The sequence below is a fragment of the Chrysemys picta genome, chromosome 7 (genome assembly GCF_011386835.1).
Source record: "Chrysemys picta bellii isolate R12L10 chromosome 7, ASM1138683v2, whole genome shotgun sequence".
Classification (NCBI taxonomy): Eukaryota; Metazoa; Chordata; order Testudines; family Emydidae; genus Chrysemys; species Chrysemys picta.
This window is the reverse complement of record NC_088797.1, coordinates 1,983,196-2,210,107: the sequence shown is the minus strand read 5'-3', so window position 1 is coordinate 2,210,107 and position 226,912 is coordinate 1,983,196. Positions and strand designations below refer to the sequence as shown.

Sequence of the window (226,912 nt, the reverse complement as noted above, 5' to 3'; positions counted from 1 at the left end):
CTGGGGGAGCCCCCTGCCAAAGCCTTTAAGAAAGTGAGGTGGCAGAGGCCTCACTCCAAAGGGCTCCATGTGCTCCGTGCTATTTGCAGGTAGGGAGGACTCTCCCACCAGGATCCACAGAGTTTTCATAGATTTAAGGCCAGAAGGGACCATTATGATCATCTGTTCTGAGCTTCTGAATAACACAGGCCACAGAATTTCACCCACTGATTCCTGCATAAAGCCCATGACCTCTGTCTGAGCTACAGCCTATCTTCTGGAGATTAAATAAAAACTGAATGTAAGATTTCAAGTGATGGAGACTCCACCAAACCCTAGGAAGACTGGAACAATGATTAGTTACTCTCCTTGTTAAAAATGTGCGCCTTATTTGTAATCTGAATGTGTCTAGCTTCAGCCTCCAGCCATTCGATCTCATTTACCTTTGTCTGCTACACTTAAAAAGCCATCTATAACAAGAAATGCTTTCCCCCATAGGTACTTCCAGACATTAGACCTTATTGGAGGGATGAGTAAGCTCCTCTGCATGATTTGTCCCTGTGCTTCTCCAGCACTATCATGGTGCTTTAATGGAGTGAAGGATTCGGCTTTGCACAGACCCACTGAACAGTGCCCAGTGTAGTCACTGATCGTTTTCATTTGTGCAAACTCGCACACTAGTATGGAAAGGAAGGCACGGGTGAATGCGCACGCGAGAGAGAGACTATAACTAGCCACAGTGTACACAAAGGTAACCACTGAGGAAGATGAGAACATGAAAAGTGAAGGAGACAGTGGAAGAGAAATTCACAGGTTACTGTGTGCCCCTCTGCTTTTGAGCAGCATCAGTCACAATCGGCACCAGACTAGAACTTTTGGAACCAATGTTTTCAGTCTCATGCCAGAGCAGACAAGAGGTGCATGGCCTATTCTTTGGGCAAGACTACAGCAAGCTTTTCAATAGTCATTTAGTGGAACTGCCTTTGGTTTCTGCCCCTTTCCAACAAAGCTGGCTAACTGTAAGCAGGGCAACAGCATTCCCATAGTTCTGCCTTCAGACAAGTCCTAGGTCCCACCCTACAAGGTGTGAGCACCCTCACTTCCCACTGAGGAGGGAGTTTAATGTGAGACGGTGCTCAGCGCCTTGCCGGATCAGTGCCTTGTTTATTAGTCATGGAGCTTAGCAGATAAAGCATGTTGTATCAAAATGCCATACCTTCCCCAATGTCTAGATAACATACTAAGTCTATGGTAAATAGCAAAACAAAATTCTCATTTTCTTTTGTTGCCTCACAATAGTGAAAACTAGAATTCAATCCAGGGAAGTGCCAAGGAACGCCAACAACATTTAAATGAAAGTTTTCTGTGACTTGTTGCATCCAACTTTCTTGTAATCACCCATGAGACTTCCCACTTTGCAGACATCCCAGATGCTGCCAGAAGAATATGGGTGATTGATTGGGGCCGCAAGATTTAATGTATTCACTGAACCTTGCTCTGCTAACTGCTCATATTCATCTCAATAAGGATTGAATCAGCAGGTCACACTATGCCACCAGGATAATTACAGGCAGAATGTATGAGATTTTTAAAATCCACCCGTTTTAGTTTATATCAAGCATGAATGACAAGTAAGGTCCGAAAGGTCATAGCAAATGCTTAGTACAATAAACAGACTGCAGATTGTTATAATATCGGGGCCCAATCCTGCAGTATTGATGGAGACAAACCTCCCATTATTTTCAGTGGGAAGGTTGTTTTTGGGGGGGATATTTGCCTAAATAAGGACTTCAGGATTAGGCCCTTACCAGACTCCTATACTCTGAAGAGACAGATATTTCATTGCAATTTAGAGCAAAGCCCAAGTAGCTAACACACATGTAAACTATTTATTAAAAGTAATCACTACTACAGTGCACAATTTCCACACTTTGTTTGGATCACATTTCTCCATGTTTTGTTATTTATTTGATAATTTTGGCAGTATCTGGCTTTCACTAAGGTCCTGTTTTTTACCCAATTATCACAGCTAAGGTCCCTGGAGCAGAAGAAAGTCAAGTAGGCAACTTTGATGTTCTTAATATGTTTGTTTTCAGTTTCTGTAAATTTTTTTACTCATGAACGTGAAGGGCTAACATCACTGGCTTTAGCTAGGTACATTGTGGACAGACATAGACAAAATCAGTGGGATGGACATTCTTCTAATAGCCCTCTGGCTCCCAGTCAATGGCCCCTGTATAGGAACCTTGCTCATCCCACATTTGGAAGGGCTCCACTCCAGTAAAGTGCTTAAGCACATACTTAATCTTCAGCACATTTGAACTCCCACTGGCTTTAGTACGACTACGCGTGTGCTTTTAAAAGCAGGTTTAAGGTTTAAAGCAGATTTATAACAGGTTTAAGGTTTAAAGCAGGTTTAAAATAAATAAAAGGAAGTTCTTCTTCATGCAGCGCACAGTCAACTTGTGGAACTCCTTACCTGAGGAGGTTGTGAAGGCTAGGACTATAACAGCGTTTAAAAGAGAACTGGATAAATTCATGGTGGTTAAGTCCATTAATGGCTATTAGCCAGGCTGGGTAAGGAATGGTGTCCCTAGCCTCTGTTTGTCAGAGGGTGGAGATGGATGGCAGGAGAGCGATCACTTGATCATTGCCTGTTAGGTTCACTCCCTCTGGGGCACCTGGCATTGGTCACTGTCGGTAGACAGGATACTGGGCTAGATGGACCTTTGGTCTGACCCGGTACGGCCGTTCTTATGTTCTTATGTTCTTTACGTTAAGTACATACTTAAGTACTTTGCTGGATAAGGGCCAAGGATGGGATTGGAATAGGTTTTGTAGCGCTTCTGGTCAATGCTCAACTCCCCATTCTGCATATGTGTGAGCAGGCAGCAGGGAGGGAGTGTTGGTGAGGTAACAGGGACATGAAAGACTTCTCCAATACCAGGCTTGTCTTCACTGGACCAGTGGTTCTCAACCAGGGGCCCAGGGCTGCAAGCGGGTTTCAGGGGAGTCACCAAGCAGGGCCAGCATTAGACTCGCTGGGCCCAGGGCAGAAAGCCAAAGCCCCACCACATGGGGCTGAAGCCCGGGGCCCTGAACACCGCCACCCGGAGCTGAAGCCAAAGCCTGAGCAATGTAGCTGCGTGGGGACCCCTGTGGTTTGGGAGCCCAAGGCAGGTGCCCGGCTTGCTACCCTTTAGCGCCAGCCCTGGCTTTTATATGCAGAAAACCGTTGTTGTGGCACAGCTGGGCCGTGGAGTTTTTCTAGCCTATTGTAGGGGCCTCAGAAAGAAAAAGGTTGAGAACTACTGCACTAGGCCATTAGAGCATGGCCCTGAGGGACCGTGTTTAATAGAACTCAGCAGGCAATATAGACAGGGGCAAATCGTATTTAACATGAATAGGTTTCATAAACAAAACTTCAATAGTAATTATTGGCTGTTTCCCCACATACACTTCCCCAGTTTGTGGCTGTTAGATCATTTTCAGTGCAAAGTATATTTTAGTACACACACAAATACCCTCTCTTCCTCTCTTCTCATAGAGATGACCTCATTTTCTGCAGCATAGCAGTACCAAAGGCTATATCTCAAGGCCGTCCCCTTGGGGTGAAGGCAGACACCTCGCTTACCTCCTAAGTCATTCCTTGCGACAGCAGTCCTGTGGGCTAGTCCCTGGGTATGAGGTATAGCCCTGTGGCTGTACCTCTGAGCAAGTCCACCCACTTCCAGAGTGTGCATAAGTAAAACAGTCCAAACAAGAAGGAAAAGCGTTCCAAGGCCCATGAGGGGCCAGGGCCATTTCCTCACACAAAGAAGAGGAAAGCAGGCTTTCCAGGAGTCTCGGCTCCCATCCTTCTTCTTGGTTAAAAGCCAAGTTAGTCTTGGGGGTTTCAACAATGAAACAGACCAGCCCAACTCCTTGCCTCAGAGGGCTCAGGCTGGTGGTACCCCCAAGCCACTCCTCAGAAAGTAACCCCGTGCCATGCTCTGGGAGCCCTGAACTCAGATTCTGCTAGTTTCAGAGTCTTGGGGAAGCCCCATGCACCCTGTTGTGTCCCAGTGTGGCACTGTAGGTGTGTCCCACCTTAGTTTCCCCCAGCAGGGGCAGCCATAGGTTCACTTTAACAGTCACGGGCAAGGATACGCTAACAAATAGCATGTCCCCTTTCCATCAGGTTTCAGGGCCGGAGCAGTTATACCACATGATTCATAAGGGCCTCACCTCAGGGCCCTGGTTCAGAGCTCCCCAAACTTAAAGTCCCCAAAGCAAAGTCTCTGAATCTGGTCAGGCTGGTCTTCTAGAGCCTGAGAGACAAACTACCACCTACCGCAGCCTGCATTGCTTCTATTCCCTCCTCCCTAGCTTGCCTGCATGTTCCTGTTTAAATAGCCCAACCCTAGAGTGGGGCAAGGCATTGCCTCCCTTTTTACACCCCAACCTATCCCTTAAAGGGGCAGCACACCCTTCACACACCCTCACCGGGCTGAATTTCTCCCTTTTAAGGGCCTGCCCCCAGGCCTGGCTAGCCATACAGGTGCAGCAGGGTGTGGCTGATGGGGACCACAGGAGTTCTTTTAAGTCTCATTGACGGAGGTGTAGAGGGATGGCATCTACCCCGCCACAGGCATGAAAAGTGCAGGTGCGTCACCAGGACTCCTGAGAGCCAGAGGAGAATGGCAGCCCTACAGTTCCCCCCAGGTGCTCACACCATCTTCACACATAGACGATTCCAGTCCCAGAGACAAAAATTGGCCATCTCCTCGTTGTCCAGCAGGATAGGGAGGCTGCACCGTGGCAGACTCTGCATACAGCAGGCACATCTTAGTCCTGCAGTGTTCAGCCACTAAGTACCCAAGATGTCTCCAGCCCTCCTATTTATATTATTTCCCCCATTGGCTCAGCTCTCACATGGTGAATGTGTGAGACTGTTCGCCCTCAATAGAAACCTTCTACCCAGCTTTAAACGCAGCTACGGAGCATGTCTGGTAACTGCCCCTCTCCCCACACGTCGGAGTGTTTCTCAGCTGTTATAACTCATTTGCCTTGCCCTGCTGTCTGTACCTGTGCAGAGGCACAGAGGATTCAGCTAAAATCCATGTCTCCTCCCCACTGCTTCTCCCTTTCATGTGCTTGCAAATCAAATCCTGCCGAGTAAGCAGATGGGGTGCATTACTATGGCTGCTAGTAGGAATTCTACAGTCCCGTTTCACCCCTGTCTGCAATATGTGGATGGCGGAGATACATTAAGGAGACTTCCTCTGCTTCGGAACAGAGTAATGGTGGCACTTGGGGACCCTCTTGCTGTGCCTGAATTAAAACTCCAAAGTATGTGTTTCACTACAGGATCAGGTCCCAGTTAAGTGAAAGGGGCTCTAGAGAAGATAAATGTTGGCTGTTACAACTCTGTTGAAAGCTTTGTTCAACTGTTATCCAAGACTTTAGTTATTTGGAGACCTGTAATGAAGGGCTGCATTCACTCACAGAGCTTGAACAGAAATACAATATGCGGATGGGGAAATCAATCCTGTGCTGAGAGGCACTACTCAAAAAGAAGCTGCACCCATTTTACTCAGCTCAGCATCTTCATAGTTCACATGGCGAGAAGTTCTTCTCCTCCAGTACAGACCATAAATTGTACTGGAGAATAAAGTTTTGAATCAGCATCTCTGAGGCTCTTTGTGGCAGTCCCCTAACGGCTGACAAGTGACCTCATCTGTAGCAGTGACAGAATGCTGGAGCCCAGTGACGGAGACTGTAATCCACTTTCCATCCTACTTTAACGATCAGAACAAGAACTTTATTGTTCACAGTTAAACAGTGCTGTTACTGCTGATAAGGGGTTTCAAAATATGAAATTTCAGGATTCTATACAATGGATCCCATTAAAAATAAATCAGGATCTGTCTACAGTCACCACAGCAGAGTATCTGAGAAACCTCAGGTAAACTGCTGTGGGAGATGTTGATTGGTTAGTAGCTGCCACAATAACTGCACTATTTATTAGTATTACCATACTACATAGGAGCCCTAGTCATCATAGGTGCCAACTCCATGGGTGCTCTGTGGCTGGAGCACCCACAAGAAAAAATTAGTGGGTGCTCTGCACCCACCGGCAGCCAAGCTCCCCTCATCCCCCGCCCCACCTCCTCCCCTGAGCGCACCATGTCCCCGCTCCTCTGCCTACCTCCCAGTGCTTCCCGCCTGGCTACTGCCAAACAACTGTTTGGTGGCGTTAGCACCCTCCGGGAGGGAAGGGGAGAAGTGGGAACATGGCATGCTCAGGGGAGGAGGTGGGGACTTTGGGGAAGGGGTTGGAATGAGGCAGGGCCTCATGGAAGGAGTGGGGTGGGGGCGGGGCCAGGGGCAGAGGGGGCGTCGAGCACACACAGGAAAGCGGGGAAGTCGGCGCCTATACTAGTCATGTACCCACACCCCATTACACTAGGCCCTATACAAACACAGAACAAAAACACAGTCCCTGCCCCAAAGAACTTACAATCTAAGACTCCAAAGACAGACAACAACAAATGGATACAGACAGTCGGATGGGGAATAAAGGAAACAATACTGGTCAGCCTGATAAGCAGTGGTTTCAGCACACCAGCAGCCTGACCATTATCAAATTTTTTGTAGGTGGTCATAGCAAAGGAGAGTTGTGAGGAGGGTTTTGAAGAAGCATAATGAGGGGGCTCTGCAGATATTTGTGTGGAGAATCTCCCAAGAGCAAGGGGCAGTGTAGGAGAAGACACAAAGGGGCTTGTTTGAAACTGTAATAAGTGGGCAAGAGAAGCTGGCATCGGGAGCTGATCAAAGGGAGGAGTTGACATTTTGACAGCAAATGAGGGACAAAAGGTAGGGTGGGGATAGGGCCTGAAGGTGAAGCCTTCTTTAAAACTTCTTTGGTACAAAATTCACATCTTTGAATAAGAGATGAAAAGAAAGAAGGTGTTAGTGAAAAACTAGTCTGGTACAATGTTCAGCCTCCCATTTCCCAGCTGATAGAGATGGTAGAGAATAAACACTCTATCTTTGTGTCACGCTTTCACAGTAAAAAGGTCCTTAATGCAGAATATCATTTGTTCTTGATTCTTCTTCAACCACAAGAATCTGAGTGAATTTCTCAATAATCATGTTTGCTTGAGAGAAACACTTTGAGAGATTTCTCCCATTTATGTTCTTCCTTTGTCACTGCTCCTCATTTCCAGAGTACTTTGAGCTGGCGTAGGTTTTCACTGATGAATGGGCCAGACCATTTTCTATTGTCATTATGATTTTTTTCAATTTTCTTTTTTAAGCAATCTTCACTTCTCAAACTTGCCTTCTCCTTCAGTTTTTCAGTGTCTATTGTTTATTCCTGGCCTGCAGTGGAATACCACTGTTAACATTTGTGACTAGGGATGGGCAAACTCCTTCTGTCTGTTTTAAACGTTGTGAGTTCAAAAGTTCAGCTTGAACTTGAATGCTGTTGGGCTTGTGGGAGAAACAGTGATAAAAGAACAGAGGGGGGAAATGCAGTAGAAGAAACAGGATAAAAATGGAACACAGAGGAGGAAAGAATAAGTTCTAATGAAAATGTAGCTACACTATAACTATCACATACAACACCCTCATCAAGTGCAATATGTCCCCCCTCTCGTGAGCAATCCACAAAGAACAGCTGCCTGCTACTTCTTCCGGCTCATGTCCGTTAGTTCTCGCGCTAGAGCTTTGTACTGCAGTGATTCGGGGATTCACGCCAGAAGGGCCATTGTGGCACTCTAGGCTGAACTAGATAACAGAGAATTTCCCCCACTGATTCCTGCATTGAGCCCAGTAACTTGTGGCCGAGCTAGAGCGTGGAGATGGAGTGTACTATCTTTGAAGGGCCACACAGGAGCCACAATCAAAGCCATCTGCATATAATCAAGGAGGGTCCCTGCTGCACTGGAGGGCTGCCCTATTTAACACAGGAAGAGGCAGCTGAGTGTGTGTGATGTTGAGATTAGATGGTAAATAATTGGTATGGGAGGGTGATCTCTGGCCCAGGCCCTTGACAATTTGTCTGACCAGGCCCCGGGACGTTATGTTCTGAGTCATCCCAATCTGTGCTCTGAAGCAAGCGTCTTTTGCCAGGATCCCAGCAAGCATAGTCAGGGCCAAGGGTCAAAGCAAGGGCAAGTCAAACGATGCAGCCTGTGCAGAACTGCAATTAACATTGCCCTTTTACAAGCACAGTTTTTAGAAAGACATCCATTCTTGCTGTAAAGATCCAAAGTGATGGAGAATCCACCACATTCCTAGGTAAATTGTTCCAACGGTTAAATACCTGCACTATTAAAAATGTGCACCTTATTTCTGGTTTGAATTTGTACTGAATATTCTGGCTTAAAAACGACTAACAACCCATGTGTGTGTGGGAGAGTCATTACAGTACTTTCCCATGTGCTCGTCTAGCTTTTGGGGAGGAGGCAGTTCTACCTTAGCACAATATTCCCTTTAGCTAGCAAAAAAAAATACCCTTTAACTGAAGTGACTCTGCAATTAAAGAGTTCACACTAAATTACATGAAATGAAGGTCTGCAAACTTGAACTGGTTTTGTGAAGGGAAGTCATGCTTTACCAATCTATCAGAATTCTTGGAGAGTGTCAGCAAACAGGTGGATAAGGGTGATCCACTCAATACAGTGTACTTGGATTGTCAGATAGCCTTTGAGCAGTTCCCTTGCCAGAGGCTCTAAAGGTAACTAAAATAGTCATGGGATAACTGCAGGGGCGTGTATAAGGGGGGCAAGCAGGGGCACGAGGCCCTCCCAATAATCGGGGGCACAGAACTCTTCCGCCGCAGCCAAGTACTTGTGGCTACATTTATTCAGATGGCTCCACGGCGCATGAATTTTCATTGAAGTGGTGAGTGTACTGCTGTTTATTTCTATGCATATGATGTATGTGCGTGTGTTGATATGGCTTAATGTGTATACTGTGTGTGTTTAATGTGCCGCTCCAACAGCAGTCAAATTTAAATTCCTGTGCACACCCCATCTCAAAAAGGATAGAGTGGAATGAGAAAAGTTTCAGAGAAGGGCAACAAGGATGATCCAGGGTATGGAAGCCATTCTATATGAGGAGAGACTAAAAAGATTAGGGCAGTTCAAGTTAGAAAAGAGAGAACTAAGGGGGGATATGACAGAGATCTATAAAATCATGAAAAGTGTGGGAAAAGTGAATAAGGAAATGTTATTTACCCTTTCCCGCAATATAAAAACCAGGGATCACCTGATGAAATTCATAGACAACAGGTTTAATACAAACAAGAAATATTCTTTAATACAACACACAATTAACCTGTGGAACTCATTGCCATGGGATAATCTGATGGCCAAAAGTACAACTGAGTTCAAAAAAGATAAGTTCATGGAAGATAAGTCTGTGACAGGGTTCACTCACCAGAGCAGTGCCTCCTGCTGGTTGTGTCGGGGATTAGCTCTGTGGAAGTAGAGAAAAGGATAAAGGGAATTTGAACATAGAGATCTTAGTCTCTAGGAACAGAGCAAGAATCAGGCTAACAAAGTCAGGCTGACACAGACTCTAATAACGCGAGACTTGAAGGCCTAGGCAAGTGGAAAGTGAGTGGAAAAAAAACTGTAAGAGATACTGTTTTTCGACCTTGTGTTAGATAAGAATGGAATACAAACTGTAGCAGGAACTGCTCAGAAAGAGTAAGATATCAGGAAAGAATATGTATAAACAAGATGCGGTTGTTGATCATTATTGTCTGTAACAAAAGGTATAAATGCTTGCCCTAATTGTTTATCTAACGGAGACCTGCCGTGTGTACTCTCCCGTGCATATTGCAATTGCTCGAAATAAACCTGTCTCTGGCTTGTTGCTCCAAACTCAGAGTGAGGACTTTGTTTTCCTCCACAGCTCTCTCAGCTGGCACACCCTCTCTGGTGGTGCCTCTCCTGCCACCTTTTCCACCCAAAGACCCATCTCAGCCCAGGAACCGCAGCATCCTTTTCATGCCTCGTCCCTCCGGCCATGTCACCATCTCTGGATCCCCCCTTCCAGGGGTTAGGTATCTCAGTCCAACTGTCAAGCCACTTCCACAGTGGTGGGGAGGGGAGATCTGGGAATAACAGCAAAGTGCCTTGAAACCGAAGGCTTTGGTTCAAAGCTGCCCCTGTTAATCTTCAGTGAGGATTCTTCCTAGAAGGGCACCAACTTGCAAAATATTAAATTGTTTGCAGATTTGATGCAAGGAATCACCACAAAGAAAAAAATCTGATATTCCCTGCCTGCTTTGTATGTCTGCAGTTGACAAACTCCCACCAACATTCTGCTGTCCATTCCCAGAAGTGAGCCTTTATCTTTCACATCCCAGCCCACAGACCAAAAATCCTCAGATACATCCTGTTCTGTTGCCTACATATGTATTTTTAATGAGTTGTAAACTTGGTTCAGGAAAGAAAATTAGTTGATGTGTGAAACCCAGAATTTTAGCAAACTATAACACACCAATAAATGAGAGAGTTGGAAAAGTGGATCTTGAGAGATATGTCAAATTGTTCTCGTTCTCAGTTCTGTTATCAAATTCAAGTTATGTGCTCACTGTTTTCTTTTTTGTACTACAATCTACCTTAGTTGGTTGCTGGGAGGATTAGTTTTGAAAATATAAATCAATATATGATTGCTAAGTAGCTCTATACATCTTGGGCCCCAATCCTGCAAAGACATGTGTATACATTGCCTTCAATGAGACTACTCAGAGTATAAGGTTAGGCATGTGCATTAGTCTTTGCAGGATCTGGACTTCTGGCAGTCGCATCTGCCGCATTTCAATCCAGAGGCATATCTGGGATGAAGACATCCCAGACAATGTTGTTCTTTACTCTGACGACAGCTTCCCATAGTTCTGACTGGGAACCCTCTCATATCCTGCCAAGTTCCACGGGGAGGGAAGTTTCATGATTAAAAGCCCCATTTCCATAGGCTTTATTATTATTATTTAACATTGACATTGTGGTAGTGCCTAGAGGCCATAACCAGGTTGGCCCCTATTGTGCTAGACAACATAAAAGTATGAAATACAGGGCAGACCCTGCTCCAAGGAGCTTTGAGCCACAATTCTGGCCCTTTAAAGATTTACCCTTCATGTCTCTTGATCTGCACTGGCTTTACATCTCACTTTGTACTGGCTACTCCAGCACTTTTCAAAGCATTCTGGCTACCCAGCCTGTCAAGGAAATGTGCATTGACCTCCAACAGGAAAAGGTAGCGTACCTGTTAGTGGAAGGCAATTAAGTTAATAATGAAAATAGCCACGCTTTGTGTCGCTCTGCCAAAAACCTGAGATTTATTAATAGTACATTGGATTGGAAATAAAAGTGTTAAGCCCTGTTTAGTGGCTTTTATGTGCCTTTTCTACACATTCTGTTCTTGGGAAATCTGGGGAATTTAACTGTACTAATAGATGCCCATTAAGAGTGCATGTGTTGTATCCAGAAAACCGTGACCTCCGTACAAAGGTTAATCAGTCCAGCTACCCAGCAATACAAACTGCATGGAAGTGTTTTCAGCTCCACAGACTGCTTACAATTCATAAATACACCTCTACCCCGATTTAACAGGACCTGATATAACACGAATTCGGATATAACACCGTAAAGCAGCGCTCCGGGGGGCCGGGCTGCGTGCTCCAGCAGATCAAACGCGGTACGATTTTTTGGCTCCCGAAGATAGCGTTCTATCGGGGTAGAGGTGTAGCAGGAAGAAGAGGAGGGAAATAAAAATCTGAACATCTTCCAAACAGACAGGCCACAAAACACTCCCGGTGTGGAGAAGAGCAGGAGCTGCAGATCCCCCAAGTGTTTCTTTGGGCCCACTTTGCCATTTCCCGAAGGCCCCGTTACACTGCTCATATGACACATAAAGCGCCCTTTAAAGTGCCTTCATTGTAAGGAGATTCTCTGGCCAGCAAAGGGTGTGATGGCTCTATGCCTGCTCCCTCCAGCCTAAGGAGCATACCAGAGCACATGGGGGAAGGGAGACAATATGGCCTGCTGCTGGGAGCATGTCTCTCAGCACTGGTTAACAGACTTGGGTTAGTTGGGCTCTGGCTAGTGCTCTAAACATACCAATGTGGACATTCCATCTCGGGCTGGAGCTTGGGGTCTCAAGCCCACCTGACCCCCCTGGCTCCAGAGTCTGAGCCAGAACATCCACACTGCTTTCTTGTTTTGTGCTCTAGCATCAGTCCTGCAAACACAAGTCTGTTAACCAGTGCTGGGAAACAGGCTTCCAGCAGCAATGTAGACATACCCTAGGGAGTCCTGGGCATCCTAAGCATGTCAGACCAACCTTGCAGTGTCTGATTTCATAGGGACCCAACAGGCCCCTGACTGTCTCAATAATAAAGGACTTAGAGCCATCTTTGCCTTCTCTTGCTGCATTCCTGCACAGGCATAGAGAATCAGGGCCATGTTGTTTAAGTATTTTGTACATTCTAAGCCCACTTGGAATTAGCCCTGACTCATAAATAAAATGTCACTAAGACAGATTTGGGGTCATGATATCTACCTAATATTCCATATATCTTTGTGCAGAAGTAGTCTTTGACTAGTAGCCCACCCATTTACCACACAGTTTCTAGTAGAAGTTGCCCTCGTTCAATATCTGCTCCTTTACTATGCATCTTTCAGTGAACCTGCAGGAGAAAGCAATCAAGCAGTGGCCCATACACAAAGATATGCAGGATGTTCCCTCTGCTAACGTAGCTGAAGGCCACGATTCCCATTTCTAACCAAGGACATGCCCATGTGTATGATATTACAAGCTCTGAACCATGATGTGCAGACAATTCAATGATACAAGCCTTATTTATGCTGTGAAACAAGCTGTTACCTTGATTGCAATTAGATAACCCTCAATTCTGTGGCTGCTGTGCAGGTGCATCTCCCATGGGCTTGAGAAGTGGTTGCAAATACAGCGTAGAGGCAAGTAGGGGATGTTGACTTGGATCATTACGGGCTCTTCATTATTGATTTTCAAGTGTGCAGCACCCACAACTGAAATCTTATCCTCAGATGAGCTCAGCTCTCCTGTGGGAACCTAAATGTAAAGGTTAAGATTTCAGATTTGCTCAGCACCTGAAGAGCTGAGCTCTTTTGAAAACCTGGCCTTATTATACAGGCGAGTCTCATCTTACGCTGGGGTTACGTTCCGCTGTCAGCGCGTAAAGCGAAAATCGCGTATAGTCAAAATTACATTGAGTGTAATGGCGGGCGGAATCGCCCGCACTACAGGTACAGTATTTAAATTGTTATTTTTCTCTCTTTTTTTTGTTTGGTTTTGCCGACCGCACAAAGCTGAATTCGTGCATAAATGCGCGTAAGATGAGACTCGCCTGTACACTTCACGTATCTCTGCCTCAGTTTGTTTCCCTGTAAAACAGCGGGGATAATGTTTAGCCACCTTTGTGGCTTTGGGGATGAAAGGGACTAAATATTATTTTTAAGTAACAGTATAATGTAATTATTATAATAAAAACTCCAAAAGTTTGAAAATATATTGGGCCAGATAGTTGGATACGGTATAGCCCTTTGTGCCACAGCACCAGCCAATTGTGGCCACCGAGTTGGCATATATGACTCCAAGAGGATCACCCCAGTTTGCAAGGAGACCCTCCAGTGGTATAAAGCCAGTGTGGACTCCTACCCTCCGCCTCCCTACTGCTATTATAGAGAACATGGTTAGAGGAAAAGGGGCACAGCTGGGGAACCCCTATATTGCCCTCCTCCCCAGTTGTAGTTTTGGCTGCTTGGGGCACAAGTGTAAGTAAGTTAGAGCAGCCCTAGGGGTTGCTCTGATTTACAGCAGGGGACCAGCTCTGAACACAGCAGTCCTTGGTTTGGGGGAGTACAAGAATGCACTTTATGCTGCCTTTCCAAGCTGAGCTGTGTGCCCCCAAAAGCTGTGAGATTGTGTTCCTCTCCGTTTGTTTTTATTGTGCAGACTCTCCTTTTACCCTCTTTCATCCCTGTTTGTGGCGCTAGAGCTTTAATTAGAGTTAAAACCACCACTAATGCTACCACTCTCCTGGTATTAACTTTCATTTCGGCTTTAGCAAAACAGGTGTCAGGAGGAATGTCTATGATTGCATTTCGCTATTTAATTAACAGCAGAATGGTAAAATTGGAGTGGTAATGAGTAAAACACTACTTCAACATTTAGCACCATCCCAAGTTTTGGTAAAAATATGCAACACTAATAAGTTGTTATAATCCTTGAGGGTTGGGACCAGAAGTTGAATCCTTCATCATCCAATCAGAATCCTACTTTTGGCCTTGTCACTTTTGTAACCACTCTGAGATGTGGCTGCAGCCTTCTCCCTTCCCTCCTCAGGGGTGTGGGTCTTGGATTCACCTACAGGGGCACCTGGTACCTCCACCCAAGGAAACACCTCCTAGTGCAGAGAACACAGAGGGCCTGTCCCCCTTGGGAAAATATTCAACACCCACTCTCATGCAGAGTGCCAGTCAGAGCACACAAGAATAAAACAGCTATCACAATTGCAAGAGTAATTAAACAGTAACTGAGGCTTTCTTAGTTATGGGGAACTCTGGATAAGGGACAGTGCAAGAAGGAATTTGGATAATAAAAGACAAAAACAATAATACATAAACACTAACCATTCCAACGTTTACAGCCAGTACAAACCACCCTGTGCTCCCTGCCAGCACCTGTCTGGGCAAAGAGTGAGTTTAGGCTCAGGCTTTGATGGGTGGTGCAGCACTGAAATCAGTGGCCAGCTTAAAACACAATATCAAAATAAATAAGAAAGGATGTTCTTACCAAGTATCCACACCAAGGATAGTAAGATTGTCTTTGTGGCTCTCTGGTCTGGATTCAAATGTGGCATTAGAGTAAACTAACATTGCCATGAGATATGCCACAGAATTAGAAGTGCTTGCTGTGGAATTTGGTCCCATTTTGCCATGGAGTACCTGGGGCCGATACTGGTAGTTTAAAATGAGTCTAATGTGCAGAAGTGTTCTTGAAATCAACTTGGGAGCTGCATGTGACCACCGATTTTTTTTAAAGAACTCTTTACATATTCAGTTCAAGATACAATGAAAAAAAATGCCAAAATACAACCTATTACAAGATCTTCATAAACCACAAAAGCAAAATTGTGTTTGAGAAGCTACCTACACTCTGATGTTTCTTTGGATGACAGGTTTGACAAGAATACACAGATGGAGCAAAAGGGAAGAGGCAGAGTAAATCTGGATTTCCAAAATTATTTATCTTGAAAATTGTTCTGGAATTCAGGAATGTGTCTTAGCTACACTTCCACTCCTACTCCCACTGATGGCAAATTTCCCATTGACTTTGGCCCTAAATTCTATAGTACATTTGCGTTTTTAAGAGATTGTACACTGCTCATCTGCTTGGTGAAATACCAGCTGACAGCCAGGAGTATTCTGGTGGCTTCTCAAAAGAGAACTGGTGCCAAAGAAGACTGGCACAGCCACATAGGATTAACATTACTCTGATGAGCATCCAGCCAAACTGGCAGTCCTATCAAACGGCAAGGAGAACTGAATGAAAACTCTCAAAAAAACCCAGGAGAGGAGAATAAAGGGTCTGGTAAGCTAGGTCATGCTGATAATAGATTGCTGGGACGAGATTATGATCCACAAAGAAAAATCTGTGTATGTGACAAAATCAACATGTATTAAAGCAAAATCTGCATAAGTGAATGTGGTTTACAAGTGTTTGAAGTAAACAACAGCATGTACACTACATGAAAGAACAATATTGAGCCCAGGCAGCTGGATTAGTGCAGAAGTGATGAGATGCTAGTGGGGCTGAATCAGGATGCCCTCTGCAGAGCTCTCATCCACATACCTGTAAATGTTGGACCAGGAGGTGTCTAGGAGTAAAAAGAGGAGGAAAATTCATTGGCCAGCCATGAAAAAAGCTAAAATATGTAAACAGATGGGGAGTTAGTCATTAGACTACAACAGCTTAAGAAGAAGTGGCAGAATTATTTGACAATTATGTGCAGTCATTCTTCTGCCAACTTTGTTCTTTGGTTTAAACAGCTCTTCTCCCTCCCCAGTGTTTACACAGTTCCCCCTCCATCATCTATTTATAGAGAGCAATCAGATTCCTTCTCACCCTTTGTTTTTCTAGGCTAACCAAGCCAAGCTCTTTCAGTCTTCTCCCATAAGCAGCAGCGGTATTAGGCAGCTGCAACCCATGCAATTGCAGGGAGCCACAAAGCAACGATGGGGCCACCGGACATAGTATCTCAGGTTCTTGTCCCTGGTGACAAGATGAAAACCAAAGTGAAATGCATCCACTCAGCGTGATGACATGATGACGCAAACCCCACCCAGCATGATGGGAGGCAACATTGGCAAAATTGAGTTTGTAGGGGACCACCATGGGACAAACGCGGACGCTGCTCGTAAATAGGCTCTCTGTTCCCTTGATCATCTTAGTAGCTCTTCTTGCATCTGTTCCAGTCTGAGTTAATCTTTCTTGAAAACGAGGACTAGAACTCTACACAATATCGCAGATGAGGTCCTACCAGTGGCTTCTACAACGGCATTAATACTTCCATATTTCTACTGGCAATGCCTCATCTGATACATCCTAGGATCACCTTTATCTTTTTATGGCAGCAATATGCTGGTGGTTCACAGTCACCCTGTGATCGACTTATTTACTCCGGTTGTTTTCTTCTGATATTTGCTACTGATGAGTTACCAGCTTATAGCAGAAATTCTTGTTACTAGTCCCTAGTGCATGCATTGCACTTTATACAATTAAAATTTCATCACATGCATAAGCTGGGTCATTTTAGGCCGTCTTCTGACAACTGGTGCCTTGTTCTGACTGACCAACAAAGAACAGGCTTCCCAGTCAATACTTCACCTGATTTAACACAGAGCACAGATATGACCCTTCATTTCTTTGCCAGGCAAAATTCCCATTGAAGATATAGGCCCAAGTATGGGATAGTTGCTGTCAATAGAATTTTATGAGAAAACAAAGCTTCAAGCAGTTTAGCCACGCTAGGTATGACCAAGAAACATTACGTTGGCTCCTATTTCCCATTTCCTGTTACACTATGTGATGACTTACACAATGCTGGTTAAGTAAATGAATAGTATTATCGGGGGGGAGGAGTTGGAAAGAGAGAGAGGGAGTGTGTGTGTGTGTGTGTGCGCACGTTCATATGTTCTGGGGGTAAAATCCTTGCCCCGTTGAAGTCAATAAGAGTTTTGCCATTGACTACAATGGAGCCAAGATTTCACCCTGAAAGAATTACATTAAATGGTTTACATTTATATTAGAAACTCCTAGTAAATAAGTTCATATCATCTTAACTAAAGCAGATTAAAGAAAATGATACATATGGATCAGTATAATATGTACACTGGTTAATGTAAGTGGAAATGTATTACTACTTATCTATTATATCATTGATATTTCAAAAAAGAACAGGAGTACTTGTGGCACCTTAGAGACTAACAAATTTATTAGAGCATAAGCTTTCGTGGACTACAGCCCACTTCTTCGGATGCATATAAAGTGGAATAAATATTGAGGAGATATATATACTCACATACAGAGAGCATAAACAGGTGGGAGTTGTCTTACCAACTCTGAGAGGCCAATTAAGTAAGAGAAAAAAAACTTTTGAAGTGATAATCAAGATAGCCCAGTACGGACAGTTTGATAAGAAGTGTGAGAATACTTACAAGGGTAGATAGATTCAATGTTTGTAATGGCTCAGCCATTTCCCACGAAAGCTTATGCTCTAATAAATGTGTTAGTCTCTAAGGTGCCACAAGTACTCCTGTTCTTTTTGCGGATACAGACTAACACGGCTGCTACTCTGAAGCCAACAATTGATATTTCAGTCTTTTAATGGGTATTACAACTCCATAAAATCCCTTTGAATACTGAATATGCTATAAGTGGCTGTTGTTTTAAAAGGATGTAGCCAGGGACACATTTGTTGAAAGGTTTCTTTATGTCCTTTTGTTTTTTATACAATACAGTCAGTTTTCCACATGCTTAAATATATTAAGTGTACAGAGTAGTTTATAAAGTATAATTTCAAACTTAAGAACAGCCCTCAAAATTACAAATTAACCCCTCAAATGCAAAGCAACTTCACTTCCTTAAACTGACTGTTTTCTGCCTCCACCCCAACCACTACCTTTTCTAAGAGAGAATACATAATTAGCCAAGCAGAGAATGTACTTTTATTACTACCCCATTTGAGATTCCCAAGGGGGAGTTCTATGTCTGTATGTCATAAAGGGCATTCAAATGTCACAGAAAGTTTCTCTTCTGCTTTGTGTAGCCAATTACTTAATTTTATCATTCATTTATTGTGTGATGTTATGATTAACTAACATGTCATGTCATATATAATCACTGTATGTTGAATAGAATTAAATTGTAGGATTATAGAAGGATAGGATTGATTGGTAGTCAGAAGTGATAAGTATATATTAGGTATCTAAGTAAGTAGGGCTGAAACGCAAGGCTTACAGGCTGACGCCTGTCAGATTTTAGCTTAGCCATACGAGGCCTTAGGCTTAAGAAATGCTTGACATAAGTAAGTGACCAAAGAATAACCCGATGCCACAAGATTATGGGAAAAGATGCACCAATGGGTGGCATTGCGAAAAATTAACCACCAGATTAATTTTTGATTACAAGATACCCAGTAGTCACATTTTTCTAACATGTGCCCTAACCGTAGGGTACACGATGCATTAGGGTATTAGGTATAGTCAGAATCACATTATAAAAGAGGATGCCTGGAATGGGAAAAATCAGTTACCTTTGGGAATATTCCAGCAGGAACCACCTATCTATTGATGATCAATCTGTGGAGGACCCATTAGACCATAAGACTATCTAGGAGGATGTGAGTATGACTATAGCTATAACTTGTGCATGGATATTTTTAGGATTTATATATGCTTGGATAATGATAACCTTGATGGCAACTTTAATAAAATTGATAGGGCAGACAAGACGTTGTGAATGTCTGTTACTTTCCTTGATCTTCATGTGTTCCTAGAGACTCTAGATCTGAGACAAATGGCAGAAGTAACTTTCACTCTGAGCTTAAAACTCTACCCCCTAGAGTCGAACCCATGGTGGTATAGTACAAAATTACTGAAAATAGTAAATTAACTAAATTCACTTTATAAGGCTTCCTTTGTGTTCAACATATTCTTCGTTCACACACTGCGCTGGACATCAGAATTATCCATTCTGCCACGGAAGGTTGTGTGTCACTTTTCCAATGCCTCCAAATCACATTTAGCAGACATATGAGCTATTTTTAAACTAGATTTTATAAAAATTCTAACCCTAAGGTATGATGCACTGAGCTTGAGTCCAGAGAGAGCTACAACTTAATGCCTCAAATATATTCCAATTTGTGTCATGATTTAGCCCCAAGTTGGTGAACTGTTTCCCAATCACAAAAGGGCATAGTATCCTCCTAACCTTGTCTTTACAATCTCCAGCATAATCTCTCAGTGTTGTGATTTGTAAAGGTGTCTGTAGTGACAAAAGTAACCAGAAAAAATAGTCACCTGGTAGAGAAACTTAATTAAAGGGTGAACAAAGTCATGCTGGAAGCTTCCAGACACTTCAGCCGCTAAGGGCCTCGGTACGACTCTCTAACTGCTTTCAAATGTGGCTTCTCAGGGCCTCAAATACTCTGTCTCTGAGACCCACTCCTCCAAACGGCCATTAAATCTTCCCCTGCTGGCCAATTATCACCCTCCGCAGCAGAAGAAAAAGAACAGAATCTGACTTCTGCTAACCAATCACTTGCTCAGTTCATTTATCACAAGAGATGTTCTTCTCAAAAGGGCCATCTGAGAGCAACCTGTTCCTTCAGCCCCCACAAGAGCAATGGGAGACAACAGCTCTTCATGGAAGTCTCTGGAGCATCACATTCTTTGTCAGCTTCTGCTGAAGGCGAAACTCTCAGTTATGAAGAATAACATGGAAACATTACAATTAATCTTAAAACACACTCTTCAACTGTAGTCTTCCAATGAGATTTTAATAAGTTTACATTGTTTGGGAGGTGTGAAGCATCTGTGTTATTCTGCTATTCAGAACCAAAAGAAAAAAAGTCTGACACAGGGTGTGGAATTTCCTAAAGGACCCGTTTTAAAATTAATTTAAACTCCTAAACTACTTTACAGATTGAATTGTAAATTCTCTGAAAATGTGTTCTATGCTCAGAGATTAAGTGCTGTAATTCTAGGAAGAATATGCTATAATTGTCTTATATCTGAAAGAGGTTGACTCCCTAGTTTAAGTACAAAATTCCACCTTAACTATTGAACTGCGACTAGTGCCTACATAGTATGTATGTGAGCAGATAAATAGCGCCCCATTAATTGGCATATAATATGTAGTATAGTTCATACACTACTAGGTTTAATAAGGCGGTTATGCATTCCAACTTAGTGCGGGGTAAAATTTTTCAGATTTTTTTTGCCAAAAAATACAGATTTGGGTTGACCAAAAACATTTAATAAACTCATGAGAAATTTGCAACATTATTTTGGTCAAAAAATTTTGAAAAAAAAGTGTTCCGTTTTGACACTTTAAAAAAATCAAAACATTTCATTTTGAACTAGAAATGTATTTTCATTATGAATTTTAGTCTTTAAACTGATAAACCTCAAAACAAAACTAAACATTTTGCTTCAGGTCACACAAAACATTTCATTTGACCTAAAAATTAAATGAATTTTTTTGGTTCACTGAAAATTTTGAAAAAAGTACTTTCAGGTTGACTCAAAACAAAATTTCCCCCCTAGGTTGGCTACCAAACCAAGAAAAACCAAAAATCAGTTATTTGCACCCTCTACTCCATATGGCTTCCTAATTAAGCAGGTCTTAACAAATGAGACCAGGAGCAGGCTGTCTATGGAGGACATTAAAGCTGCTGTGGAAAGTAAGCAAGCAAGAGTGCAAAGTCTCTTTACATCAAAAGAAAAAGTGCAGATTTATAATTGTTTTAGAGCAATTATGTGATAAGTGGGGATTTCTTTTTTGAGCACTGTCCAAAATATTATCTGTGCTTTCGTTAGGGACAAAGACATCTAGGCAAAAACGAGCACTTGATATCTCTGGCTGATTAGAATGCATTCATCTGACAGATTAATTTTTCAAGTAATAATAGCAAAGCACTGATTAATGTATAAAACTCTCTCTTATGCTTTTATAAAGGTCATATTAAGCTGCATGTTCTAGAAATGATTGTCTCCTACTGAAAGCTCTTTATGTGCTTATAAATGTGGAGAAGAGACATGGTGGTAAAGACTTGAGAAACGTATTACAACAATGTACATTTGGCAACATTGTTTACTTTTCAATGAATTTGCTGGTTAAATTAGCCAGAAAGGAGTGTAAAGGTCTAATATACTCAAAACAACCATTCAGCAGAGCATGCAGTAATCATTTAACATTAACATCAAGAGCAGAGATCTAATGCAGTGGTTCTCAACCAGGAGTCTGGGGCCCCCTAGGGGGCTGCGAGCAGGTTTCAGGAGGTCCACCAAGCAGGGCCAGCATTAGACTCATTTGGGCCCAAGGCAGAAAGCCGAAGCCCCATCACATGGGGCTGAAGCCAGAGGCCCTGAGCCCCACCACCCGAGGCTGAAGCCAAAGCCTGAGCAATGTAGTTTTGCAGGGCCTCCTGTGGCGTGGGGGCCCCAGGCAATTGCCCTGCTAGATATTCCCCAAGGCCAGCCCTGGCTTTTATATGCAGAAAACCAGTTACTGTGGCACAGGTGGGCCGTGGAGATTTTATAGCATGTTGGGGGGGCCTCAGAAAGAAAAAGGTTGAGAATCCCTGATCTAATGAATTCTTTCCACAATGGAGAAAGTGAAGTGGTAGGATAAACAAGAACAGAGATGGCACATGATTTTGCATAGCTATTTGTTGTAATCTTTTATAATTAACTTTTAATTATTTGTTGTAATCTTTGTTGTGAATTTAGTCCTTTCTTCTTGGCAAACCAATCCTGATTTCTGCAAAGACATTCATCATTTGGACAAACAATTTTCAGCCTAGCTTATTGCACCCTGTTCACTTTGAGGATTTGCTATTCATTATTCATAGTGTGTGATTGGTCACTTAAGTCATATGGTATTGTAACTACTTTCTGATTAGATTACTGAAACTTTTTAACGTAGAGAATGAGGAATACCAAATAATGGACTTTTAGCATGAATTTTTGGGTGCATATCAGTTTGTGCTAAAAATAGTTTTAAGATTCACAAACAATGTTGGGATTCACTAACACCTTGTATGGAGATATACCTATCTCCTAGAACTGGAAGGGACCTTGAAAGGTCATGGAGTCCAATCCCCTGCCTTCACTAGCAGGACCAAGTACTATCCCTGACAGATATTTTTTTGCCCCAGACCCCTAAATGGCCCCTTCAAGGATTGAACTCACAACCCTAGGTTTAGCAAGCCAATGCTCAAACCACTGAGTTATCCCTCCCCCCATAATGAATCTTTTAAGATTCATGCGCACCTTGTATTTCATGTATTCACACAATTCTGTGTCACCAAAAATAATATAAACCAAACTTAAAGCTTTTATTTGTGAAAATATTTACAAACTAATTTCTTAAAATTTGACTAGCCCTGCTAACTACACAGTTTCAGCTAAATACTATATATTATTTGGGGGAACTAATCTGCCTATGCATTATGGGGCAAATGCTCTGGTGATATAAATAAGTAGAATACAAATGAAGTAACTGGAGGGATTTACACCTGCAGAAAATTTGGCCTAGTAACTCCATCAGAAAAAATGCTAATTACAGCAAAGTGTTGCAAATTACAATTTCTAAGTAATGTATACATAAGATGTGTTGCGTCGCTAGACTATTTTAGAATAGGAAATCTCATCGTTTGATACTGGTAAAATGTTTGTGTTAATTTATCTTTTAATCAAACTCCAAGATTCCTAATTGTCACTTATTTGAGAAGCAGTGAAAAAAACCATCAATATTTTATATTTATACAATGATTTTCATCTGTTTGAACTCCATAGCACTATACTACAAGCTGATTCCTGAGCAATGGGACAGTATAATGGAAGGCTCAAGAAGCACTCTGACAGTAGGTTTTGAAATATATACCACATATATTGAAGGGGGGAACTATCCCGCAAAGTTTGAGGTCTTATTCTCATTTAAAACAAAAAAGGGTTGTAGAACATAACTGGTACACCGCTACCTCGATATAACGTGACCTGATATAACACGAATTCGGCTATAACGCGGTAAAGCAGTGCTCGGGGGGGGGCGGGGCTGCGCACTCCGGTGGATCAAAGCAAGTTCGATATAACGCAGTTTCACCTAGAATGTGGTAAGATTTTTTGACTCCCAAGGACAGCGTTATATCGAGGTAGAAGTGTATGTTAGAAGTCAACTCCTTCCAAATACCTGTCAGATTATGATTGCTTCTCATGGAACACAACAAGGACTTCCTGACTCCTCCTGAAATGAGAAAGATGACTGTTAATTACTGTGACTGTGCAAAATTACAGTTCATCAGTAAATATAAAACCATCAGTGCCTCTGGTATGAAATTAATCTATCATCACTACACAGTATATAATTCATTAATTGTTAACCACTGTCATATGTAGCAGCCATGAAAAGGAAGGCATCTGCAAAGCAACAGCACATATCTGCAAAAGAAATGTCACCAACAAGCTTATAAAAGTGGAACTTTGATTAAAAAGACATAAAACCTAATAACTGCATCTTCCAGTTACCTCTGTAATGGAGGATCTTAAAGCTGGGAAAATGCAAAAGAAAATAAACTGCTAAAGTATGCTGAGAACAGCCATAGAGAAGAATTATAATGTCGGAAGAGGGAGGAAATCGTCAGTACAGACCCTACAAAGCAGACTACTTACTTATATCACAGATATGATGCAACCTACTAATGGCAACACTCCAGCTAAAATACTGGAGGAGAAATAGAGAAACCAGAAACAAAAGATAAGGTGCTAAGAGTGTAAGAACTAAGAAACAAGGAGAAAAAGGACAGGAAAGCAAAGCTTGTGCTAACACAAGAGACAGGGAACTGATAGATCAAGCAAAAAAGGTTTGAGAATATCAAAGCAATGAACCATGCTGGCAGTCACGGCATGAGCACCTTATGGTGCTAACTCTAGCAAACCTGGAGCAGCTAGTTTGCTAAATACTGGAGATCAGGGTGGAACATAACATATATCAAAGCAAAACCATCATATATAAGTTATGTTTTGCCATAAATGAAGAGCAATCGTTTACTTTCAGACTCAAATTACTTATTTTAGGCTAAGGAAAAACACCACAAGAGAGAACAAAAGTATAGTCTGCAGAAGAGAGATGATTCTGGGTCTGAATTTTGGGCCTTACATCCCTCCCCTAATATAGTGGGAGTCACACTCATACTGATGGGTAGATAGCTCTTCATTCCAACCATAGCAATCCTGCCAAAATTAAGATGTTTTAATTTTTATTGAATGAGTTATAAAAGTCCTGATACATTCAGAACCATCAAAATACATTTCCTCTGAGTAAAAATGTCTATAACATTCATATATATCACACAAAAATCCACTTCTCCCCCATGTAAAAAGAACATTAGGGTTGCAAAGTCAAGCACTCTAAAGTTAGAAAATAAAGAATTAAGCTTGCTTGTGCAACCTTCATTCAGCTGCCTTGTGCATATGCATTATGATATAGTCTTTAATTACATGATCACATGCTATTTTTTCCATTGGACCTCTTTCCATGTACAGGAGGGACAATGCTCACTTAATGAGCCGCTATTCAATATTTTGTTTTCTCCTCATTCCTCAATATGTGGATGCTGCCTTATTTACTGCGCACTTCAAACCCTGCTCTGAAGATAGAATTATTAATTTCCTCGTGGGCTTTTCTATGCTGCTTATTGTTATAGTATCTGAGTGCTTCCCAAACATTAATCTATCTTCACTATACCTCTGTGAGGTGTAGGGTGACCAGATGTCCCGATCTTATAGGGACAGTCCCGATTTTGGGGTCTTTTTCTTATATAGGCACCTATAGGCCCTCACCCCGTCCTGATTTTTCACATTTGCTGTCTGGTCACCCTGGTGAGGTGAGGAGGTGGTGTCATCTCCATTGTACAGATGGGGAATTGAGGCACAGACAGATTAAAGTAAAAAATATCCTGTATCTGTGTGCCCAATCTGAAACATGTAGGATCTGATTTCTTTCATAGATTCCAAGGCAAGAAGGGACCACTGTGATCATCTAGTCTGATCTCCTGTATAATGCAGGCCAGAGAACTGCCCCAAAATTATACCCGTTTTAACTAAATCATATTTAGAAAAAAATCCACTCTCGATTTAAAAATGTTCAGTGATGGAGAATCCGCAAGCTTTGGTAAATTGTTTCAATGATTAATTATCCTCATAGTACTTAGTATTATACATCACTTTACACGTTCAAAGCACAGCCCCCACTGACTTCATTTGCGGTTGTGAATGCTCAGCACTTCTGTAAATCAGACCCCAGGGTATAAAATTGGGCCCCCAGAACATGGTGCACACACCGTTAGTGTTCATCTGTGGAAAGTGGTTTAAACATACATACCCACTATCACATAGCGACAGAGGCAGGGATAGAATCCAATTCTCCAGGGCAGCTTTCAACTCCCTTAACCATGAGACTGTCCTTTCTCTTTCTGTAAACTTCTGCCTCGTTCTCTACACACCTTCCAGCACCTGTAGCAATTGAGGCAGGGATCCTACGAACACTACACTCAGTTCATCCCCAGAACAGGTCAATCCTGTCCACTCGATAAGGCAAAGGATCCAGTGCAAAAAATAGTACGCGATCACATAATTAAAGATTCTATCGTAAAGTGTATGCAAAGTTGTGGCATTTCCTTACGCCTGTGCTTGACTTTGCAACTTTGTTATTTTAATGTCATATTTTTGTGTCATTTCCAAGGCTTTAAAAAAAACCTGACAAAACCCAGAAAGTATGTCATGAGGCATCATATGACACCCACGTGGATCATCAGCAGAATTGGAATCTTTAGATTCACCACACAGATTACTGCTACTTGAGCTAATGCAGTAACTGGTGGCAGTAGTAGGTTGTCATCCTCTATATGGACCAGCACTAAAGGCGGATGAAACACTTTGCCAGTGGTTTTCACACATATTTGCTGACAGCAGAGGAATGGTGAAACTCAGAAATTTTGGGTTCGATTCCAGACTCTGGAAGGGATCATGCTGTAGTGGTCCCACACTCTTCTGCCATTATCCCTTAAATGTGACCCATTCTGACCTCTCCCCTCCACCCTCTTTCTATCCCAGCCCCATTTCTTTCCCATCCTGGCTCTCTGTCTTAGTCCTGTTTTTATCTAGCCAGTCCCAGTCTCCACTCCTCAGGCTTCTCATCCCAGTCTCCTTGCCCAGCAAATTCCAGCCTATTGCTCAGCTCCCAGTCAGTTTCCCCCTACCCTACTCCTCATCCCAATCTATTCCCCACACATAGACCTGGCACTTGTCCCCTCTGCATTGAACCAGACAACTTCCTCCTTCATGCTGCCTGGGTTCTGCACAGGGTTCATTCAGAGGACAGCAGAGTCTCTCCATGTTCTCATTTCTGGTGTCTGGGTCTGGCATGGCTCCCAGCCACCCAGAGCTGTAACTGCTGGGAAAGTCCTACTCAGCCCCAGGCTGCAGCATGCTCAGTTCAGATGGAATCGCTGGAGTATTTAGCTGCAAAATTGGCCAGATTTTCACAGGGACAGCACCAGGCGGATCCCTGACACAAATGCCACTCTGTGCCAAATTTCAAGTGTCTGCTCCAAAGCATGGGGTTGCTGGAATTTCTTTTAAAATGGCCACCAGAATTTTCTATCGTGGGCAAAACAACAATTTTTCACTAACCTCATTCTTGGAAATGGCTGAACTGTTTTGGTTGAATTTTTTTTTAAAAAAAAGTGTACACTGTATAGGCTGAGAACATATACCACATTCACAAATAGGGTAAAAATGACTGAGTCACTTACGGTGTAACCTGAAACCAATGGGTTTGCACAGGTGTCAATGAGGGCATGATTTGGCCTGTAAAACCTTTCCTGCTGGAGATGATCTAGGAGATGGAAAGCACCCAGCTTGACTCTCAGAGCCTAGGTACAGTCTGTGGGCCTGGCAGTAAGGAAAGTCATCCCCTACGCTTGAGTCTAAACAGCTCAGCATAGCTTTGCTGCATGCTAAATAATAATACCTGAGTGGTGAAATCTGTAGTCAAACTGTGTGTTTTGGATCCCAGAGCATTGGATGAAGTGTTCTCCCAGAACTGGAAAAGGTATCTGGATAAGCCTAGTGGAAAAGGTCTTGGAGGGAACCCCAACAATATTCTAGTGACAGCTGATGTGTTTGTAAGGGATGCTACTGTTATATTGTGTTGCCACCATTATGTTGCTGCTGTGTCCTCAGAATTCTTGCTATTATCCCACATTAAAATAAGATCCTTCATAAATTCCAGCTGTTGATTAAGGACTAGACTTTTCCACTCCTTACTCACAATGAGTAGTGCCTTCCTTTCGGAGTTGTCCCCTGGAAATCAATGGGATTACTCAACACTAAGTTGCTATCAATGTAATCAATGTAAGTGATGGAATCTAGCCCAGTGTAACTTTTCATTCCTTGGTCTTAAAAAACTTGGCCCCTGATATCCATACAATAATTCTGGTCAAATAGTCAGCCTCATCAACCTTAACCCATTTACCACCAAAGGTTTTCTACAGATGTTCTCACAGTAATATATTTCTTTCTTTCTGAGTGTACCCAAGCAACAAACCAACCAACCATGGTGTCAGGTACCTTTATTGCCAATTTCTTTAAAAAGGTCAGGCTAGGTACCAAAATCTAATTGCCTCAAAAAACAACCAACATTAGCAATACCGCTGGTGTGAGTAATGTACTTGCTTTGAAAAAGAACTGGGGGAGTGAAGAAGGTTGACTGTAATTGTATAATAGGTGTACAGAGTCTGCTATGTGCACTGCTGCCACAGAATGAGAATAAAGGAATCAAAAATGCTTTGCATTTTCAGGGCCATGGTGCCAATGTGCAGAGATCACAGTGAGGGGAACAGGACAAGCCAATACAAATGCGGTTTGCTTTTGTAGCTCTTTATAGAGCAAATTGGAGAAATGGTCTGAGTTAAACAGGATGAAGTTTAACAAAGACAAATGCAAAGTGCTCCACTTAGGAAGAAAAAATCAGTTTCACACATACAGAATGGGAAGAGACTGTCTAGGAAGGAGTACGGCAGAAAGGGATCTAGGGGTTATAGTGGACCACAAGCTAAATATGAGTCAACAGTGTGATGCTGTTGCAAAAAAAGCAAACATGATTCTGGGATGTATTAACAGGTGTGCTGTGAGCAAGACACAAGAAGTCATTCTTCCGCTCTACTCTGCTCTGGTTAGGCCTCAGCTGGAGTATTGTGTCCAGTTCTGGGCACCGCATTTCAAGAAAGATGTGGAGAAATTGGAAAGGGTCCAGAGAAGAGCAACAAGAATGATTAAAGGTCTTGAGAACATGACCTATGAAGGAAGGCTGAAAGAATTGGGTTTGTTTAGTTTGGAAAAGAGAAGACTGAGAGGGGACATGATAGCAGTTTTCAGGTATCTAAAAGGGTGTCATAAGGAGGAGGGAGAAAACTTGTTCACCTTAGCCTCTAAGGATAGAACAAGAAGCAATGGGCTTAAACGGCAGCAAGGGAGGTCTAGGTTGGACATTAGGAAAAAGTTCCTAACTGTCAGGGTGGTTAAACGCTGGAATAAATTGCCTAGGGAGGTTGTGGAATCTCCATCTCTGAAGATATTTAAGAGTAGGTTAGATAAATGTCTATCAGGGATGGTCTAGGCAGTATTTGGTCCTGCCAGGAGACTGGACTCAATGACCTCTCGAGGTCCCTTCCAGTCCTAGAATCTATGAATCTAAGAATCCCTTTCAGGTTTCAGCTCAGGACGAGTGGCCTTAAATATATATTCAGACGATGGTCTGAAAGGCATTTGATTTTGTTGACTGGCCCCGGAGGTATTCTCCCCAACCGTTCCTAATCATCCTTTGATGCAGCTGCTCCTATGAGAGCCATAAATGAACAGTATCCAGCACAGCGGAGGTGGTGGACTAGTTCTGCTTTCAGTCACCCTGGCATAAGTTCAGAATAATTCTTCTGACTCCATCTGGCGTGTTCTGCATGCCAGCTTCTTTGCACTGTCCTAGTGGCACAAAGCAGCCTTAAAGTCAGTGTGGTCAGTCTTTGGCATATGGCCTCTACAGCCGATCTTACGCCACCTCAGTAATGGGGGCATTTCCAGTGCGTCCTGAAGTCACAGAGATTCCTGGCTGTCAGAACAGTCTCTGGGGGGCAACACATATTAGATCAGCTTTCAGGTTGCTTTAATTTACAGTGGGCATTGGAACAGCAGTCTCATGGCCTCAAACTGGTGGAGGTATCAAGGATTCTATAGTGCCCACCTTCAGCTGCAAATACAGCTGAGGTTCTGACCCTCTACAGGGGACTGAAGCATGAAAGGAATGTCTGTAAATAGCTAGAAAAGCAAGAAGCATTTTGTACTGGCTTGTCCTGCTCCTTTTGCTGTGATCTCTGCACACTGGCATCCTGGCCCTGACATATGCAAACCATGTTTCATTGCTTCGTTCTCATTCTGTGGCAGGGGTACACATGACACCGAAACTTATAAATGTAACAATCAATAATCCTCAAATTCCATTTCAGAGCAAACATATTACTTGCAAACGGCACTGCTATTGGGGGATTTGTTTTTAGAGAAAATTCAGTTTAGGTACCTGTAGTAGGGTTGCGCCGGGGCTCTACCCTCCGAGACTTGAAATTTTGCAAAGAATTAATACAGGCTATATGTAAGATTTGGGAGCGGGGGAGTGGGGATTAGTGCCTTCAGGTAGCAACATTTATTACCAGAATCTTTAAAAAATGCTTGCTGGGTAAGATGATTTGGAAGGTAAGATTAGCCTTTTTTAAGACCAACAAAGGGAGAGTCACGTATTCAACATCTTCAATGTATACAGGATTCTATTCCTGTGGATTTACTCCAGATTTAAAACAATATGCCTGACAGCAGAATTTGACCTGCTAGTTTGTAATATAATGGATTGTGTAAACCTACAAGACAACAGCAAGATGTTTTTGGGTATTTCTATGAAAGATGTATGATGCTACCTGGATCTGTTAACTTGGCCTACAACATACAAGGACCATATAAAACATATGCATGATGATGTCAAGTTGCCAGTTTGGATAAAGCATCACAACAAGGAGATCAGGGCAAGGCAATTAAAAATATTGCTTTTTCTGCCAAATCAAATTTCTGCCTCATGCTGGGAGGTGAGTACAAGCCAATTAAAAATATATATTTATTTAATGCTGCTTTCGCTCTCTTCCCTTTGTCATATTGCCATTTGTTATCTGGTGGGCCTGAAACATATGGAGCTGTTCTCAAGGTACCATCACAGCCAGCAGCAATGTTTATTTTATTAGGCTCCCTGAAGCATCCCAGGGCACCATGCCATTTCCACAGTGAGATCTGCTCCTTTTAAGTAGTTTACTCCATTGCTCTGTCTTCTATCTTTCCTAAACCCTAAGTTAAAGAGTATGAAATGTAAAAATGAAAGGAAAGTCTGGGAATTCACTGGGCCTGATTCTTTTCTCACCATCACAGGCTTTACAGAAATGTAATTCCCACTGACTTCAGTGGAGCTGCTCCTGATTTACTCCAAGAGTAGGGATAGAAGAATCAGGCCATGGCATTAACATTGCACACTAGATTTTACAGGCCAAAACATGACTGATAAATTATGAAAAAATAAACACAGCAAAATCCTCTTTTGACCACTTTGAAGTTTTCTGCATTTCTTTCACTCCTTGTGAGTTAACTAGACCCAAGCAACACCCTCTTCAGGACTGACTACTTCAGGTTCACCTTTTTTCCAGGCATTGGAATATCACAGGTTTTTAACAGAACCTAGCCCAAATTCTATTGTCAGTTCATAGATTCCAAGGCCAGAAGGGACCACTGTGGCATCTAGTATGCCCTCCTGTACAACACAGGCCATGTAACATATAATTCCTAGAACAAATCTTTTAGAAAAACATCCAATCTTGATTTAAACATTTACAATAATGGAGAATCTACCACAACCCTTGGTAATGGATCCAACAATTAATTAGCCTCGCTTTTAATAATTTATGCCTTATTTCCTTTGTGAATTTGTCTAACTTCAACTTCCAGCCATTGGATATTATACCTTCTCTGCTACACTGAAGAGCCCATTATTAAATATTTGTTTCCCAGATAGATACTTATAGACTGCGATTAAGTCACTCCTTAACCTTCTCTTTGTTAAGGTAAAAGTAGATTGAGCTCTTTGAGATGATTACTATAAGGCATGTTTTTTAAATCCTTTCATCGTTCTCATGGCTCTTCTCTGACCCCTCTCCAATTTATCAACATCTGTCTTGAATTGTGGACACCAGAACTGGACACAGCATTCCAGCAGCAGTCACAACAGTACCAAAAAGAGAGGTAAAATAACCTCTCTACTCCTGCTCAAGATTCCCTTTTATGGCCACAGCGTCATACTGGCAGCTCATGTTCAGTTGACCCTACTGAAGTCAAGAGAATTTTGCTCCTTGTCTTTACTTTAGGTTTGCATACTATTGAAAGGGGTCATATTCTGGAGTGATTGCCCCAAGGGTTACATGGGATGGGGACACTCTCAGCTCACCAATATACAAAAGAAGGGGGAGCAGTCCACAGCAGCCTTCTCTTTTCCCCAGATCTCATGAAGGACAAATATCTATGAAAAATTGGGCCCAAGCCCCGCAGAGCTTGGATCATTTGCTATAATCATGATGCCTCGGCACAACTCACAAATCACCCCTCACCCACACACAAGCCTTGAGCATGTTTCTCTCTTGTACTATGCTGCCATTAGATCCTCTAGCATCCTGTCCTGTATGATTCTCCCCTGCCAGTAGATAGTTGCAACTCCTGGCAGGGAAGTTAATGCGTGAAAATATCAGCATTGATGTACACAGTAATTTGCAGCTTGACGTTTTTTGCTTTGCAAGGAAAGCATGCTGTGCAGAACAGGTGCTCCCTCTCCCACTCTCGCTGCAAGTTTCTGCAGGTAGGGAATTAATGCAACAGAGCTGGTGACAAATCACTACAGGGTGGAAGAAACTACCAGCCCTCTTTTAACTGGCCCCCAAATCCTAATTCTTTGCACTCGTTCAAGCTACCTAGTGGAGAGGAGAATATAGTCTTTGTTGTTCTAGATCTGTGAAATCCTTGTGAAAACTCAAATAATAAGTCCACACGAACAAGGTTTGTTGCTGTTATCTCTAATAATGTAAACTGGTAAGCAAGCAATGTATCTCTTCACCTGCATTATCTCTGAACAGGATAACTACTCATGCATAGCAGCGGCAGAATACCTATAACACTGAACTCATTAATTTAAAGTGGGCCTTATAGTAATCCATGTTATTCACACTGGTTTTTGTACAGCATAAGCAATTAATCTAAAGCCACACTTGATTCATGTTTTCCAAGTGAACAGTGTATTCATGTCATCTTGCCTGATGTTAAGCCGCCTGTACATGCATGTGTGGTTTTATAAAGGGTATGTAGTGAAAACTTTGTTTCAGGAGGTATGGCCTTTGTTCATGCGCCATGATATGTACATTTAAAGAAAAATTGCCAACTTCCTGTTAGAAACATTTTTATGGCATGTACATTCTGGCTTAAAACAAATGCAGTCACGACTTACAACATGCACTCACTCCCCAGGGTACACCTTAGGTCAGGTTGTAGAGACTCTTCCACTCCAGACCTCCTTATTGTTCCTGGTTCCTCAATGGTTTGCTGTTACTGCGGCCAAGCCCTCCGCCCAGGTCACCTCTCAGTCCAGACCTCTTCTGCAGCTAACAAAATACAAATTAAATCTCAACTCAGAATAGCCAGCTAGGCATTAAACTCTATAGTATTTAAACACTAGCCCTTCCTAGAGATCCATGGCTGGTGTTGTCAAGGTTAGGTCCCTCACTGGGCCAGGTTACTTAGGTAAGGACAGGAACACCCTTGCCTCTAATGGCTTCCTAACTGGCACCTAATAAAAGCAGTCCACCCTTTTTATCTGGCCTGCTGAGCTCTGATTGGCCTCCACCTGTTTCTGGCCCTTCTAGGTGCCAGAGGACCAATTCTCACTGGTTCTACCTGCAGTTGATCATGGAAGGCCTCTCTGGGTAACCCCTGGAGGTCTGAACTCACTGCTCCTCTTTTCCAGCAGGGTTACTTCTTAGGGCAGGGTGTGTCAAGGCAGTGGGGCTGGCAGGAGGGGACAGCCAATGCCTGTAGGGCCCACCACACTTAGTAAAAAAAGCATATAATACATGTGCCTTGGCCTGTTTTTACCAATGACTGCTTTTTAGTACAGAACTGACTGTCTGGAAGAGGAAGTCCGCACCTGTTTTGCGCACAGATCCAACCCATGAGCACATCAGAGGACTTGGATGACTGACTACTCAGTTGTAACACTGTAAACGAGAATTTTTATTCCATGCCACAGAAACAAGCAAAAAGACATGTTTACACAAATGTTGCATAACAATGTATTAATATCAATGTAGGACTTTAATTCAAGCCCTGCATTATCAGGAATAGATAATCTCCATAACCATATAGGTACTTAATAACACAAGTCTCCCCTGCAGCTACACAAAATCTTTCCCTTATAAATCCACAAATCCACATATTTCTGTTATCTGTAGTGTGGAACACTCTATACAGTTAGTAAAGATTGAGGGACAGAGGAAATCTATGAGAGAGAAGACAGGCACATGAATGTTCAAAATCCACTGCATCCATCATCTTTTGAAAGAGTAATCTATAAATACAAAGTGAATTACCAGAGCACAAAGCAGTTTAAGGAAACTTATTGAACCATATTAAAAGCGACTTGAATACTGATATTGCCTATACATAACTATTTATATCAAAAGTGTATCAGTGTCATATGCACTACATTATTTCATGAAAAGTTACACTGGGTTTAAACTCTTAATTTATTTTCATATTGTATTTTATTTTATATCAATTCCATGTTACCTCTTCTTGGGCTTGATTCTATAAGGTCTTGAGCACGCTTAACTCCAAGGAAACCAGTAAGTGCAGATGCTCACCATTCCTCAAAATTTGTCTTTGAGTTTGTATATTTATCTGCCTTTCTATGTGTGTGTTATTTGACTGCACTTGTGTGCCGTGTGTATGTTATCTTCACCAAAAATTTATTCAAAGATATAAAGATATCGCAATAGTCCTCTATATGTAGTGCAGAACATGAGAAACTTTAAACCATAACAATGTGAACAAGAAATAAGTAAAATAGCCTTAGTTTTTAGAACTGTGTAAGTTAGATGGATGAACTAAACCAAACTATACGTTGGCCATTTTTTAAAATCTTTTCAGTGAAAAAATGGTATGATGGAAAGAAGACAAAAATCAAAAATTTATCCTGTCTTAGCACAAAAGAACACAGGAAATGCCACGTAAGAACAGACCATTTGGGGCTGTCAAATCCAATATCCTGCCTCTGATATACTTGATATTGCTTCAGAGGAAAACCTCCATAACACTCTTCTCCATTGTTTAATACTGTGCCATAAAAGGTGAAGGAATTCCCTTTTGACTCCAGATAGTACTCAGTTTATGCCCTTAAGCACAAGGATTTTTAACCTTGCTAGTGTGACTGCAAATATTATTTCTCTTCATACAAACGCCTAACCCCTTTTAAGCTTGCTAAACTATTAGTGAATTTCACAGATTAAATAAATACAATGTATATATATAAATCCATGCAGTGATCAGATAGATAAAAGCTCTATGGCAAAGCCATACATTCTTTTTAAGGCCAAAACCTTCTGAAATATTGAGGGTAAGATGAAAATAGTTTATTTCCAGACTGACAACTCTACTGTACAACTTACAATAGACAATGTACTCAATGTATCACTTAAATTAATCTAAACCAAGTTCTAAAGAAATCATGGGAAATTTAACTGCATTATATAAAGATCAATCATATAGCATTAAAATGGCTCCACTGGATAGACAAAAGCAGCTAATGCTATTTAGAGTTCCTACTGATTATGTGGTTTTTTTTAGTAATCTAAACAATCATAATTATTTAGTATTCAAGTTGACATCAGTGAAGTAGTTTCAAAACTCTGAGTTAAATGAGGGCTAACAGACACTAAAAGGGATGATACGTCTCCTGATACACTATAAAAGCTGAAATAAAACTATTGATACACCAATATAGTTATGTGGTGTCAGAATAGGACTATAATTACTCTCATAGCATCTTAACAGCTGCAAAGAAAACTCTGAGCTTTAAGGTAACTACAAGAACAAAGCACAGATTGCCCCTGTACAATAGTAAAACAAGATAAGCTGCCACTTTTCCTAGATGCTCTCATATGCTGGTATATACATTAATGAAATGCTCTGAAGGGATAGAGTTCATTACCACAAATGTTGCACAGAGCTGTTAGATCTTCTTTCAGTTAATGATAGCAAGTTTATCAGCTATTTCCATACTTTGTTAAGCAACATACTTGTAAACAAAAACCTGTTGCCCTAAACTAAATTAATCACAAGTATAATTGAGGAATTTAGTATTTATTGCTCAATGCACTTTCATACATCCAAGAAAACTTCCCCAACAACTGTGTCTAAAGAGTCTATGTTTTCTTGTAAAATACTTGCTTCTCCTGGTTTTCAAGGTTTAAAAGTTTGCTGAATAATTAACTGAGCTGAAATTTGGCAAATTTGGATACATGTGAGTAGACCCCTATAAAGTCTGACAATACGCAGATCTCAATTACGCTTTTTAGGACTGTGCTCCACATTGGAGGATTACAAAGATATTTAGTGCCAATACCTCCTGGAGTAGAGCACGTTATCATTGCTTCACTCAACTGCAAGTTGCAGCGTGTATTCTTCTCTGCACCTGGACAAGTTTGTTGACCACTGCAGAGAGGAAACAGAGACAGGGACCTGCTCCCTCACTATCCTTTCCTGCTCACTTCCAAGGGGCTAGTTCCACTTTGGGTGCTAAATTCTCACACTCAGGGGAATACAAGAGTGCTTGGCCAATCCACTGGAGTGCCAGGGGGTGGGAGGGGAGGAAGGGCGGGGCTCCTTGTGCCTCTATTCCTTCATGAGCAATTCCCTTGACCCTAGTTGTTCTCAGAACCCTCTCTAAGCAAAAGTGTGATTCCACAGCATGGAATCAGGAAACCTGACCAAAATCAGATCTGCACTAAATTTGTTAGTTTCCTTTGTGGTTTGGAGAAGTGCGAGCATTCTGTGGAAAGTGGCCTAGCCACACTCCCTCCACAAATCTGAAGATCTGGATCCCACAGAATCCCTATAGAGGGGTTTCTGTGGGGTTTAGTGAGAAGGGGGGAAATTCTGTAAACTTAGAGCAGATCTACACTTAAAATGCTGCATCAGCACAGCTGCACCAATGCAGCTGTAGTGCTTAAATGAAGACTGACAGGAGAGCTTCTCCCGTTGGCATAGTTAATCCACCTCCCTGAGAGGTGGTAGTTTTGTCGATGGGAGAAGCTCTCCCATCAACACAGAGCTGCCTAGAAACGGGGTAAGGTCAGTCTAATTGTGTTGCTTATGGGCGTGGATTTTTCACACTTTGAGTGACCTAGTTATACAGATATACATCTGCAGTGGATTCCCTCCGCTTTTCCATGCCTCCTCAGCCAAATCTTGATTTCAGCTCCCCTCTGCTTAAAGGGGAGAATGGGGCCCTTAGAAAGAAAAGTATCATTATCTTAAACTAATAGGGAAGGACAATATATCCATTTCCAGCAACTGGAAAATGTTTCTGGTCTGAAAGCACAGGGAGAGCAGATAAGGACTTGTATCTGAAATAACATTTACATACTCCATGTGATTAAGTCTCTGGACGTTACTTTTTTACTGTCATTTGTCTCCTAGAGATGTCACTTCTTTCCACAATTCAAAGCTCTATCTTTGTCCTACAATTCTTTTAATCAAATCCAGAGTCATATTATAGGGATGCCTATTATAAAGGCTGCAGATAATCTTAATTATGGCATTTCCTAACTTTTGAGTATTTGACTTTGCATCCCTAATAATGTTCTTTTAACATAGCTTTGTGTGTACATAACATAATAACTGAGGATTAGTTTTGGTTACTAGGATACACACCAGTCAAGGAGATCAACTGCGATATTAATCTCAGAGATTTTTTGGAAGCATGTTGCCTGCCTGGAGCCAGCACCCGAGACATTACGGAAAGGTTGCTGAGATTCATGGGTCCTTTTCACTACTGCCCCATGCTGCTCATCCATGTAGACACTAATGATACTGCCAGGTCTGACCCTAAGCAGATCACCTGTGGGTACAGGGCTCCAGGAGCAAAGATGAAGGGATTTAGGGATGCAGGTGTTCTCACCCATCCTCCTAGTTGAAGATAAGGGCCCATGAGGGATACACACATCCTGGAGATGAATGCATGGCTACACAGATGATGTCAACAGGAGGGTGTTGACTTCCTGGATCATTGGATGCTTTTCTGGGAAGGACTATTGGGAAGAAATGGGGTCAATCTGACCAAGAAGAGGAAGAGCATCTTTGCACACAGACCTGGCAATCTAGATTAGGTTCAAAGGTGGCAGATGACAAAAGTCCACTAGTAGGTATAAAAAAAGGTTACCTTAACTGAGGGCTATGTGTGGGGGTCCGAGGGAGGAACACGAGGGCCAGGAAAAGCGGGACACCGGTCTGCAGAGGGCGCTTTGACAGCTGGAGAGCTAATTCCCAGAAGGTACCAGCAGGAGGTGCCACAGGGGTGAGTTCCGTACGGTTACAGGGGACAAAATCAAAAGCTAAGGCACAAACCTAGCAAGGGATAAAAAAGGCAATAAGAGACTCTATAAATACATCAATAGCAAGAGAAACAGAAAGGAAAGCATAGATCCTCTACTTAGCAAGGAAGGAGAGTTAATAACTGATGACCTCAAGAAGGCTGATGTTCAGTCATCATTAAAAGGTAAATAGGTTAAGAAATATTTAGATAAGTTAAATGTGTTCAAGATGGCATGGTCTAATGGAATTCACCCTAGGGTACTTAAGGAGTAGCTGAAGCAACCTCAGAACCATTAGCAGTTATTTTTGAGAACTCATGGAGGACATGTGAGGTCCCAGAGGACTCAAGAAAGTCAAACAGTATTTATTTTTAAAAAGGGGAACAAAGAGGACCCAGAGAATTATAGACCAGTCAGCCTAACTTCGATACCTGGAAAGATACTGGAACAAATTATTAATCAATTTGAAAGCACCTATAGGTTAAAAAGATGATTACAAATTCATATTGGCTATTATTTAAGAACAAATCATACCAAACCAACCTAATTTCTTTTTTTGGCAGGGTTACTGGCCCACTGGATAGGACTGCCGGAGACGTGATGTATCTTTTTTTTTAGAAAGGCTTTTGGCACGGTTGCACATGACACTTTCATGAGTACTAGGGAAACGTGGTCTAGATTAAATTACTATAAGGTGGGTGCAAAAGCGGTTAAAGGACTGTACTCAGAGTAATCATCGATGGTTCACTATCAAACTGTGTTTGTGGTGGGGGGAGTTCCACAGAGGTCAGTCTTGTATCCAGTACTATTCAATATTAATGACTTGGATAATGGGGTGGAGAGTATGCTTATAAAATCTATGGGTCACACCAAGCTGGGAGGAGTTGCAAGCACTTTGAAAGGCAGGATTAGAATCCAAAATAATCATGACAAATTGGAGAATTGGTCTGAAAACAACGTGATTAACGTCAACAGAGACAAGTGCAAAGTACTACACTAAGGAAGAAAAAAGTCAAATGCACAATGGAAAATGGGGCATAACTAACAAGGCAATAATGTTGCAAAAAGGATGTGAAGGTTATAGCAGGATCACACCGAATGAGAGTCAACAATGTAATGCAGTTGTAAAAAAGATTACTATCATTCTGGGGTGTATTAACAGTGTGATACGTAAGACACAGGAGGTAACTGTCCCACTCTACTTGGCATTGGTGAGGCCTTAGATCAGTGGTCTCCAACCTTTTTATGCACAAGATCACTTTTTGAATTTAACATCAACCCAGGATCTACCCTGCCCCTTCCCCGAGGCCTCGCCCCACTCACTCCATTCCCCCCTCCCTCCATCACTCGCTCTCCTCCTACCCCCGCCTCACTCACTTTCACTGGGCTGGGGCAGGGGTGCAGGCTCTGGGCTGAGGCCGACAGGTTCGGAGTGTGGGACGGGGCTCTGGGCTGAGCCTGGGGCAGGGGATTGGGGTGCAGGAGTAAAGGGTGCAAGCTCTGGGAGGGAGTTTGGGTGCAAGGGTCATAGGGTCACACTGCACCTAATCTCACAGAATCCATGGGACATTTCATGAATTTTACATTTTATTAGCGTCATTTGTAGTTTATAGATCCAAAATCCTTCAGGGATGGTCACAAATCAGTGTTCAGAGTAGCAGCCTTGTTAGTCTGTATCCGCAAAAAGAAGAACAGGAGTACTTGTGGCACCTTAGAGACTAACAAATTTATTAGAGCATAAGCTTTCGTGGACTACAGTCCACTTCTTCGGATGCATATGCATATGCATCCGAAGAAGTGGGCTGTAGTCCACGAAAGCTTATGCTCTAATAAATTTGTTAGTCTCTAAGGTGCCACAAGTACTCCTGTTCTTCTTTTTACAAATCAGTGTAACATTCTCAACTGTGGAGTGTGCATTGGCTGAGGCAGGTGACTGGGTTGCAGGAGAGGGTGAGGAGCATAGGAGGGAGTTTGGGGCAGGAGGGGGCTCAGGGCTGGTGCAGAGTGTTGGGGTATAGAAAAGGGTGAGGGGTGTGGGCTCTGGGAGGGAGTTTGGTGCAGGAGGGGGCTACGGGCTGGTGCAGGGGATTGGGGTACAGGAGGGGGTGAGGGGTCTGGGAGGGAATTTGGGTGCAGGAGGGGGCTCCGGGCAGGGGAAGGGGTGTGAGGTGTAGGCTCCGGGCAGGAAGTGTTTACCACAGGCGGTTCCCATCCAGTGGCATAGCAGGGCTCAGGCAGGCTGCCTGCCTGCCCTGGCCTCATGCTGCTCCCAGAAGCAGCTGGCTGCTGGCATGTCTCTGCAACCCCTGGGGGGAGGAGGGCAACAGGTCTCCATGCGCTGCCTGCAAACGGTGCTGAGGTCAGGGCTTGGAGCTGCTGCTCCCCTCCCCACCCAGGGGCTGCAGAGATGTGCCAGCAGCCAGCCACTTCTGGACACAGCGTGAGGCCATGGCAGGCAGGCAGCCTGCCTGAGCCCTGCTGCGCCGCCAGACTTTTAGTGGCCCATAAATCATGCTCGACTGGCAGAGGCTCCAGGATCAACCAGTCGATCACGATCAATGGGTTGGTGACCACTGCCTTGGCGACCACTGCCTTAGGTAGAATATTATGTCCAACTCTGGGCCCACACTTTAAGAAAAATGAGGACAAATTGGAGAGAGCCCAGGGGAGAGCAACAAAAATGATTTAAAAAAAAAAAATTAGAAAACTACACCTATGAGGAAAGGTTAAAGAAAGACTGGGCATGTTTAGTTTTGAGAAAAGAAGACTAAGGGAGAACCTGCTAAGTCTTCAAATATGTTAAGGGCTCTTAAAAAGAAGACAGCGATCAATTGTGCTCCATGCCCACTGAAGGTAGGACAAGTAGTAATAGGCTTAATCTCCAGCAAGGGAGATTTAGGTTAGATATTAGGAAAACCAGAAGGATAGTTATGCCCTGGAACATTTTTCCAAGGCAGGTTGTGGAATCTCCATCACTGGAGGTTTGGACAAACACCTATCAGGGATGGTCTAGGTATAGTTGGTCCTACTTCAGCACAGGGAGCTGGACTAAATGACCTCTGGTGGTTTCATCCAGCCCTACATGTCTATGATTTTATTATGTGATGAGAAGAGACATGGTATGACTCTTGATTTTGTAAGAATAAATTAATATCCAGAAAGAATAACTCAATCCATTCACAGATGGTATTTCTCTTTACTTACTACTTCAAAGGAAGTTTGAAGTTTCCACTATAACTCATAATCCCTCTCCCCTTTCTGCTCTAGCCAGTGATTCAGTAAATCTGGAATGATAGCACAGAGCTTTGGGACCTCCTGCAGGGTGACAAGATGCTTTCTTACTTTGTCATTAGGATTACTATTTATTAGTTATGGTGCAATATAAGTGTACGTGGCATTGTAAAGGAGAAATGGCAACAGTCAGATAAGGGAATCCCAAACTGGAAGAGATGACAGTCTGAAAAGGCGCAGGGCCAATTCCAAACAATGCAGTACAGAACAAGCTGACAAATTGTCATTACAGCTGAAATGGAGCTTTACACAGCAGGGGAGGCCACTTGGCATACATTAACTGGCAGGCTGCTCCAAGCCTAACTGATGCTCTCAAATATGTCTGAGTCAGGAGTGGGTGAAGAAAATTACAGTAATATTCCCATGGATACTGAGCCACAATATATCAGTGGGGGCCTTAAAGAAGCCTGTTTTTAAATATCACACATCAAATATTCTGCAGCACTGAATAATCTAAATTAAGTCAATTCAGTTCCCAACATAATGCCGCTAACATTTGTATTTTAATTCAAAAGACAGGAGAACTAACCCCATATTGTGCTTGGAGTCTTTCCATCAGGAAGGGAAGTCCATATGTAGGTGTTTCCTATTACAGATGCCCCCTGACTTACGCAATCATTCTGGTCCAGAAAGCCTTGCGTAACTCGAATTTTGCGTAAGTCGGAAACATATACCTGTACGTTACACAAATTTCCGCAACTCAAAAATCCTATTTCTGGCTTATGGAACTTTTTCCATAAGTGCAAATTTGCGTAAGTCGGGTCTTGCGTAACCCGGGGAGCATCTGAATATATTAAGGTAAAAAATGTGTGTTCATTGAAACAGGTTGTGAAGTGAATTGGGTTAAGTTTAGCGCATAGTAGGAGTGAACCAGAAGGTAAGACAGACAAATTTGCATTTTTCTTAAAAAAATTATTCTTCAAGCACTTACCAAAAGCTAAACACATCATTTTAGGAGTTCTAGTCAATGTATACTGTATAATGGCATAATTTCCAATCCTGATGTTTATACATCATTGTCATGAAGAATTAGTAACCATGCAATATTTAAAGAACAATTCAAATATAGCAGTAAAGTGAGCAGTTAAAGAAGAAAACAGTGGTCTAAATCAGGTGAAAATGGCTATTGAACTAACAAGACAAATTCTATAGCAGTTGTTGTTATAAACATATTGCTACCAATCACACCTCAGAAGCATGACAGGCTACTTAGTCTACCCTGGGGCTAAGTTTTATGATGGTTTTAACATTAACTGTAATTTTTGAGTCACAAGGTGCCTAGAGCAAATGTTAGGTGCCTTTTTGGTACAAACTGGTAGAAATCTAAATAAATACATACATTACAATATGATTTTCCCGCTCCCAGTCTGTTTAATTATCACTCATTGCGGTTGGCGGAAGGCCTACTGGTCAGTTTTGTCCTGAGCAGGCACATAGCTGCTTCCCCATCTCACAGCTGCTTGCTCCACTTATCTGATTAACCTCAGGCTTTCTGCCTGAGTATCAGCTTTTTTGTGGACTTCAGGCCCTGCCTTCCTGTCACATAAGCTTCAGACTTTTTCGACAGAGTTGTGTGAAATGAATTTTAACATCACTTTAGCTTAAACTACAGAGTTCCACTACCATCTGTTGTCTCCCCAAATCAGCCTAACAGTTCTTTCGCCCTTCTTTTGCAGCTAACATCTTCTCTCTTTAGTCCTAGCTCTGTAAACTATTTTTGTTGTTAAATCAACTATCAATTTTTCCATTAAGGTTGTCCTTAACTTCTCAAAATATTCGCATTAGAGAAGGGCAACAAAAATGATTAAGGGTGTGGAACAGCTTCTGTATGAGGAGAGATTAAAAAGACTGGGACTTTTCAGACTGGAAAAAAGATGACTGTGAGGACATATGATAGAAGTCTGTAAAATCATTAATGGTATGGAGAAAGTGAATACAGAAGTGTTATTTACCCCTTCATACAACATAAGAACCAAGAGTCCCCCAATTAAATTAATAGGCAGCAGGTTTAAAACAAACAAAAGGAAGTACTTCTTCACACAACACACAGTCACCCTGTTGAACTCATTGCCAGGAGATGTTATGAAGACCAGAAGTATAACTAGGTTCAAAAAAGAATTAGGTAAGTTCATGCAAGATAGATCCATCAATGGCTATTAGCCAAGATGGTCAGGGATGCAACCCCATGCTCTGAGTAGCCCTAGCCGCTGACTGACAGAAACTGAGAATGAACGACATGTGATGCCTCACTAGATGATTGCCCGGGCTGTTCATTCCCTCTGAAGCACCTGGCACTGGTGGCTGTTGGAAGACAGGATACTGGGCTAGATGGACCTTTGGTTGGACCCAGTATGGCCGTTCTTATGTTCTTTAACGCCCAACAAACTCTGATCAACACAATCTATGATGTGATAATACAGCACAAGATACGATGTCTTCTAAAATCCCAAAGTAACATGAGACAGCCATATAGGTTTAATAACCGATTTAACCCTCTCCCTCCCCAGACTATACTATAATTGCACCCTACTCGGAAGCTGTGGAAGTTTAAGGATTAAAATTTAATCATCAACCAGGGAGGGGTTACTGAATTATGAATACTACTTCTCACAGTAAGAATGATCCGGTACACCTAAGAAAAAGTATTCAAATTATATTTCTACGAAAAGGCGATAAACCTTGAGGAAGAAGTTGAGCTATCAAATGAACTGCCATTACCGGACCGTTGGACTAAAATCGGAGTCTAAAAATCTGAATCCAACGTGTGACCCACGATCCTGGTGCAAATGGTTTTGAAGGGACCAGAGCAGTGTCACCAGGGGCGGGTTGCGACACGTGTCGTCACCCCTGTCATGTCACAGGAAAGGGGCCTTCCTTCTCCAGGCGCCTCTCCCGGGAGAGAGACACCAGGCACCTGTACGTCCCTTCTAGGGCCAGCGATCTCCGCCTAGCCCTAGCGACCGGGCCCGCAACCCACGCCTCTCCCGCCCCACCCTCGGCAGCGCCGCCGCCTGCGGGCCGAGCCCGCCCCCCGCCGCCAGCACCTCAGCGGCACGCAGCGCGCGCGCGCACCTCCCGCCCTTAGCCCGCCCCAGGCTGTGCCCGGGAACGCGGGAGCGGGCTGGGCGCGCGCCTGGAGGGAGGCCCCGAAGCTCCCGTTCTCCTCGCGGGTCAGAGGGAGGAATGATGCTAGGGCCTATCGATAACTCGGCGATCACCCCTCCCCCTCAGTCACACGTCCCCGCACGTCGCCATTTTAAACGGGCGGGGTGGGGGCGGGGGGGCACGAGCTGCATCAAGCTCCGCCCACCCCCGTCGGCGCGCAGGCGCAGCGCGTAACTTCTGCTGTGGCCGCAGGTTCCACCGTGAGTGACGTGATTTCCCCAGGTGAGAAGCGAGTCCCCACTCACCCCCCCACTCCCTCAGGTGAGAACCCCCGCAGGTGCGGTGCATGCCCCCCTGCACACTCCCCCAGGTGAGAGGCGAGCCCCCGTAGGTGAGGCGCCGCCCCCCCTCCCAGGTGAGAACCCCCGCAGGTGCGGTACATGCCCCACACACACACTGCCCCAGGTGAGAGGCGAGCCCCCGTAGGTGAGGCGCCGCCCCCCCTCCCAGGTGAGAACCCCCGCAGGTGCGGTACATGCCCCACACACACACTCCCCCAGGTGAGAGGCGAGCCCCCGTAGGTGAGGCGCCGCCCCCCCTCCCAGGTGAGAACCCCCGCAGGTGCGGTACATGCCCCACACACACACTCCCCCAGGTGAGAGGCGAGCCCCCGTAGGTGAGATGCCGCCCCCCCTCCCCCAGGTGAGAACCCCTGCAGGTACAGTGCATGCCCATGCACACAGGTGAGAGCCCCCACCTCCTCACACACTCTCTCAGGGGAGATATTCTTCCTAGCTTCTGTCTCACACACCTCCATGTGAGACCCCCCATCCTTTCATACATTCTCTAGTTTAGAGACTCAGGTGAGGCACTTCCCTTTCCAGATACAGTGCCCCAGATGAGATGCTCACGCACTCCCCAAGGTGAACCCCCCTTGCAGGTGAGATCTTGCTTAATGCTGTCCTCCCCCCAATGGTCCCCACAGGTGAGCCCCTCCCAGCCCCCCAATATTTCCCCACATGAGCAGTGGTGGTGGGGATATTAACCCCCTCTGGGATCAGGCCAGGCTGTGGTGAGACAGGTAGTTCAGCTGTTCTTCAGAACTGACATGGAAATGTATGTGCTCTGCCATTGCAAAGGGGTATTTTATAGGACGGTAGCCTGTTGCAATTAAGTGTAATGGTGGTGCCTTAAAATGTCATTGCTGTGTATCAAAACATCATTCTGTTGAAATGTGTGGTGAAGTGGTCTAAAATGCCTATTCCTTTATGGGGAGGGAGGCATAACTATAACATACAAATTAAAATATGGGATAACACCCCGCCCCAAAGAACTGTTACGCAAATGCATAAATACAGTATGTACATGAGATAAACTTGAGCCATAATATTTGTATGAGGATCCAAAACTGTCCCCCCAGATTGGTGTTCAGCTCTTGATTTTGGTTTGGGCTCCTCTCTAATTCAGTATTGCACTGTACAATGCTGAAAACAGATAAGGAGTGGTGTGTGGATGTTGTCAGTTTCTAGCTCCATGCTTATGGAATGCAGGATTTATATGATTCCAGAAATCATATCAATGATGGGAGTGACAACTCAACCTACTGTATCCTATTGCTTGTGCCAGGATTGCTCTCTGCAGTCTAGTCTTTGGTGCTTTATCCTAGTATTAATGATGAATCCAGGTTTAGTAGGAATCTTCAATGCTATAAATGTAATCGGTGAAACTAAGGCCTTGGCTACACTGGCGCTGTACAGCACTGCAACTTGCTGCGCTCAGGGGTGTGAAAACGCCCCCCCCTCTCCCGAGTGCAGTGAGTGTAGCGCTGTAAAGCGCCAGTGTAATCAGCGCCTGCAGCGCTGCACGCTCGCTCGCAGCGCTGCAAGCTATTCCCCTCGGAGAGGTGGAGTACTTGCAGCGCTGCGAGAGCTCTCTTGCAGCGCTGGTCGAATTCTCAAGTGTAGCCAAGGCCTTACTGTAGATTTATATAGTATGGATGACATGACATGTTATGTTCATTAAAATGTTTCATTTGCTGAAAAGCACAGTAGCACTCATCCAAAAGCTTGAATACTTTGTAGAAAAAGACTCATTTATTTACTGGTCTTGGTGTTTGAGCTCATACGTTACATGTATTGCAAACAATTGTTCGTAGCTTTAACTTATAAAATAAACAGGTGTTTCATTGTTATATCCTGCAGTTTTCTGTAAAGACAATTGTTTTTACTTTGTTTTTATATTGAAACTTTGATAGTCTTGGTATGGATAAAAAGGGATAGTAATATACATCTGTTATGTTAATTTGTATTTTGAGAAAATATATAGCAATGTGATGGACTTCATTTTAAATATTCAGTATGTAGACTTCATTTGTCTAGAAGATTCTAAAACCTTTCATTTATGATTAACTGCTTTCTCTGTTGTGTTCCAGCCTATCATAAATCAGCATTAGCTTTAGGACTGTGATGCTGAGTTATATATATTAACAATCTTATACCTACGTCCCCTTTCCCTATCAAAATTACTTGCTGCAAATTCACTTTGTAGCATAATTTCAACAAATACTGTTTACTAAATTCTAGAACCCCAATCTTCCAAACACATGCACATAACTTTACTCCTGTGAATACTCCTATGGAAGTCAAGGGGACTGCTCATATGAGTCAAGTTAAGCATGTACATATGTGTTTACGGGATTGTGGCATAAGCTAATACTAAACAGTATAGTTTTTTTAAATCCTGTTTATCTGTGGAAAAACAAAATAAAGCTTATCTTTTACTCTACGTGTAAAAAGAACAGGAGTACTTGTGGCACCTTAGAGACTAACATTTATTAGAGCATAAGCTTTCGTGGACTACAGCCCACTTCTTCGGATGCATATAGAGTGGAACATATATTGAGGAGATATATATACACACATACAGAGAGCATGAACAGGTGGGAGTTGTTTTACCAACTCTGAGAGGCCAATTAAGTAAGAGGAAAAAAAATTTTTTGAAGTGATAATCAAGCTAGCCCAGTACAGACAGTTTGATAAGAAGTGTGAGAATACTTACAAGGGGAGATAGATTCAATGTTTGTAATGGCTCAGCCATTCCCAGTCCTAATTCAATCCTGAGTTGATTGTATCTAGTTTGCATATCAATTCCAGCTCAGCAGTCTCTGTTTTTGAAGTTTTTCTGTTGTAAGATAGCCACCCGCAGGTCTGTAAACCTATCCTTCTTCCAGTTAGCTTGTCAAGACCCATTTGTGGAACAAAAACTTGGAATTACACAAGAAAAATAGTTGAGGAGAGCCAATAAGTAAGGCTACATTTTAGTCATGGGTATTTTTAGTAAAAGTCATGGACAGGTCACGGGCTGTAGACAAAAATTCATGGGCCTGTGACCAGTCCATGACTTTTACTAAAAATACCTGCTGTGACTAAAACTGGGGTGGGGGTTCTCTGGGGGCGCTGTGGGTGCTGGGGGAGGTGACCCGGGATCCCCACTGGTACAGGGGGAGACAGGGTTAATGGGCCTGGCAGGGACTACCTACCGGGCTCTGTGTCCCTGCAGCTCCTAGGTGGCGGAGGCAGGGGCTCCTCCACTGCTCCCACCACAAACGCCGGCTGCTACAGCTCCCATTGGCCAGGAACTTCAGCCAGTGGGAGCTGCGGGGGTGGGGCCTGTGGGCGCAAGCAGCACAAGGCGCGGAGACCCCCCTGCCACCTAGGAGCTGTAGGGGGGCCTCCCACCCCAGGTAAGTGCCACCTGCATCCCCCAAACCACTGCTCCAAGTCCTGAACTCCCTCCCACACACCCAAACCCCTGTTGCAGAAGTCACGGTGGAATCTGTGACCTCCATGACAGATTCGCAGCCTTATCAATGAGATACGGAATTCATTTCTTGCACATAAATGGTGATAGCTCATATAACTAAGGTTATGTAGCAAAAGTTCTGATGTAAAGAGTTAATAGTAGGGGGAAATGGCATCGGTGCTGGATGGATATATATTTGGGTCTAAAATGGAGGTGATGGATGAAGGTAATGAGGGACCGTAGGGTATATACTATTACGTTGGAGTGAGTGTGTCAGGCCATGACAGCAGAGTTTCAGAGGGCTCCCTGCACTGCCATTGGGCCGGTGAGACCTGATCCCTGCAGTCACAAGGTGCAAGTGGGAGAGTCTGTGGTCCCAACAGGGCAAAGCGGAGACCCACAGCCAGGGCTGCGAGGAGGAGGATGACAACAACAAGCCCCTGTTTCTGAGGGAGACCACCCACTGCTCTATGGCTCCTGCACTATCGATTATCCAAATAAAATCTGTGTCTCCCATGCTATTCGGATAAATGGGAGTATGCTGTATTTTGTTTTACACCGTGGAAAGCATTATGAAGCTAATGATTTAAAAAAAAAAAAAGTCAGCGTACAGATGAGGAGCACTGTAAAATAAGTCCTAATTGGGTTTACGTGTATGAAAATGAATACGTTTTACAGTGTGATGTAATTTGATAAACTCCATTCCTGATAGTCTATCATTAACTTTGATGCTGCAGATTCTGTATCCTGAGTTGGGCAGATGCACTATACTAAAAGTACATGCTATAGGGCAATAAAATAAGAATTTTGATCCCTTGCTGAAAAATGAGAGTATACTTCTTCTTTTTTACAGCATCCTATAAAGATGTTATATCTATTTATTTGAAAAAATGTTTAAAAACTGGAGGACTTTAAATTTTACGATACTATAGTTTTTCCAAAAAACAGAACTCTAGTCTATCTGGATTTTAAGCATTTTTGTTGGTCCAAAAATTAAGATTTTTTTTTTTGAGGTGTGGGGACAAAAGAAGGTGCAAATCTCAATTTTCCTAGAATGTTCTGCTTAAAGCATATATTATGATAACTCAGACAATCCCATTAAGTGTTGTGTTTCAATCCTGGCAACGCATGAATTTCATGCCAATATAGGACTATAGTATTGAAACCAATCTGGGAAAGTCTTATGTTCCACTAGTATTTGCAGTGTAGTTGTATCTGTGTTGGTCCCAGGATATTTGAGACTAATGACATTTAGTGCCTCACAGATGTGCCACTTAGTATTATCATAGTAGGTATGCTATAAAAAATTGTCATTCATTTTTATGTTTAGTATCTCCAATAACTACCAATCCTCATGCAGAAAATAAAATAATTGTAGTCTTTTCTATTAAGTTAATGCAAGCACTCAAAAGATTACAAGTAGGTAATATATAAGAAAAATGTATTGCAGTGTGTTTGCTGTATATTTATGTTTTAGAAAAAACTATCATTTCATTGATATGCTCACAGCAATAATAAAGCTGTGAGAGATGAGTGAGTTTATGTAGTTTCGCCAGACACAAGTTTGCTTACCCTCTTTGGGCTTGCTCCAGCTTCCACTGAAGTAAGTGAAAAGACTCCTTTTATTAATTAGGACCAGCATAGTTGTTGTTGTTGTTGTTGTTTTTTTTGGCAGCTCCATGTGACGTTATGCGAATTATGTAATGAACTAATTTGCATATCACTAAATTTCAGCTTTTAAAAAATAGTGTGGATTTAGTACTGGTGAAAGGCATTAGTTTCATCCCTAGGTAATGAAATCTTCTGTTTCTCTACACAGCAAGCTTCCAATCCACACTGCCCTTCCACCTTGCCTTAACCTGGATATGGGGGAAACTTCCTCCAGGTCCAACCGTGGTAGCCTCATCTCCATGGCCTTTGCAGTTCTCGGCCTCAGCTGAGTCTGCCAATTAGTGGAATGTGCGGTGGTGAGTTTATGATGTAGGAGCTGGAAATGAGACCCACCAAATTCCCCTTGTAGAGTAGTCACCAAATAGCCATTAGATAGAAACAACTCTCAAGCCCTACAGAGCGCTAGGCTGGATTTAAACTGGTGGCTTGCAGGTGAAAGATTCTTTAGTTCATTAAAAATGGGTATTCCGGTGCCCCAGTAAGTGCTGACTTAAAAGAAGTTGAGTAACATCAAATTTCCAAAGACAGGCATCAGAATTAGGGTTATCTGGGCAATCTTAATTCTGCCCCTTGTGTATCTGCATCATGATACAGTCTTTAATTACATAAGAATGCCCATACTAGGTCAGACCAAAGGTCCATCTAACCCAGTATCCTGTCTTCCAACAGTGGCCAATGCCAGGTGCCCCAGAGGGAATGAACAGAACAGGTAATCATCAGATGTTCCATCCCCTGTTGCCCATTCCCAGCTTCTGGCAAACAGAGGCTAGGGACACCATCCCTGCCCATCCTGGCTAATAGCCACTGATGGACCTATTCTCCATGAATTTATTTCGTTTTTGTTTTTTTTTTTAAGATAAATTCATAATAATCATATACTATATTTTTCTCTGCATGATTCATCAGCAGAGTTTGAACTAGGACTTTAGATCTATGACACAGAACCTCTTCCACTTGAGCTGCTGCTAAAAAATTAACTGGTAGCAGAAGTAGGCAGTTATCCTCTATGTGGATCAGTCCCTAGAAGGGGAGAAGACAATTTGTCTGTGCGTTACACCTCTATTTGTGAGACAGTAGTGAAGTACTAAGTATAATGATTCCTAGGTTCTGATACTAGCTCTGGGAGCAAAGTGTGGTCTGCTGGTTACAACTGTGCTTGCAGAGAGTATAGCCAGCCACGTTGCTAACTAGCTTTGGCATGTTCATTCTGAAAAGTAGAATGGCAAAGAGGATGAAATTTGGGTCCCTTATATTTAGGGTGACCAGACAGCAAGTGTGAAAAATCGGGACAGAGGGTGGGGGGGTAATAGGAGCCTATATAAGAAAAAGACCCAAAAATCGGGATAGTCCCTATAAAATCAGGACATCTGGTCACTCTACTTATATTATAGACCAGAGTTCCGTTCCAAGGTGCATAAGACCATGTTCATCAATAAGGGCGGTGAACAGCAAAAATATTAACAGCACTCTATGGAAGAAATGAGGCAAGAACTCATTGCAACTTCCCCCTACACCAATCTTTTTTATTAGGGGCTCTCTGCCTTGCATATCTATGTCTGACATTTCCCCTGAAATGCTGGAGGACATGACAGAAGTACCAAATGACACTTGGCAGATCTAGTCCTGATCTTTTGAAGCTGCAAGCCTGTGTAAAAGGGCTTTGCTCTGACAAAAACAAACAAAACACAGCAACAGCAACTCAAACCCTGGGGTGATGGAATCCTCAGCCCCAGACTGACAGGGCCCCTGCACATCTGGGTCACAATAATAAGTACATTATAAATACTTCCTGTAAGAGGACATAACCTGTGCTATTGCCCTTTCACCCACCACCTGCTTTCCATGTGAATTTTGGTTCAGCGGATCAGTACACCGGTCACTGTAAGATTTGCTTCAAAGTACTGTATTCTTGGCTAAGGAATTATTTGTGGAATGTTGAACATTCTTCTGGTTTAAAAGCCCTGACTAATAGCAAAGATGAGATCTGAATAGAGGAAAATAAAAATTACAGCAATAACATTTTCCAGAAATTGTTAATGTACTGCCAGACTGCTTTATTTACAGAACAAAGAAATAGTATACTACTTTCAAACTTGTAAAATGACTAATTCATGGTTGTCAATTGTTACTTAATATAGTTATTAATGTGCCTTTCTTAAGTAATTATACCAGTTACACTATCTGTTTCAGTTTCTTTTACTGACAGATAACTTGGTTGTAACAAATAGTGTGGTTTACAGTATAATACAAGCTATGCATCAAAATACTAGTAGACAGTATTGAATCAATACAATTAAAATATTAATCAGTTAGCTCTCTAAGGCCCTGATTCTGCAAACATGAATGTGAGTAACTTTACCCATGGAACAACTCGTGCATAAGTGTATGAAAGATCCGGGCATACATTTACTAGTTCACCCAGAGTTATGTACCATTGTATAACATTTAAAAGCTTTTAAATGCTTTTCAGTTCTGAAAGATCAGTATTTTGGCTAAGCTAGTTCTTAAGATACATTGTACATGTGATTTGGAGAGATACTAACCCTCCCTAATTTTCTGTAATCCTGATTTTTACATGCAATTACCAAATTACTAATCCAGGTTTATTCTACTATCTTGCAAGTGTGCGCACACATACAGAGCCACTCGCCACCATTTGTGTCTGACAAACACAGCAAAGAGTGCCACAGCCATGAGGGGCATTATTTTCTACCACCTCTATGGCACATGCACAGACTGCAATGAGGGTCTGATAGGAGGCAAGCTATAGCAATTTTAAATGGGTTGGAGTGCTGCTGGATTCACCTCCCAAGTCACAGGCTGCACGTTGCATTGTGTCCTGTGTGGACCCTGCTGGCATGCTCTAAGTACCTAGAATATGTTAACATAATCCATCAGTGTCCACACAGCCTGTAGCTTGCTGCCTGTCAGATCTTCATTGCACATTCTGGAGGAGAGGAGAACATGAAGGGGCAGGAAGAGGCAGTGGTGGAGGAGGAGAAGGAACACAACAAACAAGGAAGAGGAGGAGGAGGAGGAGGAGGATCATCTTTGGAAGGAGGTCAGACCTGGGACTGGCCAAGGAAATTAAAGGCCATGTTTGGCAGAAGAGGGCAGCATTCCTGGGGCCAAGACTTCCATTCTCCCTGTTCGGGAGTGGGGGATCACGGATGAAATGAGGAGTGAGGATTAAGGAGCCAAGTCCCCCACTCCTTGTCCATAGATAGTGAAAAGACTGGAGGGAGAGGGCAGAGAGAGAGAGAGAGAGCCTGGTTTCTGTGTGGAGGGGGAAGGGGAGGGAGGGAGGGAGAGAGAGAGAGAGGTCCAACCAAGATCTCTAACTCTTTTCATAATCCTGCTTAAACATCTCAGACAAGGATGGCATCTCTGAGTTTGCTGGTAGGCATGTTATTTTGGTTCACTAGCAGAATATTTTCAGGATCTAAAATGATCTTGGACATGGTGATATTTCCTTAATTCTCCATCCCTGAATGTAAACACAAGTGGACATTGCCAAAAGATATACACTGTAGGCACAATCCTGCACCAGTGCCCCCTGTGAGTTGGTGAGTACTCTCAACTCCCACAGTGAGGGCCCTTGCCACCTCCTGGGATTGGGTTCTAGATTAGCATTTAGAGCTTAACTCTGCAGGTGCTGAGCATCTTTTGAGACGCGCAGGGTACTCTCAGTTCCCACTGAAGTCAATGGGAGCAGTGGGCACTCGGCACCTATTGGGAAGTGCTTGGGTGTTTGTGGAATCAAATCCTGAATTCACCATAGTCCTCATTCTCCCAAGGTGCAATGCATCCTTAGTTCTCATTGGCTTCAGCGTGCCTCTAGATAGGCACCTCTGCCATATATTTGGTTTGATACTTACACTAGCCATCCTGAATGTAGAGTGATGAAATTTTTTAAAAAGTAACTTGTGGAATAAGTCTCTGTCTCACATCTCTGGTTGAAAATGAGGTTTCCATTATAGGTAGTCCATAAATTTCTGTTTTTCTGTATTAAAGGCAAGGCTCTTGTTTAATAGATTTTTAACCTTTTCCAGTGAACACTTGGTAGCAGTAAGAAATAAACAATACATGTTGAAGATATATATTTACTCATCAAATCTCTCTGAACATTTTAAAAAGATAAGTGGATCCTCCTTTCTTAAAAATTAAGGCTGGGGATAGAGTGGCCATTTTAACTGGTATATCTGGAAGGTCAGGCTGAATGGTGGTTATGTAAAGAAACATTGCTCAAGAGACACCAACAGTATAAATCAGTTTTCTAATCTTAATTCCTTTGTGGTAACTTTTTCATGCTGAAGAGTTACAAGTTTGCTGTAATGAACAGTATTTTAGAAATGTGCTAATTGACTTTTAAAACGTGGATTTCTACTTTATTATAGGGAAACTTTTTTTTGGTGTAATAATATCTAACAATAAAATCTCTGTATTTACAGCAACATCCGTAAGTCTTGAATTACTCACTGGGGTGCTGACGTTATTTTCGAACTGTGAAATATCTGCAAGAATGTTCAGAAATGAGTATCAGGTAAAGCAGAAATTGCTATTTTTTTACTTCCTTTTATTTATGTCTTCCAAAGCTGAAATGCATGTTGAAACCTTCTTAGGTGTTTAATCAATCTATATTTGCTATACCTTCTTTTCAAATATAGGAATAATAATTAATTTGCAAATAATATCGGATACAAAACACACCCAAGTTAGTTTTTTCAATGTCTGAGATCTTGATCCTTCAGTCCTTCCATATGTGGCTAGTTCTATTGACTTCAGGTTACCAATACAGTGAGTTTTGTTTGTTCCCTGTTTCCTCCATCATGAATTCTGGTGTTTTCATGTAATGCCATTTTGCACCTTCTCTGATTTTAGTAACTGTAGTCAGTGGGGCTAGTCAATTAAAAGCTGATCATTTTTGCAGAGGACACAAATATTGGGGGAATGTTAAATAATGAAGAGACCAGGTCACTGATCCAAAACAATCTGGATCGCTTGGTGAACTAGGTGCAAGCAAAAAATATGAATTATATTATAACTAAATGTAAATGCATACATCTAGGAACAAAGAGTGTAGGCCATGCATACAGAATGGGGAACTCTATCATGGGAAGCAGTGACTGAAAACAATTGGGGGTGAGGATCATGGTGCATAATCACATGAACATGAGCTCCCAATGTAATACTGTGGCCAAAAGAGTTAATGCAATCCTGGGATGCATCAACATGGGAATCCTGAGTAGGGGGTGGTTTTGCCTCTGTATTTGGCACTGGTGTGATAGCTGCTGGAATACTGTGTCCAGTCCTGGTGGCCACAATTCAAGGATGTTGATAAATTGGAGAGGGTTCAGAGAAGTCACAAGAATGATGAAAGGATTAGAAAACCTGCCGTATAGTGATAGATTGAGCTTCTTAAATCTATTTGGTTTAACAAAGAAAAAGTTAAGGGGTGACTTGATTGCAGTCTGTAAGTATCTATATGGAGAGCAAATAATTGATAATGGGCTCTTCAGTCTAGCAGAGAAAGGTGTAAAACTATCCATTCGCTGGAAGCTAAAGCTAAACACATTCACACTGGAAATAAGATGTACATTTTTAACAATGAAGGTCATTAACCATTGGAACAACTTCCCAAGGGTCATGGTAGATTCTCCATCACTGACAGTTTTTAAATCAAGATTGGATGTTTTTCTAAAATATATGCTCTAGGAATTTTGAGGGGGCAGGTCTATCCCCTATTATGCAGGAGGTCAGAGTAGATGATCACAATGGTCTCTGTGGCCTTGGAATCTCTGAAATGAGCCCTTAGTTACTAAACTCAGTTAAAGTGCAAAGGTGGCGTCTCAAAAACCATCAGCAAAGTTCTGTTATGATTCATGATGGATGAAATATTGAAAAATCAAAAATCCACTGCATTGGCCACATCTCTTTACTAGAAACTAATAGACATTCTTCTGTTTAATCATTTAGCTGAGCATGATTCAGAAAATCCTTTTAGGGTGAGTTGCAGAAATAAAACATATGAAGAAAATATCCATTCACCTCTTGCATGTTTTTAATATTTTTACATGCCATGCGTAAGAGTTTGGTGCTTTTTTGTTTTTTGTTTATTTGTTTGTTTTTTTGGCTGGCAAGTAAAGAAAGGACAATAGTCAAAACATATCCTATTTCCTTTATCAAAGAAAGTAGTGTTGTAAGTAAGCATGGACTCTGATGCTGCAGTAAAATCAGACTATAAAGTCAAGAGTGCCATTTGTTAATTGCGGTTGACTGTGGTCAGTAATATTTATATTAACCTGGGTTAACCATTGTTTCATGAGGGTTTGCTCGGACATACTCAGATTTAGCAAACTGTGCTCAATGCTGCTGCTGTGCTCAGCACCTGGCTAGAGTGACGTATCCTTAAACAATTTTATCACAGGGTGGCCCATTTGTTGAAATATTCAGTGCTCAAGGCAAGAATCCAGGAGCAAAATGGAAGATCTTTGGCAGTCCATCAGCAATTTGGAAAGTAAGTTTTATGGGGGACTTATAAGACCTGAAGTATAAACCGTGGAAAAAAGTACATGAAGCTTAAAATTAGAAGGTAATGAGGGCTTTGACCTGACTATGGAAAAGTTGTCACTTGCAGTTCTGTCACCATGACAGAATAAATGACCACTTAAATTAGCACTTTATGCCTGCTTGCAAACTGGATTGGTCACAGCTGTAGTTTTATAGCTTAAATATTTCTAGTGGAACAAAGCTTAAAATAGTTTTGCTATTCTGATAACCATTGGGTCAAGTCTGGGCCAGTGGATCATGAATCACATATCTGTCAACATATTTTATTTATAAAATATATTACAAAAAGCCAGAAATTTACTGAGAATATTATTACTACCATCTTTGCATTGTTATAAAATTCTTGTTGCTACACTCCTCTTGACAGTCTTAAGAACAATCAAAGTAGTCTTACACTTTGGCTATAAGTTTGGGTTTTTTGCAGTTTTAGAATCATAGAACCATAGTTAGAATGTTCAACAAGGCTCATTCAGTCTAATCTCTGCCAAGATTCAAGGTTTGTTGTGACTAAAGCATCCAGATGGCTATCCAGCCTCTCTTTGAAAGCCTTCAGTGAAGGAGCTTCCATGACCTCCCTAGGCAGTCTGTTCCATTGTCCTACTGTTCTGACAGTTAGAAAGTTTTTTTCCTGAGATTTAGTCTAAATCTGCGGTGCTGTAGTTTGACCCCATTGCCTCTTGTCTGCACTCTGTGGCAAGAGAGAACAACTTTTCTCCATTTTTATTTTATGGCAGCCTTTCAAGTATTTGAAAACTGCTAGCATGTCCCCTTCCCCCCCCCCCCCTCCCCCAGTCTCCTCTTTTCCCAACTAAACATACCCAGTTCCCTCAGCCTTTGCTCACATTCCATCCCTTTGATAATATTTGTCGCTCATCTCTAGATCCTTTCCTGTTTTGTTAAATCCTTTCTATACATCGGTGACAAAAATTGGACACCGTACTCCAGCTGAGGCCTAACCAATGCTAAGTAGAGCGATATTATCAACTCCCATGATTTTCATGCTATGCCTCTGTTAATGCAACCTAAAATTGCATTTGCCCCCCCCCCCCCTTTTTTTTTTTTTTTGCAACACCATTGCATTTTTGGCTTATGTTGAGGTTGTGATCTACAACAACTCTCAGACCCTTCTCTGTCAAGACCGCTATCCCCCATTCTTTATTTGTGCATTTGGTTTTTTTTCCCCTAAGTGTAGCATCTTACATTTGTCTTCGTTGAATTTCATTTTGTTGTCTATAGCCCAGTTCTCCAATTTATCAAGATTCTTTGAATTTTAGCTCTATCCTCCAAAGTGTTTGCAACTCTTTTCCCCCCCCCCTCACCCCCAGCTTTGTGTCATCTGCAAATTTGGTTAAGTCTTGATTAAGAGACTGATAAAAGGTTTATTTTTTTCACTGTTCCTTTTTGTAGGAATTTGATAAAGAAGTAAAAGGCTTTGTTTTTGTCCTTGAAGGAAGCAGTCAAACGAACAAGATTCAGCTACCAAAGGAAACTAGACAAACTCGTAAGTATTGAGGCATTACAAATATAAGATGTTGTTCCGTACTAATCCAGTATTACTGCAAGATGTAGCTATTTGCGATATTGTCTCTTCCTTTGGGCAGCTCCTCTGTCAGCGGACTGAAAGGTCATTTTTCAGCAAAACAGCTGTTACCAATAAGTAGATGTTTAGAAATGAGATATGCAACTAAACATGTTGGGGCAGATCCTTAGCTGATAGGTTTGACCTTGGGCAAAAAACACAACTTAGGTTCTGCTCCGGTAGACGTTGTTGTCAAGAAAAGTCTGTCTGTCAGCAGGTTTTGAATGGGGCTTTTAATCCCTCTTTCATTTTATTCTATAAAATGGTGATATTTACCCACTTTATAGAGATGTGAGGCTTAATTGTTTGATAAAATGTGCTATATAGTCTGATCATTTCTGATTACTTTTTACAAACAGTTGTTTAGGTCCGCTATTTTTTTTAAGTTAGAGTAGAAAAAACAAGGGGTGAGAAGTTATTCAACAGACTAAAACTTCAGTTTTGCAGAATTTCTCACTTGAATATTTTTCATGTGATTTCCCCCCCCCCCCCCCCCCCCACTGGCTCAGGGAACTTAACAAGCATTATTACAGTCAAATATATATCTTAACATTTCAAGAGAGAGCTCGTCAGCTTGTTTAAATCAGCATTGCTCCATTAAACTCAATGGAAAGACACTCTGATTTATACTACCTGAGAATATGGCCCTAAATCATATATACTCTACCTGTTTTGAAATCTGCTAAACTAAACAGCGAGTGCTAGAAGAACTGTTAACTTAAGCTTCATGTTTGCTCCCCCTTCCAAAGGTGTGGGATGATTTTTTTTTTTTTTTTTTTTTTTTTTTTTGTAGACTCAGGGTGGGTGGTCAATGGGAACAGAACTCCTACAGGAGCCATGTTGTTGTGGATGAGGGAGTAGCCCAGGCAACTGTTCAGAGGCAGTGAGCTTTTGCACGTATGATCTTGACATCTTGAGATCCATGTTGCTCTTGGAATAATATTGCTTTAGGATCTTAAAATGCCTGCCAATTCAATAAAAGGCCAATTCTCTCCTTCACTAATGGAACCAATAAGAGGAAACTACAAATTTCAACTCATGGATACCTGTATACCCTACAAGTGTGTGGCTTTTCCTGAATAGGAAAGTATCTTTAAAAGTTTTTCTTGTTTGTTTCCCAATTAAGCTGTATTTCTACTATTTTAAACTTCAGAACTAGATCTGCCTCATCAAAGCCTCACAGATTCTAAGGCCAGAAGGGAACACTGTGATCATCTAGTCTGACCTCCTGAATAGCACAGGCCACAGAATTGCCCTAGAATAATTCCTTGAGCAGAGCTTTTAGAAAAACATCCAATATTGATTTAAGAATCATCAGTGATGGAGAATCCATGGCAACCCTTGGGAAATCGTTCCAATGGTTAATTACTCTCACCACTATTTTTTTTTTTTTGCCTTATTTGCAATCTGAATTTATCTAGCTTCAACGTCCAGCCATTGGATCTTGTTATACGTTTCTCTGCTCGATTGAAGAACCCATTATTAAATATTTGTTCCCAATGTAGATACTTATAGACTGTAATCAAGTCTCCCCTTAACCTTCTCTTTTAAGCTAAATAAATTAAGCTCCTTGAGTCTATCCCTATAAAGCATGTCTTCTAATCCTTTAATAATTTTCGTGGCTCTTCTCTGAACCCTCTCCAATTTATCAATATTCTTCTTGACCTGTGGACACCAGAACTGGATGCAGTATTCCAGCAGCAGTCGAACCAATGCCAAATACAGAGGTAAAATAACTGCTCTACGCCTGCTCAGGATTCCCCAATTTACACATCCCAGGATCTCTTTAGCTCTTTTGGCTGCAGCATCACACTGGGAGCTCATGTTCAGCTGACTATCCGCCCCAATTTCCAGATCTTTTCAGAGTCATTGGTTCCAGGATAGAGTCCCCCATCGTGTAAGTAGGGTCTCAGTTGTCATAATTAGGATTGCATTTATGATTTATTGTTTTTGATTAAGTAGTGAGTAATTGCCACATGCTTTTATAATAATCTTGATGTGAACTTTTATGTGTCTTTGTGGGATATGCTGTTTACATGCTCTCTGAACACAACGAACAACAGTAAATAATAAAAAAATTACATTGCTTTTATTTTCATAAAAATTCCACCAAAACCACAAATGGGACATTTTAAAAGGAACATTTTTATTACAGTTTGATTCGGTTTTCTTCGGTTCTTTTCTGTTTTCGAATGTTGTGTGACCCTTGGGAAATGGTATTGCAGCAGTATAGCTATACATCATTGAAATGCTAAATGGTAGAGTTTGCTTTGTGTGTGTATCCATAGCTATATATTTCTTTGTCTCTGTTTCTAGTTGGACTGATCCAGCGGTTTCTGGTACTTCAGATTTATGTGCCATTGGGACAAGACTTCTCTACTGAATTGCTGTAAGAGATGCAGAACTTCATAGCATATTTTATGTATAGTAGACACTTGATCAGGTGAACCAATACCAACAGCCATTAATTGTGTGTGGCAGATTTCGTGTCTAAGAGCGGTGATTTATGATATCAACATGAAGTAATTAAGCTAATTTGAACATTATTTGTCAGACACCTCTATTTTCTGACCTTTCTCTGAGAATAGAAAGTAAATCCTATTTAACAAAACTTAAAATAATTATTGTGACAATATGCAGACTAAAGTAGATACAGCTAGGTAGAAAAGATGGGTGCTTGAAATTCCTCTTAAACTGCAGAAGAGAATCAAAACTGGTGTGTATTAAATATTTAGGTCTCCTTTGGCAGGGAAAAAACTAAATACTGCTTAATTTAAGAACATTTGGGAGAACCCAATCAGTTTAATTATTTTTGTACCTAAAGGAGAAAAGAGTGAAGGTCATTGACTTTGTTTAGCTCTCCATTTAGTAAGATCAGTACATTACTAATATAACATATTGGTTCTTTTGGATGACACTTAAAACCTTCCAGGGTTGCCTGTTGAATTGTTGGTAGTGAAGCTAGATGGTGAAATTTACAGATTCACTGAAGTAAAAAGATTCTGCCTCAAGCCAAAAACCGAGTGATTGTTCATTTTCTTGTCAGTAAACTGATTATTTGCCTAGCAAATGGTGAAGGGGAAAAATGAGTTTCTCTTAATGCTGCTTCTCTCAACTCATAGTGTAGCACTCCTGCTAATCCATTGATTGAGAGATCACATGCCTGATTTAAATAGATGTTATGCCTGCTTACATCCAAGGCTAAATATGACATGTTGTATTTAGTGGATAATGTCCTGAAAATCCTAAATGTCTTTATTTTTGTCCGCCAGCCTGTTGCCAAGAACTACAATAAACCAAATGTTGTGTAGGACCAGGACCTAGACAAAAATGAATCTTTGTAATGTAGACTTGATTTGTAGCAGGACATGAGCTGTAATATCAGACTAATGCTATTGCCAGAGCTGTGCTTATGTTATCAAAGATGCTGGTGCACAAACAAACCTTTGTCTGCAACACAGGAAAAACATATTTACCAAATGGGAAAATACAACATTGCTATGTATCAGAGGGGTAGCCGTGTTAGTCTGGATCTGTGAAAAGCAGCAGAGTGTCCTGTGGTCCCTTATAGACTAACAGATGTATTGGAGCATAAGCTTTCGTGGGTGAATACCCACTTCGTCAGACGCATGGGTCTGTAGGCCCCAGTCAATTCTGTGGTACAGAGTTCAGGAGACCAGGAAAATTAAATTAAATATGTGATCCAATAGTTGGAGGGCTAGCCAGTATGTTAGTGGGTCCAAGTTAAGAGCATATTTAGGCTTTCCCAGTCAAATGCCTCATATTCTGTTTTCAAAAATATAAACTTCCCGAGCTACGGAAGAACAGAGTCAGTCTCTCTCTCTCCCCTGTGATTGCTCAGTATGCAATTTTCAAATAACTTGGAGATATAAATCCTATTTTCTTCAAACTTCAGTGATAAATAAAGCCTTTGTGAGGACTGTTCACATGCCAAGTTTGAGAGTTGGGCCAAAAAGTGCGGTTAGAATTATTCTTTAAAGGGAAAAGTGGATTTTTTCAGTTTTACCTTAATTCAAAAGTGATTTACAGGAGTTTCCTCAAACTTTCAAAAATATTCATACTGACGATACACCAACTATGGAAAGTTTCAACCTAAAAAGTTAAGTTTTCAGTAAATTGTGAGTGTTTTAACGGAAGCTATTTTGCAGACTTAAATACAGTGGTCATTAGTTAGCAGACTTTGTAATATAACAAGTAGTGGAATGATAATGGGATACACTGGGCATTTCAGCATACGCGGAAAAATGTGCAGCACCTCAGCATAAGTTTAAACATTACTTTGCTAGTCTGGAATAAAGTGAGCAACGGTCTGTTTCCTGGACTACAAGGAGACTCATCATTTTCTAGCCTCGTGATTAGTGCCTTCTTTACCATTCTGATTTCCAATACTTTAACATCTAAAAAGGAGAGGATTTACTTTCATCCTACCATCCACATGTTTATATATTATTTTTTTCTCCCTTTTCTTTCAAAAGTGCTTCACATTCCATACAGTTTTCTTCTCCTATTTAAAGGACTTGATTTCCTCTCTCTTTGTTCCTACTTTCCCATTTACTCTGAAATATTCTAGAGAATTTGTTTTCTTTCCTGTTGGTCGTCTAATCAACTCAGGAAATATTATGACTAATCACCACCACGTAGGGGAGGATCACAACCCATCTAGGGTGGAGAAAGGGAGCCTCCTGTTCTACAATTCCTTTAAAAATTAGAGCACAGCAGAGTTGGAATTCAAAATGCCTAACAAGGCATTTAGCTGAATTCCACCCCCTCCAATGAAATAGTAGTGATTAAAAGCACTTCACAGCACTTTAATTTCTATTGCTTCTACTTCGAATAGAGGGAAGACTCTTTTAGAGCTGTGTGTGGTATGCCCATGCTGAGGAAGCAGGTGAATACACTTTGCTCTAATCCTCTTGTCCTGTGCTCATTAGAGGGAAATACCTAACCACTGTATAAAAACAGATAATTCATAGTGGTCTAAAGGCAATTTCAATTTGTTAAAGTTTCAAACAACAAAATTAAAATTAACACAATTTTATTAAAAATGCTCAAGACAGGCAATCTTTTGTGCAGTGGGCTAAATAATGCAGTGCAAACCAAAAAAGTTTCTTACAATTTGTTCTTTTATTTTTAACCTTGAAAGAGAGAGCAAAGCAAGGCAGAAAGAACTGAAGAACAATTATAAAGAAAGAACAGGCACTAAGACAGTAAGGAAGCAATTGAAATAAGACAAAAGGTATACACAATAGAGAAAAAACAGGAAGAAAGGAAATGGAGCTATTAAGCTTGAAATCCTATTTTTACAATATTTGACACACATTCTGGTACTTCCTCTCACAAATACTACTTATACTGTACCTGTGCTATGGAATTTTTATATATCTTCATTTTCCTCTCTTCTACAAACACTACATTCACATACAATTAAGCGGTCAACTCCCTCATTAGGAAAAAAAAAATCTAACTTTAATGTATTTGCCTCAAGCAATATTCTAGACCAGAGGTTTTAAATGTTGTTAATTTGGACTTCATCTAAACAGAAAGATTGCCTTGTAGTCGCTCTTCCAGTCAAGTTTGTGTGAACTACCTCTCTTCTTATTTGCACTTGCATAACATTCTTGTAAACCACAGCAATTGCTTGCATACCAGGGTAATACTAGGAAATTATTTATGTATTTTTAACTTCTTTTAATTCAGTTCAGAAGGAGATCTGATCCAGCATTGTAATTCCCACATTCCTATGCACTTAAGCCCAGATTTTCAAAAGTGATTACCAATTTTTGGTGCCTCGATTTTGAGTTCCTGACTTAAGACTTCTCAAAGGGCCCTGATTCTTCAGAAATTGCTGAGCATCCATCCTCTGAATGTCAGGCCCTTTGGAGTGTCCTAAATTGGGCACCTAAAAACTGAGATACCCCAAATCCATATTCACATATGAAAATCTTGGCCTTAAGTTCTAAATCATAAACCCAAAGAACTATTACAGTAAATAGGAATAAAAATCTGTAAAATATATCTGTAATGAGACAAGCCCCTCTGGAGGCCAAAGTGGGCGGAGCCACTGGAGCCTGCGCCCGCCCCCCAAAGGTCAAAGCGCAGGACAGGAAGTTTAAAAGCCCCACCTCAGGGCTCAGAAGCTGCCTGGCCGCCGGAGAAGCCAGACGCTGGGGGCCTAGCTCCCCCTGGGGAGACTCCTGCAGCCTGTGACCAACCCGAGGACTGGCCATACCAGTCAAGGCCTGATGACGACCAGACCCTGGAGAAGCTGTTAAGCCTACCGGTGAGAAGCGACCCAGAGGGGCTGCCAAGCCTACCGCTCGCTGAGTACCCTGAGGAGCCCATGGTCCTTGATTCCGTAGAGGACACTGACCAGACGCAGGTACTGCTAGAGGGGGAGTTTGGAAGTAGCCCGGGGGCAGCCGACTCTAGTCTGGCTGTGGCACACCCAGAGCCGATGTCAGTGTGTTGCGGCCAGGATCCCCACTGACACAGCAGCAGGCTGCCTGCTGCTGTTAGGGCCCCGGGCTGGGACGCAGTGGAGTGGGCGGGCCTGCATCCCCCCCTGCCACCCCACTCACGGTGGCAGTCTCCCCCTCTTCCCAGACGCCCTGACCCAGGGCCTGGGCCTGATAGTGAACTATTTTGCTCAGCCCCTGCCTGAGGGCCTGAGCTCCCGACCGGGTGCTTGCTGCCCGCCCTGACCCAGGTCCGGGCCTGTCACTCAACTATTTGCTCAGCCCCTGCCTGAGGGCCTGAGCCCTTGACTGTTTCCTGCCCCACCAGGCTAATTCCCCGACTCACCGGACCCAAGTAGCGAGGCGGCCTTGCTCCCAGCCGCCCCAGAGAGGGGCGACCCCAACTGAACCCTTCTACAATATCTTAAAGCACTAAATTCAATTCTATGCAGCATCTAAATTTTTAGCTGTCAATGTGCCGCTGACCAGTGCCAAACTCCACAAATACCTGCACACAAACGTTTGTTACCTCAGTTTGCCCTCAGTTTCCTCACTCCTGACAGCCATTTGGGATTTGGGTCAGTGCCCTTCAGGCATTCTAGGACCTTCCTGCACCCCACTCCTGCTCAGTCTCCTCTTCCTTGCACTGCCTGTAGCCTCCATTTTCCTGGCAGAGCAAGGTTATTCAATTTTGATAACGCTTAATGGCCTTCTCATTCAGACACCTAGGCACTAACTCTATTTCCCTTCCCCCCCCCCGCCTTAATGTGAGAGGGTTTATACCAGGGGTAGGCAACCTATGGCACATGTGCCGAAGGCGGCACGCGAGCTGATTTTCAGTGGCACTCACACTGCCCAGATCCTGGCCACAGCTCCGGGGGCCTCTGCATTTTAATTTAATTTTAAATGAAGTTTCTCAAACATTTTTAAAACCTTCTTTACTTTACATACAACAATAGTTTAGTTATATATTATAGACTTATAGAACGAGACCTTTTAAAAACGTTAAAATGTATTACTGGCACGTGAAACCTTAAATTAGAGTGAATAAATGAAGACTCGGCACACCACTTCTGAAAGGTTGCCGACCCCTGGTTTATACAATCTGACAGTTACAGTGTAGCACATAATCAAGCTGAGACTCAAAATGGAGGCTGAAATACCACATGGCTTCTCACAAAATCGTACTGGGAACACTGACATACTGCCCAAACTCTCATAATTATTACTTATATTGCAGTAGCACCCAGAAGCACCAGTCAGAATCAGGCTTTATTGGGGGAAAAACCCTACAGAAGTAGACACAGTCCATATATTGAAGACCTCAGTCAGAGAAGACAAGTGACATACATAGAGTGGAGGGAGAGGGAAATGCCAAAATCTATCCCATTTGTTGCACTTTATAGCTCTGTCTTTTTAAAGAAAAAAAAGAGCTTCCCATTGCATGCAAGTTTTAGCTTCTAAATCAACCCTTTGGTTACACGCCTGAAATAGATATAATTGTTAGTTCCTGGCAATTGTCCTAAGCATTTGCCTTTTTCTCTTGGACTGCATTAGTGATCTTTCATTTAAATATATTTAATACTTCACTTTTAAAATGCTGTTATATATAGCTATGTTTGAGACAATCACAAGTATGTACAATGCAGATTTTAGTTAAGTGTTAGTCACATTGCAGTTACCAGTGATCAAGAGCAGCTTCTGTCTCTTCAAAGACAGAGGCATCATAAACTTTCCCCAAGGTTAAATGCCAATAGTTTATAACTATGGCATTAAAATGGCTATTGAAGGAATGGCTGTTCGAATACACACTTGATGTGTTAAAATGCCCTAGCAGACATCCAGTGAATTTTGACATGACATAAAAACAATTTAGTCAATTTTACACGATAGAAATGGCATCTTCATTTTATTCTTTTTAGCATTAAAGTTTCTGCAGTACCCGGTATATTCAGTGTTTAGTTTAATCTGTAAATGAACTAAGCTGTGTGATCATGAGCGACTTCAATTTGAGCGACATATACCGGAGGTCTCGTGCTGCCAGTATTAAAACATCCTTGGAATGTCTAAATATTATAGATGAAAATTTGTTAACTCAAGAAGTATTGCTGCTAACATGGGGGGATTCTGTATTAGACCTAATCTTGACATATAAAGAGGAACTGATCACAGAACTAAAAATTAATGGTAGCGTAGGTGTAAGTAATCATGACTTGATCACATTGATAATGTGCAAACAGGATGAAGTCCAGACCAGTAATAGATAAACTTGATGTTTTAAAAGGGCCAGTTTCACAAAGCTGAAAAGAATAGTGAGCCAAATCAGCTGGAGGAAGAATTTAATCAGAAAAATATGAAGAATTGGGAATTGTTTAAGAACACTTCTAGATGCTCAAAAAGTCACAGACCCACAATCCCAGAAGAAAGCCGTATTGGTTAAATATATGAAACATAAACATTTCTGATAGATGGTTTAGTTTTGATGAACTTAGAAGAGGACAAGAATCAGGCTTATGATGGAAAGCTAATCATTACTTAAAGCATGGGAATAGTTACAATATTTCCATAATAAAACTGAAGTAGCTCAACCCCTTCGGAGGGCCAGGGGTTAGGGCAGATGGGCGGGAGAGGAGGAAAAGAATCATCATACGTTCAGGAAACTATGTACAATGGAAAAAAATAATTTCTGGGGTAACTCCATTGACTTTAATGAAATTAGACCAGAGATTATTTTGAAGAATTATAATTAAAAAAAAATGCAAAGAAAGAACAATTGTATATTTTCCAGTAGTGCTGGGGTGAGTGGGCATCAAAAAAGCATTGCGGTCGATTCTGTCCCTCTGGCAAAGGAGGGGTACAGCTTACACATCCCAGGACTGGGGGTTGCTTTGTTATTTTGGGAATTCTGGGAGGAAGCATTGCTGCCTTTCTCCAAGGTTCTTCCAGGAGAGATACTGTGGATAGGACTCCAGGGCATTTTCTTGGGCACCCTGGCCAGGATGCCAATTCTTCCCAGCAGAAAAGAGCTTGTCTTCCCAGCAGACTTTCTACCACTGGTGCCTCTGCACTTTGAACTGCTCCAGCAGAAAGTGGTAAAACCCAGGGCTGAAATAAACCAGCAATCTTCCTTTGGCCTTGACAAATGCAATCTTGTACCACTTGTATCCATTCAGAATGCTGCTGCAAAGATCATTTTTCTAGCCTGTCACCCCTCTTTTTGAATCCCTCCCCTGGCTCGCCAATCTCAATTACATCAAACATAAGTTGATTATTTTCACTTTCAAGGTCCTTTATAACCTGTTCCCTCCCTACCCATCTCTCATTTGCTATCATAGAATATGAGGGTTGGAAGGGACCTCAGGAGGTCATCTAGTCCAACCCTCTGCTCAAAGTAGGACCAATTCCCAACTAAATCATCCCAGCCAGGGCTTTGTCAAGCCTGTCCTTAAAAACATCTAAGGAAGGAGATTCCACCACCTCCCTAGGTAACCCATTCCAGTACTTCACCACCCTCCTAGTGAAAAAGCTTTTCCTAATATCCAACCTAAACCTCCCCCACTGCAACTTGAGACCATTACTCCTTGTTCTGTCATCTGCCACCACTGAGAACAGTCTCGATACATCCTCTTTGGAACCCTCTTTCAGGTAGTTGAAAGCTGCTATCAAATCCCCCCTCACTCTTCTCTTCTACAGACTGAACAAGCCCAGTTCCCTCAGCCTCTCCTCGTAAGTCATGTGCTCCAGCCCCCTAATCATTTTTGTTGCTCTCTGCTGGACTCTTTCCAATTTTTCCACATCCTTGTAGTGTGGGGCCCAAAACTGGACACAGTACTCCAGATGAGGCGTCACCAATGCCGAATAGAGGGGAATGATCACGTCCCTCGATCAGCTGGCAATGCTCCTACTTTTACAGCCCAAAATGCCGTTCGCCTTCTTGGCAACAAGGGTACGCTGACTCATATTCAGCTTCTCATCCACTGTAACCCCTAAGCCCTTTTTTGCAGAACTGCTGCCTACCCACTCGGTCCCTAGTCTATAGCCGTGCATGGGATTCTTCCGTCCCAAGGCCAGGACTCTGCACTTTTCCTTGCTGAACCTCATCAGATTTCTTTTGGCCCAATCCTCTAATTTGTCTAGGTCCCTCTGTATCCTATCCCTACCCTCCAGCGTATCTACCACTCCTCCCAGTTTAGTGTCATCTGCAAATTTGCTGAGGGTGCAATCCACACCATCCTCCAGATCATTAATGAAGATATTGAATAAAACCGGTCCCAGGACCGACCCTATCAAAATGTCCCACCTCTGACCGGCCCATGAAGTCAACCTCCACCACACACTTGTTAAATTTTCAAACAAACACCTTTGTGCTTTCTCCCCTGCTCCCCTCATGATTGAGAGGAGCTTCCCATAAACATGTACCTGTCAACATTCAAATCCCTCCTTAATATTCTCCTTTGTCATGATAGCTTCCAAAAAACCCGCCCAAAAACAAAGCTTTTCAGGGGGTAGACTGGTGGTGTGCTAACACCACTGCCTATCATGCTGACCTATATTGCCTCCCCGTCTGTCTATCAGTCTGTTGTCTTATACTTAGATTGTAAGCTCTTTGGGGACTTTTTGTTTTGTGATTCTACAGCATCCAGCACAATGGGGTCCTGGTCTCCTAGGCATTATGGTAATACCACCAGTGCAATAACATGGTAGCACTAGACATATTAAATATCAGACAAATAATTTACTACAAGGAACAGAATTACCTATTGTATGTGGGTTATATATGGCCATCCACCATCTTGACAAATGAAAGGAGATGTGACAAATTTTGGTCCGTCAGTGGTACTTAGCAATGGTATGGGAAAAGAACCTGATGTGCGAGCACAAACCTTCCCACAGTGGCTACAGGTCCACCCAAAAGATGGAAGTATATAGGAAAACAACCTGAGCCCTGAAATTTAGAATTTCAGAGCACAAATATAGAATGAGGAGAGAAGGGGTTTAAAATTACCATTACATAACTACTTTTTCTGGACAGACGGTTCCTACTTCCTCCTCTCTTTTTCTGTGGTAAAGACTCGTTTCCTAAACCAAGAAGAAGGGCAATAAAACAAACACCGTGAAAAATGGAAGACATTTGAATGAATTGCAAACCAAGATCAGAGTCTTAATGACGAATGCCTGGGGTGACAAAAAAGAAAATTTTCTAAAATGTTGTTATTTTTTGCAGACTCTAGGCACTTATTCAGTAACTGAGCACGCCAATGAGGTAACATAATCAGCATTATTGACTTTTAGAACTTGTGGAAGCCAGGGGTGAATGAATCCCCAGTTTGGGGAGAATCCCAGACAGAGAGCATGTGGCCTGCTTTTGTCTGAGCTAGGATGTTGATAGGCCTATTGGGGGAGGGATAGCTCAGTGGTTTGAGCAGTGGCCTGCTAAACTCAGGGTTGTGAGTTCAATCCTTGAGGGGGCCACTTAGTGGTCTGGGACAAAATCAGTACTTGGTCCTGCTAGTGAAGGCAGGTGGCTGGACTTGATGACCTTTCAGGGTCCCTTCCAGTTCTAGGAGATAGGTATATCTCCCTATATTATTATTGCTAATTGAGCCTTAAATGGGGAGGTGGAAATGTTTTGCAGGATAAAGGGACATAGTTAGTCACCACATTGAAGAACGTACATGCTGTCATCACCATCTTAGTTAAGCCAACAAGAGGTCCAGCACACAGTGGGTGCCTGGTGGAGGAAGTAGCAAAAAAGCAACCTTCAGCATGTTAAGATGGCTCACCATTTGGAATTTTGTCTAACGCAGACAGGTATAGTCCTGATTTTTTTTTTTCCTCAGGTCCTAGTAGCCTGCACCCACTGGCATGACCTCGCATGTACAGTTCATGCAAGGTCACACCGTGCAGAGGATGCCATTTCTGTATAAGACCCGGAACACCAATGAGCACAGACAGGATTCTTTTTAACTAGAAAGCACCTGCCAGTGACTCTGCACCACTTTGCAATATTGTGAGACATACGGAGCATTTTGCCTTAGCATGTTCCTTCTAATTGTTAACAGGCAACGTAAAAACCAAACAACCTCTTTTTAGTAGGGTATGTTACTATGTGCTGCATTTTCTAAAGAAACAGTGCAAGGGACAGTACAGCACATTAAGAAACAACTTTTCCCCTTTGTGCTGGTCCAGAGCTCCTCTTATTACCAGTTGTATTTTATGTTCTGCTTCTCCAGGCATTCAGTAGTCCATCCATTCACCATAGACAACAAGATTTTCCCACTGAATAAGCAAGTTTTATGCCAATTGTCAAATATATTTTATTTACATTACAGGAAGCAAACAATTAAAACCCTTTGATTTATGTCAATTTTAAATTAACTTGTTTCAATTACCTGTATTTATTCAAATTTATTAAGCCAATTAAATAGCTGAAGCACCAAAGAACTACTCCATAGACTTACACTGCTTGAATTTATATACAGATATTTTGGGGTTAATATTACTTTTATGATATAAATACATACATTTCAGAGACCATTTCCACACATTGGTAATGGCAAAAATATCTGAATGAAGCTTTCATGTTTTATAAACTATCTTATGAGAAAATAAAAACTCTAAAGAAAAAATAGATTACAAAATGGATGAACCACGAAGCAATGGCAAATCCTTTCACAATGCTATTTGCAGGCTATTGCTAGCATTATATTCATTTTGAAATTTTTATCAAATTCAGTTCACTAAATGACTAAAAGTATAACGGGACCACCCTGGCTACAACAATACTGCATACAATAAACGTCTAAAAATCAAGAATTAAATATTGGTCAGTAATAACTGAACGTAGTGAACTGCTGATGGCTGTTCACTGCTCTGTGTGAAGTGAGGCGGTGGTCTAACTTTCTGGTCCCGGTAGATAGGTATCTACATCACAGAAGACTGTGAGATTACCACCTTGGTAGATGCCAAAGGTGGAATAAACTATGGGGAATGAGCTAGTCTGTCAGTCCTCTAAGTGATCCTTCCTGAACAGGTTTAACCAAAATGTCAGGACATGAAAGCAAATTTCTACGGTGCTACCAATGCAGTAGCTGTTCCATGAATAGAGCACATCAGTATCTGGAGCTAAGAGTCCAGCATCTTCCAAAAGCACTAAATATCACTTTAAGACAAGGCTACCTGTATAAGATGATTTTTGATCAAGGGTGGCATAGATTTAATGTCTGACACGTCATATCCTTCCAGGTGATATTATCCTGTACAGCAGGCGTGGGGAACCTTTTTTCCACTGACCCACAGAAAAAATCAGTCGTGGGCCACACACAGCTCTGCGGGAGGGGCGGGGGCAGAGGCTCGGGTGGGGCCAGAAATGAGGGATGCGGGGAGGGGTTCCAACCTGAGGCAGGGGGCTGGAGTGGGGTCTGGGAGGGAGTTAGGGTGCAGGAGGGGGTTCCGACCTGGGACAGGAGGTTCGGGGTGTGGGTTCCGGCCGATCGGCACTTACCTCAGGTGGCTGACGGTCGACGGCACACCGGGGATAAGGCAGGCTCCTTGCCTGCCCTGACTCTGCGCTGTTCCCAGAGGCAGCTGCCATGTCCAGCCCCTAGGCAGAGGGGCCAGGAGGCTCTGCGTGGTGCGCACTGCGTACGCCTTCAGGTGCCGCCCCCTCCGCTACTATTGGCCACAGTTCCCAGCTAAGGGAAGCTACGGAACCGGCGCTGAGTTCAGGGGCAGCGTGCGGAGCTTCCCTGATCGCCCCTGCTCCTAGGGGCTGCAGGGACATGCTGGTTGCTTCCGGGAGCTGTGCTGAGCCAACCTGACTTTTAACGGCCTGGCACCTTAGCTTCACCCCATAGAGGGGTGAGCTGGCGCTCGCAGCTCCAGCCCCACGGAGGGGATGCCAAGGCTTGAGGCTTCCGGCCCCTGGTGTGGAGACTTGCCACGGGCCGGATGAAATCAAGCAGCAGGCCGGATCCAGCCTACAGGCTGTAGGTTCCCCACCCCATATTCATGGAGATGGACTTGATAAACTAGTAGATCTTTCCAAACTCATTTTCACTATTAAGCATTTTATAGCATTTCATGTGTTCAAGTGTATCATACAACTATTAGTCATAATACCACCCCAGCAAGGTAGGCCGGTAAATATTATTATTCCCATAATACAGATTGAAGAATTGAGATTTTAAAATAAAATTAAGAAAATGCTACTGAGATGGAAAAGTGAAGTGACTTGCCCTCGTCATGTTGCCTTTCTACTAGGAGTGTGTTATGCATTTTCGCACATGAACAGGTTTACTTATTTGTTGTAGAACTTATCAATTATAATATGATTTGCCATTTTCACAGCTTACATGAAAACTGACATGTAAAATAAAATCATCTGTTATAAATTGTGACAAATGACTGGCATCATAGTTAGTACTTCAAAAAGAATGAATGTGTGTACACTTGGTCAGACTCCAAGCAGCAGAAGTACTCGCACCTGCACATGCCCCATATTTTGGAGCATTTACCAAGAATGCCATGCAAGCCAGATGCTGTTTTCTTTCCTACCCAAATATTTTCCAAACATTGAGCTACTTTTGTTATTTCAAAAAGGTAGCAAAATTTCTAAAACTGAGTGTTAAGTAATTGGCTACTATATTTACAGCAGATGGCTATACCCAGTATTACTAACAGCCTTGCTATTATTTGCTTCAAAAAGGATGCATAAATTACACGCTCTGATGCTTTAGTTCTAATTTTTTTTACTATGTTTAGGGATTTAAAAAAAAAAGTGTAATCAATTTAAATATTTGCCAGCCAGACCAATATATTGACTCCTAATGTGACAAATGTTAACTCAGTATCCTCCACCTCATGCCACCATACAAAATATCAGCCTATATTTCCAATGAAATTGCTTTAAAACAGATAGGACAGCTAATTTAAACAGTTGTTTGCACATTCAGTATTTATGACAGGAATCTCGCATGACTGGCTGGTAGCAGCGAGTTAGAAGGTTTAGCTCAGCTGCTGCCACGAGTGATGGATGGCCCTGAAGAATTTCTTGTTTGTGATCAGATCAATCACAGAACAGAATGCGAAAAATGGGATCAGCCTCAAACTAGATTCATAACATTTCCATCTGTATGCAAAAATGGGACAGAAAGAAATGTACCATACAGTACAGCTATTAAAAATTCACAAAGAACTTTTTACATAAAGCATATTTGAAGGTAAGATAGTTGATATGTCTTGACTTTTCACGTAGTGCTATCCAAAGATTCAGATGTAAGAAGCATCCTGTGACTCAAAATGTCTTTATTTTTGTATACACCGCTACCTTGATATAACGCCACCCGATATAACACGAATTCGGATATAACGCGGTAAAGTGGTGCTCCGGGGGGGCGGGGCTGTGCACTCCGGTGGATCAAAGCAAGTTCAGTATAACGCGGTTTCACCTATAACGCGGTAAGACTTTTTGGCTCCCACGGACAGCGTTATATCGAGGTAGAGGTGTATATTTGATAAAACCAGAGGAACTATGTGAACTCAGGTCTGGAGTTTTAACTCCAGAGTTTATCTTTGATGGCATATAAGAAATGTGCGGTCAAATGTTGCTGACTACTTAGTGTATAGAAGAACCACCAGATTATATGAAGTTTAAACTGTCCATAGCCTGTGGACAATTACAAATTAATGGTTTCAAAAAAATTGGAAAGTAGTTGTAATACTTAACTATTTCAAAATGATGGTGCACAGGGTGCCAGAATACAGGGGCAGAGTTAAGGTTGTGTGTTGAACCAGATTTCCAAACTTTAGCTTAGAATTTTCTGGCTTTTAAACACTTTAGAGCTAGAATATTCTAAGGCAGGAGTACGCAACGTATGGCACGCGTGCCGAAGGCGGCACACAAGCTGATTTTCAGTGCCACTCACACTGCCAGGGTCCTGGCCACCACTCTGGGAGGCTCTGCATTTTAATTTAATTTTAAATGAAGCTTCTTAAACATTTTTAAAACCTTATTTACTTTACATACAACAATAGTTTAGTTATATGTTATAGACTTATAGAAAGAGACCTTCTAAAAACGTTAAAATGTATTACTGGAACGCAAAACCTTAAATCAGAGTGAGTAAATGAAGACTCGGCACACCGCTTCTGAAAGATTGCCGACCCCTGTTCTAAGGTATTTTCTGAAATAATTGATAAGGTTTAATGAGGTTTTAATTGTCTAGGAATTTACTTTAAACTTGAATTGTTTGCTATCATAATTAGTCTTGTAGTTCTGAGGATAGTGATATGATAAATTATTCATGCTTACTGTAAAGACACAGCATGTTTTCAGATATAATGCAACAAAAAATATGAATTTCATGTTTAGCCTTGTTGAGCTTAGAATGGCCTTGTAAAATTAGAAGCAGAAAACATGATAATTCCATCATTTACTTTTGACAGCATTGAAGATTTTAGATATAGGCTGAAGGTAAAAGTTCATTGAACAGATTTAGCTGGTGAGATCTATTTGAAATTCAAAAGCTGGTGGTTAACTTTTAATAGCGTGTAGCTTGCTCTTTCGATTTTGCGAAATAAGAATGATATGTGGAAACAACATTTTTTGAAGTAAATTAGGGACATTTATTTCTATAATTTATGAAAAAGATTAACTCGTTCATTCACAAGTATTGTACATAGAAAAAAATCGTACTGTTGCCCTAATGAAAGGGACAGCAGTACAAATCTGATAGTAATGTAGAAAACCGATATTCCAAATGAACACTTGCAGGTTGTCTTGCTTGGCAGGTATGTGAGGATTAATGCAATTTATTATGGAATTAATAGTAATAGGCACAGTCGCAGCTGAAAAATGAGCCTCTGTTGTGATTAGTCTTAAAGAAGATGAACACTTTTTTCCTCCTACTCAGAATTAATTCTGTAGCTTCCCTTTGGAGATAGATGCCTTTAATTCTTGGCATTTGATCACATTCACTCTTCCCTTGTCTGGGAATATGTTCAAATGTTGCATTTTTATGAGGTGTTCTTAAATTAAGAATCATCTGGTTCTTTCAGTTCTGTTGTATAAAACGTTAAGCAAAACCTGTGGTATTACTGAAGGGTCTGAAAATCTTATTTCCTGGCTACAAAATAGATCTATGTGGATGAGACCTTTTCAGAGTGATGGGGAAGAGGCAGAAAGACTACTTTGTGCATCTCAACCTCTTAATTATCCTCCATAGAAACAGTATCTTCAGAGTAAAAGTGGTGGCTAAACATAATGACCCAATAGTCATTGCAGTAAGAGAAATACAGGGGGTACAGTTATAAGATTGGAAGGGTATAAAAGGAATATATTTTAAAAATAGAAGAGACAGGTTGAACTATGAGAGAAGTTGCATGTTAGTCTCCTCCTCTTTCCCTGTCATACAAAACTAGATACTAATGGACAGCATTATAAATCTACCTACCAGGAAGCAAAAAAGCAAAAACATTGTCATTCAAGGTTAGTATAACGGAACCATCCTATACATTTCCTTCAGACTTTTAGCTTCCGTCATCCTGACAGCTCAAAGCCCATGCCAAAGTCATATTTTTCCTCTCCATGTTAACCCTGTCTTCCTTTGAGTCATCCAAAGGAAAATAAGGAAAAGGAGGGAGAGGGGAGAAATCAAATAAAATATTTTACTCTAGAGTTTTTTCTAACTAACCTCCTTTCTAGCAAAATTTTCTTTAACATATCTGAGGAGAGTGCCCTCTTAGAGGTGCCTTTCTCCAACTCTGTGTCCTTGTACACATCCAGACTTAGCCTTTGGTTATAAATGAAACCTCTGCTCTTCAGCACTATACAGTCTCTTCGGAAGTCAACAATTCCTACTTCTCTCCTCTAGCTACCTAAGGTAGGCGTTACCTCTCTGAGATACTTTTCCTCTGACAAGTCTAAGTGAGGCTGCTTCTCAGCAATAATTTATTTATTTCTTAAGTCCCCTTGGTCTAAGACCTCTTTAAGCCAGGGGGCTTTCCTGCCAGATTTCTCTTGCTCTCATGTCCCCTCCAAATGCAGGCGCATTTGGAGTAGATTACTGGATATATTAATCAGTCTTCGTTCCCTCAGGCTTCATTTATCAGCAAGTGTACTCTGCATGCTTCCTCTCCCTCTGTCCTCCAATTTGAGTCCTTGTCGAGTTTCTAGAAGGTATCCAAGAGGGAATATGAGTGGGGGTAAAACAGATACAAATATGGAATTGAGGCCTTCTGCTGTATTTGAATAATAAATGATTGGCTGAGCCCTAACTTCACTGGACATAGAAAGTCCTCCAAAGTCCAACGGATAGGCATTTAACAAAGCTGCTCTGAAAAGGCACTTGGTATCTCACTTTTTGGCCATTATTGGACAAGAAATGTCTCATTGGACAAGTCTTTGTTTTTCCCACAATTGTGAGGAAGGGCCTCAACTTTTCAGAGGGTTCAGACACATTTCTCATAGTTTGCCATGTAGAGTCTTCTGTCAAGCGCACAGTTCCAAGATTACTCTATCAACAGACACAATGACTTCCATACCAGATATAACTGAGCTATACAGACTGAACTAACTTGCAGAATTATATTGGGCTGTTTGAGCCCTAAGTGGCTGTACTATTTCAATTTGTTCCAAGGGCCATTCAGAAGAGTTTGGAGAAACTATCCCCTAACGTGCCCATGGCAGTGGCCTGAAAGCAAGTTAAGTGTATTTTTGGAATCTGTAGAACATACTTCTTTAATGCAATGCAGTTTTTGAAAGCATATGGCTGGCAGCTAGGGCTCTGAGCTCTGCCACCAAAGTCTAGGATTTGTGACTTGGGTACTAAAACCCAAACTGAAGATTTAAGTCCAAATGTCCCTTTCTGCCACTCCAAGCAAATAAGCTGTTTGAAGACATAATAACAGTCACTGACAAACACTATCTGCTCTCTCTTCTTCTGTAACTATGAAACTCACCTGGGTATTATATAGAGGGGTATCTCTATTGTCTTTCCTGTTTCCTGCTCTTCTTGTGTTTCTTCTTTCAGGAGGCTTCTTCGGAGCTAGGAGTTCTCACTTCTCCAATAGAAGAAACTGTTTATATAGATGGGACTCTCCCAACCAGAAACGCTCCCTTTTCCCATCTGAAGTTCTACTGACCATACTCTTTTGTGATCTTCTTGGTCCTTTCGTCCTGTAGGAGTCTTACTGCAAGGGTTTTTGGGTTTTTTTGTTTTTGTATTTTTTTAATTTAAGAGTGGGGAAGAACTTTGGATGTTCTCTCTTGAGGTTTCACCCTGGGATTTCTCCTAGCTTGAGTTCCAGAGAGAATGGCCTAGCCTTTATTTCAAGGAACAGGGCCTGGAGTTTTATTTCTTGGTATTTCCAAATTCATAAGAGGGTTTTTCCTATATTGGATTTGCACTTCCCCAGTGTTGGTAGATGCAGACCCTTTTCTGAATAGAAATTGTAAGGTTCAGGTCTTTATTCCAGGTGCTGTATCTGCTCGGCAGACTGGAGAGATGCCTACCTGCATGCTTACATTTGCCCTTCCCACCAGTGTTTCCTCTATTGTACCTATGAAAAAGACATCAGCTTTGCTCACTTCCCTTTAGAGTGTCCTCAGTTTAAGAATATTAGTGAGAACACAACTGCAAAGTAGCCATCATAAGGGGACAGTTCAAGAAAGTTGATGATAAAATGCTTTAAAACTTCTCTCAATATGTACTTTACAACATTGTGAATGAAAGTTGCTAGGCAAATTGACTACTACCAGAAAGTATGTACTATATCATAAGTAATGTAGCCTATTCTAATCCATGCTGTCTGAATTGGTGCACTGATTATTGTCAAACATATTTTATTATATACTTAACAAAAATGGAGGCATGATAGTTTTGTTTAATATTATCATTTGTAAACCTAAGTTGCCTTTTCTTCCTAATTAACCACTAGCTAATAGATACTAATAGGCTTTGTCTTCCATTTTTCATTTTCAGTGCAGTCTGTTAAAAGCTTATGATACAAAACAAATGTGGGGAAAATGACCTACTAAGAGCTCTAGACTGTTGACATCAAGACTGGAAATAATTTCTCAAATGCACACTTACATCTACTCTGCCAAATGAAAATTTAAATAGCAAAATGTCAACACCTTGTGCCTTTTGTAACGTGTAATTTTTTTCACATTTTGGAAATTAGACTGGCTAACATTAAGGAATGTGTAATGCTGAAAACTAAAATCTACTTAAGTTTAAAACAGATTAAGTGTGACTCAGAAGAATCTCCTCTCTTGTATTAAAGATATTTTTACTTGGTCCTCTGATTCCTAAAATCTTTTCAATCAAAAGCTGCCACTGATGCCAAATTGTATCTGCAGATTTATGGCACAGACTAAGGACAAAATCCTTCCTCTGGGGACGTGCATGAGCAGATCTCCCTATTTTTCTAAAGATCATTGCAGAATAGAGTAACAGAAAATGGACCTCCTCTTGCCCATGTTACATCTTGTGGAATATCCTATAACATTTTGCAGTCATTTATGTTAAGGTGATATATTAAAGAGATTCATGACTATCAATATAATTATATTACTATCTCAAATAAGATTACCACCTATGGAGAGAATTTTATTGTCTGCTGGAAGTGAGGCAAAGCGACTACTTAGTATTTAGAAAAAGACATTCCAAACAGAGAGGAAGGAAGGTAATGAGGACATTGGTTCTGAATAACCATCCTAAAACATTGGGGAAACTGATCATGTCTGCACAGCCAGATGGCTGAGAAGTGGGGAGTTGTCATCGCCAACTACTATGATGATTTCTTTAAGTATCAATAAATGGATCAAACACCAACCTATCTTGCTAAGAACGTAGAATGGGAAAGGGTGAAGTAGAGCTCTGTGTAGTTAAAAAGCTTCTCTCTCTCTCACCAACAGAAGTTGATCCAATAAAAGATATTACCTCACACACCTAAATCAATCCCAAGGTATTAAAAACTAGTACTCCTCTTTCACTACCTTTTCCTAAAAGACAAGGAACATACCTCACCATGTCTTGATCAGAAGGGCAGAGACTGAGAACAAGTTCTTACCATAAGATTTGTCACTGGCACAGTTGTGGTCAGACAGACACACATATACTTAGACTTCTGTAAGATATAAAATTAACTGGCTAACTGTACTTGTAAATGGGGAATCATCAGGGGGCAGGTTGTTTCCAGTGGAGTCCCACAAGGATCAATTCTTGGCCCTACATTATTGAACATTTTTATCAATGGCCTGGAAGAAAACATAAAATCATCAATGATAAAGTTTGAAGGGGACTGCAGCCAATGGGAGCTGTGGGGGCAGCAGCGTGCACAGCCTAGGAAGAGCAGAGATAGGTTGCTGCTTGTGGGGATCTGCCCGAGGTGAGCGCCCCCTGGATCTGGCATCCCAAGCCCTCTCCTGTGCCCCAAACCCCTGCTGCTCCCTCCCTCCCAGAGCCCGCATCGCTTCCCACATCCCAGCCCTGCACCCCATCCCACACTCTAAACCCCTCGTGGCCGTTACTCCACCCAGGAGCAGCAGGGATATGTTGGCACTTCCGGGGAGCCACATAGGGAGGCGCCGGCCCCACGCCAACCGGAGTATCAACTGGACTTTCTATGAAGATTAGAAATGCTGGTTTATAGAGCATCCAGTTGGTACAGGGCTGGATAACTGAGCTTTTACTGTATACACTATTACCATTTTAAAGAAAACATTGCAGATTTTGGTTATTCCAGAAGCCAGACATTTCAAAGGATAATTTCATATGAATTTTATTTTTTTTTTCTTATATCATAGGGGTAGCCGTGTTAGTCTGGATCTGTAAAAAAGCAACAGAGAGTCCTGTGGCACCTTTAAGACTAACAGATGTATTGGAGCATAAGCTTTCGTGGGTGAATACCCACTTCGTCATGCGTATTCACCCACGAAAGCTTATGCTCCAATGCATCTGTTAGTCTTAAAGGTGCCACAGGACTCTCTGTTGCTTTTTATATTTTTTTCTTAAATTTATTCATGATAGGAGATGCTGCTTCTGAAATTTCAGCTAGCTGTCCTGAGGAAAATGGGTACATGTGACCGAGTACTCAGATACTACGGTGATGAGCATGGTATAAGAACCTATACAGAATAGCATAGGGGATATAGAAAAGAACCCTTCCAGTGACTGGTGGTGAAATAGCTAGATCCCTGAACTAGAAATTGTCACCGCTGCCTTTCCTATAGGGACTGTGGAGTAACTCTGTCATGAAGGAATGGGGCTTGGTTCACTTGCAGATGAGGGGAAAAGGTCAGCAAAGTGTTGAGGGTTTGTGACCATTTGCTCTGGGAGTTGAATGGAAATGTCAATGGACTTTCCATTACACAAATGTGTAGTGAGAAAGAGAAATAGTCTTCCTGACTAGTGATTTAAATCAAATCCACCCTGGTGCCCTGTTCTGTTCATTCTCTTGGAAATATCTGGCATTGGCCACTGTTGTAAGACAGGATACTGGGCTAGATGGACCATTGGTCTGACCCAGTATGGCCATTCTTATGTTCTGCTCCCATGTGACCCTATCTGAGAATGAATCGCTGCATGATCTGATGTGTCCGTGATACTGGCAGTCTCTTAGAAAACATAATTTGTATTCATTAGTGCTGGAGCTCAGATAGACTGTTACAGCTGTTGGTGTTTGTATCGTCATCAACAAAGATAGAGACAGATTTGCCAGGAGCATGTTTTGATTGGGAGTGTCATGAAGAAGTTGGAGTTGGGGATGCTGGACAGTGAAGGGGACAGAGTGTGAACGGTAAAGTAACGCTTCCTGGCTGCCACAATCGTACAGAAGGTCGAGATCCTAGGAAAGGATGTTTGCAGTTTGTCTACCCTATTGGCAAGGTTAAAATGCCCTTTGTTTCTGTTTGTTCTCATATGTATATGTTGTTTTAGTTCCAAAACAATTTGCAAAAAATTACGATCATATCTGTTTCTCATTAGTTTGGTATGTAGGAGGAGGAAAAAGCATTCCAAAAAGGGCTTTTTAAGAAAACATAGCAAATTATAATTTGGAAATGAATAAATTTAATTTTGACATGTAATTAGACAAGTAATCATATTTTGCAATGGGTGAAAATTGTAATTGCATGCTTAAATAGCGGTCCATGCCCCTGGCCCACTCAGTTGTTTCTCATTTGGTCTCACAGTAATCTTTGCTACTGAGTGCCATCATGCCGAAAACTATTAAATGCAAAATGTGACTTATATACCCATATAGACAAGGCTAGAAGTAATAAGTGAGGTACTTGGTTGTTTAGATACATAATTGTGAAGCACTTTATGTATCCTGAGTTTTCAAGTACTCCCAAAATATGTGTGATCATTGCCTTGTTCACATATTGAAAACATATTTTAAAAGCCCTGACAAATATTTACATGCCCAAAACTGCTCCTATTTTTTTGTTCAATAAAAAATACATATATGAACAATATTCCAGTATCAACAGTACCAAAACCTTGATTTGAATAATTTTGCTGAACAATAAAGGAAACAGAATAATGCAATCGACATACAGTTATGAACTCTTTTCAATGAAGGAATGAACAAGAATTCTTATTATATGTTTCCACTGCCACATCCTGCCTTGAAATGTCTGTAGCTCCCAGTACAACATATTAAATATATTCAAGTATAGCTCAGTGGTTTGAGCATTGGCCTGTGAAATCCAAGGTTGTGAGTTCAATCCTTGTGGGGGCCATTTAGGGATCTGGGGCAAAATCAGTACTTGGTCCTCCTAGTGAAGGCAGGGGGCTGGACTTGATGACCTTTCAAGTCCCTTCCAGTTCTAGGAGATATAAATAAAATAAATTAACGGAGATATCCTAAGGTGCTAGTTAACCGCACTTAGGCTTTAGAGTCTAGACTAACAATCATCATTTACTAAAAGTACCAGTAATCCTTAAAGTAAAGTGCAAATGTACCTTGATTATGAAGTTAATGACATCTTAGCGCTTATTGCTAGACCTTGCTGTCTCTATAAAGTGTCCTTTTAAAAAAAAATCTAAATATCAAACTCTCGCTTATGATGGCCCATAATCCTAATCAGATGTAAGTAGATTGGGGGAGAAAATATATGTTCCCAATCTTTCTGCTCCAAAGTCCTCTCAGTGCCTCAAATATGCTTCTTTGGGGACATTCTCTTTGGGTCCTTAAGGGTTTCTGAAAAATGTATATATTATGCAGGGGTGAAAGTAAAATTTCTCTTTTACCTTCTTTACCAGAAGGGGCGGGACCTCGGGTGGAAGGGGGGGGGTGAGGGGGGTCAGCATCCCCCAGCCAGCCCACCTGCGTCACCCCAGGCCCTTTTAAATCGCTGGCCCCAGGGTAGCTGTTCCTTTCCCCCCTCCCCGTCGGCAACCCGGGGGGGCAAAAGGGGCAGGGACGTTAAAGTGCTGCCGTGCAGTGCTTTAAGCAGGGTCCTTTTGCCATGGCAGTGCTTTAACGTCCCTGCTTCTTTTACACGCCCTCCCCCCCCATCGGCGGCCCTGCCAGTAGGGACCCAGCAGGGCTGCCAACGGGGGGGATGCAAAAGGAGTAGCGCTTTAAGCAGGGTTCTTTAAAGCATTGCTTAGGCAGCACTTTAAAGTCAGCAATATGGGCCGGTACCGGCAGCCACTCTTTACCGGTACGCTGTACCAACCCGTACCGCCTTACTTTCACCCTGACATCATGAACATTACCATTCACGTACAGTCCAGTTGGGTAGAATGACGCACAAAAAAGCAATGACCCAAACTTGTTTCACATACTTGTTTTTGTTTATGCCAAATCACCACTGCTTCCAGACCCAGCCTGAGCGCTTGTCTATACACCGAGTTAGTGTATGGCAAGCCAGTGTGTGAATCTACAGTGCACTAACATCCTGTGTGGTCACTGCTCAGTTAAGCTCCATGTCAGCTTTGGAGTAAGGGGCTTTGGAGGAAGGTGCTTCCCCCTCCAGGTTACTGATCCTCCGTGGATGCTCTTACAGCTCTTGGGTTATAGTTGGGGTGTGTTGGCCAGAGTGCACTGCACTCTGGCAGTTCGCAGCTAGCACAACACCCACTTGGGGCCATTTAAAGCAAGCCTAAAATAGAGTAGACTTTATGGGGTGATAAAGGTAGTAAGCAGCCATTTTTCCAGCCTCCCTTCCTCCCCCACCACCCCAGGTCTTCTGCCAGGCACAGCTCAGCCCAACCCAAGGATCAAGGCCATGATATCTGTGTGTTGTCATATTCCTACCTAATAGTCACAAAACTACCCTAGAGATCTTTACATTGTAACCAAGAGAATTTCATCTTTGATGAAGTCTATCCCAAAGCTCTTTGAGTTGAAATATAAAATGTTTTGCTTCCCCTTTGATAAGATTTATGCTGTTCATTTCAATGAGCTATAGAGGTAATTCTTTATAATGGACTTCTTTAGTTTGCTTGGTATGACTCATAATATCCCTTTGTCAGATTATGTTCTGATAATATCACAAAAGAAATTATCTTTTAACATGGACTCTCCAAGGGAAAAAATATTATTTATTATATAGCCTTCGTTGGTGGTTCAATTTAATGTAACATGGAAGGACGATTGAATTTCTCAGGAAAAACTATTTCACTAGGAGGGTGGTGAAACACTGGAATGCGTTACCTAGGGAGGTGGTGGAGTCTCCTTCCTTGGAGGTTTTTAAGGCCCGGCTTGATAAAGCCCTGGCTGGGATGATTTAGCTGGGAATTGGTCCTGCTTTGAGCAGGGGGTTGGACTAGATGACCTCTTGAGGTCCCTTCCAACTCTGATATTCTATGATTCAAAGACTATGATTCAATGCTGTTTTTTAAAATTAATGTGCTGAAAATGAAACTTGAAGATGCAGTGTTAGTAAAAAAAAAAAAGTAGTATGACTGTTTAAAGGACGAGTTTGTTAGCAATTCATAATAGAAAATAGCTCAGCAATTAGAACTGAAACACAACTTATGTGGGAGAAATATCACCATACTTATAGAAGTATTATATCACAAGTGTGAATTTAACCTTTTCTTTGTCTTTCAACTTGAAGGGACAGATTGTCTTGTGAAAAGATAATTTTACAGAGAGGAGAACAAAATGGAAGAGATAGCAGCCAATAAACAAAAGAGAAGAACCAACAAAATTAATTAGAATCATAAATAGTTTTGGAAGAGATGCACGTGCTGAACATTGCATACATTTATACTCATTACTGCATCTTGTCCGTACTGAACAAATTAAAAGCTATTTTGTGGAATTCTATTTTCCTAGATTATCTGACACAGATAGCCAGGCTTCAAAAAAGCAAATCACTATGCCATAAAATTGAATTTGGAAATATTTGCAACCGAAGAAAGGAGGCATTGAGCTGAGCACAAATCCTTTTCAAACTCACATTTAATAAACTGAAATGAGAGAGATGAATCTGAAGGTGATGGAGTTAGTTTTCCCAGAAACACCAAACCCACATTACTGTTGATCTATTCACAGTATTTTCATTTTATATTAATAGGTTTGTAGCATCAACCATAATCTTATGGTCTCAAGGCCTATGCCAGTGGTTAGTATCTGCCAAACCAAAACCAAGTGTGTGTTCTCCATTATGTTTTGCCAAAGATCCATTGTTTGTATGGGTATTCATATGGCTACCATCACAGGAGTATTTGAGCGCCTGATTATTTATATGTTTAAAACATGCTGAAGGACTTTGGGGGATATTTGTTTTACTTAAAAAATACAAAGCAGAGGACTAACAGAACATATTGTTACAGTATTAAAAATATATGCTTCCAGTTGCAGAAAATGAAACTACATAGTCATGTTCCTTCAGAAAGTTAGATTAGATCTCTCTAAAATCTGCTTGCTTATTATTCAAATGGGAGATAAGCTAGTAAAATGCTGTCAGAACGGTATAGCTGTCCGAACTATATTATCTTTAGGTTTTAAAAATATTAATCATTTGACCACTAAACCTGTTTTAACAGAAACATTTTCTGTGACTTGTTTACATTTGACAGATTGCTGAGATTGTCTCAGATTTAATGTAGTAATTAATTTTAATGAATTAATAGACCTCTTCCTCTCCAAATTCAGTGATTATGAAAACTGTCAGAGTATGTGCAGTAAAGCTGTCCTGATAGTTTCACAGGGCCACCATTTATCGCTTTTTAATCTGTCCAGCCCCACTCCCCATTCTCCACTTGGTTCCTTTGCCTCTGGCAGCCTCCCCAAGCCCTCAGTAATACACCCAGTCCCTCTCGTATGTCTTTATGCCTTCCATAATCCTCCTGCCATAGTCTCTTCCCGAGACCAGCTGTTCAAAGTCCCCATACATTTTCCAAACAGTATAGCTTGGAGAGTTACAGCCTTGGTTCGTGCTATCAGCATGTTCTCAAAATGTGATTCAATTACAACTCATACATTCAGTGAAGAATTATTGCTCGTAAGCAAGTGCACTCTCTTCCCCCACTCTCATCCTGCATAAATAACCCTTACTCTAAACTTACATAGTATCGATGGCTCAGCATAGGTAGTAGAATTTGCCTTCAGGTAACCAGGTGGCTCTGTTCTCGAGGCAGTAAAGGCGGGGCACAAAAAAGGAAACCAGCGAGTAAAAGGAATTAAATAAGTATTTGGAGTTATTTATCAAAAGGCTTTACAATATACAAAGTTGTGAGAGTAGTGAGAACAACACCCTTATAGAAAATTACTCCTGTTTAGTAACTGTATCAGGGTCATGCTTTCAGGTCCTACCTTAAATTCATGTCATGGATTAAAAAGGCTTATAGGGAGGGTTCATGAATGCCCATTCCTTTTGATTTCATAGTTGCTCATATTCTCAAAGGGCTTCCATGTGTCAACTCCTTCTAGACACTCCGCTTTGTGGGACTTGATTCTTTCTGAGACTTTGCACCAATGCTGTTGTCTTTTTATGGATACTAATTTTTTTTATTCCCTCAAGACTACGTATGAGATCCATGGAGGGGAGATCTCATGATGTAAAGAACAAGGTCCCTATTCGTAACTGGAGTTCACTAGATCTGTCACGTATCAGCTATCTTGAGTATTTTAGTTTGTAGAATTCTGATGGATTGTCAACACAATTAAATCTGTGATAGGGACAGAACTAAATGCTTTGGATTTTAGGTCTTCAAACAGCCAGTTAAATAATTTATTATACAGCTTGTTGGGATATCAGGTTATATACAGTGCATAAAATAAGGCACTAAGTAAATATAAACTATTGCTGAATGAGAGAGTTGAGTCTGTGACTTTAGCAGGTCACTTCACCTTTCTATTCCTTGGCCTCTGTAAAATGAGGATGATGCTACTAACCTACCTTTTTATAAAGCACGTTGTGATCTACGGATGATGAAAAGCTCATCTATGGGTTAAGTGCTGTTAAAATATTAAAACTAAACATTTGTATCCTCATACCAATAGTTGTCAAGTTTTACTAGCTGGCTCTCTATCAGAGTACAGAACAAAAGTTTCAAAGTTTTAAATGAACAGTGAATTATATGGGAGTTCCTTTTTCACATTAGTGGAAGAAGATTTTGCTTTCATACCTATTAAGTTTCCAGGTTGAGTCATTTAAAAAGAGCGGAAACAGCTTCATATTTAGAACAAGTAAGTCTAATAAATGAAGCATCCCTTCAGCAGCCTAACATCAATTTTTTTTCCAAGTTCATTTTAAGTCTTGAAGTGAACATTAACAAATGGTTGTAAATTATTGTCTATACAGTAGCAAAGTGAATAGGTAATCTGAGTAGATGAGTTTGTCTATACTCGTGGGTAGTTGCTACCATTTACTCACATTCTCACTATAGTTGCCATTGTGAGGAAAATAGTCCATCAAAATTGAAGATATAAAATAGAATTGAAAATTGAATTGAAAAGTAATTTTACTTTCAAATGGTTTGCAAATGTAGATGTTAAGTGTGAAATGAATGTCGTTAATGACCATAGCTGGGAGAGTTATGCACCTGCTGATCACAGGAATATTATTATAAATGAGGTTGATTTTCTTGTTGACTACCTCATTTTTTCTCAACGTGGTCTCATTACTTTTCTATCGCATGTCTGACTCTTAAATATGAATACTCAAGCACAGACACAATAAAAACACATTAACTCTTATATGGCTTCTTTCATATGTCTCTGAGTACAAGGAGAGTAATGCAGATGTTTCTTGTCTTCATAGGTTAAACATAGGTTATGTATTTGATAGCAAAAATAAAGGCTGTTTCACAGCACGTACCATACAAGTCATTTTGCAAATAAGATTCCTAAATTCTAATCTCTCAGTATCTGCATTGTCCCAAATAAGAGCTTCTTGATGGATGTGTTAACTGTTCAGACCTCTCAGTTTAGTTATAGCCTGCAAGAAGTACTGTAATGAAAGTATAAAAAGCTATACTAAATCTTAAATAACAATCCAGTTTGTTTCCCAAAATAAATTACTTTTACAGCATATTAAGCAATGCCTGTTTCTCCAAGTCTACCTCTGACCAAGTGTAGTCCCTGAACAGAATATAAATATGTATGTGCAGATTTACAATTTATTTCAAGAAAGAACAAATATTTCTTCTGGTGTAATTATAATCACATCTCAGTGTGTTACTGTTTATACCACAAATATGGTCATGGAAACCATCACATTTAACTCCAGCATTTTACGGCGGATGGTGTAAAATGGTGGCCATTATCCGAATGACTGTGCTTGCACTGCACATTTGGTTATCACTGAGTTACATCCGCCAATGCAACCCACCAGCTTCTTTATTGCTACAGTAACTAATATATTTCAGAGGGGAAAAGACTAAAAAAAAAATATGAATAAAGCAGGATAAATGATTACTTTTAAACATACGTTGCAAACAAATCTTTAAAGATGTGGGGTACTATTATGTTTTTATTGCCACTCGTTTGGAAAGGTATGCGTAACTTACTCATAGGCTCTCACTTTGATCCAGTCTGACTCACAGTGTTTTGCCATTGGCTTCATAGGGAGCAGTACTCTCCATTGGGAATTGGGCCGTTAACTTCAATGGGAGTAAGATTGGGCTCTGTTTAAGTCAGTGGTGCCCAAGCTTTTCCTGTTGCACCTCCCCCCCTTACCAATAATGGAATCTGTCTGTGCTCTCCTCCCCCTCCGCGCAGCCTCCTGCCCCCATTACTGGACAGTTTCCTCAGCAGAGGAGCTTAGGCTGAAGGCAGAGCTGTGGGAGGAGCTGGGGCTAGAGGCACTGCTGGCCTGGGGCTGGAGAGGTAATGAGGGCAGAGCTGGGCTGGGGATGTAGCAGGGGGCGGAGTGGAGCTGCAGCTGGGTCCAGAGCTGGGCTGAGGACAGACCAGAGCTGCGTCCAGACCTTGGTGATGCTCCCTCCTGCCCACTATGGGGGCTGGCCCAAGCCCCGCCGCGTGCCTCCCCACAGTTTGGGGACCACTGGTTTAAGTAATGTGGACATTACAACTAGTGGCCTCTCATATTAGTTGCTCAATTTTAGACACCAGCAACCTGATCTTATGGAAGCTATGCTTACATAGAAGTACCTCCAGCCAAACAAGAACAGCAAGGGTGTGAATTCTCCTTCCCCAGCCCATAAGTGTAGCTCCTTTCTCTGCCATGGTTGGGGTCCCTGAGGGCTGCTGCAGAGGGAGCAGCTGTTGAACTGTTGCTTCCCCTCTGTTTGGTTTCCTGGTGGGTGCTTGGGATAGAAGGCTGGAGAAAAAGCAGAGGGTGCTCAAGGGAAAAGCAGAGGAACAACAGAAGTTGTGGAAATTGGCCAAAAATTCCATCATTCTTGTAGTAAGCTGCCACTAATACTAGGGAACAAGGAAAGTAGCTAATGGGTGCTCTGAAGCCACTCCTTCACATACCAACTTCTGTCTGCAGCCACCAGCAGAACCCTCTGAGGTTCACATAGTTAGGAGATGTGTTGTGTTGAATCCATTTTGGTTGAAATTTTAAATTGCCCAAAGTGGGTGAAAGTCAAGTAATTTTAATGTGTAAACATGTTATGTAAAACTTACGGTTGAAAGCACAGAACAAAGTGAAAGAAAGGATGTGAACTGAGTTTTTTCAAACTAAAAACTTACGATTAGGGGTTTTCAAAGCTTCTGGTGAGGTTACAAAACTATTCTAGGAACAGAACAAAACTGTTCTAGGAAGAGAGAAGGTCAACAAATATGATTAGGTGTATGGAACAGCTTCCATATCAGGAGAGATTAAAAACACTGGGACTTTTCAGCTTGGGAAAGAGATGACTAAGAGGGGATATGACAGAGGTCTATAAAATTTTGACTGGTGCGGAGAAAGTGAATAAAGGAATGTTATTTACTCCTTCATATAATACAAGAGCTAGAGGTCACCCAATGAAATTAATATGCAGCGGGTTTAAAACAAACATAAGGAAGTACTTCTTCACGCAACACACTGTCGAACTGTGGAACTTGTTGCCAGGGGATGCCGTGAAAGCCAAAACTATAAGAAGGTTCAAATAAGAACTAGATAAGTTCATGGAGGATAGGTCCATCCGTGGCTATTAGCCAGGATGGTCAGGGATGCAACACCATATTCTGAGTGTTCCTAGCCTCTCTTTGCCGGAAGCTGGGAGAGGACGACAGGAGATGGATCACTCGATGATCCATCTGTTTTGTTCATTCCTTCTGAAGCATCTGGCATTTGCCACTGTAGAAAGACAGGATACTGGGGTAGATGGACCATTGGTCTGGCCTAGTATGGCTGTTCTCATGTTCTTAGACCATAACTATCTTAAGAGAAAAATAATTATCTATATATGAATCATTGGAAACTTGTTTTGATTGGACAAGTCTGATGGGACAAGGATGTCACACCTTTTAGATATTTCTTTAGTGGGAACCTTCTCAATGTTGCAGTGAGACTTCAGTATCCGTATCAACCCCAGTAGCACTATTATAACTACTATCATCACTGCATGGTGAGAGACAGGGGTTTGCCATCACACTATTAGGCCTTCTCTTTACTGAACCCGAGAGATGGCCTGACCTGATGAGACAAGGCAGTTCTATCTTCTACACTAGGGAAATTTTTCAAAATTTGCCCAGCATTCCTAACATTATGTTCAGGGTCACTATACAGATGATTTATCTTATTCCCCTCCCAATGTCTGAAGTACAGGCTGAGGTTCAGATGGCTCAAGGCTCTCGCAGTTCTGAGGGAGCTGATAAGTTTTAGTTTACCTTGGGAAGGTTGTCTTCACAACTAACAAAGAGCTACAAACTGTCTTCTTTTTTGTAAAATCAAAGCCTAAATTTTGCAGAACAGAAGGGAAAGACCTGACGTATGTGAGGGACAGTTTCTTGCCATTTGAAACTGTAACACTGCATTTAGATTTCACATTTACTAAGTAGGTTTAAAAAGAAAAAAAATCGAAACTCTAAACATTGATTGAAAGTTGACTGTGAAAATGAATTGTCATCTTCTTAGGGGGGCTGTACATTTCATGAAAATTATCAGTCTGGTAGAAATACACAAAGTTGTTTTAAAATAGCAAATGAATGAATCTTGATTTCCAGGTATAAAATATAGCCTTTAAGGTAACATCAGTTCTCAGTATAACCGTGTGGGACAGGTAGGGAGATATTAAGCCTGTTCTGTTACCCCTGAGACCTGAAGGAAGCAGAACATAAAAATGAGCCTCTTTATCAATTTTAAGCAAACCTAATCTTTGTGATCATGGCTGTGGTTTAAATCTATTACAGATGTTCAAATTCAGTCTCCTTGGTGTCACTGGGAGGTGACCTGAATAGTGAGCAATAAACTTATGTATTATAATTCAGGTTTAGAGATATGTGCTCAAGAAGTGAAACTGACAGACAATGTTTTGTGCTATCTTTAAGCCAACAAAGAGCCTATATAAAATGACAGGTGCATTTTTAGGAAAAGAAAGCCCATAATGTTTTTCTATTTAGTAGGTGACAGTGTGTCCCAAGATAACACAAGCTTAAGGGACCAAAATAAGCATGATTATTAGAGGCTAGTGGCTTCTGAGTTCACACAAATTGAATTCTTTCATAGGCTGAAGGGCTGTGGAAATCCAGCGAAGAGTGTAGAGCTCTGAAATAAAATTAGCATGTAAAGTGATTTTATATATGCGGGCTTGTAGCCACTAAGTTTGAATTTGAGAAAGAAATCCCATTACTTATCTTGTAAAAAAGGTAATTCTTAAATTCCCCATTTGCTATCCCTGATATAAAGATTTTGCATATGAATAATAGTTTTCTGTGGTTGCCCAAAGAGGTTATTGAATTGACTAAGATCCATTTCTTCCTCTCCTCCCCCCCACCCCGACTTTCTCTTTACAGGGTAACTGATTTAGGAAACATTAAAAGAAGATTGTATTTATCAACGGTCCATAAGGAGTTATCAGTAACCCCTCTGCATGCAAAACTTCCTCTTTTTACGATCAAACGCAAAATAGTAGGTATCTTGGATATGTTACTTAAAGTATTGTTGAACAGAATATTTCTGTTTGTATCAGAAGTCTTCATATATAGAGCTTTACAGACCTGATAAAATCCTGTTGACTCAAGACACTTGAAAGAGAGCTTTGTCTAACCGAACAGGAGATATGCAATATCTGGTGCATGTGCCTGCGTTTGTGTAGATATTTGTATGTATATGTAGAACTGTTCTCTACTGGATGGTATCAGGAGGAGAAGAATCTGAGTTCTGTCTCCCTTACCACTATGAAGAGCTGAGTGATAATCAAAATCTGAGGAGGCTGTGGATCTGTTATAATTGGTGCCCTAGATCTAGTGTAAAAACTCTGCCTCTTCCTAGTCTCCCACAATCCATTTCTTTTTTTGTGCTTTTTCTCTACTCACAGATCTCTTCATCCACTCTCTCTGTCTTCTCCTAGCTACTGGCTATTGGTCCTATTCATGACCTTCTCTGCATATAAACCCACAACCTCCCCATCTCCTTACCACCCTTGACTCCCTTCTTGTCCTTTAGGCTCTGTTTTCTCTAACCTTGTTGCTGTCTGTTGCCCTCCCACCTGCTGTCCTTCCCTTCCGATACATTTGGAATTCCTGCTCTGTTTCCAAACTCACTACCATTCATGACCTATTGATCTCTCACAAGCTCCATCTCCTCAACATGGCTGAAACATATTGTTATCCTTTCTGATTCTGTTTCATTGGCAGCCCTCCTTTTCTCACTCACCCTCGCCTAAAGTTAACTTTATCACCTTCAGTGGAACTCTGAGTAAGCATTAGCACCCACTTTGAAATGTCACTTGTTTTTACATAGAATTCTACACAGGTAGCCACAGGATATAAGACTAGTCATAAGCAAAAATATTTCATAGAGAACTCTAAAATTATTAAGGGGTTATTTTATTATCATTTAGTTGAAGGCAGTTATGTTAATTTGCACTTCTAACTTCCCTTAGTTTTTTGGCAAGAGCTGTTTTAAAAAAATTAATATGCACCAGGCCATACCACTGAAGTAGTCATTAATTCAAGATCCATTGAAATAAATTATTTTTCTTCAATACAATTTCAATTAGTTGGTCTTGGTGTCAGGCTAACACTAATGTGTCAAGACTAAAGTATGCATTAATGTACAGTAAATTAAATTCAATCAGAATATGAACTTCAATTACAGGGTTTCATTCAGATAATAAATCTTTCATCAGAGATCTGACTCAATAGTCTGATCAAATACAATGACAAAATGTTTTAATAACCTTAACCCCTGATCAGCCATTGTTTGTTAAAGAATAGGTCTAAACTCTGTGAGCATTGTGAGTACTTAACCATTTTTTAAAAAATCTGATGGTTAGCTGCCTTTTAATTGTGGCAGATGTTTAAAGAGGGGCGTGTTTGTTTTTAGTAATAAAAGGTTGCTTTTTTCCACAGCCAAGGTTGCATGACCTTTTTAAAAAATTTATATAGATGCTGATGATTAATACTGATATCTACTGTGTTCAAATGTAAACCCCAATATTTGTATTGAACTTTTAGTCCCTTAATCACACCTAGCTCTTCTATAGTAATTTTCATCTGTAGATCTCAAAACACATTGCAAAGGAGTAAGTATCATTGATCGCCATTTTACGGATGGGCAAACTAAGACACAGTGAAGTGACTTGCCCAAAGTCAAGCCAGTTGGCCAGGGGCAGAGCTGGGACTAGAAGCCAGGTCTCCCGAGTCCCAGTCCTGTACCCTGCACAGCTCTATCCAGTAGGCATTGTATTTTTGTCATGTGTAATTCAGTGCTAGTTCCACAAACTTCTTCTTTTGTGTTGAAACCAGACGGAATGTGGCTTACATTCTCATACATAGGCTTCCTGTCCTGCCATTTTTACGAATGACTGCAGTTCTTCAGCACGGTGACTGCTCCAGTACTAGACTTAGAAATGTCAATTATCATTAAAAATTGTGTTTTCATTAACTTGCACAGTTTATTCATAATACATATTTCTTACCTTTTGAACTTTCAGATTTAGGAGCAGAGAAATAATGGATGCAGTTTTCTTTTAAAGCTGCCTGGGATTAAATTTAATTTGTGCACTCAATTCTTCCCCCCAATATGTTTTACATTTGGCATGTAGATACCGGGTTTTTTATATATATTGGACCTTTTAAATTCTATTTTTCTGGGGAAATACTGATTTTTATTATATTCAACATGATATATGTTCAACTACTTATATGTCTATATTATACAAAAATCAACTTTATGCACAGATGTTAAGTTCTCTTTGAATAAAATTGAAACTGACAAAAGTGCAGGAGCTATTGGAGTAATATAAGAAAGACTAGTGCCATAGTATAATACAGTTTTTGGCTGTCTTTTTTTACTTAGAGGAAAAATAATCACCAAGGTCTTGTCTGTACTAAGAAATTGCATTGTATTTAAACACTATTTAACACTGGTTTTAACCATCGAGTTAGGTAACCTAATTCTGACCTTGACTTTGCAGAATGTAGACAAGAACAGGACAAATTCAGTATTGTGTCATAACTACCTGACATGATGCTGAACGTAACTTGTTCTTGTTAAAGTCATGGGTGTCACCATGTTAGCTAACTAAATAGTTTAAAAAATTGTTTAAATATAGTACAGTTTCCTAATACAGACAGAGCACTAGTCACCGTGTACCATTGTTTTGGAGGATGTGAGGGGACAGCACCTGTTGCAATTCATGGGGGACTGTTGATATAAGAAGTTACCAAAAAGTTTTTAAGCACAGTCTATAAAAGTAGTTAAAAAGCTACAGTGAAATTAAACAACCTTTAAAGTATTGAAAGTAGCCAAACTTTGTATCGAAACACTTGCAGTTAACAAATTTTTCTCATAATTTGCTTCTCCAGTTGTGTCTGCAAAAACATCTTTTGAGAGGATACCCTGGATAATTATGCTCATTTGAGCATGCAGTCACCAATTTTATATATGCAATTACTAGTTTGTATATATAAATGACTGTTGCATGTGTAACTACTGCAGTGGTAACAGATTATTTTTAAAATAGTGAAATATTATGCATAAAGAAAAACTGTCAGGGAGTCCAATCCCATACTGCAAGTTTAGTTACCAGAGAGCTAGACAGTCTTCAAATATGTTAAAGATTGTTGTTAAGAGGATCATGATCACTTGTTCTCTATATCCACTGAAGGTAGGACAATTAGTGATGGGCTTAATCTGCAGCAAGGGAGATTTAAGATATTAAAAAAAACTTTCTAACTGTAAGGACAGTTAAGCACTGGAATAGGTTTCTAAGGGAGGTTGTGGAATGCCTGTCGTTTGAGGTTTTTAAGAATAGATTAGACAAACACCTGCAAGTTATAGTTTAGGTATAGTATAACACCTCAGCACAAGGTTTGGACAAGATAATCTCTCAAGGTCCCTGCCAGCCCTAAATTATTGTGGCTCTATTATTTTTACTACACTGCAATAGTTTATGTAAGGATTGCACTAAAAATGTTTTGCTTCTCTTGTTCTAGTGGTGTAATTTGTGCATTGACTTGGTAGCATTCACCAGTGAAATATTCAAAGGAGCTGTTTTCCAGTCATTGGATGGAATTATCATCTCAGCTAACTGTAAACTGAGAAAGATCTTCACTTTGAAATCAAAGCCTCAAGATACAGCTGAGGACGATGGTGTGTTACAGATGATATTATGCTATGTCTGTCATTACTGTTCATATTGTAAAAACAAAAGCTTCTTGACCACAATCTTTGAATTAATCATTTGAGAAATTATGTGATTTCATGAAAACTGAAGTGTGTTTAGGTCATACACATCTAGTCTTCTTGGACAATAGATGACATCAGGTAAATGTAGCTATGTACATTTTATAGAGTGCCAGCTTCATTAATACTGTCCTGTGGGAAAGCTCTCCTCTTTCGTTGCATGCATCCGACGAAGTGGGTATTCACCCACGAAAGCTCATGCTCCAATACGTCTGTTAGTCTATAAGGTGCCACAGGACTCTTTGCTGCTCTTTCGTTTAGAACACCTTTTTAATACTTTTCTGGAAAAACTCTATGTGGAAGTATTTTATCACGTAGTTTGGAAGATAGCTTCTTGCTTAATTATCAGTGACTGCGTCTGCTGAAAAAAGAGAGATGTCATTCCCCAAGGTGGCTTCTGGTGAGGATGAAAAACATGTAAATTACCTGTACTCCAGCAGTTCCCCTAGCTTGGAGATTTAACAGCTGATGAAGGCTTTCTTCTTTAAACAATTCAAGGAAATGTTAGCTGGGAGACTGCAAGTCACTCTCCTACTTCCTGATGATCTTAAGGTGCATTAAACAGAAAGGTTTTAATGTAGCTCAGTCCTAGATTATTAAAATTCTAATTGCAATTTGAATGCCATCTTCTCATGGCAAAGAATCTAAAAAGAACTGAAAGTGGCCCAATGTGGAATCTACTCTTTTCACAAAGACTGCAAAAAAGGGAAATTATACTGAATGATCAGAGATACTTACGTGGTCCCTGTTGCCATATTATCTGAGTGCCCCACAGTCTTTATTGGGTTTGTCTTCAAAACATCCTTGTTAGTTAAGGAAGTCTTATTCTTTGCATCTTACAGGTGAGGAACAGAGGCTGAATTACTTTCTGAAGGTCACTCAGAAAATCCGTAGTGGAGCAAGACAGTGACCCCAGGTCTCTACAGTCCCAGGCTAGCACGCTAACCACTAGACTGTCATTTGCCTGGTGAGACCGATTCATCCCTTCACCACACCCAGCACTATGGATGGGAGGCAACTTGCACCTCCCCTATTTAGGGGCTGCGCAAGGCCAATGTAGCCTCTTATGCAGGCTAGGGCATGGACCTTGTTGCACTGGCATCTATGGACTGTTGCGGTGTCTTCTCTTTCTACCCCCACACCAAAAAAATCCCTTTTCCATTAGTCTGTCCACAGCCCACCACAGAACACCCCCTATGAATTATGTATTAGGTACCACCATTCTACTCGGGCTTGCACTAAACCTAGAAGAAAATAGGGTCCCTACCATAGGATTACAGTATAAATTGGATACATGGTACCCCAGATAACAAGATGACCAGTTCCAAATCCAAATATAGATACCAGTCGATATTAGGGATTTATTATATAGAGTTGTGTATCATAAGTTTCTTTGGGAATTAACGTTGAAGAACTTCACGTAAGAAGTGTATTTTCAGGAGGAATATGGAGAGAAAGTACTTGATTACTGTACTAGAAAAGTGTTCCACGCAGAAAGGGAGAAGATATACAGAGAACATTAGGAGAGGGATTTCAAGAAAGAGGCTAAGTAAATGACTTGGCAGGGCACAGGGAACAGGAAGAAATGGTCATAGAGATTTAGGGTGGGATTTTCAAAAGCATTCTGTGAGTTAAGTACCTGACTCCTAGTGACTTTCAGTAGGAGTTTGGCACCTAATCTGTTTAGGTGCTTCTAAAAATCCCCACTTTAGACAAGAGCAGAGTAATGCAGTGTCTTCAGTGTGAGCAGTAGCAACTAAACCTTGATAGTGAAGTTCAGTGAGTGTAAGTATTCACACTGTCCCAAGAGATGGAAGAGATCATGTGTTTAGCTAATGTATTGTAATTATATTAATTTTGGAACTATATAGTCAGTGCAGATGTGTCAGTGATTTAAATAACTGTACCTTTGTGCTTTACCAGACTGACTGCAAAAACTTCCAATCCATGTGAATTATTGTCAAAAAGACACTCTGAGGGTATATTAGTTTGTGCCATTCTATCCAGATTCTTTGAATTTGTAAGTGTTTTGTTCTGACAGGGTAATGGTTGTTACAGAGCAGTGATGTGTGTATCGGCATCCATTTCACTATCTGTTAGTTAGCTGATTTTTATGTATCTCTCTGAAAGTATGTCTGTCATATTTAAATTTTTGTTGAGTAGCTTTCATGAGAGTGACAGCTAAACAGGGGTTCTACCATCTGAAAAAAAAAACAATTGGCAATGGTTTTCAATTTTGATTGACATAAAGGGGGATTGTGTATGTACAGAATCAAAGCTGCCTTATGATAAATTTCTCTTTGTTTATTATTAGATTAGACAGCAAGTGCCTAGAAGATAACTAACTGGTATTGGTGGTGTATGAGGTGTGGAGAGTGGTGAAATTATCTTCTAATTCAACAAAACAACCAATCGGGGAGAAATGTGAGGTCATGAAGCTACTTCACATTTTTGTTTTGGAAAGCATAGATCAAATTGCCCGTATCAGAATTAACCATGAACCAGGGAGAGAATCTATTATATACTCAGTTGGCAGAAATTGCACTAGAGGTACTTGTCTTCATTTAGTTTCAAATTAACAGTGCACATGGTTTCTCCCTTCCATTTTCCACAGTTTTTAAAAGTATACAAAAATGGCCTACACGAGTTGCAAAATTCCTACTGTAATGTGGTTAATTTGGTGAGGAGACAGTTCTAATAAACTGCATTCACTGTAGTGTATTGCATTTTTAATGAGTGGGATTATCACATTCTGCGATTATTGTACAGTTGGTGGGCATTAATATTTTCTGTACAGTTATGAATTTTCCTTATCTAGACACATTTTACAATTAGGAAAATGCCCAAAATTTAGTTGCATTAAAATACCATACCACATTCCAAAATTATAGATTTATTACTTATTTATTTATTAACTTTCAATTAACATTCATGTCTGATCAAAGTTACCTTGCTCTTCTGAGACAACTAGGCCCAAATATTTAGATGGTATCAATCAGCTTAGCTCCACTGAAGGCAATGGAGGTATAAAGATTAATAAACGTTGAGGATCTGGGCCCTCGCATATATAAGTGTTCAGTGGTTGGCACTCTGGTTTCCAAGCTCGTTGTTTAATATTAGTTCTTGGAAGATTATTTTCCATGGGAGATAATTTAGGTGCAAGGGGGGAAGATTTACCTACATTGGCAACGTGATGTGCACGTGATCTTTGTGTTAGGCCTTCTCTCCAGTTTCCATACTAACCTAGTTAGATAATATGTACCACTCATTCGAGTAGTGGCACTTTTCCCATTTAACCACCTTGAGATATTGGTTATTTATTATTGTAAATCAGTAGAGGCCTCGAAGGGTTTATAGTCTAAGTATGAGATGAGACAATAGGTGGATACAAAAAACAGACAAGCGAGACCTAGGCAATGATGAGACCACTGTGAGCAGCATAAGCTATGGCCACAGCTAACCTAACCATTTGTCAAGTTTTTATGGTTTTTTTAAGCATCATACGAGGGGAGAGTTTTGCAGAGGTATTTGAAGAAATAAATGAAGTGGTTTTGCAGATATTTATGAGGGATCCTCCCATGCATAAGGGGTAACATATTAGACAGAGTAAAGGTGCTTGTTGGGAAATTTTTACAAATGGGCAGTAAATATAACACCATCTTTGTGGAACCATTTTGGAACAATGCAATCTACTTTTTAGGACTGAAATAGGAAGTTTCTGGACGTCTGGCTCCTGCCCATTGGTGAGGCTCTCTCCCTTGCTTTCACAGATGTTGTGCAAAATACAGCAAGCAGTTATCATTTGAGGTATATATTGCTTGGCAGCTTTCAGCCGCCTCATGAGAAAAAGACGTCTTCTTTTCAACCTTCCACATGCACACTCTGCTGTCATTCTGCAGCTACTCAGCTTGTAGTAGCTGCAGAATGTGGGGGGGAGGGATAGCTCAGTGGTTTGCGCATTGGCCTGCTAAGCCCAGGGCTGTGAGTTCAATCCTTGAGGGGGCCACTTAGGGAATCTGGGGCAAAATCAGTACTTGGTCCTGCTAGTGGAGGCAGGGGACTGGACTTAATGACCTTTCAAGGTCCCTTCCAGTTCTAGGAGATAGGATAGCTCCATTTATTTATTTAGTTGAACAAGTCCTTCATCCTGTCCAGATGTCCAGTAGAAGACTACATAAGCCAGGGAAACAAAGTGTAAACTCAGTCTCTCAGAATGAGAGTGGGAATCAGAACACCATTAATGTCCATAGTGGTCCTGTAAGCAAAAATTCCCTTTTTCATTAAAGAAAATGGGTGTGAGTTTCAAAAGATCTGAGCATCATGGACCTTTTCAGACCACCCCACATTGTTGGTCAGCCTGTTTTGGTGATCAACCAGGCCTTAGAGCAATGTGGAGAAATACCCTTTTCTGTTTATGATATGTGAAGCCTGTGGAGAGCAAAAAGCATAGGCATATGGGTCCCAGCAGAGGCCCCAATACAGTTTGGGTACCCCAACCCTGCAAATCCATCAGTCTCTTGTGCATTCCCAAGCTCTATGATCCCCACCATCAGCACCTTCTTTAGAACATCACACACCTCCTGGACAACAGCCCTGACAGTCAATATACCAACAGCAAATTGGTTAGCTACTGACTGGTGGCAACTGAAAGTGGTGAGCTTCCAGTTGGCAATGGCCACATGCTTCTCCACACAGAGAGGAGTTTTCATGTTAGTGTGCTGCTGCTGCAGCTTTGAGGTGAGCTCCATGCAGATGTATTGGAAAGTACCTGCTGTTATCCTAGGACTGCATCACTATCTTCTCCCAGCATTGCTAGATGCCTTTCTGAAAGATATGCTCTAGCTCAAACAAAAGTTATGAGCTTGTAATGTGTCTGGATAACAAACTAACAACTATATTTTTTAAAAGTTGCTATTGTGGGGGGTCTACAATTTCTTCATCCAAACTGAAGCATTAAAGTAAAAAGAAAATATTTGTTTTTACAAAAGAAAGAGGTAGAGTTTGAAACACAGACTCCCATTTTTTAACCAGCATTTTCCAGATGTAACTACTGCAGTGCTCTCTATACGGAGCTACATCATGAGACTACACAGAAGATGTAGTTGGTGTAGAACAGTGGCTCTCAACCCTTCCAGATGACTGTACCCCTTTCAGGAGTCTGATTTGTCTTGTGTACTCCAAGTTTCACCTCACTTAAAAACTACTTGCTTACAAAATCAGACATAAAAATAACAAAAGTGTCATAAGAACGGCCACACTGGGTCAGACCAAAGGTGCATCCAGCCCAGTATCCTGTCTACTGGCAATGGCCAATGCCAGGTGCCCCAGAGGGAGTGAACCTAACAGGTAATGATCAAGTGATCTCTCTCCTGCCATCCATCTCCATCCTCTGACAAACAGACGCAAGGGACACCATTGTATATCACAGCGCACTATTACTGAACAATTGCTGACTTTCTCATTTTTTGCCATATAATTATAAAATAAATCAATTGGATTATATTTCTATGTGTATATAGAGCAGTAGAAACAAGTCGTCTGTATGAAATTTTAGTTTGTACTGACTTCGCTAGTACTTTTTATGTAGCCTGTTGTAAAACTAGGCAAATATCTAAAGGTGTTGACATACCCCCTGGAAGACCTGTGTGTTTCCCCAGAGGCATGCATACCCCTGGTTGAGAACCACTGGTGTAGAAGGTGGCTTAGTTAGGTATTTCAACATCTCTATGGCCTTAATAGTGGAAACTACTAACTGGGAGCTCAAAAACAGACCCAGTTAATTAAGGTGGAAAATTTGGCCATTAGCATCTGTAGAACAAACATTCCCTACTAAATCTAAATGGTTTCAGGGAATAGTTGCACCTTGCTAATCTGCTCACACACCTTTTTTTTGTTAAAATAAATTAATAAAAACTACTGTTTGTCCCTACCTCAGCAAAGTTTAATACTAGAGTTTTGCAGTATTTACTAAGAATTCAATATTTGCTACTTTAGTAAATGTACCAGCGATCAGTACAGTATTCTGATGCACAACATGTCAGAAAATCAGAAAAATGAAACTAAATGTTTGTCAAAATAATGAACGAAGAACATTTTGTGACAGTAGCTTTGTTTACTTACTAAACCACAGAATTCATTTATTCACCATGGTTATCCCAGTTATTTGCACAAACTAGTAAGTTTAACTGTAGTTAACATTTGGGCCCTAATCAACTTGACAGTGTTGTTTTACAATTAACAAGAACATTCTTTGAAAAATCAATGCTGCACAAGGTTTCCAGTGACTACAACGTGTTATAAATATCTGATCATATAAACTGGCCTTTATAGGCCAAGTAACAAATAATTTAATTATACTGCATTTCTGACCATGTTAGTTATAAAAAAGTGAAGCCTTTGTCTTTAATTCCAGATATATTTGGTCTTCCATTCACAGCTGATGACCCCACAGATACTATTCCTCGAACCTGTCAGCTAAATACAGATGTGCCACAAGTCACACAACTGCTGAACATGACTAAACTTCGCCAACCAGAAATAAGATTTGGAGGGCGTCCTTTAACTTCATCAGAATCAGGTATGCTGTCTTATTAAAATTACTTAGTAATTTAGTGGTTCTTACCCACGAAAGCTTATGCTCCCAATACTTCTGTTAGTCTCAAAGGTGCCACAGGACCCTCTGTTGCTTTTTACTAAAATTACTGTGTGTGTGTGAGAGAGAGAGAGAGAGAGGGATATAGTAATATAATGTGCATACAGGTAGATACAGTTTGATGTGTCCTATAACACATTTTAAGGGTCCAGATTTCTCACCTAGGCACCAGTTGTACATGCCTGAAATTGTATGCACACACAAATGCACCTACATTTTGTAGGTGCAAGGATGCGTGCAGACTTAAACAACTCTAACACACATGCTTGCAAAGTCCTGGGATTTAGAAGCACAAAACCCATTAGAATGAGTTTTGTGGGTGGAAATTCTAATGTTTGTATGCTCAGTTGTTAGAAGTTTACACGTATACACTTGGGTGTTTTGCGAACAGAATAACAAAGCATCTGGAAGATCATAGAATCATGGAAGATTACAGGTGGAAGAGACCTCAGTCCAACCCCCTGCTCAAAGCAGGACCAACACCAACTAAATCATCCCAGCTGGGGCTTTGTCAAGCCGGGCCTTAAAAACCTCTAAGGATGCAGATTCCACCACCTCCCTAGGTAACCCATTCCAGTACTTCCCCACTCTCCTAGTGAAATAGTGTTTCCTAATATCCAACCTAGACATCCGCCACTGCAACTTGAGACCATTGCTCCTTGATCTGTCATCTGCCACCACTGAGAACAGCCGAGCTCCATCCTCTTTGGAACCCCCCTTCAGGTAGTTGTAGGGAGCTATCAAATTCGCCCTTACTCTTCTCTTCTACAGACTGAACAAGCCCAGTTCCCTCAGCCTCTCCTCATAAGTCAGGGTCACTGCTCACTAATCATTTTCACTGCCGTCCACTGGACTCTCTTCAATCTGTCCACATCCTTTCTGTAGTGGGAGGCCCAAAACTGGACGCAATACTCCAGATGTGGTCTCACCAGTGCCAAATAGAGGGGAATAATCACTTCCCTCGATCTGCTGGCAATGCTTCTACTAATGCAGCCCAATATGCCATTAGCCTTCTTGGCAATAAGGGCACACTGCTGACTCGTATCCAGCTTCTCGTCCACTGTAATCCCTGGGTCCTTTTCTGCAGAACTGCCACTTCGTCAGTCGGTCCCCAGCCTGTAGCAGTGCATAGGATTCTTATTCTTTCATCCTAAGTGCACAACTCTGCACTTGTTCTTGTTGAAACTTTTCAGATTTCTTTTGGCCTAATCCTCCAATTTGTCTAGGTCACTCTGGACCCTATCCCTACACTACAGCATATCTACCTCTTCCCCCAGCTTAGCATCATCTGCAAACTTGCTTAGGGTGCAATCCATCCCATCATCCAGATCATTAATGAAGATGTTGAACAAAACCGGCCCCAGGACAGACTCCTGGGGCACTCCGCTTGATACCAGCTGCCAACAAGACATCAAGCTATTGGTCACTATCGTGGAGCCCGACAATCTGGCCAGCTTTCTATCCAACTTATAGTCCATTCATCCAGCCCATATTTCTTTATGAACTTCATGAACTGCTGGGTTTAATCAGCATGAATTCTGAAATGGAAAATCGTGTCTCACTGATCTGTTAGAAGCAACAGATCAGTTGTGGCACCTTTAAGACTAACAGAAGTATTGGGAGCATAAGCTTTCATGGATAAGAACCTCACTTCTTCAGATGCAAGACTGATCTGTTAGAATTCTTTGAATGTGTCAGTAAAATAGTGCATGAAGAAAAGCTTTTTGACATAATTTATTTAGACTTCCAAACAGCATTCTATAAGGTTCTGCAAAAATGGCTAAAAGCTAATAAGGACACTAAGTAATCACAGGGTGAGAGAGGCAAAGTACTGTCTTAGATAAAAAACTGGCTAAAAGACAGAAAGCAAAGAAGATTCAATTTTCATCATGGCAAGAGGGGCCTCAAGGTTCTAGGCCAGAGCCCGTGGTGTTGTTCAATATATTTATTAATGACCTGGAAAGGTGAGTGAATAATGAGGTAGTAAAATTTGCAGATGACATCATCATTTAGGTTGGTCAGAACCAGAGAGGACTGTGAAGAACTTGAAAGAGACCTAAAAGAGTTTGGTGAACAGGCAACACAATGAAGCTGAGTGTCAATAAATGCAAAGGGTAATGCACATTGGAGGAAAAAAATTACTCTTATACCTTACTGGTTTCTAAATTAATTGTTTCAACCCAAGAAAGGGACTGAGCATCATTATAAGTAGCTCAGTGAAAATGTCTGTTTAATGCACAGCTGCGGTCAAAAAAATCAAAGAGGATGTTAAGCTGCATAAGCAACGGGATGGAGAATAATAGCAAAAATACTATAATGCCTTTATTTAAATCAATGGTGTATCCTTACCTAGATTACTTAGCAACCCATCTCAAAAAGAATATTGTGGAACTAAAGGGGTTCAGAGAAGAGCAACAGAATGATCAAAGGCCAGAGTTAGCCAGTCTCTAACTATTAGAGATGAGGATGAGACCAATAATGCGTGGGCAGATTGTTATGCCTACTTCAGGGTTCTGCCATCCTCTGAATGATATGGTTCTGGCCATTGTCAGAGTCAGGATACTGGACTAGATGGACCCTTGAAATGTTCCTGTCTGGCAGTCCCTATGTTAATATATTTGCATCTGCAAAGTGCAGGGGTATGTATGCAAAATGTTGTGTATACCCAAGTAGAGGTTAGACAGCTGAAAAACTCACACTGAAATTTTTATGGGAAATATTGTAAAGGTTAGCACAAAAGTTGTTATGGGTGAAAAATTTTGCAAATTGTGTTGATGTCTGGAAGTATAGCTGTGATCTCAGCATCCTCACTACAGAGGTAAGTAGATTTTAGGTCAAACCATTTAAAGAGCCAGTGCTTGTCCACAAAGCCACACTTCCCTTAGAAACCCTGGGTGAAATCTTGGCCCTATTGAAGTCAATTGAAGTTTTGGCATTGACTTCAGCGGCGTCAGGATTTCACCCCAGGTCTTTTAATATCTTGCTACAAAAGAATAAATCCTCCTTTTAAACAATTCTGTAATGTTAAAAGATCTTTATTATAGAACAGCAACAATATCTGAGCCATTAATTTAAAGTTGTATGTCAGTACTCTTGTAACTAATATGAAAGTATTCATAAACAAAAAATAACAGGACTATTTTAAAATACAATTTCAGACAAATACTTAGATAAATACTGTAATTATTTGTTATTTTTATTCCATTCTTCATATCAAAGTCTTTTCTAGTTTAATTTTACAAGACATTTAATTATATGTTTGAATAAATATTCAAAGCTACACCCAAGAATTTTAAGTGTCTTTTTGTTTTAAAGTTCAAGGACACCATGATGCATTGCATTAAAGGGCACTTGGAGAACTCTTGACTGCATTATTAATTAATTTTTTTATACCTGAACTAAAAATTCTTGATAGAAATTATAGTTGAGCCTGTCCATTGATAAGCAGATGTGCATCACTATGTGTCTGATCAAGGATCTGAACATGGAATCTCATTAAATAATATACTCCTTTTCATTTCATAAACACCTACACACTATTTAAATGCCATCTAAAGTATAGGAACTCCCATGTTCTGGTAATCACTTTTCAGGCCCAATCCTGCTCCCACTGAAGTTTGTGGTAAAAACTCACATTGACTCCAGAGGGAGCAAAAGTAGGTCGATGGTGGTGTACACTTTTATTGCCCAAGAATAAAGACTGCTTAGAATACAAACTTAAAAAACAGATGACCTTTGAATGTCATGAGTGAATATAAATGAGTATCTTCACTTGTACAATAGCATACACTTGCATAAATTGTAATGTTTGCTTCCAAATGTATATGCAGTATGAGAAAAATCAGAAAATACTGGCATGCACATTGCCTGGGTCCTTTTTCAGGATTTTTATTTCATTAACAGATAACAGTTTTTCCAAAATTAAGAGCATGTTGTCACTTCTAGGTTGTCATGTAGGAGTAATTTTCTTGAATTACAAATAGAGATGTAACCTGTTCAAGAGCAAGAGTGTTTTGAATGTTTTCAATTAAATTAATAAAACCAGCATGTATCCAGTAAATCATTGTGTCTAATTTAACTAAAAATTTACACTGTTAATTCCTTCAATTCCCAACCCACATTAAGTAATGACTGTTAGTCAATGTAGGACTGTAGGAAGTAATTTTTTTTTTTCATTAATGGGACCTCAGTTTAATTGAACACAGAATCAAGTCTGGTTATTTAAATTGAGTAGTTCAACTCACTAATGACAAGATGTAGTGGTCCACTAAGCACAGATCAAAACTAGTAATTTACTTAAAAATCAGTACTCTATTTGCCTGAGTGCTTTCATTTCCACAGCAGCAACAGTATGGGTTGTTTTTTTCTTTGTTTTAAGTAAGGGCAGCCATGTTTCTTTTGGACTGTGCTCTTTGACTGTATCGGGGGGGGGGGGAAATGTATCTCCCAGTATAAGTATTTGTATCAAAAAATAATGTAAATTTTAATGTTTTCTGGCTCTACCTTGTCATATAACTGCATATGACCCAGCTAATTTAAAATAAGAGCTTGTTCGCATTTTGCATACAGAGCACAAATATTGTAGGCAGATAGTTTCAGTTCTACTTTTTCTTCCTCTTAAATTCAATGTTTTACAGATTTTTAGAACTAAGTAGACTTCAAAAAGAACAGGAGTACTTGTGGCACCTTAGAGACTAACAAATTTATTAGAGCATAAGCTTTCGTGGTCTACAGCCCACTTCTTCGGATGCATTTCCACTGCATACATCAAATAAACTGAGACAGAAGAAAAACATTCCTAATTAAATTTTACATTTTATAAATTTGAATTTCAAAAAATTGTAAAAAAAACAAACGAAAAACAAACAGGCATAATCTGAGTTGGCGATTACTGGTGTGAACAAAGTTGTACAAACTTATCCATCCTCATATTTCTGTATGTCGATATGAAACAGGAACGTGTCCTGGAAGATGTTGTCTAGGCACCTCTTCTAAGAAATACAAGCAAGCAGTGTTTGCCATAATGTGTTTTGAAACAAAGATGCGTACAGCATGGGCACATTCATATGTCCTCCTACAGGAGATTTTTGTTCCAATTTTTTTTTCAGTTTTCCCCATCTCTTCACCTTTTTATGAATTTATAAACTTTTCAGTAACCAGATAAGGTAGTAAAAGATTATATCTCAGAAATAGAACACATATCTTGGACATCTAACATAGTGAAAGCCAGTGAAAACGAGGTAGGATCAGAGGCTAAAATAGGGAAAGAACAAGTTAAAAATTACTTAGAAAAGTTAGATATCTTCAAGTCACCAGGGCCTGATGAAATGCATCCTAGAATACTCAAGGAGCTGACTGAAGAGATATCTGAGCCATTAGCGATTATCTTTGAAAAGTCATGGAAGATGGGAGAGATTCCAGAAAACTGGAAAAGGGCAAATATAGTGCCAATCTATAAAAAGGGAAATAAGGACGACCCGGGGAATTACAGACCAGTCAGCTTAACTTCTGTACCCAGAAAGATAATGGAGCAAATAATTAAGCAATCAATTTGCAAACATCTAGAAGATAATAAGGTGATAAGTAACAGTCAGCATGGGGGATTTGTCAAGAACAAATCATGTCAAACCAACCTGATAGCTTTCTTTGACAGGGTAACAAGCCTTGTTGATGGAGGGGGAGCAGTAGACCTGGTATATTTGTTTTTAGTAAAGCTTCTGATATTGTCTCACATGACCTTCTCAATCACAAACTAGGGAAATGCAACCTAGATGGAGCTACCGTAAGGTGGGTGCATAACTGGTTGGAAAATCGTTCCCAGAGAATACTTATCGGTGGTTCACAGTCAAGCTGGAAGGGCATGACGAGTGGGGTCCCGCAGGGATCAGTTCTGGGTCCGGTTCTGTTCAATATCTTTATCAGTGATTTAGGTAATAGCATAGAGAGTACACTTATAAAGTTTGCGGGTGATACCATTGTGACGGGATCCCCAGGGTGCAGCCTGGGACCGTGATACGGCTTTGCCCTCTTAACTCTCCAGCCTGAGCTGTCTCTCACAATACTTTGCTAGTCGCAAGCTGCAAACCACTCCAGGCGCTGTTATCACTCAGTACAACCACATGTGGAGCCCCACACCCAGATAGATTACATGAATGCTCCCAGAGCTACTCATGAATCGCACAGAGAAAGGCACCAGCCAAATCCCCCAGCTCCCAGCCTTGTACCTCAGGAATATACCGTCTTGCACTGCTCAAAACCCTTTCTTGAGCAATGCAAGTTTATTAATTGGTTCACCACTTCAACAATGGAAAGTGGATATACACCAGCCTTTGTAAACCTGAGCAGATTTACCAAGCAATTCAGGCAAACTCACCGATAAAGATAAACAGTAAAACAAGTTTTTTGATTACAAAAGATATATTTTAAGTGATTATAAGTGATAAGCAAAGTCAGAGTGGCTGGCCGGGGAGCAGCCCTGGAACCCACTGGGCCCTCTGTGGGGCCAGCTAGGCTGGCAGCCCCAGACCCCGTCGGAGCCTCTGCAGGGCCAGCTGGGTGGCAGTCCCGGACCCCGCCCCATTGGGATGGCCGTGACCTCGACCCCGCTGCACCATGCCCTGCCCAGGTAGGCAGCCCGGACCCCGCGTTGCTGGGCAGCCAGGCAGCCAGTAACCCAGACCTGCATAGCCCACGGCCTTTAGCACACAGCTGGGCCGCAGATGTGTGCTAATTGGGCCTCATGCAGCCTACGGGCTGCGGATTGAGAACTGGTGATGTAATGGCAGCATAGCTATGACAGTTACATTACAAAAATAATAGAAATCAGATGAGAGCCATCATGTTAGCTCATTATAGTATTTTGGCTAAATTTGTAATAGGATGACCAGACAGCAAATACGAAAAATTGGGGGGTAATAAGTGCTCATATAAGAAAAAGCCTCGAATATCGGGACTGTCCCAATAAAATCGGGACATCTGATCACCCTAATTGGTAACAAATGGAGTGTTTTTGCTATTCACAATATTTGTTACTAGATTATTCTAGATCATTGTATTTTGTTTAATTTCACTTCTTTGTGGATGCAGATGAAATCACAGTATACTGATCCTCCCTTTTCTATTATATCTTAGGTATCATACTTTACAAAATCCTTGATCTATAATATCAGTATCTATAATTCCTGTAGCCAAAGGATTATAATATTGCTTACTTTCATCCTCTAGAATATATGTAGTATGTATTTTTATGTAGTTACATCTAGAACTTAAGTGGATGATTTGTTGTGATCTCAAGCCTTTTTACCAAACTGAGTTGGTAGGCTGAATACAGAGAAAATGTTTCACATTGTCTCAGCATGCATGACACACACCTGACCTTCCAATGAAAGCAGTGTTGTTGGGACCTTGTGAGTGACTCTCACAGCCAAAAAGAACATGGAGCTAGCAGGATGGTATGAAAATCATAGAAGTTTAGGGTTGGAAGAGACTTCAGAGAGGTCATCTAGTCCAAACCCCTGTTCAACAGAGGACCAACTGCAACTAAGTCATCCCAGCCAGAGCTTTGTCAAGCCGAGCCTTAAAAACCTCTAAGGATGTAGGTTCCACCACCTCTCTAGGTAACCCATTCCAGTGCTTCACCACCCTCCTAGTGACATAGTGTTTCCTAATATCCAACCTAGACGTCCCCCACTGCAACTTGAGACCATTGCTCCTTGTTCTGTCATCTGCCACCACTGAGAACAGCCTAGCTCAGTGGTGGGCAACATGTGGCCCGCGGGCTACATGTGGCCCGTCAGGGTAATCCGCTGGTAGGCCACCAGACAGTTTGTTTACATTTGCATGGCCGTCCGCAGCTCCCAGTGGCTGCAGTTTGCTGTTCCTGGCCACTGGGAGCTGCGGGGGCCATGCAAATATAAAGAAACTGTCTGGCAGCCCGCCAGCAGATTATCCTGATGGGCCACAGGTTGCCCACCACTGGCCTACTCCATCCTCTTTGGAACCCCCCTTCAGGTAGTTGAAGGCTGCTATCAAATCCCCCCTCACTTTTCTCTTCTGCAGACTAAGTAAGCCCAGTTCCCTCAGCCTCTCCTCATAAGTCATGTGCCCCGGCTCCCTACTCATTTTCGTTGCCCTCCGCTGGACTCTCTCCAATTTATCAACCTCCTTTCTGTAGTGGGGGGCCCAAAACTGGACGCAATACTCCAGATGTGGCCTCACCAGTGCCAAATAGTGGGGAATAATCACTTCCCTCGATCTGCTGGAAATGCTCCTACTAACGCAGCCCAATATGCCATTAGCCTTCTTGGCAACAAGGGCACACTGTTGACTCATATCCAGCTTCTCGTCCACTGTAATCCCTAGGTCCTTTTCTGCAGAACTGCCGCTTAGCCAGTTGGTCCCCAGCCTGTAGCAGTGCATGGGATTCTTCCGTCCTAAGTGCACAACTCTGCACTTGTTCTTGTTGAACCTCATCAGATTTTTTTTAGCCCAATCCTCCAATTTGTCTAGGTCACTCTGGACCCTATCCCTACCCTCCAGCTTATCTACTTCTCCCCCCAACTTAGTGTCATCCACAAACTTGCTGAGGGTGCAATCCACGCCATCCTCCAAATCTTTAATGAAGATGTTGAATAAAAGCGGCCCCAGGACTGACCCTTGGGGCACTCCGCTTGATACTGGCTGCCAACTAGACATTGAGCCGTTGATCACTACAGTTGAGCCCGACAATCTGGCCACCTTTCTATCCACCTTATAGTCCAGAGTGACCTAGACAAATTGGAGAAGAATACTGTGAGAGACCGTATCAAAAGCTTTGCTAAAGTCAAGATATATCATGTCCACCGCTTTCCCCATATCCACAGAGCCAGTTATCTCATCATAGAAGGCAATCAGGTTGGTCAGGCATGACTTGCCCTTGGTGAATCCATGCTGACTGTTCCTGATCACCTTCCTCTCCTCCAAGTGCTTCAGAATTGATTCCTTGAGGACCAGCTCCATGATTTTTCCAGGGACTGAGGTGAGGCTGACTGGCCTGTAGTTCCCCAGATCCTCCTTCTTCCCTTTTTTAAAGATGGGCACTATATTGGCCAGGTCCACAGTTCCTTAAGAAGCCTCCTGATTGCATGACACAAAGGTAAGACTCGTGACACAAAGAGAGAATTCCTCTTCCACATTGGTAGTAGACAAAGGAGCATGCTGGGACAGGGACTAATAGGTCAAAAGGAATGCCCAACTTGCAGCGGCAGTCATTTCTATAACTGTCCCTTGAACCTGCTTCACAATGAGCTGCGTGAACTACAAGAGCTCAGACAAGTTGATAGGCCAGCCAAGCCTGCTTCCACCCTGCTCTTATGGCTCCACTGACCACAACAGTTATCAGGAGTAGGGGGTTCAGCCACTCTTGTTTCACTGGTGAGACCATCTGCTCTGGAGCAGCTGGAGTGGTCTCATGGAGTTTAGGTTTCCTGCCTAGGGTGAAGTTGCTGTAGCAGTAATGCTTGAAGCAGGAGCAAACTCTGGCAGCTGAATACTGGAGCACTTCAACTCTGCTCTGCTTTCTGCCTGTCCCCTGCAGGATAGCAGTTCAGGGTTGGGAACTTCCTGACCCCACCACTACTTGAGACTTATATCTGAAATTAGGGGTAAAAGGGTCAAGTAGGATGTGCACATTTGGAATCCTTCAGTGTTCAAGCTACTCTTAGTACCCAGGTGTGTTCAGGACCCAGTTTCATAGCTTGTTCTAAAGAAGTTGCCGCCTTTCCTGGCACTTGAACCAAACACAAGTCTGTGCTGTACATGTTCTTGATAACGGGGGAGAAGGGATGCTTCTAAAATTCCCTTTAAAACTGACTCCCTTTTATTTTAACCAAGGCTTATACTGTTTTCCTTACTCACAAAGCTCTTTTATTACCTGCACTTATTTTGTGTCTAATGTCAGATGCTTTTGCAAATTCTTAAACCTTTTCCTTATGCTGAATCAACTCTCAGTCAGTGAGGGTTCAATCCTACCCTACCGAAGTTAATGGGAGTTTTTTATTGTAATCCGAGCAGGATTGGGCCCTTAATAGTTTAAACTGTTTTTTAACATCTTTTCATATGCAAGTATATTTATTTGTAAATCAGAGTAATATTCAAAAACAAATAATATTTGTAGTGTTTTTTTCCCTCAGAAATAGGCAAGCCAAAGTTCTGGTAAAAAGTTTCATTCTAATTTTATTATTAGATAGCAGAGAAAAGCCTGGAGTGTGACCTCTCTATGACAATAGATGAAAAATCAGCACTTTTTGTTCAGGCTTTGGGTGAGGAGGATGTAAAAATTAAATGACTAAAATAATTAGAATGGTGTATCTAGAGAGAAAAATGAATGTTTATTTAAAAAAGGACAATTAGACGGTGAACCCTCAGGTTTTCCTATCTAACTACAAAGGAATATAGCCCTTGGCAAAGTAGTAAAATAATTAATGGTAACATCCCTGACCTACACAAAGTTTTGGTTTTCGCTAACTAGAGAAAATGAAATGCCTTGAGCTGCAGGTTTAATCTAATCTCTGTTTTTAACCTTGTACTATGGGGTAGAATGTGAGTTCTCCCAGACACTCCTTTCAAAGATCAGAAATCAAGCTTTCCTGCAAATGGAAGCTTTGATAATTTTAAGCTTCAGTTTAATTAGAAACTTTTTCTTTTTATCCACTAAACTTTGTTTTGTTTCCCTAATCAACTATTTTTTGGTCATATCTTCTTTTAACTACACATATTTGTGCACTGTGGCAGATGTGTTGATGTAGGCAATTAATTGCAGTCAATTAATATGAACATAAACAGAGAATTTTCATGTTAATCAGTTTTTATAATTGGTGCGTGGGCAAAAGGCATCCCAAAGTAGTCAGCAAATTAAAAAAATTGACAGTAAACTGAGCGGGTCATCTAAGCTATGGAGATGGCAGCTGTTAATAGCAACTGAATGTCACTGCAGGAAGAGGAGAACAAGGAACTCCTGGCCTACAGGGACTTCTTTTGTTATGGGTAATACTAGTGAATGATGCTAGTGACTGGTAAATATGTGGACTTGTTGAAATTTCCTTTCTGAAAATGAAAATCAAACTGATTTGAATTCAAATTTAACCAGTTCCACCATTATAAAAATTATAAAAGAGACTCTCAAAAATATGCTTTGGCATTACTTTATTGTTTTACAGAAATATCACATCTCAAAACAGAAAATTAGATGTTAAATTAGTCTATGTTAAAAGAGAAGAGGGTGAGGGGAGAATGCTTTGTTTCTTTTCCTTAGAACAGCATATTAGAATAACTTTTTCTTTCTGAACTGCAATATTTTGTTGCCGTGACATCCTAGATCTTTATCCGCTCCTGAAGTGGTGCTCCAATGAAACAAGAATCTTTGGGGAATCTTTCTTAAAGCGCCTTACCTACAGTTGTTCTCTGAAGATGAGCTATATTCCCCTGCATAACCACTTACCCATCTTTCTCCACACGACATTGTCAACAAACATTTCCATCTACCCTTTGGCTTGGTTTGGTTTGGTTTTTGACCAGCTATCAAGCTGGTTGACATTTTTCCGTTTTTGAAAAAAATTGACAAAATTTTTCAAAGAAGTAAAAAATGTGAGCTGAAAATTACCTGTGTATGTAAGTATGTGCAGGATTGGAGCCCAAGTGTTGAAATTGAGGTGGCTGTGTATCTTCAGATGGTAAAATTACACATAGGTATTCTTGTATCAGATGCTTTACAGACCTTGTCACTGATATCTTGACTGGCTAGCTACAGCTTTTATCTGAATTCTTTATGAATTTGAGCTGTTTCGTCTGCCTGTTTACAACATAGGCTTTATATTGTATTCCTTTAGTGATCAAGCAGAGAAAAATGATACTTTTATTTACTTCTAACTCAGTTTTTAAACCACAGTATTTAAACAACTGTTTCAAGCTAAGAGTGTACAGAAATAACCTTATCATGTTGACTTGCTTCAAGTTGGGTGTGTCAGTTCCCGAGCTAACAGCGCCTCTGATTCATTTGTGACCTGCTTGAAGGCACATCACTTAGATCTCAGGCCTCTAGCTGTCATCTTTCTCAGAGGGGAGTCCCGTGACACATTCCCTTCTTGGTTGAGAATTTAGGCTGCAGTTCCTCTTCCAATTCACTGTGATCACCTCAGGAAGTCTGACTTCAGTTCAGCACTTGCAGTCCAGCTGTCTCAGGGGCAATGACAGAGTTAACCAATGACCAGCCAGCCTTCATAAAGAAAAGTATTAATTATTCAGAACAAAAATATTACACAAAAATATACCTTAAAAACAATAAACAGCTTATATGTATGTCTACCTTACCAGGTATCCCCCACTTTCCACAGGGAGACCCTAGCAGTTTTCAGAGTACTTCAGGGCCTCTCACAGGGGCCTGTCCCTTTGGCCACAGTCTCACAACAGTTCTTGGTTCACATGAGAATGAGCTCTCCCCACCCACATCAGGGTGGTCATTTTATATCATTTTCATTTATTTGTTTGCCAGCCTCTTAAGCTGGGTCAAATTAGTATTGGCAGTTTCCCCAGGGGCTGAGGCTTCTCCAGATTTGCTGCCTGTTTAAATTACTTCTGCTGGGAATAAAAGTTGGGAAACAGAGTCACGACCCCACTCAATTTAGGCTAAATCCATTTTCACCTTTATTTATACAATTTCAGACAGAATTATTGTCAATAATAGTGTCTGCATGTACAGTTATACCAGATAAATAATAAGACAAGACCGAATTGGTAAATGGGTCCAAGTTACCACATTCTGGGACACCAGGAAGTTCTTCTACCTTCCATGATAGTCATCACTGCCTCTGATCCCTTGGTCTGGTCGTTCAGTCCCGTTCTTCAGTTTCTGGTCTAGTGTTTCTCCAGTTCGGATCCACATTCACTTAGGTCTTTCATACTTCTCTGTGTTACAGATTGCGATCTTTATCCAATAGGCTTTTAGCACATCAACCCTCTTGATTTTACGTAACCCAGACATTACGCATGTGCAAGCTTCAAGTACCCAAATTCTGTATTTTTCTGACTGGTTTTGCAGTTTCTGGGTCATGTTTTTGTGTCACCCTGCCCTGGGTCTGCCCAGAAAAAAAAGTGGGGGGGGGGAGTATTTATCATTACATGCTATATCTTCTTACTTATCTCTTCCAACACAACATGTGACCTTTATTCTGTCACCAATAATAGTTTAAGCAGATTAGAAATTCTGTGTAAAGGATGAATTGACAAAACCACACTATGCCAGCAAGGACTTGACATCAGCATTACCTCATCTGTACTCATTCACTCCACATAATTACAAATAATTAAAAATACAGCTATCGAAGCTCTTAATCTTACCATTAACAATTCATTTTCTATTTCAGTGGTATAAGTCAGTATATGTGTATTATCCTTTCTGCCCTTAATTATTAGAAAGAGGAGGAGGAGTTATGGAAAACATGATGATACTTTATTGTCAGCATTTCTTATCTTCTTTAAACATGACTTTTTCTTTCAAAGTCCAGGGCTTTGCTATTTTGTTGCTTTTAATGATATCCCAACACTCCCCAGTGATTTTAGTTCCTGCAGGAAAACTTGTAACTCCCGCATGGAGCCAGAATACAATCCCTAGCCCATAAAGATACATGAATCATTTATAACGATGATATAATATTCTTTGACTATTCCATGTGTTTATAGTATCTGTTGCACTGGGCACACTGTCAAATGGAAAAGGAAGGGGATACATTTGTATTTTGTCAGCAGTAATATATATACCTGTTGTGGTGTTAGAAAGATACATAATTATTTCTTGGAAGTATGATTTTTTCCTATATGATTTATGAAATAAGTATTTAAATGAATAGAAAAGCAAGAATGAAGAAATAAAAATTTGCTATTGTGTCAAATACTGTGATATATCATGCTTATAAATATGTTCAGTCTAAAGCATCATGTTTGAAAAGGTGTCTTTTTTTTTTTTTTAAGTAGACCAGTTAATTAATAGAGGACAAGGCAGTACACACAACAGTAAAAATCAAGATGTGTCTCACATTGCATTTGGATCCAAGGTCCTTGGACCACCTCCACCTTCTGGCAGAAGATTCAACACCAGGGTATCTGGAGAGGTAGGAAGAAGGGTTAAACTATCACAAACCAGTACCACCTATCTGAAAGGAACAATTGCAGTTATTATCTCTTGAGAGCCAAACTCCAGATTGTGTTTGTATATGATGGAAGAAAAAATGTTTTGCAAAAAGGTTTTCTTCAGAATAAATTTTTTTTCTCTTGAGAATATTTATTTTTCTCATAAAGTTTATTTTTAAAGTGCTAAATTTTTATGTTTTTGTAAGTAAAAGTAGGAATGAAGTTTGACAAAAGCAAGATTTTTCCATGTGTTTAAGTGGAATCTTTCCATAGTAAGAGGGCCATCATGCAAGAGGCAAACTCTGCATTCACATATGTAGTGAGTGGGTGATTCATTGTGACTACGGGCTACGGAAAGAGAGCAAGAATAACTCTATAGCTTGGTGGTAGAGCGTTGACCTAGCAGATGGGAGACCAAATTTCAACTCCCTAGTCCAATAATTATTTAATTATTTATACACAGCCGAACACCTTCAACAGGAGAGATTGAGAGAAACCAGCTCCTCCAGAGGAGCAGTGGTTCTTGAGAAGGGAAAGGGAGGAAAAAATGAGGTTCTTAGTCTGTTTAATAAATTGTAAAGTACCTTAATTGGTTCCATATCAAAATCTGAAGTGTTAAAACGATGAATGATCAATATGTAGCAGACCCACATAAAAATATTAAATGCATTCTAATGGGTCATCTATGCTACTATAACCACAAAAGATATCCCCAGCCTCTGCATAATAGTAGCCTCCTATTTGTAGCTTTTCACTACAGAGAATCCTCTGGTAGAGGTCGCACCAGTAATGTCACCTGATTCCTTTTATAGTTTCACCCATATCCTGATGCACATCTGTGCTTCTCACCAACAATGTCCCATAAGATGCAGTAAACATCTCCCTGCCCCTACGGTATATGTCCCAACAACTCAGGACAAAACCTCTATGCAGAGGGAACCTGCTACAGGGTAAAATGCACTGTAAGAGAAACTTCTTATAAACCTCAGTGATTGTCATAATAAATATGTGATATTGTTATAGGCTTGAAATATCAGCTTTGTACGGATGAGGAATGGAATCAACTTGAGCATGGGCTTAATTTTAAATTAATTCTGGCATGGCACATCTCCATCTTCCTTTGCCTCCATTTCTTCCCCTCTCCTGTTAATTTTTCCCTCCCTTTCCCAACACACAGTTCTCTCTCTTATTTTCAGAGTGTTTACACCTTTGCTGAAAAAGTATCTAATGGTTACTTTTGGCACTGTCTGTCATTAACCCAGATGCAAGCACTGTAGAGATCTCAAATTTTTTGAGACACTCATTTTGCTCAACTGTATCCTAAAATGCATTTTACACTTAGGCAAAACTTGGTGGAGCTCAGGATTTTTAAGATGCCAGGCATTGGGTTTACTGTGAGAAAGTAGCCCTAAGCAAGGATGAGGTGACATGGGTACCTAGATTTTTTTTTCCTGCAAAGTTAATGTAAAAAATAAAATAGGCTGAGGAAAATCTATTGTGAAAAATAAACTTTATCCAAAATCTGTTTTTAGTTTAGTTTAGAGAGCTAATTTTAAAGCTGTTACATTACCTTTCATTCAGATTTTTTTTCTTAAAGATAACAAAGTCCTTGGGTAGCCGAAGTAGCAGATCATGCCAACAACTAACATTAGAAAAAGGAAGCGAGTCAATACGAGATACCAAGAGATCTGGACTGTCTCCCTCACTGTTCTATACGGCTTTTGATCAAGGAGACAAAGAAAATATTCACCAAACAAATCAGATTACAAGTCAAAACGGTAAGAAACTAATGTGAACAACATGCGAAGACTGATCTATAGCAATAATATCTAATAGTTTGTTTAAAGCCAGACTTTCCAGCTGCAAAAAGCTTTCGCATTTCACTTAAACGTGAGTCTCTTAGTCTCTTGATTTTCATGTTTTTGTCAAGCTTGCTAATTATTGAAGACACTTGTGGTAAACAATGGTTTGTTGTCTTCGTATTTGATCCTACCATTAATGAAATCATAATGCTGATGGTGATATTATAGGCAGAGTTGATGATGTTAAGGATGCCTGACACTTTCCATTATAAGCCCCATTCTTTTCAGTTGCATATAACTGCCAAACTTTAACCACCTCAGTTAAAATTTCCAGGCTTGCCTCAGGCTGAATTATTTTTGAAAGTCAGTGAAGATAATTCTGCAATCTCTGAAAATGAAGCTAGGGGAAACTAGGATGTTTTACCAGTGTTAAAAATGTTTCTAACCATCTATGTGAAGAGTTCTAACACCTCCATGCTTTGGAGTAAGTATGTGAGATCTGGCAGGGGGGATACCTGTGGGGGCAGCAAGGTGTCTTTTGCTGTCCTCAGGAAAATTCAACCCTATTTGGCCAAATTATAAGAGGCTGGCTGATAAAAATCTCCAAACATCCCATCTGCTGTGAGCCTCCTCCCAGCTCCAAGGAGCTCCCTATATGACTCTAGGTAGCACACAAGCGAAGCAGCAGCTGCAACATACTCTCTGATCCAGAAGAAAGTATGCTGTGCTGGGATCCAGGAGACCATGAATTCTAGCCTAAGCTCTTCCACTAAATTGCCAATAATTATGTTCACTTCACAGCCCTTATTATTGAGCAATGCTTCATACCTCCTATCTTAGAGAAAAGCAAGTATAATTACACACACACACACTGTAGGTGGGGTAACTACAAGGTACTCTCTAGAACTACAACCACATCTCTAATATGGCAAACCCAAGTCTCATCCCCTTTGCAACACTACTTTTCAGAAGGAATGTGCCAAATCTGTGTGTTTGGCTGTGCTTCTTGTAACCACTAGATAACACTCCCTTCCAGAACAAGGAATAGAACCCAGCAATCCTGACTTCCTGCATTCTTCTGCTATCTAGCAACTAGTTAAGTAAACCACTGGAAAAGGGTGTGTGGTGTATCCCTCTAATGGCTTTTCCACAGAACACAGCATCCTACTACTGCTAATAGTTACTCCTTTAGCTGCATACTATTTGTGCAAAAGTACCCTGCTTCGTTCAGTGTATTGTGGAGGGACAGCGAATGAGGCAGAGGTTTGCAGGAAGAGAGAGAATGTTATTGTGTGTTTAAGTCATCGGATTGAGATTCAGAAAAGCTTGGTTCTATTCCTGACTGTTCCTCAGACATCCTAGGTGATGCTGGGCAAGAGTAATGCAAGTTATTGGGCTCAGTGCAGGAGTAACTGGGTGAAATTTTTTGGCCTGTGATGAACAGGATGTCAGACTAGTTGATTTAATGGTCCCTTCTGACCTTAAACTGTATGAATGTATGATGTATGTGCAAGGGGGATGAATAAAGATTTCACAACCATCTTTAATTCCGGCATTTTCTAATTCAGTGCTTGACCTTGCAGTCTTATTGTTCTTTTAACAAAGTTCTTTTAGATGTAATTGTATTCATTTCTTTGGCAAGAAATCCAGCAGGAGAGTCTGTATTGTGAAGGAATATAATGTTGTTAAATCACAAATATCAAAAAGTAAGAAATAGATACAGGACTAGCTAAGGGCTTGTCTTCACAGTAAATTACCACTCAGCAAGCCAGGGTATGAATCTATAGTGCACTAGCTTGCTGTGCTATGTGGACCCTGCTACATCACTCTGAGAACCATCAGCAGACAAGAATGGACGGAGAAGATTATGTTTTAAAAATGCTGGCAAAAAAAGACCTGAGATAATCAATGGTATGGCACTAATTTTATGTTATTTTACATCTCTGTTCTATCCAGGGTAAGAAACTCTCTCTGTGTGTTGTAAATTTCAAAGGATTCTGAACCAGCTCACATAAAATATAAATGTGTGTGCTGCAGGGATTATGGAAATCAAACACTGTGCAACAGAATTGCTTTAGAGCATTGATAAAGATTTTCAGGATTAAACAAAGTGTACCAGAGCAATGCGTAAATAAAAAACCTCCATGCTTTCATGATTAAAGAGAAGGAACTAAAAATAAATTATTCTTTAAACCCTTATTCAATTTAACACCAAAGAACCCAATCATTAAGAAAGTTGGAACTTTTACTCATCCTAGATAATAGTTTCTGGTTTTAATTCTTATGGTGCCTGCATAGACCCAGTTTCATTTTTTAAAGCTGAGTGGTTAATACATATTATACCACTTACTTGTTAACAAAGAGTCAGGCTACTCATTATGTCTCCTGTTGTCTTCCTTTCCCTGCCAAAAACCTTTTCATACACTTTCATACTTCTCTTGCAGTGTCTAGACAAGCATGTTATTGTGACAAAAAAAATTACCTTACAGATACCTAACCCCAGTGTGGACAGTACCTCAAACATACTCAAACTGAGACAAGGGGAAAATCATTGGTAACTCAGTCTAATATATCTGTGTTTTGTTTAATGCTCACGGTGTTCTCAAGGGATTTGATATTGCCCCACGGAGACAATAGTACTGAAACATAATTTCCATTAAAAAGAACAGGAGTACTTGTGGCACCTTAGAGACTAACAAATTTATTAGAGCATAAGCTTTCGTGGACTACAGCCCACTTCTTGCATCCGAAGAAGTGGGCTGTAGTCCACGAAAGCTTATGCTCTAATAAATTTGTTAGTCTCTAAGGTGCCACAAGTACTCCTGTTCTTTTTGCGGATACAGACTAACACGGCTGCTACTCTGAAACCTGTCATAATTTCCATTATGGCTTTCAATCATTGTTTGCCTCAAACACCCCTTAACAAAAGATGATCCTTCTGAAGAATGTTAAATGACTCTCTGTTTACCTGGATTGTGAGCAATCTGGGTCATGGATTGTCGTTTTATCATGTATTTGTTTAGTACTTAACACAATAGGGCCATAAGTATTAATGCTTGTTACTCTACCCAGATATAAGGAAGGTAGAAGTGGCTCGAGAGAGAGGATCTAGGGCAGAGGTGGGCAAATTACGGCGGCCCGCGGGACTCTCCTGCCCAGCCCCTGAGCTCCTGCCCCAGGAGGCTAGCCCCTGGCCCTTCCCCCGCTGATCCCCCTCCCCCGCAGCTTCCGCTCGCCCCGCTGCTGGTGCAGTGCTCTGGGCAGCAGGGCTGTGAGCTCCTGGGGCAGCGCAGCTGCAGAGCCGGGGCCTGACCCAGTGCTCAGTGCTGCGCGGTGGCGTGGATGACTCCAGCCAGGCTCCTGTCCTGGTGCTCTGGGCAGCGCAGCTCTAGTGCCGCCAGCCACTGGTGCTCCTGGCAGCGTGGTAAGGGTGTGGAGAGCAGGGGCATTGGATAGAGGGCAAGGGAATTCGGGGTGGTGGTCAGGGGGCGGGGGCGTGGATAGGGGTTGGGGCGGTCAGAGGGCAGGGAACGGGGGGGTTGAATGGGGGTAGGGGTCCTGGGGGGGGCAGTCAGGAAGGAGAGGGGGGATTGGATGGGGCAGTCAGGGGCAGGGATTCCAGGGGCGGTCAGGGGACAGGGAGAAGGGGTGGTTGCATGAGGCAGGTGTTCCGGGGGGCAGAGCTGTCAGGGAACGGGGGCGGTTGGATGGGGCAGGAGTCCGGGGGGTGGGGGGGAGCGTCAGGGGCAAGAAGCAGGAGGGGATGGGGGGGCATGCCTGGCTGTTTGGGGAGGCACAGAGTCCCCTAACCGGCCCTCCATACAATTTCCGAAACCCAATGCAGCCCTCAGGCCAAAAACTTTGCCCACCCCTGATCTAGGGAGTGGGGCTGAGCAGTCCAAAGGCGCAGCCAACCTGGGGAGAGGGCTTGAGATGCATTTTATTTTATTGTTAATTTATGTGTTAATAAAACAGTGCCAGGAAATGGGGTAAATTTGGATTCTGCATAGTGTGGACTATATTTGAAAGCAGGCCTGAAAAGGCACCGAACCAGCCAGTAACTTCTGTTCTCTAAGATAGCATGTCTAGCAATCCCAGCCTATCCTCATATCTTGGCTGTTGTTTTCGGCACAGCTAGCCCAGTTCACAAACTTGGGTTTCTTTTCTATATATGAAGAAGTTTTAATGTGCATAGTTGCCTTTATCGTTCAGCCTTGTGATCGTCTATTTGAAAGGGATGCCAGCAGGTAGCTCTTTTGAGAAGGGGAGGGGCCTTCTGCTGGACTCTGCTCTGACCTGCCTTCAAAGACTGCAGGTAGGACGGCCCACCCACCATGAGGGACTGACAGGCAATCTGTAGGAAGAACCATAAACAGAGAAGGAGTCTGTCCACCCATCTCATTTGAAAGAAAAAATATCCAATAATGAATGTAGAGCCTCATCATTTTAAATAAAACATCACTGCTTCACACATACAACCTTAGAAAGGAAATTTGACTAGTTACTTAAAAACACTGCACAGAAACTACTTACAAAAGAAAGGGAAATGCACCTATTTTACTGGTATCAAATCAAAGAACACAAACACTTCCACCCATCTCTGACCAAATTCATCTCTTTAACATTTACATTTTAAAAACAAACAGTTTTTAAAAAATAAGCTAAAGAAAAAAATGACTCTTAAAAACGTTACTATATTCTCATCAAGGCACGAGACATTACAGGAATGAAGATAAGCCAACAGTTAAGCTCTCTGTGCTTTCGTATAAAAGAGTGAACAGTGTAGAAACACTAAACCTCAGATTGCTGCAGCAATCACTTAACCAAACAGGTTAGAGTTTCCAGAGTGTTTGTTTTTATTAACCAACCTGTCACAATGCTCATCTCCTTTTTCTTCTTGTTCATGAAAGATGCTTTTTAAATCTTTTAGTGTGTTTTAAATGAAATCCTCTTTTGGTGGGAAATAAATTTCCAGCTGCAGTTACTAACCTGCAAATAGATCATTAAAAAGGTTAAGATCCTGCTGTCACTCAAGTCACGGGAAGTTTTGCCACTGACTTCAGTAGGAAAAATTGGGATCAAGCCCATACTGAAAAGGCTGCCTGAAGAAAAACATATTTTACATTTTTCAGTTCTCCATATAAAGAAAATGTGTTTTATGTTGCCCTATACAGAATGAAGGTTAACATTTTAAATATCACTAGTGTTTTTTCATTTGTGATTGTCTCCTATTAAAGGATCCCCAATATTACCCTGTGGTGTTGCCATTGCTGTTTATAATGGAAATTCTTCAGATTTGTAGCAGAGACCACATAAACATATCTTCCCTTGCAGGTGTGCAGTACTTTTACAAAGGTAAATTGTTTTTGAGCGAGGGAAGAAATAAAATGAATGAATATTGTTTATAGTTTGTCAGTCTTATTTATACAATGTTGAAACCTTCATTAAAATGTTAGGTTGCAATTAGAAGCTCTAGCATAAATCTGACTGTGTAGAGACACTAATTAGATGTTTAGGTGATCATTCTTGCATTTATCTTGTTTGCTGCAATATTGTGATTACACAATAATTTACATATTTTCCTAAGACGATATACCAAATTATTCATTACAATTGATATGGAAATACTTGAGGCAAAAAGAGATGCCAGTATAATTAGTGGGTGAGAGATAAAAGGATTTGGTTTGGTCTAGAACACATCATCTCGTTCACTTGTAGACAATTAACGATGCTGCATTAGCCACAGGTCTCACAAGTTGTTGAACTACATAACCAGTGTAAAATGTCATTCTACAGTCTTCTATAGTTTCATATTTTTGCACTGCATATTACCCTAGATATCAGTAATATAGTAAATAAGCTAATATATTTGCAGTGTGTTTGTGCTTAACTTATTACTAAATTGAGTACACTTAATGAACATCTCTGGAGAGCACCATTTGGCTTTTCCAAAAAAGTTAAACTTCCTGATTCTTAGCAAACAAAGGCAGTCTAGTGGCAAAGCATTAGAAAAGTAAGGTTAAATGACCCTCTAGATATACAAGATCTTTTACAATAGACCTTTACACTTCTGCATTGCCTTTTGATATTGGGATTTCAAACACTTTTTACATACATTCAAGTATGTATTATTACATTCACTGCACTGAGTAAATGAAATACAGAGAAGTTGCCAAATAATGTGTCCGGTGGATGGATTTTAGTCATGAAACCTTGATTTAAGCAGGAAACCCTGATTTAAATCATCAGTTTTAATATTTCTTTGCCTTTCTACTTTTTAATTATTTTCCTAAAGAAAAAAGCTGATTCTTGTTGGTTGATAACCATTAAAACAGGTTGAGTTGCAGCTAAATATAGCCTTTACACTAAATGTTGTGCTTCTCTTTGCTAACCAGAGGGCAGACTATAGCCCAGATTTTTAAAGCTAATGAGGCATTGCTGCGCTCACCACTGAACATCTAACAGTTTTAGGAGCCTAAATATCATTGGCAGTCAATGGGATTTAGGCTCTTAAGTGCCTAAATCACTTCTGAAAATGAGATTTAGGCTCCTCAATAAGATAGGTATTGCGGCACTGAGCATAGCAACACCTAAATTTGCGCCTATATCTATATACATTTATTTAAGCTACTGTATAGCTTAACTTACATTGATTCTGATTCTCAATATTTACATTTTTATTTGTTAGAAATGGTGAATGATGCGTTTTTTTATTTACTAGATTATTAATTTTTTACTCGTAATCTGGTTAAGACCTGCTTGGATAGAAATTGAAATGCACAAAAAGCATTTTAAGATTTTTTTTATTAAATAAAACTACACTTAATGTGCTGTATAAAAAGTAATCTTTTTTCATATGACTGATGTAAATGTAGAGCAACAACTACAATTTTACATTTAGATGGTTAAGACACATAATTACATCTATGTATTGATGTGATGCCTCCTCCATATTTGTGAATTGGGCATTGAGTTATATGTTCCGTGGTCTGTTCTGGGTGACCTCAGTCGCACACTGGAGAGTCTTTAATTTTCCATTAGTATAGCAAGTATCTGTATCTGCCATGGTTTGTGTGATATGGTTTAGGGTGGATATGGTTTAGGGTGAGCTTTGTGGGAGATCGAAATCAGGGATCTTCTGCGTTGGGTCTTCCACAAGGTGTTTATTTATGACGTCTTGTGAAATGTGTTCAACTTTCCAAGCTTCATCAGGGTTGAAGTTGCACTGTTGAAGGTTAAATGCGTGGGTCCAAAAGGGCTTACGTGACTTCAAGCAGTGGAGAGGGACATTGTTAAGGTCCTGGTGGATGGGAAGATGTTCATTTTCCAAGATCCGCTGGAATTCCCATAGGGTTGCAACATTGCAGTGAATGGATGGGACAGCAATGTGGGACAGCACTGGAAGACCAGTGTGTTGGGGTCAATTTGAGGGTTCCAGTGATGTACCGCATTGCAATGGCTAGTTGGACATCATCAAGTCAAGTATGGCTACTTCTGCTCCTTACCTGTGTTCAGTACTCAGCTACAGAGTACACAAGGGCTATCGCTGATGTCTGTAATACTGATGCTGATGCTCCCCAGCTTGTGCTTGCCAGTTTCTGGACCAGGTCGACATTGTCTTCATCTTGGCAGCTACCTTCTTCAGATGGTCATGGAAGGTTAGCTTCACTCCCAGATAGGTCGGAGTGGGGTCATGTCACACAGAGTTGCCACAGAAGGTTACTTTCAGGGCACTTAGTGTTCCTGTTTTTCAGATGGAATGCAGTGACTGTTGTTTAGTGAGGATTTGGCTTGAGCCTCCATTTCTGGAAATATTCCTCCATGGTGTTTAGGTCCTTGTTCAAGGTGGACTCGATGTCACTGAAGGTGGCTGCTTGGATTGCCAGGGCAACATCATCCGCATATGCAAATTTGCACGGCTTCATTGGAGGCATGTCACTCGTGTAAACATTGAAAAGCGTTAGCGCAAGATGGCAACCTTCACACGGCCCACTCTGTTAAGTAAGAAATCATGACTAATGCCATCAACCTGGTGATCGAACATTGATCAACAATCTCCCGGTCTTCAGAGCAACTCAAGCCACCATAATGGCCATCTTCAGGGCCAAGTAACATGCCAGATAGGTTCTGCAACAAGGATCCTGCAACTTAACATTTCTTGGGTGAAGTGCGAGTATATTGCAAACACATTGAAGACGCATAACGTCGACGTCCTTACATTCCAAGAAACCCACGTCTCCAGTGATCAGCAGGCTAGCTGCTACCATATCATCCATTATCAAAACATATTTTGCATTTAAAACTGTGATGTGTTAAACAAAGGAAATATTATCTGTAGATAGGAATTGAACTGACTGTTTCTGATCAACATGTCCTTCAAGATTTAGAAGTTGTAGATTTTATCCTCTCAGACCGAGTTTTATTTCATAGATTCAACTGAACTAGTTGAATAAACTGACAAGAAGAAAATATTCTCTCTGCATTTTCAGAAGAGGCCACTGCTGTCAAAAGCTGGTTTGAGGTGCTTAGCCAGTGACTTCCCCAGTTCAGTGGTTTGAGTTTCTTTTCAAACTTGCCAGCAAACATGTACGGCTTCATATTTTTTAACATTAATTTAAATTATTGTAATATATTATAATAATTTTAGGCCTTAACATATGTTATAGTAATTCCAAATTAATTTTAAATAGGTTTATTTACAAAAAAATAAACCTGTATTTAATTTAAATTTTAAATCATAGATTTTTGTCCATCCTGGAATGTGTCTGACAGAGCCAGGTACAGGACCCAGGAGTGTGGCCTGTTGGCCAGTTCCCCTTCTCTAACCACTAGACAATAGTTCTTACTGAAAGTTGCCTTTTTATATTTTGATCCTTCATTTATTCAAGATGGGTTTGACTCCAGAGCCCCACTGCTCATGCGGTCTTCACCATCTTTTCTGCCAGTAGCTTTATAACAGATCTGTACTGCAGCTGGAAAACTGCTTAATTTATCTGAAAGTTTTAATTAGCTCTGCAGCCATTTAACACATTAAAATCTCTACACTGGGCTCCTTCCAGTGCTCTTGATGTAGACATGTTTTAATCATTAAGGAGTGAACACACAACAGCGTTGCCCCATGTCAGTAAAACTCGATAGTTTCAGATACAATTTCATAAAGTATTCGTGGTGAGAACTGAGTTTTACCTTTTGAAAATTTCAGATTGCTGGAAAGATTAAAATGTCTGTGAGATTTTCCTTCAAACCTCTATGCTGTATGGATGAGAGTTACTCTTTTTTTCTCCATGAGCACAAGATTATATATATATATATATATATATATATATATATATATATATATATATATATATATATATATGGAAACAACATTATCTTGAGTGTATATATATATATATATATACTCAAGATAATGTTGTTTCCAGCAGAGTGTTTTATTTTCTCCTCACATAAACAGTTCAGTTTGGTCAGTGCACCTGTGTCTAAGGATGTAAATATTGGCCAAAACCTGTAAACGATATAAAATGTCACTTCATTTATTTTACTGCATAATATAATTTTTTTGTAAGAATGAGAGGGTTTCTTTTCCACAGCTTGCATGCATTTGAATCACTTTTACCACACACACTCAGATGAGTACTGGAGACAATATTTTTGGTTGTATCATGTTGAACCATTCAGTAAGTTAAAAACTTTAATACCACAGTCCAGGAGTTTCACCACCTGGGTTCATAAAATCAGGCATGTTTTTTTGTGATGATTCCAGTCCTACAATCCTTTAGGTCACATCCCATAATCCATTGTGGCTGCAAAGGATAATGGGACTGAGATCCTGGCAAAGAAAAAGGGGCTAGTTTTCTTAGAGGGTGCTGCTGGACAGTAGATGGTGCTAGGAGAAATTTGGGTGGTAGATGCTGGGGCCTGGATAGAGAGGGTGGATTCTTTGGGATGGCGGGTGCTGCTAGGGTGTTGGGGGAAGGCAGTGGAGCTTCAGTTCATCCCCTCTGGTCACACTGCATTCTGCTTCAGGGAAATGCCACCTGAAGATGGTAAGGAACGCATGAGCTGCAGAGTCAAGGCAAGTTGCTCCTCATCATCTTTAAGCAGAACTTCCATGGAGTAGAATAGGCCTGGGCAGGAGGTGAGGGAGAATAAGAAACTGTAGCAGAGCAGATATGGGGAAGTTGTAGCAGCAGCAGAAGGAAGCAGGATGGCTTATTTCCTTTCCTTGTTCTGTCTCCATGATGCCTAGCAGCCACCTGACGGTGATTTTGCTGCAGTGCCCTGCTCATGCAACCCGTGTCAGATCCCCAACTTGCAATTTGAGAAAAGCGGTCATAGTCTCTGTGTCTAGCATGCCTGATTGGGAGCAACCCATCTGCAAATCATTCTGGATATGAATTTTGACAAGTGAGCGCAAGTAGGTGAGATCCCAGCCCAGAGGTCTCCTCCTCTCCTCCCCACGGCACAGGGACCAAGAACTGGAATTTGGGATTCCATGATTAGTGCTAACTGCAAGAAATTGATCTCAGAAGTTATTTTTATTATTTTAAGTGGTGGCCAAATAAAAGTGTTCTTTGTATCTCCTCTAAATTATCGAGTTAATTCAAAACTCATGTAAAATCACAAGTCATCAAGAAATGATGAAGAACTGTGATTGGTTGAAGGGGACCCCGGACACACCCCTACTAAGTGATAGGTACTAACCCTCCTCCACAAAGAGATAACTTATCCTCCATTCAGAAAGTTAGGTTGGCAGTTGCTATTAATGGAAATAGTAATAGCAACTCTTCACTCCCCAGGAGGGGGTTAGAGTGTATTTACATCAGCAGGGAATGCTGTGCTGAAGTGTAGAGGAGAGTAAGTCAGCATTCATAATAGCCTTAGAGAGTGTTGCCTTAAAGTATTTAGTTAGGGCAAGATATTTCTTGATTCCAAAAAATCACAAAATCAAATCTGGGGTTGAAAAAAAAAGTCTCAAAATATCTTTAGCTCTAGAGCATCTTGACAGCAACCTCTTGTGAAAAGTTCATGTAATTTCAGTATTCTTTTGAGGGCTTTTTTAGAAAGAATGATTACTTTAAACAATATAGTTTTTAAATATATACTAAAATGTAGTGACTATCTCTAGAAACTCAGAAATGATTTGTTAGTGCAAGATGATTAGTACTGTAGAAAAGTAGAAAGAAAGTTAGTGTTTTCTCTGATGGCTTCAACATACAGCTTTGGGTAATGTCTAACTTTAATTTCCACTTGTGTGACAGAGAAAAATGTACACGGTGTTGTTGTAGCTCTGTTGGTCCCAGGATGTTAGAGAGAAGGTGGGTAAGATAATGTCTTTTACTGGTCCAATAAAAGATATTACCTCACCCACCTTGTCTCTCTAGAGAAAAATGTGTTATCAGATAATCTTGAACTCATTTTAGGTTAGCACAGAATGGAGAACTTTTCTTTTTTCAAAGACTAATACCATGTGATCTCATAGACATGGGTCAGAACAGAAAAGTATCATACTTTGCACAAGAGATGAAAGGACCCCCAGAGTGTTCTCACTTATTTGACATGGCTCCTGAAAGAACAGTCTAGATTTTTTAAATCAAATTAAAGAGATTATTTGGGTAGTCATCTCACATAGATGCTACCATATCTTAGATCCCTGTTTTGTTTTTTTGTGTTTTTTTTGCCATTTACAGATATGCTATTTCTGCATAATTTCTAGACAGTAGACTTTTTTAGAAAATGGTACTTCAGATTACCTTGATTTATAGGCCAGCCTCTATCAACTTGATCTAAAGAGATTACTGAAAAATGTCTTGGGCTTCTGAATCTCATAGGCTATGGTTTAAAGAGACCTTCAGACAATCTGTCCTTGAACAAAGCGGTTTATTGATGTACCAGGGACAACTCATATGCAAGACAAGTAGAGAAGTAGCTGGTATTAATCCCCCAACTCCTTTGGCCAGTTTACTAGTAGAAATTATCTTTTAGAGTTAGGTTCCTACTCCCACCTCACCTGGAGTCTGGTAGAGCTAGGCCCTTCTTTTGTCAATAGCCAATTTGGATAGTACTGCAAAAATCACAGCAGGTATGGAGCAAACCAGTCAGAAGATAGTTACTTCTCCAAGGTTGCTATTCGTTCTGGATTTCTCATCCAATTTTCTTCAGCTGCTTTAGTCCAGAAACCAAGGGTTTCCAAATAGAGCTCCTGTAGCTGCTCCACCCGTTCCCTGAGCCCACCTGAGCAGGTAATTTGAATATGTTGTTAAACTATGGAGAGTAGCTTGAATTCCATATTAATAGTCTAATCCTTGTTACTCTGTTCAGCAGTAGCAAGGCATGTTGCTGCTATTTAAAAGGCTACTTCAGCCTTACAATCTTAGCACTTTATGTGGAGGTTTATATTTTTATGTTGGTGATGGTAATGCTGGTTTATGAAGCCAGTGAGTTTCACAGTAACTTATCCACACTACGCTACATTTAATGAAGAGAAAAGCGTGTTGCATACCTGAACAATTCTCCTTTTCTCATATGCTATTTGAGATCCACCTTAATCTATCAGATTGACACTTTTTTCTCTACTATCCAAACAGTAAAATATATCTTAACAAGGTGAGTGTAAAAATGGGCTTTTCGTGTTTACACCATTTTTCAGCTGAGCTGTAGTTTCATATTTAAATTTAAACTAGTCTTCTGGGCCTAAAACAAAGTATGGGATTTTAGTGGAGGTGGGAGTGGCGGGTTAAATAACTTTTTGAACTTTCTGCATAGCACGTGTGACTTTTTAGAAAATCCTGTTCACAAAAAATCTATTTAAAAAACACCATCAATGACAAAGTATAATAAATACGCTGTAATGGAACTACATAGGATTCTTAACTGTTAGAGAGGTGTTAATTGTAATTTCAGATTTGTAAATTCCTTGCATATTATTACAACTGAAACAGACTATGGCCTGCAAATTAATTGCCTGGAGCCGTGACCAGTAAAACATTTTGTTAAATCTTTCACACACTACAAGTTTACTAGGGAGCAGCATGACTTTTTTCATGTCTGCTATATGATCTTTATAATCATGTCTGCTATATGATCCATCTTTATAAGCATAAGTGGGATAAAGGTTTTTCCATGACATCTATTTCCTGTATAACTTTGATATTTTGATGCTATAGAGAGTTTATTTAAATACTATATGCTAAAATAAACATTTTAATAAATATCTAACCTTTTGTAAATTTCAGATGACTGGGTATTTCCTGAAAATTGCAGTGACTGTTTTCAGATTGATTCCAATGGACAGCCAGTAGCTACCCACAATACATCCTGCAGTAATTTATCCCTGCCACCGAATACTGACGTTGAAAGTGAAAGCAAGCAAACAGGCGAACACCAAATAAGCCATAAAGAGATTTTCACATTTTCGTCGAGGCCTCGATCAGCTCCTCATGGGAAGTCCCCGAATATGTCGCCAGAAGGCTGCATGTCTCCTTTGGATTTAAATGAGGACAGTGATGGGTTCTGTAGAGGAGCCCAAATGGAAGATGACTTTTATGGAAGTGACAGCAATGAAGAGGTGAGCCACTCTATACATGCAATACTCGATAAAGCACACTTCATCCTAAAACTCTGAGGGTGAGATTCTGCCCTCAGGCTCATGGTTATACAAGGGAGTGAAGCCCTCCCCTCCCCATATCCTCTCCTGATCAGCAGCAAGTTAACCTTGCTCAATTTGTGTCTATGAGGAGGGTGGGGAAGCTAGAGTTCTGTCTAGTTTGCAAGTTGGGCAAGGGAAGAGAGTAGAAGGATTCACCCCTCCCCATCACCTGCAACCTACAGGGCTGAGCCTAAGAGCTTAATCTAGCTCTTGATACATGTATACAAAGTATGCATAGGAATCACTTTGCTCACCATTACTTCAGAATGCAGCCAAGACAGCTCAGTGGTTTAAAGGCACTCGCGTTTTAGGTAAGGAAGTGAAAAACACTTCTAACAACAGAAATAACAGGGGAAGTTTAAGAAGGCAGCATGTGATTTAACTATGCTGAAATTTGACCAGAAAGCTGGGTCTGCTGCTTGATTTCACTCACTGGTCACCACTTCAGTTTTACATCTCATCTGAAATGTGGTAATGCCATGGAGAGTTCTGGGTTTGTATTCTGTTGCAATGTGAAAAATTTTGATCACGTGTATTAGTGAGAGAAAAGAAAAAAATCATCAGCTTCTAATATATTTATAAAAATGAAGCAGATTGTCATGTCAGTGAACAGTTGCATCAAGTTGTTATGGTAACTGCCTTTATTAACATTCCAGTCTATTTCATTTTTAATTAAAGAACTGTTTCTTATCATTCTAATCTTTTTCTCACAGACTGGGAAGGAAGTACAACAGAGTTATGTGATAGCAAGACAGATGAAACTTTGCAAAATACTGTTCCATTCCTCCTGGGAAATTATTTTACAGATGCTAACTATAACCAATAGAAAATCTCAGAGGTGGTTTGTTTTTGTTTTGTTTTTTGTATATTTTGTTTTCTTTTCACCTTAGACCTGTGAGACCTCATTATTTCAAATATGGTCCCAGAATTTCAGGGTTAAACCAATTAAAGTTGAGATAATGAATCATGAACGATGAGGGGGTCTTGTCTCTACCATATGGTGTCTGTTTTGGAACTCTTTAAAATCCATAGAGATTTTCTATGTCAATTATGCTCAAGAAAAGTCAGACTGGTTACTAACTGAAGCTAGATTAAGAAGACAGTTCTAAAACACTTCATTATGGTAAACTTTTCCCTGTGTTGTAAATCTTGGTATTTGATTCCTACACACTTTTATAACATATGTGTGTGTATAACACAATGAAGAGAAATTCTTTTCTTCTTAATTTAAACCAAATTGATTGCAAGACTCGTATATTCCAGTTCAAATATCTTTTCAATGTACCGAACCAGTGTTTCTGCTTACTCTTATTTAATATTTTGTATCACCATAGTGCTTAAAAAACCTCTAATCCCCTGGTTCTGCGAGGTTTTGTGCTCTCTCACACCTTTGACGTTAATATTAGTGGAGGATACATGGCACTGCTCAGGATCAGACTCGTAGCTCTTTATATAATGTGAAATAGACCTGAGGGCATATGGCTAACAAGAGTGTAATGAAGGAAAATTTCATATATTCCCATGTATCCTTGAGCTTTCAGTTCATATGCTGAAAGGCATCGTTGGCTGTGCTCGCAAAGGCCTTACACTCAACTTAATAGATAAGGTGGGTGAGGCACTTCTGTGTTTGTATGTCTGTATGTAACACATTAACTTTGAATGCCACTTCTGTAATTCAGGGAATGTTCTAGGCATCCGTGACAAAACTCACTGATTTGGGGAAAATTGAGAAACCAAAAAGAGGGGAAATGGGGGACAGTGGAGCCAATGCCATCTGATTATCACATCCCCAGATAATTGCCCGGGTGCTTGAAGCTGTAGATCAGTGGTTCTCAACCAGGGGTATGTGTACCCTTGGGGTAAACAGAGATCTTCCAGGGGGTACATGGACTCATCTAAATAGTTGTCTAGTTTTACGACAGGCTACATAAAAATGACTAGCAAAGTCAGTACAAACTAAAATTTCGTATGACTTGTTAATACTGCTCACTATATTATATACTGAAATATATTCCAATTTATTTATTTTGTAATTATATGGTACAAATGAGAAAGTAAGCAATTTTTCAGTAATAGCGTGGCTGTGACACTTTTGTAATTTTATGTAAGCAAGTAGTTTTTAAGTGAGGTGAAACTTGGGGGTACACAAGACAAATCAGAGTCCTGAGAGGGATACAGTAGTCTGGAAAGGTTGAGAGCCACTGCTATACTCAAACAACTGATAGATGGCGCCCATTAATGCTTTCTAACATAACAATGTCCTGCTCTTCCTGTAGTTTAACATGTTAATACCCTGAATGTCTTATCTCCCAGACAAGGTAATGGGGGGTATGCACACAACCCTTGGCATGGGGGGGGGGAGAATGGGGGGCACTGGGAAAAGGGGAATTGGGAGGAAGGGGGAGAATGGGGTTGCACATAAAGCCCCTGCCATGAGAGGGAGAATGGGGAACTCTGACATGGGAGGAGGAGAGATTGGGGGAGGTGCAGGGAGTCCCTGAAACAGAAAGGTTCAGGGAGCTTGTGGGGTGGAAGGGAGGGATGCAAGGCACCACTGTGGTGTGCAATGACCTTGGCCTAGAGACACTACAAAGCATTCAACCCCCTAGTCCTATTGACTTGTGTGCAAAGTTACACATGTGTAAGTGTTTGCATGATTGGGACTTAATACTATAGGTAAAGGCTTAATTGTTAAATATCTCTGAATACTGAACAAAATGATTAGCTCGGTAAGGTGAAGGTAGATTTCAACATTTCATGTAATCCTGCTTTATACAACATTGCTAAACTTAAAAACACCTAAAAGAGGGTGTGCTTTGGGAGAAATTATGTGTGATCCAAAAGCTTGCAGCCACACCATTGTGTTTGATCTTGTCTGTTCTCATGAAATAAGCACAATAGGAGATTGTAGGTCAATACTTAGAGGAGAGCTCACTAAGGTGCTGGAGGAGGGGTGGGTGATGATTCAGCGTCACTCTCAGAGCCTGTACTTAACCATTAGAATCCTAGAATATCAGGGTTGGAAGAGACCTCAGGAGGTCATCTAGTCCAGTCCCCTGCTCAAAGCTGGACCACCAACTAAATCATCCCAGCCAGGGCTTTGTCAAGCCGGGTCTTAAAAACCTCTAAGGATGGAGGTTCCACCACCTCCCTAGTTAATTGTCTTCACAAGGTGCCTTTTTGTTCAACTCAGATAGAAAACTAAGGGCTGTGGTCATTAAAAATCCCATGTCATGTTCATAAGAAGGGAAGTTATCTTTCCTAAGAAATATGGTATCATTTGGTTCCCTGTATTAACCTTAATAGTAACTGTTCTCACTGCCCCAAAATGACATACCAATAGTTATTTTTTACTTCCAAAGAGTGAGTCTATCTTAAATAAGTTAGAGAATTCTATATGCTGCATAATGTTTCTCATTATATCATCATAATCATTGTGTTTTCCGGGGTGTGTGGCAAATGATCAGTTATCTGACAGGTGCATGTACAATTATTCATGATCCCTTTAGAAACTGGAGGTTATCCCTTCTTGTCAGGAACAGAAGCTTTTAAATATTGTATGAACCAAAAACTACCGTATTCCAGTAACTACAGAGAAGGACTTTCAATTCATTTATTATCTAATGTGGATTATGTTAAATAATGTCAATATGACAGCTAGCAAAGCACTACATGTACAATGCTAAAAGATAATTTAAAATAAACAAACCTACATTACAATAACAATTATAGTTTTTGCTTAATTTCACTACCAATTTACTAATTCAGAGTTAAGGCTTTCTTTCACATGAAAGAAAAGTCAATGAACTAGATAATTATTTAGTGTTTATATTTTGCTTGTATTCTTGCACTAATGTATTTTATATTACTTCTGTAGTCAGCTGTATATTGATATTCTAGGTGCTCATTTCATTTTTCAAATCATTCTCTAATTTGTACTGCAAAAACAAACTACAGAAAAATGTTTTATAGTGGGCTGTAAAGTCAGGACTACCACACCTGATCCTAGAATAGGACACGAGACTGCTGATTTATAGTACCCGTTATATTAGCACAATCTAAGACATCCTTGCAAAATCATCATGAATATTTCTTAACCCCGGGACAGTATCCGTTCACCCGACTTTGCCATTATTATAATAAAAAAATGATATTTACTCACCCAGTTAAGCTGCATTTTTGCAAGCCTACTCTAAAAATATCTTGAACCTGATATGCTGAAGATACTAGATGTTTACTGTTTTTCGATATGTTTGAAAATCACATATAGTAAATTTATATCTAATTTAAAAAGTCACAGAAAAATATAAATGCAAATAAAATATATTTCTTATCTGTGGGTCCATGACTTCTAGCCTTCTCTTTTTAGGTTAGTTGTTTTGGGCATGTCATTTTTGATTGCTTTGTACTGTGCCTGGTATTCTGATTCCTCGGTTTGTATGATTTTATACTCATTAAGATAGATTTACTGAGTGCACCGATGATGTCTGCTAATACCATCACAACAGGATAAGTAAGCCAGTTATAATAAATTGCTTTTTCGTGAAAAAAAAAAATTTCCAGTCATGTTTATTTTACAGTTGGTGACTGTGGATTGTAAACTCATAGACACGTGAAGCCAATATTGGCAGATAGCTGGGTATTAAGAACAGACTGCTAAAATAATTTTCTGTTTGATAGTTCTTATAGATTCTGGCTCCTGATCTCTCACCTGGATTGAAACATTTGGGATATACTGAGCAGCAGGGGGAGATTATGCTGGAATAAGATATAGCTAGGATAGAAAGAACAATGTTCCCCCTTTCCTAAAATTACTGGCATTAATTGATTTTAGGACCATCACTTTGAAGCCTCTTCCTGACAAAGAATGTTTCTGCTGAGGAACAAAGGTCAAGCCTGTAGTGCTTTGTAAAGAATGAAGCTTCTGCACTTCTGTGCAGTCCAGATGTCTCAGGCTGGGAGAGAGGTCCGTTCCAGAAAGGAAATCATCAGGTCACAAATTTTCCACTTTAAGCTCTAGGGACCAAATTCCGATCTCACATCAGGGTAAATTTGGAATCAGTGGAGCTACTCTGGCTTTATACTAGTGGAAGTAAATCAGACTCCGGCCCCAAAAATTGTATGTTTACGGAAGGGAGTTATGTACTTGCGACTCAAGTAGTGAGTATCAATGCATAAAGACTCACTAACCTACAAGTAGGGCCCTTCATTTTTGTTTTTTATCAAAATCCTCCAAAAAATTACTGGATTTTTTAAAACCTGGGATTTTCTGATTTCTGCCCACATTTTGTACTGGCTTGAACTCAACGGACCTGGCTCCTGCCTCAAAGACTCCCTGTTGGATGGCACAACATGCCTGTACCCATCCTCCTTTCCCCCCACACACTGCAACCATGAGTATCTGGTACCCCTATTCCCACCAGGCATCCTCTCTTCCCCTGAATGTCCCGCCATGAGTACTGGGCACCCTCTCCCACCTGCTGCAACCATGAGTACCTAGCACCCCCATCCCCCACCAAGCATCCCTTGCCTCCCACCTGCTCCCCCCCACCATGATAGACCTAGTGTCACTGCCCAGAGAGGAGCCAAGGGCACAGAGCCCCTTCCACTTCAGCCACCAGACAGAGCCCCCATCCAGCCCCCAAGCTGCGAACAGGTCACTCCAATCTCCCTGCGGCCGCAGAGGAGCACATGATGTGGGCAGTGTCCCACCTGACTCAGCTGATGTAGAGAGAATATTTTTAAATTCAGCTACATCCAAGACCACAGTAGAATGCGCCTTGGAAAAGACACTTTGAAAAAGCTGCTCGGAGCCTGTGGAATTCGCCCTGAAGCCCCTTGTATCAAATACAACTGCGCAAGTCACCAACAGTAAACTGGTTTTGTTTGTGTAATGGGGGTTAGAGAGAATGGTTTCAGAAACAATGCACTCTTCCTTTTTTCTATTTGTTGCTTTTTTTTCTGTCCCCCCCCCTCTCTGATAATATGTGCAATTAATTTTTCATTGATTTGTCACCCGTTTTTTAATTTTTTGAAATAAACACTGATAAATTCCCAGGAAATTAATAAAATAATGCCAGAAACGAAGGGCTTTACTTAGGAGGCATGTGAAAGCCGGGCCAAATGGCTCTGCTGTGAGCTAAGTTTCAAGGAGAAGGGATCTTTGAATCTCCTTATGCTGTGGGCTGGAGGCCACGGAACACTCAGGAGTGCCTATCCATGCATAATAATAACTTTAGAGAACCTACCATGTATGGAACTTTCCCTTCTCTGCCATCCGGAGGGAAATATTTGGGTTTGCAAATTAGTTTTCAAGCTGGAAAATGCAATCATTTATAAATACCGTTTGTGGGTAGCTAATTAGTCATTGAAACAGTTAAGTGCTGTTATTAAACTGCCAGTCCCAAATGATCAGAAAACAGCAGAACAGCTTCTTATCTTGCTGCAGCTTACCACAAGTGACTTATTCTATATTTGTTCAAGCGGCCATACTTTCAAACTGACAACTAAATTCTAATGTATATCTCTCTTCTGTCATAGACACTGTCTAATTAGACTCAGCTGTTGGCATCCGCCCATTCAGTCAAACCTAGAGCAAAAGTCAGAACTCTTGCCAGTTTACAACACAGCATAACAACGGCAGTATCATACAGCGCTATCCAAAATGTTTTGGATATAACAGATGAACTCATCTGTGAAGCCTTCAATTGAGTCAGGAAATTTTCTGCACTTACATAAGTAAAAGAGCCAGCATAATACAATTAAATAAGACAGTGTACTCTTGCAAAGAGTACAAATCAGTTTTACCCTGACTTTTTGACATTAATACTCTGCATACAGAAGGCCTGTGTCCCATCTGCTCCAAGTAGATGGCCCTCAAGAGTCGTTAGAATGATCTTCTTAAAATTACAACCCAGCAAGAGCAATCAATTTTAAGTATCCAGAAATTATTGTGCAACTGCCCATCTGCATGTTCTTTCAAGGAATGTAGTACAGCAGTAGACATGCTAACTCCTCAGGGAAATCATTCGCATCTTCAGTATACATATGCTGTGCTAGAGTTAATCAGACAAACTTTATTGATAGTCCTGGCACAATTTATTACTGAATATTTAACAAACAAAATGATTATAAAACCCAAGTTCAATAGATAGGTGGGAGGGATTTAAGTTTAAGTTAAATCAGGATTATCCATTTGTCTCCAATATTTGAAAATAATGTGACATTTCCTTTAATAATCTGTCAAATTACAATAATGTGACTTAATAGTGCAGGTTTATAGCATAGCTTTTAAAATAACTGTGGTGTGGCAAATAAAAGTCTGGAAAAAAGAGAAATGTGTCTTTGTGCCCCAGTGAAATCCCAAACTAGGGAAATAAAGTAATATTTACAACCTTCCAAAATGCATATAACTTTAGCAGTAACAAAAACAAAATGAACAAAAGCAGCATATTAAGTGTTTATAAATTTTAAAGGCATTTCATAGAACTGTAAATCTCATGTTGTGCATGTAAAACCTACAAGAAAAATAAATATTGTTGAAATGGCTACATGTGTGAAGTTTCAGATTTCTTCTATAAAAATAGTGCATATTAATCTCTTTTCCAGTTATTTGCAAGCTAGTAGGGTCAGTGATGCTAAACTAAGATATTGTTATAATCAGAGTTTATTTTCATTTACCCTTCCTTATATATTCTGTACCTGAATACAAAGAGAGAGATTTTCAAGGTGTTAAATGGCTTATGCCATGGAATACATTAATAAAATATTATGAAGTGTTGTGCATACCTCCATAGCTCATTGATTCATGCAGGTGTTTCACAAATCACATTTAGAAAGTTTAGCCTGAATGCATTACATTCAGCCTACTTCTCTCATAGGGTGGTGGATTCTGTCCTCCTTAACGTCCTGTTTGCTTCCCTGCACGTAGCTCCTATAAGCCTTAGTTCAGAAAAAAAGCTTATGCACGTGCTTAACTTTAAGCTTGTGCTTATGTCCCTCTAAAGTCAATGTGCGTAAAGCATGTGCTTAAGTGCTTTGCGGAATTGGGGCTGTAATCTGATTTTAAATTGAATTCCACCCTTAAATAATATACATTATTATAAATTTGGCTTTCACACATCTTTCAGGATGAATTGGGAAGACTGGTGATTATGGAAACCATATAGAACATTAATGTTTGCTTCCATTCGACTGTTTCAGGGTTTATGTACTTTCTCATAGCACTGAGCTGATTTAACGCATCCTCATCGTAACCTTCACTTTCATATATTGCTTCCAAAAAGATGCTGGATGATAAAACAGGAAAATAGGAGCCGTCTGTACAGAGATTGGGGAAACGGAGCGCATTCTAATTGCATTTTTAAATTTATAGTCTGAGGAGATAAAAGAAAACCTTGCAGCCAAAAGGCCTCCAAATTTATTTCCTGCTTCTGTTATTTACTTTAACACTTCAGTGTTTTATATTTGCAGCTAACCTACTAATCTGCTTATAAAGTGTCATGTACATTTACAGCACTGGATAAAAAGGTTTAATAAATAATATAGGTCCCCTTTTTTCTGGATTTTTATCCTTTAGAATTCTGTTCTTAAGGGAAAATAAATACTTTGTGACTTGAGCACCCTTGATAAAAATATTCATGAACAATTGATTGTTTTGGTCTCCATGTGGATGTGGTTGCCGAAAAGCTGCTTAACTCATTTTATAGGGAAAGCCCTGTGTGATTGTGGGGGACGAGAGGAGAGACCATTCTGCCATAACGCTTTTTTCTTTTATATTAAGAACAAAATCATACAATAACAACAAAAACCCTATAATTGAGAAAGACCTGTCGGTAATCATTATCCTCTACCCACAACATGTTCGCTGCTCTTGTCTTATGTAAACCCACTCAAAGAAAACGTAAAACAAAATAAAGCAATAGGAGAGAAGTGTATTCTTCATGAAAATATATAAAACAATGCTACTATATTTCTTGGAAAGATTATTATATAATGAAGGGTTTTCTTTTAAATATGAATTTCCCCTTGTAGGGTCTAGTCCTGGTCCCAGTGAAGTGAATGACAAAACTCCCTTTGATTTCAGTATCACCAGGATTGGACCCTAGAAGGTGAAATATGCATATTTAAGGATGCAACATTCATGTTGTAGCCATCCTTCCAACAAATACAGTAGTACTGTGTTGTGCCTGTGGGGGAGAGGAAGTGTGGCACCTGATTGAATTAGGATGGGAGGCCTCCATTTTCCCCTCCCCTGTGTCAATAAGGACCATGGGGTGACCATCGCTAGTTTACCCAATCTTTCCTCCTCCCATATCACATGATTTTCTGCTTGCTGTTTATTTTTTTATTGAAATTTAAGGGAACATCAGAAGTGTAATTCTTGGATGTTTTGTATAGACCTTGTTTGGAAGAGAAATAATGGATTCATAAAGTATTCTTAAATGTTATTTGCTACATTATTTTTTTAGTAACTTTCAAAGCAGGGCAAGGTGATCTCTGCAGACAGATATGTTTAGGATTTATATACTATATGTTAAAGTGTCACCTACCGCTACAGTAGTCAAGCAGATATCAACATTGTAGACTTTTCTACCTTACATGTTATTGGTCAGCACAAGTTTGTAAACCACATTACACTAAGAAGTATATTTATGATGTACAGACTTTTGGGGTTTCCAGCAGTCTGAATTAGAACAGGAATTTAGGCCTATATATTCAAAGCAGGCTGTCATTTTGGGGTGCCCAACTTGAGATACATAGACCTGGTTTTTGTAAAGGTCCTGAGCACCCAACGCTCCATTCTCCTTCACTGGGAGCAGCAGATGCTCAAAATCTTTGAAAAATCTCAAGTTAAGCCATCATAATTAAAGTGCAATTTTGAAATCTTAGGACTAAATATTTGCAAACAGATCTTAAACAAGTGGAGGGTAGTTTCCTCTCAAAATCACTGTTGTTTTCTTTCCCAAATTTAGGATGACCCCAGTGAATTCATCCAAAGTGCTTCAAACCTCAAGACCAGCCACAGTACATCAGGGTCATCTGATTCTGCAGTTTTTAAAGTGATCCCATTAAAGATGATGTCAGGAAGTCCTGAGCACTGGAAGTATAAAGAATATAGCAAACATAGCCACCTGGAAACACTATCATCAGCCCCACAAGATTCGGTTGTGAAAAAAGTAGAGCCTGATAATATTCCAAGAAGCTGGATGCCTACCCCCTGTCTTTCTCCAACTGGAAGTAAACCTGAATTCTCTAAGGAAAGCCCAAGCAGCTCTGAAAAAACGAAGGATACATCAGTGAGTCAATTAAGAGCATCAATATGTAAAAAGTCCCTCAAAGAAATCTTAAGAGAGAATTCAAGTCTGAAAGCTGAGACTACTGTAAGTGATTTTGCTTTGGAACTAAATGATTTACATTGTTTGAACAGAAAGGCTGTAACAGGGTGCAAACCTATACTAATATATATCTAATCTATTGGTTTTTAGTAAGCGTTTTGACACAGTCCCACATGACATTCTCACCAGCAAATGAGGAAAATAGGGTCTAGGTGAAATTACTATAAGGTTTGTGCACAACTCAGTGAAAGGTCATACTCAAAGAGTAGTTACCAATGGTTCATTGTCAAACTGGGAGGATGTATTTTGTGAGGTGTAGCAGGGATCAGTCCTGTATTATTCAATATTTTCATTAGTGACTTGGATAATAGAGTGAGAGAGTATGCATATGAAGATTGCAGATAACACCAAGCTGGGAGGGGTTGCAAACACTTTGGAGGACAGCATTAGAATTCAAAACGATCATGACAAATTGATGTGGACACTGGCGAAATGAGGACAGACACATGCATGGAAATAAGTGCCAGAATGCAACTTTATTAAACATTAACAAAGGAGCAGGGTGCTACCAGCCCAACTCCCATATTATCATATACCAGGCATTTAATTGATTCCAGTGCAGGGGTTACATATATGGCTCCGTACCATATACCCCATAACGAATGGTAGGCTCTCCTCAGCCTCGCCCCCTCCCCCAGGTCTCTGCTTTCTGAGTCCTAGCACCTTTCTCCCCATGAGGGGGACAAAGAGTGCAGCGGGGTGGGGACCTTGGCCCATGAAGGCCACAAGGTCTCACCCTATCCCATGAGCCCAAGGCCCAACACCAAAATCCCATGTCTTTTACCTCTGGGAATCGTTCATGTTATTCTCTTAACCAGACTGGAAATTGGCCATGAGTTGCAACGAATAAACATCTCTGCCCCGGTACCTTGGTTAGGTAATAAGTGCGTCCCTGCTTAACCCACTGTGGCTTGAAGGTGCCGCAAAGGAGGCAAAAAAACTCCCTGGTCTTTTGCCAATTGGCCCATGATTGGCTAGACCCGCAGCACCTGCCAGGCCAGGTTCCCATTCCTAGTGCGGGTGGGTAGAGCGGGCTGCTGGAATGGAGGCTCCACATGACCCTTAATGCTGGGCTAGATCCTGGCAGCTGCGGACTGCTGGCCAGTCAGCATCCCTCTCTCCCAGCTGGCCAATGGGTGCCAGAGACTCCCAGAGAGAGGAGATACCTATTGTCCCTTGGCGAGTGTCTCTCTCCCTTGCTACTGGCACTGTCCCCCTTTCACCACTGGCCCCATCAAGATCCCTCACCCATTCTTGCAGGTGGGTGGCATTTGGAGAATTGATCTGACTGAAAACAAGATGAAATTCAATAAAGGTAAGTACTAAGTACTTCCCTTAGGAAGGAAAAATCAAATGCCCAACTGCAAAATGGGGACTAACTGGCTAAGTAGTAGAACTGCTGAAAAGGATCTGGGGGTTATAGCGACTCACATATGGAATATGAGTCAACGGTGTTGTGCAGTTGTGAACAAGGCTATTGTCATTCTGGGGGTGTATTAACAAGAGTATTGTACATAAGACCTGAGAGGTAATTGTCCGGCTCTACTTGGCACTGAGGCTAGGTCTACACTACCCGCCTGAATCGGCGGGTAGAAATTGACCTCTCGGGGATCGATTTATCGCGTCCCGTCGGGACGTGACAATCGATCCCCCAATCGACGCTCTTACTCCACCAGTGGAGGTGGGAGTAAGCGCCGTCGACGGGAAGCCGCAGAGGTCGATTTTGCCGCCGTCCTCACAGCGGGGTAAGTCAGCTGCGATACGTCGAATTCAGCTATGCTATTCACGTAGCTGAATTTGCGTATCTTAAATCGACCCCCCCCCCGTAGTGTAGATGTACCCTGAGACCCCAGCTGGAGTATTGTGTCCAGTTCTGAGCACAACACTTTAGGAAAGCTGTGGATAAACTGAAGAGAGTCCAGAGGAAAGCAACAAAGAAGACAAAAGGTTTAGAAAACTGGACCTATGAGGAAAGGTTAAAAAAACCTGGGAATGTTTAGTCTGAGAAAAGAAAACTGAGGGGGGACCTGATAACTGTCTTCAAAGGTGTTATGGGCTGTTATAAAGAGGCTGATGATCAATTGTTACCATGTCCACTGAAGGCAGGACAAGAAGCAGTGGGTTTAATCTGCAGCAAGGGAGATTTAGGTTAGATATTAGGAAAAACTTTTTAGATATGGTATAAGGTAGTTAAGCTGTGGAGCAGTCTTCCAAGGGTGGTTGTAGAATCTCCGTCACTGGCTGCTTTTAAGAACATATTGGACAAACATCCGTCAGGGGCGGTCTAGGCGTATGTGGTCTTCACAGGGGGCTGAATTTGATGACATCTTGAGGTCCTTTGCTGTCCTACATTTCTAGGATTCTATAAATCATTAGCATCAGTTGAGAAATAATAAAATAGTATATTTTTCATCCAGATATACGCAAAATATATTTCACCACATCAGTGTTTAAAAAGAATATTTCAGTTCCCGAGTTTGGGTTCTTAAAGATGCATTGCATATAAAATAGCCCTGTACCTACAAACAGAAATCATTGAGGTTTACAAACAAAAAGCTAATAGGCTTGAATAGTCATACAACTCAAGTTCTCAAAGTGTGTGAATTACAAATGCAGGCATAGTTTTGGGCAGAAAGGCTAGGAAGGAAAATTGATAGCGTTTCAATAGCAATCTACAGGAAAAACCATAAAAAGATCACTAGTCTGTGCACTTCATAGTCTCTCTGCAGCAGTCCTGAACAATAATCAATGATCTGATTGAAGGCTAACAGTAAGGCAGTGTCAGAGACTAAATCCCCAGGCTACTTTGGGGACTGTGTTCAAGTCCATCAAATTGATTTTTTTCCCCCATGTGATTTTATTTTTTTCCTTCTTGTATTCTCCTTATGGCTACATGCAGTGATTTGAGAATAAATTAGCCTGTTTCACACAAATGACAGGACATTACTTAAGAGTTAAGGATTTTCTTCCCACGTTATATATTAAAAAGTCTGCTTTGAATAAGAAATTAGAGTTTTACTTTCAAGCACATTCTATAGGCAGCAGATCAAAGAGCATGTTCTTATGACACCCTTTGGGCAGTGTCATACTTTGCTATTTGGAATATAAGGCTTCTTTTTTTCCCAGCTCCCGGCCCATCCTCAGTCCATTATAAATGGGTTGCACTTCTTCCTGAATTTACTGGGGGTAGTCCAGACATGTTACTCAGGCTTCTGAGCATGGTCTCTCTCCTTTCTTCACCCACCAGAACTTCTGCCACTGGAGGTGAAGATGTGACAGTGGCACAACCCTCCTATTGATCATCTCTAAAACCCAGCTATACACTTGATTTGGGGACTATCTATTTTCTAGTTCCTGCCCTTCACAGAGTCACAGAATCTTTCATGAGGGCATCTGTGTATTCCCACTTGTGGGATCTGGCACCCCAGTGTCAAATTACAGAACTGCCTTAAAAAGCCATCTCTGCTGGGGGGCAGGGAGGTTCACAAGAGATCTTGCATGAGGGGGGTGGCATTGTCCCATGGTGTATAAGGTAGTGCCACCCCCCCCCCAAACAACTCAGTCCTTCTCCCTAATTGCAAATTCCTAATGTCTTCTAGCGTGCCAAGCTATAGGGGAAGGAGGGCAGGTAGTATGAATGCACAGAGATTACTCTGGAAGAACAACAGTTTCTGCTAAGGAACCTCTCTTTCTTGTTTGAGAATCTCTTTGTGTGAGATTAGCAAGCAGTGCTATACCAGAAAGATGGTAGATGAGGAGTTCTAGCTAAATATGGATGTCTTGTTATTATTTATTATTTTTATTACCTAAGACCTCTAGTCATTATGCTAGGTACTGTACAAACAAAACAAAACACAGAACAAAAATACAGTCCCTACCCCCGAAAGCTCTTGTGGCATGGGTCTTTAAACCAGGATATACTTCATTCCTGGTTACATTTTAGCTATGTTCTGTACATCTCGGAATCCAGTGAGAGAGTCTCTGATTGGTAATGAGGTCTCCCTGGCATCTATCCCTATATGCTACAGATAACTTGGATTTTTTAAAGAGCTTGGTCTTTTCCAGGTACAGACAGAGTGCCCTCTTTACATCTAGGTCATAGAGGCAAGTTTCCCCTGGGTGGGATTGGGGACTGGGGAAGAACACAGAGAGAGAAATACATTGAGATAGGAGGAAATCCAAGACCACTGTAGTTGTGAAGCTGGGAAGGGGCCTCATGATGACATTGTCCTTGTGAGCCACAGTATAAGGTGCAGTGGCTATCCAAGCACAAAACTCACTCACTCTTCTATCAGATGTAACTGCTGCAGTTGATAGAATACAAATCAGCAGTTAGGAAATGCAGACAATTGATGAGGGGAGCTAAAGGTATCAGTGAAAAATCTATGGCCAGTAGTCTTAAGGATAATAATAAGAAATTCCTTAAATATATCAGGAACAAAATCAGGAATCTTCTCACATGAATGTGGGAATGCATTTTTTGGAGCATCTGATAAAGCATTTTTAAACCTCTACCATTTAACATTCACATTTTTATGTTTAAAATTTTCTACCCATTCAGTTTTGCTCATTATCGATTTCAGCTTCAGGAAATTGTTCCTTTTAATGCACCAAATATGTATATTACTGGTCAGAACTATATTCTGCTTGCAAATAAATTAATTAGCTCATGATCACTTACTAGTGGCTTTAGTTTTAGCCCTTGCTCCATGGCTAATAGCCTTGTCCATTACATCCATCTGTCTATTCATGGCTGTTAATTTGTACATGAATGAAATAGTGCACACTCATATATGCCAGTTGGTCCCTTCAGGAGTGTTAGTTTCTTCTAATGTATAACAAAGTGCATGGCATCTGTCACCAACAGGCATGTGACCCATTGTTCTTACAGCAAGTCATCGATTCCAGGTATTCCCAGCAGGAAAACTAGTGGATCCCACAATTGCTGTGTTGAGATAATATAGGAACAGATAGATTCCCCAAAAGGCTGTTTAGTGGTATTCCCACTACGTGTGGGCAAGGAACCTATTGCTCCATAATTTCTCTAGCAGTTTTGGGGTTATTTGTCCTATATTGTTTTCAGACTCCCTGAAGTGATAGGCTATTAGTATAATGTTTTGTAATGCCTTTTCTGGAATATAATGCAGATCATGGACTGTTTTTTTCAAGATATCTTCCCAGTACATCATTGTAATTCTTTTTCTACAGTCCTTTCCCAAGCTACCATGTACCATAGATCCCAGGGCCAGAAGGGCCCATTGTGATATCTAGTCTAAACACAGGACATAAAACTTCCCCGAAATAATTTCTAGAGCAGATTTTTTAGAAAAACATCCAGTCTTGATTTTAAAATTGCCAGTGATGAAGAATGCACCATGCCCCTTGGTAAATTGTTCCAGTAGTTAATTACTCTCATCGTTAAACATTTACACCTTATTTCCAGTCTGATTCTTTACCTTCTGGTACTTGACAGCTACCTGCTCTGTTTCAGACTCTGAGGGCTTTGATGCTAAAAGGAAGTGAATTCCTTTCTATGACTAGCGCTCCTGTACAAGTAAATTGTTGGATAAAACCTAGAATCTAAATCTTAAAAAGACCTAAATCTCTCTTTGTTTTTTTGGCTCATATCAAACTTGCAGAGTGTTAGAATTTAAAAAATATCATTCTTCTCCAAGTAGTGGCCCTATGGGTGCTCCAGTATAGGTGTGCTTGCATCCCTATGCTGCTGATCAGGGAACTTTGGTAGCAGTTAGGTCTCGCCACGATGCTAGCCAGTGCGCATGGGCTAACCCCCCCTCAGTTCCTTCTGCAGGGATGGGGCAACACACGCTGGGCAACTCTCTCCTTCCCTGGACACCTTCTCTATGCCCTTCCTCCATGTCCCCTACTGTCAAAAGTCCTATTAAAAATAAAAAGAGAAGGAGAACATGTCATACTGATTGTTCCTATTTTGCCAAAACAGACTCGGTACCATTACCTGTCACAACTCGCGACATGCCCACTGATCTCTCTCCAAACTAGTCCATATCTCCTCTCGCAGAATGAAGGATGTACTCTACATCCCAACCTGGGGATTCTCCACCTCAAGACTTGGCTCCTTTATGTTTCCAACACATAGAAAGCTCCTGGTTGGAGGAGGTACAAGAGGTATTACTACACAGTAGAGCAGGGGAGGGCAAACACTACGGCCCGTGGGCCAGATCTGGCCCACCAGGGCTTTCAATCTGTTATCAGGGTTTTCAATCAATGTTATCAGGTTCACAACATGACATCTCCAGCTGGTATTTGCACACTCCCGAAGTTCCATCTCCACATCAGTCACCTTCCTCAGGAATGGCCCTATCTCAGAAACCTATAAAATGGTGACTTGGGCATTATTCCATCCCTTCGCAGAACAGTATGCAATCACTGCGGACTCCGCCTCTCATGCCATCTGTGACTCCACAGTATTGTCCTCTGTAACTGACTGGACTCTGAAGCTCCAGCCCTCTAGTGGGGATACCACTCAGGAGTCACCAACAATGGAGCACCTATAGGGACACTACTCGAAGAAGAAGAGGAAGTTACTCACCTTGTGCAGTAACAATGTGTGTCGCTATGGGTGCTCCACAAGCCACCCTCCTCCCCTCTACTTCAGAGTTCTTGTCTGTGACTGCGGTAGAGAAGGAACTGAGGGGGGTTAGCCCACGCCCGCTGGCTAGCCTCATGGCGGGACACAAGGAGAGACAGCACATGTGTGGGCCTAACAGACACTGCTACCAAAGTTCTCTCATCAGCTGCGCAGGGACGCAAGTACACCTACCTTGGAGCAGCCAAAGGGAGACATGTCTCAAAGAACCATGGTTACTTCCTCTTTCATGGTCCTGATCCTCTGAAGGTGGACTCAGTGAGACAATTAAAAACGGTAGCACTCAGACAATGAGCACATGTAGTCATTGGGGCACTTCAAGTGCAGTGAAAGAGGAGTCATGCTAAAAAGAGAAACAACTGAAAAAACAGGACAGCTACATCGGGGGTGGAGAATGAAAAAACTCTGCTAATCGTCCTTCCTCCCCAATACCTGCTTGCTGCAGCTGAGAGTAAGAGTGGTAAGTAGGAGAAAGTTGTGTAGGTCCACAGCACGTTGGGGCAAACTGAGGAATCTTGTGAGACTGTTTTTATTTAACTGAAAATTTCTTCCCACCAGGAAGGTTTTTTCAAATTCTCAATGCCCTATGAAACAAGTTAATTTCTGCAGCTTCAAAAAGTACATACGTGTTTTTTGTTGGCTGAATTGGTTAGTTTTTAAACATGGAAGGGAAGAGCTGTCATTTTTCCTTTGCTCTCAGATGTTTGGTTACAATTTCAAACAGAATAGTTACACTCTTACTGAGAGTACTCCTGTGTGTAAAGTTACCAACATGCCTAAGTGTTTGCAAGATGGATGGGATGGTATATGGATGGCTGAGATGATTTTTTTTATTGCCACAAAATATATGGATAGCGGATCTGACAGACTTAGTATTATTTATTATTATTTGCATTACTGTAGCACCTAGGAGCCCATTGTGCTAGGCGTTCTCAAACAGAGAACAAAACGGTGGTCGCTCCCCAAGGGTCGTACATTCTAGGTATAAGACAAGAGACAACAGATGGATACACACAGAAGGGGGGAGTACAATGAGACAATACTCATCAGCATGATAGGCAGTGGTTTTGACAGACTTATGTGTATAGTATTTGATCAAAGTTTGAATATATTTTTTCCACTCGGAAGTCTTTATTTGGTAGTCCTCTGATGCGTCTCTTTGTGGTACTACTGTTCCACATTGTGTCCCAAAATTGAAAAGATGCTGATTCGCTTTCAGTATTGCCTTGTTTCACCATTAGAAAACAGGATCCATTAGCAAATAAAATCTTATATTTTTCCTGATATTAGAGTATTATAAAAATATAGATCATTCCAGACATTCTAAAGCTAATAGAGAATCATAGACATGTAGCCCTGGAAGGTCCGCCCACAGCCCTGAGGCAGGACCAAGTAAACCTAGACCATCCCTGATAACGTGTTTGTCCAACTTGTTCTTAAAAACCTCCAGTGATAAGAATTCCACAACCTCCTTTGAAAGCCTGTTGCAGAGTTTAAATACACCTATAGTTAGAAAGTTTACCTAATATCTCATTGATACCTCCCTTGCTTTAGATTAAGCCCATTCCACTTGCTGTACCTCCAGTGGGCAGGGAGAACAATTGATCACCATGTAAGGCATACATTTTTAACAGTGAGAGTAATGAATCTTTGGGATGAAATTGGATTCTCTAGGAGTTATTTTGGGAGAAGTCTATGGCAGTGATACTCAGACAGAGGGTCATGAGCCATAAGTGGCTCTTTAATGTGTCTCCTGCGGCTCTTTGAAGCACACGTGTGATGAAACCGTCCTCTTTATGACAGCCCGAAACATATTTGCAGACTGTTGTTAGGTCCCCTGCGTTCTTCTTTTCTCAAGACTAAACATTCCCAGGTTTTTTCATCTTTTCTTGTAGGTCAGGTTTTTCTAAACCTTTGTTGCTCTCCTCTGGACTCTCTTCAGTTTATCCACAGCTTTCCTAAGGTGTAGCACCCAGAATTGGTCACTTTACTCCAGCTGAGGCCTTACCAGTGCCGAGCAGAGCAGGACAGTAATCTCCCGTATCTTACATACAACATTCCTATTAATACACCTCAGAATTATATTAGCCTTTTTCGCAACTGTAACACATTGTTGACACCTATTCAATTTCTGAACCACTATACCCCCAAAATCCCTTTTAGCAGTAATGTCACCTAGCCAGTTATTCCCCCTTTTGTAGTTGTGCAGTTGATTTTTCCTTTCTAAGTGTAGTACTTGGCATTTGTCTTTGAGTTTCATCATTATGTTCTCAGACCAATCCTCTAATACAGGGGTTAGCAACCTATGGCACGCATGCTGAAGGCGGCACGCAAGCTGATTTTCAGTGGCACTCACACTGCCTGGCTCCTGGCCACTGGTCCGGGGGGCTCTGCATTTTAATTTAATTTCAAATGAAGCTTCTTAAACATTTTAAAAACCTTATTTACTTTACATACAACACTAGTTTAGTTATATATTATAGACTTATAGAAAGAGACCTTCTAAAAACGTTAAAATGTATTACTGGCACGCAAAACCTTAAAGTAGAGTGAATAAATGACGACTCGGCACACCACTTCTGAAAGGTTGCCGACCCCTGCTCTAATATGTCAAGGTTGTTTTGAATTCTCATCCTGCCCTCCAAAGTGCTTGCAACCCCTCCCAACTTGGCATCATCTGCAGATTTTAAACGCATACTCTCCACTCCATTATCCAAGTCATTAATTAAAATATGGAATAGTTCCAGACCCAGGACGGAAGGACCCCACTAGGTACGTCCTCCCAGTTTGACAGCAAACCATTTATGATTATTCTTTGACTCCACTCTTTTAATTAGTTGTGTACCCACCTTATAGTAATTTCATGTAGTCCACATATCCCTAGTTTGCTTATGAGCATGTTATGTGGGACTGTGTTAAAAGCCTAACTAAATCAAGTAGGGATGTGAAATGTTAAACGGTTAACCCATAAGCATTAGTCTCACTGTTAATATATTGCAGTTAATGTTTAAAACAGATTGGTAAAATAGTTTGGTGATGTAATACCTAATGTGCACATTGAAAACCCCGCAGCAATACCCGGGGGGCATTGGAGCTTGCACGGCTCTCGCAGCTCGTGGCACCGCTGGATCAGCCTGTGCCCGGCGGAGAGGTCACTGCTTGGGGCAGCCCAGCAGCCCCCCGCCCCCCGGCTCTGCTGCTCTTGCAGCTGGCTGCAGCAGTGGGTCTGCCCAGGAACCACTGGATCTGCCGGAACACCGCTGGTCTCCCGGCAGCGATCTGCCAAACTCGCTGCACTAGGCCGTGTCTAGTAACTGGGAGAGCAAGGGGTGGGATCAGAGCACGCCCAGCCATGCACACGCAAACGATCCCCCAGCCCACTGTACTCTCCCAAGCCAGGGGTAGATTGTGAGCTTGTGAGTGATTAAATGGTTAACCGATATAATGTTTATAGTTTAAACAGGTAGGTTTTTAAACGATAGTTGCATCCCTAAAATCAAGATGTATCATGTCTACTGCGTCCCCTTATCACCTAAGCAAGTAACCCTGTCAGAGAAGGAAATTAGGTCTGTTTGGCATGATTTGAGATGAGAGATGATTTGAAATTGACTTTTCTGTACATTATTTTAAAGTCAGAACACAAACAGTCCTAGAGCTAGGAATGTTTTTACATTGTATACACCAAAAACCTAGGCTCCCATTGAGTTTCAAGAAAACATACTGGAAGGGAGGTATTGCTAAGTGTAACCAGACAGTCCCATTTTAATATGATTGTCATTGGTCACCAGTCTTTATATATTCCATGTTGAAACATGTGAGGAGGGCTTTAAACTAGGTTCACCGGGGGAAGGAGACCAAAGCCCTGAGGTAAGTGGGGAAATGGGATCCTGGGAGGAAGCACAAGCAGGAGAGCGCAAGAGGGGAGGACTCCTGTCTCATGCTGAGAAAGAGGGACGATCATTGAGTTATCTTAAGTGCCTATACACAAATGCAAGAAGCCTGGGAAACAAGCAGGGAGAACTGGAAGTCCTGGCACAGTCAGGGAATTATGATGTGATTGGAATAACAGAGACTTGGTGGGATAACTCACATGACTGGAGTACTGTCATGGATGGATATAAACTGTTCAGGAAGGACAGGCAGGGCAGAAAAGGTGGGGGAGTTGCGTTGTATGTAAGAGAGGAGTATGACTGCTCAGAGCTCCGGTATGATACTGCAGAAAAACCTGAGTGTCTCTGGATAAAGTTGAGAAGTGGGAGCAACAAGGGTGATGTCGTGGTTGGAGTCTGCTATAGACCACCAGACCAGGGGGATGAGGTGGACGAGGCTTTCTTCTGGCAACTAGCAGAAGTTGCTAGATCGCAGGCCCTGGTTCTCATGGGAGACTTTAATCACCCTGATATCTGCTGGGAGAGCAATACAGCGGTGCACAGGCAATCCAGGAAATTTTTGGAAAGCGTAGGGGACAATTTCCTGGTGCAAGTGCTGGAGGAACCAACTAGGGGCAAAGCTTTTCTTGACCTGCTGCTCACAAACAGGGAAGAACTAGTAGGGGAAGCAAAAGTGGATGGGAACCTGGGAGGCAGTGACCATGAGATGGTCGAGTTCAGGATCCTGACACAAGGAAGAAAGGAGAGCAGCAGAATATGGACCCTGGACTTCAGAAAAGCAAACTTTGACTCCCTCAGGGAACAGATGGGCAGGATCCCCTGGGAGAATAACATGAAGGGCAAAGGGGTCCAGGAGAGCTGGCTGTATTTTAAAGAATCCTTATTGAGGTTGCAGGAACAAACCATCCCGATGTGTAGAAAGAATAGTAAATATGGCAGGCGACCAGCTTGGCTAAACAGTGAAATCCTTGCTGATCTTAAACGCAAAAAAGAGGCTTATAAGAAGTGGAAGATTGGACAAATGACCAGGGAGGAGTATAAAAATATTGCTCAGGCGTGCAGGAGTGAAATCAGGAAGGCCAAATCACACTTGGAGTTGCAGTTAGCAAGAGATGTTAAGAGTAACAAGAAGGGTTTCTTCAGGTATGTTAGCAACAAGAAGAAAATCAAGGAAAGTGTGGGCCCCTTACTGAATGAGGGAGGCAACCTAGTGACCGAGGATGTGGAAAAAGCTAATGTACTCAATGATTTTTTTGCCTCTGTCTTCACGCACAAGGTCAGCTCCCAGATTGCTGCACTGGGCAGTACAGCATGGGGAGAAGGCGACCAGCCCTCTGTGGAGAAAGAAGTGGTTCGGGACTATTTAGAAAAGCTGGACGTGCACAAGTCCATGGGGCCGGATGCGCTGCATCCGAGGGTGCTAAAGGAGTTGGCGGGTGAGATTGCAGAGCCATTAGCCATTATTTTTGAAAACTCATGGCGATCGGGGGAGGTCCCAGATGACTGGAAAAAGGCTAATGTAGTGCCCATCTTTAAAAAAGGGAAGAAGGAGGATCCGGGGAACTACAGGCCAGTCAGCCTCACCTCAGTCCCTGGAAAAATTATGGAGCAGGTCCTCAAGGAATCAATTATGAAACATTTAGAGGAAAGGAAAGTGATCAGGAACAGTCAGCATGGATTCACGAAGGGGAAGTCGTGCCTGACTAACCTAATTGCCTTCTATGATGAGATAACTGGCTCTGTGGATGCGGGGAAAGCAGTGGATGTGTTATTTCTTGACTTTAGCAAAGCTTTTGATACTGTCTCCCACAGTATTCTTGCCACCAAGTTAAAGAAGTATGGGCTGGATGAATGGACTGTAAGGTGGATAGAAAGCTGGCTAGATCGTCGGGCTCAACGGGTAGTGATCAATGGCTCCATGTCTAGTTGGCAGCCGGTTTCAAGTGGAGTGCCCCAAGGGTCGGTCCTGGGGCCGGTTTTGTTTAATATCTTTATTAATGATCTGGAGGATGGTGTGGACTGCACTCTCAGCAAGTTTGCAGATGACACTAAACTAGGAGGCGTGGTAGATACACTAGAGGGTAGGGATCGGATACAGAGGGACCTAGACAAATTAGAGGATTGGGCAGAAAAAAACCTGATGAGGTTCAACAAGGACAAGTGCAGAGTCCTGCACTTAGGACGGAAGAATCCCATGCACTGCTACAGACTAGGGACCGAATGGCTAGGTAGCAGTTCTGCTGAAAAGGACCTAGGGGTCACAGTGGACGAGAAGCTGGATATGAGTCAACAGTGTGCTCTTGTTGCCAAGAAGGCTAACGGCATTTTGGGCTGTATAAGTAGGGGCATTGCCAGCAGATCGAGGAACGTGATCGTTCCCCTTTATTCGACATTGGTGAGGCCTCATCTGGAATACTGTGTCCAGTTTTGGGCCCCACACTACAAGAAGGATGTGGAAAAATTGGAAAGAGTCCAGCGGAGGGCAACAAAAATGATTAGGGGTCTGGAGCATATGACTTATGAGGAGAGGCTGAGAGAACTGGGATTGTTTAGTCTCCAGAAGAGAAGAATGAGGGGGGATTTGATAGCAGCCTTCAACTACCTGAAGGGGGGTTCCAAAGAGGATGGAGCTCGGCTGTTCTCAGTGGTGGCAGATGACAGAACAAGGAGCAATGGTCTCAAGTTGCGGTGGGGGAAGTCCAGGTTGGATATCAGGAAAAACTATTTCACTAGGAGGGTGGTGAAACACTGGAATGCGTTACCTAGGGAGGTGGTGGAGTCTCCTTCCTTGGAGGTTTTTAAGGCCCGGCTTGACAAAGCCCTGGCTGGGATGATTTAGCTGGGAATTGGTCCTGCTTTGAGCAGGGGGTTGGACTAGATGACCTCTTGAGGTCCCTTCCAACTCTGATATTCTATGATTCTATGATTCTATGATTCTATGATTCAGCGTTCTGAGAATCCAAAAGGAAGTGAAGTAGCTTTATGACACGGGTAGTTTCATGTCAAAATGAGAGTTTACATAGAAGCATTCTCTTCTGTTCACCTCATACAGAGCACTGGTAAAAATGCTTAAGCAACTCTTAATGAAATTGATTTGAAAACTACTTAGTAAACTTTAAGGACCTGGTTGCTTGCAATGTTTTATTCATGTTTTAATAGAGTTCTCTATTATTATGTTCAAATATTTTTTAATTAAGAAAGAAGTACAGCCCTCTGGGTAATATTGAAACCATGTAGATAGCTGGTAATTAAACTTTTCCGCACGTATAACTACATTCAAATAATACTGAATAAATCACATGAACCTAGTACAATGCAAATGTCATTACATACATCTTTAAACTGAAAAAATGCCTTTAAATAACAGGTTTTGTCAATCCAGCAAAAGTTTAGGAACTTAATAAATGTTTCATATCATAAGGAGAGGATATACAGAAACACAAGATAAAGTTTTAATTACTAACTGAAGTATTCAGCTTAGAAAAATCTAAGTACATGGCAAAAATATTTTTACATCAAAAATGCCTTATAAAATACAAAGTGAACTTCATTTCAAATTCAATTTTCAAATTCTCTCTTTGAAAATCAACTAAGAAATGATCAATCCTATCAAAGTATTATGTGGTAGGTATCTGAAGCGGCAAAATAATTTCCCCCCAACTTTTTTTTATTTAATAATTTATAGGGAAGGATAAAGGAGAGAGAAAATGGGCCGGTCCTCTCTTCTCTAAACATGTTATTGGCCTGAAAAATAAGTGTATTACTGGGAAGGGAAACCAATTGCCAACACCTTGATATTTTCAGATAAGCGCAATAAGATTCAAAAGACAAAACTGTGCTGTGTGTTTTGAATTTTTATCAAAAGATTCCAGTGTAAGCTCTTTCTGTCTAGACTTAAGAGAAGAGGCAAATGACAGGACAAATAGCAGTTTCCCCTTAATTAAAGGGGGAGGATAGTGACCATTCTATTATTTGTGCTCTGAAAGAGACTGCAGGTGTTTCATGAGTTCATGCCATCTGAATAACTCCATGCCAGTCAGTCATTACATAAAAGGATTGACAAACATGGTGGAAGTTCCTATAAAATTATCAAGTGATATAAAACAAAAAGTTCATCAATGGGAGAATCGACAGAAAAGCAGGTTTTTTCGCTAATGTCTTGATGTTCAGATTCTTGCATATGTATTATATTCTGTAAGAGTCTAGAGAATCTGGCTTGTGCTATTGTAGGATTAGAGCTCAAAATACAATGTTCAGGACAAAGCAACAGAGGGTCCTGTGGCACCTTTAAGACTAACAGAAGTATTGGAGCATAAGCTTTCGCGGGTGAATGCCCACTTCATCAGACGCAAGAATGTTCAGGACAGTTGTTACCCAGAAATCGTAAGAATGGATGCCTTTAAAAATTGTTTAGAAAGACTATCAGGTGCAAAAATTTCTGGATTAAAATGTGTCCAGATACAGCTAGTTCACAAAGGTGAGTAGAGGGCCAGCCCTAGACCAAATAGCAGCCCAGGCAAGGAGCATCTTCGGCAGCCCCCCGTCCATTTGTTAAACTTTTGGATACCTTATTTTTATAGCATTTGTAGCCTGTTTCACGACTTTGCATGCTTTACATGCACAATTTACATGCATGACTTATCCCTGTCATATAAGATGATAAATTTGCACGCTAGGATCTGTACATCTGTATTTATATCTCACTGACTGGCAATGCTCCGCCCCATATATACCCAGGAGGGAATGGCTGGCAACATTCCAGGAGGTTCGAGGAAAATGTAGTTCTCAGAAAGCCTGAAAGGCTCCATGAGATTCTATAAAGGTCCAGAATGTTCTAGGAGGTTAGTGAAAAATGAATCCACATACGGAATATGTGAAACATGTTACTTCAAACATTCTATTTTCCCTTTTGTCACTAACAACAAAATAGGTTGCCTGGGTCGTCTGCCCCTAAATCCGGCCCTGGGTGAGTATCATCTCCTCAGGTAGGAGACCTTATTCATCAGTTCATCAGAGAAGTATAGAGAAAATTGATTCAACTTCTGTGCAATAGTATGAAACCAAAGTAATCTCCCCGATCAGGACAAATATAGCTAGTTCTGCATTGATTTCCTAAAAGTCACTGGTTAACCATAAATGTTTGAGATCTGACTATTCTGAACATAGAGAAGATTGTTTAAGTCCCATTACTTTTCCACATTGGACTTAACAAGGGAATTCTTGTAGATCACATTTAGCCTCAAGTGATAACAGTAATCTTGCATGTTCACATCCCTGACTCCTGGATTCCACAGATTCTGCAATGATGTAAAATCTTATGGACCATGGAAGACTTGGCTGTGTCAGAAAATAGTGTCCCAGTGTTTAAGACTATTTTGTAGGAAAATCTGTTAATCCAAAGACGTGTTCTCTGCAGAGGAATATGGCAAAGGGCTTGAGATGTGTGATAAAAAAATGGAGAATTTTTAGCAGTAAGGCTTTAGAATTAGATGTCATCCCCTGGTGCCCTTCCATTATAAACCCTTATTGCAGTAATATCTTGACCACCTCAGATCACTTCAGACTGAAACTTGGCTTGCTGGTTGTCAGGTTGCAGGCACATTTATTTTCCCCCTTTCAAAAATTGTTTAAATTGATTCTGCTATTTTGATGCAAATCTCCTTTGGATCAGAGTGTCAAGCAGTTCTTGACAGTGATGAAAGAGGCTTGGACTGAAAAAAAACATTTTAATATAAAATTTACACTTTTTAAAATAGGTTAACATAAATTTATTCCTAAAACTGCCGTTCCCAACTGCAAAAGCTACTACAGGTGCTTTACAATATAAAGACACTTTAAAAACAAACACTCCATAAAAACATTGATAAATTGTATACAAATGAAACAAATTGAGGTCGTCCAACACAAGACAAAAGGCTGGCAGAGGTGGTGGGTAAATAGATAAGGGTAAAACGACAATAAATACAATAACAGGAGCAAAGGTGAAAGACACAAAGAAAGCCAAAATTACATAATTGACTATAAACTTGGGAAAATGGACAAGGCTTATTTGGTTGTTGTATGTTCGGAAAAACTGCAAAATGTGTGTATACGTGCACTTGAAGAATCAAAAAGCTGAAAAACTCTAGATCAAAGTATTTAAAATGCTTTTTGGGGCAGGAACTTTGGCTTTTTAAATGAGGCTGGAGGGATACCTGCTTCCCAAAAGAGGAAATCTAAGAACTAATGGGGACTTCTAAAGTTTTAATTTCATTCAAAGGTGGGTTTTCGTTTGATTTTTTTAAAGAGCTGTTTGTTGGAGCTTCAAAAGTGACTGAAAATTTTTTACTTAAAAAGTGAATCCAAAATAAAGGCGAAGATTTCAGGTACTTTAAATTCCTACAATATGGCATAGTGTTGCAACCCGCTTCAGTGGCTGCACCACGAAGTGAGTTAGTAATCGTAGTGTAGTTCCTATGAACAGATCTTAACATCAGAAGTAACAATTGCTGTCATCCTTACTAGTCATTTCACCAGTGATGTTTTGGTAAACTCTCACATGACAGGCCGTCCCATCAGGCTGGATTTGAGGCACACTGGTGAGGCAGTGCAAGGAAACTTGCCTTGACACTTATATTGTGTTTGTTGTGTTGAGAGATATATCAGCCTCCAATGCCATCAAACTGGCACCTTCAATAAGCTTCACATTTGCTTTTAAACATTTCTGTAAACATCTAAGGGCCTGATTTATTAAAAGATGATGATATGGGCTCAAGTACTGGGCTCTGCAGACGCCTGAGATATACAGTACAAGTTTCAAAAGATTTTGCACACTGTCAGCAACTTTCCCTCTCTTTAAAGAGATCAAGAAAGAAAGGGAAATTGGATCTCCTAGATTTGTACCCATACTGCTTAGCTTTTCACATGCAACCAACTGTAAAATGGATCACTTTCACTAGAGATGATTACATATCACTCAACAAAGAAAATGATTTAGAGCTCCATGTGGTGCATTCCTCTGTCTTGGATGATTACCAGTACCTCTGAAAAAGAGTCCTTTATGGAATACAGGATTGTTGCCAGGAACAGCATTATTGTCCCTCTGCTCCCCTTCCATTCTAGGTTTTATTGTCCTCAGGATCGATTAGCTCAGTGCAGAGCCAGACACGGCAGGATTATGCGGATAGTACACCACTGCCTCATAAAAATGAGTGCTGGGATATGGCCCTGTGTACTGAAGCACAACTACACAGCATGCAGCACACTACACAACAACAGGGGTAAGGGAAGTTTGGGTGAAGGACACAGGGACAAACCCTTTTTTTACAAAATGATCAGACAGCAGACATGGCCTTACTTTTAACTCAGTTTCTAGAATGCTATTGCTTTAATATTCAGTTTCAAAGACAGTAGGTACATTAGGGTTACCATTCGTCCGGATTTACCCGGACATGTCCTCCTTTTTGTGCTAAAAATAGCGTCCGGGGGGAATTTGTAAAGCACTCAAAATGTCCGGGATTCGCCCCTCCCCCGGCAGAGCAGAGTGAGCGGCTGGGAGGGCTGCAGGAAAGTCCCGGGCTGGACTCCGGAGCAGCTGTAGAGGAGCCGGATCCGCCCTGCATTCTGAGCCGGCAGCTCTCCCCTGCAGCCCGGTCCGGCAGCACTGTGCAGGGCCAGGGACCGGGTTTTGTTGTGCTGGGGAGCGCAGCCACGTGTCCGGCTCGGCTGGCACAGAGCCCAACACCCTGTTCTGAGCAGCAGAGTAAGGGGGCCAGGGGGCAGGAGAAGGGGCAGGGAGGTTCTGGAGGGGGCAGTCAAGAAACGGGGGGGGGCTTTTTGGGGGGAGTGGAGAAAGTTTTGGGCAGTCAGGGTACAGGTAGGGGGTAGGATCCTGGGGGGCAGTTGGGGGGGGGGTCTTAGGAGGGGGCAGTTAGGGGACAAGGAACAGGGAGTCTTAGGTAGGGGGTGGGGTTCTGGAGGGCAGTTAGGAGCAGGGGTCCCAGGAGGGGGCAGTCAGGGGACAAGGAGCGGGGGGGTGGGGGGCTGGGAGTTCTGGGGGGGAGCTGTCAGGGGGCAGGAGTGGGGAGAGGGATCGGAGCAGTCAGGGGACAGGGAGCAGAGGGGTTTAGATGGATTGGGAGTTCTGGGGGGGGCTGTCAGGGGGCAGGAGTGCGGAGAGGGATCGGAGCAGTCAGGGGACAGGGAGCAGAGGGGTTTAGATGGGTTGGGAGTTCTGGGGGGGGCTGTCAGGGGGCAGGAGTGCGGAGAGGGATCGGAGCAGTCAGGGGACAGGGAGCAGAGGGGTTTAGATGGGTTGGGAGTTCTGGGGGGGGCTGTCAGGGGGTGGGGAGTGGTTGGATGGGGCGTGGGAGTCCCAGGGGTCTGTCTGGGGGTGGGGGTGTGGATAAGGGTTGGGGCAGTCAGGGGACAAGAGGCAGGGAGGCTTAGATAGGGAGTGGAGTCCTGGGGGGCAGTTAGGGGCAGGGGTCCCAGGAGGGGGCAGTCAGGGGACAAGGAACGGGGGGAGGGTTGGGGGTTCTGGGGGGGCGGGAAGTGGGAGGGGCGGGGCTAGGGCGGGGCTCCTCCCGTCCTCTTTTTTGCTTGCTGAAATATGGTAACCCTAGGTACATAGCATTGTGGTCACCATTAAAGAGTCAACAGCTACCACCCAATGGTGTCCAAGATAATGTTGTTTCCTATTTTAATTACAGTGAAGAAATTATGGTCTCTGTTGGCAAACGAAACATTTTTAAGGGTGATCACTGTTTTACTATTATAATATGGAAAGTCTGAGCTAAATCTTTTGTAATTTTTGGATGCTATGCAACAGTCAAGCTCAAAAACTAGAGGCAAATAAAGAGAACCTATTTATTATTTTTTTAACACCTCATCTAATTAAGCTAATCTTACCATTTTTTGAGCCTGACTGTTGCATTAGCTCAAACTTTCCATATAATAACAGTTTAAAAAAAAGAAACATCCTACAGTGCTCTCATCCCATTGATGGAGTCACAGTGCCCCAAATTATGCCCAGCAAAATGCACCCAACTCTAAAAATCACAATGGCAAAAAGCTGAAATATATAAGACCAAATATATTTCAGAACATCAAGATCTTGTTGAGTTGACAACTAGTTATTTCCTGGCAGTTCGTTCTTGAAAAAAGCTTTGTAAGCTGGAACATTTAAACTTGCTGCCCCCTCAACTTTTTCAAACACAGCTAGTAAGTCAATGACAAACCTTTGATATGTGTCTCTTTGCTCGTTGTTATTATTATTATTATTTATGTACAAGTAACACCCACAAAGTGCTAGGTGGTATTCACATACAGAAACTTTAGTTTTCTCTGAAAAGCCTATTTCAACACAGGTAATGGTGAGCTTTCACATTTCTATCAGAGATTTCCACGTGTGCCACAGGTCAGCCTCACGAATGTAGTGCAGGCCACACAATAGCTAATGGATGTTTGCAGCTCTTTAGAAATCCTATGAACCAACCTTTTAAGTAATTAAAAATATGATGAACTAAAATGTACATTTTAAAATAAAGGTCACTTTATGCTACCAAGTGGCCAATATATCTTTCCAGAATCCAGATCTGTCATAAAAACCCTGTGCTTGCTATAGTTTGTGTCAAACGACATACATTTTCATTTTTGTGACCTTTATGACATCATGGTAAACGTGTGGTTGAGTCCAAGTTAAGATTGGAATGTGGACATTTTAGATACCTTGATTTTTCTTGTCTAAACCTTATTGTAGTCTATATGAGGAACAGCAGATTCACCACGCACTATATGAGGAACAGCAGATTCGCCACGCACTGTTGATTCAACCTGCCCTCCATAGCAGTATTTGTTTTTATGTTGCTTCTTATCTATGAATCTGTGGAAGTATTTATGCTTGATCTTCAGAGTGGAACCAGGAGTCTGTTCATTAACCCTGTCTAAGAAATATTTTGCTTTTCTCCTTCTAGGTTAGTTTCTTCTTGAAAATATATTTGATGCTTATCCAAACGATCTGTTTTGTTCATGTATTCTCTTCCATTATCCTTTCTAGATTATTAAATGTTGCATGTGCAATTTTATTTCGCAGGAGTATGACTGGAGAAACTACCAGCCAAGCAGATTGAGTGCATCTGAACTACAGATGTTGGCTAGTATGAAGAGACAACAAAACGAAGAGCTAGAGGATAATGGGATCTCACATGGACTGAGTGCATCTCAGATTGACAACTGTAATGTCAGCATCAGTACAAGCAGTGATGACACAACAACATGGAACTCTTGTCTCCCACCAGTAAGTTTAAACCGATCTTAGAGTGCTCTAAAAACGTGTATATGAATGTTCAGTAAAAGTCTTCACTAATTTTGAGGTACAGTAGACTTTCTTAATTAAAATTCCTGTGGGTGTCAATACAATGGTATCTCTCTCATACTTTAAGCGCTTTTGGCGCCCATTTTAAAACAAAATCATCAAAATGAACCAGCAGCCAACACACCAGCACCCTCCCCCACAAAAAATAAACCCATCTCTCTCCAAAGCCTGAGAAAATAAATAGCCTTTGCAGTGTGCCATGATAGTGGGAACAACCTGCAGATGTGCAATGTGGGTTCTTAAATTCAAAACTGGTTTCAGAATTCAGACCCAAATATACCAGCCAACAGCTGGCTTGCATCCTGAACAATGGCAAACGATTATATTTTTCTGATGGCACAATCTAACCACTCAGCAATGATCTGTTTAAAGGACAGGACATCATTTGTGTAGTCACAGAACAACATTTCAGCAATCATACAAAGATACTTACAGAAGCTACATAAAGTTAGACAACTTCTTAGTCCACTTATCTAAACACTTCTAGTTTTTATTTAATAGACTCATAGACTTTAAGGCCAGAAGGGATCATCATGATCAGTCCAGCAGTTCGCAGCCCGCAGGCTGCATGTGGCCCAATTAGCACACAGCTGCAACCCAGCTCAGCTGTGTGCTAAAGGCCAGCCCAATGGCCCCCCAGGGTTGGGCGTCTGGGGCTGCCACCCAGCCCCACACAGTGGGGATCTGGGGTCCAGGGTTCCCGGCTGGCCCCGTGGGCTCCGGGATCCAGTGCTGGCCCCTGGTCCCACAAGCTCCAAGATCCAGGGCAGCCAGCCGGCCCCATGCAGTGGGGGTTTGGGGCTCCGGGCTGGCTGGCCTCACAGGATAGGAGGTCCGGGGCTGGCAGCCTGCCAGCCCTGTTGGTGGGTGTCCAGGGTCAGGGTTTGGACTGCCACTGCCCTGCCACCCAGCCTCTGTGGCCCAGGTAACACACTGTGGCCCGCATGTGTTCCTAGCTGCCCGGCGCAGTCAGGTCTGGGCTGCCCCATCACCCAGTGATATGCGGCCCACAATGCTAAATAAGTTGAGAACCACTGATTTTAGTCTGACCTCTTGCACATTGCAGGCCAGAGAACCTCGCCCACCCACTCCTGTAATAGACCCCTAACCTCTGACTGAGTTACTGAAGTCCTCAAATCATGGTTTAAAGACTTCAAGTTACAGGGAATCTACCATTTACATTAGCTTAAATCTGCAAGAGATCTGCTCCCCATTCTGGAGAGGAAAGCAAAAATCCTCCAGGATCTCTGCCAATCTGACCTGGAGGAAAATTCCTTCCCGACCCCAAATATTGCAGTCAGTTGGACCCTGAACATTTCGGCAAGACCCAACAGCCAGACACGTGGGAAAGAATTTTCTGTAGTGACTCAGAGCCCTCCCCATCTAATGTCCCATCACCAGCCATTGAGGATTTTTGCCACTAGCAGTTGCAGAACGGCTATAGGCCATTGTAGGCAGTTTCATCATACCTTCCCCTCCATACATTTATCAAGCTCAGTCTTGAAGCCAGTTAGGTTTTTTACCCTCACTGCTCCCCTTGGAAGGCTGTTCTAGAACTTCGCTTCTCTGATGGTTAGAAACCTTCATCTAATTTCAAGCCTAAACTTGTTGATGGCCAGTTTATATCCATTTGTTCTTGTGTCCACATTGGCACTTAACTTAAATAAGTCCTCTCCCTCCCTGATATTTATCCTTCTGATCTATTTATAAAGAGCAATCATATCTCCCCTCAGCCTTCATTTGGTTAGGCTAAACAAGTCAAACTCTCCTCTCATAAGGTAAGTTTTCCATTCCTTTGATCATCTTAGTGACCCTTCTCTGCACCTGTTCCAGTTGAATTCATCTTTCTTAAACACAGGAGACCAGAATTGCACACAGTATTCAGATGAGGTCTCACCAGTGCCTTGTATAATGGTACTAACACTTCCCTGTCTCTACTGGAAATACCTCGCCTGATGCATCCTAAGATTGCATTAGCCTTTTTCATGGGTTTATCACATTGGCGGCTTATAGTCATCCTGTGATCAATCAATACACACAGGTCTTTCTCCTCCTCTGTCATTTTCAATTGGTAAATCCCCAGCTTATAGCAAAATTCTTGTTATTAATCTCTAAGTGCATGACCTTGTATCATCCACTATTAAATTTCATCTCATTTCTATTACTCCAGGTTTCAAGGTCATCCCAATCTTTTTATATGATATTCCAGTCCTCCTCCATATTGGCAATACCCCCAATTTTGTGTCATCCACAGATTTTATTAGCACAGTCCCACTTTTTGTGGCAAGGTAGTAGTAGCTGAAACCATAATAAACATTGAAAATGCCCTGTGGATAAGAAATAACGCAGAACAACCCTCAGGTGCAGACCCAGTCTTGCATTAGGTGCACTGGGGCCAGTCCCCACCATAAATTATTGAGACCTGAGTAATGCTCTAATTTATGTAACAACCAGCGACCACACGGGGCATATATGTGGACTGGGATTTGCCAGAATGCAGAATCATTGTAGCAGACTTCCATAATGAATGATCAATGCTGCATTATAGCTTTGTGGTGGACTAGAGAGTAGAGTTCTAAAGTGAACAGAAATGTATTGATAAATTTGTTACTGTCCTAATAAAAGTCTGATTTACAAACTAGTATTTTGGGGGAAGGCAGATAAACCTTTTATCTAATTGTTCGTAGAACACTGACACTGTGCACTTCCTTGCGTCCCAAGTCCAACATTTAGTTGTCTTAGTATTCACTTGATTAGACCCATGCAAAGAGCCTGATCCTTAAGTGCCTATTCGCATGAGCAGTCCCATTGAGCTGAATGGAACTGCTTGTATGAGTAAGTCTGCAGGATTGGACCAGTCGGTTTCAGGTAAATGAAGAACATATAAAACTCATTAATTTTTGAGTAATTATCAGGAAATTGATAAGGTTATTTAGACATGTCAAATTTGGTTTTACATGTATTACCATGATTAAAAGAAAGAAAACTTTTACTATAAAATGTACTTTTCCGATATTTAGCAAAGCATGGCATAAATGCAAAGAGTGTTCTTTGATCCCACTACTTTGATCATCTTCTGAACGTTTCAGACTAATGTCTTCAGTTAAAAAAGTGTTTAGATATAATTAATTAGTCATTTAAAATTGTAATTAGATATAGCTGTAGTTATTCAGAATAGTCTTTTGTAGCCATCTCTGTCTACGTAAATCAAACCTATAAGGAAATGTATTGAACTTTGGCAGAGACAGATTTCTCAAGGTTTTTAAATGAAGACCAAACTCAATTAAAAATAATATTTCAAACACCTGAAGCATGCAAGATCCAAGAAATGAATTTGGGAGTCTAATCTGTGCAGCTTTGTGTAGTCGTCTGCTCTACTCTCTGCAAACTGGGCAGTGGGGTTTTAAGGTTGTTAGATTGTAGTGGGAGGTTTTTTGTTTTGTTTTAATTTAGAAAGCGGATGTAATGTTTCTGAAAAATGACAGCTGGACATCACTAGAAATTTTATGCAGTGTTGCTGTAGCCATGTCAGTCCCAGGATGTCAGCGAGATAAGGGGTGCGAGGTCATATCTTTTATTGAACCAGCGTCTGTTGGTGAAAGAGACAAGCTTTCGAGCCACAGCTGAAGGAAGAGCGCTGTACGGCTTGAAAGCTTGTCTCTCTCACCAACAGACATTGGTCCAATAAAAGAGATTACATCGCCCACCTTGTATCACTAGAAATTGAAAGTCTTCATATACCCACCCAGCCCCTTCCTTACACTGCCCTAACAACATACCTCAGCCTGAGCCTAGGGGAACATCCTGTAGCAATAACATGGTAGTTTATATCCATGCCCATTCATTCAATTATTGTTGTCTTTTCTGAGCTAGCTGCCAGGGTGCCATTTAGTGCCAATTTTGATCATAGCTTTTGGGGTGTGGACTTACATCTACTAGAAAGTGGTCAGAAATCATCGACTGTTATATACTTATGTATTTGGAAAGAAGGATAATGTACTTGTATCACATGAGGATGATGACAAGTATCAGGGGGTAGCCGTGTTAGTCTGTATCTACAAAAACAACAAGGAGTCTGGTGGCACCTTAAAGACTAACAGATTTATTTGGGCATAAGCTTTTGTGAGTAAAAACCTCACTTCTTCGGATGCATAGAGTGAAAGTTACCACTTTCACTCTATGCATCCGAAGAAGTGAGGTTTTTACTCACGAAAGCTTATGCCCAAATAAATCTGTTAGTCTTTAAGGTGCCACCAGACTCCTTGTTGTTTTTATGAGGATGATGAATTACTTTGCAGTCCATTCGTAACTAAGGAGGATGTTAAACAGCACCACTAGGGATAAACATTTTTAAAACATAAGGTCTGGATAGCTTGCACCAATACACCTAAAAGAGTTTGTTGAAGAGATCTCTGGCCTGCTGATGTTAATTTTTAATAAATCTTGGAATATTGGAGAAATACCAGAAGGCTGGAAGAGTGCTAATGTAGTGCCAATATTCCAAAAGGGCAAGCAGGATAATCCAGGTAATCGGCCAGTTAAAATCCCTGGCAAAATACGGAAAAGCTGTTACGTGATTCAGCTGATAAAAGAATTAAAGGATGGAAATATAATTAATGCCAGTCAATGTGGTTTTATAGAAAATAGGTGTAGTCAAACAAACCTGATTTAATGCTTTGATGAGGGCACACTGTCACAAAATAGGGAAGATACCCCAAATTGGTGGTATATTCTATAATTAGATTTCACCAACCCAGTAACAAGTGAGAACTCCTGGATTACTGTACCAGTCTTACCATGGAGTCACAAACAGTCCCCTTAGGCCCTCCAATCTATCTTGCCACCTGGACTGAGTGATAATGATCACTTACACCAAAAATCACATCACATTTAGGTTGCTCCCAGACCCAAAGACTACTCATTTGCCCCAGATTGATTGGTACCTTAGATTTGACACCAAAGACAACGTTGGTAGCCAATTCTATAGTAATCTAACTAAACGTTTCTTCGCTAAGAAAAGGAAATGAGAGTTATTGAGAGATTAAAGCAGGTAAAATATATGTACAGGTGAGTCACAGTCTATAATTCCAAACGGCAGCAGAGATGTAGTTATCTGCCAGTTTCCCAAAAGTCTCTCAGGGCTACCCAGAATAACTCTTTGTTCAGTTATTCCACCCTGTTAGAATCCAAACAGTCCAGAGATGAAGGATCTTTCCCTGAATCCCTACTTGTAGCTTCTTCTCACAGAAAACAATCTGACAGGGTCACCGCCCACGTTGGCTCTTCCTTTGATGACGGAGAATGAGAAATGCATTTAGAGTCTTTGACCTCCAGTTATATCACACAATCACCACTTGCTTTGAAATTTAGCACTTTTCTGTTAAAGTTTTTCATTTGAATTCCACAAGGCTTCTTTCTCGTTTGATGGGTTATTTAATTACAGGGGTATACATAATGTAAATGATTGCTACTGTATTATAATAGGATACAGGTACATGAAAACAATGCAAGTAACATCCCATTAGTTTTCATGGAGTTTAAACACCAAATACACTCTTATCCATTTAACAATCACTTTGAGTTATGCTAATAAGTGAATTGGCCTGGCTTCCAGCCATCGTTTGTAAACATTCCGTGAGGCCTGGGGCTTTGGCATGAGCTGACACCTAGTTTGCCAGCGTCACAATGGGATTACATGGTTGGTTGATCAAGTTGTTTTGTAGCGGTTATTAATATACTTAGGATTTTGTACAGCATTTGATTTAGTACCGTATGACATTTTCATTAACAAATTAGCACTGTATAATATCAATAAAGCACATTTTACATTGATTTAAAAACTGGCTAACTAACAGATCTCAAAAAGGTTTCAGAGTAGCAGCCGTGTTAGTCTGTATCCGCAAAAAGAACAGGAGTACTTGTGGCACCTTTGTTAGTCTCTAAGGTGCCACAAGTACTCCTGTTCTTTTTGCAGATCCCAAAAAGTAGTTGTCATCAGGAAATTATCAAATGATGCAGGGATCAGTTCTAAGCCCCATGCTGTTCAACATTTGTATCAATGATCTGGAAATAAATATAAAATCACTGTTGAAGACACAAAGATTGGTGGCATGGAAAATAATGATGAGGGACAGGGAAGTTAGTCAGAGTGATTTAGACCCGTTGGCAAGCTCAGCACAAACAAAATGTATTTTAATACAACCAAATGCAGTCTAGGAACAAAGACTCCAGGCCATACCTTCGGGATGGGGGCTCTGAAAAGGATTTAGGGATCATAGTGGGCAAACAGTTGAACATGAGTTCCCAGTGCAATGCTGTGGCAGAAAGGGCTAATGTGGTCCTGGGGTGTATTAACAGTGGAATGGTGAGTAGAAGCAGGGAGGTGATTTTACCTCTGTGTATGGCATTGGTGAGACAGATATTAAAACATTGCATATAATTCTGGTGTCCACATCCTAAACAGGATGTTGAAAAATTGGAGAGGGTGCAGAAAAGAGCCACAAAAATTATTCCAGGGTTAGAGGAAATGCCTTACAGCAAGAGACTTAGCATCAGTCTGTTTAGTTTATCAAAAAGAAGATTGAGAAGTGACTTGATTACAGTGTATAAGTATCTTCACAGGGAGCAAATACAAGGTACTAAAAGCTCTTCAGTCGAGGAGAGAAAGGCATAGCAACCAGTGGGGGGAAGCTGAACTCAGACAAATTCGAATTAGAAATAAGGCACACATTTTTAACAGGGAGGCTGATTAACCATTGGAACAAGGTTAATCTCTTTATATCTCCAGATTAAGACTGGATGCCAGCCTGGAAGATACTTTGGTCAAACACAAGTTATTGGGCTCAGTACAGGGGTAACGGGGTGAAATTTAATGGCAGTATATGCAAGAGTTCAGGCTAGATGATCTAACAGCTTTAACATCAATTAATCTATGAACTAATATCCCTTAGCTACTGGACAGAGTTGTCATTGAATCCAGACATTAAGCAAAACTCAAGTGTGCAGTATACTTGTGCTACTCCATGGTCACTCAGGGTAACTGACAGATCAAAATTCAGCCTATTTGGAGTCCACGTGGAGCCCCCTTCTGAAGTGAGCAGAAAGCGTTTGCAGACTGTTCTCTCTTCCTTGCATTGTTCTGCTGTATGGCTACAGATGAATGTCACCCTACATGAATAAAGGCCTTCATTTCTTCAGCTTCCATTCTGTGTTGAAGTTCAGAATTTGTATAACTAAAAGCTAGTTCATATTTACACGGGGATTATTTTCATTACTGAAAATCAGTCCCAGAGAGTCAGGGGGAGCTGCAGATGCTAACAATCAGGACCTTAATAAAAATTATATTTATGTGCAAACCACAGAAAAGCTACAGTGTACCTGCATCCATCTTCCATTAGTACACCTCAGCAGGGTTCATCTGCACAATGTATAGGAATCAAATTAGAACTAATCTGTACATTATACTTTATAAAATTAAGGACAATCTGAAAAATTGTCCCTAGCCATGATTAACCTTGAGAGATTACTTCATTTCTAGGTAGCCTCCTTCTGTTGATTTAAAGCATTAACATCTTTTCCTCTCTATTAAATTGATAATGTTTTTTGCAAATCATATTCCCCCATTAAGTCTATTCCTATTTTTCCACAAAAATTATCAACAGCTCTTCCCCAAGAAGTAAGCCTTTTTGTTCTAAATGCTGGGTAATTTTATATAACCTCTTTGTCCCTTGATGTAATCTATAGCAACAGCACCACCAGAAGGCATATTTTATATCCTTTCATTTTTGGAATACACTTTATTTTCTATAAAGTAGTATAGCATATAAGTATGTTACCTAGTAAATGTATGTAATAGTTTACTTGTAACATGTTTTTTGTGACTTTAAATTTTCCATCATTTTGCATGTTTTAGTCTGATTTTCAGCTTCATTTAAAAGATGTCCACCTATTTTTGGCTTTAATGAGGTTCAAAAAAAAACCCTTCTGAACTGCAAAGATATATAGATCATATTGCTAAGCTGCAGTTAAAACAAATGAACAGATGTTCTTATACAACTATAAAATTGATCTACTAAAAACTGAATTTTATGGCTAATGATCGTTTTCCAAGAACTGAAATGTAATATCTATGCTGTGAAAAGAAATTGTTGAAATATAAGTTGTTTAGCAGCTGTTCTAAACTGTGACAGCCCAAAAGGAATAAAATAGTTTTAGGTACTGTACATTACCCAGCATAGCTGTCAGATGTAGATATTTTTTTAAACATTGAATTTTACCTTGAAGGTGATTTGTAAGGCTTTATAAAATATGAAAAATTACAAATTGCTTAGATTCCAAATCAGTAATAGAATATTGATGTAGAATTAAAAAATACAAGTATTTTGAAAATGAAAATATTGTACATTGCATCCCGCTTGACCTTTTCAGAGAGATGAAATACACATAAAGGTGTTGCACAATCCTGTGGAATATTTGCAGCTGTACACTTCAGCCTCCTATTCCAAAAAGTCAAAATGTCTGTATCCTGCCTGCCTCCACCCAAAAATAGGCCTTGCTGGCAGGATACCCCATTTCTCAGACAGTTGGTGCCAGTCAATTTTAGACAGCAGTGCAGCATTCGCTGTCTAGAGATCCTCTACATCCCCTTTGTCATTCTGTCTCCAACCTTGGGAGTTGACAAGTACTCAGCCAGATTGAAGAAGCTTTCTTATCTCCTAGAAATAGCAGCAGTCGAGCTTGTCTCTCACAACAAAAGATGCTCAGGGCTCTACTCTGTATTCTTCATCGTAACAAAAAAAATCCGGGGAAGGAGTCTTGGCCATCTGATTTCTCAAAAGCCAGAAAAGGTTGATGAAGATGAAATTCAGGATGGAGACTGGCTTGCACTATCATATATATGTCCCCAGCAGATACTGATGTACCTAGCAGAAGCTTATCTGGATGAGAAGTGCTATATTAGAGCCGCTGCTTATCATCTGTGTATTCAGATCCAACCCAATAATCATCCATTTTTTGGCTAACCAATTAAAATTGACACTATCACTACATAACCATGCATCTGTTCTCCACTCGCTAGCCTGTTCACAAAGGTATTGGTAGTGATGATTGCTATTCTTAAATAACACACTTACCACAGCATCTCCAGGGGCCTCTCAAGGTCTCTAGGCACGCAAGTTCACAATAAATTTAAAGCAAAGCTTCCTCATTCCCTCGGAGGTCTGTTCACCTAGGAGTTGAGTTACAAGAAAAGCTAGTGTTCTCAACTCAAGAAGGGTTCGGCAAGATGCAGACCCTGATCTCTAAGGTGTCACGGAACTGAGTATCATTAATCCATCTTTATCATAGTTACAGGGCTAGCTGGTCTCTCTGACTGCACCCCCTCTCCAATGCTAGGTCTCTTGTTCTTACCTGTGTCAGGACAGAATCTCACAATCCTTCCATTCTTAGGGTATGTCTACACTGCACACGCCGTACGGCAGTGTGTAACGTAAATACACTGCATGCCCCCCTAGCACTGATAGAAATAGTAGTGTAGATGGTGAAGCGTTGCTTAGGCAAGTACAGTAAAGACACACCTAGGCTCTAAAGCAGTCGTTGTCAACCTGTTGCTTACGGGCCGCTTGTGGCCCAATCAGCACACAGCTGCGGCCCATGTGACATCATCAGGGCCATAACTACGGCAGGTGCGGGAGGAGCACTTGCCTTGGGCGCAGAGCCAGCAGGGGGTACAAAAATGGGGCAGTACAGGATTGGACCCAGTGTCAGTGCCCCCCCTTCCCAGGATCAGGGTGCTCAGTGCTCCCCACAGGATCCCGGGTTCAGTGACCCTGGCTGGAACAGGCGCCCCGGCACTAAGATCTCAGCAGCAGGCAGGCAGGGCAGGCTGCACAACTGAGCTCTGCAGCAGAGGTAGAAGACCAGAGGGTGCAGGGGTCTAGGGCCATGGGGAGGGGGATGCCACTGGTATATGGAGAACAGACTTTAGGTCGGAGGGACTGTTGACTGGAGGCAGTCCCTGGATGGGGGGGGTTGAGTGGTGGAGGAGGCAGTCCTTAGGGGACTGCGTGCTGAGGTAGGTGCTGGGAGGCAGTCCCTGGGTGGGGACTGGATGTTGGAGGCAGAAGTTCCTGGGGGTGGGGGGCATCATTCTGCCCTGGACAGGGCACCCTGTCTCTGCAGGGACACGTGTGCCAGCCCAGTGTTGGAGGGAGGGTCTGGATGCTGGCAGGACAGTCCCAGGAAGGTTGGGTGATTGAGGGCAGTCTGGGGAGGGGCTGAGGGGCAGGCCCTGAGTGGGGTTGGGTGCAGGGGGTGCAGTCTCTGGCTGGGGGGGGCTCACATCAGTCAGGGCTCCCTATCTTTGGAGGCAGACTCCAGGAGCTCACCCCAACCATGCCGCCAGCAGCAGCACGGAAGTGAGGGTGGCAATACACCACGCCATGCCACCCTTACAGGAAATTAATTAATTTTAACAGTTAATGTTTTGACTGACTTTGCTAATTTAAAATGCTCTTGATAGATATTTGGCAGTGTTGTAATGAAAGGTACGATATCGATTTGAATTGTATTGCTGTCATATAACAAGCACTAAACTTTTTTTTTTTTTTGTAAATATACAACTACACCTCTGCCCCGATATAACGCTGTCCTTGGGAGCCAAAAAATATTACTGTGTTATAGGTGAAACCGCGTTATATCAAACTTGCTTTGATCTGCCAGAGTGCGCAACCCCGCCCCCCCCCCGAGCGCTGCTTTACCGCGTTATATCCGAATTTGTGTTATATCAGGTCGCATTATATCAGGGTAGAGGTGTCGTATAGATATACAGTAGAACCTCAGCGTTATGAACACACACACAACTACACGCCTCATTTGGAACTGGAGGTACACAATCAGGCAACAGCAGAGAGAAAAAAAAAGCAAATACAGTACAGTACTGTGTTAAATGTAAACTACTAAAAAAATTAAGGGAAAACAGCGTATTTCTTCTGCGTAGTAAAATGTCAAAGCTGTATGAAGTCAATGTTCAGTTGTAAACTTTTGAAAGAACCACCATAACGTTTTGTTCAGAGTTACGAATATTTGAGTTATGAACAACCTCCATTCCCGATGTGTTCATATCTCTGAGGCTCTACTGTATTGTGCATCCCACATAACACAGCGGGAGCTGCATATGCAACCCACAATGGTAAATACATTGAGCACCACTGCCTTAGAATATGTATCCCACATTGCTGTCTACACAACCAAGCAGTGCTTCCCTGTCTCCACGGTTATTTTTAGCAGTGTAGTGTCCCACTGCTGGAGCCTTTCCCGCTGCCTCCCCTCTAGCAGAGCCTTTTACTGACGCATACATGTCGGTACATACAGTTTTCTTTTAACTGGGACCCAGGCACACTAACCTATGTAAGCCAACCACTTGTCACCCTGTAGAGCTGACATAGTTTCAGGAACCTCCATTTCCTCTCTTTGGGGATTAAATGGCCAGAGAATGAATATTCCCAGACAGCCATGTTCCTGAAAGCAAAGTAGTAAATGTTTGGCTAGGAAGAGAGTATTTTAGAAAAAGTATTGTATGTGTGTTCATCAGAATGGGCAGAGATGGTGTCCCTAGCCTCCGTTTGCCAGAAGCTGGGAATGGGTGACAGGGGATGGATCACTTGATGATTCCTGTTCTGTTTATTCCCTCTGAAGCACCTGGCATTGGCCACTGTCAGAAAACAGGATACTGGGCTAGATGGACTTTTAGTCTGACCCAGTGTGGCCGTTCTTATATTCTTAAGAATGTGGGAATTTTAAAAATGTTTTTGTGATCCACATACGTACCTCAGTCTTCCTGTGGGCTTTGTACAGCCATACTTTGAGTGGAAAGAAAAGCAATGGGGTGTTTGAGCCACCTATGTGTCTGGATGGAAACCAGAATCATTAACAAGAACTGAATAGAACCTACACATGTGAATGATGGATTTGGGACTGATAGACAAAGGGATGGGGAAGAGCGAAGATGGAGTTCACGGAAAGAGGGCCTGAAGAAGCCATGGCTTCCCCAATATACACTCTGTCCTAAGCCCACTTTCCTGATGCTAGTCCAAAGACTTTCAGACATGCAATTGAACATGAGCTCCCAGTGCAACACTGTGGCAGAAAGGGCTCGTTTCAGAGTCATGGAGACTACAGACCTGCTCTTGCAGAACAGTGTGGATCTCTGGGGTCCACTAAAGGGATATTCCCAGGAGACTGGTTGAAGGCCAGGGCATAGACCTGACCCTGTGAATGCATGACAAGAGGCACTTAGGAATAATGCCTGAACTATAAGTGGAAACAGTTAAGTGACCACCATGAGACCTCTTTTCCTTCCTGCCCTGACTACCCCAGTTGGTCCCCTATGGAAAGACACTGCCTCAAAAATATTCATGCTAATATACTATGCCAGTGGCAGATGCAAATACTGATTCAGATACACCACCTCTATATCTGTCACCTCAGCACTCCTAGACATTCTGGGCTTCCTCGTACGTGCCTGCAGCTGTTCCCAACAAGAGATGAAAAGGAAAATGATGATTCCATTTACACAGCTCAGTCACTCCCTTGATGGAAACAGGAAGCCCACCTGATGGTAGGATACTCCAGGCCAGATTTTAAAGATACTTAAGCACCTAGTGAGATTTTCAAAAGCACCTCGGCACGTAAACACGCATTGATTTCAATGGGTGCTAGAGATACTATGGAAAATTCCACTGGGGCACCTAAATACCTTTAAAAACCTGGCCCTCCCTCTGTAATCCATACCCCCAAAATATTCTGACCACAAATGCCTGCCTTTCAGGAGGGAAGCACACCTGGGCCACTCTAATAAACTACTTCCAAAACATCCCATTCCTAACAAAGAGTAGTCTGGTTGGCTCTTTGAGATTTCAGGGTCACTAGAAAGAGCATGTTATGGTTCAAGCAGACAACTCTCTGTGACTGCATCCGAGGTGCCACAAGAAGTTCATCTATAACTTCGGGACTCTTAGCCTCCATCATGGCGATATACAGAAAGGAGCCACTGAACACAAAAATACTCCCATCCTCTGTTCCTTAGTCTGTCTTTCTCCTCTGGCTCTTCCCCCTGACAGTACATGCATGCTCTAGTCTCTCCGGTCTTGAAAAAAAACACACTTGACTCCACTTGCCTCTCTAGTTAATGCCCCAGCTCTCTTCTCCATTTCATCTCTAAGATAATTTAACACACTGTCTACAATCGCAATCTCCTCCAATTCCATCCTAGACCCTGTCCAGCCTGGCTTTCAAAGTCTCTAATGACCTCTTCCTAGCCAGATCTCAGAATCAGTACTCCTTCCTCATCCTCCTTGACCTGTCAGCCACCCTTGACATTGTTGACCACGCTCTTCTTGAAATCTTGTTCTCCTCCTACCTCTCTAATCACTCCTTCAGCATGTCCTTTGGAAGATCCTCCCCTACTGCTTTCTGCAGGGTCTCCACAGGGCTCTGTCCTTGGTCCCCTTCTCTTCTCCTTATTTCTGGACAATCTCATCCACAAACACAAATTCAACTACCATCTCTTGGCTGGCGACTCACAGGTATACTTTTGTACTCCAGACCTGTCTCCTTCTGTACCAACTAAAATCTCAGCCTGTCTCTCTGTCATCTCCTCGTGAATGTCGAGCGACAAGCTTAAGCCAAACAGGAATAAAACTGAGCTCTTAATCTTCCCTCTCCCGCCAAGCCTTCCCCAGTATTTCCATTCTCCGTCAAGACCACCACCCTGCCTGCTGCTCATTATTTCCTTGTGCTCCCTATTGGTCTGTCTGTATCCATGTGTTGTCTCTTGTCTTATACTTAGATTGTCAGCTCTTTGGGGTAGGGACTGTCTTTTTGTTCTGTATTTGTACTGTACAGTGCCTAGCACAGTGGGGATACTCATCCATGATTAGGTGCTCCTAGGAACTATGGAGATGCAAATAATATATAATACATTATAAGATGCAAGCAGACAGACAATAGAAACTGATCTTTAAACCCAGACATATCCCAGCTGATATCGTCACTAGGTCATCCCAAGGCGGATATATTCCCATCCAGTGAAAATGTAAAACCCAGGCTACTCTTTACTGGAGAACCAGATCAAAGATCGCTGGAAACAGATGTTATGATTCATAGATAGCCTGACTGGGTGCTCTGGGTTTTCCCTTCTCTCCTACTACCCTTTTTTGGGATGTTCACGATCACAGTTTGATCAGTGATATGAACATCACTCCCCAGGGACATCTGTTTGATCACCTCTCTCTCCACTTCCAAAAATCATGGGAACACGCTCATTTTGTTAATGTTGGTCCCTGTTTAAGACTCTATTCCTTTAATAAAGCTGCATGTTTGTTTTTAGTATTTCTCATTTCATTGTGTATTGACAATGTTTGTGTATGGTTATGTTTTAATTTGTCTGTGTCATGCCCTGAGTGCTTTGGGTGGAGCTGGGTGCTTTGTAAATATAATGATTATTCTTCTGTTACCTTGCACTGAGACAAAAATATATTCCTAACATTCAGAGCTCTTGGATATTTTTATATCCGTTTGTGAACATTCGTTTTTTATGTTAAATACACTGGTTCTTTTAACTAAAAATATGATCCACATTATATAACATTAAAACTGAGTAGGACACCATCATGGAGATAAACATTGATAAACTAAAGTTAACAACGTTTCATAGGATTTGCATCTACTTTGTGCAAGGTGATCAAATCTCATGTAAATGCTTATACTGTAACTCAATGTACAATGTATAGGCATATCAACCAAGAAAATCATCAATTTAAAATATCCTTTTACAAAATTGGAACCTGAATACCATTTTTGAAATTCCACCTCAGTGATGAAGACCATAGAATTCTAATATATCAGATACTACAAATATATTGTTCGCAAAGGATTCTCTCTTATACCTCTAGATATATTGAAAAAATATTTGCACAGTTACCTTCTCACTACTGTTTTTTGTGTTTTCCACAGCCTGTCAATCAAGGTCATCACTATCAAAAAGAAATGAACCCACTTCCTCATTCCAATCCAAGGTAAGATTCTGTTTATGGGCCAGGCAGTGAGAATTCAGTTAGAATATTCTGGCTAGTAAATGTGTCTTTCTTTGATTTCATCTTAAATCGTTTTTTCAATTGTTACCTCTTCATAGCGTTTTCCCACCACTCTTTTTCTTCAGAGTTCTGTAACATTGCAGTGTGACCACATTATCCCAGGGTGCAGGACAGAACTCCACTATATGTAATAGCCATCTGCACATAGTGTCATGCATGTAATGTAAGCGATGTAGGCCCTGATCCTGTGAAGTGGTGCATGACACAGTAGGACTTTGTGTGCACATCACATTGCAGGACTGGGGCTATAGTCATTTAGGGGTGTGGGTTGGTTTGCGTTGGGGAGGGCGGATTACATTCCTTGTAGTCAAGGAGCCCCATTCTTCACAGATGATACATGATTTTAACATTATGGAATTAGACAGGGCCTTTAGTTACACAGCACTTTCAAGAGTAGAGTATTATGTAATAGTACTGGGGCATTTGCAGATTTAGTCTGTCTATAATGTATATAAACTATTCAAGTTTGAAGTTGTGTCTGTTCCCATTGTAATCAGGACCAAAACTCCCCTTGGCTTCAATGGGACCTTTTGAAAGAGAGAGAGAGAGAGAGAGACTTGTCCACCATCAGAAACCTCTTAAACTACTTTATCTGTGAAATTTTACGATCCTTTTGTCACCTCACCTGTCGAGCCTCCATATTGAACTGTAGTTCAGACAGACAGCTGTGTCTCGTTTTTCATCTGACCCCAGTGATGCTCTCTTTGCTTTTCCAATGCTTGGCCAAGACTGTTTTCAGATGAAAGCAAGTTGCATGAAGTTTACTCTATCTGTAGGTGATGCTGGTGAGGCAGGGAAAAGATCTTGAGGGTGTGATATATTCCTCTATTACTGAAGAGGTCTGTTTGCTTTGTTTCAGGATATTAACAATCTGGGGATGCTTCTGGTGTCCAGTTGTCAGTAGTAAAGCACCTTTTCCATTTCTGTTCAGCTAAAACCTTGCCTTGTAGGTAACAATCAGTGAACCCCGGTTCCCGAGAGACGTCTCTCTGGACTGTCCAGTCCCTCTCACTGGATGCTGTTATTAAGTTCACTGCCTCCAAAGAGATGGTGCCCACATTAGCTTGTTAGGTTAGCTGAAGATCAGCACTGAGAAAGTTTTGTAATAACACATGAATAAGTTTATTAACAAAGAACATAGGTTTAAGTGATTTCAAGTAAGAGTATGCTGTGTTGTTGTAGCCATGTCGGTCCCAGGGTATTAGAGACCTGGTGGGTGAGGCAATATCTTTTATTGGACAGACCTGAAGAAAAGCTCTGTATGGCTCAAAAGCTTTTGTCTCTCACCAACAGAAGTTGGTCTAATAAAAGATACTATCTACCTTGTCTCTTCAGGTAAGAGTGAAAGAGATATGAAAGGTTACTAACAAAACATGCTTTCTAGTGACTAAAACTTAATGTCGGCAAGTTACAATCTTTGTCTAAGCGGGTCTCTCACCTATAGTCCGTTCCCAGAGACATCAACCCCCTTGGTTGAAGGATCCACCTTTCTCAGATTTCTAGAGCTCTGGCCTCTTGTGTCCTTTAGTGGCCAAAATGTTTTTTTGTTTCTACTTATAATTCCTCAAGTCCATTGTCTCTGTTTCAAGAGCCAGGCAGGCTTCCTAGGGGTATAGCTTCCATCCCTCTTGTGAATGCTAAGTGATCATCCCCCCCGCCTGCTAGTTTGATAGCTGCGTTTACTGTATGTGTAAATGTACTTCCCTTGTTTCTGGGCTTATCAGGCTCAATTTACATTGGAGACGCAGTCAAGCAGGCAAAACAACGTTTCTTTGTCTAGGACAGGCTGGGCTTATGCATGCTGGACAAACACCTTTTACAAACATATTTGCAGCACACATCTATAATTCTTTATACTCTGCCTGTATGGGGGGGGAGGGATTGCTCAGTGGTTTGAGATTGGCCTGCTAAACCCAGGGTTGTGACTTCAATCCTTGAGGGGACCATTTAGGGAAGTGGAGTAAAAATCTGTCTGGGGATTGGTCCTGCTTTGAGCAGGTGGTTGGACTAGATGACCTCCTGAGGTCCCTTCCAACCCTGATATTCTACAATGAGGTGTTTGTAACCATTCGTTTCTCAGGCCTGGATTTCAGCACTGTCATCCATGCTTTTGTTATCCTAACGTGAAGTGCATGGGACTACTCTTGAAGATCCCTCGAAAGCATCAGCTAGTGCACTTGGCAGCTATCTGCATTCTTGGTGGTCTTTGTTCAGAGAGCATATTACAGCAGTTATTTGTTAGCAGGCCTGGCTTCCTCTTCTCTTTCATGTGTACATCAAGGTGTTGACTTTGGTCTACAAAGGCCATAGATAGCTTGAGACCTGCTTACCTATCCCAGCTCCCCAGATATAAATGCCAGGTAGCTAGTATGTAGGCATTCTGGGTACAGGGCCCTTAATTCTGGAATTGATTTCTCTCTCTGGTCTGACAGTGCTCAAGTCTTCTATCTTTAGGGCATGGCTCATGGTCCATCTCTTTTTGCAGGCTTTTTCCCAAGGGAAGGATGAGTAGTTCATTTGTTAAAAGTCATTGTTACAGTATATGAAATGTTGTGCATATGCTCAAACGCTTTAGTGCCAGGTGCATTTTATATACTGAAAAACTTAATAAACTCCTTTATCATACACATAAGATAAACATTTTTAACATACCAGGTCAGGTTAATATGTTCAAGAAAGTTAGTTTGTGTTTTATATACAGATTCAAAGTCAAATTTTCTGGGCAAAAATTACTACCAGCTTTTGTACCGCTGTTTAATCTATCACACAATAATCTTTAATTTTTTTACAAAATCATTTTTGACAAATGTGGGCAATCAAAATACCTGTAAAATACCTGACTTGCAATTGCCTCATAAATTCAGTATCCCTTCTGAGCTCCCAGAAAGGCATTATTGGGCTGTAAACATAGAAGACAAAATTTTGAGGTCAGCTTGCATCAGGATATAAAAACTGGAGAAGATGTACGTAATGCAGGAGTATTTTATAGCCTGTGACTGAAAAATCATGATTCATATTGTTACATTTTATTTGAAGATGGAAAACTTAGAAATGTTGTTCACCATGGAGGAAAGGGGGACAAGTAAATGAGAAGAGAGATAAAACTGATGGTGATTCTAAAATGAGTGAGCTCCTGAACTATTCTTTAAAACCAGTTTTAACAAGCACTGTAAGAAAAAATGTGCATGTAACCTATGTAGAGGGGAGGCAAGTCAATTTACTTACCAGTCCTTTCAAATGAAAAATATAACACAGGCCTAATCCCAAAAATTGTTATAAATAAATACAGCGATTGGGTCTTCTGACAATCCGGGATCTGCTGTCATGTAGGCTGAGCCTGGGTATTCTATTGACAATTAAATAAAGCATTTAGTTATACTGCATAACCAGTTGTTTCAGCATCCATGACATTGAGCACATACACAACTTCAAATAAGAGAAAAAAACTTGACAATTACTGCAGCTGTTAGGCTCACACGCTGTCGTTGGTTCAATGACATAACACACCTCACAAAGCCGTTTGGCCTCTGATCTGCAATTGTTCCTTTACGATGTCTTCCCAGTCTCAATCTCACTGACTTCTGTAAAATTACAGGAAACCGTATTGAGAGCCAACCCAGAGATTCAAACTGGGTTATCCCTGGAAGCTCTATCTGCTCCCTACAGAGTTGGGGGGGAGGCTGTGTGTGGATCTGACGGCTGCTCTGCCAGTCAGGACACAGGGCCATGCTTTGTGTCTCAATAACATACATATGCACACAAACACAAGCACCCGATTTACTTAATTCTAAGCTTGCTTCTTAGAACAAGACCAGGGCAGGAGCCTTTTAGGCTAGTAGCAAACTTCCCTATCCCTTTAACTATGACCCAGTGCTATATTTAAAAAAAAATACTTATTTTCCTTCTTGGGTCTAAGGACTTTAGAGATACTTGAACATATATCTGCTGCAGGCCAATAAGGTCCAACTAACCTGTAAAATTACAGGAAACTGTATTGAGATCCAACCCACAGATTCAGTATGGGTTATCCCTGGCAGTTCTCTCTTCTCCCAGCTGGGCTAGATCTGACTGGTGCTCAACAGGACTGACAGCTTTGTATCCCTGACAGCGCTCATTATTGATTGGCCAGGAGCTTCCAGCTTCTAACTAAAGCCAGGAGGATAGGGGGATGGGATGTGTTCACAAGCAGGCGTGTCTGCCCTTAAAGAAGTCTTCCACATCAGCTTCAGAACAGCTACTGAGCATGGTTAACAACTTGCACTCCCTCTAGTGGGCTGAAATAGCAACTCCTTCGGATCACTCGGTTGGGGAATGTTTCGGTATCCGCTCAGAGCAAGTAGAAACGGCAGCTGTGATTACAGCAATAAGTTATTGGCTGAACACCATGAAATAAGAAAAAGAAAAGGGGGCTCCATCTGGACAGTTGGGAACTATCTAAATCCTCCTAAGCAGGGAGTAGCTGTTGCAGAGAAGCAGGTAAAAGAATATTTGAAAAATGGATCTATGCTGTGTAGATTAGCGGATGTGAATGATATCCAACGTAATGGTATTGAGACAATCAGCACAAGCAGTTTCCTTTTGAATAGTGGACCACTGAGGAGGTACCAAATGACTGGGGAAAAGCGTGGGTGGTAATGTTATTCATAAAATACAGAGAGAGTGATCACAGCAGTTACTATCCAGTAAATTTAACTTCTATCCCTAACCAAGTTAAGGAACAGATAGGAAAAGGAAACCTCTTAAAAGATAATGGCACTGAGCGCAATAAACAGAAAGGGCTAGAGCTAGACTCAGAGCCCAGGTCAGAAAGCCACCCTGGAATATCAGTACGGTTACACCAGACTGTGCTCCTCTGTGGGGTTCAGAACCTGCTAGCACAGTGAAACTGGTTGGCCGGGAGGGCCAGGGCCAGGCCCACCCAGAGATATGCTGGATTCCAAGCCCGAGCCAGGCAGTTTCCATAAGTGGGACTCCTGTGACGTGCTGGCTGGATTTTAAAGTTGTTCTCCCCCAGCTGAGCCCGAAGAGGAAGGCAGTGGCGTTGCTGCCACTACCCTCACCTAGGAGTGATATCTCCTTCTAGTGCAGAGGGCTGCAAATTGCCACCCACCTTGCATGCAGCTAGTACTGCTTCATCCTCCATCAGCTTCATGTGGCATGGAAGGTTTGAAAGTTTTATAAAAAGAAATGCTAAATGCAGAGAAATATTGTACAGGCTTTCAGGCCCTGCAGGGCTGTAAAACCTGGCACAGCTCTCAAGAAGGCACTGTGGGCAAAGCTGTAGGCACTGTATGGACAGACTTTTTGAAGTTTCTACAGACTCTTTTCAGAAAATCTGTTCTTTCCAAAAAAGAGCCGATTTTCTGTCATGTTTTTTATTAAAGTTGAAAACGATTGCTATAAACACCGGCTATGCCTGGGACTCACCGGTTGTCACAACATTGGCATGGTGGCATACCAGGCTCTTCCCAAGCCACCTACTGAAATTTATGCACTGAAGTTCAAGCAGTTGGTTTCCCAAGTAACTGCATAAACAAGCTAAAATGGGACATAAATATTTCAGCACTTAAACAGGGCTTCCTGTAATAAGAAACATATTTTATACCTCAGTAATCTCATACAAAAGATGCACAGCCAGATTTTCAGTCAGGCTTCAGCTTGGCTTGTGACTTTGCACCTGTCCAAAATAAATAAATAAATGTACCCACAATAAACTGTGGGCACAGATATTTGTAGTTAGATGTCTACCTGCTGTGGATTGTGGCCGCAGCATGAAAGGCCAGCACTTAAAATCTGACCCATGCTGTATGAGAGAGTTCTCTGATTAGGGTGACCAGACAGCAAATGTGAAAAATCGGGACAGGGGGTGGGGAGTAATAGGAGCTTAGATAAGAAAATGACCCAAAAATCGGGACTGTCCCTATAAAATTGGGACATCTGTAGGTAAGGTGGCTGGTCCATATCAGCGAGTTATGGGTATCGCACCTTTAAAAAGCATTTATGTGAAAAAACAGAGCAAAAACTAGAATGTTCGAGAGCCAGGAATTTAGGAGTGAGGATTCCACTTCTCAAGCAAGGCACTGAGACTCTCTCAGATAACTACCACAGCTTTCACTGTGCCCCAATATGCACCAGACAAGCACACTGATAGCTCAACACCTTAATCCCAATAAAACTGCAAGATTTAGGAAGTTTCCCAAAAGTCCCCAAAAGCCTAAACAGAATTGTCAATCTCCCAAAGACCCTGTTTAGGCTGTTTGGGGAGGGCGGGGGAGCTGACAAACGTCCCTAGACTAGTTGGGATCTCCTGGACTTAATAAGGCTCCCATTGACTGGGAGTGATTTTGAAGGGCTCTTCCATGCCCCCACTAAGACTTGGGGGTGGGGTAAGGGCTCTGACCCCTAAAGATCCCAACAAGTCCAGCAGAGTCCGCAGGAGAAATTGGAATGCCTTTTCGCTATGCTCCCACCTCCCCTCCCCTTTGCTTCGCTGCTCTCCTTCCTGCTCCACGTCTCTTCCCACTCAAACTCCATGTTCTCCCCAGCCTGCTAATCCACCTTCCTGCAGACAGTTGCTATGGAAAGTATCTCTTTTGTAATTACTCTGTTGACTTTATAGTATTCAGTCCTACCCTCAGATATGTGGGGATAAAGGCACGGTAACTGATTGAGTAAAATAAGCAGCGGTTGCATTCAGTAGCACAGCACCCACAATCTGTGTCCTCTTTACTAGCATGTCTTGTGTTTATTTCGGCTTTGTTTGCTAACTGTTTACAAAAAAGAAAAAAATGAAAACTAACCAAGGTTCTAAAACCCTGAAGAACTTATAAAGTATTTACTAAAATACTAACTGGAAATGGATGATGCTATCCAGGCCAGCATTTTGTTTAGATTTCTATTTTATCTATAAAAAGTGTCATTGCTGTGCTGTGGTTTAAATTCTTTAGAGCTTTGCCACTTGTGGTTGTGATATAAACATCCTTCTATCTATAACTGGCTGATAAGGGCCTGCAGTCTTTGACAAATGATTAATAGCCACTGACCTCAATTCACATTGGTTCAGTATAGGCTGACTGACGCAAGCTGTCTTGTCATCATAACCTACATGTATTACATTGGACTGATCAGGATGTCATCATTTTTCTTTCCTTTACAATCTCAAATATTTTTTTGCAACCAGTAAGCAGGATGTTTTCTCTCTGTTTTGGTGAATGAATCTTTTCAAACAGAAACAGATAAAGTGTACAGATCAATAAATTACCAAACAGAGGTTACATTGTATATCAGCTTCAGTTTAATGGTATAATAAAATCTCAATTGATATGAAATTTGTACCATTCAGAATTATTTTTTGTTTCAGTGACTTACAAATCAGAACATTTTAAGAGATTAACAACTTCAAAAGATTAGAAAAAAGTTATGTGCTTCTTCCTGAACATAGCAGAACCAAAATCCTTAATTATTACTTAATCACAGCATGTGATTTTCTAATTTTTGTTATGTCTGTCTACAGTGGGTAAGGTAATGAATCATAAAAATGGATAAGCTGCTTTCTGAATTCATTTTTTAGCTTAGTTTCAACCTTGAGGCCCGGAGGCTCAAATAAATGTATGATGTTGAAATCTTAACTAGAGAAACTTTTAAAAAGGAAACACACTTACTTGCTCACTCTACCGTAAATTTATTCAGATTAGGGGGGCACTCCAGCTACCTGCAGAGGAAGAACAAACTAGTGATTAAATCCCACAATAATGAAAATCAGGAGATCTAGTTCTTTCCCTGACACTGCCAGACTTCTTGTGTGATTTTGGATAAATCACTTTACCTGGAGGCCCTGGTTTCCTCATATGCAAGATGTGAATAATTAGGGTTAGCATCCATCCGGTTTTCCCCAGATATGTCCGGCTTTTTCAGCTTTAAATGGCCGTCTGGGGGGGATTTCTAATAAGGTAGAAATGTCCGGGATTTCCCCCTTCCCCTCCTGCAGAGTGCGGCGCAGCTGATTGGACGGCTGGGCCTGATTGAAAGCCGCTCGCAGCCACTGGGGACTCTAGCAGCCAGAGTCCCTCCCCCTCCCCCGCTCCCTCCTCCCCCGCAGAGCAGCGCGGAACAGTGTTTGGCTGCACGTGGCGCCCGCAGCTCTCCCTCGGCCTGGGGGGGGGGGGCAGGCAAGGGACAGGGAACGGGGGTTAGATTGGTCGGGGTTTTGGGGGGGCTGTCAGGAGAAGGGGGTGTAGAGAGCGGTTGGGGCAGGCAAGGCACAGGGAACAGGGGGGGTTAGATTGGTCGGGGTTTTGGGGGGGCTGTCAGGAGAAGGGGGTGTAGAGAGCGGTTGGGACAGGGAACAGGGGGGTTAGATTGGTCGGGGGTTCTGGGGGGGCTGTCAGGAGAAGGGTGTAGAGAGCGGTTGGGGCAGGCAAGGGACAGGGAACATGGGGGTTAGATTGGTCGGGGTTCTGGGGGGGCTGTCAGGAGAAGGGGGTGTAGAGCGGTTGGGGCAGGCAAGGGACAGGGAACGGGGGGTTAGATTGGTCGGGGGTTCTGGGGGGGGCTGTCAGGAGAAGGGGGTGTAGAGCGGTTGGGGCAGGCAAGGGACAGGGAACGGGGGAGTTAGATTGGTCGGGGGTTCTGGGGGGGGCTGTCAGGAGAAGGGGGTGTAGAGAGCGGCTGGGGCAGGCAGGGGACAGGGAACGGGGGAGGTTAGATTGGTCAGGGGTTCGGGGGGGCTGTCAGGAGAAGGGGGTGTAGAGAGCAGTTGGGGCAGGCAAGGGACAGGGAACGGGGGGGTTAGATTGGTCAGGGGTTCTGGGGGGGGCTGTCAGGAGAAGGGGGTGTAGAGAGCGGCTGGGGCAGGCAGGGGACAGGGAACGGGGGAGGTTAGATTGGTCGGGGGTTCGGGGGGTCTGTCAGGAGAAGGGGGTGTAGAGAGCGGTTGGGGCAGGCAAGGGACAGGGAACGGGGGGGTTAGATTGGTCGGGGGTTCTGGGGGGGCTGTCAGGAGAAGGGGGTGTAGAGAGCGGTTGGGGCAGCCAAGGGACAGGGAATTGGTGGTTAGATTGGTCGGGGTTCTGGGGGGGCTGTCAGGAGAAGGGGGTGTGAAGAGCGGCTGGGGCAGGCAGGGGACAGGGAATTGGGGGTTAGATTGGTCGGGGGTTCTGGGGGGGCTGTCAGGAGAAGGGGGTGTAGAGAGAGGTTGGGGCAGGCAAGGGACAGGGAACAGGGGGGTTAGATTGGTCGGGTGTTCTGGGGGGGCTGTCAGGAGAAGGGGGTTTAGAGAGCGGTTGGGGTAGGCAAGGGAAAGGGAGCAGGGAGACTTAGATAGGGGGTAGGGTCCTGGGGACAGTTAGGGTGGGGGAGGGTCTCAGGAGAGGGCAGTCAGGGGACAGGTAGGGGGTAGGGGGATTCTGAGGGGGGTGGGAAGTGTGATGGGGCGGGGCTTGGGCGGCACCCCATGTCCTCTTTTTTGATTGTTGAAATATGGTAACCCTACAATAATAAAACTTACTTCACAGAGTTATGGTGAAGCTAAATATATTTAATGGTTATAAGCCACTTGGAGATCCTCAAAAAGAAGGCACTTGAGTACAAAGTATTTATTATGGTTTATCTGATACATCCTATCAATAATGTTGTGACATTTGCCATATGTTAGCTGCAGTTTTGATTATACAACCCAATTTTTGAGTTTATAATTCAATACAAAAATGAATTCTGGCATGAACTGTTCCCACTCAGTCACAGTAGCAGTAAGGTAGCTCAGAGATCAACAGGTAAGTGTTTTTTACAAGTATGTAAAATAAAGGAGGAAATCAGACTGATTATACTCAACTAACACATCTTTCAGTGCATGACTCCTGCCCACCCTCTGTATTTAAGTTGACTAAGTAAGCATGTGGCTTCTTCTCAGTTTCCTTTTCCTAAATCTCTCTGTTACTGAGTTCTCTTCACAACTCCTCATTTCCACAGGCATTCAGCATCTGCCCTTAACAGACAGCCTGAAATTTGTAATGGACATGCAAGATTCTGCTGCATGGGTCGGGTGCAAACTCCATGTATTGTCTTGAAAGTAAAACCTAGGGGCTCATTAAGTGCTGAGATTGCAATTCAAGCACACTTGTTTGCCCCAGCTAATGAAAACCAAACAGACCAGTCCCTGGTGTGCACTCCCTGTTGGTTTGTACCCTTAATCTTGCTGCATCGTTCAAATGTCCTTAAAAGACAGTGCAGTCACAAAAGGATTATATATATATATTTGCACTACAACCGAATTTCACTAATCTGCATGCTGTCCAATTCATACATAAACAATGGCTGTCTCACCCTCTTCCAAGCACAGATTTAATAGCAAAATAGCTCAAGGTTGAAAGTGTAAGTTAAAAAAAATGAGTGCAGCAATGCAATCAAAGAAGCATATTCATTTTTATGATTCATTACAAGAGCAAAGTCATACAACTTCATTGCTTTTACCAAACAGACAACATTACATTATGAAGTATTATAAAACTACACTGCAGCTGTCAAAATAAGCAAACGGGGATAATGTATCACAAAATGTACTTTGCTTTTTCATTAGGCTTGTTCACTTACTCACTCATTCACAAAATTCAGTAATTTACAGTGGGTCTCCCAGTCGTTAATCTGAATTAGTGAAATTCTGCTGCACTTGTCAGGCCACAGTATGCACCAAAGGTACCGTGACAATAAACGTGGGTTATATAGAACACACCTTATTAAAAACTACCTTAGAAAGTTTCGATAATGCTGGCAAAACAGCTGGCTGCCAAGGGGTTCTCAAGAACTTGGTGACCTACTGGTATAGAATATGTGAGCGAATCCTGGTGAAAAACACATGGCTTCCCATTGTCTGAGTCTATATACTCTGTCTTCCACTTCCCCTCCTTCTCTGGAAGATTTGACCAAGATTTGTCAGGCTTCCCCAGCTGGAGTATTCAAAATTACTTTACCATGGAATCCACCTTTTGCATACCATGTGCAGCCGAAGTATCATCTTTTAGTCTTGTCTCCCACGCTCCAGGAAGCAAGTACATGTATGTTGCTTCCTGCCTTTTCATACCTCTGAATAAGCCTGACCAATATTATAGAAGATTAGGATTGGAAGAGACCTCAGGAGGTATCTAGTCCAACTCCCTGCTCAAAGCAGGACCAACCCCAGCTAAATCATCCCAGACAGGGCTTTGCCAAGCCAGGCCTTAAAAACCTCTAAGGATGGAGATTCCATCACCTCCCTAGGTAACCCATTCCAGTGCTTCACCACCCTCGTAGTGAAACAGTGTTTCCTAATATCCAACCTAGACCTCTCCCACTGCAACTTGAGACCATTGCTCCTTGTTCTGTCATCTGCCACCACTGAGAACAGCTGAGCTCCATCCTCTGTGGAACCCCCCTTCAGGTAGTTGAAGGCTGCTATCAAATCCCCCCTCACTTTTCTCTTCTGCAGACTAAATAACCCCAGTTGCCTCAGCCTCTCCTCATAAGTAATGTGCCCCAGCCCCCTAATTATTTTCATTGCCCTCCGCTGGACTCTCTCCAATTTGTCTACATCCTTTCTGTGGTTGGGGGACCAAAACTGGACACAATTCTCCAGATGTGGCCTCACCAGTGAGGAATAATCACTTCCCTCAATCTGCTGGCAATGCTCCTACTAATTCAGCCCAATATGCCGTTAGCCTTCTTGGCAACAAGTGCACACTGTTGACTCATATCCAGCTTCTTGTCCCTGAACTGCTGCTTAGCCAGTCAGTCTTCAGCCTGTAGCAGTGCATGGGATTCTTCTGTCCTAAGTGCAGGACTCTGCACTTGTCCTTGTTGAACCTCATCAGATTTTTTTGGCCCAATCCTCCAGTTTGTCTAAGTCATTCTGGACCCTATCCCTCCCGTCCAGCATATCTACCTCTCCCCCCAGCTTACTTGCTGAGGGTGCAATCCATCTAATCAACCAGATCATTAATGAAGATGTTGAACAAAACCGGCCCCAGGACCAACCCCTGGGGCACTGCGCTTGATACCGTCTGCCAACTAGACATCGAGCCATTGATCACTACCCGTTGAGCCCGACAGTCTAGCCAGCTTTCTATCCGCCTCATAGTCCATTCATCCAATCCATACTTTTTTAACTTGCTGGCAAGAATACTGTGGGAGACCCTATCAAAAGCTTTGCTAAAGTCAAGATATATCACATCCACTGCTTTCCCCCTATCCACAGAAACAGTTATCTTGTCATAGAAGGCAATCATAGAATCATAGAATATCAAGGTTAGAAGGGACTTCAGGAGGTCATCTAGTCCAACCCCCTGCTCAAAGCAGGACCAATCCCCAACTAAATCATCCCAGCCAGGGCTTTGTCAAACCTGACCTTAAAAACCTCTAAGGAAGGAGATTCCACGTCCTCCCTAGGTAACCCATTCCAGTGCTTCACCACCCTCCTAGTAAAAAAGTCTTTCCTAATATCCAACCTAAACCTCCCCCACTGCAACTTGAGACCATTACTCCTTGTTCTGTCATCTGGTACCACTGAGAACAGTCTAGATCCATCTTCTTTGGAACCCCCTTTCAGGTAGTTGAAAGCAGCTATCAAATCCCCCCTCATTCTTCTCTTCTGCAGACTAAATAATCTGCTAAATAATAAATAAGCAATCAGGTTGGTCAGGCATGACTTGCCCTTGGTGAATCCATGTTCCTGATCACCTTCCTCTCCTCCAACTGCTTCAAAATGGATTCCTTGAGGACCTGCTCCATGATTTTTCCAGGGACAGAGGTCAGGCTGACCAGTCTGTTGTTCCAAGATTCTTCTTCTTCCCTTTTTTAAAGATGGGCACTAGATTAGCCTTTTTCCAGTCATCCGGGACCTCCCTCAATCGCCATGAGTTTTCAAAGATAATGGTCAATGGCTCTGCAATCACATCAGCCAACTCCCTCAACACCCTCAGATGCATTACATCCAGCCCTATGGACTTGTGCATGTCCAGCTTTTCTAAATAGTCCTTAACCTGTTCTTTCACCACTGAGGGTTGCTCACCTCTTCCCCATACTGTGCTGCCCAGTTCATGAGTCAGGGAGCTGATCTTGTCTGTGAAGACCAAGGCAAAACAATCATTGAGTACTTCAGCTTTTTCCACATCCTCTGTCACTAGGTTGCCTCCCCATTCAGTAAGGGTTCCACACTTTCCCTGACCACCTTCTTGTTGCTAACGTACCTAAAGAAACCCTTTTTGTTACCCTTCACATCCCTTACTAGCTGCAACTCCAATTGTGCTTTGGCCTTCCTGATTACACCCCTGCATACTCAAGCAATATTTTTATACTCCTCCCTAGTCATCTGTCCAAGTTTCCACTTCTTGTAAGCTTCAGTTTTGTGTTTAAGCTCACCAAAGACTTCTCTGTTAAGCCAAGCTGGTCGCCTGCCATATTTGCTATTCTTTCTGCACATCGGGATGGTTTGTTCCTGCGCCCTCAATAAGGCTTCTTTAAAACACAGCCAGCTCTCCTGGACTCCTTTCCCCCTCATATTAGCCTCCCGGGGGATCCTGCCCATCAGTTCTCTAAGGGAGTCAAAGTCTGCTTTTCTGAAGTCTAGGGTCTGTATTCTGCTGTTCTCCTTTCTTCCTTTTGTCAGGATCCTGAACTCGACCATCTCATGATCACTGCTGCCCAGGTTGCCACCCACTCCTACTTCCCCTACCAGTTCTTTCCTGTTTGTGACAGCAGGTCAAGAAGAGCTCTGCCCCTAGTTGGTTCTTCCAGCACTTGCACCAGGAAGTTGTCCCCAACACTCTACAAAGACTTCCTGGATTGTCTGTGCACTGCTGTATTGCTCTCCCAGCACATATCAGGGTAATCACTTCTCTCCTCAGATAAATCCCTGGCTCCCTGTTCATTTCACAATGCAGTACAAAACTTCCCACTTCATACAGCCATCCTCGGACTTGTCCTATCTTGTTGCACAGGCCTTGGCCCTGATTATGAGCAGTATCCTGGATCCTTTGTGCTGCTCCAGTGGCTGACTGTCCTACTGAGGGTGACCCACTGCCTGAGGGAAATTATCCAATTGCAAAGTACCCCTTGGGGCTGCTCGAGCTTGCACAAGGGGCTCACCTGGCTCCTGGCAGCCCGAGATCACAGGAGATCCAAAGGATGCATAAACCTGAGGTCAGCTACAGGCCAGAATCGGCGCTCTTAACAATTTCTACCCCCTTTCCCTGCTCCTGCCTTTCTTCTAGCATCAGCCTCATCTCTGTCCCTTCACTTCCCACTGCCCATTGCTGGGGTGAGCCTTTCTCCTGCGCAGCTACTGTCTACTCTGAAACCTGTCTAGACATGCTTTTCTCTGCCCCTCTGCTGCCACCCCATTTCTTCAGAATTGTAACTTGACATGGAACGTTGTCTGCCCTGCTGAGACCTCTTCAATTCTTCGTCCCGCTGCTATTTAGTACTTATCTCTGTGAAACATTTGGACACACAGTTGATCTGTCTGCAAGACACTGTCAAAGTGAAGCTGTACTTCATTGTTTCAGTAACTAGTTGTACCCTAAACAGCTTATTCTGATAGATTAGCCTCTTATTATGCCACTAAAACAGTGTGCAGGTTTAAGCTAGCTCCGTGTCAACACTGTGAGCTGTAGCTCCAGAGACCTACAGTAGGTTGAGGAGTGACCTCTCACTTCCCAAGGCATTGTTAAGTTTAGTCCATGTCATCCAGTTGACACGCCTAGGTTCCACTGAGATCCAGCTGCTCGCAGTACACAGGCATCTTTCTAGCAAAATAAGCCCATTGTTGCCCTGGCAACATAAGAGTGTCCCGGTGGGTGTAGGGGTGGGATTCATGGGGTTTCTTTGAGTCTCCATTGAAGCAGACTGCCAGCAGCCAAGGCAGAGCAGGAATTCACTTACATCCTGATCCTGAAGTTGTCTCCACACAGACATAAGGATCACCCACACAGAGACAGTTACAGGATTAGGGTCCTACGTCCCTCTTTCCAGGATGACATCAGTCTCATGTAACTTCCAAAGTTCACTTTCCTTTCAGAAAAGCTATTTCTTTTTATAATTTTCTCTTTTTTTTACAACGGCAAAGTATACATCTGCTCTGCTTCACAAAAGCGTTTATTACTCAGGATTCCTTTGTAGTTATCCTATTGTTACTGGGAAAACTTGCTACTTTTAAAAACAGATGACACTGCAAAAGCGTAGTTTTTGCCACATTGATTAAATTTACAGCTTAATTTTACACTGTTGTTATATCAAAATAAAACCAGGGCAGTGTAATTATATGCCAAAAGTCCAGTGTTGTCTTGAGTGTATTTGTTTAAATGATTCCTCTCACAGAGAAGGAAAAGTAATTTTCAGGTTTTGTTTTCAGCAGCACACCTGTTAACTAATTTGATTATATTAATGTTAAAGTTATTGTTCCATTGAGCTGGACTTGTCCATTGATTTTTAAAAGCCCCGAGCTCCCTAGTCATCCATTAAGAATAAATGGGATGCAGTCTATGGCACAGGACAGCAGAATCCTGCTGGGGGTTGACTGTATGAGCGAAAGCAAACGATGTTAGCTGCAACAAGACTAGTTAGAAGGCGTTTTATGAATTGATGAAACATTAAAACGTAATTCTTAAAATGAAGGGTTTGCTTGTGTTCAGCCTTTTAGCTCTATAAAACCCCCACTAATTGACACTTTGTTAAATGTTTGGGCATTTGAACTAGCAGACAAGTGAAGACAGTGGATAATTGATATGCTTTATTACCGTCTATTTGACTGAGATTAAGTGTGAATATGCAGGAATTTTGCCAAGTAACTTATTTCCCTTTAAAAATTCTTTACTGCAAGTTATACAGCCAATACACTGATAAACAAATGAATCAAAGTTAACAAAGAAGAAAGGGCATAATATTTTTAGTTAAATTAGGTAATAAAACATTGTTTTTCTCTGTTGGCATCATTTATAATGCCAAAAGAGCAGTGAACACCAAGTTTGAAATCTAGCCAACAAATCACCAGTATAATAAAATGGAAGTTTAGTCTTTAAGTAAAATTGCAATTTAGCTCCTACTAAACGTAAAACATAATGGGAGTTGTGGGTACTTCCTTAAGGAAGATCTGACCACCAAACAGCAAGATCTATTAATTATTAAATGATTATTAACCTGCAAGTCAGGTCTTTCGCTACTGTTTTCAGCCTAATGTAAATGAATATGCATGTGTTCTTTCTGCTTTTAATAAACTACTAAAATATATCCATCGACGGCTGACATTGAAAGAAAATCCTGTTAGTTTAATAGGCTAGATTCTCAACTGCTGTAAGCCAACTGATGTCAGTGTACCTACGCCGATTTACGGTGTTTGCACCAGCTGAGGATCTAGCTCCGTGTGTAGCCCCCCTGGCTGACACCCTGAGTGTGAAGGGCTATGAGGTGCAGATGGACGCCCTGATTGTTGGAGCCCTGGGAGCCTGGGACCCCTGCAACGAGCGTGTGCTGTGGACCTGCGGGATCGGTCAACGCTACGCACGTCTCATGCGGCGCCTCATGGTCTCAGACGCCATCCGATGGTCCAGGGACATCTACATCGAGCACATCACCGGCCACCGACAGTACCAGGAGGCGTGAGCCAGAGTGACATCGTTCTCCCACTACGAGAAAGGGACCAAGTGACTGTGACGTTGTGCAGTCTATATGGTTTTATAAAAACTTGATAATAAGTCAATATAATGTAACAGATAGTTTTAGAGAAAATACGGTAATAAGTGAATGTAACGTAACTGGGATATGCTTCATGCAAAAGGTCTCTTGTAAGGTATCATTACAAAGCTTATAATCTACTGAGTATGATCATCTGATTTGTATAAATGTACCACTCTTGTATCTAAAACTAGAAATATAAAATGTAACTCTGAGGGTCTATTGTAATTGTGTAAAGTGTGGACCATTAATGATGGTTTGGAATCTTGATGACTCCCATTGTCTGCAGATGGCTGTATTTACCTGTGAGTCTTCCTGTATATGTGTGTGCTGGCAAGTGAGTAATGAAGTCTTGCAGTGACATGTGATCATGTCACCTGAACTGGAATCCATCTTTAACCTGGTGCTTTTCCAGTGAGGGGGGTGGAAACCCAGAGAGACAAAGAGTTCCCGCCTTATGCAAAAGATATATAAAGGGGGGAAGAGAACAGAGAAGGGGAGGAGCCATCATGAAGAATCCCCTAGCTATCACCTGAGCTGCAACAAGAGCTGTACCAGGGGAAAGAATTGTGCCCAGACCTGGAAGGTGTCCAGTATGAGAAAAAAACTTACTGAAGCATCTCTGAGGGTGAGATTATCTGTATTCAGTTTGATTAGGCATAGATTTGCGCATTTTATTTTATTTTGCTTGGTGACTCACTTTGTTCTGTCTGTTACTACTTTGAACCACTTAAATCCTACTGTCTGTATTTAATAAAATCACTTTCTATTTAGTAATTCACTCAGAGTATGTATTAATACCTGGGGGAGCAAACAACTGTGCATATCTCTCTATCAGTGTTATAGAGGGCGAACAATTTATGAGTTTATAACAATTTATAAGCTTTATGCAGGGTAAAACGGATGTATCTGGGTTTAGACCCCATTGGGAGTTGGGCATCTGAGTGCTAAAGACAAGCACACTACTGTGAGCTGTTTTCAGGTAAACTTGCAGCTTTGGGACAAGTGATTCAGACCCTGGGTCTGTGTTGGAGCAGATGAGAGTGTCTGGCTCAGCAAGACAGGGTGCTGGAGTCCTGAGCTGGCAGGGAAAACAGGAGCAGGGGTAGTCTTGGCACATCGGGTGGCAGCTCCCAAGGGGGTTTCTGTGATCCAACCCGTCACAGTGACCACCTCCGTTGGATCATGTGAACTGGAACCATAAACTCCCTAAACATTAAATCTCACCAAATCAGGGTCAATTCATCCTCATCATCATATCCACTCATTATACTCCACACCCGAACACAACCACTCTATGAACTTCATACCCTCATATCTCAATGCCTGTACTTTGACCCATCAACCTTTTACCCCCAATCGGGGATATTGCAGACTATGTATTCCTCATGCCACCTGAGCTTAAACCAAACTTTGCACCCTCGATAATCTGTATGTTATTCCCTGATAACCAGAAACTTCTATGCTCAAACTCTGTTCACTATTTATTTTTTTTAACATCATCTTAATAAAATTTTTAAATCTGTTCATGACTGCTTTACTCTGTCTGGACCGGACACTGCTTCCATGGAAGCTAATGGAAAGATACTTTAATAAGAGCTGAATTAGGATCTCCATGTACAATCTCACTTGTACTTTTATCGACCTCTTCTTTAATTAGTCAGTCATTAAAAATTAAATTAGTCAGGTTTAAAAATAAAATCTCTTTGCTTCCTTTAGGATTACTGAGCATTTAGTTGGCCGTGTAACAGACTGACAATATCCTGTAATATCCTGAACAAATCTTATGGAATTTAGATAAACTTTATTGAATTAAATTAAACCTTATTGAATTAGTCTGAATACCTTTGGGGTCCATTTTGTTAAAGATGCAATTGTGTATGTGTTATTGTGGCACTGTATGTACCTTCTCTTCCCTAGTAGGAGGGGGTATGCTAATTTGCTACCTCCCTTATGAACACTTTGAAGCCACCCCCTGGAGAAATGTGCATATACTAATTTAAACTGGATTCTCCAGCGACCAACAGACAAAGAAAGGGGTTTGGATAAATAGCCTGGTTTTAAACTGTTGTGGGGCCTTTTCTTCCTGATCCAGCAAATAGACAGGACCCCTGGTCCACGGAGGGCCCCAGTCCTCAGGGTATGGTAAGGACTGGGGGCTTGTTCTGAGCTGAAGCTGTGATGAACTCATGACCACAGCGGACGCCCCGTGAGTGGGGGGTTGAAGCACTGATCCTACCATGTTAGGGTTGGGGTCCGTTCTGGTAAACTTGTTAATATGTGTAGTTTCTTTTATCGTTTTTAATGTTTTCTTTGTAGTACCTTTTACCTTAAGAATAAATTAGGCTTCACTAGGAAGTGCTGTGTGGTAATTTACATCTGTAGTAATTACACCTGTTAACCGTCTCTAAAGAGAAAGCCAGTAGGTGTCCTTGGGCAACTTGTCTGTGCTGGGAAGTAGACGGTAAAGACAGGGAGCTTGCAGCCTGGAAATACCCCAGTCAGAAGGGAGAGGAACGCAGGTCTCCACCCAAGACAGGCAGCAGCTGGGGATCTAGAAGCCCGAGATTGGGTGCCCTGTCTGGTCCACTGAGGGGAACTACAGGTGCAGTTGCCCTGAACGGTGACAGGCTGGATTTGCTGAAGTGGTGGATAGCAGGCAAGAGGCAAGACCAAGAGCTTGTGACATTCTGTAAATTTGCTTGTGATTTTCTAAATCTTTGTGCTAGCAAAATAGAAAGTTCCAGTAAGGCATACAGTAAATGAAGATATTATGTATTAGGGATGGAATGAATCTGTCACTTTGACGGATTGTGAGGCAAAGAACAGATTAACAGATTACTCATAGTCAGAATGCAGCTCCCTGTGAAAAATGTGCAGGAAATGATAAGTGTTGGTTTGTGCTGATTTAATGATATTTTAAAACTACAATAACATTCTAGGAGAGTAATAAAATATAGCTCGTGCCTTGCATTTTTTAATCATCAACATATTGCCAGTTTGACCTTAAAATAATTGTGATATTTCTTTTTGAAATATATCTTTCAAGTCATACAAACTTGTATTGCAAAATAAAAATTTGACATACCAACATATGTATTTTAGTCCTGTTTAAGCATTCTATTAAAATGTACACTTGAAAATCTTTTTCCTTGATTTGTGTATATAAATATACTATGTATCTTTGTAGGTAATGCATTCTATTATTCTTCGGCACATTCTCTCTATTATCCATCATAGAAATGTTGTTTTCTGACCTGGAGTTGAGAAAAAATGAACAGTTATCTCAATTAGGAATTTGTTTATAAACACTATTGAATTTCTCATGGTTTTATGGCATTTTTGATTTAAGTAATTGTGAGAATGTTCAAATAGCAAAACTGAAGTGTTTTTAGAGGCAGTAATGGACAGTTTAAGACTAAGATGACTGCAGCATTATTATTGACATAGCTGATGGCAGTAACTGAAATTTGATTTCAACATTTTGTATCCCCAGAACAGATATAAGATGAACCAGAAGTTACATACACAGCACAAGCATCTTTTCTTGTTGTTCATTGTTAATGGACTTCAGAGCTCCTAAAGTCACTGTAAAATTAGTTTTGAAGAGCACACATTTGTTATTTTAATGGAACTATTACCATAAAACAAGATGACTTCTCCAACTACATGTACATTATACATTGCAATGTAAAGCCGCAGTCATCCAAATGCTTACACATGTGCTTAACATTATGCACATGAGAAATCCTATCTACCAAGTGCTTTATGGATACTAACCAGAGACATAGACATTTTGTTTCTGTATTTCTTCAAAATATTTTTGTAGCGTTGGCCCACAAATTGGGGTGTTTTGACCTCATGTAGAGTTAGTGAAATTATTCATTGCTAATAAGTTACTCGACAAATTCAGCCCTTTTCATCTGCTTGTGAATCATTCATGAACCTGTCCTCATCTGTTGTTCCTAAATATTCACGAAATAGTTTATGCAATTAAATATCAGCCTATCAGTTATTCCTACATACGTCCTCTTCAACTATTTACTGTTCATTATTGTCAGTGTTTGATTGGTCACATAAGTCAAATGATATTTTTTCTGCTCCTTGATTGGACAACTCAATTTTTTTACGCAGAAGAATAATCAATAGCACATAATAACTAACACACTTTCTGTTTGGATTTTGAGACAAATGTGCTAAAACTTATATAAAGTTTGGGCTTTACAATAATTTTGAGCAAATAAACCAGTTTTCTGAATACTCATAAAAACAAATATCCGTGGAACAAATATGCCAATATTCATTCACAAATGTACTTATTAATTTTTTTTTTTTTACTATTTGACTAGCTCCAGCTTCACATCTATGCAAATCAGGGTATGAAGCTATGAGGATCTGGGAAATCTGTCTGTACAATTTCTGAATTTTGTTTGATTCTGTGAGGTGGTTGTTTTGAGGTTGCTGTATCAGCCACTGCGTCTCTATCTGTTTTGTATCCACCATTACTGACAAAGTTTAAGCACATCCCTCCCTGACCAGGTACAATGGTGGGTTATTAGAACTGAGCGACTGCCTGTCCAGAGTGAAGCACCGCAGGACAGTGGGTTAGCTGGAGCCTAGGAGAAGTTATTTCCTCCTGGGGAGAGTGAAGTGTGGAAAGTTCCCAACAAGACAAAGAGACAGAGGCAACAAAGCAGGCATTTTAAAAAGACACGCAGAATTACCAAGTTAGTTGTTAGTCTCTAAGGTGCCACAAGTACTCCTGTTCTTTTTGCGGATACAGACTAACACGGCTGCTACTCTGAAACTTAGAATTACCAAGGAAGCTTTGGGCAGGAGAGAGGAAGGGGACGGATTAGTCAGAGAAAGCTGACTGGTGAGAGGAAGTTCAGAACACAGACCACGTGTTGCAGCAGAAGGATCCTGAATGCCGCTAGACAGCTCTGCCCTAGCCCAAAGAATGATTTGGAGTGGTGAGGAACCATGTTTGAAGGGTTTATTTTTGTATAGATATTTATATTCCTCGGGTGATTAAATAAAGAACAACGGGGTTAGAATCCTGTGCAAAGTGTCTGCGTTTTCTGTGTTACGCTGCTGCATGTGCCCTTGGAGAGTTACCTTGGGACCCAGAACGTTCACACAGCTGGAGCTCTGGGAGAGGCAGTGCTTAAGCTACAGGGGAGGGGGTCAGCCTAGTTCCAGGGACTGGGCAGTCGGCAGCATGGTTGCAGCTCTCAGGAGGGGTTGCTAAACAGATGGTGTACACCCCAAGAGTGTCTAGAGACCCTGGACAACAGCAGAGTCTAGTCTCAGTTCAGATTCTGGAGGTTTAAAACACACAGGATCCATCTCACCGCAAGCAGTCTGGTGAGTGTTCAGGAGGGGGAGCTTGTCCAGATCTGTCTACATGGCGTGAAATAGGTACCTGTTAGAGCACGCCAACGGGGTCTACCTGGGACTGTTAACTTTACAGATCACACCCCTGTGGTGCGCTTTCCCACATCGTGTCGGCAAGCTCTAACATTTCAAGAAGGGACCTGCAGTGATCCTGAATTCCGCTATTGCTAGCAATTTAGGGTACATCTACACTACAGGGGGGAGTCGATTTAAGATACGCAAATTCAGCTACGTGAATAGCGTAGCTGAATTCGACGTATCGCAGCCGACTTACCCCGCTGTGAGGACGGTGGCAAAATCGACTTCTGCGGCTTTCTGTCGACGGCGCTTACTCCCACCTCCGCTGGTGGAGTAAGAGCGTCGATTCGGGGATCGATTGTCGCGTCCCGATGGGACGCGATAAATCGATCCCCGAGAGGTCGATTTCTACCCGCCGATTCAGGCGGGTAGTGTAGACCTAGCCTTATTGTTAATGGTGACAATTGTGATATGCTGCTGTTACTGTCACTGGCAAAGGCTTTGTATCCATGCTAGTTATAAAGTATTGGCAAGGTTTCCCAAGCATACTTTACTGATCGGCACAATTTGTTGCAAAGATTAATTAAGTTTGTCACATAGCTATAACAGAAGCTGTTTACAGAAATACAAATGATTATGTTCATTTTTAAATGCTGCTCAACTATCTTGTGATTTTCAATATATTATAATTACTTCCTGAATCTATAAGACAGATTTTCTGATGCAAATATTGGAGGAAAAAAGGAACGCGATGGTAAAATTGTATAGTGCATGCTGTTACGTACCTTGACATGAAAAATAAGTTACAGAATAACTGTAAGAATCTTAATGCCAAAGTCAGTGCTAAACCTAACTTTGAATGTTTATGAAAACTGCCTCTTCTGGACCGTCACATAATGTGACTCACAATGTCAAAGAGTGTACTGTTTAGCATTCAACTTTGTTATCAAGAAAGCCATAGATAGGTCCTGGCATGTTGATAGTATTGATTACAGCTTGAGGTCTTGATAATAGCACAAACAGAGGGTGTCTCTAATTAATCAAAATGCTTGATTAGTTTTTCTGTTTTGAGGAGATAAACTGGCTTCTTTAAGAAATTCACCCTAAAACAATTCTTTCTTCAGTCAGTGTAAAATGAAGGATAAATTAGACATGCAGCCCACAGTCTACATTGCTAAGCATTCCAATGACCAGTTGTCTGCTGGACTTCTTATTTTATACAAAGATATAAAAAAGATTTCAACAAGGAATGTTATCAAAAATGTAGCTCACTTATACTCTCTCCCGCTCACACACACATGCTGTCTTAGGTGCTTCCTTGAAAGCTTGGCCCCAAGAGGTTACAAGTTTCCTGTGTGCCTAATGCCTGTCTTGACTGCTAGAACAAAGCATCTGTCAGCATCTCCACTAGAAACCCACTTTTTAGAGGTTTATCAATCAATTGCAAATCTTTGCTTTCTTCTGAAAGTTGGCAGACAAGATCTCAGCACAAATATGAATTTTGTTTACCAATTTTGGAAAAGATTGGGTTGGTCATGTGTGGAAATATGAGATCAGTTTTTAACATGCATTTGTTTGAATGGCTTCAACTTTAAAAGTAACGGTTGGCCAACAAGAAGTCCATAATATTAAATTGAAAAGAAAACAAATTAAAAGAGCCAAGATATTGCAGTTTAAAAATTGGCCATTGCACCAGCATAGTATGAATAGGCACCTGCTAGAGGTATTGTCTTTCAGATGAGACACAGTCTAGTCCTATCTCTCTCTGGATCTGACGCACCACTCTTCCTTAAAGGTTTTGGGGTGGTTTTTTGCTGATGTAGGGTATTAACATGCATGTTCCAGCAAAACATTGCATTTTATATTCTTTCGATTCCCCCCTGTAACTTCTCTTGGAGCTTGTCTTCACTCAGAACATAATGGTGTTTGAATGTGATTGTGAAGAGTCAAGTTAGCAGTCATGATGCTTGATCATGACTGACCACACAGCACGAATCTGGTCAAATCTGAGATTAAACATCATGTCAGCTAATTATGATTAAACCCTGGTCCCAGCAGTAGCACAAAAACTCAAGAACTTGTGCTCGAGGTAGATAATACCAGAAATGCAAATTGCAGCAACTGAAGTGTTTTTAACTGTGACTCTGTGGGTTAAAGTGCACTCACCTCACTGGCATTCGGTGACACTTCGGACACTTGGGTAGAACTGGATACTCTTTAGGGTGTTTTTGAAGAACGTTTTTGTGTGTATATATATCTCCTCAATATTTATTCCACTCTATATGCATCCGAAGAAGTGGGCTGTAGTCCACGAAAGCTTATGCTCTAATAAATTTGTTAGTCTCTAAGGTGCCACAAGTACTCCTGTTCTTTTTACGGATACAGACTAACACGGCTGCTACTCTGAAATTTGAAGAACGTGTGTGTGGAAAGTAGTAGAGAGAAATGGTCATGAGCGTGGACTGGTCCTCACGGCCAGTGGCTGAGTGGTAGCAAGGACTGGTTATGAAGTTGGTCATCTAGGTGCAAATACCAGGATGGTATAAAAGAACATTTCAAATTTTATTTTGTACATATTAAAATGATGGAAAATTCAATCTCTCTCTCTCTTTAAATCCTCTATCGTACTTGGTGAAGTTCTGCCCCCGCAGTTGTGTTTTCTGAGGTGGAAAATTAGGTTTTTTTCATCTTGGCTGCAAAAGAGCAGGTGTATGTCCCCAGATTCACCCCAGATTGTGTGTACATACCAGCAGCAGATGATGTGGAAGCAATAACATGCCCCAGCAGCACAAGAACCAACTGAGAGAAGGAAAGCAAAAGGCATATTTTAGCAGCCACAGCATCTAACTGAGCACTGCCAGGTTTCTCTTTCAGAAACAAATCCCAGCCTGTGTTATCTCAGGTCGGCCTGGGTTTGCAGAAAGCACTGTAAGCACCAGTATCTTACATATTGATTAGGTGCCAGATCATGGGCCCCAAGCTGGCAGCAGAAAGTAGTGAAAAACCAGCAGATCTGGCTGGTTTCATGAGCATTCCCCTAGCCCAGAGGAATCCTCCTCCTCGTGGCCTCCGGCATAGGGACGTGCCCAGGACATCCCTGTGTCTGGCTGCTGGAACAGCCCATGGGGACCATGACCAATAATGTATTAGTTACAGCAGCCCTGAAATTGCTCTGACGTATGCCAGAAACCCACCCAGTCCGAAGCCAGCCCCAGCATGAGGTAAACATAAGGGGGGCACCTTTAAAGGCCCCCTTGTCCCTTCCCTTCCCTCCCTCCCCCATTGCCTTCAGTTTTGCACTGAGCACAGCTTGACCCAACAGGAGGGATCTAGGTTTATGTCTGGAGACATGGCCTTCATCTAATAAAGTAGGATTGGTTACCAAGGTCCACATCAGGATTCCGTGTTCAAATGTCAAGGCTTCTAATGCATTTAAGGCTAGTTCATGGTTTATGTGGAAGTTTTGACAAATACCAGAGATCTGCAGTAAAAACGGACGGGCCAGTTTTCTTGTAGCTGTTTTTCCGTATTGAAACATGGCCCCCGAGTGGTGTGCAGGAGCTGGTTTGATTGAAAGAATTGCCCTGGTAACCGGAGCATGCTGATGCTGCGACTTCTGCCCAAATGCTGTTGGTGAAAAAGTCTGCAGCTCAGTCTGCAACCAAAAAACATATTTCCCTAAAGGACTGTTTTATTCTCCATTACCTGAAATATGAGGCTTTCTGTCATACCACATTCAACTGCAACAAATGGAGTGCCGTATAGGAACACATGATAACATGAAAGTCATTTCACAAAGCTTTAAAAAATACAAAGTGCAACAAAGGCATAAAAAGCAGGTCAAGTTAAATAAGGGATAAATAAGCCATCCGTGGATTATCTGGCCCAGACTCCCTTCTTAATTACAGAAGGCCCACCAAATCTTGTGCCACCACTGCAGCAGCTGGGGCCAGGGGAAGTCTTTCTCCAGAGTCTTCTAACTCTATATATTCAGCCAGTAAAATGTGTTCTTGATTTAACTCTGCATTTCTTAGCTCTGTGGTACAAAAAGGTGTCCTAGTGAATGTATGTGTACGAATTATTGTTTGTATTGCAGTAGCACCGAGGGGCTTCAAGCCCATTGTGTTAAGCTTGGGCCCAACAGGTAACAAAAAGCTGGGCCCTGCCCAGAAGAGCGTACGGTCTTACTGTGATTGTGCTACTACGCTCTCTTCCTCTGCCATCAGGGATTGTAGGTAACAAGACTTATGCTACTGTTGTATAATTTTCCCATTTATAGGGGTCTGGTACATGTTATTATTCCTTCCCCCACCCCTTTTTTTTTTTCTTTGACTACACTGAGCATTCTTCTTCCCTATCGCTTTTGTTGGATATATTCTGGAAATAATAATGCAGTAAATAAAAACAAATGTTCCTTTGAAAATCAGACCAAACGTGTATACATATGTAAATATGTGTATGTATATAATTATGCAAGTATATTCATAGAATGAACTAACTGTGTTGCAGTTTAATATAAACCTGTAATTTGCTGCCATATAGGAATTTTTCTTTCTGATATAATTAGAGAAACAAAATCAAATGTTGTTAGAAAATGCTCCATTAGCAAGAAAGTCCATGAAAAGTCTTTATAGATGTGTTGTTATGAATGTGTTTTAATGTGTATTTGTCTGTGATTATGAAATTTCATTATATAGCATGTTAACTGTGCTTATTTCATTAGTTTTGGTTTAGTGCTTGGTGTTAGCAGTGTCTCAAAATGCAATACACATAAAATGGGCAATTTTAAAATAGAGGTGGGTTTTGTTGTTCAGATATTTTCTGTTATAGTTAAATCCCCATATTCGTGAATGTGTTTACTTGAAGGAAAATTACTTTGTGAGCTTTAGGGCTCACTGTAGAACTGCTTAGGAATTTCTACCTAGGAGGTACTCGTTTTGCTGCTAAGCCCGCCTTAATTTTCAAACTTTTGAAGAGTGCTGCTATTGAGTTTATTAATGTGAAAAGCACATAATTTATTTTGTTTCACCACACCTAAGATGTTTATGAAAAGTTTTAACCCTAATTGTGAGATTTAGGGAGGAACAAAACAACTTTGTTCAGAATGACTAACATTTGGATTCATCTTTTTCAGGGACTGGTTAAATGTGTTCAGCCCCCCCATAATTCTTCCAAGCCAAGAGCTAGCAAAGCATATTGAATCTTCAGCAAGTCTAAATATTCCAGGTAGGAATTTATAAAAGTGAGGAGAATATGTGAAGAATGTGTAATAATTTACGAATTGTAACAGAGATGTATTGCTCAATATTGTTCTCACACTGCTGTTAAATGCTGACTTCTGCAAGGAAGTCAATGTGGTCATTTGGTTGCACTTCCATGGAGTAGATTCTGGTCTGACTCTTTTAAGTCCTCTGATTCTTACTATCAGCTCAGACTGGTAGAGTCAGACAGGGACACTTTCTGTCTCTGATAAGTGGAGAATTCATTTGCATAGTGACTGTTGTCTGCTAATCAAGAGCAGTATGGATTAGCTCTGGAAGGAAATGCACCCTGTTCATTTTGAAAGAGGACATTGCTGCTGGGGGAGAAGGAGGTGGGAATGGAGAGTCCATGAAGGAGAGATGTGTAAACGTGAGGCTGCAGCCTTTACTCATGCAGGTAATCCCTACACACAAGAATAGCTCCATTGAATTAAACGGAACTACTCTGATGAGTAAAAATTGCTTATGTGAGTAAAGATTTCAGATCATGTCCTAAATAAAAGCTTGGTGTGGTTCTTGAGCACTGTTAAACAACGGTGAGTCATCACCTACAATGATAGCAACACCCATATGTAACGGTTCTTCACTGGACGCAGGTCTGGTCCGAGACCAAATGGTGCTCCCAGCGAGAAGCGTCTTTGGTGCCCACCCTTTGACATACCTTATTTTTATTGCGGTTGTAGCCTATTTCACGACTTTGATGCACAATTTGCATGCATAATTTATCCCTGTCATAGGCTCTGTAAAATTTGCCCCTTGCTGCAAACTAGATTGCAACTGAGCTTTTCGCTTCCTATACTGAGCTCCTGAAGGCTTCTTTGGGGGCATCTTTTATTTTCTGTGGGGGAAAACAGACAGTATTAGGGAGAGCAAAAGTCTGTGTTCCACAGTCTTAGAAAGTCATCAAACATTACATTGCATCCGAAGAAGTGAGGTTTTTACTCACGAAAGCTTATGCCCAAATAAATCTGTTAGTCTTTAAGGTGCCACCAGACTCCTTGTTGTTTTTGTAGATACAGACTAACACGGCTACTCCCTGATACTTGACAAACATTACATGTTAAGTATAGCAAAAGAAGTAACGGTATTTCTTTTATATTGCTGCATAGACAGCGGTTTGACAGATACCTCTGGCGTCTCATTAAATATGTCCTTTATTAGTTGCTACCTACACTCTTCAAATCTTAAAACACAAGTACACTTTCACAATTACAAAAGGTTCACAATATCGCAGCTGGGCTCTCACTTCATTCTTATGCCTCACTGACTGACTAGCGACGCCCCGCCCCTTAGATACCCGCAAGGGCATGGCTGACAGCATTCTAGGGGGTTTGAGGAAAATGTAGTGCTCAGAAAGGCTGGAAGGTTCCATGAGATTCTACAAAGGTCCAGAACATTCTAGAAGGTTAGTGAAAAATGAATCCACATACGAAATACCTGAAACATGTTACTTCAAACATTCTATTTTCTCTTTTGACGCTAACAACAAAAACAGCACTCCAAGCCTAGCATTCCTAAATCCGGCTCTGGCTGGAGGATGACAAAGAACGTGTCCTGAAATAGGACAGTGAACAACAATAGAATTAAAATAAATACATCTCTTTCCACAAAGGTTCTTTTTTCTTTTCTGCTACCCTAGGGAATAGAATAGGTTCCTACATTTTTCACCAGGTACAGAGAATTCAGTGTGAGATCTCATAAATCTCAGCTGTGTATTTTGGCTGCCCAAGGGATGAACATGTCTCAGTGATTTACTGTCTAAAATAGATTATGCCCCTCAAATTGGGAATCTTTTCATAGGTGTACATTTGAAATTGCTTATGACAGCAAAATAGAACTCTGCTGTCAAGAGGGGACCTTGCTTTGAAGAATCGAATAATATGTTATGTTAAGTGGCCTAAATAAACCAAAGAGAATGGGACAGTAATCCTTGAGTTAAAAAGCATGTTAGACATATATTTCTGATAGGGGCCTGAGATGATTCTTGATGTCAGTATTATGGAATCCAAAACTTGCTGCAGTAACCCTAGAATTTCCATAAGGTTGAAAATTGAAAGATTTAGTTCAGAAAGTGGCACAGAAGTGTTGCCAGCCTAGAGGGCCCCGAGGGGGCAACAGGGTTCGTTGCCCAGTGTGCGCCGCACCAATAGACACACCAGGGTGAAGAAGCAAACAAAGTTTATTTGAGATCTCAAAGTGGTGCAGGGAGACAGGCACGTCTCAAATCAAGCACAGCACATACAAGCAAGCTTTCCCTTTTATATTCCAAGCTGTTTCTGTGTAAGTCTTTTGTTCTGGTTTCTCCCTCATACCCCTCCCTACCCGATAGCAGTTACAGCAGGTACATATTGTGCATGTTAGAAACATTCCCGTTCACAAGCTTATCTTTGGCCTTGCAAACTCCACGCACTAGGCCTTTCCCTCCCCTTTTTCCCCCACATTATCACTCCCGTTTCTGTTAGTGCAAGCAAAACTGCAGCTGTCTGCTAGAAAAAGCGGACCATTACATATTCTGCTTCAGCATAGGCTGTGAGCATGTAGATAGGTGAAAGTTCACAAGATGGAGTCACTGTGGCTCACTTAGACCCAGAGTAGGGGAGTTTCATCGGCACTTATGGCCTTCCACTCCCCCGAGTTACCTGGTAGCTATGCCTAGTGACGTCAACAGAAACATATTTGCTAATTTGTTGTTTTTTCCTTATTATTCTCACTAGAATCTCTGACCAAGGTAATTTGTGAAATGCTCATAAATTAACTTGCTTTAATGATAAATATTTTATGTGTGTGTGAGTCAATAGTAGTGTTTAAATGTACTTATAGCCATCTTGAGTGGACAAACCCCTTACAGCTGCAAAAACAAGACAAAATTTGACCTGTAAGTGGTAACTGGGTGTTTGCAGTACTTTGTATGAAAGACATTATACAAAAATGTCCTATTCTGTTTAAACCTGTTAGAGCTTTAGTGCGATGCGTATTTTTTTCCCTTAATCCTTTAACTCAGGTTCACTGACAGAAGAACTGTGTGCTACTATTTACCCTTAAATTCCTGAACTGCTTGGTGAATGGGATCAGAATGTTCCTACCAACAACCTCTGCTCTGCAATCTTTATTTTAAATGACACATTAGTTTAACAGTTAATGTTCTAATCTATCTTGGGAAGTTGTACAAATAGCAACGCCCAGTCTTCAACAATTTATGACTCTGAAATCATGAATACCCAAGTGCCAAAGATAACAAAATCATATCAGTAATGAACACCTGTAATTATTTATAACTCATACAAAATATCCTTGTCATCTTTTATATACTTCTTTAACAGTATCCTAAAACAAAAAAGTCAATATAATTTTGCTGATGTTAATAAAAAAATTGGAAGATATTCTTTATTTTGGGCATAACGCAAGGGAAATACCCAAATGGCCAATATTCCATAAAAATCACTGCACTTTAAAGTTTATAATACATTCTTAAGCATGTGCTCCTTTAGAAACATATCCAGAGAGGTATCCAGGCGTCACAAGAAATAGACTTCTAGTCAATAGTGTTGCAGAGATGTAATTGAGAGCAAAATTTGAGCCAATATGTTTGATATCTTTAAAAGTTTTATTTTCCTTTGGTCATTGATGTTTATGATTTAGATTCCATTACATTTTATTTGATATCTTTCATATGAAAAAATGGGTAGTAAATGACTCACATGTAAAACTCTTTGGAACTTGCCTCTTTTTTCATCAGTTTACTTGCCTTAACTGCTCATAAAAGAGAACTCTAAGGACCATGCTAAACAGTCTTGTTGCTCAGGCCGCAGCTCTTGGCAGTATTTATAAATGAACTCCGAAGCACATAATTACAATACAGATCTGAGCACCTTGCCTATTGTCAAAGATCATATTGGACAAAACATTAGGGATATTCTGCTAAATGTGCAGCTCATCTGACAGTGGGTCCAGTAGAGTTACAACCACAGAGACCAGGTCAAAATTTGGCCCATGTATGCCTATAGTGATGTCCAGATTGTGAGCAGTTTTCAAGTACTAAAACCTGGAATAGAGTGAAAACCCTGTTCTGTGTAAAATAGGAGGCTGTCTTTATACCCATGCTCTAAGCTATGGTAATGAAATAAACATGGCAGCACTACTGTAATTCAAACAATAAATAATGAAAATCTTATGCCTCTGAGTTTAGAGAAGAATTAAAGCCAAATTTTCAGAAATGGCCTCTGAGCACCTCAGTTTTTAGATGTCCGACTTCAGACATGTAAAGGGAGCTTGACTCCATTAAAATCAGTGGCAAAACTCCCATTGATGTAAATGAGGCAACATTTCATCCATTCAGCCTCGTTTTCTGAGATGCTGCCCAGCTGGAGATCCTGTTCCCTTCAGTAGGAGATGGGGGAGCTCAGGACCTCTAAAATCTCCCAATGTGTTTGGATGTGATTGATGTTGTCAGGTAGGTCAGAGAGCCTCTCAATGTGCTGTTGCTGAAGGGTCTTGTGACTAGCGTGATTTTGAAATGCCTTGATGTTAAATCTCTTCCATAGTCCTTTCAGTTGTTTACAGTGTTATGGTGCAAGCCGCATGTTCATGATTGATCTAACTAAATGATAGTCTGTCCAGCAGTCATCCGTACCTGTCATGGCTCATGTAATATGGATGATTACAGGCTCTGACAATGACAGTCAAGAAGATGCCAGTGTTCGGAACATGGGTGTTTCCAAGTGGTCTTATATGTGTCCCTCTTTCTAAAGATGGTTTTGTGATAAGCAAATCATGTTGCACACATTTGCTGAGGAGAAGAATGCCATTAGAGTTAACTTTCCCCAGCCCGTCTTTCCCAATGGTGTCTCTCCAGAGTTCAGGATGTCACCCATGAAGTCACCTATGAGGATAAGCTTGTCTTCCCTGGCTGTGGCAGTGAGAACTTCATCAAGAGCACAGTAGAATTGCTCCTTGTTGTCTTCGTCATCGTCCAGTTTGGGAGCGTACACACTAATGACCTTGGGATACTGGTTGTTACTGAGTTTAAGATGAAGAGTCATGAGACATTCATTAATACCCATAGGGAGTTCTAAAAGCTGGTTAGCAATTTTGTTCTTGATGGCAAAACCAAGCCCATGAATATGCCTCTCTTCAGATGTCTTTCCTTTCCAAAAGAAGGTATAGCCACCTCCATCTTCTTCCAGTTGGTCTTCCTCTGCCCAACGGGTCTCATGTAGGGCAGCAATGTTGATGTCAAATCTTTCAAGTTCTCTAGCTATTATGGCAGTTCTTTTTTCAGGACAGTCACTGTTCGGGGAATCCATGAAAGTGCGAACGTTCCAAGTGGTGAACTTCATTATTTTGCTTTGGATGTTCTGCGCGTAGGTAGAGTAATCCCGGTGGACACGGCCATCCAGCCAGGAGAGCATTGAGACAGCCTATGTTCAGGGCACCTTTTCTAGCCCCTTCCCCTTTCGGGATGAGCAGACGGGATCATGAAGAGGACTGCTCAGTTACAGTGGCAGCTGCCAAAATTGCACTTCTGTCTCACAAGTCCAAGTGCAAGATGACCAACACATGGCCGCCACCTGCATGTAGATTTGTGAGTAGGGACTCCCAAAGCTCAGTGCTCCTGTTTCCACCACCACTCATCCATCACCACAGGACTTTGATAGTGAGAGATGTTAACACCCTTGGCAGAGGCCTCTGCATGACATCTTTGAACATGGGGGAGCCAGTGTGCAGGCAACAACCTCACGAAACTTGACAGGAAGGAGCCCTGGACTCAGTAGCAGGGGAGTCTGAGACAACTGGAGGTCTCCGTCCTGCTGCAGCCCTCATCCGCCTTCACAGATGCAGAGAACTGACAAGTTCTCAAATATGCCTGTTCCACTGTTGTGGCCCTCAAGATAGTTAAGTCCAAAGCAAACTGCAAAGAGTTACAAAGGGATCTCACAAAACTGGGAGACTGGGCAACAAAATGGGAGGCAAAATTTAGTGTTGAAGAAGGAGAGGTTACTTACCTGTACAGTAACTAGAGTTCTTCCAGATGTTTTGTCTCTAGAGGTGCTGCTCCACCTGCCCTCTTTCCCTCAGATGCGGAGTCCTGCTGCTGGGCTTTGTAGCTGAGAAGGAAGTGGAGCGATGGCAAGACTACACCTCCCTATATGCCCTTTTCCGGACCACAAGGCTGTGTGGGGTGCAGGTGCAGACCCACTGACACTGTTGATGAAAAATCTCTCATCAAGTGTGCCCTGATGGGGAGCACCCACGAGGACAAACATCTCAAAGAACTCTAATTACCGTACAGGCAAGTAACCTGTATTTCTGTGCGCATCTAACACACCAGCCTATTTTTTTGGCCACCTGATCATATAACCTATATATCGTAGTTCAGTCCCAGCTGTAAATAGATTCTGAGTGTTGTGAAACTGGTGCTGTTAGCATAACAGGCTATTACTTATTATGAGGTAGCAGCGCATACAAACCACATGATTTGCATTACTGATTTGAGCAAGAGGTAAACATTTAGGATGAAATGCAAGATACAGATTGCATTCAACTGTGAATTGTTTCCTATCAAAAAGTTATATATCATAACTTACATTTAGCTTTTATAAAAGACAGAACTGAGAAAAGAACTTTACTATACAAAATGTTTATCGTACATATCCATCTTTAGCGCTATCAGTGTACTTGTACTTGGGGCTAAGAATTGAGTTCTATATGCTAAAAATATTCTTGCAGTTAACATAATGCTCAAAATATTCGATTTAAACTGATTTATTAGCTGACTGCATCCTATTAACTCTTTGGTGCTGAGAGTTTTCATACGCCCTTCGCCTGTAATGGATGATGGGCTAGAAAATCTGACTCCTACATTACAATCTTGTACATCAGGGTTAATGTACAAACTGACATTCAAGAAATAGAAATGTTGAATTGCCAGAAAGCAGTAGAAATATTATAAAAATGTACTAGAATTCCTCTGTACCTTGTATTTCAGTAGTTGTTGGAACTGAGGTAGACCCAATTCTTATTGGCTGTTCTGCTACCTGGAAAAAAAATCACTAATGGCGTTATCTTGCAAGATGCAAGTTTTTCTACAAAATGTCTAACATGCTGTAAAGTCTAGGAACCAGGAAGTTGTAGTAAGGGTGCATAGTGCTTGTGTTAGCAGTAACAAACTTCTTTAGTGTTAGTAGAAACTGACATTAATCCTTTTAGTGAAATGAAGCATTGCTAAATTTTCTTGCGTGTCATCTGACCATGTTCTCTAGTAGAGTTACTGGGTGAAAATCGGGCCCCATTGAAGCTAATAGCAAAAGTTCATAGAGGATAGAGCCATCAATGGGTATTAGCCAGGATGGGCTGGGATGCAAAAACTCTGAAGTGGCCCTAGTCTCTGTTTGCCAGAAGTTGGGAATGGGCAACAGGGGATAGATTAGTGGATTCCATCCACTATGTATCTATACGGCATAACTGACATCAGAATTTGGCGCACATGATCACCAAACTTTTGTTTTTGCATTGTAACTTTGGTTTCCAGAGACTTGCACTGACATCTTTTTACTGTTATAACAAAACTGTAATGACCCTGTAATGTCATGATGTAATGACCAATATGATGTCAAGACCGTGGGAAATGCAGTCATTATAGTGCATGTGTAGAAATTAATTTTTGGTTACATTTCTTGAACATTTCATAGTTTATTTGCTGTGGGGTTTTTTTCAAAATGGTGCACTGCCTCACTATACTTAAGGACGAATTACTTACAAATTTTATACATTTTTTAAATGAACCCATTTTTGGGTTAGGGATAGCAAAATCTGGAGCAGGATCTAATTTGTTATTAGATTTATCAGAATAACACTATCTCTGGTTCCCAAACCAATAACATTTTGGATAAGTTTGTTTACCAACTTGAAGCATGATCCAATACACAAGGAGTTTATAGTCAAAGAAATGCCAACTTTACCTATTACAGCACTACTGACATTGTAATAAATTTGTTAAATTAGTTTTGACACAGAATTTCTCCACCCACCTGTTTAAAGCCAATTAATGAAATATTTTGTACATACTTAACTACTTATATTTAATGCATTTATAACTTTCAACAACAGAAATCTGATCAAATTAAATAATAAGTTAGCAAGCTTAAAGGTAAATTGTCTGAGACAAGCATAGCAAGGATAAAATCTCTAAATGAAGACCTTTTGCTTTACGTTAGATTATCTGATTCTTTCATCTATAACATTTTCATGGTTAATGCAATTTCATTTTCACAGATTAAAAGCTGGTTCACTGTACTTTTTTGTGCATACTATTATACAATTATTTAAGCAATTCTTTGAGAAAGATCTCCGTTAGGAGTACTTTGACCCATTATCAATAGATAGATTTTTAGACCAACTTTTAATATACTATTCCAGCAAACTGTCTGTGCTTTCAGTTCTTAGGCAAACTTTGCTTTATAATTGTACCTCAATAAATATAAACCTTTAGAAACACAAATGAAAACAGGAATAAATGTTAACCTCAACGGTAACAATTTTAGTATTTTGCACAAAAGCCAAGAGATTACACCCTCCGAAAGAGGCACTCTGCCAGATTGTCAGCTGTGATAGAAGGGTGCTTTTGCTGTGTTTCAAGAGTGACTAGCAGGGTAATTTTACTCTTATTTTTCTCCCTTCACACAGGTGAAGATGACTTCAGTGCTGAGGAGGATGAGGAAGTTCTGACTCTTTTGTATGATCCATGTCTAAACTGTTACTTTGATCCAGAAACTGGAAAATACTATGAATTGGCTTAGCTAATTCCTGGTTGAGAGAATATTGCTCTCCATCAGAACAGAATTAACATCTATTTCTCTGTAAAGTATTAACCAGAATGTAACATTTTATTGCGTAATTTAAAAGTTTTAATCCGTAAGTCATTTTGCAAGCAAATGAATATATTTTACAAATAATGTAACATCTTATTTTTGTAGTTTTGTATTGTTATAATACAGTAGAACATCACAGTGCACAAACTCTCGTGGCTTTGACAGTTGCTTGTGAGACTAGTTTGTTTTATATTAAATATTGAAAGATTCTGCGTGTGAACAAATTAGGTGGAATCAAAAGGTTTTTCAGTGTTAATATGTAAATTATGGCTTCATACAAAGAAAATGTATTTTTTCATTACTGCTTATCAGATGTTCGTTTAAATGGATTCCATGATACCTTAACTTTGTACTCCAGGAAATGGCGTGTGATGTTCAAAGGCATGTGCTCCATGGGCTCTCTCTCCTTATTCACCAGAAAGAACATCATCTTCCTTCCTCTCCAGGAAAGTCTCCGTACTGATTAAATGGCATTATAGTAACTGCTTTTGAGAAATCTTATCCACTTATAATCGTTATAAGGTTACTGTAATACACTGGATTACTGCAGCATATTTAAAGCCTCTTCATTTCATATTTTTGGGTTGTATGAACGTTTCTTGGGTTTTGTCACAATCCCCTCATTCAACTGTTTGGCACAGAGGTACAGAATCCAAACACTCGAGTGGTATAGTTCATACAGTGCAATGATGTTCAAAGCTGACCCAGCATGTGCATGGTCAAGCTGTGACTCCAAACCACAAGAGAGATTTGATATCTGACTGGAAAGCTCCCTGATCCCAAAGTGTAGTGATGAATCTCACGGATTCCCTCTTCCAAAGGGTGAGGTGGGAGTGGTGTTCCACCGGAGCTATGGATAGACGTGGGTTCATAGAATCATAGAATATTAGGGTTGGAAGGGACCTCAGGAGATCATCTAGTCCAACCCCCTGCTCAAAGCAGGACCAATTCCCAACTAAATCATCCCAGCCAGGGCCTTGTCAAGCTGGGCCTTAAAAACCTCCAAGGATGGAGACTCCACCACCTCCCTAGGTAACCCATTCCAGTGCTTCACCACCCTCCTAGTGAAATAGGGAGGAAGCTGTGTGTAGCACTCGAATGTAGAGATGCACTCTGAGCACACCTTTCAAGTGCACGTACAACTGCTGTGTTACACCTCCCAGCAAAAGATGGGATCTGATTAAACCAAATTGTACTTTTTGCTCTGTAATTACTCTGGGGAAGTTCTCCGGCCCGTGCTACACAGGAGCTCAGGCTACGTAATCACAACGGTCCCTGCTGGCTTTGGAATCCCTTAAAAAGTTATTGTTTTTGATCTACCCACATTTTGCACTTTCTAGCTTATGTAGCCATGTATTTTGATTACTCTTCCTGCATCTTCCCTCCTGTTATGTGTTGCTCACTTGTTTCACCTTGCCTTAAGTTAGGTTATAAGCTTTCAGATCTGGATGCCCTGTCTGCATCTCTGAATTTGAACAGCACCAAGCACAAGGCGCCCCCCAATCCTGATTGGGAATGCTTTACTCCCTGGGCAAAAGCGATCTACAGGCATTTCTAGTGTTCTGCCCCTCTGCTTGATTATATCTATGCTGTAGCACAACAGTCATTTGCAAGATGATTATTCTGTGAATGTTTGCTAAGAATAAAGCATTCTAAGGTCAGGTTTAGGTTACAACTGGCAAGTGACGGAAAATGGTATGTCTCTAAATTATTTTAATTACGGATCCCAGTTAATGAACATCCTGGCATCAATAGAAAATGCAGTTGTTAATAGGAGCTTGGCATAAGATCAGATCATGTAGTCGGCTTCCTCGGCAGGCTTAAGCATACCATCACAAATGGATTCAAGTAAGCGTGCCAACAGAATCTGCAGGAAGACAGATACTGTACTGATGTAATTCACTTACTCTGCTTCCACCTATTTCTGCCAACCAGTTTTAGACCCTTTTTTGTGACTCCTATAGTCAGTTTAAATGTGCATTGAAATCATGTTTCTGACCTTTGAGAATTGCCTTGGCTGATCCTCACTTATGGGATAGTCACTTCCTCCTAGGCTATAAAAGGATGTGCAGACCCAACCTCCCTCCTTCCAGCACCATTTAGCTCCGGGCATTCTGAGTCTCTCTCTCTCTCTGTAGTGCCCACTGTATTTCTGGCAATTGTTCTTAGAAACACATTGTTCGTTTCAGGATAATTAGAGGGGGTTGTGTTGATCTACTCTCTTCTCTGGTGGTTTTTGAAACCAAATCTTTTCTGTCCCTTGTATTGCCTGCTGCCAGGGCTGCCTTGTGATCAGGCCTCGTTCACTGCTGGTTTTGAACCAGGGCTTACCGTGGCAAAGTGGCTGGCTGTAAGAAGTGTCCATCGTGCCAGAGTCAGAATCTGCCACGGACCAATGTATTTGCTGTGTTCCATGTATCTTGGGGAGAGTCACTCCCCAGCAAGGAGTGTTTGTAACAGCTGCACTCAGCAGGTGCTCTGTGACGATGCAGTCCTCAAATATTGTTGGATGGATACCGAGAATATGGAAGACCGGAAGAAGTATCTGAAGGCCTTCCACTTATAGGAGGCATCGATAGCTCCATCCTTAGATCCCTGACTATCTAGTAAGGCCATACTCAGGGTGAGTCGTCCTTTCTTCTAGGGGTTCCTGCCATGTGACCCCCATCTTCAGAGCTAGCCTGTAGGTATAGGTATTTGCCAAGGAAGGCATAGGTATAAGTTAAGGCAGGAACCCAATGAGCCTACAAGCCTCCGGGCCTGTCAGACATAGTTTAGCTAAAACTGATCAAGGCACAGGGCCCAAAAATCCTTAGCATAAGCAGCTAATGAGGGGTAAACATGGCTCATAAGTAAGGCTAAGATTTTGTCATGGGTATTTTTAGTACAAGTCAGGGACAGGCCACGGGCAATAAACAGAAAATCACAGAAGCCTGTGACCTGTCCCTGACTTGTACTAAAAATACCCGGGTGAGGGGGACAAAGAGAGCGGTGCTACTCCTGCAGCAGGGGCTGACCCAATCCCAGCTGCTGCTCCTGCAGGCTGGGGACTGCTCTTCCGGCAGCCCCGGGGCTGGCCACCAGACAGCTGTTCTGTTGGCCCCGGGCTGGCCGCTGATCAGCTGTTCTGACAACTGCTGCTCCAGCAGCCCCGGGGCTGACAGCTATTCCAGCCCTGTCCCCGAAGTGGTCCTCAAAAGTGACGGACACCAGGACCTCCGTGACAGAATCGTAGCCTTGATTGTAAGATCTCACCAGACAGAATGCTGGACTGACTAAACTGCTGACCGGTAACCTCACAATGTCAGTTTATACCAGCTTGAGATATTTTCAAGTTGGAACATCAGCAGATGTCTGAGCACAAGAATGCCATGGCAACTAATGGATGTACATGCTAATGAACTTGAGGTAAAAGGCCTAGTAACATATGGAAGAAGGGCATCCCAACATTAGTGGGGTGTGGAAGTTCAAATAAGGAAAAGGGGCTGAAACCCCTATTGAACATGCATTAGGCATAGTGGTGTCTGCATAACCCATTATAAAAGTTTTATCCTGACCTGTGTGCCTTGGGAGATGCCAAGGCAACGACCACTAGTGGTGGTGGTGGTGATGGTGAGGATGACGAGGATGACTTTCAGGTCTTTGTGCAAGGAATGGTGTGAATATATAAATGCTCAGATGCTCATTCTGTATTATTTCTATCTAGCCTTGCTGGGTAGGAGTGTTTCCGAATTTGCTAATACTGTTGAAAAACCTTACAATTACGGAAGGCTTTTCCTAAGTGTGAGTGTTGCAACCATCTATGTCAGGGTTCCCCACGTAATAGTAATTCTAACACTGGGCCTGATCTTGAGATTAGACCCTACCAAACCTCAGTGTTTCCTGATACTGAGATTGGGATTAACCTGGTCTTTTGGATTATAGGTTGATTCTGCTAATCATAATGTACTGGAATGGAATGTTGTGGTGTATTGTCAATTCATATGTGAATTGTATTCTTTTTGGATTCTGTTTGGGTATATAATGCCCTTATAAAATGTTTGTCCTTCTGGTATTTGAGGGTTTGCCTGCTCAAATGGTTCCCCTCTTACACATCCCGCTGTTCTGTTGTATTAGTGTTTTAGCCTCTTGCCCAACCAAGCCCCTTTATGTTCTCAAGGTAGAAGGTCGAATGGACCCTCTGTATGTCCAAATAATAAAGCTAATTTATTCTCCAAAAAGGGATCATATGGGTGTGATGTAAACAGACTCTTACATGTTTGTGATCCAACCTGTCACTCCCATTGATTTCTTTGATTAAGGGAAGGCAAAAGGACTTAATCCCTAATTTTAAATCCTATACAAGGAAAATAAAATATTGTAAAACCAACTTTGCAGTTAAAACTCTCGGTGTAAATGTTCCCTTTGAAAGACATCAGGGGACCAATTAAGCCCTCTGAATTGATTTTGTGGGACCATTCTCTCTTACACAAAAGGTAGGAGGTAGTGGATCTCTTTCAAAGTGGGTGAAAGCAATTCCCTTAAAAGGTTAACACACCTGTTCTGCCACTGCTAAGGCTCTGGTAGAAGAGATGTTTCTTCACCAGGGACGCGCCATCAAAAATAAAAACACACCCATGTATTTTTTGTAGTTAATCGCATGAATTAACTGCGATTAATTGACAGCCCTATTAATAACCAAGATATGGGATAGTTCTAAGTTTATAACCTGGACTAATGAGACTACATGAGCCATAGATTAGGTGTCAATTCATAGATGGGAAAAATATGTGTCTGAAGGTGCCCCGGTGGGCAAATCATTTCCCCCTCTCCAGAAGTACAATCAAGGGAGCCAGCCCCCTAATAAGCCCTGTTGTAAAGGCCATAATAGGCAAAAGTGTGCTGCTCGGCTATGAGCTAGTGGATGTAACCACATCACCTTTGGTAAATTGGAAAAAGGTCTTTCCCCTAATCAGTAACTCCAGGCGAGGAGGCAACTACACCTATAGCAGGAGTATTAATCAGCCGGGTTCAATTTATGCACATTCCCATTGGGCTCAATTTGTCAAATTGGCATGGGGTGAATTTAATTACTGTGGCTTCTTTCTTCTCAGTGCTCCTTGGATCAGGTTACTGCTTATCAGCAATGATGAGAGAATAGTGGAAATCATTTGTTCTCCATATGGTAAATGTGTTAAACACCATCAGGAACTCCCTATAGTATTTAGAATTGGGAAAAGTCCCACATTTAATCAAAGATGAGCACATCTTAAATGGGTATTGACCAAAATATTTTCATGAATTTGTTTAAAATGCTTGTCAGAAATTGTTGTGACCTGGGGGTGGGCTAGAGTTCACTTCACTGTCTCTCTCCTAGAGCTTCAACAGAAGATGTCCTACAGAAAAGCACATGGAGACCCAGCATTGAGGGTTTCAGCAAAGATTGCACAGGAATTTATTTAAACTGAATCTTGTCTCCATCCACCTAAAATTGCAGTTACGTTCACTGAGTAGCAGGAAAAGTGAATGAGGGCCAGTGGAGGGAGGGAGGAACTGCATACAAGTCTATTGCTGCTTCAGAGGGGGATGTTGGCACATTGTTTGTGTTTCCTGTCACTATGACATGTATTTTGCGTGTGAGGAATGCACCCCAATAGCATTATGTTGGGATGTTTGTTCTTTTTGTCTTAATGAGCAGCATTGTCTGTTTGACATCTTGTGGGCTGCATTACCATCATAATGGGAACTCCAGCACCGTGTACAGACCCACACAAGGCGTAGCTTCTGTTACTGACATTCTTCTTCATCATCATTCTAAGAGCCTCGAACGAAGCATTACTAAGGTGGAGCATGTTATTGATTCTTTCCTTCAGCCAATTTATCAAAGTCAGGATTTATGCTGAAAGTGGCAAGACTTAAGGAAACACATAGATTTGCTCCTAGCAGTTATGTACAATGTTTTGATTTGTGATTCATAAGAATTGTATAATTCACACTAGGGTGTGCTTCCAAACACATAAAAACTGTGATGGGCATAAGATTGCCAGGCTATCTGCAGGCAGCCCAACAACTGATCCCTGAGCATAGAGAAGTTTTGAAATGCAATCAGTTTTAATAATGCCTCATCAATGCTTTCTAGATGAGCTGTGAAGTTGCAAGAATCAGCTAGTTTGGTAGATGCTGTTTGCGGTTGGCAAGTCTTGAATGAAACTCATCAGTCAAAGACCTTGGACCCTGTGTCTATAGCTTGTACATGTCACGTGTGGGCTTGTTTCAAACTGGTACGGTTGGCAACCCTCCTTTCAATCAAGCAGCTTTTAAAGGGATTGGGGATTTTTTCTTTAAGTTCTTGTCCATATATATATTCCACTCTTGGTGTGGATGTGGCCCAGGCACTTGAGATCAGAGTCTTTGCACCTCCTCCTCTATTCAAGGGGAAAACTTCTGTTGCCTCAGATGACAATGTCACACCCCAATGGCCCCCTCCCTCAAGGGGTCCCCTAGGGAAGGCAGATCAGCATTGTATATTGCTAACACTGTTGCAAGCATTGCGTTTTGGGAAGGGTCAAAGGTGTGAATGAGTGTGGAATGGAAGATTCTCTTGCAGGGAGCAAGAGGCCAAAGGGGGGAAGGAGGAAAAGAGAGAGAACGGGTTAACTCAACACTCCAGCTTGCTCAGTCAAAAGATAAAGCACCAACTCCAGGCCAAGGCCGCAGCTCACAGCCAACGCTCGGCTGCCTGCCAAGAAAGAGGGGGGCCTGGATCCCCCCCTCAACCAGCCGTGAGAAAGGAGAATTCAGCTAAACAGACAGACCTGCGGAAGCAGCCCGAAACGAACAAGACAGCGAAGGCCAACACGGGGGGAAACCATCCCACCGGTATGTCTGGAGCCGATGTGTTTTGGAAAAGTTGAGGAGACCACAGAAAGCCGGTTTGGACTGGTACAAAGAGCACCGGGAACAGAGGTCGCGGAATGAAACACCCCCAAAGGAACCCTGGACTTAAAACCCTCCTGAGAGCTGGAGCAATTTGGAGATCGCAGCAGACCCAAGACGACCTGGGCCCAAGACAGAACTCCCGTCCACCCTTCCCCCTCTTCTTCTTACGTTACACCCAGGCTTGGCCAGCCTAGGGTAGAGCGTGTATGAGTATGAAAGTGGCTTAGGGCTTGAGGCACTAACGCTTTCTTCCTTCCTCTGAGTGACATGGGGAGCGCCCCTCACTCTCCACTGTTATTTTATTATTTTATTAATAAAGCTTTAAACTTAGACCCTTGGTGTGTTTCGTCATCTCCTCCCCTAAAGAGCCTGTGGCTTCAGCCTGATCACCTGACACCTCAGGCACATTGGTAACAGAAATCTGTCACAACAACACATGATCCTTAGCCATCAGAGAAAATTTCTTAGAAGGAGGAACGAACTCAGAGTGGAGATTTACAAGTGCCTATGACTGTGTCGTCCAAAATAATTCCTAGAGCAGAGCTTTTGGAAAAACATCCAATCTTGATTTCAAAATTGTCCCTGATGGAGATTCCACAGCGACCCTTGGTAAGTTGATCCAACAGTTAATTACTCTGACTGTTCAAATTTTTTGCCTTCTTTCCAGTCTGAATTTGTCTAGCTTCAACTTCCAGGCATTGGATGGCGTTAGACCTTTCTCTGCTAGATTGAAAAGCCCATTATTAAATATTTGTTCCCCATGTAGATACTTATAGACTGTGATCAAGTAACCCCTTAACCTTCTTTTTGTTAAACTACATAGATTGAGCTCCTGGAGTCTATCATATATGCCATGTTTTCTAACCCTTTAATCATTCTCATGACTCTTCTCTGAACCCTGTAGGTATAGGGTATTTGCTGAGGAAGGCAAAGTTAAGGCAGTAACCCGATGAGCCTACAAGTCGGAAGACCTGTCAGACAATAGTTTAGCTAAACTGATCAAGGCATAAGGTCCATATGTACAGCTAACCAGGAGTAACTTAGATCATAAGATATCACAAGATAGAATGCTGGAATCAATAAGTATGACTAAACTGCTGACAGGTAACCCCAAGATGTCAATTTATACCTGCTTGAGATATTTTAAAGTTGTAACGTCAGCAATGTCTGACCACAAGAATGCCATGGCAACTAATGGACTTGAGGTAAAAAGCCTAGTGACCTATGGAAGAAGGGCATCCCAACATTAGTGGGGTGTGGATGTTCAAATAAGGAAGACAGGCTGAAACCCCTGCTGAATATGGATTAGGAATATTGGTGTCAGCATAACCCATTATGAAAGCTGTATCCCTGCCTGCATGCCTGGGAAGATGTCAGGGTGACAACCACTGATGGTGAGGAGGAGGAGGAGAAGAGGTTGACTAACATTTTGGGTTTTTCTGCAAGGTATGGTGTGAAGATATGAATGCTCAGATGCTCATTTTATATTATCTCTACCTTCTTTCCTGGGTTGGAGCGTTTGTGGCTTTGCTAGTTGTGCTAAATACAATTATTATACAGACAGAATGCCTTTCCTAAATGTAATCTCTCCTTCGTGCACACCAGGGACTTCATCATTGTAATAACTCTAATCCTTCTGGGTGTGATTACAGGATCCTGCCAACCCACAGAGCATTAACTGGGATTTCTAGTTGATCAATATAATTAATAAACAATAGATCAGGCAACAACCCTCTCCAGTTTATCAACATCCTTCATGAATTGTGGACACCAGAACTGGACAAAGGATTCCAGCAGCGGTCGCACCAGTGCCAAATACAGAGGTCAAATAACCTTTCTGCTCCTACTCGGGATTCCCCTGTTTATGCATCCCAGGATCATGTTCTCTTTTGGCCACAGTGTTGCAATGGGAGCCCAGGTTCTGCTGTTTATCTGTCACCATCCCTCAATCTTTTTCAGAGTCACTGCTTCCCAGGATACTGTCCCCCATCCTGAAATGATGGCCTGCATTCTTTTTTCCTAGATAATACATTTACATTTAGCTGGTGAGGGGTATACCTCTGCTGGGCATGCTCAGGCTGGAGGCAGAGTATAAAAGGAAGCAGCCCAATTCAGACTAGGCAGGCTACTGAAGGGGGAGGACGCAAATTGCAGGCTCTCTCCGGAGCTGCTACAGGCCCCGACTACAGGGCCACGGCACACAGAGCTCCAGACAGACTCCAGGCAGCCTGATGAACCCAGAAAAGGGACCGCGCCGGCAGGAGCTACGCCACTGGAGGACCCCAGAGACCCGGGGGAACCGTGGAGCCTCGCCAAGGGAGAAAGGGTACGAAGCAGCCCAGGGGACTTAGACTTTTCTCCAGTGATTGAACCGGGGAACCAGTGAGCATGTTTCAGAAGGATCCCTGCTGACTCGGAGGTGAGCACCGCCACCACCGCCAGGGCCCTGGGCTGGGACTCGGAGGCGCAGGGAGGGCCCAAGTCCCCCTACTCTGGTCGCCACACACCCCTACTCGGGCCTTCAGGCCACACTGCCCTAAGGAGAAGGGCCACCCTTATTGACTCCGGCCATTAAGCCATGCTGCCCTGAGAGGAAAGGCTGCTTTATTGACTCTGGCCACCAGGCCATACTACCATGTTTTATAGTCAGGGTCATGAACACAGAACCTAGTTGGCTGCTATACAGTTTTTTTCCTTCTTCTCACCGTACGTGACCCGGCACCCAGGGCAGAGTGTACCTACCCCGCAACACCATATTAACATGCATGTTGTTTGCTTGCGCCAAGTTTACCAAGTGATCCAATAGCACTGAATCAGTGACCTGTCCTCTTATTTATTTACCACTCCCTCAGTTTTTGTGTTATCCAGAAATTTTATTAGTGATGATTTTATATTTTCATTCCAGTTTTTTAATCACAATGTTGTGTGGTACCAAGTCAAATACCTTACAGAAGTCTAATTATATTATATCTCACTATTACCTTTCTCAACCACACTGATAATCTCAAAAAAAGATATCCAGTTAGTTGGACAGGATCTATTTTCCATAAACCCATGTTGATTGGCATTAATTATATAACCCTCTGTAGCAAAGTGAAACTCACCGGTGCAGCGCCACCTGCTGGTTGTCATGGGAATTATCTCGATTCCAGCCCAGAGCGCCCTCTACAGGCCGGGGGCTCACCTGCCTCAGGCCCTGTATCCCTCCCAGACCCCGGTGCCCTTTACCCTGGGGTTCTGCCCCAGCAGTAACCCCACGCTCTGGGTCTCCCTTCCCAGGGGAATCCCCAACCCTGTAAACCCACCTTGCCTCAGTGGCTACTGCCAGTCACCATCTAGCCCCCGCTCACTGGGGCAGACTGCAGTCTGTCATGGCCACTCGTCATTGGCATGGGGGTTGGACCTGCTGCCTTTGTCTATTCCCGGGCTGTATCTCTTCACCAAGGCCTGCAGCCTGGGGGTTTACCAGGCTGGAGCTCCCCAGCTCCCTTGCCCTTTTCCCCAGCACTGCTCCAGTTCAGGTACCCTCCTCTCAGGCAGCTAGCCCTTCTCCCTCCAGGACTGGAGAGAGACTCTTCAGGCTTCTGGCTCACAGCCCTTTTATAGGGCCAGCTGGGGCCTGATTGGAGCATGGCCCCGGCTGTGGCTGCTTCCCCAATCAGCCTAGCCTTTCTCAGGAGCGGGATAACTGCCCCGCTACACCCTCCTTTAATTCTTTGGTGATGCTTTATTGGACCCTACAAAGCATATCTGGCAAATACCTGTGATTGTAACCACTACCCCAAAGAAAGCTGACAAAAAGGTACCAAGTGCTGGCGGTTGAAGTAGAATATCTTTATACACACGGTGGTTGTGGCAGCTAATGAGAGGAGCAGACAGGGCCAGCCAAGACTCTGTGCAAAAAGGAACAAAAATGACTTAATTTATTTGGTCACAAATGTGACTCCCTTGCCAGTTTACAGCTCAGAATTTCAAATTACTAGGAATTGTTTGCACTTTATGATTTTCTGAAATACAACCAATTCGTGGATTTTATAAGAAAATAAAGAGTTTAAATCTCTAGTTTTACAAGGATAATTGCTCGAACATCCTTACAGCCAGCTCTAGACACTGCTGACACTGCTGCATAAACTATGGCAAAATCAGCAGTTATCAGGTGGGCATCTCGGCTCCAGAGTTTGGACGTTCCAAGAGAAGTGCAGTCAACGGTGGAGGATTTTCCTTCTCAGCGCTTGTTGTTTTTTTTTTTTTTGCCTCTAAAACTGATGTTCTGCATACGTTGAAATATTTTGGAGACACACTTCATTCTCCTCGTTTTATACACCTGTTACAAAGAGAAAACCAGGGAGACATCGTGCATATTCTAAACAGAGAATATCAGTGCCCTTTGATGAAAGAAGGTGCCAGATGGAGCTCCCTAGAAAGAGGCATTGTTGCCAAAGAAGAGGACCTTCTGCTTCAACAACAACTATGTCCCATCCTGCATATACGAGCAAACAAGTGTTTTGATGTGTTAGTCAGGAGTCACATCACAGCTGTTCTTTTGAATCTAGATCTTTCGTCTCTTCTCTTTGGAAAATGTCTCCAGTTCTTTGAGGAGTCATGGAACTTGTGGGGGAGGGATAGCTCAGTGGTTTGAGCATTGGCGTGCTAAACCCAGGGTTGTGAGTTCAATCCTTGAGGGGGCCATTTAGGGATCTGGGGCAAAAATCTGTCTGGGGATTGGTCCTGCTTTGAGCAGGGGGTTGGACTAGATGACCTGCTGAGGTCCCGTCCAACCCTGATATTCTATGAACTTGATAATAACAGAGTGCTGGGTCCTGGAGATCATCTCAGTACAATATGCTCTATATTCCATTCTACACTTGCCCCACCCTTTCCAGGGATCCCCTCTCACAAGAGACTGACAGTAGGAAGTAGATTCGCTTCTGTTTCTTGGCGCAATAAAGGGGGAGAGATTTCTACTCCAATGATTTCCTCAACTTTTCCCTACTGAAGAAGAAGGGAAGTTGACATCCAGTTTGGATTTGAGAAGGCTCAACACCATCATCTGACACTTCAGATTCAGAATGATGATCTTAGGCCACCATAATTCCAATGTTAGAGCCATCAGGTTTCTGGCTCTCAGCCTGCAGGATGCCAACTTCCACATTTCCATACATCTGGCACACAGGAAGAACTTAAGACTCCAGATGGGACAAAGCGGCTGTCAATACAGGGTCCTACC

At 41.6% G+C, this 226,912-nt stretch overlaps 1 protein-coding gene and 1 long non-coding RNA gene across 44 annotated transcripts; one reads left to right on the top strand and one right to left on the bottom strand.

Annotated features, from left to right (window-relative positions):
• Positions 1-17,994: 17,994 nt before the first annotated feature.
• Positions 17,995-44,581, bottom strand: LOC135972517 (uncharacterized). 4 transcript variants are annotated; one of them, XR_010588980.1, is made up of 5 exons: positions 44,087-44,382; positions 33,634-33,703; positions 32,938-33,091; positions 23,497-23,550; positions 17,995-19,983 (listed from the first exon to the last, which is right to left on the bottom strand). It is a non-coding gene; the product is annotated as an uncharacterized LOC135972517 (long non-coding RNA). The 4 variants fall into 4 exon arrangements; XR_010588983.1 differs by lacking the exons at positions 33,634-33,703; positions 44,087-44,382 and adding an exon at positions 44,441-44,581; XR_010588982.1 differs by lacking the exons at positions 33,634-33,703; positions 44,087-44,382 and adding an exon at positions 44,413-44,549.
• Positions 44,582-44,587: 6 nt separating this feature from the next.
• On the top strand, positions 44,588-215,321 carry CFAP20DC (CFAP20 domain containing). Of its 40 annotated transcripts, none has more exons than XM_005295931.5 (16): positions 44,588-44,794; positions 54,397-54,488; positions 56,373-56,462; positions 57,923-58,016; positions 60,411-60,483; positions 91,949-92,063; positions 95,597-95,753; positions 102,259-102,423; positions 116,500-116,639; positions 118,256-118,436; positions 131,696-132,027; positions 142,083-142,490; positions 163,096-163,299; positions 178,390-178,451; positions 205,774-205,865; positions 214,583-215,321. In XM_005295931.5, exons 2-16 carry the CDS (start codon positions 54,468-54,470, stop codon positions 214,693-214,695), a joined length of 2,247 nt encoding a protein of 748 aa, XP_005295988.1. In that variant the 5' UTR covers positions 44,588-44,794; positions 54,397-54,467; the 3' UTR covers positions 214,696-215,321. The 40 variants fall into 40 exon arrangements, 39 of the variants coding, with proteins under 39 accessions (XP_005295988.1, XP_065406686.1, XP_065406681.1 ...); XM_065550609.1 differs by having other exon boundaries at positions 44,589-44,755; positions 57,966-58,016; positions 102,283-102,423; positions 116,503-116,639; XM_065550607.1 differs by having other exon boundaries at positions 44,589-44,755; positions 57,966-58,016; positions 102,283-102,423.
• The last annotated feature ends 11,591 nt before the right edge of the window (positions 215,322-226,912 follow it).

Bases quoted from the DNA above. Each gene is read 5' to 3' on its own strand.
- CFAP20DC (XM_005295931.5), top strand. From the start codon at position 54,468: ATGTTCAGAAATGAGTATCAG. The intron at 58,017-60,410 runs GTAAGTATTGAG...CTCTGTTTCTAG, and splicing joins AAAGGAAACTAGACAAACTC to TTGGACTGATCCAGCGGTTT. The intron at 92,064-95,596 runs GTAGGTATCTTG...CTCTTGTTCTAG, and splicing joins TTACGATCAAACGCAAAATA to TGGTGTAATTTGTGCATTGA.